This window comes from Ranitomeya variabilis, chromosome 5 (assembly GCF_051348905.1).
Source record: "Ranitomeya variabilis isolate aRanVar5 chromosome 5, aRanVar5.hap1, whole genome shotgun sequence".
NCBI lineage: Eukaryota > Metazoa > Chordata > Amphibia > Anura > Dendrobatidae > Ranitomeya > Ranitomeya variabilis.
The window spans coordinates 72471214-72759571 of record NC_135236.1 but is presented as its reverse complement, the minus strand read 5'-3'; the positions used below and the strand labels follow the sequence as shown (position 1 = coordinate 72759571).

General features: G+C 44.6%; 3 protein-coding genes and 3 pseudogenes across 14 annotated transcripts; 4 read left to right on the top strand and 2 right to left on the bottom strand.

The window, feature by feature from the left end:
- Positions 1 to 61736: 61736 nt before the first annotated feature.
- Positions 61737 to 65265, top strand: LOC143774859 (nodal homolog 2-A-like). Its single transcript, XM_077262628.1, has 3 exons — positions 61737 to 62022; positions 63857 to 64560; positions 64677 to 65265. The coding sequence occupies exons 1-3, from the start codon at positions 61737 to 61739 to the stop codon at positions 64827 to 64829; spliced, it is 1143 nt and encodes a 380-aa protein (XP_077118743.1). The 3' UTR covers positions 64830 to 65265.
- A 17440-nt stretch (positions 65266 to 82705) lies between these two features.
- Positions 82706 to 91148, bottom strand: LOC143774858 (uncharacterized; annotated as a pseudogene). Its single transcript, XR_013215566.1, has 3 exons — positions 91079 to 91148; positions 84585 to 84672; positions 82706 to 84432 (listed from the first exon to the last, which is right to left on the bottom strand). The product of XR_013215566.1 is annotated as an uncharacterized LOC143774858 (transcript).
- Positions 91149 to 91387: 239 nt separating this feature from the next.
- LOC143774541 (uncharacterized) lies at positions 91388 to 141992 on the top strand (annotated as a pseudogene). The gene is made up of 8 exons (XR_013215550.1): positions 91388 to 91638; positions 98911 to 99582; positions 107040 to 107110; positions 108791 to 108917; positions 110480 to 110548; positions 112408 to 112611; positions 117325 to 117528; positions 140325 to 141992. The product of XR_013215550.1 is annotated as an uncharacterized LOC143774541 (transcript).
- Positions 141993 to 187394: 45402 nt separating this feature from the next.
- Positions 187395 to 198455, bottom strand: LOC143774542 (uncharacterized). Its single transcript, XM_077262236.1, has 5 exons — positions 198425 to 198455; positions 197317 to 197366; positions 189808 to 190011; positions 189600 to 189727; positions 187395 to 189522 (listed from the first exon to the last, which is right to left on the bottom strand). Exons 2-5 carry the CDS (start codon positions 197362 to 197364, stop codon positions 187416 to 187418), a joined length of 2487 nt encoding a protein of 828 aa, XP_077118351.1. The 5' UTR covers positions 197365 to 197366; positions 198425 to 198455; the 3' UTR covers positions 187395 to 187415.
- Positions 198456 to 198766: 311 nt separating this feature from the next.
- LOC143774540 (uncharacterized) lies at positions 198767 to 284006 on the top strand. Of its 9 annotated transcripts, none has more exons than XM_077262226.1 (10): positions 198767 to 199175; positions 212776 to 213446; positions 258678 to 258748; positions 259465 to 259591; positions 262213 to 262281; positions 266049 to 266216; positions 274234 to 274437; positions 274988 to 275173; positions 278066 to 278269; positions 278529 to 284005. In XM_077262226.1, the coding sequence occupies exons 2-10, from the start codon at positions 212798 to 212800 to the stop codon at positions 279770 to 279772; spliced, it is 2922 nt and encodes a 973-aa protein (XP_077118341.1). In that variant the 5' UTR covers positions 198767 to 199175; positions 212776 to 212797; the 3' UTR covers positions 279773 to 284005. The 9 variants fall into 9 exon arrangements, with proteins under 9 accessions (XP_077118341.1, XP_077118344.1, XP_077118346.1 ...); XM_077262229.1 differs by lacking the exons at positions 258678 to 258748; positions 259465 to 259591; positions 262213 to 262281 and adding exons at positions 221374 to 221444; positions 225698 to 225824; positions 229687 to 229755; XM_077262227.1 differs by lacking the exons at positions 198767 to 199175; positions 212776 to 213446 and adding exons at positions 248706 to 249051; positions 253557 to 254224 and having other exon boundaries at positions 278529 to 284006.
- On the top strand, positions 230296 to 239101 carry LOC143773378 (uncharacterized; annotated as a pseudogene). The gene is made up of 6 exons (XR_013215160.1): positions 230296 to 230377; positions 230712 to 230893; positions 231667 to 231778; positions 233054 to 233257; positions 234236 to 234488; positions 234532 to 239101. The product of XR_013215160.1 is annotated as an uncharacterized LOC143773378 (transcript).
- Positions 284007 to 288358: the final 4352 nt, after the last annotated feature.

Sequence of the window (288358 nt, the reverse complement as noted above, 5' to 3'; positions counted from 1 at the left end):
CTATATGCGCACATACAGGAGAACACAGGAGCACATCGGGGAACCACGTCGTGAGGCTGGGGGCAGTGAGTAAACCAGAGTCCCTGCCTGGAGGGAGAAGGGGACATCATGCAGGGGGCCAGCCATTGTGCTGCAGCTGCCTTACAACACCAAGCAAAATGCCGAGCTTTGGTTGGAGTTATGTAAAGCCGCCACCACGAGACGCTGGAGCAGTGGAAACGTGTTCTGTACAGGGAAGGATCACACTTCTCTATCTGGCATCTGATGGACGAGTGTCATAAGCGGGTCAGGCACTGCTGGGAGATCTGGGGTCAGAAGGTCACTATGTATTGTGAATCGCAGATCTTCCATTTAGCCTGTGTGTTTGTGTTTCATATTAAATGGATTTTGTTTCCTTTGGTGCTGATGTGAGGGGTAGCAGAGCCGTAGTCGTGGCTGACATATATTGCTCAATCGCGCCCTGGTCCCCCGTCACATGAATACAATGTCCCCTTTTCAGCATACCTTATGCTTCACCTTCTGCACTGTCAGGGTTCCATCAGGGCTGCTGAAGTTCTGCTGCTGGCATTGTTACGCATAAAGAGACAGAGTGGATTAAGTTCAACTTAAAACAGACAACTTTACTTGATTCCATACGCAGCACGTCCAGATCCATTACAGCATCGACATAGGGTTCTAAACAGCTTATATCCTTCTCTTTCCTTGTGCTCTCCCACATGTCCTTCAACATGTACCCAGGTTGTGTTCGTGTCTGGTCCAGGACCCCAGCGTCCTCCCTGTCCAGCTTCACTACTTTTAGAAGTTCCCTTGTCCATTTTGCCCCAGACATAAGGGCTTCTGCCCACATAGTAAACTGCCACATGTTAGAGCCAAGTGCATTCCTGTGCTGCTGTAATCTCCAGTTCTCAAGCTCTGGATGGCTGGGCTCTCATCTTGTGAACATTGCAGGATTACTGTGTTGTTCCAGGCTCTAAGCCTTACAGGACTGTCTGGGCTCCCTGGCCCTACTGACTATAATCAGGAAATACTCCTGGCTTACCCACAGTTGGCCCCTCCTATGTTAACTATTTCTTTTCTTATTGAAGCTACTGTACTAAGGTTATCTCCATCTAGTGTCCTAATTAATGTACGACACTTTTCCTATTCACAATATACACATCACAGCATTAAGGTAGATAATACAATATACATAGAAACATTTGTGTCATGGTTTGCCTAGCTTGTGGGTAAAGGTAGGTTTAGGGTCAATCTGGACGGCCTCACTTTGGGATTCTGGGAGGCTTCTTATAGCCTCATTGTGGGTCTGTTCCTTGTTGCTTATACTCTGACCCTTGGCTGAGTGTGTCTGACCATGTTGCGCCTGTGCCAGTGCTTTGTGCCTGTGCTACATTTCGTCTGTCTGGTTCTGATTTGGCTGTGTCCCTGTTACGAGTTGTCACGGGGCAGAAATAGGTAAACAGGAGATGAGGAATCTGGGCCCCTGAACTGCCCCTCAGGCTAGGGGGAGCCCTGTCTTTCCTTAACTTGGGGGTACCTTTGAAGGTAGGGAGGCCCAAGTCACCGACCTGTCCCTGTCTCCTGTTAAACCCTGAACTAAACCCCCAACCCCCAACCCCCACCCCAGGGGGTGAACTGTGTAAACAGCACCACAAAGCAAATAAACAGGAATAAACAATATGAGAGTGAGGGGAACACGATACCAAAAGGTGAATGCACAAACTACCAAGTAACAAACAACAAAGGGACAAAGAAACAATAACCCCACACTTAGCTTTCTCTGCTGCAATGCACCAAACAGCAGAGTAAAGGTACCTTCACACTAAGCGACGCTGCAGCGATACAGACAACGATGCCGATCGCTGCAGCGTCGCTGTTTGGTCGCTGGAGAGCTGTCACACAGACAGCTCTCCAGCGACCAACGATGCCGAGGTCCCCGGGTAACCAGGGTAAACATCGGGTTGCTAAGCGCAGGGCCGTGCTTAGTAACCCGATGTTTACCCTGGTTACCAGTGTAAAATGTAAAAAAAACAAACACTACATACTCACATTCGCGTCCCCTGCCGTCCGCTTCCCTGCACTGACTGAGTGCCGGCCCTAACAGCAGAGCGGTGACGTCACCGCTGCGCTCTGCTTTTACTTTACGGCCGGCACTCAGTCAGTGCGGGAAGCGGACGGCAGGGGACGTGAAGGTGAGTATGTACTGTTTGTTTTTTTTACATTTTACACTGGTAACCAGGGTAAACATCGGGTTACTAAGCGCGGCCCTGCGCTTAGTAACCCGATATTTACCCTGGTTACCATTGTGAAACATCGCTGGCATCGTTGCTTTTGGTGTCAAATGCGACGATATACGCCGATCTGACGACCAAATAAAGTTCTGAACTTTCAGCAACGACCAGCGATATCACAGCAGGATCCAGATCGCTGCTGCGTGTCAAACACAACGATATCGCTATCCAGGACGCTGCAACGTCACGGATCGCTAGCGATATCGTTTAGTGTGAAGGTACCTTAAGGCAGCAGGAAAGAGTATTCAGCTGTAGAACAAAAGCACTCAGCAAGCTCCTATTCCAGCAAGGTTGGTATCCAAAGGACCTGTATAACCAACAGTCAGCTGATGCACCAGGTGACCTTTTAAAGGAAGGTGAGAGTGGTCACCACCCACATCAGCAGAAAAAGCTGCAATGCAATTACACCAGCGGCCACCGGGGGAAAAACTGCATTAACCCCCGATGACCTGAAAGGAAAAAAGGTTTTAATCTGAAGGAAACCAGATCTGCCATAGATCCAAACATGGATCGTGACAGGAGTTTTGCCTGCCCCTTTTATACTACGCTGACCTCTCTGTGTATGACCTCTTGGCTACGCCCTGACTACCCTCTGCCTGCTTCTCTTGTACTGCACTGCCCTCTTTGTGTGTGATCCCTTGGCTACGTTCTGACTATCCGTTCTGTCTTTGCCCCTTTATAACTTTGTTCCGCAGTTATCCTTCTAGGAGTTTTCCTTCACCTCCTAGCTCTTCGGAGGTAGGCCATGCCCCCAGAAGTCACGTGCTTCAGGTCCTGTTTGTCTGAAGCACGCATCTTCATTGCTGCTGCCCTGCCCTACAGGTATCTTTGGGCACAGTTTGTTTACTCAGAACACGCGCACTGGCTCAGTTAGCAAGTGCAGTGCGGTGTTCCTGACATTATAAGCGACCTTATATTATTCTGTGTTGGGGAAGCTAAGTATATTTCCTGAAGGAAAAAAAACAACAACAAAAAACCTGAGTCTGGTATCATTGATCCCATGCAGGTTTTGGCAGATCAGGTTAGACACCTGACACAAATGTTTCAGAAACTTAATGTGGAACAGCACGCAATGGCTCAGACCCAATAACAGTTGGTGGACACTGTGCAGGGGGCTGTCGCTGCAGGGGCTCCTAGCTCGGAGGGTAGAGATGTGTCACTGGTGTCCCCCAAGTCCCTGGTCAAACTGCCAGACTTCTTCTCGGGTGACAAAAACGAGTTCAGGGTCTTTAGGGTGGGGTGCAAGTTTTTTTTTTCTCTGAGGCCTCGTTCCAACGGGGATGAATTCCAGAAAGTGAGGCCGTCCAGATTAACCCTAAACCTACCTTTACCCACAAGCTAGGCAAACCATGACAATTTGGTAATAAAACATACACAGTTATAGCATTCAACTGAGAGAAGGGTGGGGGTCTTTTCAGTCTTTGTAACCCCTTACATTCCCCCTTCCTTTAAGGATGGTCATCCCCGACCATATCATACATAAAACTTTATTATTTACATTTAAATACTCCACACAGGGAGGTAGAAAACAACATTTAAACAAAGTCTTTTTCCTTCCTTTTGGCTCAGTGGGAGACACCGGACGCCACCTGCAGTGATCAGGGAATGCCCATTTGCTCCACAGGAGAGTCCACTACTAAAGTCACAGGTGCATGGAACACAGTCCTCTAGATGACACTTGTAGTCCATTGTGCCCCGGTCCCGTCTATCCATGGGACCTGAGCATATGTACAACAATGGGACCTGTCTGTTAGGCCAGCATCTCTCCTCCGCAGGTACAGGGAATCGGTCCGTCTGGAATTCGTCGGCGACTCCCCTCTGTCGTCAGGTTCGTCTCCTCTTCTTGCTGCGACTTCCACTTAATGCCACAGCGGCAATGGGTGCAAGGGTGGTCCATTGCTGCTGATGCCGTGTCTCGCAATGACACTGTGCAGCTGCACCCGGGGTTTTCTTCTGGGTCCCACCCATTCCAAGGTGGGGTCGCTTCCGGCCGCTCCACCCTTTTCTCTGCAATCTGTTGTAAGGGATGAAGCCTCTTTCTTCTCATACGCGCAAACCATGGGCGGAACTGCGGATGTCACCAGCCGGATTTTTGTGCCATCACTGAGTCAGGACGCCCAAGAGGGGTGGGATCAAAGTTGTTGTTCTCCATTTTGGCACCATTTTCCGCCATCTTTAAGGTCCCCATCTTTGCCATCACAGTGTCAGTCACATCCAATACACTAGTCACATCCAGGGTATCAGTCACATCTAAAATATCATCGATTTCTTCATTTTCTTTTGTCACATCCAGAATATCAATATCTTCATCTTTCACGGCATCCCCACCACTTTGCAAGACTGCAGGATCCTGCATTACTACACCAAGGGTGAGGGGTAGCAGGGCCATAGTCGTGACATATATTGCTCAATCGCGCCCTGGTCCCCCGTCACATTAATACAATGTCCCCTTTTCAGCATACCTTGTGCTTCACCTTCTGCACTGTCAGGGTCCCATCGGGGCTGCTGAAGTTCTGCTGCTGGTGTTGTTATGCATAAAGAGACAGAGTCCAAGTTCAACTTAACCCCTTTCTGCCCTCGGATGGAATAGTACGTACGAGAGCAGAACCCCCTCTTTTATGTGGGCTCCGGCGGTGAGCCCGCGTCAAAGCTGGGACATGTCAGCTGTTTTGAACAGCTGTCATGTGCCCTCAATAGGCGCGGGCAGAATCGCGATCCGCCCGCACCTATTAACTAGCTAAATGTCCCTGTCGAACTCTGACAGCGGCATTTAACATGCGCATACAGCCATCCGTCTCCTCCTTGAGATCTCTATGGTTGTTGATGCCGGATTACTATGAGCGCCACCCTGTTGTCTGCGTTCATAGCAATGCAGTAATTCTGCTACATAGGGGCGATCTGAGCATCGCCTCTATATAGTTGAGCCGATCAAGTTGTGGCAGCTTCTAGCCTCCCATGGAGGCTATTGAAGCATGTCAACATTTTAAAAAAAATGTTTTTAAAAATATGAAATTAGTAAAAAAAAATAAAAGTTTAAATTACCCACCTTTCGCCCCATTCAAAATAAAACAAATAAAAAAAATCAAACCTACATATATTTGGTATCGCCGCGTTCAGAATCGCCCGATCTATCAATAAAAAAAGGATTAACCTGATCGCTAAATGGCGTAGTGATAAAAATAGTCAAAATGCCAGAAATACATGCTTTTGTTCGCCGCGACATTGCATTAAAATGCAATAATGGGCAATCAAAAGAACGTATCTGCACCAAAATGGTATCATTAAAAACGTTAACTCGGCATGCAAAAAATAAGCCCTCACCCAACCCCAGATCATGAAAAATTGAGATGCCACGGGTATCGGAAAATGGCACAATTTTTTTTTTTTTAGCAAACTTTGGAATTTTTTTTCACCGCTTAGCTAAAAAAGAACCTAGACATGTTTGGTGTCCATGAATTTTTAATGACCTGAAGAATCATAATGGCAGGTCAGTTTTGGCTTTCAATGAACCTTGCAAAAAAGTCAAACAAAAAACAAGTGTGAGATCGCACTTTTTTTGAAATTTCACCGCACTTGGAATTTTATTCCCCTTTTTGAGTTCATTACATGATAAAACCAATGATGTCGTTCAAAAGCACAACTCGTCCTGCAAAAAATAAGCCCTCACATCGCCAAATTGACACAAAATTAAAAAGTTATGGCTCTGGGAAGAAGGGGAGCGAAAAATGCAAAACCGAAAAAAGCTGGGTCATGAAGGGGTTAAAACAGACAACTTTATTTGATTCCACGTCCAGATCCATTGCAGCATCAACATAGGGGTCTACACATCTTATACACTTCTCTTTCCCTGTTCTCTCTCTCACGTCCTCCCTGTCCAGCTTCACACTTTTAGAAGTTCCCTTGTCCGTTTCGCACAAGACATAAGGGCTTCTGCCCATGTAGTAAACTGCCACATGATAGAGCCACCTGTGTTCTTGTGCTGCTGCAATCTCCAGTTCTCAAGCTCTGGACGGCTGGGCTCTCACCTTGTGAACGTTGAGGGGTCACTGTGCTGTCCCAGGCTCTAAGCCCTAAAGGACTGTCTGGGCTCCCTGGTCCTACTGACTATAATCAAGAAATACTCCTGGCTTACCCACAGTTGGCCCCTCCTATGTTAACTATTACTTTCCTATCGAAGTTACTGTACTAAGGTATCTCCATCTAGTGTTCTAATTAACAAACTGCACTTTTCCTATTCACAATATACACATCACAGCAATTAGGTAGATAATACAATATACATAGCAGCATTTGGTAATAAAACATAGACAGTTAGAACATTTAACCGAGAGAAGGGTGGGGGTCTTTTCAGTCTTTGTAACCCCTTACACTGAAGAGGTTAACAACCCTTCCTATGCTGGTTAGAAACTTGTTCTGGTAAGCGTAATGTCTAGGTGTACCAATACTGTCAATAATACCTGTATCCTGTCTGATGTCTTGACACTCAGAGACTGAACTTCTAAGCACCATAATCAGGTTATAGTGACACCATGGTAGGAGAAAGGATTAACCTATTAACATCAGAGTCTTCAGAAAGCTGAGATCTCGGACAAAGCATCGAAAATCACATTTCAATAATCCTTATTTCATTGCCTTGAATACTTTATGGCTATAATTGAGATGATGCCTGGAATATTGAAAAGCATTTCTCTTTAAAATAAAAAAATAAATTAGTTGTGAATATATGTCCTTGGATGATTCTCCAATGTCAAATAGCTAAAAATTCTTTTCAGGTGTTAAGTGTCTGGAGGAGAATTGCGAGGTAGGTAACTACAGGATCCAAGAAACCAAAGACAAACACATAATGCTTGAATACCCCGCAGTAAATAAATAAACAGCATAGTGCATGAAAATAATATACAGTACTTAGCTAACATGTTTTTTGATAAAAAAAAATGCGAAAACCATCCCACCTCTTCATGGTGACCGTAACTGGTACAGTCCTAAGTCTAATATTAAAAACCTTACAGTTTGTCAAGTGACATGCATGTGGATAAGGGCTGAGAAGGACTGGACCCAACGAGTGGACACACAGCCATGGGAAACCGCATCAATATAATGCCCAGGTCAAAGGAAAGGCAGGCCTCACACACATGATGAAAACAGACCAAAAATATATACATATGGAGCGCCCCCAAGGGCTAGAGGGTACTCGGTACCGGGCCCTTTGGTTCTCAGGGGGGATGTCACGGTGGCTGACACAGTCCGTGGCCCTAGGGACGTCCGTGTAAAAGGGGGAAAGGTCTTTAAAGGGAAAGTGTTCGTGACGCCACCTGTGGTATTCGGTCAGGGTGACCGACGCTGCTGTAAGGGGTCCGCTGGGGTGATGTTATGGCAGCTAGATGGTATACCTTCCCACAGGCGAAGTGTATCCCCAGGGCTTCCCAGTGTGTAGATGGTGAGAGGCGCTGTGAAGAACAAGGACACAAGGTTGCAGTTTCTTTACATTTTACTGTAGGCTTCAGCATCCACAGTCCAGAGCACCAGACCACAGGGCAGGCAGAGTCCGGCCAGTTTGGAGGCAAATCCAGAGTCCCCTTATCCTGGTGGAAATCAGAAGCCTTCCTCTAGCGCCGTGGTGTTGTAGTACCTTACTGCTAAGCGTCTCATAAGGTCCTCACAACTGTTGAAGATGTTACAGATGTTATGTCTCTCTCTCTGTCCCCCAGATGGATAGGACAACCTGTATGACCGGTGGCTTGAGGCTTTTTACAGGGACTCTATCATGCCCCAGCCTCTCGTGGGTACCACCTTGCCTCCTGGGTGTGGGGCGGATCAGTAACATGAAATTAGCTGTCCTGCCGGTCTGTGGAGCAAGGCATAAAGGACTATTGCTCCCTCGGTGTTCCGGCTACCGGGATCCTGAGCCTCACAAGGAGGCAGCCTGTGCAGGGCAGAACTTCTTCTGGTATCCACTCCTTTGCTATGACTTCTTCACCCTCTCTACAATACAGTTCGCTTTTCGTGTCCGTTCTTAGGAACTGCCGCACTTAGGGCAGGCGCAATTCCGTGACCTTCCATCTAGGTCTCTGACAGGCTCCCACCCCTGTCAGGGACCAACTACCTGAGCAAAGCTCAGACAGCAACTGCCTATCTTCCTCTCCAGGCCACCAGTTTTACCTAAGTGAAGAGTGCCCTAATAAACAGGAGCATAGCTCCCCCTGGTGTACTGGAGTATGAAATGTGTTGCATGTTTGATACCTGGTAAAGAGATCTCCTTCATTGCCTCCAAACGTAACATCACTCCCCCCTAGAGGAGAATGATATTACTGCAACGACCAGGAACCTGGGGCGCTGCAAATACATAATTTTATACATACATATGGTACATACTTTTATATTCATATATTCATACTTTTATACATATTTTTATATACATACATTTTATACATACATACGGTACATACTTTTTATACATACATAATTTAATACATACATACAGTACATAATTTTATATATACATACATGCATACTTTTATACATTGTGGTAGAGGGGCTCACTCGGTTGGACACAGAGGTATAACCGGAACACTGTTTCTTTAAGAAAATGCTTGGCTTATTGAAGACAGCATAAACCAAGCTTGGGAAAGTAAACATGGCTCTCTGGGCAAAACAGAAAAGCAAAGAAACAAAAAGAAAAACAGTCCTTTTCCCAGCGGGGATCAGCCCACTCACAGGCAGCAATGTCCACGGTTCAGGTTTAGCACACACTTTCCTGGAGTGCTCTCTCTCCAGGCCCACACTGAACACTGAAAGCTTTTTCAGTCAGCCATTTAAGCACAGACCATGTGACTCCTCCATCATGTTATTGATCACATGATCTTGACATCACACAAGTCCTGTCAGGACACTGCAGGTGGATATACGTGGACATTCTCCCTCCCGCTCTATGAATGTCCAATAAAACCAGCCCATAATATAACTTCTATTAAACCATCCAACACATAGTGTGCTGGAGGAAACTATTCTGGGTTTACATCACTGATGCCATCATGCACAGTGACACATATCACCAGTGACTCTGTCAATACACACTGCTATACAGACATACATTACATAGAACCTTTTACACATACATAATACATAATTATACATACATCATTTTACACATACAGTACATACATACTTTTATACATAAATACATTTATACATTTTTGTGCATGATTGAAAACAAAAAAAGTCTCCATTATTTCTGGGATTTTTTTTACTCACAGTGCTTACTGTGCAGTATAGATGTTTATTCTGATGGCCATCATGGTTATGAGAATACATTTCTACAATTATTCTCTTGTTTTTCACATTTTGCATAATATAAACACTGTGTTGCATTTGAAGAACCCATAGAATATTTAAAGTTTTACATTTTTTTTCCTATAATAAAACAGCCTGATGATAAAAAAGAAATTAAAATCTACACACCTTATGTATTTTTTTTTTACATTCTTTAGTCACACGTGGTCCTTTAATCATTTCAGTAATACACTTCAAATCTGCTGGATTGTCATATTTTCTACATAATTATATTCCAGATTAAAGACATTTCATTGGAGTAACATTTTAAAATATACTGCTTGATTTTCATCTCAGGAACCAAGTGTACGCATTACATGAATCCTCTGCCCCTGTTTTTAATAAAGCTCTGCAATGCATCACTGGTCTTCATGGCACTGGAGGATTCTGGGTAATTTTAATCATTGTCATATAACAGATGTTAGTGGTCCACCAGATCAAACATGAAACCACAGAAGGAAAAAATTGTGATTGTAAACCTTTTACATAATAAACCTCAGGCCTCTCCCAAAGATTGCGGCTTTTTTTGTGAATTCAATATGATTCTCCAAAATTATGGTCTGCTCAACAAAAACTGACTCATTGATTGCCAGAAATCGCTGCAAATCTGAGTAGTGTAGAAGATACCAGCCAGTTCAAAGTAAAAGGAAATATTTTTACTATATTCTACTATTTTTTTCGACTTTTTAAATAATCTAGAATAATTTGAAGTGAAACATCTATGGTAGCATTTTTGGAAAACAAATATTTTTATATATTTATATTAATGCATTTATTTCATAACATTAATAAAGATTTTTAAAGAATAACCCTACATTAAAAGGAGTTGTCTCATAAAAAGAAAAAGCATAGGGCTCGATATATCAAAAACTGGCATTGCTCACGCCGGTCTTGATGAGCAGATGGGGTGGAGTTAGATGCTTCTGATTCCTGGAGAGGTGTACAATAGTGATGAGCGAGTGTACTCGTTGCTCGGGTTTTCCCAAGCACGATCGGGTGATCTCCGAGTATTTCTTAGTGTTCAGAGATTTAGTTTTCATCGTGGCAGCTGATGATGAGGAACGGAATGAGCACCGTCAAGATAGCCGGTGGAGCAGCCACTCACACCGGTAATGGAACGCGGGGCCTGGCTGAGGTTAACTAAGGGGAGAAGGAACATGTCCAGCCCGGGTGGAGATGCAGCAGAGGCAGCCGCAGCCCCCATAGAGCCGCAAGATTCACTGGCAGACACAGCCGCAGCCCCTATAGTACAGCAGAACCCGGCGGCAGATGCAGCCGCAGCCTCCAGAGTGCAGCAAGATCTGGCAACCGCCGCCACAGTCCCCATAATGCCGCTATCAATGCCGTACATACCGGGAGTGGCCTGGTTACCACAGTATTCAGGGGAGTCACCCACCCTGAGTGACTTTAAGTAGAGACTCTGCAGTTTGCTTAAAGTGTACTCCCTGTCTGAGGAGCAAAAAGTGAACCTCATTGGTCAGTTAACTGGTGCGGCCCAGAGGGAAGTAAAGTCCTGGCCGAACACTGATAAAGGTGAAGCGTTGGCCTGGGGACCACCACAGTGCAGGAAGACTACCGTACACAAGATGAGATGCAAACAACAAAGGGTAGATTTATTGGAAGGCAAGGAATGAAGTGGATGAGGAAGATGCAAACAGGGGTATGCCATGGCAAAAGATAATTTACAAGAGTTATATTTTTTAGCTTGTCCGTAAAATAGCACGGTGCTCCAACTGTTACAGACTAAATATATGTCACACAAGTAAATGCAAACAATAAACAAAGAATAATGCTACTCTACGTATAACCTCCCTGGCCTTTACTAAGCAGACCTCACGGCTGCCGTGTTCTGACTATTGAAGCCTACACTAGGCCCAGACATGTGCACAAAATAGGAACAAACTCACGGTGATGTTGGGGACTCAGATCCAGTCCCGAGGGGCCCCCAGCAGTCTAGTACGGTGGTGCGCATGGCTTTCTGCCAGCTCCGCGAAACGTTGTCTTCTCCTTGCTTCGGGGTCCTGGAGGTGCTCCTGGAAGCTGTGTTTCCCTTTCTCGTGGCTTCTCAAACTCACACAGGACAGCCACTCTTGCTGCACCCGGAAAAGTCTGTCAAATTTCACAAGTCTACTCCGTTACAGGCTGTGGGTCCTCTCTTGCAGCAAACAGCACAAAGTTCTCTCTGCAGCCGCTTCAGTTCTCACACGCTGTCCAGGCTCCACTGCCACCCTCTGCTCAGTCCAGTTCATTCACACAGTCTATTGCAGGGGAGAATCAGAACATTCCATCATGCCAGACAAGGGGGTGCAGTCTCTTAAAGTGACAGCGTGTTCCTTACTGTCACAGCACTACCCTCTTATAAAGGAACTGTCAAACAAATCTTGGCTGGGCTGAAGGACACTTTTGACACTCGCACTGCAGCAGAAATAAAAATGAGATTCTTTGGATGTAAACAAAGGGTGCAAGACAGTATATGGGACTATGCCCTTAATCTCCAGAAGGCAGTGCAGGCCATTAAGCAGATTGACCCTGACAGTGTGCAAGATGGGAACAGATTATTAAAGGACCAGTTTATTGAGGGATTCCTGTCCAGCACCCACAGGAAACAGCTGTGCATCTTGGCCTGTTGTGAATTTGGTTTTTGGGCTCTCCCTGATGTTACTCTTCCTTTTCAGCTTGAGGTTGATGCTTCCGAGATCGGAGCTGGGGCGGTCTTGTCGCAGAAAAGTTCCGACTGCTCCGTGATGAGACCTTGTGCGTTCTTTTCACGAAAATTTTCGCCCGCCGAGCGAAATTATGATATTGGTAATCGGGAGCTTTTGGCTATGAAGTGGGCTTTTGAGGAGTGGCGTCATTGGCTTGAGGGGGCTAGACATCAGGTGGTGGTATTGACCGATCACAAGAATTTGATTTATCTTGAGTCTGCCAGGTGCCTGAATCCTAGACAGGCGCGCTGGTCGTTGTTTTTCTCTCAGTTTAATTCTGTGGTCTCATACTTACCAGGTTCTAAAAATGTGAAGGCGGATGCCCTTTCTAGGAGTTTTGAGCCTGATTCCCCTGGTGATTCTGAACCTACAGGTATCCTTAAGGATGGGGTGATATTATCTGCTGTTTCCCCAGACCTGCGACGGGCTTTGCAGGAGTTTCAGGCGGATAGACCTGATCGTTGCCCGCCTGGTAGACTGTTTGTTCCTGATGATTGGACCAGTAGAGTCATCTCGGAGGTTCATTCTTCTGTGTTGGCAGGTCATCCCGGGATCTTTGGTACCAGGGATTTGGTGGCTAGGTCCTTCTGGTGGCCTTCCCTGTCTCGAGATGTACGAGTTTTTGTGCAGTCTTGTGATGTTTGTGCTCGGGCCAAACCTTGTTGTTCTCGGGCCAGCGGATTGTTGTTATCTTTGCCTATTCCGAAGAGGCCTTGGACTCACATCTCTATGGATTTTATTTCTGATCTCCCTGTTTCTCAGAAAATGTCTGTCATCTGGGTGGTGTGTGACCGTTTTTCAAAGATGGTCCATTTGGTGCCCTTGCCTAAGTTGCCTTCCTCATCCGAATTGGTTCCTCTGTTTTTTCAAAATGTGGTTCGCTTGCATGGTATTCCGGAGAATATCGTTTCTGACAGGGGGACCCAGTTCGTGTCTAGATTTTGGCGGGCGTTCTGTGCTAGGATGGGCATTGATTTGTCTTTTTCGTCTGCGTTCCATCCTCAGACTAATGGCCAGACTGAGCGAACTAATCAGACCTTGGAGACTTATTTGAGGTGTTTTGTGTCTGCGGATCAGGATGACTGGGTTGCCTTTTTGCCGTTGGCGGAGTTTGCCCTCAATTATCGGGCTAGTTCTGCCACTTTGGTTTCTCCTTTCTTTTGCAATTCGGGGTTTCATCCTCGTTTTTCTTCTGGTCAGGTGGAGTCTTCGGATTGTCCTGTAGTGGATACTGTGGTGGATAGGTTGCATCGGATTTGGGGACAGGTGGTGGACAATTTGGAGTTGTCCCAGGAGAAGACTCGGCATTTTGCTAACCGCCGTCGTCGTGTTGGTCCTCGTCTTCGTGTTGGGGACTTGGTGTGGTTGTCTTCTCGTTTTGTCCCTATGAGGGTTTCTTCTCCTAAGTTTAAGCCTCGGTTCATCGGCCCGTATAAGATTTTGGAGATTCTTAACCCCGTGTCCTTTCGATTGGACCTCCCAGCATCTTTTTCTATCCATAATGTCTTCCATCGGTCATTATTGCGCAGGTATGAGGTACCGGTTGTGCCTTCCGTTGAGCCTCCCGCTCCGGTGTTGGTTGAGGGTGAATTGGAGTACGTTGTGGAGAAGATCTTGGACTCCCGTGTTTCCAGACGGAAACTTCAGTATCTGGTCAAGTGGAAGGGCTACGGTCAAGAGGATAATTCTTGGGTGACAGCCTCTGATGTTCATGCCTCTGATTTGGTCCGTGCCTTTCATAGGGCTCATCCTGATCGCCCTGGTGGTTCTTGTGAGGGTTCGGTGCCCCCTCCTTGAGGGGGGGGTACTGTTGTGAATTTGGTTTTTGGGCTCTCCCGGTGGTCACTGGTGGTACTGGACTTGTGTGCTTCACTTTCTCTGTTCACCTGTTTCCATCTGGATATGGGTGTATCCTATTTAGCCTTGCTGCTCAGTTATTCTAGTGCCGGCCATCAATGTAACCAGAGCCTTTCTGTTGCATGTTCCTGCTTCTAGACTACTATCAGCTAAGTTGGACTCTTAGTCCTAAGTTTGTTTTGCATTTTTGTTCCAGTTCACAGTTATGTTATTTTTCTGTAGCTGGAAGCTCTTGTGGGCCGAAATTGCCACTCCGGTGTCATGAGTTGACACATGAGTCTTAAAGTAATTTCGAGATGGTATTTTAACCCCTTCATGACCCAGCCTATTTTGGCCTTAATGACCTTGCCATTTTTTGCAATTCTGACCAGTGTCCCTTTATGAGGTAATAACTCAGGAACGCTTCAACGGATCCTTGCGGTTCTGAGATTGTTTTTTCGTGACATATTGGGCTTCATGTTAGTGGTAAATTTAGGTCGATAATTTCTGAGTTTATTTGTGAAAAAAACGGAAATTTGGCAAAAATTTTGAAAATTTCGCAATTTTCACATTTTGAATTTTTATTCTGTTAAACCAGAGAGTTATGTGACACAAAATAGTTAATAAATAACATTTCCCACATGTCTACTTTACATCAGCACAATTTTGGAAAGACATTTTTTTTTTGCTAGGAAGTTATAAGGGTTAAAATTTGACCAGTGATTTCTCATTTTTACAACAAAATTTACAAAACCATTTTTTTTAGGGACCACCTCACATTTGAAGTCAGTTTGAGGGTTCTATATGGCTGAAAATACCCAAAAGTGACACCATTCTAAAAACTGCACCCCTCAAGGTGCTCAAAACCACATTCAAGAAGTTTATTAACCCTTCAGGTGTTTCACAACAGCAGAAGCAACATGGAAGGAAAAAGTGAACATTTAACTTTTTAGTCACAAAAATGATCTTTTAGCAACATTTTTTTTATTTTCCCAAGGGTAAAAGGAGAAACTGGACCACAAAAGTTGTTGTCCAATTTGTCCTGAGTACGTTGATACCTCATATGTGCGGGTAAACCACTGTTTGTGGGCACGGCAGGGCTCGGAAGCGAAGGAGCGCCATTTGACTTTTTCAATGAAAAATTGGCTCCAATCTTTAGCGGACACCATGTCGCGTTTGGAGAGCCCCCGTGTGCCTAAACATTGGAGCTCCCCCACAAGTGACCCCATTTTGGAAACTAGACGCCCCAAGGAACTTATCTAGATGCATAGTGAGCACTTTAATCCCCCAGGTGCTTCACAAATTGATCCGTAAAAATGAAAAAGTACTTTTTTTTCACAAAAAATTTTTTTAGCCTCAATTTTTTCATTTTCACATGGGCAACAGGATAAAATGGATCCTAAAATTTGTTGGGCAATTTCTCCTGAGTACGCCGATACCTCATATGTGGGGGTAAACCACTGTTTGGGTGCACGGCAAGGCTCGGAAGGGAAGGCGCGCCATTTGACTTTTTGAATGAAAAATTATCTCCATCGTTAGCGGACACCATGTCGCGTTTGGAGAGACCCTGTGTGCCTAAACATTGAAGCTCCCCCACATGTGACCCCATTTTGGAAACTAGACCCCCCAAGGAACTTATCTAGATGCATAGTGAGCACTTTAAACTCTCAGGTGCTTCACAAATTGATCCGTAAAAAATGAAAAAGTACTTTTTTTTCACAAAAAAATTTTTTTAGCCTCAATTTTTTCATTTTCACATGGGCAACAGGATAAAATGGATCCTAAAATTTGTTGGGCAATTTCTTTTGAGTACGCCGATACCTCATATGTGGGGGTAAACCACTGTTTGGGTGCACGGCAAGGCTTGGAAGGGAAGGCGCGCCATTTGACTTTTTCAATGGAAAATTAGCTCCAATCGTTAGTGGACACCATGTTGCGTTCGGAGAGCCCCTGTGTGCCTAAACATTAGAGCTCCCCTACAAGTGACCCCATTTTGGAAACTAGACCCCCCAAGGAACTAATCTAGATGTATAGTGAGCACTTAAAACCCCCAGGTGCTTCACAGAAGTTTATAACGCAGAGCCATGAAAATAAAAAAATATTTTTCTTTCCTCAAAAATGATTTTTAGGCCGGAGTTTTTTATTTTCCCAAGGATAATAGGAGAAATTGGACCCCAAATGTTGTTGTCCAGTTTGTCCTGAGTACGATGATACCCCATATGTGGGGGTAAACCACTGTTTGGGCGCACGGCAGGGCTCGGATGGGAAGGCACGCCATTTGGCTTTTTGAATGGAAAATTAGCTCCAATCATTAGCGGACACCATGTCGCGTTTGGAGAGCCCCTGTGTGCCTAAACATTGGAGCTCCCACACAAGTGACCCCATTTTGGAAACTAGACCTCCCAAGAAACTAATCTAGATGTGTGGTGAGCACTTTGAACCCTCAAGTGCTTCACAGAAGTTTATAACGCAGAGCCATGAAAATATAAAATTATTTTTCTTTCCTCAAAAATGATATTTTAACCCACAATTTTTTATTTTCCCAAGGGTAACAGGAGAAATTGGACCCCAAAAGTTGTCGTGCAGTTTCTCCTTCTCCTGAGTACGCTGATACCCCATATGTGGGGGTAAACCACTGTTTTGGCACACGTCGGGGAGCGGAAGGGAAGTAGTGACGTTTTGAAATGCAGACTTTAATGGAATGCTCTGCGGGCGTCACGTTGCGTTTGCAGAGCCCCTGATGTGCCTAAACAGTAGGAACTCCCCACAATTGACCCCACTTTGGAAACTAGACCCCCAAGGGAACTTATCTAGATGTGTGGTGAGCACTTTGAACCCCAAAGTGCTTCACAGAAGTTTATAACGCAGAGACGTGAAAATAAAAAATGTGTTTTCTTTCCTCAAAAATATTTTTTTAGCCCAGAATTTTTTAATTTTCCCAAGGGTAACAGGAAAAATTTGACCCCAAAAGTTGTTGTCCAGTTTCTCCTGAGTACGCTGATACCCCATATGTGGGGTAAACCACTGTTTGGGCACATGGCGGGGCTCGGAAGGGAAGTAGTGACGATTTGGAATGCAGACTTTGATGGAATGGTCTGCGGGAATCATGTTATGTTTGCAGAGCCCCTGATGTGCCTAAACAGTAGAAACCCCCCACAAGTGACCCCATTTTGGAAACTAGACCCCCCAAGGAACTTATCTAGATGTGTGGTGAGCACGTTCAACCCCCAAGTGCTTCACAGAAGTTTACAACGCAGAGCCGTGAAAATAAAAAATCATTTTTCTTTCCTCAAAAAAGATGTTTTAGCAAGCAATTGTTTATTTTCACAAGGGTAACAGGAGAAATTGGACCCCAATATTTGTTGCCCAGTTTGTTGTGAGTACGCTGGTACCCCATATGTGGGGGTAAACCACTGTTTGGGCGCACGTCAGGGCTCGGAAGGGAAGTAGTGACATTTGAAATGCAGACTTTGATGGAATGGTCTGCGGGCGTCACGTTGCATTTGCAGAGCCCCTGATGTGCCTAAACAGTAGAAACACCCCACAAGTGACCCCATTTTGGAAACTAGACCCCAAAAGGATCTTATCTAGATGTGTGGTGAGCACTTTCAACCCCCAAGTGTTTCACATAAGTTTATAACGTAGAGCCGTGAAAATAAAAAATAATTGTTCTTTCCTCAAAATTATGTTTTAGCAAGTAATTTTTTATTTTTGCAAGGGTAACAGGAGAAATTGGACCCTAATAGTTGTTGCCCAGTTTGTCCTGAGTACGCTGGTATCCCATATGTGGGGGTAAACCACTGTTTGGGCGCACGTCGGGGCTTGGAAGGGAGGGCGCACCATTTGACTTTTTGAACGCAAGATTGGCTGGAATCATTGGTGGCGCCATGTTGCGTTTGGAGACCCCTGATGTGCCTAAACAGTGGAAACCCCTCAATTCTAACTTCAACACTAACCCCAACACACCCCTAACCCTAATCCCAACTGTAGCCATAACCCTAATCACAACCCTAACCCCAACACACCCCTAACCACAACCCTAACCCCAACACACCCGTAACCCTAAATCCAACCCTAATCCTAACCCTAATCCCAACCCTACCCACAACTGTAACCCCAACACAACCCTAACCCTATCCTTAACCCTAACCACAAGCCTAATCTTAACCCTATTTCCAACCCTAGCCCTAATTCCAACCCTAAGGGTACCGTCTCACATAACGATTTACCAACGATCACGACCAGCGATACGACCTGGCCGTGATCGTTGGAAAGTCATTGTGTGGTCGCTGGGGAGCTGTCACACAGACCGCTCTCCAGCGACCAACGATGCCAAGGTCCCGGGTAACCAGGGTAAACATCGGGTTACTAAGCGCAGGGCCGCGCTTAGTAACCCGATGTTTACCGTGGTTACCAGCGTAAAAGTAAAAAAAAAAAACGTACATACTCACATTTTGGTGTCCTTCAGGTCCCTTGCCGTCTGCTTCCCGCTCTGACTGAGTGCCGCCGTACAGTGAGAGCAGAGCGCAGCGGTGACGTCACTGCTGTGCTGTGCTCTCACTTTCCGGCCGGCAGACAGTCAGAGCGGGAAGCAGACGGCAAGGGACCTGAAGGACACCGGAATGTGAGTATGTACGTTTTTTTTTTTTTTTTTTACTTTTACGCTGGTAACCACGGTAAACATTGAGTTACTAAGCGCGGCCCTGCGCTTAGTAACCCGATGTTTACCCTGGTTACAAGTGAACGCATCGCTGGATAGCTGTCACACACAACGATCCAGCGATGACAGCGGGAGATCCAGCGACGAAAGAAAGTTCCAAACGATCTGCTACGACGTACGATTCTCAGCAGGGTCCCTGATCGCTGCTGCGTGTCAGACACAGCGATATCGTATGGATAATCCTGGAACGTCACGGATCGTACCGTCGTAGCGATCAAAGTGCCACTGTGAGACGGTACCCTAACTCTAATTCCAACCCTAACCCTAAGGCTATGTGCCCACTTTGCGGATTCGTGTGAGATTTTTCCGCACCATTTTTGAAAAATCCGCAGGTAAAAGGCACTGCGTTTTACCTACGGATTTACAGCGGATTTCCAGTGTTTTTTTGTGCGGATTTCACCTGCGGATTCCTATTGAGGAACAGGTGTAAAACGCTGCGGAATCCGCACAAAATTGACATGCTGCGGAAAATATACAGCGTTTCCGCACGGTATTTTCCGCACCATGGGCACAGCAGATTTGGTTTTCCATAGGTGTACATGGTACTGTAAACCTGATGGAAAACTGCTACGAATTCGCAGCGGCCAATCCGCTGCGGATCCGCGGCGGATCCGCTGCGGATCCGCGGCCGATCCGCGGCAATCCGCTGCGGATTCGCAGCCAAATCCGCACTGTGTGCACATGCCCTAACCCTACCCCTAACCCTACCCCTAATTCTAACCCTAATTCTAACCCTAGTTCTAACCCTAACCCTAGCAGAAAAAAAATATATATATTTTATTTATTTTTATTATTGTCCCTATGGGGGTGATAAAGGGGGGTCATTTACTTTTTTTTCATTTTGATCACTGCGATAGGCTATATCGCAGTGATCAAAATACTTCTGAAATGAATCTGCCAGCCGGCAGACTCTGCGGGCGCAGTGCGCATGCGCCCGCCATATTATAAGATGGCGGCGCCCATGGAGAAGCCGGACGGACATCGGGAGGCCCGGTAAGTATGAAGGGGGGGTGATCGGATCACGGGGGGGGACCGGAGCACAGGGGGGGGGACCGGAGCACAGGGGGGGGGCACCAGAGCACGGGGGGAGCGGACAGGAGGACGGAGGAGCGGACAGAACGAATTAGGGGGGCGGACCGCGCACCGGAGCACTGGGGGGGCGATCGGTGGGGTGGGGTGGGGGCAGATTAGGTTTTCCAGCCATGGCCGATGATATTGCAGCATCGGCCATGGCTGGATTGTAATATTTCACCGTTTTTTTGGGTGAAATATTACAAATCGCTCTGATTGGCAGTTTCACTTTCAACAGCCAATCAGAGCGATCGTAGCCACGGGGGGGTGAAGCCACCCCCCCTGGGCTGAAGCACCACTCCCCCTGTCTCTGCAGATCGGGTGAAATCGGAGTTAACCCCTTCACCCGATCTGCAGGGACGCGATCATTCTGTGACACAGCATATGCGTCACAGGTCGGGAAGGCACCGACTTTCATGACGCATACGCTGTGTCACAGGTCGGGAAGGGGTTAATAGGGTTTTCAGCTGACCGTGAAGTTCCCTATTGTATCTTCTTGCTATCTAGTAAGCGGACCTCGCTTTGCTGAACCTACCTTCATACTGCGTATGTCTTTTCCTCTGAACTCACCGTCAATATATGTGGGGGGCTTCTGTCTCCTTTTTGGGGGAATTTCCCTAGAGGTAAGCCAGGTCTGTCTTTTCCTCTATTAGGGTTAGTTAGTCCTCCGGCTGGCACTAGGCGTCTAGGGATAAAACGTAGGTACGCCACCCGGCCACTGTTAGTTGTTTGGTAGGTTTAGCTCACGGTCAGCTCGAGATTCCATCACCCAAGAGCTAGTCTGTTGTTTAAGTTCTCTGACGTTCCCTTGCCATTGGGAACCATGACATTGGCCCTACAGAACCCTGACCTGGACTTGGCACACTTTAAAGATAGGGCCATCCGGCTGCTGAATGAACCAAATTCCAGCCGCACAGAGCCCTCTAGGCAGCCAGCAATTACATACCACCAGGAAGCGCCATCCTTTTCACAGACCCTGGTGGAAGCCAATGCGCAGACCCTGGATAATGACCCCTCTGCAGAATTGCGTCTCCAGGCCAAGGACCTGACCAAAAGTGTAGCTGCACTAGCCAAAACCGTGCAGTCCCTGCAAGAGTTCCCAAAGGAGAAGATCCAGCTTGTTTCCAGTCCAGATGACATCCCGTGGTGACGGCAGAAGAGGATCCCAACAACCAGAGGGAGAGACAGCGACTGCTATGACCAGAATGGACGACCCATTTGTCGCCGCTGCAGCAAGGCGGGACACATTGCAAGATTCTGCAGTTTAAACAAGCAACCATGGGGCAGAGGACCAACCGCCAGGAGTAAGATGAGCAGGCCCACAAAGCTGGCAAGCCAGGTACGTCGGAGGATGACTGGTCGTCCCAATTGTGATTGATGGCATCTGGATGAATGCTTTGCTGGACACCAGCTCTCAGGTGCAACTATGCCATATACTCTTTACAAACAGTACTGGGCTGACTTTGATATTACCCGTGGTCCAGATAGTGATTTGACAATAGTAGCCAGCAATGGTCAGCCTTTGCCACAAGTGGGGTACAAGGAGGTGACCATTAAGGTGGGGCAGGTAAAGTTGAAAGCCCAATGTCTGGTAATTGTAGATATCGATCAACGAGAATGTAACCCAATGGTGACCTTAGGTACTAATGTAATAGAAAACTGTCTTGGCGAGGTTATCGTGTTGTTACAACAGGTGACCGAAACTGCTGGTTCCGGTTAGCAGCATCTCCTGCAAAAAGAGATCAAAGCACTTACGCAGAGACAACAGGTAGAACTGTCTGGTGGAGAAGTCGGCAACGTCAGAGTAAGTGATCCAATCCCCATTCCAATACCCCCAGGAGTGAAATGTTAATCTGGTGTCGAGCAGCAATAGGCCTTAGGTGTCAAGACTACCAGGCCCTGGTAGGACCTGTATATTCTGATAGTAGGCCTACTATCCTGACAGCCAGAGTGGTAGTTGATGTCCGCAAGGGGAAGGTACAGTACGCATCCTGAATTGTGGGGAGAAAGAGGTCCATTTACCCAGGTATGCCACACTTGCTAAATTGTTTCCTGTCAGTAACAATGCAATACAAGCAACAGAACCCTTGGTCCTGTCCAATCAGGACAATGGCTCTGCACGACAGTTGGAGGATTGGTGTCAACAGTTACACGTAGGCACTGATTCCACTCCTCTGCACCAAAACCATGGGGCCTACCGGGTGGCCCATGAGTATGAGCGGGTATTCCGCAAACACCCACTAGACTTTGGGCAGGTAAAAGGGATCCAACATCATATCCTGACTGGAGATAATCCGCCCATTAAAGAGAGGTACCGACCTGTACCCCCAGCTCACTATCAATGTGCCAAAGATATGTTACGGGAGATGAAGGAGGCTGGGGTGATCAGAGATAGTTGTAGCCCCTGGGCAGCTCCGTTAGTCCTCGTTAGAAAGAAAGATGGTACCATGAGAAGGTATGTTGACTACAGGCGAATTAACAGCATTACACACAAGGATGCCTACCCATTACCTAGAATTGAGGAGTCACTAGCTGCAATGAAATCTGCTCACTATTTCTCCACCTTAGATCTCACCAGTGGGTATTGGCAGGTTCCAGTGGCAGAGGCGGACAAAGAGAAGACTGCCTTCACGATACCAATGGGCCTCTCTGAGTTCAACTATATACCATTCGGGCTGTGCAACGCAACAGGGACATTTCAGAGGATGATGGAGTGTTGCCTTGGGAACAAGAGCTTTGAAACCATCCTGTTGTACCTAGATGATGTCATTGTCTTCTCCAAGACCTATAAAGACCATTTGAAGAACCTGGCTGAGGTGCTTGAAGCCCTTCCCAACTTTGGCCTGAAGGTGAAGCCTTCCAAATGCCACCTGCTGAAGCCCAATGTGCAGTACCTAGGTCACGTGGAAAGTGCCGAAGGTGTGGCACCAGACCCTGACAAAGCCATCATTATGAGGAACTGGCCAAAACCCAGCACCATTCATGAAGTACGACAGTTCCTCGGGTTGGTAGGCTACTACCGAAGATTCATTAAAGATTTCACCAAGATAGCCGCACCCCTGCAAGACTTGCTAGTGGGCCAATCCAAGCAGACTAAGAACAAGAGTCCTCTGTTTGAGTGGAACAACGGACTAGAAGAATCCTTCACTTGGTTGAAGCTGGCTCTCACAGGAGATGAAGTCCTGGTCTATCCTGACTATGGCCAACCATTTGTACTCTACACAGACGCCAGAAACATGGGAATGGGAGCAGCGCTGTCCCAGGTGCAGAAAGGCAGAGCGAGAGTGATTGCCTATGCCAGCAGGAAGCTTCGTTCCACTGAAAGGAACCCCGACAACTATAGTTCCTTTAAGTTAGAGTTTCTCGCCATAGTCTGGGCTGTAACGAAGCGCTTCAAGCACTACTTGGCATCAGCGAAGTTTACCATCTACATGGACAACAATCCGCTGACCCACCTGGAAACAGCAAAACTAGGTGCATTGGAACAGTGATGGATGGCCCGGTTGCCCAACTACGAGTTTACAATCAAGTACCGTGCGGGGCATAAGATTGCAAATGCTGATGCGCTGTCCAGGATGACCAATTTACCAGAAGAGGAAGAAGATCCGGAAGCACTCGAAGAGATCAAGTCACCAGCCTTCCATTGCCCCGAGGCGACCCCGTATTCCCACTGTGTGAGGAACAAGCACAATGACAGGCGAGAAGTCACACTGAACCCATTGCCCCACCATGGATGGGCAGAAAAACAGGATAGTGATCCAACAGTCTGCCTGGATTCCTGGTAAAGGAATTGCTGACACAGGCTCATTCACACCCTGATCCAGATGCCCCACAAGAGACCCAACAGTTGTGGAAGGAGAAGAACAAGCTGTTTATCTACGAGGGTAAATTGTGTCGGAGGAACATTGATTCAGGCACTCATGAGCTGGTCTGGCAAGTGGTAGTCCCGAGGCGGGATGCGCCAATGGTCTTGGAGGCATACCACGATGGAGCAGGACACTTCGGATGGAAGAAGTTGGAGGTTCTACTTCGTGAAAGATTCTACTTGATTGGCATGAGGAAAGCCATTGAGATGTGGTGCCGAGAATGTGACCCCTGCAACCTGCGCAGGAAAGACCGTAACAGCCAGAGGGCTCCCCTACAGCCCATAGTCACCAACAGCCACTTGAACTGGTAGCTTTGGATCATGTGAAGCTGACCCCAAGCCATTCAGGCTATGTCTACACCCTGACTATAGTGGACCACTACTCAAGGTTCCTGGTAGTCGTGCCTGTCAAGGACCAAACAGCAAAAATGGCAGCTAAAGCATTTCAACAACACTTTTGTCGACCACATGGTTACCCTGAAAAGGTACTCACTGACCAAGGCCCAGCCTTTGAGACAGAAGTGTTCCAAGAGTTCTGTAACCTGTACGGATGCAAAAAAATCAGGACAACACCGTACCACCCACAGACAAATGTTATGTGCGAGAAGATGAACCAGGTGGTAACTGACCTATTGAAAATCTTGCCCCTGGAAGAGAGAAACCAATGGCCAGAGAAGTTGCTAGACTTGGTAGATCTATACAACTATATCCAAGTAAATTTCACCAACTGCACTTCAGCCTACCTAATGAGAGGGAGACCTGGCAAGTTATCAGTTGACTTCGACATGAGAGTCTTGACACCTGACACAACATCACCAGATGCAGACTGGGATACAGAGCGGCAGCAGCAATACCGCAAAGTACAGGAATGCGTGGAAAGAAGTTTGTCCCAAGCAAGACAGAGGTAGGAGAGAAACTATAATCAGCACAACCCTGCAGTTCCCTTGTCACCTGGAGAACAAGTTCTAAAGAGAAAAAGAAGAATGCACAAATTAGATGATCAGTCATTGTAGTACCTGTTCTGCTCTTTCCTCAACCTACAGCACCTGAAGCAGCAGAGACTCAAGATCAATCTGAAAACCAGCGGGCTCAAGCAGCAGATGCCACACCAGCAGTGGAACAAGACAATCCACCCCCTGCTGTCGGTGAATCTGTCATGCCCACAGTGAGCAGGAGTAATCGTAGAAAATCTGGTATACCTGTGCTACATAGAATCTCCAGTAGCGTAGCTAATAGTGAACACACTACACCAGTGGTAGCAAGCATAGTGAATCCGGTTAGATCACTCTCAATACCTGTACTGCGTAGATCTACCCATAGTACCAGAGGTCAGATCCCAGCCTGGTATAGAGACTAAAATGTGACTAAAACATGTAAATAAGTTATAATTGCAACCACTAAGCATGAGTATCTACAGAGACTACTGTATGAACTTTCAAAATTGCATAATAACCTGTTAAAGGACAATTGGGCCACAGGACTATGTGTGGTCAGGACCCTTTTCTTGTACAAAGTTACCCTGGTTTGGCCTAGTAAATAAACTGCCGGCGTAGCTGAAGATTAGGCCCACCAACAGGGAGTCCCGTAGCCACGTCCGGGAATGAAGCTAAGGTGGGTTGGGGTGATTCCCACCTAGGCAACTAAAAAGTCTGGAGGGAACACAAATGGACCAGTGTTGCCCCAGGAACTTAATTGGTCAATCTTGACTGGTTTTTGTAATTTTTTATATTTTTGAAACTCTGTAACCCTTTTACCATTGTTCACCTGTTTACATGTTTTCTTTTGTTTCCTCAGTCTGGGAGTACCTAATTGTACTAGGGGGGAATGTGGCACCCCAGGAGTCCGGATGCCACAATGGTATTGCCTCCCACACAGGGGAGGTGATGTCATGCCTGGAAACAAGAAGAGATCCCTTAATCAGGTAATACTGACATGCAACACTGTCCTGACTCCAGACCAGAAGGGGGCACTCTAAACCCGGTTTCAGGGTAGCTTCCCTATAGATATTCTGGCTTGGAGGAGGAGTTAGTCAGTCTGCCAGGGACAGTGAGAGGAGAGAAGGCAAAAGGAGAGGAGCCTGGGGACTGGAGCTGCGAGTGGGCTCACCCCAGAGGAAAGCGCCAAGATTGCAAGTCTCCTGTCCCACCTAACACCTGCAGGTACCACAGCAAGTGAGAAGACTTGGGCTGCCAGAGAGAGGACAGTGCCCATGAGAGGTTCAAGCTGTCAGCCATACAGGTTGAGAATACAGACACTGAGAGGACCTGTACAGAGCTTCAGGCAGCAAGGGTCAGATATACAGTGCTGAGGGAAGGCCTCCGAACCCACCTGGCTAAGTGGATCCCAAGCTGTTTCCAGGCTGCCCGGACCACACCATCACCTGTTACCTGTACCCTGGACTGTACCTGAATTCTACCAGTAAAAGATAAAGGAAACTGCAATCCCTGTGTCCTGCAATTATTCCCTGCACCCTCAGTCCTGCACCCCACCGTCAATCATCCCTCTTACCAGCTGCCCTGGGGACCAAGCTTTACCTTTGGGGAGCTATACCATCTAAGCTGCAAAACCATCAGCCCCAGAGGACCCCTTTAAGCAGCGTCGGCCACCCCTGGCTGAATACCACAGGTGGTGTCACGAACATTCCCACATTAGACTTTATTCCCATGTTCATGAACCCCCTTCTACTGGATGCCCAGGGCCACAGACTGGGTCACTGCCACCGTGACCACCCCTTTAAGAACAGAACCGGCCCAGTACCAAGTACCCCACGGCCCTAGTGGGCGCTCCACCTCCACCACCTCGGGGCTTAGAAAGCCATTACCACCCACCCTTTTTGAATGTCACTTGGTGATCCTACCTGGCTGAGACAAAGTTTGGAAATGTGGTATGTGATTGACACTCACTTTTGGAGTATAACAGAGTCACTAGTTTGGCTGTCTTACTTTGACAACAGACTTTAGTGAGAGGAGAAAACAATTGCACAATGACCCTTTTTTATGGCTACAACAAGAGGTTAGTTTGAGGTCTATCTTTTGAGGGACCAAGCTTTGCCAAGTAGCCATGACCTACCCTGATACAACCCGCCACTGAAATTAAGGGGCTGCCATTTAATACATGCCAGGGCAGAGACCGCCAGAAGTCTTTCACCTATGGCTAGTAGATGGGAGTCAATAGTAGAAAACCTCCCTCTTTGATGTCCATATGCTCTTATTCTTGCCAACTATCCCAAAATATCAGTAAGACTCCCAGAAACAGTGAAGAGCTATTGGACTCCTAGAGGAGTTAACGAATCTTTGGGGCACAGCAGAAACCTTCTGAAACCTACCGGAAGTATCGATCCTTGAAGGTTTTCTGTTCATGGCGCTCTGGTTTTCCAAAGCAGCTGCAGATTCAGTGCAGAATGTGATGGTCCCCTAGTCTTTCTGTTATTATACATTATAACCTGTGATCACTGTTACGAAACCAAAGATTGAATGCCTAGTTATCAAGGATTCCCATTTTTTGAAGTGATCACTAGAAAAATGAAGTAGATTTCTAAAGAATAAGTCTTAGGGGGTTAATTCCAACAGTGGTCCTATCAAGTCTAGATATCAGGGACAGGTCTTTCAGACAACACATAGTCTCATGCTAAAAGAAGCAAATACTAAGAGGACACGAACAATGAAGTAGAGTGGAGTCTCTCTCTAGTGGCACATTTGTAATATTGCACTCCAGGTTTCTGCATAAAACATGTGTCACTTATAGAGAAGGATCTGGGTATACTTGTAGATCACAGACTAAATAACAGCATGCAATATCAATCAGCAGCTTCTAGGACCATTGGAATAATGTCAGATATTAAAAGAGGTGTGAACTCACGAGACAGGGTGTAATACTACCACTATTCAAAGAGTTAGTGCAACCTCATCTGGAACTTGCATGACGGTTTTGTATATGTTCTCCTATAAAGCTCAACTACTGGAGGACTAAATCATGCAATAGCATCAGCAAGGTCTTTGATTGACTCTAAATTTATTCTGTAGCACGACAATGACTCAAAACATACAGCCGTTGTCAGTAAGAACTATCTTTAGTATAAAAAAGAGCAAGATGTCCCGGAAGTGACAATATAGCCCCCATAGAGTCCTAATCTCAACATCATCCAGTCTGTCTGGGATTACATGAAGAGACAAAAGATTTGCACAAGCGACATCCACAGAAGATCTGTGGTTAGTTTTCCAAGATGTTTGGAACAACCTCCCTGCCTAGTTCCTTCAAAAACTGTGTTAGTGTATCTAGAAGAACTGATGTTGTTTTGAAGGCAAAGGGTGGGTCATACCAAATAATGATGTGGTGCCGGTAGTCAGACCCCCACTATTCTTATATTGATGCCTTGTTCTGCATAGATCCTTCAAAATCCCTTTAAAACATTTTTAGGAACCACATTATTATCAGATAACAATGAGAAACAATCCAAAATCTGTAACAGGGTCACCTACCACATGTCTTTATAATGCGAGGCATGAGGGCCCAGGTGCCACTGCCACCCCTTAATCCACTATAGCTACTCGCTAGGCACACCTTACATCTCATATGAAAAATTACGTTATATAGGGAAAATAATAGAAAAACAAGTTCAGCTCTGCTGTTCTCCATCAATAGGAAGAAAGTGGATTAAGCCAATTTACCATTTAGAAACAATTATGTATATACATTGAGAGCTACAGAAATGACGCTCTTGTTTAGCTTCCTGGCGAGTTGATATATTGATTGGAAATACAGATCCTCTTCCAATATCACCAGTTGATTGCATTATAATGTAATTTATCTCTGATCCATACACTGTAATCAGAGGTGGAGATGCAAGACAATCTGGATAATTGAGGTTCGTTGTTTAATAGCTGCTAGGGCTGATGGACGTATGGTTAGAACATAGATGAGGTTTGGTAACAGGGGCATAGGTACTTTACCAAATGTTTTTTTTGGAATTTCCCAAAGTCAAATGAACAAATACAAAAGCTAATGTCAAAGAAGTACAAAGTGCAAAGAACTGCATAGAGTTGAACATTTCAAGCAATAAATGGAAATTGGAATTGCAGCCATTTTTGTTTTTTATAAAAAAGCTTATGGATCCTCACTTTTGAAGAAGTTAGCACAAAATGTGAAAAGAATGAAAAAAAAAAAGGTGAGCGAGTGGAGTGATAAATTGGAGAGGGAAGATACAGGATTACATGGTACCTTATAGAAAAAGAGTTTCTAATGCACGTTGCGTGTGATCATAAAGACCCCCATACACATTAGTCCAAAGTCGTCCAAACCGACTAATATTGACAGTCTAATGTGTGTGGGGGTCTCCTAACTTTCCCTAATAGATGATATTGGCGGTGTCTAGCAGTGACTCGTTCATAAAGAACACAGGCAGGGCAGGGGCAAGGTATTTTCATGTCCTAGGCAGATGAGGCCAGTGGCGCACCTCACATCCAAGCAAAGAAATGGGTCAGAGGCTAAGGTAACAGGACCTCTAATGCACCAGCAAACCTTTTCTTATGATAGAAGTCAATAAAAATGGTTGAAAACAAACACCAACAAAAGTAAAAATAACTATTATAATTTAGAGGTGTGACCTAACAGAGAGTGCAATTTTAAAGTTAGATATAGAAATCACTCACTGACTGGGGACCGTTTACATGATAGCAGGGACATATAGTGATATTCATCCTTGACTTATTATTTTAAATATGAAACCCAAGGATAGTCATAGAAACTAATATAGCTTACCTCTAATTGGGGTCGTTAGTTAGACCTCAGATGGTGTTTCCATTAAATTCAACCTGCAACAAAACTAATGGTGGTTCTTGTGCAGGATTCTTGTACCGATGGTGGTTCTGGTGACATATTCAAGTAGTGATGACAGTTCTGGTGCCATAATCATGTAGGGATAGTTGTTTTGGTGCTGTATTCATGTACTATTGATGATTCTATAAATGAATTTATATACTGATGATGATTCTGGTGATGGATTCATCACCAACCAATCATCAGTACATGAACATGACACCAAACTCATTATCATCAATACATGAATATGTCACCAGAACCATCCTCAGTTAATAAATACAACACCAGAACCTACAACAGTACAGAAATACATCACCAAGCTTAGTACAATGATCAACTGCTATGTCAGGTCAGCCCCATATAAGTTTGTATCTGAGCCTTTTCATCCCATTATGTCCTTAACAATGGTAAGAGGATACTGGGAGTTGTTGTTACCAGCCATCATCAGCCTGCAGACCATACAGGAACCACAGTACTGATAAGAGAGGTAGTGTGTATCACAAATAAATATTTACATCCTGGAGTATTATAGGGGACATCTCCTCTGGTTGTAGTAGTTCTCTTTCTTTTAATCTCCTTTATGTCCAAATGAAATGATGACTTTTCGCAGCCACAGCTCGTCTCTGCAGACTTCCCTCTTCTCCGTTGTTTTGCAGCACATCTCAACATGGTGTCTGTTGTAAATTCTGTTGTGGGTTCTGCTCTTGGGCTCCCTCCGGTGGTTATAAGTGGTAGTGCTGCTGTTTGTCCTTCACAGCAGTCATCAGGTGCTTCCACTTTGGATGGGGCTATTTAGTCTGGCTTCACCCTTTAGTGAGTGCCAGTTGTCCATTGTTTTTCTGGAGGATTCACATCTCTGCTTGGTTTCTCCTGCTGGATTGTCCAAATCATCAAAGATAAGTCCTGGCTTTGTTTTTGCAGTCCACATGCGGTGGACTTTATAGTTCAGTGAATTGCTATGTTTTTTCTTGTCCAGCTTTGTCTGTGTAAGGATTTATTCAGCCAAGCTGGAAGCTCTGGAGTCGCAGAGTTACCCTCCATGCCTTTAGTTAGGTGTGGATTTTTGTATTCTCTGTGGTGGATGTTTGTAGTATTTTAATACTGACCGCATAGTACTCTGTCCTGTCTTTTCTTTCTAGGTAGCGTGGCCTCCTTTGCTAAATTCTGTTTTCAGTCTGCGTTTGTAATTTCCCTCTCCTCTCACAGTCAATATTTGTGGGGGTCTGTCTTTCCTTTGGGGATTTTCTCTGAGGCAAGATAGTTTTCCTGTTTCTTTCTTTAGGGGTAATTAGTCCTCCGGCTGTGACGAGGTGTCGAGGGAGTGACAGGAACATCCCACGGCTACTTATAGTTGCGGTGTTAAGTTCAGGGTCTGCGGTCAGTATAGAGGCCACCTACTCCAGAGCTCGTCCATGCTGCTCCTAGGCCACCAGATCATAACAGTACAACTGGCCAACAATGAGTTAACCGCATCTCAAAAGAAGGGAAAGAAAGTGCTGAGCCATTTTTTTTTCTGTACTCTGTTGTGTTTTTTTTTCCCTCTTCACTTCTGGGTGGCTCAAGAGTTAGGCGCTGACATGGATGTTCAGGGACTTGCTTCTCGGGTGGATCAACTTGCTGCTAGAGTACAGGGTATTTCTGATTATATCGTGCAGACTCCTGTTTTAGAGCCTAGAATTCCTACCCCCAATCTGTTTTTTGGGGACAGGTCCAAATTTTTGAGCTTTAAAAATAACTGTAAACTGTTTTTTGCTCTGAAGCTCCGTTCCTCTGGTGATCCCATCCAGCAGGTAAAAATTGTCATTTCTCTGTTGCATGGCGACCCGCAGGATTGGGCATTTTCCCTGGAATCTGGGAATCCGGCCTTGCTTAATGTAGACACCTTTTTTCAGGCGCTTGGGTTATTGTATGATGAACCTAATTCTGTGGATCATGCTGAGAAAACCTTGTTGGCCCTGTGTCAGGGTCAAGAAGCGGCAGAATCGTATTGCCAGAAATTTAGAAAATGGTCTGTGCTTACTAAGTGGAATGAGGATGCTTTGGCGGCAATTTTCAGAAAGGGTCCTTCTGAATCTGTTAAAGATGTTATGGTGGGCTTCCCCACGCCTGCAGGTCTGAGTGATTCTATGTCTCTGGCAATTCAAATTGATCGGCGCTTGCGTGAGCGCAGAGTTGTGCACACTATGGCATTGTCTTCCGAGCGGAGTCCTGAGACAATGCAGTGTGATAGGATTGTGTCTAGAGCTGAACGCCAAGGATTCAGACGTCAGAATAGGTTGTGTTTTTACTGCGGCGATTCTGCTCATGTTATTTCTGATTGCCCTAAGCGTGCCAAGAGAATCGCTAATTCCGTTACCATCAGTACTGTACAACCTAAATTTCTGTTATCTGTGACCCTGATCTGCTCATTATCGTCATTCTCTGTCATGGCATTTGTGGATTCAGGCGCCGCTTTAAATTTGATGGACTTAGAATTTGCCAGACGTTGTGGTTTTCCCTTACAGCCTTTGCGGAGTCCTATCCCTTTGAGGGGTATTGATGCTACACCATTGGCTAAAAATAAACCTCAGTTTTGGACACAGTTAACCATGTGCATGGCGCCAGCCCATCAGGAAGATTGTTGTTTCCTGGTGTTGCATAATTTGCATGATGCTATTGTGCTGGGGTTTCCATGGTTACAGGTACATAATCCGGTGTTGGATTGGAAATCTATGTCTGTGACTAGTTGGGGTTGTCAGGGGGTTCATGATGACGTTCCTCTGATGTCAATTTCCTCCTCCCCCTCTTCTGAAATTCCTGAGTTTCTGTCAGATTTCCAGGATGTTTTCGATGAGCCCAAGTCCAATTCCCTTCCACCGCATAGGGACTGTGATTGTGCTATTGACTTGATTCCAGGCTCTAAGTTTCCTAAGGGCCGACTTTTCAACGTGTCTGTGCCTGAACATGCAGTCATGCGGAGCTATGTAAAGGAGTCTTTGGAGAAGGGGCATATTCGGCCATCTTCTTCTCCATTGGGAGCAGTTTTTTTTTGTTGCCAAGAAGGATGGCTCCTTGAGACCCTGTATTGATTATCGCCTTTTGAATAAGATCACGGTCAAATTCCAGTACCCTTTGCCTTTGCTTTCTGATTTGTTTGCCAGGATTAAGGGGGCTAGTTGGTTTACTAAGATTGACCTTCGAGGGGCATATAATCTTGTTCGTATTAAGCAGGGTGACGACTGGAAAACTGCGTTTAATACGCCCGAGGGCCATTTTGAATATCTTGTGATGCCATTCGGACTCTCTAATGCCCCATCTGTGTTTCAGTCCTTCATGCATGATATTTTTCGGAATTATCTTGATAAATTCATGATTGTATATTTGGATGATATTTTGATTTTTTCAGATGATTGGGAGTCTCATGTGAAACAAGTCAGGATGGTATTTCAGGTCCTTCGTGATAATGCCTTGTTTGTGAAGGGGTCTAAGTGCCTCTTTGGAGTACAGAAGGTTTCTTTTTTGGGCTTCATTTTTTCTCCATCATCTATAGAAATGGATCCGGTTAAGGTTCAGGCCATTCATGATTGGATCCAACCCACATCCGTGAAGAGCCTTCAGAAATGTTTGGGCTTTGCTCATTTTTATCGCCGTTTCATTGCCAACTTCTCCAGTGTGGTTAAACCCCTGACCGTTTTGACGAGGAAGGGCGCTGATGTAGCTAATTGGTCCTCTGAGGCTGTTTCTGCCTTTCAGGAGCTTAAGCGCCGATTTACTTCTGCCCCTGTGTTGCGTCAGCCGGATGTTTCTCTTCCTTTTCAGGTTGAGGTTGACGCTTCTGAGATTGGGGCAGGGGCCGTTTTGTCTCAGAGGAATTCTGATGGTTCCTTGATGAAACCGTGTGCCTTCTTTTCTCGAAAGTTTTCGCCTGCGGAACGCAATTATGATGTCGGCAATCGTGAGTTGTTGGCTATGAAGTGGGCATTTGAGGAGTGGCGACATTGGCTTGAGGGGGCCAAGCACCGTGTTGTGGTCTTGACCGATCATAAGAATCTGATTTACCTCGAGTCTGCCAAACGGCTGAATCCTAGACAGGCCCGATGGTCCCTGTTTTTCTCCCGTTTTGATTTTGTTGTCTCGTATCTTCCGGGTTCTAAGAATGTTAAGGCTGATGCCCTCTCTAGTAGTTTTTTGCCTGATTCCCCTGGGATTCTTGAGACGGTTGGTATTCTGAAGGAGGGGGTGATTCTTTCTGCCATCTCCCCTGATTTGCGATGGGTTCTTCAGGAGTTTCAGGCTGATAAACCTGATCGCTGTCCAGCGGGGAAACTGTTTGTTCCTGACAGATGGACTAGTAAAGTGATTTCTGAGGTTCACTGTTTTGTGTTGGCTGGCCATCCTGGGATTTTTGGTACCAGAGATTTGGTTAGTAGGTCCTTTTGGTGGCCTTCTTTGTCACGAGATGTGCGTTCTTTTGTGCAGTCCTGTGGGACTTGTGCGCGGGCCAAACCTTGCTGCTCCCGCGCCAGTGGGTTGCTTTTGCCTTTGCCGGTCCCTGAGAGGCCTTGGACGCATATTTCTATGGATTTTATTTCGGATCTTCCTGTTTCCCAGAGGATGTCTGTTATCTGGGTGGTCTGTGACCGGTTTTCTAAGATGGTTCATTTGGTACCTTTGCCTAATATGCCTTCCTCTTCTGAGTTGGTTCCATTGTTTTTTCAGCATGTGGTTCGTTTGCATGGCATTCCGGAGAATATTGTGTCTGATAGAGGTTTCTAGGTTTTGGCGGTCCTTTTGTGCTAAGCTGGGCATTGATTTGTCTTTTTCTTCCGCATTTCATCCTCAGACAAACGGCCAAACCGAGCGAACTAACCAGACTTTGGAAACTTATTTGAGATACTTTGTGTCTGCCGATCAGGATGATTGGGTGGCTTTCTTGCCATTGGCCGAGTTTGCCCTTAATAATCGGGCTAGTTCGGCTACCTTGGTTTCACCATTATTTTGTAATTCTGGGTTTCATCCTCGTTTTTCTTCAGGGCAGGTTGAGTCTTCTGATTGTCCTGGGGTGGACTCTGTGGTTGACAGGTTGCAGCAGATTTGGGCTCATGTTGTGGACAATTTGGTGTTGTCTCAGGAGGAGGCTCAGCGTTTTGCCAACCGTCGTCGGCGTGTGGGGTCCCGGCTTCGGGTTGGGGATTTGGTCTGGTTGTCTTCTCGTCATGTTCCTATAAAGGTTTTGTTCCCCGAAGTTCAAGCCTCGGTTTATTGGTCCTTATAGGATTTCTGAGATTATCAATCCAGTGTCTTTTCGTTTGGCCCTTCCAGCTTCTTTTTCCATCCATAATGTTTTTCATAGATCTTTGTTGTGGAAATATGTGGTGCCCGTGGTTCCCTCTGTTGATCCTCCTGCCCCGGTGTTGATTGATGGGGAGTTGGAGTATGTTGTGGAGAAGATCTTGGATTCTCGTTTTTCAAGACGGAGGCTTCAGTATCTTGTCAAGTGGAAGGGTTATGGCCAGGAGGATAATTCTTGGGTTGTTGCCTCCGATGTTCATGCTGACGATTTGGTTCGTGCCTTCCATTTGGCTCGTCCGGATCGGCCTGGGGGCTCTGGTGAGGGTTCGGTGACCCCTCCTCAAGGGGGGGGTACTGTTGTGAATTCTGTTGTGGGTTCTGCTCTTGGGCTCCCTCCGATGGTTATAAGTGTTAGTGCTGCTGTTTGTCCTTCACAGCAGTCATCAGGTGCTTCCACTTTGGATAGGGCTATTTAGTCTGGCTTCACCCTTTGGTGAGTGCCAGTTGTCCATTGTTTTTCTGGAGGATTCACATCTCTGCTTGGTTTCTCCTGCTGGATTGTCCAAATCATCAAAGATAAGTCCTGGCTTTGTTTTTGCAGTCCACATGCGGTGGACTTTATAGTTCAGTGAATTGCTATGTTTTTTCTTGTCCAGCTTTGTCTGTGTAAGGATTTATTCAGCCAAGCTGGAAGCTCTGGAGTCGCAGAGTTACCCTCCATGCCTTTAGTTAGGTGTGGAGATTTTTGTATTCTCTGTGGTGGATGTTTGTAGTATTTTAATACTGACCGCACAGTACTCTGTCCTGTCTTTTCTTTCTAGGTAGCATGGCCTCCTTTGCTAAATTCTGTTTTCAGTCTGCGTTTGTAATTTCCCTCTCCTCTCACAGTCAATATTTGTGGGGGGCTGTCTTTCCTTTGGGGATTTTCTCTGAGGCAAGATAGTTTTCCTGTTTCTTTCTTTAGGGGTAATTAGTCCTCCGGCTGTGACGAGGTGTCGAGGGGCTATCAGGTACACATAAAATTGGCCATTTTTATGCGCTAAACGCTCTCATTTTTCATATTTCTAGTGCAGTATTGCAGCAGGTCCAGTACCCCTCCACAGAGAGAGAGAATATGAGTCTAGGAAGAGGTTTTCACAGGTACCCATTCACATGGAGACGTTTATTCTCAGCGAGGTAGGCAAGCGTAGGACCTGATATACGAGAGATGCCGTAAAGGGGCTATCAGGTACACATAAAATTGGCCATTTTTATGCGCTAAACGCTCTCATTTTTCATATTTCTAGTGCAGTATTGCAGTTCAGTTTTCATGTTTCATGTTTGCATGTCTTAGCGCTGCAGTGTGCTGCCTTTTTTACTTGACTATATATGAGTTGGTTACTCTAGGTTCAGCACCTGTTCACACTTAGTCTATGTATGGATGTGACGGTCAGTTTTTTCAAATATATTATTTAGCCTTCTGACTGAGCACTCCGCCTCCTAGCCCAGGTGTTTTAATCGCAGCAGGTCCAGTACCCCTCCACAGAGAGAGAGAATATGAGTCTAGGAAGAGGTTTTCACAGGTACCCATTCACATGGAGACGTTTATTCTCAGCGAGGTAGGCAAGCGTAGGACCTGATATACGAGAGATGCCGTAAAGGGGCTATCAGGTACACATAAAATTGGCCATTTTTATGCGCTAAACGCTCTCATTTTTCATATTTCTAGTGCAGTATTGCAGTTCAGTTTTCATGTTTCATGTTTGCATGTCTTAGCGCTGCAGTGTGCTGCCTTTTTTTCTTGAGGTGTCGAGGGAGTGACAGGAACATCCCACGGCTACTTATAGTTGCGGTGTTAAGTTCAGGGTCTGCGGTCAGTATAGAGGCCACCTACTCCAGAGCTCGTCCATGCTGCTCCTAGGCCACCAGATCATAACAGGTGTCCTTAAAAATAAGAGTGTTATTATAATGCCCTCTACTTATAGATATCTGTCCATGTGATGGAAATATATATATATTTCATATAGATCTCACTTGCATATAAAATCATATATACTCACAGCGAATATATACACTATAATCAATTGCTTAAAATGGCTGACATAAACTGATATAAGCCAGACAGACTGTTTGGGGCTTTCCAGGCAAAAGCAGAACAACACCAAATGTACTAAGTGATGAATAGGCATCTCAACTTTGTCCTAGATGCAACAAGGTGACAGTTACACTTTAGTTGCTTAATCAGCATTCATATTAATCACAATATTCCATATATATTTAGATAACCAATAACAGAGGAGCTTGACAATATGGTAATTAACTAACCACCCCTAACCACCCCCTTTCTATATACAATTATAAAACCATGTACGTACAATAAACCGTCAGTATTGGTGGAATGTTATTCTGTCACCATGGTGTACAGTGTCATTCTTGATGAGCACTCAAAATACTCACTCTAATTGGGAACGGCCACAGCACACACACGAATAGATTTATCCAAACCAAATTTCCATAACATCCATCCTGTGCCCTAAGTAAGCCTCTCATGGTATATGACCTCCGTGATGTCTACCCTCAGCTACACCTGCCACACTGGCTGCCTTAATGATCTATTATCACCACACTGTTTACCCTTATTAGTTATAGCCACCACACTGTCTGCCATTATGAACCATGGCCTATATCATGGCTGTTCCTTCTCCACTGTTTTCCCTTATTCTCTATATTTCCACACTGTCCTCCCAGCCATGCTAATCTCTCTTTATACTATGCCCCCCATTTCACATCTCCATATCCATTCTTTGCCCCTTCTTCGCACAATGCTCTCGTACTGTCCACCACTCTGATCGCTCCAAACTGTGTCCCATTCTCACACTGTCTCCCTACACAGTATGATGTCCACAGTGCCCCACACAACATGATATCCACTCTTGCCGCCCATACAGTATGATCACCACAGCCCCCCATATAGTATGATGTCCCTCACAGCCTCCATACAGTATGTTGTCCACTACAGACCCCCCATATATAGTATAATATCCACCACTGCCCCATACAGTAAAATGGTCCCCACAACTTCACAAATAGTAGAATGGACCCCACAGTTCCCCTTTATACACATTATAATGCCTCCTACAGCCACTTACACACAATGTAATGTATGTAATCCACTCAACCCAATACAGTATAATGACCCCCATAGCCCCATACAGAATAATGCATAATATTGTATAATGTATAGAGTCCACCACAGTCTGCCATACAGTATATCCACCACAGCCCCCAATATACAGAATGATGTACACCACAGCTCTACATCCGCATTATGATGTCGTCCATAGCTTGGAAATACACCAAGCCTGGTAAATGCTTGATGGGCTGCTGCATTAAACTGCAAAGTAGACCTCTGGCCCTTTAAACCTCCTATCAAGCTAACATAACATACAACCCACGGGCCGCATGCGGCCTGCCAAAGGGTTTGTTGCAGCCGGCAAACCAATCAAGGATAAACCGCTCCCGTCTCTCTTTCCCCCTATATTTGAATGTATACGCACGCGAATACATTTGAACACTTAGGCGCCAAGAAAGGGACAGAGAAGCGCACATCAGCCCCTGCCCCGATGTACAGCAACATGATGAGGTCAGCACCTCACAGACATCATCACGGTGCTACTCTCACAGCAGAGACATGTCAGGCACCAGTAAGCTCTCTGTGGAGGAGATGAAGTTTCAATGTGCTCCTGGCCTCCTGCTATTATTTTAGAAGAGGGGGCTGTGGAAGATGAGGCTTTTCTTAATATGCGTGCACATAATGAGGCAATTTGGGACACTATGGAGAGAGGCAGTGTGGTGGAGATATGGAAAGGGACAGTTTGGGGAGATATTTTGTAGAGAGGTAGTGTTTGTGTGTGGGCATTATGGACAGGAGCAGTGTGTGTATATGGGGGCATTATGGAGAAGAGCAGTGTGTGTTTGTGTGTGCATGAGGGGCATTATGGAGAGAGGGAGGGTGTGTGTATGGGCAGCGTTATGGAGACGTTTAGTGTGTGTGTATGCGTGGGGGGAATATTATAAAGAGAAGCAGTATGGAAGGGACAGCGCTGAGATCTCATCTCCCGAGAACTTGTTGCCTGAGATCTCCATCTGCGCATGCAGCCATTTTCCCAGAGTTCACCGCACAGGAAACCATGGAACTGCAGGGGCTCTGGCTTTTCACAAAATGTCGGCAGAGCCCCCGCAGCACCGGAGACACCCGCAGCAGCATCGGACACCCCCGCAGCACCGCCTGGCACCCAGGGACGGCGTTAGGGGCAGGCAGACCAGGCAGCTGCCTGGGGCCCCCCGCTCCCCCAGGGGCCCCCAGCTAGCGGCAAGTCACACAGCCACTATGGGGCCCCTGTGAGGCAGGGGGGCCCGCCTGCTGCCAGCGCTGACTCCCCCGCCGCATTGAACTATACCGGCGTCTGCCGGTACAGTTCAAAGCAATGATGGAGGAGAGAGCGTCACCTGATGCTCCCTCTCCCATCATTCCCCGCTCTGCCTCTGACACAGCGGGTGCGCGTCATCGCGTACTCACTGTGCGCCAGGCAGTACTGTGGCAGCCGCCAACACAGGAGCAGGGAGAAGCGTGGGCTCGGGGAGAGGTAAGGAGCTTGTGTTTTTTTGTTTTTTTTACTGGACTGTGCGGCCAATCTCGGGCGGAGAGAGGCGGGGAGGGAAGGGGGATGTGGGCTGTGCTGTATACTACTGTGTGGGCAGTGCGGTATGCTACTGTGTGGGCAGTGCAGTATACTACTGTGGGCAGTGCTGTATACTACTGTGTGGGCAGTGCTGTATACTACTGTGGGCAGTGCTGTATACTACTGTGGGCTGTGCTGTATACTACTGTGGGCAGTGCTGTATACTACTGTGTGGGCTGTGCTATATACTACTGTGTGGGCTGTGCTATACAGTACTGTGTGGGCTGTGCTGTACACTACAGTGTGGGCTGTGCTGTACACTACTGTGTGGGCTGTGCTGTACACTACTGTGTGGGCTGTGCTGTACACTACTGTGTGGGCTGTGCTGTACACTACTGTGTGGGCTGTGCTGTACACTACTGTGTGGGCTGTGCTGTATACTACTGTGTGGGCAGTGCTGTATACTACTGTGTGGGCAGTGCTTTATACTACTGTGTGGGCAGTGCTTTATACTACTGTGTGGGCTGTTCTATATACTACTGTGTGGGCTGTGCTATATACTACTGTGTGGGCTGTGCTATATACTAAGTGGCTGTGCTATATACTACTATATGGGCTGTGCTATATACTACTATGTGGGCTGTGCTATATACTATGGTGGTATATTATATTCTCTGGGGGAGGCTGTATTATATCTATATTCTATGAGGGGGGGTGATTGCATCATACTCTATGAGGGGGCTGCATTATACTATATGGGGGGCTGCATTATATTCTATGGGGAGGTTACATTATACTCTGTGGGGGGGTTACATTATACTCTGGGGTGGCTGCATTATACTCTGTGGGTTGGCTGCATTATACTCTGTGGGGTGGCTGCATTATACTCTGTGGGGTGGTGGCTGCATTACACTATATGTGGGCCCAATTATACTGTATCGAGGACTATGGGGAATACATTATACTATATGAAGAACTATGGGGTGCTTTATACTATGGGAAGTGAATTGTACTACATGGATAGCTATGGCGGAGCATTATACTATATGGAGCACTGTGAGGAGTGTATTATGCTATATGGAGGACTGAGGAGTATATTTTAATATATGGAGGACTATGAGGAGTGTATTATACTATATGGAGGACTATGGGAAGTGTATAATACTATATGGAGGACTATGAGAAGTGTATTATACTATATGGAGGACTATGGGGCACATTATATGGAGGACTATGGGGTGTGCATTTTACAATATGGAGGACGGTGGTGCACATTATAATATATGGAGGACAATGGGGTGTATTATACTAAACAAGCAAAATGCTGCATATTCATTGGGTGATTGGATTGTTTATGCCGGAATAAAAATCATTGTTCTCAGCAGGACATCGCCGGTGTAAACTGTAGATGTGCTGCTGATAATATGATACTGTATGGTGATCTATTAGTGATCGTTTTGTCCCCTTCATTCTTTCTCAGATGGTGGAAAGAGGCCGGGAAACAAGCATCCAACGACTTCAGTATTGTCGATCACACTCGTTTAGCGGCCTGAGATTAGCGCATGTAAATACAACCGAAATGCTTCTGTATGATGTGCAATATGTTAGCATTTGGGGCCCCATTTTAAACTTTGCCTAGGGTCCAACTTTGCCTAAAACAGGCCCTGCTGGCACCCCCTGCAGCTCCGGACACCCGGAGCACCGCCGTACACCCCCTCATCCCAGCCTGCGGCCTGCAGCAACAGTACCAGTAAGGTATATCCACATTATAAGACCCACCCCCATTTTCCCCTCAAATTTTTGGGGAAAAAGTGCATCTTATAATCCCAAAAATACGGTAATTTATTGTGACATATATTATTATTATTATTTATTTATATAGCACCATTAATTCCATGGTGCTGTACACAGTCCTGAAATCCCATAGTATTGTTTATTTTTCTAATGGTTTAGATTTGTTGGGTGAAGGAGGAGTGAAGATCTGTTCTGTGTGAATAGGTGCAGCGCCCCAGAGTCCTGGTCGTTGCAGTACTGTGGCTCCGCCACTATGGGGAGCTATGGTACGTCTGATTGCACTAAAGGAGTTTCTCTGACCAGGTAACACCTCACTACACTTCACACTCCGGCCACCAGGGGGGGTGGTCCTATCTACTAGGCCACTCCTCACACTCTGGTAAAACTGGGGGTTGGACAGGAAGACAGGGAGAAGTAGCTGGGAAGAGCTAGTGAGAGGACCTGTCAGGGATGGGATCCTGGCAGACTCCTCAGAGCAGAACTAACCAGTGCACAACGGGAATACAGTAAAGAAGTATTGGGACCAGAAGGAGTCGTGCTGTTAGACCGAGGCAACATCCTTCTGAGGCGCAAACAGTCGGTGGCCGGAACGCCGAGCAAGTAAGAGACTTTAAGTACACTGCAAACCACGGCAGGACAGCTAATTACAGGTTGGCTGTCTCACTTAACACCTAAGCAGACAACGGAGGCAGCTGTGGGAGAGGGGCGACTCTAGGGTCCCGGAAGAACTCCAGGCCTACCCCGTCATACGGGTGCGTCCTACCATATCACCTGGAGGACGGAGAGAACGAACATTAGAGAAAGACAGAACCAGTTGTGAGGACTATCCCGGGAGCTCAGCAGGGAAGGACTACAACACCCAGCGCTAGAAGGTAGACACTGATCCCCACCTGTAAAGAGAACTCCTGATGTGCCTTTGGACCGGCCGGTCTCTGACAACCCAGTTAACAGCGCTCTGGACTGAGGTCTCCAAAACCTTCAGTAAAGAGGTAAAGAGACTGCAACCTGGTGTCCTCGTTATTTACCGCGACCTGCACCCCACAACTGCACCGCTACACCACCACTTATTCTACCGGACGTCCCTCACCGACACACAGGGCCACGGACCGGGTCTAGTCACCGTGACAACCCCAGGACTGAGACCCAGAGGCTCAGCTTCGGGTACCCCTCGGCCCTGCGGCGGTGTGGGGGCGCTCCATAGGGAAAAAGAGTAAAGGTACCTTCACATTAAGCGACGCTGCAGCGATAGCGACAACGATGCCGATCGCTGCAGCGTCGCTGTTTGATCGCTGGAGAGCTGTCACACAGACCACTCTCCAGAGACCAACGATGCCGAGGTCCCCGGGTAACCAGGGTAAACATTGGGTTACTAAGCGCAGGGCCGCGCTTAGTAACCCGATGTTTACCCTGGTTACCAGCGTAAAATGTAAAAAAACCAAACACTACATACTTACATTCGCGTCCCCCGGCGTCCGCTTCCTGGACTGAGCGCCGGCCCTAACAGCAGAGCGGTGACGTCACCGCTGTGCTGTACTTTCACTTTCACTTTACGGCGCTCAGTCAGTGTGGGAAGCGGACGCCGGGGGACGCGAAGGTGAGTATGTAGTTTGTTTTTTTACATTTTACACTGGTAACCAGGGTAAACATCGGGTTACTAAGCGCGGCCCTGCGCTTAGTAACCCGATGTTTACCCTGGTTACCAGTGTAAAACATCGCTGGTATAGTTGCTTTGGCTGTCAAACACAACGATACATGCCGGTCTGACGACCAAATAAAGTTCTGAACTTTGTTCAACGACCAGCGATATCACAGCAGGATCCTGATCGCTGCTGCGTGTCAAACTAAACGATATCGCTAGCCAGGACGCTGCAACGTCACGGATCGCTAGCGATATCGTTTAGTGTGAAGGTACCTTAAAGGTACCTTCACACTAAGCGACTTTGCAACGATAACGATAGCGATCCGTGACGTTGCAGCGTCCTGTATAGCGATATCATTGTGTTTGACACGCAGCAGCGATCAGGATCCTGCTGTGATATCGCTGGTCGTTGAACAAAGTTCAGAACTTTATTTGGTCGTCAGACCGGCGTGTATCGTCGTGTTTGACACCAAAAGCAACGATGCCAGCGATGTTTTACAATGGTAACCAGGGTAAATATCGGGTTACTAAGTGCAGGGCCGCACTTAGTAACCCGATGTTTACCCTGGTTACCATTGTAAAAGTAAAAAAAACAAACAGTACATACTCACCCTCTGCTGTCTGTCACACGTCCCTCACCGTCTGCTTCCCGCACTGACTGTGAGTGCCGGCCGGAAAGTAAAAGCAGAGCACAGCGGTGACGTCACCGCTGTGCTGTACTTTACAGCCGGCAATCACAGTCAGTGCGGGAAGCAGACGGCGAGGGACGTGTGACAGACAGCAGAGGGTGAGTATGTACTGTTTGTTTATTTTACTTTTACAATGGTAACCAGGGTGAACATCGGGTTACTAAGCGCGGCCCTGCGCTTAGTAACCCGATGTTTACCCTGGTTACCCGGGGACTTCGGCATTGTTGGTCGCTGGAGAGCTGTCTGTGTGACAGCTCCCCAGCGACCACACAACGACTTACCAACGATCACGGCCAGGTCGGATCGCTGGTCGTGATCGTTGGTAAATCGTTTAGTGTGAAGGTACCTTAAGGTTCCCTAGGGTCAGGTCCCCTCATTGTCTAAGGTATTTGCCACTTCAACCCTAGTAATGGTGAAGTTTGTAAGGGATGGATTCAATGTCTGTTAAGAACTAGATAGTGTTTCTTCCCGCAGTCAACTTAGGTAATGTGCAATCACTCCCTTTCAAGAAATTATGACCTGCGTAGTAAAGATCTGCGTATCTCTCCATGGAAGATCTTCATCAATGATCTTCAATCAAGACTGCAGGAACAGCCTGATGAAAGTCCTACCTGAGGAAAGTCGTGCCAGACATACTCAAAATCCTGCAGAAGTAAGCTGCGGGAGAGGAACAGAAAGTCTATCAGGGTGAGCGTTGTACACAGGATGACATTGGCCAACCTATGGACTGTAAGGGTGAAGCCATCCCAGAGTCTGACCAGTAAAACTTGGAGAAGGATAATGCACCCCCATAGTCATCCTATAAAGTATAATGCACTACATAGTCATTCTATAAGTATAATACACTACATATTCATCGATAAAGTATAATCCACCCCATAGCCAGCCTATAAAGTATAATGCACCACCATAGTCATCCATTTTTTTTTAAAATAAACACTCACCATTCCTTTGCTCCCGTGCCACGTGCGTTCTCTTGTGCAGCCGGCAGCGTGTTTCGTGGTGAGCAGATCCGCATGCCGCAATACACTTCAATTGTATGTGCATCCAAGGACAAGTATCCAGTTGCAGCTTTTGTTGTAGTCTGCGGGCCCCTCACCCGCTGGTCCCGGTCGCAGCAGAAACAGCTACGACTGCGGTCATTATGCCGCAGATCATAGGCAAGACAGTATCCTCAGTGCCTCCATCTGCCTCATTATAGGGAATCTTCAATCTGGGGTTCTGTCTGAATCACATATTTCAGAGATTTACATGCAAATTATCTCTTCAGAGAGGAAGAGGACTAGAACTCTAGTGCCAACTATCCTAGAGTTCCAGTTCTCTTCCTCTCTGAAGAGACAGTTTGAATATTTCCCAGAGGAGCAGTGCGACTTAAAAGTCTCCTCATCTCAGCATGCTTAACATGTCACTCTCCACAAGGAGAAATGTTACCCCTTGGATCTCAATAGAGATTTACACAGAAACCCCGGTGTATATGCTCAGCGCAGAGCGCAGGATAAATATCCACCGAGACTTTATTTTTTACTCCGTTCCTCATGCGGTATAAGTGATTAAATGACTTTATTCTTCAGGTCGATGCGATAATAGCGATACCAGATTTACAGTGGGTACGGAAAGTATTCATACCCCTTTAAATTTTTCACTCTTTGTTTAATTGCAGCCATTTGGTAATTTCAAAAAAAGTTCATTTTTCTCATTAATGTACACTCTGCACCTCATCTTGACTGAAAAAAAAAACAGAACTGTTGTAATTTTTGCAAATTTATTAAAAAAAGAAAAACTGAAATATCACATGGTCATAAGTATTCAACCCTTTTGATCAGTATTGAGTAGAAGCACCTTTTGAGCTAGTACAGCCATGAGTCTTCTTGGGAATGATGCAACAAGTTTTTCACACCTGGATTTCGGGATACTCTGCCATTCTTCCTTTCAGATCCTCTCCAGTTCCGTCAGGTTGGATGGTGAACGTTGGTGGACAGCCATTTTCAGGTCTCTCCAGAGATGCTCAATTGGGTTTAGGTCAGGGTTCTGGCTGGGCCAGTCCAAAATGATAACAGAGTTGTTCTGATGCCACTCCTTTGTTATTTTAGCTGTGTGCTTAGGGTCATTGTCTTATTGGAAGGTGAACCTTCAGCCAAGTCAGAGGTCCAGAGCGCTCTGGAAGAGGTTTTCATCCAGGATATCTCTGTACTTGGCCGCATTCATGCTTCCTTCAATGACAACCAGTCGTCCTGTCCCTGCAGCTGAAAAACACCCCCCATAGCATAATGCTGCCACCACCATGTTTCACTGTTGGGATTGTATTGGGCAGATGATGAGCAGTGCCTGGTTTTCTCCACACATACCGCATAGAATTATCACCAAAAAGGTCTATCTTCATCTCATGAGACCACAGAATCTTATTTCTCATAGTCTGGGAGTCCTTCATGTGTTTTTTAGCAAACTCTATGCAAGTTTTCATATGTCTTGCACCGAGGAGAGGCTTCCATCGGGCCACTCTCACATAAAGGCCCGACTGGTGGAGGGCTGCAGTGATAGTTGACTTTGTGGAACTTTCTCCCATTTCTGAGTTCCTTGGCCAGTTCCTTTGACCTCATGATTCTCATTTGGTCTGACATGCACTGTGAGCTGTGAGGTCTTATATAGAAGGTGTGTGCCTTTCCAAATCAAGTCCTATCAGTTTAATTAATCACAGCTGGACTCCAATGAAGGAGTAGAACCATCTCAAGGGGGATCACAAGGAAATGGACAGCATGTGACTTAAACATGAGTGTCTGAGCAAAAGGTCTGAATACTTATGAACCATGTGATAGTTCAGTTTTTCTTTTTTCTTAAATTTGCAAAAATATCTCCATTGCTGTTGTTTTCAGTCAAGATGGGGTGCAGAGTGTACATTAATGTGAAAAAATGAACTTTTTTGAATTTACCAAATGGCTGCAATGAAACTAAGAGTGAAAAATGTAAATGGGTCTGAATACTTTCCGTACCCACTGTATATCGTTTTTTTATGTTTGGCTGCTGTCACACTAAAAGACGCTTTGTTTTGCAAAATCAAGATTTTGCTTCTTCATTTTTTGAGAGCTATAATTTTACTATATTTCTGAGTCGTGAGAGTTGACGTTTTATATGGTACTGTAAGGGGGTGGCCGAGGCTGCCGTGTGCCTTCCCCTCCTTAAACAGTGTTGACATTAACTATGTGCTGTTCTATAGAGTTTAATGAATGTTAATGTATTTGTTTATTATACTGTGATGTACTTTACATTTACTTGGTATAGGATTAGTGAATGATATAGAAGATAGAATAGAATGGTAGCAGTAGAATAGGACAACATTGGGAATAGGTTAGTGGTACACAACAGAGGTAGGAATTGAGAGTGCCAGGAAAAGCTTAACCCCTTAATCCCATATGACGTACTATCCCGTCAAGGTGACCTGGGACTTAATTCCCAGTGACGGGATAGTACGTCATGCGCGATCGGCTGCGCTCATGGGGGGAGCGCGGCTGATCGCGGCCGGGTGTCAGCTGACTATCACAGCTGACATCCGGCACTATGTGCCAGGAGCGTGTTCCGGCAGTACAAGGAAGCATCACGCAGGGAGAGGGCTCACTGCGGGCTTCCCTGAGACGATCGGTGCAAGGCGATGTGCTCACCTTGTACCGAGCGTCTCCTTCCTGCAGGCCCCGGATCCAAAATGGCCACGGGGCTACTTCTGGGTCCTGCAGGGAGGTGGCTTACCAAGTGCCTGCTCAGAGCAGGTGTTGGTAAGCCAGGAGCAGGGCACGTCAGATTGCTGATCTGACACAGTGCTCTGCAAAGTGTCAGATCAGCGATCTGTCACTATACAGTGATGTCCCCCCTGGGACAAAGTAAAAAAGTTTAAAAAAAAAATTTAAATGTGTAAAATAAAAAATTAAAAAAAATTCCTAAAGAAAAAAAAAAATATTGTTCCCATAAATACATTTCTTTATCTAAATTAAAAAAAAACAATAAAAGTACACATATTTAGTATCGCCGCGTCCGTAACGACCCAACCTATAAAACTGTCCCACTAGTTAACCCCTTCAGTGAACACCGTAAAAAAAAAAACGAGGCAAAAAACAAAGCTTTATTATCATACTGCCGAACAAAAAGTGGAATACCACGAGATCAAAAGGACGGATATAAATAACCATGGTACCGCTGAAAACGTCATCTTGTCCCGCAAAAAAAGAGACACCATACAGCATCATCAGCAAAAAAATAAAAAAGTTATAGACCTCAGAATAAAGTGATGCAAAAATAATTATTTTTTCTATAAAATAGTTTTTATCGTATAAAAACGCCAAAACATAAAAAAATTATGTAAATGAGGTATCGCTGTAATCGTACTGACCCGAAGAATAAAACTGCTTTATCCATTTTACCAAACATGGAATGGTATAAACGCCCCCCCAAAAGAAATTCATGAATAGCTGGTTTTTGGTCATTCTGCCTCACAAAAATCGGAATAAAAAGCGATCAAAAAATGTCACATGCACAAAAATGGTACCAATAAAAATGTCAACTCGTCCCACAAAAAACAAGACCTCACATGACTCTGTGGACCAAATATGGACCAAAAATATGGAAAAATTATAGGTCTCAAAATGTGGTAACTAGTGTTGAGCGATACCGTCCGATACTTGAAAGTATCGGTATCGGAAAGTATCGGCCGATACCGGCAAAATATCGGATCCAATCCGATACCGATACCCGATACCAATACAAGTCAATGGGACTCAGGTATCGGACGGTATTCCTGATGGTTCCCAGGGTCTGAAGGAGAGGAAACTCTCCTTCAGGCCCTGGGAACCATATAAATGTGTAAAATAAAGAATTAAAATAAAAAATATCGCTATACTCACCTGTCCGACGCAGCCGGGACCTCGGCGATTGTAAGCGGCAGCGTTGTTTCTTTAAAATTCGCGCTTTTACTTGCTTACGTGAATTCCCGGCTTCTGATTGGTCAGGGCGGCCATGTTGCCGGGACTCGGACCAATCACAGCAAGCCGTGACGAAATTACGTCACGGCTTGCTGTGATTGGTCCGCGTCCCGGCAATATGGCGCCGTGACCAATCACAAGCCGTGACGTCACGGGAGGCTGGACACGCGCGCTTTTCAAAATAAGCGCGTGTCCAGCCTCCCGTGACGTCACGGCTTGTGATTGGTTAATGGCGGCCATGTTCCTGGGACGCGGACCAATCACAGCAAGCCGTGACGTAATTTCGTCACGGCTTGCTGTGATTGGTCCGCATCCCGGCAATATGGCGCCGTGACCAATCACAAGCCGTGACGTCACGGGAGGCTGGACACGCGCGCTTTTCAAAATAAGCGCGTGTCCAGCCTCCCGTGACGTCACGGCTTGTGATTGGTTAATGGCGGCCATGTTGCCGGGACGCGGACCAATCACAGCAAGCCGTGACGTAATTTCATCACGGCTTGCTGTGATTGGTCCGAGTCCCGGCAACATGGCCGCCCTGACCAATCAGAAGCCGGGAATTCACGTAAGCAAGTAAAAGCGCGAATTTTAAAGAAACAACGCTGCCGCTTACAATCGCCGAGGTCCCGGCTGCGTCGGACAGGTGAGTATAGCGATTTTTTTTATTTTAATTCTTTCTTTTACACCTTTTTACATTAATGTTGTTTCGATACCGATATCCGATATTACAAAAATATCGGATCTCGGTATCGGAAATTCCGATACAGCAAGTATCGGCCGATACCCGATACTTGCAGCATCGGAATGCTCAACACTAGTGGTAACGCAAAAAATATTTTTTGCAATAAAAAGCGTCTTTTAGTGTGTGACAGCTGTCAATCATAAAAATCCGCTATAAAAGTAAATCAAACCCCCCTTCATCACCCCCTTAGTTAGGGAAAAATAAAAAAATTAAATAAATGTATTTATTTCCATTTTCCCATTAAGGCTAGGGTTAGGGCTAGGGTTAGGGCTAGGGTTAGGGCTAGGGTTAGGGCTAGGGTTAGGGCTAGAATTAGGGCTAGGGTTGGGGCTAGGGTTGAGGTTAGGGTTAGAGTTAGGGCTAGGGTTGGGGCTAGGGTTAGGGCTACAGTTAGGGTTAGGGCTACAGTTACGGCTGGGGCTAAAGTTAGGGTTAGGGCTGGGGCTAAAGTTAGGGTTAGGGTTGGGGCTAAAGTTAAGGTTACTGCTACAGTTAGGGTTGGGGCTAAAGTTAGGGTTAGGGTTGGGGCTAAAGTTAGGGTTAGGGTTGGGGCTAAAGTTAGGGTTGGGGCTAAAGTTAGGGTTGGGGCTAAAGTTAGGGTTAGGGTTTGGATTACATTTACAGTATTAGTGTTAGGGGTGTGTCAGGGTTAGGGGTGTGGTTAGGGTTATGGTTGGGATTAGGGTTAGGGGTGTGTTTGGGATAGGGTTTCAGTTAGAATTGGGGGTTTCCACTGTTTAGGCACTTCGGGGCTCTCCAAACGCGACATGGCGTCCGATCTCAATTCCAGCCAATTCTGCGTTGAAAGGTAAAACAGTGCTCCTTCTCTTCTGAGCTCTCCCGTGCGCCAAAACAGGGGTTACCCCAACATATGGGGTATCAGCATACTCAGGACAAATTGGACAACAACTATTCCAGTCCAATTTCTCTTGTTACCCTTGGGAAGATAAAAATTTGGGGGGCTAAAAAAACATTTGTGGGAAAAAAATAATTTTTATTTACAAGACTCTGCGTATAAACTGTAGTGAAACACTTGGAGGTTCAAAGTTCTCACAACACATCTAGATAAGTTCCTTGGGGGGGTCTAGTTTCCAATATGGGGTCACTTGTGGGGGATTTCTACTGTTTAGGTGCATCAGGGGTTCTGCAAATGCAATGTGACGCCTGCAGACCAATCCATCTAAGTCTGCATTCCAAATGGCGCTACTTCCCTTCTGAGCTCTGCCATGCGCCCAAACGGTGGTTCCCCCCCACATATGGGGTATCAGCGTACTCAGGACAAATTGGACAACAACATTTGGGGTCCAATTTCTCCTGTTACCCTTGGAGAAATACAAAACAGGGGGCTAAAAAATATTTTTTTATTTTCACGGCTCTGCGTTATAAACTGTAGTGAAACACTTGGGGGTTCAAAGCTGTCAAAACACATCTAGATAAGTTTCTTAGGGGGTCTACTTTCCAAAATGGTGTCACTTGTGGGGGGTTTCAATGTTTAGGCACATCAGGGGCCCTCCAAACGCAACATGGCGTCCCATCTCAATTCCAGTCAATTTTGCATTGAAAAGTCAAACGGCGCTCCTTCCCTTCCGAGCTCTGCCATGCACCCAAACAGTGCTTTACCCTCACATATGGTGTATCAGCGTACTCAGGACAAATTGTACAACAACTTTTGTGGTCCATTTTCTCCTGTTACATTTGGTAAAATAAAACAAAATGGAGCTGAAGTAAATTTTTTGTGAAAAAAAGTTAAATGTTCATTTTTTTTAAACATTCCAAAAATTTCTGTAAAACACCTGAAGGGTTAATAAACTTCTTGAATGTGGTTTTGAGCACCTTGAGGGGCGCAGTTTTTAGAATGGTGTCACACTTGGTTATTTTCTATCATATAGACCCCTCAAAATGACTTCAAATGTGATGTGGTCCCTAAAAAATATTGGTGTTGTAAAAATGAGAAATTGCTGGTCAACTTTTAACCCTTATAACTCCCTAACAAAAAAAAAATTTGGTTCCAAAATTGTGCTGATGTAAAGTAGACATGTGGGAAATGTTACTTATTAATTATTTTGTGTGACATATCTCTGTTATTTAAGGGCATAAAAATTCAAAGTTGGAAAATTGCAAAATTTTCAAAATTTTTGCCAAATTTCCGTTTTTTCACAAATAAACACAAGCTATATCGAAGAAATTTTACCACTATCATGAAGTACAATATGTCACGAGAAAACAATGTCAGAATCGCCAAGATCCGTTGAAGCGTTCCAGGCCCAGTAATTAACGTGCAAACCACCCTTGGGGCTTAAGGGGTTAAGTTAGAATAAGGGGTTTTCCAGGCTGAGAGAAGTTACAGATGGATGTAGTGCAGAGCAGTAAGATACAGTGGTGAGACTTCCTGATTAGGGCAGAAGTGATGTAGCAGTGAGAGATGACACACGGATAGCCCTGGGGGGTGAAGATTGCTGAGGCAATGAGGGACCCCAGACTATGCAGCGTGCGAGTCGTCACCATCTATTGAAGTAACCATTTCAAAGGGGATCCGGGGCTAACGGTCGGGACTAGGCAGAGCTGAGCACGCCTTTCACCTTTTTCCAATGGAAACCGGACAATGGGAATGGGAGGAAGATGGTGGACCTAGGGGCACAGACGCCGCAGAAGAGGAAGGACTGTGTGCGGGACAGAGGCTGTCGGAAGAGACAGGGATACAAGTGTCTTCAGGATGAAAGTTGTCAGAGAAGTCAGGGAGAGTTCAAGGAATGCCAATGTATGTGAACTGTGCTACGTCTGTATCAAGAACCCTATTTTCAAGTAAAGTTGAACTGTTGAGTATGGACATGGAGTCTGGAGCTGTTTGTGTGAACCGTGAATCTGGAGCTGAGATTGCAGAATCAGAAGGAACCCTGGAATCTAATGTGAGTGTTCTACTTGGTGCATAACACACACAACGGACGGGACTTTGTGTTTCCTTTGTGGAGTGCCAGGGTGTAGCAACTGCCACCCTGGCCTCCTCACAGTAACATTTTCTGTCATATAATATTTTTTATCTCTTTCGATTTCGATTTTTGGAAGGCAGAATGAACAAAAATCAGCCATTCAGGAATTGTTTTCTTTTTATTTTTTCTATACCACTCCACGTGTGGTAAAATTGATTATTCTTAGGGTCAGTGATACCACATTTATATATTTTTTATGTTTTGGCATTTTTAATAAAAACCATTTTGTAGAAAAAAATAATTGTTTTTGCATCGCTTCATTCTTAGAGCTATAGCTTTTTCACTTCTCAACTAATGGAGCTGTATGGTGTTGTTTTTATGGGACAAGATGACGTTTTCAGATATACCACTTTTGTTTACATTCAGACGTAGTGTACTGTGTCTGGGTGTCCCCTCTGGTAGGCACACACGCCCAAAAATGATACACTATAAAAACTGTTGGAGGAAAATAGCGCAATAGGGTTTTATCCGAGATTAAGCAGTCAATACAAGGTAAAAGCACTCACCGGACATAGCTTAAGACAAGCATTGGAAAGATTCGCTGCCGCAGATCCACGGATCCACGAGGGACCGGCCGTTGAGAATACAATGTAGGAGAACGTGGTCAAATTCTGCGCTGCTGAATCATGTACGCGTTGTATAAAAACCACTTTTAATAATACTTTTGGACTACATGATTCAGCAGTGCAGAATTTGACCACGCTCTCCTACATTGTATTAAAAAATGATACACGGCAGAGCGCACATTCACCATTAGTCTATGCCCCCACCGATGCATTTGTCCGAATCCCATTTTGTGAGGGACATATGCCCCGATGGCGCCATTGAGTGTGTAATTAAATGCAGTGTGAAAGCACCCTCCCCAAAAACCCAATGAACAGAGAGGAGTCAGCCTGTGTAAACAGGCATACAAATGACCACCGATCGGTAAAACTTTACACATCAGCGGATGTATTGTGCTGCCGGTGGGTCCAACTAAACAGACCCTTAATGAGAAAGAGGAGATAGCGATAAAAATCACCGGTGAAGGGGGCAATATTCTCCCGATTAATAGAAATTAATACATTGAGATAGCAAACAGGCTATTAGTGGATAAAATAAACAGACAAGATTCTGAAGAGGGATCCAACTAAAAATACTCATCGAAATCAAAGCTTCAAAGCAAAAGGGATTAGTCACTAATGATTAGTTTAAAATTTTATACAGAACTTGCTTGTTTTTATGCCTTGTCCAGGGGTTCCCAAAAAGACCCGCCCAAATCCAGGGAGGCCAATTGTTCCTGGAACTGATATCTAACAGATGGTACAAGCAGATACAATGATGAGACATTTGTTTGTATCTGACCTACCTTCTTTTCAAATTGAGTAACATCACGGTTTCCAACACCAGCATCTTGTCTAGCCTTGATGTCCAGGTGCTGTATAGTAGGTTTGTCTTAGCACTTTTATTATTCATTTTTTAGCACAACTTTTTTCTTTTACCATCTTTTAACATCAAACAGAAGACCCCCACTATGAGCACGACTTGAGCACCAAGTTTTGATCATTTAATTTTAAAGTTGTGGGAACATGTACATATTTTTTGAGAAGAGATTTTGTTTTACATGAGCTGCATGTTTTTTTCCGGGAAATTCGTTGTTAAATTTTTGATTTTGCGGGAGGGGAACAATCAATTAGTTTTAGATTTTGTCACAATTATGAACAAAAATCAAATAGGCATGCATTTTGCTTATGAAACTGGGCATTACAATTGGCCATGAAGGTAATTTACAGACAGACTTATTTAGCAGCGATGGTCAAATCTCGAATTTTGAAAAGTCCCAAAAATGTTCCCATCCGTTAGTTGATTATCAATAATATCTGCTCATTGGAATCAACTGGTGGTATGATTGGAGACTAGGGTATATACCATTTTAGAACATAAGTACCTACGGGTCTCAATGAAACCCTTATTCATAATTATTGATAATTGTTTCCTCTAGAGAAGGGCTTTTCAGGGCTCATTTAAGGATAGCCATCTCGGACTGGGGGCACCATTCTTATCTCCCCCTAGGGTGCCAAACTCCACTGTTATGTAGGTGCACAGCCCGAGGGTGAAAAATAGGGCCGGATAGCGATAATATGTATCACTTTGAGTCTCTCCCTTTGAATAGTCCCCGATGTTCCCATCCATAAATCCTGTTTCTGGTTATCAGTAGTTTCTGTTCATTAAGCCCCTAATACTACTTTGTTATGCGCCCTCCGTCTAGATGAGGTTGCAGGGTTTTTCTCATTTTCTGTTTCTCGGTGGGGATGTTTGGAATGATTTGCCTGTGCTGCCCCTCTTTTATCAATAAATGCTATTTGAACACAACTTCTAGGCATGATGAATTGCATCCCCCCCTTTTTACACTACGATACCTTATAAGTACAGTGTGGGAATATCCTCTCCCCATTTTCGGCCTATCTACATAAAGCACGCCCCCTAGATGACCCAAACCTATGATGTGCGGGGTCCACATGTCCATATGTGCGTTCCATTCGGCGCACTACCATTACACGGGGAGCCTGAAATTATGTACCCGCTCCCATGATGATGTGCTGGAAGTGACGCTTGTGGGTCACCGGTGCGCACCAAGTTAGAGCACATAGGGAGTGACGTTCTTCAGCGACCGCGGTGCGTTATGTAATACCCCCGGTCGCCATGACACAGCACCAGACTCTTTTTCCTCACATGTAAATGAGGAATTATTTTTTCTTCAGCCACCTACATATCAGACACCTATTTTTCTGGTCTTCGTCAAACGCGTTGGAAGTAACATGGGGCACTGAATTATGTGATCCTATAGAATCGTTTTTGGTGGGGTAATGTGTGGTTTTTGAATGATGCCTCCCACTATCCCTCATCTTTAATAGGATCCTATTTTCAGATGTACTCAGCAGAGGGATCAAATCTGGATTCCAATTGTGAGAATACCACCGCAAAACATGGCGAGATCGTTCCTATTTATATATAGTCTGCTGATTTAGAGATGTGAAATCAACTAAATGTGTAATAGGAAACAATTTATAATGCTTTATACATCACACCACATTTATTGCTGGTTACCTATATGTCACTGTATGTCTATATTTTTTGTGGTTTGAGCCTAAGTGTTTCTTTTAATTATTTTTTAAAGGTTACATTTTAACACACTATCTACCTTGCTGAGCTATCCTAATCATTGATTGGTAGTCCAATACACTATACTATGAAAATTGGGTGTATTATACTTTATGGATGACTAAGGGGGTGGTGCATTATACTTTATGGATGACTATGTGGTGCATTATACTTTATGGATGATTATGGGGTGCATTATACTTTATGGATGACTATGGGTGTTACGGACTGACCTGGTTGGAGTAGTGATATTGCAACCACTAGAGGCAGCACCGGGCAGGTGGCGTAGTCTGGGACAGCCAAGGAGTCGATACACAGGAACAGCAATGTAGTTTAAAGGAATAAGCAGGAATTGTAGTCAAGGAAGCCAGAGATCATTTACCAGGAGCAGTAGTGTCGTTTGAAGGAATAAGCAGGTGGCAGAAAGCTTGATTAAAGGCAGGTAGCTCAATAATCACACGAGGAACTGAGAGGAAGGCCAGGTTTAAATAGGGTGTAAAATCAGAATGAGCCAATCTGGAACTCAGAGTGGTAACCAACAGGAAACTCAGGGAGGAGACATCAGCAACAACATAGGTTAAAGTATTTGGATAAGCACAGAACTGTCCAGCAAGCTGAATAGCTCAGAAGGAAGAATTGCCGAGTGTTACACACGAGCTGCTAGGTTTGAATTCTGACAATGGGGGTGGTGCATTATACTTTATGGATGACTATGGGGTGGATTATACTTTATGGATGACTATGGGCTGTGCATTATACTTTATGCATGACTATGGGTGGATTATACTTTATGGGCGACTATGGGAAGTGCTTTATACTATATTGAGGACTATGGGCTGTGCCTTATACTTTATGGGTGACAATTGGAGGTGCATTATACTATATGGAGGACTATTGTATATCCCTGGTAAGTATAATATATACATACACATACATTTTATTCAGGATGGGGGCAGTCCAAATCTTGCACTGTAACCCATCAGACTCTAGTTATGCCACTGGTGGCTTCATCCACTAATGGAGAGCTTATAGTTCATTGTCTAGTTGAGCCTGGACATCCACAATTTATTTTCCTGTGGCAAACACAGAAGGAAAAAGCACAAAAAACGATCATACAGTCCAAAAACATAATAATGTATAAAAAGATGAAATATTGTATTTTTGCATCTGTAAAAATCTATAGAACAAAGTTTTTATGTTAGTTATACCCCATGAAGAATGCTTTAAACAAATTTAAAAAAAGAAAGAGAAGCAATTGCAAGGTTACTGCCTTTTTTTTTTTCGAGCCCCCTGAAAAATATATTACTGTATACATTATACGAACCTCAAAAGGTTTCTATTACAAACTATTACTTAAACCATCAAAAACAAGCCCAAGTACGGCTACGTCGACTGTAAAAAAATACACTCCTCAAGATTTACATTACTACAGCAATAAGGAAAAGTCATGGAGTGATGGAAATTACAGGATGGATAGACGTAATACTGATGTGCAAATAATGAAAATATGGAAACAAAAGGAAAATGTTCAAAATATATCTTGATCTATTCATTATGAAGTATGAGCAACACATGTAGACATTCATCTGGACCAGGAGATTTACATTCATTTAAATGAGCTACGTGTCCCCTCACCACCTCTCTGTGTATAGATAGTGTGGATTATTTTATTCCTTCCATGGCACCATGAAAATCATTTGATGTTACATTTGCTTTCTTAGGGAACACAGATGTAATATAGGAATGGAAGAAACTGCATTAAACCTAGGATAATCCTATCACACACACTATAAGCTCTGTCAGTAGGTGTTACTATTAACACCTACACTGAAAGCATAAAACCAACCTGTGGCGCCTATTATAGAGAAGTGTTACTGGGCAAATAATGGTCTCAGTGGTCTGGATTGTATAGGGTGACAGAAATACATCATTTGAAGCTAAGGATCAAAGTATCTTACTGGTGATCTCTTCTCATTAGAAGAGTACACATTGACATTACATTTCTGAAATACCAGTATTATAACCTTTGATTTTCGAACTACTTTTGCCTCCCCATCTCTTATTTTCTTTATTTAGTACTATTTTTATTTTGTACTAGAAAGCAATCTATTCGGTTAACCTTCTTATGTTGAATGTCTAAGTTAAACATTTCTTTCGCCTTCATTCCTTTTCTAGGTTATATTCGGTTACGTTCTTTTTTCAGTTCTAACTTTGTTTCTTCATGTCATCCCTCTGTTCAGACTGTCTGTTACTATTAGTTTACTTCTCACTTTTTATGATTCTATGTTGATCATTTTTACCATTTACTGTAGAAGAAATATTGACCCACTTTTTGATATTAAAACAAAAACTCTTACTGTTGCTTTTAGGCCGGGATCACACATGCGAGATATACGGGCGAGTCTCGGATGTTAATACCCGGCGGTGCCGCCATCACTCAGGAGCGGAGCGTGTGGCTGCATGTATTGCTATGTGGCCGCATGCTCCGCTCCTGAGTGACGGTGGCAATGCCAGGTATTAACATGCGAGATCCCGGCCTTATTCTTTTTTTGTCTGGGCTATTGAAACTCTCCACTAATCGGTCTCCTTCTTACTAAACTCTCCCCTCTCCAATCCATCCTGAATGCTGCAGCCAAGATCAAATTCCTTTCCAACCGCTACACCGATGCCTCCACCCTGTGCCAGACATTACACTGGTTACCATCCGCTACAGAGTCCAATATAAACTTATCATTCTCATCCACAAAGCCCTCCATGGTTCAGCATTCCCCTAAATCTCCTCCCACGTCTCAGTCTACCATCCTACGTGCCCTCCATTCTGCTAATGACATAGAACTAAAATCCTCAATAATTCAAACCTCCCACTCCTGTTTCCAAGACTTCTCACATGCTGCACCAATTCTTTGGATTGCACTACCCATGACAATTTGATTAATTCCCAATACCCCCAGTTTTAAATGTGGCCTACAATTACATTTTTTTTAGATTGGCCTATTGCCTTACCTCACTTATCTAACCATCCCCCGTTTTGCCCATATAACATTTTCTTCAAAATCATGACCCTCGCATCCCTAGCATCTGTTCACACACCCTGGATGCACTTCTTGATATCTGAATTATGCTTATTCTGCAATGTCTTTATTGTCTGTAAAAGTTGCAACTAAAATTGTAAAGTGCTGCGGAATATATTGGCGCTATAAAAAATAAAAATAATTATTTATTATTATTAATATGACATTGCTAAAATTGTATTCTACAAATAATCATATGTTATTTTAGTAAAAAAATAATAGTTGTGTAGCATGGTTGTTGACCTTATATTTTTGCCACCAGACCAGATTGCTCTCAATTGACAAATCATTGGAAATTATTCTTTGATATGTCCTCAATCACAAGGAACATTGTAATACAATTGGCAGAGTTGAGGATTCATTTTTCTCCTGGAAGAACCCATGATGTGACCCTTGACATCTCTCACATTAACAAAGGTCGAAAGAAAAACTTGCCTGGGATTGTTAACAATTGACTTTAGTAGTGAAAGAGGATCCAACTATCAATATTACCCGAATAATACAATTCTATTTCCATCAAGGTAAACGTTTTAATATTAAAAAGACATGAAGAGAAGGGAATGCCTAAGAATGGTCAAGAAAGCAGCTGTACAGAAGTTTCTACAGACAAAGCTGTATTACTGTTTTTTACCAGTGTTAAAAACAAATAGACAATCTGCTAAAAAATACAGACTGAAAAAACGAAGTTTTAGGTTTAGGTATAATATGAAACAAATATTTGGACTTGGATAAAAAAGGTGTTTTTACTATTAACGTGTAATGTCACACAGACACAATTCATGCATATTGATGGATAGATTATAACAGAGATTAACAATTCGTTTGCACTGTCATAGGTCAACCTCCGGTCCAGACGTCCATGGCAGCCGGTCAGAACTTCTGTGCATCTTTGGTGCATCTGACACAAACTAAATCTTGTGCCATCTCAGTGTCTTGTGAAGCCCAGTAACTTGGCCTCACGTACCATAATGACATCATGGAGTCATACTAAGCACCAAAGGCATGGATGATGCCAGTCCAAGGATACTGGGCAAAGAAATGAAAACCAGTTGCCACTGAGGACAGGAAGGACTATGTGCCGGACCAGACCAGTACGAGTCAAATTACTCATCTTAAAAGACCCCATACACAATAGATAACTGTTGGCTGAAGAATGATTTGTATAATAATTCTGCCGGCATTGATCTCCCGAGGCTCAATTTGTTAAGTGTTCCTTATCTATGAGACACTGCCTCTCGTGACGGCTTATCTCATGGTGAATCGGCAGTCCGAAACCAGACATGCCGGACCTTTTTCTCAACTACATCGTCTGTCTGGAGAGATATGGGAGGTCCCTATACACGTTAGACTTTCCCCATAAAATCAGCGGGTTTGGCCAACATTAGTCTAATACGGATGGTGACCTTAACAGATAGATATTTGCAGTTGAACACATGTAGTTATTTTTATTTCTTAAAAAAAATTCTTAAAAACTTATTATTTAGAATCATGTTTAAATGATTTAGATATAAATAAATGTATTACATACTGTTATGTTATGAAACATGCTTTAGAATATAAACGTATAAAGAAAATTACCTTAGTTACTGGAAGACATAAAATCTGAACATTTGGTAAAAAAAACCCTGTTCTTGATAAAAATAATAATTTAAGAAAAAATAAAGAGCAATGCAACTTAAAGGGAACCTGTCACTCCCAAAATCGAAGGTGAGCTAAGCCCACCAGCATCAGGGACTTATCTACAGCATTCTGTAATGCTGTAGATAAGCCCCCGATGTATCCTGAAAGATGAGAAAAAGGTTAGATTATACTCACCCAGGGGCGGTCCTGGTACGATGGGCGTCGCGGTCCGGGGCCTCCCATCTTCTTACGATGACATCCTCTTCTTGTCTTCACGCTGCGGCTCCTGCGCAGGAGTACTTTATCTGCCCTGTTGAGGGCGGAGCAAAGTACTGCAGTGCGCAGGCGCCGGGAAAGGTCAGAGAGGCCCAGCGCCTGCGTACTGCAGTACTTTGCTCTGCCCTCAACAGGGCAGACAAAGTACTCCTGCGCCGGAGCCGCAGCGTGAAGACAAGAAGAGGACATGATCTGATGAAGATAGGAGGCGCCGGACTGGACCGCGACACCCATCGGACCGGACCGCAGAGGGAACGCCCCTGGGTGAGTATAATCTAACCTCTTTTTCTCATCTTTCAGGATACATCCATTCATACATACATTACAGAATGCTGTAGATAAGCCCCTGATGCTGGTGGGCTTAGCTCACCTTCGATTTTGGGGGTGACAGGTTCCCTTTAATCAATTAGTTCAGATTTCAGATGTTTAAAAAAAATTATAATAATAATGATGATCTATTTTTGATTTAATTTAAATTGCAATATGTCAATTTCATTTATATATTAATAATAAATGAGTATTAAATTAAGAATTGGTATATTGTTTATGTTTTATAATCACGTTGTGAGAATTTACCAATGGTAATAAAATAAGATATATTCGTTTCTTATTTTTCACTGCAATTCTATTTTAGAACTAAGCAGACAGACAGGAGTGATTTTATAGTGGGTTGCAGCAGCATCCGGAACCTGAGGCCTACAAGGGCCCCAAAATTCTCCTTGTCCCATATGAGAAGACCAATACTAAGAAAGACTTGCAATACTTGGGGAGTCTGTTGGCGATTTTGCATTGGGGTTCACGAGATTTATGTTTCTCCAGTGTATATAGATATAATTTTAGATAGATAGAAATACACAAGATATAAATATATAAAGTTCATAGACAGATGAATCAAATTTAAAAATAATCACATTACCATTGTACAAACTGTATTCCCCCATTTCCCCCAAATAGTTTTACTGTTTTGTTAATTCTTAAGAAGAGTTTCGGTTTTTCAGACATTAAAGGACTTTTCTTTTACATTAAGATTAGAAGTATTGATATCAGCTAATGACTTGATTCATTATAATAATAGAGGTGTCTACTCTAAGATCCCTTTGTTGAGATCACATAGATGAAAGGTCAAAGGTGTTAACACGGAGGCTTTTGATCCATAGGTATAAAAGGTAAGAGAACCCACAAGACCTTAGTTTTTTCATGAAGAAGGTCTTCGCAAAATCTCCTAAGAACTAATACAGAAGACCTCTAGAAAGATGTATTGGTTCACCTCCAACTTCTACTTCACCATCATCTCCATGATTCTGGGAATGTCTTCTTCTCTACCAGTGCAACAAATGATAATTCCTCTTCAACATTCAACTCTTGATTTGAATTCTTCACCTACTTTACATGGAAAGAGACAGTTCCAGAATATGAAGCACTCTCCCTTTATGATGCAACTCTACCAGACCCTCGTCTTGGGGAACACAACCGATCTATCCAGTCTGGAATACTCCACTCTTCAAGATTCTGACACCATTCTAAGCCTCAGTGCCAAAAGTAAGAACACAGTCTTTGCTAATTATATGTCGATGGTTTAACTCTTTTTGTATTTTCTGTACACAATGTAGACATTTACTATTTTGATTTTTACTAAATCCATATTGTTATATTGGAAATCACACTTTGCATGCTACATTTTATTTAATATATAGCAGATTTTATTATACCTCACCCTTCACCCTCCCGTCCTCTCAAAAAAATACTGGGGTTACTAAATAAGTCATACTTTTTCTTTCCTTTATTAACTAAATTTTTGCCTAGAGCTTTCAACTATTCCCTATTTTCCTATTTTTAACATTTTTCACAATCTTTTATTTTTCTAACCTCCACCTCCCATTAACATTGGGGCTGTTCTAGCCATCTAGTTTTTAGTTATTAATAGTCAGGCCCCCCAAAAACTTAGCTTACAAAAGCCTTTATAATTCTGTTATTCATGCATTGTTTTTTTCCACATGTCCCATATAAATTTCCCATATTATTTGTATATTACTCAGCCAAATCGTGGACTACTTAGAGAATTTCCATTATATATGTGATATGTCAGCGTCTTCTTCCTTACACTTTGAACTAGTCATGAGCAAATCTGGCAAAATTCAAATTCGACAGTTCACTCGAATTTGGCCAAGAAATACCATTTACATCAAAGTTATTCAATGTTCCTTATTACGCTCTTGGGTCTTAGACAATACTTTTACATTGTTATCCAATTAAGGTACAGGGTAATAAGATCTTCTTGGGTATGTGATTTAGTTCTCCAGTTGGTCTTTCTTTTGTTTCTCAGCTTTAGGATTTTTTAGTTTGGACAAGTACTCCTCAAGTTCTCTCTTCTCTCGTTGACAACGCTAGAAGAGCACAGGTTGGCATGACATTTCTGAAATACTGTTATTATAACCTTTGCGTTTCTAACTATTTGTGCCCTCTCAACTATTATTTTCTTTATGTCGTTAGTATTTTCATTCTGTATTAGAAAGCAATCCATTCGGTTTCCCTACTTACGTAGAATAACTTTCTGATTTAAAAAATTATTTTTGACACATTTCTTTTCTTTCTCTAATGCCTCCTTTTTCAGTTCTAACTTTGCTTCTTCAGCTCTTTCCTCTGTTCAGGCTGTCTCTGTTACTATTACTACCCAGATATTCATATAGGACATATATAATTTTCTTTCAGCTAGGGAAATAATACTGTAAGTCTCCCCCATCAATATGCCAACATTTGTAGAGTGGATTACTCTAATATAATTAATTCCTATATTTGAACATCAGAGGTATTCACAAACCACCCACAATTATTACAATTAAAATATTTTAATTAAGAAATAATAAAAATGTATTTGCCATTTGCAGTTGTTACGACTGTGATCCACTAGATCCCGGTTATTGCTAGGTGTAGAGTTATGTTATTACTTCAAACGGGATTCATGATCGTTGCCCTTTATACATTTCTATTTCCCATATTATGTATACATAGTCACAAAACATTTTTATAATTAATATAAAATGAAAGTTAAATTTTAATTACATATTCCTTTTTTTCGTTTTCTTATTTATCTACAATCTACTGGTGATGTCCATCAATGTGTAATTATGTTTTATGAGATCTGACAATATAAATATCTCTGTTCAGACTCTCTCTGTTACTATTCGTTTATTACTGACTTTTTTATGTTTTAATGTTGATCATTTTTACCATTTTGAAGGGATGGTGACCAACTTATTGATATTAATATGACATTGCTAAAATTGTATTCTACAATAATCATATGGTGTTTTAGTAAAAAATAATAATTGTGTAATATGGTTGTTGACCTTAATTTTCTTTTTTTTGCCACCAGATTGCTCTCAACTGACAAAACATTGGGAATTATCCTTTGATATGTCCTCAATCACAAGGAACATTGAAATACAATTGGCAGAGTTAAGGATTAATTTTGCTCCTGGGAGAACCCATGATGTGACCCTCGACATCTCTCACAGTAAAGAAGGCGAAGGAAAAACTTTCCTGGGATCGGTGAAAATTGACTTTAGTATTGAAAGAGGACCCACTTTGAAAACTATCAATATTACCCGATTGATACAATCCTATTTCCATCAAAGTGAACATTTTAATCTTAAAAATGACCAAAAGGAGGAAATGCCCAAGAATGGTCAAGAAAGCAACTGTACAGAAGTGTCTACAGATAGAGTTGTATTGGTTGTTTTTACCAAGGACATTCCTTCTGCTAACCTCCATGGATATCCTAACCTCATCCAGACAGTTGAGTCTTCTAAGCATGTGACGACCCCATTGTCTGGCATTAATAGAATTAGGAAAAGTAGAAGTGCAGAGCGAGCTAAGATCATGGCCAACTTTCCCACCACACCTACTGTAGATGGGAAACCAATGTGCAGAAGAGTTGACATGATGTTGAACTTTGTAAACTTTGGATGGGGAGACTGGGTTATCTATCCCCCCAAAATTAATGCATATAGATGTGAAGGAGCTTGCGCTATACCTTTAAGTGAGATCTTCAAGCCAACAAACCATGCATATATTAAGGTAATTATTTGTTTTCTAAAATATGTACTTTGCATCTGTTAATATTACATATACATTTATACCTCTGTAATAAATAACTTTCTTAATTAGATTATTTTTTTTTCTTTTGTTTTCAGAGTTTGGTCAAGCTGTACAATTCAGATGGAGTTGATGATCCCTCGTGTGTCCCAGTGAAGATGAGACCATTATCTATGCTGATGAATGAAGGAGGAAGGGTGGTTATGAAGATCCATGAAGATATGATTGTTGAAGAGTGTGGATGTCACTGACACGATTTAACATGTCTTGCACATTTGATAACTGGAATCGGAATATGCTGTAACCAGTTATGATCCCTCAGGAGAACCCCCATGGATGAATATGGCTACTCATACCAGACTATTGTAGCACTGAACTGCAGGGGTGTATTAAAGGGGGAACAGAAGATCCCTGGAGGCGGTGAATTCTTAAAAGTCACCTTTACCCCATATGCGAAGACAAAAACTCCTAAAGATGCAAGAAGAGTTGGGGCCAGTATAAAACATTCTACTAGAGACTGAACTAAATAATTTTTGTAAATATGTTATTAAAATATGGTATATAATTCATTCTAATTCCTAAAGTAATATGTGTATAAATATGTAAGTATATATTTTTACTTTAAGTATAATAAAAAAGTACATTTGCAATTCTGTTTCTTGTGTTTTATAAAGGGGCGACATTCAGGTGGTGGCTACAGGAACCTGATGATGTCATTGTTGACATCAAAGGGATTCCCTGTGCAGAGGGGGCTCGGAGACATATAGAGAAGATGAGGGCCACATATATAAGGATCGTTGTTAACATTTACTGATCAGTGTATATGGGGATAGGAAATAAAAACAGGATAACAGGGAAGTCCCAGTATATCATGTGTCCAACAAGGTAAAACATATGCCAGTCTTAACGGGACTGCCCACTTTATTTGGACTCCTTACTAATTTGTGGTAGATGGGAATACATGCAGTTTTCCTAAGGCAAGCTAAGTTGGTGGTGGTCGAGATCTCATCCCCATCTACTCACATGTTGGCGCAGGATGTGGAGGAAACCAGAGCATGCATATTTGCCTCCCCGGAAACTTCGGGACAGACGAGACTGGTAACATAGCTGTACATATCACAAGATAGACGAGAACAATGCAGAGGTAGGGAAAAAATGTTCACCTCAGCAGGGAGCATTGGTCACAAAAATGAAGTAACAGCAGAAATTCTGATGAAGATAGTATAATGTATTTCTGACAACCATATAGTTCACAATACTAAGTATAAGGACTCATGGACATGACCAATTATATTGGAAGAGTGCTATCTGTGGTTTTCATTATCTTTATGGGGCAGTGCCAATGTCCGAGGAAAAAGTGGGAGACATGTCCAATTTTGATCTGAGTGTTGGATCAAAATATGCAATGCAAGTCTATGGGTCCATGAAAAAAAATTGGACGACACTCGGATAACATCTAAGTGCTGTCCAATTTTCACAGAATGATAGAGTATAAAAAGATGGAGATGCCACTCTGATCAAACTCTACAGAAAACAAACAAACAGTGGGTATGTAACTCTCCATAAGGAGAAAAGTTATCCCTTAGACCCCAGTGTAATGATATGTACTTTTGCCCTGTCCTGTATTTGAAAATATGCCATTTGATGTTTGTAACTGTTCTCTGGTTTCTATTAGCTGTAATTTATGTATTTTCTTGTGCTGGGAGTCACCTGTAACAATTTCTCCTTCCCCCAATACTTGCAGCCCTAAGCTTTAATGTAATTAAGCTTTGTCAACTAGTGAAGGAATAGCCATTCTTCCTCACAGCAGGTGGCTAGTAAAATGTACATACTACGTAGACTAAGCGGAGCCGACCAGAATAGAATCTTCTGATGGACCCAACCATTGAATAGGTGTGACCCCTACCCCCCTTCATGGGCGGATCCCAGGAGCTCAGACAAGCCATTCTTATTTTTGAGATCAGATGTGAGTTGACTTTTGAAGGAGAAGGAGTGGGGATTCTTAGCTGAGGCAAGACCCCATGTCCATCTGTGACTGCGGAAGCGAACGGGGCGAGACTTGAGCTGAGGACATATCTTGTCGTTCGTGGGATTGTTTTGTGATCCCTTGGACTCGTGTGGACTATTGTTTTGTTAGCTGGCACAAGGATTATCGGGAGGTGCCCCCGAACCTGTTCCGTTGGACTAATTGTGGACTCTGTAGATCTACCTGCATGTGTTGTTCCAGCGTTCTGGATAATAAATCTGTGGAATCATCCCTTGGCCTGTTGTCCCTTCTTGCTCTGCCGTACACCCCGTCACAAACTGGTGGCAAGCAGCGGGATCAGAGCAGAAGGAATGGAGGACAATGGCCCAACATCGGGAACCAGCACCGCAGAGTACAAGAACTGGACTTTGGGGAGCCTAGAATCAAAGGCCCGTGAAGTAGGAGTCCGTTTTAAAGGACTCTCCAAGGAGCAGCTAATTGAGGCTTTGGAAGGAGTTCGCCTGCAAGATGACGCTGAGGAAGGATCCTCACAGCAAATGGAGGAAAGACTGCAGCCGGAGGTAAATACCCAAAAAAGTCAGTGGGTTGTGTGGTACGAGGAGGAGTTGGCATTGCTGGGAGAAGAGGCCACCATAGACGATAAGAGGGAGGCCATTCACAGAGCTCAGGAGAGGGAGGCCATTCACAGAGCCGAGGAGAGGGAGGCCATTCACAGAACTCAGGAGATGGCATTGCTGGAGAGGCAGATCGCTTTGGAAACAGCTAGAAGCTCCAGACAGACTGTAACCCCAGCACCCACCATGAGGGAACTCCCCAGAGTGTCCCGCAAAGACTTCAAGCCCTTTAATGAGGCTGCAGGCGACATTGAGGGCTTCTTCCAGGACTTTGAGCATCAGTGTCGATTAATGGAAGTCCCGGAAAGGGAGCGAGTCCGACATCTGGTGGGGCTCTTAGAGGGTGGAGCTGCCGAAGCCTATAGAGCTATGGGCCCTCGGGAGAACTGTGAGTATGCGGAGATTAAACAGACTATTCTAGAACATTATGCTGTGACGCCAGACACTTACAGGACTCAGTTCCGTACTTTAGCCTGTGATGGGGAAGTGTCTTTTAAGATATATGCTCATAGACTAAAACAAATATGTCATCGCTGGCTGGAGGCAGAGGAGGCCTTAACCTGGGAGACCTTCCTCCAGGTTATCCTAAAAGAGCAGTTTTACTTCAAGTGCCCTGCTGAGATCCGGGAATGGGTGCGTGAGAGGAGACCAGCGACAGTGGAAGAAGCTGCATCTCTCGCTGATGAGGCTCTCGCCATCAAGCCTCAGTGGAGGGTTATGTTGGAGGATGGAGAGGGCCTACCAGCTCCACAACACCGGTGGCCCCCAGTTCTTCTGTCCCCATTGTTCCCCTTTCCTCTAAGCCACCACCTCATGCTGATACCCATGTAAATGTGCCTCCAGTTGCTTCTACTGCGTTTTCTGGAATACGACGAGGAGAGGAAGTAGCAGAGTGCAGGTGTTATGGTTGTGGGCATCCGGGGCATCTGCAGGCCTCATGCCCAGCCAGCCCATGGAGGAGTCGTCCTCAAACCCCTACAGCACCTTCAGGTGGGAGCCGGCCTCCAGGTTCCCTTACCCCTCGCCCAAGAGGACGCCTTGGATGGAGTGAGACCCAGCACAGATGCTATCGATGTGGGCAGCCGGGGCATCTGCAAGCCTCCTGCCCAGCTGTTCAAATGAGGATTGATCCTGTACCCAGTTGTATTATTAATTACGTACAGCCAAGTGCCATGGAGGAAGACGTGTCACCACTACGTGAGGACTGGCCTAGTGCCTCACCCACCCATGTTGCACCACTAGCAGTTTATGGTGTGCGACCTGCAGCTATGACGACTTCTGCTCATCGAGGTAAGCACTTGCAGGAGGTCGTGCTGGATGGACAGAGACTTATTGGATTTTGTGACTCAGGGGCTTTCCTCACACTGGCTGATCCCCAAGTGGTTCGGCCTGAGGCAATCCATAGAGGACCTGGGATTGTCATTGAACTGGCTGGTGGACAATGGAGGACTATTCCCACAGCCACTGTGGATCTGAACTTTGGTTTTGGGGTCAGGCGATGTGTGGTTGGGGTGATGGGTGGTCTGCCTGCAGATGTTCTCCTGGGCAATGATGTGGGAGAGCTACGATGCCAATTCGTGGCTGCATGAAGCCACATGTAAGCTACGCTCTGCCTGTGTGTACTTAACCAGCGACCTGTAGAGGTCCCTAGTACGTACACAAATTGGGAGGGGAAGGGATTGTCATGATATGTACTTTTGCCCTGTCCTGTATTTGAAAATATGCCATTTGATGTTTGTAACTGTTCTCTGGTTTCTATTAGCTGTAATTTATGTATTTTCTTGTGCTGGGAGTCACCTGTAACAATGTCTCCTTCCCCCAATACTTGCAGCCCTAAGCTTTAATGTAATTAAGCTTTGTCAACTAGTGAAGGAATAGCCATTCTTCCTCACAGCAGGTGGCTAGTCAAATGTACATACTACGTAGACTAAGCGGAGCCGACCAGAATAGAATCTTCTGATGGACCCAACCATTGAATAGAAGGTGTGACCCCTACCCCTCTTCATGGGCGGATCCCAGGAGCTCAGACAAGCCATTCTTATTTTTGAGATCAGATGTGAGTTGACTTTTGAAGGAGAAGGAGTGGGGATTCTTAGCTGAGGCAAGACCCCATGTCCATCTGTGACTGCGGAAGCGAACGGGGCGAGACTTGAGCTGAGGACATATCTTGTCGTTCGTGGGATTGTTTTGTGATCCCTTGGACTCGTGTGGACTATTGTTTTGTTAGCTGGCACAAGGATTATCGGGAGGTGCCCCCGAACCTGTTCCGTTGGACTAATTGTGGACTCTGTAGATCTACCTGCATGTGTTGTTCCAGCGTTCTGGATAATAAATCTGTGGAATCATCCCTTGGCCTGTTGTCCCTTCTTGCTCTGCCGTACACCCCGTCACACCCAGTCCAGAGCCTCTCACCTAGTCAAATTAGTTCTCATGCTTCGCACTGACGAGGGCCAACAGCCCGAAACACCGTGTCTGTGAATTCAGATACTGATTTGGCTTTTATCCTAAGTCATATTGCACGACTCGTTAAAGGGTTGATTGTGACTTGTAGGATCGCTACTTCCAACAGGTGGCGCTATAGAGTTTAAGTCCTCTTTTTCTCAGAAGAGGCAATTTGCATATTAAAATTCTCAGAGGAGCATTGCACGGCGAATAAGACTCCTTACCTTGACAAGCCAGAGCTGGTATGTCACTCTCCATAAGGAGAAACGTTACCCCTTAGACTACAGAAAACAAAAACATTTCACTAGACGAAGTAACATTTTGCTCTTTCATTGGGTAATTAGAAGCCTGTTCAGACAGACCAATTGTCGGAACTGATTCCTAGAAGAAGTCATCAGATCAGTGAGGGACTGGCACAATTTAGCTGTTAGCAGGACCCACAGTGTAGGAAGAGCACAGCTCCGTAAACTGTGCACTGGTTGGTCTTGCGTGATGTAGCTAATCTCTCATTACAGTGGTGCGAACAGCAGAAATAGGATAATAGTCCTAAATTGTCTGGTTTGAAACTTTTGGATTGATTTTATACCTAGCAGTTATTCCTTGCATTTGGAGTTGTATATTTTGTATTATCTGTCCAGCAATTACCGTATACTGTATACTCGAGTATAAGCCTAGAATTTCAGCCCATTTTTTTAGGCTGAAATTGCCCCTCTCGGCTTATACTCGAGTCATTCCCAGGTGTCGGCAGGGGAGGGGGAGCGGCAGCCCGACGGTGGAACGAGGGACAGGTGAATATCGCGCACTGCCCTGTCATACTCGCCTGCTCCTGGTGCGGTCCCTGCATGTCCCTGGTTCTCCGGGCGCCGGCAGCTTCTTCCTGTATTGAACGGTCACATGGTACCGCTCATTACAGTAATGAATATGGACCCGACTCCACTCCCATAGGGGTGGAGCCGCATATTCATTACGGTAATCCCCCTGATGAAGGCACGCCGCTGAAATACGCGTAGGGGAAGTGGCACCATTATCTGGGTATTGGTAAGGCATCTTTGTTATTATTATGTAGTATCCTTGATATTTATTGGCAGTATGTGGCGGTCTTGTCATCATTAGTCTCTTTATACTGTGACCCTTTTTCTAATATATAGATGCAGCTATGGTGAAAAAAAAATTCTTTGTTAAATGTATTATTTCAGACTGTCTTTTTTGGATATATGGGTGTTTTTACCTAGTATAACATTGTTACCTTCTGCCATTTACTCCTTTTTGTAATTTTGGATTTTTGCCCCCTACCTAATGTGGTGCCACTCAGATCTAGTCTGATTTTTGACAGACACTAGTGGCTATTTTTATCTTAGTGTATTGTCTTTTTTCTGTGCAATAAAATTTATATTTTGTTCTATATACGTCTTATTGTGTATATGTTCTTATGTTATATATTTGTACATATGAGATTTATTCATACTGTAGTGCTGTATATATGATAAACGTTTTAGATCGGCATTAAGAAAACACTATAGCAATTCTCATAATATGACATCTATCAGATGACAACTTAAAAGACTAACGCTTGCAAATGAAACTAGGAATAAAACTAAATTTAATATTTGTTTGAATTATTGCTTCATTTAATCTTTACAGGGATGATATATACAGCCGGAGGGGGGCACTAAAAGGGTCAATGGATGACTGGTGTTCTCTTTAAGGTGCTCTATGAATCCCTAATTCATACACCACCCCTCAGGTCCGGCACTAGGTCTAACAAATTGGGTCTCATTTATCCAAACTGTCTAGTAGTAAGAATGTCCTTGTTGCCAATGACAATCAATCAGAACTCAGCTTTCATTTTTTTAGCAGTTTAAGAAATGAAAACTGAGCGCTGATTGGTTGCTATGGCCAACACGGACAGTCTTAATGGTTTGATAAAGAGCCCGGGTATCAGCTTCTGAGGTCTTTTTTATCCGATTACTGATCATTTTTAGCCTCATGTACAGCTTTGTGGTCATGGAGATCTAGATTTTCATGTTTTTATATGAGTTTTCTGATGTTATAAGAGATTTGAGCTTTGGTAAAAGTTTCTCTCACACACATCACAGGCGTGTGTGTGAGACTTGGAGATAAAACCCCTCTTTTGTATTCGACGATAAATAGCAAGATTTGAGGTTCGAAAAAAGCATTTTGGACAAGGTGTTAATGCAGCAGGGACGTTAGTGGAAATTTCTGGCCATGTTCATCACATTCAAAGACTCTTTCAGTTTTGTGGGTTCGTTGATGGCTCACAAAATTGGACTTGTCTGTGAGTTCTTCAGTGTATTGCAAGACAAGATTGCCGAATGATGGTTTGTTTTTGCTTTTCACAATCCTTCCAGACGTTAAGGCCATGTTCACACGGTCAGTATTTGGTCAGTATTTTACCTCAGTATTTGTAAGCCAAAACCAGGAGTGGGTGATAAATACAGAAGTGGTGACGTGTTTCTATTATACTTTTCCTCTGATTGTTCCATATATGATTTCGGCTTACAAATACTGAGGTAAAATACTGACCAAATACTGATCGTGTGAACATGGCCTAATCCTTTCCCCGGCGTGAATAATTTGCTTTATGAGAGAAGAGCTACAGGAAAAACTTTTAAAGCAGAAGAAGCAGACCCAGGGGGAACTAAAGCTTCAATAATACAATGTATGTGCCCAATATATGACATGGAATCATCATGGTTCAGTACAACAAGGAATGTAATCCAAGAGAAAAAATTAGCAACAATGAACCATAATAGTATAAAACATGACATTTTATTTAATATACAAAACATAATTTTACACTTAACACAGTATATACTTGAGTATAAGCCGACCCGAGTATAAGCCAAGGCACCTAATTTTGCCACGGAAAACTGGGTAAGCTTATTGACTCAAGTATAAGGCTAGTTTCACACTAGCGTTTTGAGGAGCTGCGGAGGGCTGCGGACTTCCTCCGTGAAGCCCTGCCCTCGGCCGCACCTCCGCCACTAGCTCCGCCTACTTCTGCATGCGGCCTGCGTACCTATCTTTAACATTAGGTACGCAGGTCGTGCCGCTGTATGCGGATGCTTCCGCATGCGTCGTTTTGACGATGCGGCGACCAGCGTAGAATGCAGCTTGTAGCAATTTTTTTTCTCCGCATCGTCAAAACGACGCATGCGGAAGCATCCACATACAGCCGCACGACCTGCGTACCTAATGTTAAAGATAGGTACGCCGGCCGCATGCAGAAGTAGGTGGAGCTAGCGGCCGAGGGCGGGGCATCACGGAAGTTCGCAGCCCTCCGCAGCTCCTCAAAACGCTAGTGTGAAACTAGCCTAAGTGGGGTATGTATTGTCCCCTCATCCCTGTCCTGGTATGTGTGGCTCCCTGGGTCCTATCACTGTATGCATGGATCCCCGGTCCCATTGCCGTATGCATGGCTCCCCCGGTCCCATCGCTGTATGCATGGCTCCCCCGGTCCCATCACCATATGCATGGCTCCCCCGGTCCCATCGCCATATGCATAGCTCCCCCGATCCCATTGCCGTATGCATGGCTCCCTCGGCCCCATTGCCGTATTCATAGCTCCCCGGGTCCCATCGCCGTATGCATGACTCCCTCGGTCCTATCACCGTATGCATGGCTCCCCAGGTCCCGTCCCATCGTTGTATGCAAGGATCACCCGATTCTACTCACCCTCCTCGTGCCGTCGCTGCATCTCCGTTGTCCCGGCGCGGCAGTTCTTCCTGTGCTGAGCGGTCACGTGGTACCGCTAATTAAGGTAATGAATATGCATTCCACGCCTATGGGAGTGGAGATGTGTGCATATTCATTACCTTAATGAACGGTAGCACATGACCGCTCAGCACAGGAAGAGTTGCCGGAGCCGAGGCCATCGGAGATGCAGCAACAGCGCAAGGAGGGTGAGTAGGATGACTTCACAGCCACCAACTCCTGCCGTTTCTCTGCCACTCCCCCTCCCCTGTCGGCTTCCTGGACAATGACTCGTGTATAAGCCGGGGGGGGGGGGGGGCGTTTTCAGCCCCCAAAAATGTGCTGAAAGTCTCGGCTTATACACGAGTATATATGGTACTTACAAAGTGGCAAAACTAACAAATTGGCACCACACTCAAATTACAAAGTCACAATTGGTATTCCTCCCATAAGAACAGAAAATGTTCATCCATTGTTGATTGTACATATATATAATTATTACAAGGGACCCTCGAAAGTCATACGGGAACAGTCAACGAAAAGATCGCAATTATGATCTTAAAAGTAAGATGTAGCCATAACGCTAGTAGTAATATAAAGAGTTTGCATTATATTACTAGTAATAGATAAGTAACCAAAAGATGGCTGTCGCAGAGTGCAAACAATGTAATTTAGGTATTGCACATAAGGAAAAAAAGGAGGAGGAAAGAGGGAGAAGAAAGGTATAAATTACCTCCTGTGGATGACGAGCCAAGATCTCATTCTGCGCATTAGCCACCTCTGGGGCTATTTTCCTGTATATCGCCGGATGTCAAGCTGTGCATGTGCTGACGCCATTTTCATGAAGACAGCTACCAGCGATAGCGCTGCCCACAGCTAAGTCGGCGCCAGCCCAAAATTTAAATAAATGCAACAGAGGCAGAAGAGGGGCCATGGCTGAGCCATCTGAACCGAAGACCCTACCCACCGTCCCCCCCGCAAGTCTCGCCCCGAGGAAAACTAAATTTATCATGATGACTTGCAGTTTTTCAACGCATCCGCTGCCCCATTGTGAGCTCCGGGGAGGAGGGGGTGGAGTTCCGGCCGAGCATGCGCGGTCGGAAATGCTGGACACGACGCACCAAAAAAGTTACATGCAACTTTTTTTGTGCCGACGGTCAGACATAACAGGACGCAACCATCGCACAACGGTTGTGACGTGTGGCAATGCGTCGCTAATATTAGTCTATGAAAAAAAACCCGCATCCTGCAAGCAATTTTGCAGGATGCGTTTTTTCTCCAAAACGACGCATTGCGACGTACGTTGTACGACGCTAGTGTGAAAGTAGCCTAAATGAAAACCAGGCTGCAGATTTTTACACTAAAGGTATGTATTATATCATTATGACAGCACCATTCTGCCTATACCTTTAGTTTAACATGGATGATCCTGATGACAGGTATTCAATAAGGCTTCTGTAGTTTTCCATCAACCTCTTCACTAGCCTGGCCCCTTCTTTTTCTGCAGCAGCCTTCTTGGCCCTTGAAAGCTGACATGCTGATTATCTCTCTCTAGATTTCAGCCCTTCAGGTTGCTTAATTCAACATAGAACTTATCAGAAAAAATCCCACTAAAACATAACTTTTATTACATCATAACATTAACATAGTCAAAGACCAATAAAAAGCATCAATCTATAAAGGACAATTATAAACAATGACAATTTTTGATAATTCAGGGCATTATGCCCAACACCATAAATATGGAGTTAAGTTTTCTATCGCACCCTAGTAATGCCCTCAAAAAAGTCCCTTCATAGCCAGGGAGTTTGGCATCCTAGCTTGGGCGCAAATTGGCACCCTAGCTCACCGATGGCTAGCCTTAGCAATTACTATTATTTCCTAATCTATGACCCCTTTCCACCATCAAAACCTGGTAGACATTAGATCCGTCAACAATCAAACATGAAACAATGTTCCACTGATAAGGTGGCAAGTCAAAGAAACAGTTAGGTGACTTAAGATATTTGGAGAGGCACATCAAGGGTAGGACAGTAATGAAAAATTCCAGTTCAAATTCCATAAACCACACATTAAATCTAAAAAAATACTTGAAACAGGGCCTAAGGAGGTGTTTCTCAACTCCAGTCCTCAAGACCCACCAACAGGTCATGTTTCCAGGATTTCCTTAGCATTGCACAGGTGATGGAATTAATGCTTGAGCGGGTGATGAAATGATCACCTGTGCAATACTAAGGATATCCTGAAAACTTGACCTGTCGTGGGGTCTTGAGGACAGGAGTTGAGAAACGCTGGCCTAAAGGATAACGTCATATCCTTTTTAGCTCTAGTCAAACAGATTTAGCCTCTATATATACTGTCACCACAATTAAGGGTATGTGCACACGATCTGGAACTAGCAGCACATGTCCGTTGTGTCCAAAGCGCTTCAGGCTATTGAATGCAGGTGAATCCGCATGTGTTCACTGATTGTCTCGCTCTAGATATCAGCCCTTCAGATTGCTTATTTCATCATAGCGGTTGGGGAGTTATTACCTTCCCCTTGTTAACACTCACCGTATTGTATGATGCAGCTGTTCCGTTCATGATTTCTTATCGCGTAGTCTCTTCTGCCATTATAGCTTTCTCTGTCATTCGCCATGTTATATAATTACATTGTTTGCAACCTGTACCATACGTAATGCTATGCACCTCAGATATGCTGTATGCTTTCTATGAAGTACTTTCATTTTTCTTGTAGTTTTACACTGATACTATCAATAAAAGTTGTAAAGGACCCCCTACGTCTATCTCAAGTTTAGCTGTCAACTCATTCGCCCTGAACATAGTGATGGTGCCAGAACAGTAATGCCACATTCAGAAGAAATTGTGTGACAAAGTTTGGAGCCATTTTTACCCATTTCCCTGTGTGAAAATGTAAAATATAGGGCTAAAATAAAATTTTTGTGTAAAAAATGTAATTATATTTTTCTTCACTGCCCAATGATCTAAAATTTTGTGACATACCTGTGGTGCCAATATCATCACTGCACCCATAGATTAATTCATTGAAAGGTGTAGTTTGGAAAATCGAGTCAATTAAGAAGGGTTCTGCTGTTGTGGGACCTCAGGGGCTTTTCAAATGGGTTATGGCACCCGCAAACCATAACCGCAAAATCTGCACTCCAATATAGTGTTCCTTCCCTTCTGAGCGTTGCACTGAAAAGTAGTTCCCGATTACATGTAGGGTATTGGCGCACTCAGGAGAAAATGCATGACAAACTGTGTAGTCCATTTTTTCCTACTAGCCCTTATGAAAATTAAAAACTTGGAACTAAAATAACATTTTAGTGGTAAAAATGTAATCATTCTTTCTTCACTGCCCATTGGTATAAAATTCTGTGAGGCACATGTGGTGTGAGCATTCTCACTGCATTCCTAGATTAATTAATTGAGGGTGTAGTTTGGAAAATGGGGGCCACTTATGGGGCGATTCTGCTGTTCTGGCACCTCAAGAACTCTGCCAATGTGACATGGCACCCTCAAACCATTCCAGTAAAATCTGAACTCTAATATGGCGCTCCTTGTCTTTGGCGCTTTGCACTGTGCCTCAAAAGTAGTTTACGACCACATATGGGGTATTGGTATACACAGGAGAAATTGTGTAACAAATTTTATAATTAATTTTATCCATTATCCCTTTTGAAAATTGAAAACTTGGGGCCAAAGCAACATTTTAATGTAAAAAATCGTAATTTTACATTGACTCAGCCCAATGCTATACCATTATGTGAATCACCTGAGGGTTAAAAATGCTCACTACAACCCCTAGATGAATTCCGTAAGAGGTGTAGTGTCCAAAATGAAGTCACTTGTTGTTTATGTTTGCGGGTTTTGCATGTGGGGACTTCTTCAAATGTGACATGACATTCGCAATCTATTACAGCCAAAATTGAGTTCCAGAATTCAATCAGTGGCGTGCTTTTTCCCTTCTGAGCCCTACCATGCACCCAAACCGGAGTTTTTCACCACACATGGGTTTTTGCACAACAAATTGTATGGTCCATTTTCTCCTGTTACTATTGTGAAAATTAAAAATTTGGGGCTCAAGCAACATTTTAGCGGGAACATTTTTAATTTTTATTTTCACAGCTCAACGTCAAAAAATTCCATTTCTAAAAAGGGGTCACTTGTGGGGTCACAAATGGCATCCGCTATCTATTGCAGCCAATTTTGAGCTCCAAAAGTTAAATGGCGCTCCTTCCCTTCCGAGCGCCCAAACAGTTTTCCATCACACATGGGGTACTAGTGTACTCAGGAGCAATTACACAACAAATTGTATGTTCTATTTTCTCATGTAATCATTGTGAAATTTAAAAATGAGGGGTTACATTTTGTGGGAAAAATTAAAATGTTCATTTTTTTCCAGTCACTTTGCTTTAATTCCTTTTAAAGCACCTAAAGGGTGAATTAACTTCTTGAAAGTTGTTTTAAGTACTTCAAGGGGTGCAGTTTTTAAAATGGTGTCACTTTTGGATATTTTCTGTCACATAGGCTCCTCCCAGTCACTTCAAACTTGCTTTAAATTGTTGATAAACTTTAAACCTTCTGTCTTAACAAAAAAATTTTTTTTAAAAAATGATACAGATGTAAAGTAGACATGTGGAAATGTTATTTATTAACTAATTTGTGTGATATATCTATCTAATTTAAGGGCAGAAAATTTCAAAATTTGAAAATTGCTAAATTTTCGCCAAAATTCCGCTAATTTAAAAAATGAGTGCACAAAATATCAGCCTACATTTACCACTAACATAAAGTGCAATGTGTCATGAAAAAACAATCTTAGAATCACTGGGACACATTGAAGTGTTCCAGAGTTATTAACTCGTAAAGTGACATTGGTCAGAATTCTAAATCTTGGCCTGGTCAGAAAGGTGAAAATAGGCTGTGAAAGGGTTAAGCTTGGAAATCTGTATCACAGGTGCTTGTACGGAATCTTGAGCTAAGAATATGCCTTTATGTTCATAACAATGAGCTGAACCGTGGCACCATGTACTGCAGAGAACTCTTCTGCAGATAGGCTAACTCTATCCCCATGGCACTGACTGATAGTGCGGAGTTAGCCAATGAAAGTGTGGAAGGAAGGGTGCTCCAGACCATTCAGCCCCATTTACAGTGTTCAGACCACCTCATTTAACATGAACAAACAATATTTTATATCCATTCTTAAACTTGAGGTTTTGTTTTTTTTGGCACATGGTCCGTTCATGAGGGTGAAGCTGACCGACTCCCTTTAAAACCCATTCGATCTGAGATTACCTTGTCGTTGGTGAATGGGCTCACAATGTTTGGCCAAATCTTGTGCTAAAATCTCATGTTTGTTCATAAAGTTCATAAGCCATTATGCTATTCCTATTCCATATATTTCATGTTTCCTTATTTTAGCACAGATGTGTGCGGCCATAATCTATTATGTATGTATCTTTTTTGGCTATGCACTAGCATTAACTATTATATATTGTTCAGTCAGTTTATCTATTTTTACTATATACTATTTTCTGACTTGAACGTCCCGCCCTTCACCATACCTGTGATTTTAATTACATCTCAACACTATTGGTTCTGAGCCTCCCTATATAAGTAGGCTTTATCATGTCATTAGCCATAAGCAAGTGTTCACATTGGGCAGTAGCTCAGATACCATAGGTAAGTGTTCACACCAGGCAGTCAGTGTAGTTACCCATTCGATCTGAGATTACCTTGTCGTTGGTGAATGGGCTCGTTTGGCCAAATCTTGTGCTAAAATCTCATGTTTGTTCATAAAGTTCATAAGCCATTATGCTATTCCATATATTTCATGTTTCCTTATTTTAGCACAGATGTGTGCGGCCATAATCTATTATGTATCCCTTTAAAATCCAACATGGATTTCCTTACATCTGAGTACATTCTGACCTATTTTCTCTCAATCATCGTCTTTTTTTAGCCTTCTTGTGTTCTTACTTATGACAAACACTGACAAGATCAGATCTACACTCAACTTTAAAATTGGAACACCAAGGAAAAGTCATTGGATGGATAAACATGTTAATGATATGCAAATGATAAAAAAGGGTAACAATTTATAAAATATGTTGATTTATTCAGTATGAGCGCCACTTGTAGAAATTCCCACACTTTCATGTCTTAGCTGCTATCATTGAATGTATTAATGGTTGGCTCAGGATAGTTCTTCCACACTGAATGCACTTAACAAATCATCAAGATCTGGTCCTGGCAACTCCTTTTGCAATTACCGATCAATGATGTTCCAGATGTGTTTGATGGGTGACATGACCGGAGACGCTGCAGCCCATAGTAGTACATTTGAGCCACGCAGGCCTCACAATAGCAAGAGCAACATGCAGCCCGGCATTGTTGTATTGAAAAATGGCTGCTGGCGCACTTTGGAGAAATGACTATAACTAGTTAACAACCTAATTAATGTAATGTTTACCTGTTAGTGTACCTAGAATGAATACTAAAGGGGTCCAGCTGTCATACATTATGCCACTCTGCACCATAACCCCAATAGTTAGACTTGTCCTTTGTGAAGCCCTCTTCATGGTGTTACCCACATTGTCTTGTCAGATTCGAAGAATGTATACATAAACCATAAGAAGGCTTTTGCCTGACATTGGGGGTGGAGGCAGACGTTCAGCTAAAGGTGTTCCATTGACCTGCAAATGAGAATACAATGTAGGAGAAAGTGGTCAAATTCTGCGCTGCTGAATCATGTAGTCCAAAGGTATTATTAAAAGTGATTCTTATGTGGCATTTCCTGATGGAGTTCTTTGAAACTCAGAAACGCGTTGAATAAAGACCACTTTGGACTACATGATTCAGCAGTGCAGAATTTGACCACGTTCTCCTACATTGTATAGTCAACGGCCAGTCCCTCGTGGATCCGCGGATCTGCAGCAGCGAATTTCTCCAATGCTTGTCTTAAGCCACTTCTGGTGAGTGATTTTAGATTGCTTTGACTGCTTAATCTCGGATAAAACCCTATTGCGCTATTTTCCTCCAACAGTTTTTATTGGCCTGCAAATGATATGCTTTCAAGAGCTACCATGGTGCATAGCAAGTTGGATAGGGAGGCTGGAATAGAGGTCTAACTACTTCAGCGATGAGTTCCGTATTTATCTTGGGTGCAATGATAGCCAGAGATTGGTTTGGGAAATAAGGGAAATGCCATTAAGAGGCCTAAATTTTGCTTACATTTTTCATAATTTGCATATCATTAACAAATCTGTGATTTCCATATTTCCAAGACTTTGCCTTCTTGGTATTGTGATCTCAATGTTGAGAAGTGTTTATTATGCATGGTGCAACTGTATGGTGTCTGTAGTTGGCTAATGACATGGGTTGCCCACAGGTGACACTACTAAAATAGCTTTCTTCTTTCTGTTTTTCATACTTTATTCTAGGGAGCATTGCCCTTCTGCTCATTAAGAACTTTCTGGGAGCCAAAACAAGATCAAACTTGTAAAGAATCAACCATTCCTTCTCACATTGGCTTTATTTTCGTTTTCGAGTTAGTAATTTCTTCAAACAAATTTTTTAATTCTAGCTCTAAAATGTTGAAGCCAACAAAAATGTCCTCTAGGTTATGGATGTGGCCAAACAGAAATCATCCATCCCTCATCCTTACAAATATTTTAAAAAAATTGTAAGCTAACCATTTTCTTCTTGAGGCGAGTCTATGTTTTAAGGCATTCACATCTGTAAAAGACTGTAACATCAGCCACAGGTATCAACGATATGTAAAACATATAATTTCAATTAACACTTACCGTATTTTACACTTTGTAAGACGCACTTTATTTCCCCCAAATTTGGGGGGGAAATGTGGGTGCGTCTAACAAAGCTGATATACCGCTTACCATTACAGGCTGGGATGAGGGGGTGTCCGCTACCGCCCGCCGCCGGGGTTGTCCGCTGCTGCCCCGGGTGATGCTGGAGGCTGCGGTGCTGCGGGGGGCTCTGGCGACATTTTGTGAAAGACCAGAGCCCCCCGGCAGTTCGTCCATGCATTCTAGTATGACTAACTCCGGGAAAATGGCCGCCGGAATCTCGGGAGATGAGATTTCAGCACTGAGATCTCATCTCTCGAGATTCCGGCGGCCATTTTCCCGGAGTTAGTCATACAGGAACGTATGTGAAAGTAACCGTAGGCACTACTATACGTTTGTGGTGCTCAAGTAGGTGCCCAAACCGTACAGAGTTATAGATAAACTTGGAACACACGTGGTCAGATGCAAGTGAATTTAATATAAAGAGAGTACATACAGTATGACGTTTCGGTCATAGATTAGACCTTCATCACTGTACCTCTCATAGAGTATTTCATGGTTTAATTGGGTCAACAGGGGAATAATCCCACTATAAGCCAGGGTCAGTTCAAGGGATATATCTTGAGTGCAGCGATTGTGGGACGCGGTATCCACCGCTCGTCCTGTGTGTATGACACACAGGACGAGCGGTGGATACCGCGTCCCACAATCGCTGCACTCAAGATATATCCCTTGAACTGACCCTGGAGGTACATTGATGAAGGTCTAATCTATGACCGAAATGTCATACTGTATGTACTCTCTTTATATTAAATTCACTTGCATCTGACCATGTGTGTGCCAAGTTTATCTATACAGGAACGTATGGACGAACTGCTGGGGGCTCTGGTCTTTCACAAAATGTTGCCAGAGCCCCCCGCAGCACCAGAGACAGCCCTGGAGACAGCCCTGCAGCACTGGAGACAGCCCTGGAGCACCAGAGCCCCCTGCAGCACCCCTCATCCCAGCCTGCAGAACAGCAGCACCGAAGCCCCCCTGCAGACCCCATCATCCCAGCCTGCAGCAATGCTCCACTCCTGCCTCCAGCAACGACCCTGGGACCCTGATCCACCGCAGCCACAACCCCTGGTAAGCAATAAGACGCATGGATTATAAGAAGCCCCCCAATTTATTACAAAAAAGTTTTTTCCTATTTTTCTCCTCAAAATTTGGGGTGCGTCTTATAATCCGGAGCGTCTTACAAAGCGAAAAATACGGTAAATTCACCAAGTTAATCATCTGGTTACTTTAACACTGACATAATCAAATACGCTAAAGAGATGAGAGCACAGCAATGTACATTCACATGTTAAAAAAAATTAAAGGCCAAAAGGTCTGAAGGTCCATCGAGCTGTCATAGTTTATGTGCAAAACACTTGGTCACTTCCACGCAACAATGGAACAATGACAAGTTGGAGAAGTCAACAAGTTCTGTAATACAGACATGTACAATTCAGGTTTATTTAGAAATGTGGATCCATGTAACTTTGGATTAGGCATACATATAACGTGATTTGCTAGTCAGTATGATGCAAATATTCAGATGTGTTGAAAAGTGTGATAGTGCTATTTCTTGGTTTCTGAAATAAGGCATAAACAGATATCTGTAAACTCATCGATGTACAATACATTTGGGCCTTCACATAAATTACAGTAGCTGTTTAAGACTCTTTAAGGTCCATTTTGGGGTCTATAATATGAGCTGGGTGTTTACCTCTACGGTGGATTCTCTGATGTTTAATTAGTGTCGAACAATCAGTAAAACTTCTTCCGCAATCTTTACACGTGTACGGCTTCTCCCCAGTGTGAATCCTTTGGTGTTTCACCAATGTAGAACTATCTGAAAAGCACTTTTCACAAACCTTGCAAGAATAAGGCCTCTCCCCAGTGTGAATTCTTTGGTGTTTAATTAAAGTGGAGTTGTCTATAAAGCTTTTGCCACAGTAATTACACACATAAGGCCTCTCACCTGTATGGATTCTCTGGTGTTTGACCAAGGTTGAGCTATCTGTGAAGCTTTTACCGCATTCTGTACATGCAAAAGGTTTTTCTCCAGTGTGGAAGCGTTGATGAACAATGAGGTGGGAATTACAAGAGAAGCATTTCCCACATACTGTGCATGTGTACGGTTTCTCCCCTGTATGGGTCCTCTGATGGTTCACCAGTGTTGACCTGGCAGCAAAGTTTCTCCCACACAGAATGCAGGCAAAAGGCTTTTCACCAGTATGAGTCCTCTGGTGTTTCACCAGGGATGAACTGTCGATGAAACTTTTTCCACATTGCGAGCAAGTAAATGGTTTGTCCCCAGTATGTGTCCTCTGGTGTTTCACCATGGCGGATTTTTTTGTATACCTATTTCCACAAGTCATGCATACAAATGGTTTCTCTCCAGTGTGTACACGTTGGTGTATTACAAGCGTTGAGCTGTCAGTGAAGCTCTTTCCACATTCCTGGCAAATGAAAGGCCGTTCTCCTGTGTGAGCTCTCTGGTGCACAATAAGATGAGAGTTACAAGAATAGGTCTTTCCACACTCTTTACACGCATAGGGCTTCTCTCCAGTGTGACTTCTACGATGGACTACTAAGGTTGAGTTCTCAGTAAACCTCTTCCCGCATTCCGTGCATTCAAATGACTTTTCTCCTGTGTGGATCCTTTGATGTTTTACCAAATTTGACCTGTCTGTAAAACTCTTCCCACACTCGATGCAAGTGAAGGACTTTTCTCGAGTGTGAATCCTTTGGTGCTTTACCAGATTTGACCGATCCGTAAAACGTTTCCCGCAAACGGTGCAAGCGAATGGCTTCTCACCCGTGTGTATCCTCTCATGTTTTACCAGGGACGGACGGTCCGTGAAACATTTTTCACAATAGGAACAAGAGTAAGGTCTCACACCCGCATGAATCCTTTGGTGTATGACAAGGTGCGAGTATTAGGAGAAAGTTTTTCCGCAAACGGTGCATGTATGGGATTTCTGACCCCTATGTGTCTTTTGGTGCTTCACAAACAGTGCACTGTCTGTAAAACTCTTCCCGCAATCTATACAAAGGTATGTGGTCATTTCCAATACATTTCCAGTTTTGGGATCTATGGAGTTGAAAATGTTGTAGCAGTTGTCTACCATTCTGGTGTAAGTCATGTCAGGGTGGACTTGAATGTTGCTAATATACTTTTTCGACGTCCTCTTTTCAGCTTCTTGAATTGATGTGGCGCATGGTTCTCGTAGTTTACTTATCATTACAATTTCTGTTCAAAACAAAGCAGATAACAAGAAACTTGAAATTACTCAAAAAATACCAAAGAATCTTACAAAGCGTGTCATTCTAAAGGGTGAAACTTTACGTGCAGACGTCAGGCACCCATTCACAAAATGACAAGACACATACACAAACATTTACCTTTACTTGAGTCGTCATCATCAGATCCTGTAGTGTTTAGCCTTTCGCTCCGTGATGAGCCTTCATCTTCATAATACATTGTGATAATCTAGGGAAAAGAGTTGTGTCATTACAGAGACCCATGAACTAACACCTGTGTGCAATACCGTGGTAGGAGTTATTTATCTGGACACATTACTAAAATCTCAGTAACTGTCATTTGTTTAGATGGCGGAATCTTAAAGGAAACTATTGGGAGGTTTTAGTACCCCCAACTAGTCTATGCTTAGGAGGCTGTAATGTAGATTAAATCCATACCTTTGCTTTTTGCAATTCTATATTCCTTTCCCAAGTAATCGCTTTTTCTAATTTTTATGTAAATCAGCTTCAAGTGCAGGGGGCTTGGCCTTGCAATTACAGCTGTCTGGCCTCTCCCCCTCTTTCTCCACCTAAGGCCATCCTTTGGTCACTGAATGACAGGTCACTCGTCTGAATGACTTGCCTCTTCCATCAAACATCTCACGCAGGTACCATCACTCTTTGGGGTGGCCCATGTGTAGATCCCTGGTCTGCTGGCATTAGTAGCGGCCGGTCATGTAACCGCAAATACACGATTTGCCTACTTCTGGTCACATTTTGACTAGAAATGTCCTACCTCGCATTTTTCACTTGATTTGAATGAGGTCTAATACGTCTAGTCGGCACATGACCGCATGTATGCAAATTGCATACTTTTGGTCACATGCCTGTCTGCTGGTAGGCTAGTATGTGGCCTTATATATTATGGTTACGGGCTGAAGTCTAGGGACCAGTGCTGGAGTCTGATAATTTATGGGCCTCGACTGGAGTCTGATAATTTAGGAGCCTGAGCTGCAGTTTGATCATTTAGGGGCCTGGGTTGAAGTCTGAAACATTACGGTCTTGGTCTGATGCCGTATGGATGTGGTCTAGAGTATGATAATTCAGGGGGCTGGTCTTTAGCCTACTAATTAAGGGACCTGATAATTAAGGAGTGTGGTTTAGGGTCTGATGAACGAGTTCTCCTTCTCCAGGGAAGAGTGCATTAAATATCTGCTATTGGACCCAGTCTAGGTCCCGTCTTCTTCGGATAGGAAGATAGTAGCAACAGGATGACGTAGAGCCATAAAAAATTACACTGTTCTATAGATTTTCAGAGGTTGTCAGGTTGTTATGAAATGACCCATTTCTTAAAGGTTTTGACCTCCTGAATTCAAATCTAACAATGAAAAACGTTTTCCTTTTACTGCTACATGTAATTAAATGTTTCAGCACTTTGGAACATTATTTTTGCAAATATGAAGATGCAAAATATTTTTTTATGCCAATCTTCTATTTATTCAGAGGAAAGGTAGCAACAATTCAGGTAACAAAAAGAAGTATAAATACTACTATAAAGTTACAGAAATCACACTATATTTGCTCCTCTTTCAGTGATGACTCCTTTTTGCTTGTCTCTTGTACTCCTGCATCAGATTATTCCTTACAATCGTCCAGTAACAGTAATCTGTAAGCATTGAGGGATTTCATTTTCCTTGATATCTTTTCTCCATAGCCGTGATATCTTGGTGAAATGTCTCACTGTGCTCGTCGCTCACTGCTCCAGTTTGGTGGAAAAAAGTCTAGAAGTGAATTATTATTATTATTATGTAAGAAACGAATCTTTAAGGAGATGTTCCAGCCAAGATCCTTATATGTTTTGAGGATATTTTCCACCAACTCTTGATAATTATCTGCTCTTGATGCCAATCTGACTAATGCGAATGCTACCCATGCAGCTTTTTCCTTGCCCTGCAACAAATGGAGAAACTCCTCATCTGGAAGCTTAAGAATCTGAGTTCCAATAAAGACTCCTTCCTTTATCTTTACTTCACTCATCCTTGGAAATGTACCAATGAGATATTTGATGCTTTTGCATTTTTATCCATTGCCTTTACAATGTTCTTAATTAGGCTCAACTTTATATGCAATGGTGGTAAGTAGTGATGAGCGAACGTTCTAGGATAAGGTGTTATCTGAGCATGCTTGGGTGCTAACAAGTGACTTCAGCGCTCTCAAATATGTTCGAATCCCCGGGCCTGCATATCTCGAGGCTGTTCGACAGCTGCATCACATAATGAAGAAAGGTTCCAGCATAACCAATTTGCAAAGTTTAAAGGATTCCATAATCAATATACAGCAACATGTTTTGAACGAGCAAACTGCATTCTTTGTCAGAGCTGTGACAAAGAACGCAGTTTGTGTGTTCGAAATGCGTTGCTGTGTCTATATTAATTATGGAATCCTTTAAATTGGAATAAACTTCATACATTGATGAAGCTGGAACCTCTTCATTTTCGTACTTCACCACAAGTGGTCCTTTGAGTTCCATGCTTCAGGACACCTAAGCCTTGGTGAGCTGGTTACCTCTTTCTTAAGCTGCAAGACATGCAGGGATTGCCTAATAAACAGCCGCAAGACAAGCAGCAGTGGGGACTCGAACATACAATTCGAACATGTTGAAGTCATTTGGTTAGCACAGGAGTGACAACAAAATCTTATGTGGTCAACAAGTGCAGGATGCCGGACATTTTTACTCCGTGATTGAAGTGAATGTCGAAAAGGCCAGTCTCCTTTACTGTAGTGGTCTTCTCTTGCATTACTATTCCACTCACACAGAAAGCAGCAGTACATTGTGTATTCACCCTGGAGGCCAAGTAAGAAGGCAACCACCCGTACAGTCACCACAGAGGAGCCACAAATGTTGGTCATAGTTCAGGCACTTCAACAGCTTTTATGTTGTCTCAGGTTTCTATCATGTGGCTGCATAACCAACTAGAATTGAAGGTAGCGCATTGCTATTATAATGGCTTTTAGGCTCGCTTTGGCCGAATCGATGAAGAGCCTCCATTCCTCTGGATTATGACTTCTCTTCAGAGCTTCTATTAAATTGTTAATGATGTTACCTGCCACAAGATCGCTCTCAATGATGAAGTCTTGGACAAGATCTTTATTCACTATTCTTTATCATGGCTGGGAAACAAAGAAGTCCAAACATCGCCGACTAGGAGATTCCACTGTTGTAGCCTGGAACTTAAGAGTTCAGCCTTAGGCCATGTGCACACGTTCAGGATTGTTAGCGTTTTTTTCGCGTTTTTTCGCTATAAAAACGTGATAAAAACGCGAAAAAAAACGCTTACATAAGCCTCCTATTATTTACAGGGTATTCCGCATTTTTGGTGCAAATGTTGCGATTTTTTCCGCGAAAAAATCGCATAGCGGAAAAAAAAGCAACATGTTCATTAAAAATGCGGAATTGCAGGGATTCCGCACACCTAGGGGTCCATTGATCTGCTTACTTCCCGCACGGGGCTGTGCACACCATGCGGGAAGTAAGCAGATTATATGCGGTTGGTACCCAGGGTGGAGGAGAGGAGACTCTCCTCCACGCACTGGGCACCATATAAGTGGTCAAAAAATAAGAAATAAAATAATAAACAGTCCTATACTCACCCTCGATGTCTTGCCGCCTCCTCGCACGCTGCCGTTCGGTTTCTGTACCTGGTGTGCGCTGAAGGACCTCGCCGAATGACGTCACTGTCCTGTGATTGGTCGTGAGCGGTCATGTGACCGCTCACGTGACCGTGACGTCACGGGAGGTCCTGTGCGCACAGACCAGCTATACGGAACGGACGCCGGTGAGATGTCTGGGTGAGTATAAGCATTTTTTTATTTTTTTTATTATTTTTAAACATTCTATCTTTTACTATAGATGCTGCATAGGCAGCATCTATAGTAAAAAGTTGGTCACACTTGTCAAACGCTATGTTTGACAAGTGTGACCAACCTGTCAGTCAGTTTTCCAAGCGATGCTACAGATCGCAGGGAAAACTTTAGCATTCTGCAAGCTAATTACGCTTGCAGAATGCTAAAAAAACGCGAAAAAAACGGAAAAAAAACGCAAAAAAAAAAATGCGGATTTCTTGCAGAAAATTTCCGGTTTTCTTCAGGAATTTTCTGCAAGAAATCCGCAACGTGTGCACATACCCTTATTCTTGGGCAGATCCAAATGTTTAACAAGATCGTTCAGTTCAATTTGTTATAAGGTGTGGCTCAGTTGAGGTTGCCGATAGAAAGTCTGGGTTGTGAGAGGATGAGGCTTCATGACACCAAGCGCCCTCTTCTTCCTTACTGGACTCGACTGAAAATGTTTCTGGTGGTTTTGGAACCGGCAGTTCTTCTGTATGTGGCACTGGGCGTATTGCAGAGGGAAGGTTTGGATACTGTAAGTCCACTTCTTCTTTGAAACTCCTTTTCCCATGCGGGGCACCATGCAGAAATAGCAATTGGTAGTCTGATGGGTTTGCTCTCCCCATTCATTGGGACGGCAAAAGGCATAAATTGCCTCTTCCCATGTAACCACTGGGTAAGATGTGATGCACATGTATTGCAGCATATTTGTGGAGCCCAACTCTTGTCCTGATCTCCTATTCTGCAACCAAAATACAGGTTGTAGGCTTTCCTTATCATGGTAGTCAAGTTTCGCCTTTGTGACACAAAAGTGACTTCTCCGCATATGTAGCAAAAACTATCCGCTTTGTTAATGCAAGAGACATCTGAAAAAACATATCAACATATGCTAAGAAACTAAGCTAAGAAATCCAAAAACTGTATACCTTACACAGAGAGCATCTATAAAAGTAGGTGCAACTGTAATTAGCATTATGTCATCAGAATGGAGTTAGAGTTGTTCAGTTGGTCACTTTAAAGTGAACCTGTCATCAGGATTCTGCACAGTAACCTACAGTGTCAGGTCGGCGCCGTTATACTGATTAAACTGGTCCCTAGGTTGCTGAAATCCATTTTGTGGTTGTTTAATCTTTATTTTCAGTTTATGAGATTCTCGTGCTCCGTGGCGGCCTCTGTGGGGGTCTTCATGTGATGCTCTGCTTTCATTTTCATCCATATGGGCTTAAATGACAGGTCAGTGATCATTCAGTGACCTACCTCCTATTTTAAATACTGCACTTATGCATGTCATATTGTGGTCTTTGGAAAAAAAAATTAATTACAATATATACACTAGTATACGCCGAGGCACCTAATTTTGCCACGGAAAATTGGGTAAGCTTACTGACTCGAGTATAAGCTGGGTATGCATTGTCCCCTCAACCCTGTCCTGCTATGCACGGCTCCCCCGTCCTGTCCTGGTATGTGTGGCTCCTCCGTCCTCCCCCCTGTTGTGTGCATGGCTCCCCCGTCCTGTCCTGGTATGTGTGGCTCCTCCGTCCTCCCCCCTGTTGTGTGCATGGCTCCCCCGTCCTGTCCTGGTATGTGTGGCTCCTCCGTCCTCCCCCCTGTTGTGTGCATGGCTCCTCTGTCCTTCCCCCTGTTGTGTGCATGGCTCCTCCGTCCTCCCCCCTGTTGTGTGCATGGCTCCCCCGTCCTGTCCTGGTATGTGTGGCTCCTCCGTCCTCCCCCCTGTTGTGTGCATGGCTCCTCCGCCCTCCCCCCTGTTGTGTGCATGGCTCCTCCGTCCTCCCCCCTGTTGTGTGCATGGCTCCCCCGTCCTGTCCTGGTATGTGTGGCTCCTCCGCCCTCCCCCCTGTTGTGTGCATGGCTCCTCCCCCCTCCCCCCTGTTGTGTGCATGGCTCCTCCGTCCTCCCCGCTGTATGCATGGCTCCGCTCGTCTCCCCCGTCCTTCTCCATCCTCCTCGCACTGTCGCTACACGTCCCTGCATCTCTCTGTTGTCCTGGCGAGGCAGCTTGTTCCGGTGTTCAGCGGTCACATGGTATCTCATTAAAGTAATGAATATGCGCTCCGCCTATGGGAGTGGAGACGAATCCATATTCATTACTTTAAAGGGAATCTGTCACCCTAATTTTCGCCTATAAGCTGCATTCTGTAATGCTGTAGACAAGCCCCCGCTGTAACCTGAAAGATGAGAAAAACAGGTTATATTATACTCACCCAGGTGCGGTCCGGTCCGACGCTTCTCATCTTCATGTGATGACATCCTCTTCTTTTCCTCCGGTTGCAGCTCCGGCGCAGGTGTACTGATTTTCCCTGTTGAGGGCAGCGCAAAATACTGCAGTGCGCAGGCGCCGGGAAAGGTCCGAGAAGCCCAGCACCTGGTACTACACATCCGCCTCGGCCTCCCATTCAGCAGTACCAGAAGATGGCCAGCATTGCATGTATTACAGGCCGCACCGAGAACAGCTGATCAGCAGGGGGCCGGGCCGGGTATTGCTGTACGTGCCATAGACCTGCAGTACCGCTCTGTGGTCAGCAGAGGGCACCGCAGCCATAAGCAGGGACAGGGGGCGCTGTACTGGGATGGCAGTGACGCCACACTTGGGTGTATACATTTCACCCCCGGGTCACGCACAGGTCTCGGATTGTACAGCTCTATGTCTTATTAGGCAGTGTGCGGTCAGTGAGGCTCTAGCATGGAGTGAGGCTGCGCACGCCGCAGCTGCAGGCACCCCGCCATCATCACCAGCGCTAATCCCTTACCTGGTGCAGCCCGCAGCTTTTGTGTGGAAAGGAGGAAAGGCTATGGCTGGAACTCAGGCTCCCGATTGGCTGCTGCGTTGTGTGACGTCACCAGGTAGGCGCACACCCGAGTGTTGTAGTTCTGTAAACTACTGTTCTCATTGGTAATATCGCCCGTGGGACTATAATTCCCAACATGCTCTGCGTCGCTTTCCACGCCCCTGTGTTACGTCACTTCTGTTTTACTGATGCCCTCTGGGATATGTCGTTTTTTTTAATACGGGTGCATTTGCCCTGATGAAAAACTGGACTACAATTCCCAGATGCCTTATTAAGCAGGTATCTACTGTTGTAATATGGGAGTTGTAGTTCTCACTGAGCCTGCACAGACAATCCTGGCCTATTCATGTGGATTTAATTTAAAGGAACCTGACAAATATTGGCAGTGGCAGCTCAGTGTCGGTGATCTGGACTCAGTGGGAATAACCCGCGGTGTTCGGTGCTTGCTGGGTATTGTAGTTGTGGTATAGAAGGACTACAAGTCCCAGGAATCAAGATTATAGGTGCAAGTGGGAAAGCAGGTAATGTGTGTGCCTGTGTGATGTCATGTTCTTACTGTGTCACCTGTGATGTTGGGGTCCATGTATGTTTATATAGCTGGGATGGACCCTATATAGGTGGGGTGGACGCTATACAGGTGGGATGGACCCTATATAGGTGGGATGGACCCTATACAGGTGGGATGGACCCTATACAGGTGGGATGGACCCTATACAGGTGGGATGGACACTATACAGGTGGGATGGACACTATACCGGTGGGATGGACACTATACAGGTGGGATGGACACTATACAGGTGGGATGGACCCTATATAGGTGGGGTGGACGCTATACAGGTGGGATGGACCCTATATAGGTGGGATGGACCCTATACAGGTGGTGGGATGGACCCTATACAGGTGGGATGGACCCTATATAGGTGGGATAGAACCAATACAGGTAGGGTGAACCCTATACAGGTGGGATGGACCCTATACAGGTGGGATGGACATATATAGGTGGGATGGACCCTATACAGGTGGGATGGACCCTATATAGGTGGGACGGACCCTATACAGGTGGGATGGACCCTATATAGGTGGGATGGACCCTATACAGATGGGACGGACCCTATACAGGTGGGATGGACCCTATATAGGTGGGATGGACCCATACAGGTGGGATGGACTCTATACAGATGGGACGGACTCTATATAGATGGGATGGACCCTATATAGGTGGGATGGACCTATATGACCAGTGTCACTTTATGAGGTTATAGCTCTGGAACGCCACAACGTATCCCACCGATTCTGGGATTGTTTTCTCACGATATATTATACTTCATTTTACTAGTAAACTTAGGTCAAATTTTTTGAGTTTATTTGTCACAAATATTGGAATTTTGTCAAAAAGTTTTTAACATTTCTCAATTTTCAATTTTTATGCCCTTAAATCACAGCGACATAGCACACAAAATACTTAATAAATAACATTTCCCACATGTCTACTTTACATCAGCACAATTTTGGAAACATTTCTTTTTATGTTATGAAGTTATAAAGGGTTAAAAGTTGACCAGCGATTTCTCATTTTTCCAACAAAATTTACAAAACCTTTTTTTTAGGGACCACCTCACATTTGAAGTGATTTTGAGGGGCCTCTGTGACAGAAAATACCCAAAAGTGACACCATTCTAAAAACTGCACCCCTCAAAACCACATTCAAAAAGTTTTATCCATTCAGGTGCTTCACAAGAATTAATGCAATGTGGAAGGAAAAAAATGAACATTTAACTTTTTTTTCCCAAAAATTTTTTTACTTTAGCCCCAATTTTTTATTTTTTATTTTCACAAGTGTAACAGGAAAAAATTAACCTCAACATTTGTTGTGCAATATCTCCTGGGTATACCCCATATGTGGAGAAAACTAATGTTTTGGCGCAAGGCAGAGCTCGGAAGGGAAGGAGCGCTTTTTGACTTTTTGGATGCAAAAATGGCTGCACTAGATAGCGGATGCCGTATCACGTTTGCAGAGCCCCTGATGTGCTTAAACTGTAAAAACCTCCACAAGTGACTCCATTTTGGAAACTGGACCCTTCAAAGAATGTATCTAGAGGTGTCAGTATTTAGGAGGTTAAACAGCCATAGGCAATGCTGGCACCATCCCTGTCTGTCACAGCAGGAGCTCGGCCACTAGCAGCACCGAGCCCCTGCTATGATCTGGCGAGAGATACTGATATTTCAGCACCTTCTGCGCCATCATGCTGTGATTGGTCAGTCAGCTGGACTGACCTATCACAGTGCTCTGAGTGTGGGGACTGACGGCGTGGGTTCCAGTGCTGCTCAGCTGTCGGCACGGAACTGTCTCTTCGTGTTTACACACAGTGACAGTTTAAATGCACGACGGACATAGCAAGTCATGATGCGGGAACTGACAGCTGCTCATGACGTGCTATGTCCGTCATTCGTCGTTAAGGGATTACGCATATATTTGGGGCCAAACAAAAAATCATTTTTCTAATCAGTAACATTTTGCACTGTTTACCTACTAAGGCCTCTAAACCTACCCACACAATATGTCTATAAGGTGCATGTAGTGCCCCACAAATTTGGGGAAAGATTGGAGCACATAAATCCCTGTATACAGGCTATATATAAGATTGCATGGTATGGAAGTCACGGAGCAATAAAGAGATTATACTCAAAAATTGTGATCACAAGAATTTGTGTGTAGGCATCAAAAGGGAGGTAAAAGACCTTGGTAGGAAGCTGTGGGCTTTTTTTTTTGTCATACATTTTATACGATATATAAAGCTGTGTGTATTGGCGACGCCCACTCCACATAGCCCCACCCCCTCCGCAACAAATCACTAAGCATCTTTTATTTCACCAGAGCTGTTTAAAAGATGAAAGCTGAGCTGTGATTGGTTGCTATGAGCAACAGTTTTCCTTGTAGACAGTTGTGGTAACTGAGGCCTGTTATTGTTATCATTTCTATGGTGTTATCGTCCTTCTGTAAAGCTGGAAATAACATAATTTATTACCGTGCTGACAAAGACCACCCTCTGCCACAGATAGCAGGGGGCCCAGAATCAGGAACTTCGTTGTCTGGCATGAAGCATCTCATTAACTTAAAAATTAAAACACAGATTAAAAAAAAACAACAAACAAACACGAGACAGATTTCTCCAACCCAGGTATCATTTTAATCTGTGTAACAGCGCCAATCTGACAATGTTGGCACTGACGGGATGATAAGGGATATTAGGGGTAGTAGTCCGGTGGCTCTGATGGGATGATGTGGGATATTAGGGGTAGTAGTCCGGTGGCTCTGATGGGATGATGTGGGATATTAGGGGTAGTAGTCCGGTGGCTCTGATGGGATGATGTGGGATATTAGGGGTAGTATTCTGGTGGCTCTGGCTGACGGGATGATGTGGGATATTAGGGGTAGTAGTCCAGTGGCTCTGGCTGATGGGATGATGTGGGTATTAGGGGTAGTAGTCCGGTGGCTCTGGCTGACGGGATGATGTGGGATATTAGAGGTAGTAGTCTGGTGGCTCTGATGGGATGATGTGGGATATTAGGGGTAGTAGTCTGGTGGCTCTGATGGGATGATGTGGGATATTAGGGGTAGTAGTCCGGTGGCTCTGATGGGATGATGTGGGATATTAGGGGTAGTATTCTGGTGGCTCTGGCTGACGGGATGATGTGGGATATTAGGGGTAGTAGTCCAGTGGCTCTGGCTGATGGGATGATGTGGGTATTAGGGGTAGTAGTCCGGTGGCTCTGGCTGACGGGATGATGTGGGATATTAGAGGTAGTAGTCCAGTGGCTCTCGCTGACGGGATGATGTGGGTATTAGGGGTAGTAGTCCGGTGGCTCTGGCTGACGGGATGATGTGGGATATTAGAGGTAGTAGTCCGGTGGCTCTGATGGGATGATGTGGGATATTAGGGGTAGTAGTCTGGTGGCTCTGATGGGATGATGTGGGATATTAGGGGTAGTAGTCTGGTGGCTCTGATGGGATGATGTGGGATATTAGGGGTAGTAGTCCGGTGGCTCTGATGGGATGATGTGGGATATTAGGGGTAGTAGTCCGGTGGCTCTGATGGGATGATGTGGGATATTAGGGGTAGTAGTCCGGTGGCTCTGATGGGATGATGTGGGATATTAGGGGTAGTATTCTGGTGGCTCTGGCTGACGGGATGATGTGGGATATTAGGGGTAGTAGTCCAGTGGCTCTGGCTGACGGGATGATATGGGATATTAGGGGTAGTAGTCCAGTGGCTCTGGCTGATGGGATGATGTGGGATATTAGGGGTAGTAGTCCGGTGGCTCTGATGGGATGATGTGGGATATTAGGGGTAGTAGTCCAGTGGCTCTGGCTGATGGGATGATGTGGGTATTAGGGGTAGTAGTCCGGTGGCTCTGGCTGACGGGATGATGTGGGATATTAGAGGTAGTAGTCCAGTGGCTCTCGCTGACGGGATGATGTGGGTATTAGGGGTAGTAGTCCGGTGGCTCTGGCTGACGGGATGATGTGGGATATTAGAGGTAGTAGTCCGGTGGCTCTGATGGGATGATGTGGGATATTAGGGGTAGTAGTCTGGTGGCTCTGATGGGATGATGTGGGATATTAGGGGTAGTAGTCTGGTGGCTCTGATGGGATGATGTGGGGTATTAGGGGTAGTAGTCTGGTGGCTCTGATGGGATGATGTGGGATATTAGGGGTAGTAGTCCGGTGGCTCTGATGGGATGATGTGGGATATTAGGGGTAGTATTCTGGTGGCTCTGGCTGACGGGATGATGTGGGATATTAGGGGTAGTAGTCCAGTGGCTCTGGCTGATGGGATGATGTGGGATATTAGGGGTAGTATTCCGGTGGCTCTGGCTGAAGGGATGATGTGGGATATTAGGGTAGTATTCCGGTGGCTCTGGCTGACGGGATGATGTGGGATATTAGGGGTAGTAGTCCAGTGGCTCTGGCTGACGGGATGATATGGGATATTAGGGGTAGTAGTCCAGTGGCTCTGATGGGATGATGTGGGGTATTAGGGGTAGTAGTCTGGTGGCTCTGATGGGATGATGTGGGATATTAGGGGTAGTAGTCCGGTGGCTCTGATGGGATGATGTGGGATATTAGGGGTAGTATTCTGGTGGCTCTGGCTGACGGGATGATGTGGGATATTAGGGGTAGTAGTCCAGTGGCTCTGGCTGATGGGATGATGTGGGATATTAGGGGTAGTATTCCGGTGGCTCTGGCTGAAGGGATGATGTGGGATATTAGGGTAGTATTCCGGTGGCTCTGGCTGACGGGATGATGTGGGATATTAGGGGTAGTAGTCCAGTGGCTCTGGCTGACGGGATGATATGGGATATTAGGGGTAGTAGTCCAGTGGCTCTGGCTGAAGGGATGATGTGGGATATTAGGGTAGTATTCCGGTGGCTCTGGCTGAAGGGATGATGTGGGATATTAGGGTAGTAGTCCGGTGGCTCTGGCTGACGGGATGATGTGGGATACTAGGGGTAGTATTCCGGTGGCTCTGGCTGACGGGATGATGTGGGATATTAGGGTAGTATTCCGGTGGCTTTGGCTGAAGGGATGATGTGGGATATTAGGGTAATAGTCCAGTGGCTCTGGCTGACGGGATGATATGGGATATTAGGGGTAGTATTCCGGTGGCTCTGGCTGACGGGATGATGTGGGATATTAGGGGTAGTAGTCCAGTGGCTCTGGCTGAAGGGATGATGTGGGATATTAGGGTAGTATTCCGGTGGCTCTGGCTGACGGGATGATGTGGGATATTAGGGGTAGTAGTCCAGTGGCTCTGGCTGACGGGATGATGTGGGATATTAGGGTAGTATTCCGGTGGCTCTGGCTGAAGGGATGATGTGGGATATTAGGGTAATAGTCCAGTGGCTCTGGCTGACGGGATGATATGGGATATTAGGGGTAGTATTCCGGTGGCTCTGGCTGACGGGATGATGTGGGATATTAGGGGTAGTAGTCCAGTGGCTCTGGCTGACGGGATGATATGGGATATTAGGGGTAGTATTCCGGTGGCTCTGGCTGACGGGATGATGTGGGATATTAGGGGTAGTAGTCCGGTGGCTCTGGCTGACGAGTGATGTGGGATATTAGGGGTAGTAGTCCAGTGGCTCTCGCTGACGGGATAATATGGGATATTAGGGTAGTATTCCGGTGGCTTTGGCTGAAGGGATGATGTGGGATATTAGGGTAGTATTCCGGTGGCTCTGGCTGAAGGGATGATGTGGGATATTAGGGTAATAGTCCGGTGGCTCTGGCTGACGGGATGATATGGAATATTAGGGGTAGTATTCCGGTGGCTCTGGCTGACGGGATGATGTGGGATACTAGGGGTAGTATTCTGGTGGCTGTGACGGGATGATGTGGGATATTAGGGGTAGTAGTCCAGTGGCTCTGGCTGACGGGATAATATGGGATATTAGGGGTAGTATTCCGGTGGCTCTGGCTGACGGGATGATGTGGGATATTAGGGGTAGTAGTCCGGTGGCTCTGGCTGACGAGTGATGTGGGATATTAGGGGTAGTAGTCCAGTGGCTCTCGCTGACGGGATGATATGGGATATTAGGGGTAGTATTCCGGTGGCTCTGACTGACGGGATTATGTGGGATATTAGGGGTAGTAGTCCAGTGGCTCTGGCTGACGGGATAATATGGGATATTAGTGGTAGTATTCCGGTGGCTCTGGCTGACGGGATGATGTGGGATATTAGGGGTAGTAGTCCGGTGGCTCTGGCTGACGAGTGATGTGGGATATTAGAGTGAGTGTGGCTATGCGGCTATACACTCAGCTTTATATATTATATATCATTATCATTTGTTATAACTAACCACAGTTAGTTACAGTTAGTTACTATGCCCAAGCAATGCCAGGCTCTTCAGCTAGTCTATTTATATTATTGAATCAGGTGTGCACACCAATCTATATTTTTGGTCTTTCTTGCCTTTTTTAAAGCTAAATGGTGCAACGTTTTTAATGAAAGCCAATTGCAAAAAAATGATTTTTAGCCATAAATACATACATTTAATGGAAAAAAAACCAATGTCCTAGAGAAGGACAGCCACTATAGTCCATTCTGGATGTAGTACACTGAGTTTTGAAATGGGTCGGCAACTGATTAGCTCTGATCGTTGTGGTTTAACCATTTAAATGCCACTGGGAGTTTCTGACAGGAACATTTAAATGGCCCAGTTGTGTGAAGCAATGGTTTCGGTACCCACAGACCCCTTGCCTATTGAAGGCCCCTATTAACGCCATATTGATACTCCTATGAAGCCGACCCATGGGAGCCCTTTTTCAACACGACAACGGCAGTCCGCATGTTGTTCATGCTACTGTGACTAGCCTGTGTGGTCTAAACATCCTAACATGACCTGTAGAATCTTCGGATTCCCATCGACCTCATCTGGGACATCAATGGGCAGCAAATGCACAGGCGCCGCCAGCAGCGGATCTTGATTATTTGCCCAAGTGCATTCAGTGCGGCAGAACATTCCTCAGATAACCAATAATAACCTCAGTTATGGCAGCCAAGGCTGTAAGTGAGGGGATTTCTGCTTCATACTCGATATTGAATAAATCAAGATGTTTTAAAAATCTTGTTTCCATTCTTCCACCATTGGCAGATCAGTAACATGTCTCCATCCTGTGATTTCCATAATTCCATGACTTTTTCTTCTTGGTGTTGCAATTTCAGTGTTGAGGAGTGTGTAAAGAATAAATCTCACGTATTTATTTGTTTCTCTTATTTTTTTTCTTTTAGATACAGGATAGTTTTTTTGCAGAATCATGCCTAGCTGTTTGGTAAATCAATGTAATAGCACCACTGGAAGAAAGGGCCAGAGCAGGCAGATCATTATGCACTCCTTCCCTAAGGATATCTCCAGAATAAAATTATGGCTGAAACAGACCGGACAGATATTTCAAGATCTAAATACCATGGCCCAGAAGATATTGGATGGGAACCAACAGAACAAATATCGTCTGTGCTCGCTCCACTTTACCCCAGATTCGTACATTAGCAATCTTGACTATCGAAAATCTTTGAGTTTTGTTGCTGTTCCGTCTATTTTCCCAAATGTCAAAGAAGGGGAAAATATAATTGAAGAAGATTTGAAGAAAAAATATGTAAAAATACAAAAGAAAAAAATAGATGCAAGAAATCAGAACCGCCAACATTCTTTGATCATTCTTCCAACCAACATAACAATTCAAAGTATAAAAGTGGGAGAAGACCTTCTTCAGGTCTATCCCCGCAGCTTCGCTAATGAAAGACTATACGCCCGGGAAGAAATGTTGCATGACGTTGAACTGACAAAAATTGGGTTTTGCAACATTAAAACCCAGACAGATGACACACCGTCGAATTCCCCTCTTGGTTTTAACGAGAAGCAAGCGGTGGGATCTGAAGTTGTAGATGGACCGCCCTCGTCCGGTGCGTATCGACCTATTCAGTTACTGTCGTGGTAGCGTTTACAAGTAGAGATGAGAAAAAGGATTTGCAGACAATGGCCACTTAAGTAGTCCATGATCACTAGAGCTTTGCGAACTTTCTGCTCCATGGCGAAATTTCTTGCTACAATTTTGATTAGTCAGACAGGCACGATATCATTCCACAACAATTAAGTCACATCTTCGAATCAAAAATGGAGCCGGGAATACCAGAACGCAAGAGGCTTTTTGTACGGCTCTTATCTGGCGATCATGGGCTACTGACGTGGCCACTGGACCAGGGTCCTGCAAATCTTTCTTTCTCATCTCTATTTACAAGCCAAAGATTTTTTCAACTACTAGAATATTTCTTTGAAGGTGCTAGCCTTACTATCATTATCAATAACAAATTAGCCACTCCTCATCTGTGTCACATAGTAAGTACATTAGAGACACAAAGCAGATGGACAATTAAACGCTGTCGGCACAGAATGACTATGCAAACCAATGTGCAAACATTTACAGTTGAAGCCAGAAGTTTACACACACTATATAAAAAGAAATTTGCATGTTTTTCTCAATATCTGACATGAAATCAGAATAAACCCCGTTTTAGGTCAATTAGGATTACCATAATTATTAATATTTGCCAAATGCTAGAATAATGAGAGAGGGAATGTTTTAAGGCATTTGTATTACTTACTGTAAAGTCAAAAGTTTTTTAAATTCTAGACTGCCCATATGATGCTGTCATGTGTTTGGAAGCTTTTGATAGGTTTTTTGGTAACATGTGAGTTAATTAAAAACACGGCTATGGATGTATTTTAATGCACACCTGAAACACACTGCTTCTTTGTGTAGCATCATTTGAAAGTTTCAAGAAATCAGCCAATATATCAGGAAGGGAAATGTGGACGTGCACAAGTCTGGCTCATCCTTGGGTACAATTTCAAGATACCTGAAGGTGCCTCGTTAATCTGTATAAACTATTATAGGCAAGTACAAACAAGATGGGAATGTCTGACCATCATACCGCTCAGGAAGGAGAGGGGTTCTGTGTCCCAGAGATGAACGTGCATTGGTCTGACGTGCATATCAACCCAAGGACAAAAGCAAAAGAACTTGTGAAGATGATGGCGGCTATTGAAGCATGGCAAAAGTAAAAAAAAATAAAAAATATATAAAAGTTTAAATCACCCCCCTTTCGCCCCATTCAAAATAAAACAATAAAAAAAATAAAACCTACACATATTTGGTATCGCCGCGTTCAGAATCGCCCGATCTATCAATAAAAAAAAAGCATTAACCTGATCGCTAACTGGCGTAGCGAGAAAAAAATTCAAAACGCCAGAATTACGTTTTTTTGGTCGCCGCGACATTGCATTAAAATGCAATAATGGGCGATCAAAAGAACGTATCTGCACCAAAATGGTATCATTAAAAACGCCAGCTCAGCATGCAAAAAATAAGCCTTCAACCGACCCCAGATCATGAAAAATGGAGACGCTACGGGTATCGGAACATGGCGCAATTTTTTTTTTTTTTTAAGCTAAGTTTGGAATTTTTTTTCACCACTTAGATAAAAGAGAACCTAAACATGTTAGGTGTCTATGAACTCGTAATGGCCTGGAGAATCATAACGGCAGCTCACTTTTAGCATTTATTGAACCTAGCAAAAAAGCCAAGCAAAAAACAAGTGTGTGACTGCACTTTTTTTTGCAATTTCACCATACTTGGAATTTTTTTCCCGTTTTCTAGTACACGACGTGCTAAAACCAATGGTGTCGTTCAAAAATACAACTCGTTTTGCAAAAAATAAGCCCTCACATGGCCATATTGACGGAAAAATAAAAAAGTTATGGCTCTGGGAAGGAGGGGAGCAAAAAACGAACACGGAAAAACGGAAAATCCCAAGGTCATGAAGGGGTTAATTTTGATTTACATTGATAATTTTTATGTTTTATTGTTCTCAACGCATTCCACTATGTAATGAATGAATATTTGCAACTGGAATTTTAGTGTTTCCTTTATTTTTTGAGCAGTGTACATACATATATATAGCGTGGGAAATAAATATTGAACGCTTCACCAATTTTCTAAGTAAATATATTTTTTAAAGGAGCTATTGACATGAAATTATCAGCAGATGTTGGTAACAACCCATCCAATTCACATAGGTAAAGAAATCAAACCAAATATGTCCAGAAATGCATTTATGTGTAATAATGAGAAATGATAGATGAAAAAAGTATTGAATATGCTTACTTAAATGTATTTAATACGTCGTACAAAAGGGGGCGTATCCTAATGGCCATGTAGAGCAGACGCACGGAGCTACTCTCCCGCTCAGTATCCTCTTATATTACCTTCACCCATCCCGTGTCTTACCCCCTAATTGGGTCCTGCGGGTAGCGGCGTGAAATTCGGAGCCGGAGAAGACCCACAGCGAGAATCAGAAGTAGATAGATTGCGACAGTATATCATCCAAGCCACATTTGAAGTGAGTTTGAGGGGCCTATATGACAGAAAATACCCAAAAGTGACACCATTACAAAAAACTGCACCATTCAAGATGCTCAAAACCACATTCAATAAGTTTATTAACACTTCGTTAATGGAATGTGGAAGGAAAAAAATTAACATTTAACTTTTTCCCCTAAAAATGTTACTTTAGCGCCCAATTTTTCATTTTCACAACAGTAACCAGAGAAAATGCACTATAAAATATGTTGTGCAATTTCTTATGAGTACGCCAATGCCCCATATATGGTGGAAAACTACTGTTTTGGCGCACAGCAGGACTCAAAAGGGAAGGAGCGCCATTTGACTTCTGGAATAAAAAATTGCCTTGAATCAATAGCCAACGCCATGTCACATTTGGAGAGACCCTGGGGTGCCTAAACAGTGGAAACCCCCACAAATGACCCCATTTTGGAAATTGGACACCCCCCCCCCCCCCCCCCCCCGAGCACCTTAAACCCTCAGGAACTTCACAGAATTTTATAACGTTGAGCCTTGAAAATGAAAAAACTATTTTTTCCCACAAAAATGTTATTTTAGCTGCAAACTTTTTATTTTTACAAGGGTAGCAACAAAAAAATGGACCCCTATACTTTTCTTGCAATTTCTCCTGAGTACGCCGATACCACATACGTGGAGGAAAACTACTGTTTTGGCGCACAGCAAGGCTCGGAAGAGAAGGAACGCCATTTGACTTTTGGAATGCAAAATTGGCTTGAATCAATAGCCAAAGCCATGCCTCGTTTGGAGAGCCCCTGAGGTGCTTAAACACTGGAAATCCAGTACAATTTGTTATACAATTTCTCCTGAGTATATCAATACCCCATAAGTGGTCGAAAACTACTTTGAGGCACAGTGCAAAGCTGAAAAGGGAAAGACTGCCATATTACAGTGCAGATTTTGCTGCACTATACCTCTCAATGAATTCATCTAGGGGTGCAGTGATCATATTGACAGTCACAGAATTTTATACCATTGGGCAGTGAAGAAAAATAATTAATAAGTTTTACCAGAAAAAAATAGTTTTAGCTCCAGATTTTACGTTTTCACACTGGGAAATGGGTTAAAATGGTGCCAAAATGTGTCCCACAATTTCTGCTGAACGTGGCAATACCCCATATGTGGCTGTACAGTACTGCTTAGCCACACAGCGGGATTCGGGAGGGGTGTAGCACTATTTGACTCTTGAAGAACAAATTATTATAGAATAGTTTGAGAATTTCCATATACAGAGCCTCTAAATGCCAGAAGAGCAGAATCCCCCCTCAAGTGACCCCATTTTGGAAATTATACCCCTTTGGGAATTTATGTAGAGTTGTAGTGAAGATTTTGACTCCATAAGTATTTTCCAGAAACAAGAAGCAGTGGATGTTGCTGAGTGAAAATTGCAAACTGCCGTTGTAGTGACCAGTACATTGTAGTGACCAGTACGTTGTAGTGACCAGTACGTTGTAGTGACCAATATGTTGTAGTGACCAGTACGTTGTAGAGACCAGTACGTTGTAGTGACCAGTACGTTGTAGTGACCAATACGTTGTAGTGACCAATACGTTGTAGTGACGAATACGTTGTAGTGACCAGTACGTTGTAGTGACCAGTACGTTGTAGTGACCAGTACGTTATGTGCAGCTCATGCTTCTGGAGACATGCACCCCTAATTTAGGCAGGCTCTCATCGCTACAGAAATGCCAAATATGTGTTTTAGGCACACTGTGGGGCTCAGGAACGAGGGGGGCATTTCGATTTGGAAGTGCACAATTTGTTAGGATTTTTTTGGGGGGCCAGGAACCATAGCGCTTTTACAGAGCCTTTGTACTACTATGTATAATGTGGAAGTAAACCAAGAAAAATGGCCTAGAGAAATGGCGCTTCCATAAATGTATATAACCAATCAAAAGGACGAGGAAGCATATACCATAAAATAAGAAAATATTTTATTGAATTAAATTACAAAAATACATTAAAATAAGTAGGGACATAGTTGCAAAAAAAAAAGCTTGTAAGTTAATGCTCAATAAATGATAGCTTGAGCTTGTGTTATTACATTCAATCTGAATATTTGACCAAATGAATCACATTGGAAAGGTGTGAAAATACTTAGCATAAATTATAGTAGGCAAAATGCCTTACCCAAAATGCAAATGTGAGTAGTAATAAATAAATCTATAATGTGCAAAAAATGCTAATAAGTACTGGTCAATATAGCAGCAAGAAAATATAATAACGTGCACAGTCTATGCAGTAGAAAAAATGCTCTGCATAGATTATGGCAGGCAAGATCTCTTACCGAATGGTTATTTGTTACTACTCCATTTGAGCTGTGTGGTGGCTTGTTTTTTTGCGGGACAAGATGACCTTTTGATTGCTATCATTTTTATTTAGATTTGACTTTTTGATCGCGTTTTATTCTCCTTTTTCGTTTGGCTGCATGATAAAAGAAAGCAAAGGTTTTTTCTCTTTTTTTTTTTGCAATGTGGTCAACTAGTGTGGCAGTTTTATAGGTGGGTCGTTCTGATACCAAACGTGCACTTTTGTGATATTTCAGTTTTGCTTTAATAAATTAGCTATCTGATAGACATCTCTCCATTACTAACCCCAGGGCTGGATGTCAGCTGTGATTTTTGACAAATCACATCTGTCATCAACCGCAATTACCATTACCCCGATTGCTACTGCACCAGAGCAATTGGGAAGAACGAAGGCCAAGTGGCAGAATTGGTGCAACTAATGAGATTTGCCAATTCTTGGGCGACTGTGGGCTGCTATTTTTAGGCTGGGATTGACCCAATAACCAGGGACTTTCCCAGCCTGATAATTTAAGTCCACCGCTGTCTGCTTTACCTTGGCTGGTTACCAATAATAGGGGGATCCCACTTTGTTTCATTTATTAGGCTAAACACCATTTAATACCACATCAAATGCACTAAAAGGTGCAAGTTTATTATATGTAGGGGGCTTGTGACATATATCTATAGGACATCTATGTATTCTATCTATCTTATTACACCAAAGCTCCTATAGAAGTGGACAGAGCAAGGTTACACATTTCTAAGGGAGCAGTGGTGTAATGTGTGACCCTGCTCCATCCACTTCTATGGAAGCAGTGGTGTAATGCGTGACCCCGCTCCGTCCTCTTCTATGGGAGCAGTGATGTAATGTGTTGCCCTGCTCTATCTACTTCTATGGGAGTAGTAATACCATAGAAGTGGGCAGAGTGATGTCACCAGAAGCGTAGCTAGGGTTTTGGTTCGGGGTGTGGGGGCGCAAAACTTCTGAGTGGGCCCCTAACCAGGTAAACCTGATTACAAGTATGGTGGTGTGCCCTAATAGTAGATGTAGTCTCGAGAACCTCAGCTGTTGCTTAAAAAAAAATCTCGATACCAAGACCAGCACTGATATTACCACCATATAGTGGTAGATACCAGTGCTGCAGAACATATAAGAGATTACAGCACAGGTATGGGTAGGGACTTACAGCTGACATTCTTTCTGATGGAACCGTTCACTTTTGCGTTCACTGAACCAAACCATTTGATGGCCCCAACGCTGTATAATGGCCCCACATTAGCTGCCACACTAAATAGCCTCTATATAGTATAATGCACTCCCCTTAGACCTCTACACCATGTTCCAAATTATGATGCAAATGATATTTTTCTTGGATTTTCCTAAATGGTCGGTGCAAATGACAGTCAGTCTAATAAAAGTCATCACCCGTTAGATTATACATCGAATTTTATTGAAGAAACCTCCCAATGATAACAGTATAATCTCCAAAATGAATAAAAACTCAAAATGCACTGTTCCAAATTATTAGGCACAGTAGAATTTCTAAACATTTGATCTGTTTTAAAGAACTGAAAATGCTCATTTGTGGAATTTGCAGCATTAGGAGGTCACATTCACTGAACAAAAAAGCTATGTAACGCCAAAACATCCTAACAGGCCAAGTTACATGTTAACATAGGAACCCTTCTTTGATGTCACCTTCACAATTCTTGCATCCATTGAACTTGTGAGTTTTTGGAGAGTTTCTGCTTGTATTTCTTGGCATAAAGTCAGAATCGCCTCCCAGAGCAGCTGTTTTGATGTGATCGGCCTCCCACCCTCATAGATCCTTTGCTTGATGATACTCCAAAGGTTCTCTATAGGGTTGAGGTCAGGGGAAGATGGGGGCCACACCATGAGTTTATCTCCTTTTATGCCCATAGCAGCCAATGACTCGGAGGTATTCTTTGCAGCATGAGATGATACATTGTCAGCATGAAGATGATTTTGCTCCTGAAGGCACGTTTCTGCTTTTTATACCATGGAAGAAAGTTGTCAGTCAGAAACTCTATATACTTTGCAGAGGTCATTTTCACACCTCGGGGAAACTGTCTACTTGTCAGTATCACTTTGCAGTCACCAACAAAATGGCTCCTGACTGTGATCCTAAACGTCATCAGGGAGGACAACAGTGACATCACACACGTGACAAGACCCGCCCACATTTACAGCACTCGTAATGTGAGCTGGTTGTGCACTAGGTTTTCATGAAAAATTTCAGCAACTTTTCCCCCTAGTGTTTAAAAGTGGAAATACCAAACCTTTTAAAGTTATTTTTCATATTTAATTTAATTAAAAAGAAATTACAATATTTGAAAAAAAAATTAAAACATTAATACTTTACATTTTTTCAATTGTTGAAAAATGTTTATTTTTTTTCTGACACCTTCACTTTAAAGGTAATCTCTCAGTAGGATCAACCCTCCTTGACAGTCTATATGGGCATGCAGGTCACAGGAAGCTGAATAGACTGGTATCTGCAATCTGATGTTTTATTCCAGAGAAATCCATGTCTTTCTTAATATGTAAATGAGCTGTTACCTTTATAGTCAGCTGAATAGCATTAGCTTTTTCAATGCTTCTGGCCTTTGATGCTATTATGGCTTTTTCCAGATGCCGCGGCTGCATTATCTATGGGACTGATGTCTAAGCTGAAGCTACATATGGATTCTATGCTCCGAGAGGTAAGATGCTGTGCCGACTGCTGCCTCTGCCCACACAGGTGACCATCCTAAACCAGATGTTCTTCATAGTAACCGATTTAATTTATTAGGATGCAATACTACAGTCGTCGTACTCTAGAGACATCATCAGGGCAAAAAATAAGTCTGTCCCCTTTAAATAATAATAAGGGGCAGCACCATATGTTGTGTCAAGGCATATGAAGTTAATAGATGACTTCCTGAAAGCCTTTTCTAGAAATTACCATATCCATTAATATTAGAGTAATTTCCATCGGGACTGTGGATTGTTATGATCCTTAGTGGTTGAGGATCACAAATTACTCCAGCTAAGTAACAAACATAGGACAAGCTCTAGGGAGGTGGAAAACTGGACTGACCGCAAATCTGAACCTATCCAAACACACTAGAAGTAGCCGGTGAACGTGCCTAAAAATCCTAGACATCTCGAGCCAGCCTGAGGAACTAACTACCCCTAGAGAGAAAGAAAGACCTCTCTTGCGTCCAGAGAAATAATCCCCAAAGATATAGAAGCCCCCAACAAATAATAACGGTGAGGTAAGAGGAAGGCACATACACAGGGGTGAAAGCAGATTCAGCAAATGAGGCCCACTAATACTAGATAGCAGAAAATAGTAAAGGGGTCTGTGCGGTCAGTAAAAAACCCTTACAAAATATCCACACTGAGATTTCAAGAACCCCCGCACCAACTAACGGTGCGGGGGGAGAAACTCAGTCCCCTAGAGCAACCAGCAAGCGAGGAAATCACATTTTAGCAAGCTGGACAAGAAACATGATAAATGCTGATGATCAAAAAATAAACAAACAAAAACTTAGCTTGTCTTGGAGAGACTGGGAGCAAGGTAGTCACAAGGAATCTGAAGAGCACTGAATACATTGCTAGCCGGCAAGGAACTGAGTATCCAGGTGAGCTAAATAGGAAACCAACCAAGGATAACGAACCAGCTGATGCTGCCAACCTGCAGAAAGACAACACTACACAGTACCGCTTGTGACCACTAGAGGGAGCCCAAAAATAGAGTTCACAACAGTGGATCTTTAAGGAAAATCTATCTACAGATTTCACCACATTCATTATTAAATAGATCTCCTATTCCTAATAAGGTCGGTGTCAGAATGAGTCCAGGTGTATTCAGTCTCCGCCCACTGTGCCTGACTGACAGCTACTCAAACTCCACCCTCCAGCTTAACTGACAGCTGCAGCTTGTACAGAGCAGCCTGAGATCTCAGCAGCAGAGAGGAGGGACACTAAGAAACTGCCAATCAGGCTGGGGGGGGGGGCAGAAATTTAGTTTTACCTTTCAATGTACATTATACAGCCTTTCTAATATTGATTTTCAAAGTAGACGCACCATCCTCATGAGGTCTAAGAGATCTACTATGAAAGGGCATATCGGTCGCAAAGAATGTAGACGGGACAAGGGCCGTGCGGGTGTGGGGCCCGCCCATGCCAGCACCTATTTCAGCTGAAGGGTATTGCGGGGCGGAGACCCTCCAGCTCTCTGCAGTGCAGTAAACGCCGCTGACCAATCAGAGGCTGGATCTGATGTCGACATGCCCGTCATTAGCGGTGCATGGCAGAGATGACATATGCTGCCCATGGCCGGCACGCCAAACTTAGTAAAGGTTGTAGTCCTCCTTGTTTTTATCTTTATATCTTAGGTTCCGGTCAGGTTTGATGATGTGGCGGTGTACTTCTCGGCAGAGGAGTGGGAGAGCTTGGGAATGGTGGATAAGCTGATGTACATGGATGTCATGCTGGAGAATTACTACACCCTTTTTTCTCTTGGTAAGACACTATTGGTCAAAAGGAGAACTTTTATGGCTGCTATGGGCACAACCCTCCGCTTTCCCCTTTACACATATCAAGCCTTGTCGTCAGTCTGAGATCTGTTTGTGACGGGTGATACTGATCTGATAACTGGAGATATGGAGGTAGTAGCTAAAACTTTATACAAGGAGAAACGTGAGGTTCATCCCTGAAGACCCTAAATTATACCTCGCCTTCTACTTCTACCCCTACTGCAGTCTCAGAATTATTTGCTCCTTCATGACAATCGTCTTTAGTACTTAGTAGAGCCCTCTTGGCTGTTATGACCTGCTGCCAATGTGATGTGTAGCTAAACACCAGCTTCTGGCTGCGTTCTTGAGGAGTCTTAGCACATTCGTCATGGACAATGGTCTCTTAGTTCACAACTGTACACACCAGTTTTCTGTTTGGAAATGACAGTCAGTATTTTGTAATATGTTTACTACTTACACACATGAGTCTCTGCAGATCACACAGAGAAAGCCTGGTGTAAACTTTTCTGGGAGCGTTTGCTTTGTTCTTTTTTTTCTTCCTCATTATGCCTCCTGCTTATCTTTGAACTACATCATACAGATAAAAAAGTAACTTCCCCCAAAGATGAATCTCTTCTAACCACCTCGTTGGTTAGAGCAGAAATTATCATTAAATTTTACAAGCTTATGTCTCTGCAATGGAGATGAGAAATAAATAAAATTAAAAACTTCCAACTTGTTTTAAAATTTGTCCTGGTTTAGTCTGGATCGCGGCTAGAGTCACGATCTAGGACTCGTTTTAAAGGGAACCTGTCACCCCCAAAATCGAAGGTGAGCTAAGCCCACCGGCATCAGGGGCTTATCTACAGCATTCTGTAATGCTGTAGATAAGCCCCCAATGTATCCTAAAAGATGAGAAAAAGACATTAGATTATACTCACCTAGGGGCGGTCCGGGTCCGATCCGATGGGCGTCTCAGTGTGGGGCCTCCCGTCTTCATAGGATGACGTCCTCTTCTTGTATTCATGCTGTGGCTTCGGCACCGGCGTACTTTGTCTGTCCTGTTGAGGGCCGAGCAAAGTACTGCAGTGCGCAGGCGCTGGGCCTCTGACCTTTCCGGCGCCTGCGCACTTCAGTACTTTGCTCTGCCCTCAACAGGGCAGACGATGTACGCCGGTGCCGAAGCCACAGCATGAAGACAAGAAGAGGACGTCATCGTAAGAAGATGGGAGGCCCCGGACCGGACCTGAGACACCCATCGGACCGGACCGCAGCGGGACCGCCCCTGGGTGAGTATAATCTAACCTCTTTTTGTCATCTTTCAGGTTAAATCGTGGGCTTATCTACAGCATTCCAGAATGCTGTAGATAAGCCCCTGATGCCGGTGGGCTTAGCTCACTTTCGATTTTGGGGGTGACAGGTTCCCTTTAAGTCTGAGACCAAACTTTCCCAAAGCCCAGCATAGCCACAGGATACACTATTCGAGGTTAAGTCACTGAATCCTCTGAATTTCTCGATAAACTCATCTGTAACTTTCGGCATAAGATTATGTCCCATTCGCTTCCACAGGATTTGTCTTTGAAAAACCTGAAATCATCTCGATAATTGAAGAATTTCAAGACCATTACCATACAGCAGGTGAGAGTAGATGAGAAAGGAAATCTGGCATTCGAATCTTGTATATTCCTGAACTTCACAGGTTTAGTGTCTTTGTACCTTGTTCTCCATAATTTTTTCAGCCCCTTAACACAGATTCTTGTGTTTGCAATTTGCAAATAGTCTCAATATAGTAGTGATAAATGATGGGTGAACCCAAAAGGTAAAGTTCGGGGTCCGTACTGGACACCTAGTATCCGTGCACAGACCCCAAACACGGACTTCTCCCAAGAGAAGTCCGTGTTACTGTTCGGGTTCGGTAACCTGAATAAAGTTTGTTAAAGGGCTGCAGCACAGCCAATCAACAAGCTTTTCCTGTGTGGACACTTCTGGCCCCATCACAGCCATGTCAAGTATTGACATGGTTGTGATTGGCCAACAAACTGTGTAATAAAAAAAATATATAAAAAAAAGACATGGGGACTCCTCTATTTTTGATAACAAGCGCTGGTAAAGACGAAAGCTGTGGGCTGCAGCCCTCAGCTGTCAGCTTTATCTTGGCTGGTTATGAATAATAGAAAGGCCCCCACACGGTTTTTAAAATTCTATAAATAAATAATGTAAAAAAAAAAAACAGTGTGGGTCCCTTCATTTTTGATAACCAGCCAAGCTAAAGCAGACAGCTGGGGGCTGATATTCTCAGGCTGCGAATGTCCATGGATATTTGGCCCTTTCCAGCCTAAAAATAGCAGCCTGCAGCCTCCCCATAAAAGGTATATCCATTTTCCCTGGTGCGTTGGCAAGCAGGGTAATATTTTGGGGTTGATGTCCGCTTTCTGATGTCAGCTGACATCAAGCCCAGGGGTTAGTAATGGAGAGGTGTCCATCAGACACCCTCATTACTAACCCAGTAATAAAAAGTAATAAAGGCATACACAGAAAAAAAAGTCCTTTAATTGAACAAAACACTCCGTGACAATTACTTTATTTTTCCCATTTATTAACATAAAAATAAAAAAATTAATTACGGGAATCCTCACCTGTCTGCCATTAATCCATAATGTTGTGATGTGTGAGATGATGTGTGCCACGACGAACCCAAACTCTGCTACATCTCGTTGTATTACTGAGTGGTGGCATCATGTTAGCGCTCAGCCCAGCAATCGGGTCACACTGACCTTAGCGTGAGAATGTGGCTGCGTGTGACCGGCGGTAACCTTAATGAAGTTACCACCAGTCACATGCAGCCACGCTCTCATGCAGGGGTTTGGTAACTGAGACAGTTCTTGATTGAGCCATGTCTGTCCTGTGTCGTTTTAGTACATGCAGTTTCTCCTTTGACATAAGGTTGGGTTAAACCTAGAAATGTCATCACATTCTCTGGGTACCACCAGTGGTGTCGTCCACCTTCGGTTCATATTTTTCTTTTTTACATGTTTGTTTTTGAGTCCAAGATAAGGTTCATATTAACTTTATTAAAACCTCTTTATCAGGGTCAGAGCTATGGTGAAACTTTGACAAGCTCTGCATTTAACACTTGCGGATTTGGGGAAAATCTCCACCTTGTTTGGGTTTGGCCTTAGAGATTGTACGGAGTCCTCATGGCAAACATTTCATGGCTTGTGTCAACTTTTATTTAAAATATACAGAATTGCAGGTAGAGCCTAACTTCATGGCCGCTCTGCCCATTAGGTCCTACATGGTCTCACCTGCTCACCTCTTACAATTAACATTTAACCCTGTGCTACTTGCTTTGGGCCCGTTCCCTCATCACAAATGCTAGACAAATTGCACTTGGCTTGTAGACCTTCTTTGCCTACATGAAGATCCCACCATGATTGGCTGGATTTCAGCCTACAAAAAAACTAAGGTCGTGTATGAACCTTGTTTTGCTTTTGCAGATGTGCAGCCCGTCAGCGTGAAAGAGGAGCCGGAGTATCATTCAGAGACTGAAGCGTCCACTGGATATTGGACATCGGAGAGTTCTGTGGGCAGCAAATCGGGACGTCTGTCATGTGCGCAGATGTGCAAAAGAGTTCAGCAGCCGGTCTGTCACTCCGAAGCCCCTACAAAGCAAAATCTGGTAGATCAAAGCTTATATAATGGTAATAATGTTTTTTTTCACTCCATTCTTCATCCATTCATTATATATATTTCACAATAAATTTGTAAAATAAATAAAAGAAATATACCCATTATACACCAGCAACACCCCCAACCCTCCTCGGTAGAAAAATAGATAGATAATATATGTGTTTGGTGTCCTACAAACCTCTTGTCCCAAGAATACACATTCCAATCCAGTTGCTCCATGTATCTGAACATCTGGAGATTTCCTAATTTTCATAAATTTAATGGGTTGTCTTGTCATACGACTGGTGGGGGTCCAACACTTTGCACCCTCCATGGATCAGCTGCTATTAGCTTCGGTATTGGCGCCATTGAAGATAATAACAGCTGATCGAGGAGGGTGGTTTGTGTTGGACCCCCACCTTAGGATAGGGCATCAATATAATTGTAGTGGAAACCCCCTTTAAACCTTGAAGAAACTGTGTCACCAGGTTTTATGACCCAGTCTGAGAGGATAATATAGGGGCATGGACCCCGGTTCCAGCGATGTATTACTTACTGGGATGCTTTCTGTCATTTTGATAAAAGTCACAGTTTTACCAGCTGCAGATCTATCAGTTCTCTGAATGCTGAGCTCCGTATAACGTAACCCACACCCCTGATTGCAGCTTTCTGCCCATGCACAGCGTACACAGAAAGCTGCCAATCTGCTTTCGAAACTACTCAGGTCTCTTCATCAGGTTTAGTGAAGGAACCCTAAAGCTTGCTATTTGTTAGGCTTATAATGCCTATCTGAAAAGATGGTATCAGCCACTGATGACTCTCAAATGTTAATATTTCCCTATCTACTGGCCAACACGGTATAAAGATATATTTTTCCTTGATGATGAACACAAAATTTGGCAAATATTTAATTTTATATATCCAACACCCTTTCCTGCTATCTGGAATAATTTTCCAGAAGACAAAATAATTCCCCTCAACCTGTTTCACAATTTGGAGGTTGGTCTGTATCTCACCTGCGTCCTACATGTATGGTATTAGTGTTCCCTTTCCATGAATACAGTTGTGCCCAAAAGTTTTCATACCCCGGCAGAATTTTTGCTTTCTTGGCCTTTTGTCAGAGAATATGAATGATAACACCAAAACTTTTTCCCCACTCATGGTTAGTGGTTGGGTGAAGCCATTTATTGTCAAACTACTGTGTTTGTTCTTTTTAAATCATAATGACAACCCAAAACATCTAAATGTCCCTAATCAAAAGTTTACACACCCCTTTTCTTAATACCGTGTATTGCCCGCTCTTACATCAATGACAGCTTGAAGTCTTTTGTGGTAGTTGTGGATGAGGTTCTTTATTTTCTCAGATGGTAAAGCTTCCCACTCTTCTTGGCAAAAAGCCTCCAGTTCCTGTAAATTCTGGGACTGTCTAGCATGAACTGCGCGCTTGAGATCTCCCCAGAGTGGCTCAATTATATTGAGGTCAGGAGACTGAGATGGCCACTCCAGAACCTTCACTTTGTTCTGCTGTAGCAAATGACAGGATTGACTTGGCCTTGTGTTTTGAATTATTGTCGTGTTGAAACATCCAAGTACGTCCCATGCACAGCTTCCAGGCTGATAAGTGCAAATTTGCTTCCAGTATTTGCTGGTGATCTTTTTAATCATAGACCTGAGACATAGACAAGGGGGCATCCTCTACATCTGGAGGAAAGAAGGTTTAAGCATAATAACAGACGCAGATTCTTTACTGTAGGAGCAGTGAGACTTTGGAACTCTCTGCCATATGATGTTGTAATGAGTGATTCATTACTAAAATTTACAGTAGGAATGGTGTTCCTTTCATCATAGGCCTTGTTGACCTCTCTCGAAATGTAACATTTATGGCTGTGGCCAAAAAGTTCAATTTTGGTCTCATCACTCCAAATTACCTTGTTTCAGAAGTTTTGAGGCTTGTCTCTGTGCTGTTTTTGGTACTGTAGGCGAGATACTTTGTGGCATTTGCGCAGTAATGGCTTTCTTCAGGCGACTTGACCATGCAGCCAGTTTTTCTTCAAGTGCCTCCTTATTGTGCATCTTGAAACAGCCACACCGCTAGTTTTCAGAGAGTCCAGTATTTCAGCTTATGTTATTTGTGGGTTTTTCTTTGCATCCCAAACAATTTTCCTGGCAGTTGTGGATGACATTTTTGTTGGTCTACCTGACCATGGTTTTGTTTTCACAGAGCCCCTGATTTTCCATTTGTTAATTACAGTTTGAACGCTGCTGACTGGCATTATCAATTCTTTGGATATATTTTTGTATCCCTTTCCTGTTTTATACAGTTCAACTACCTTTTTACAGTAGATCCGCTGACAATTCTTTTGCTTTCCCCATGATTCACAGTCCAGAAATGTCAGTGGCTGGATGAAAGATGCAAGAGTCTGTCTGGATCCCAGAAACTCACTCAGCGTTTATGCACACACACTTATTACAAGCAAACAGGTCACAGGTGAGGATGTTGCCTTTAGTAGCCATTCAAACCCATTTGTGTCAACTTTTGTGCATGTTATCAGGCCAAAATCACCAGGGTATGTAAACTTTTAATCAGGGTTATTTGAATATTTTGGGTTGTCGTCATGATTTAAAAAAAGAAAACACAGTTGTTTTGACAATAAATGGCTTCACCCAACCACTAACCATGAGTGGAGAAAAAGTTTTGGTGTTATCATTCATATTCTCTGAAAAAAGGCCATGAAAGCAAAAATTCTGCCGGGGTATGTAACCTTTTGAGCACAACTGTATGTACCAATATATACTCCCCTTCAAGCCCCTAAGATCTGATGTGATTTTTCAGGAATACTTTCCAGATTGAACACTGATGCACAGTGGCCAGTCTGCCTCTGAAACCCCTAGCTTAAACACTTACTCTTGTGCTTCAGAATATACTGCCCCTCACTCTTCTCTAGAGTTAGAGCCCCTTTCCCTCGTCACCCTGTGGAGACAAGGGGGTCAGTGGGCACTCTTGTTCGCTAGCCGAAACCACATGGACTGTGGCTCATCCCACCGAACTCCTGCTCTCCTTTTACCGTGGGCAACATACTACTCAGACAACACAGTGTGAGGGTAAAACAGTGTGGCAATACTTTATTGAACCACAAAATGGGCAAATAACATATAGAACATTCCCAGGAAAATACCCAAGATGTTGAAAAATTACAGAGTCTCACCCTTCCACTGACTAGCTGGGATAAGAGCACCTGTTACTTTAGAGCTTCCAGGTCCGACTACCCCAACCTGTGGTACGCACAGAGAGGAGATGACAACAAGTGTAGGAGCTGACAGTCCATTGAGTAACAAGGACAGGTGACCGGAGGGTCGCAACCTGGCTTCTCCGAACATCTCCATGGAGTCAGGTGACCGGTGCATCCCAATCTTGGCTTTCCCAAACATATCCATAGGGTTCAGGTGACCGGTGGGTCCAAATCCTGACTACTTCAAATGTATCCATAGGTTCAGTGATGGTCAATGGAGCAGATCTGTATTCTTTCAGCCAGGGCTGTGGTTCCCTATGCTGACATCCTGTATAATGCAAATTTGTGTCCCTCATGATGGAGCCATGATGTCTTGGCTGCTGTCTTGTCAAAGAGTCTCTGGTTCTTTGGATCTCTGGATGTTTGGATGTATGGGTGTATATTGTTACAGAGGCATATCCTTTTTATAGTTTACAGCTGTTCTTCAAGCCATTATTCACAGGTCAATGGGAAGGGGTGATGGGATTAACTCGCATTGTTTGATTATTTAGTTTATTCTTCAATGTTTGCAAGTTAACAAACGGCATGGCCTGGTATAATGTGTAATCAACATATCAGCAAATATCATTGTTCAGTGACACTGCATCCCTGTTTTGCAAAGGTAACAGTACAATAAACTGTAGGAGCTGATATATGAGGTAAATAACAACCATTCATCAATTTACACATAACAATTTAATCTACAAGGAGTGTCAACATTCCAGACTCTTGACCAACCGAAGAAAGAAACACATAAATCCAAAAGTCAACATATAGTGTAGGGTATTGCACTCACTCAGCAGTGGTTGAGGTAGGCACAGGAAGCAGTGTCATTAAAATGTCCAGGCAGGTTTATTAGAACTGCATAAACCGCCCAGCATAAACAAACAAAAGACAGCATTTTCTGGCACAAAGGGAAAAAACAGAAAATAAGCAGTCCATTTAGTAGTGCGGGTTCATCCGCTCCTTCAGCAAACACACTGGAGGCCTCCACACCTTCAGTCACAGACACTGAATGAGACACTTTGTCTCCATTTTATCTGCCAAACCATGCCCCCGGGGTAGAGATATGTGAGCAGTCATTCCCACCCATCCCTTTTGACTGCTCATAAAACCCAGCCCGGATACGCAATATTAACTCTCTCAGCACTATAAGTGCTGGAGTTTGCTTTCCTGGGCTTACAGCACTGAAGCTACCATCCTCGATGATACATATCTCCCCTCAAGGGCCTGTCCGATGGCCATCTTACAATAGATAACAACAGTCTATTCCTCCTGGCTAACTGAAAATAGACGCCTGGCTAATTAAGATAAAACGATGTGCTGTCACACAGCCATTATAGGAAAAGCGTGTACTCTGCTCTTAGACCTTTTATTGCCTACTTGATAATCCCACTGTGGCTGTTCAGATCTCTACTGATCGGTGTCTTATATGCAACAAAGGTCACCTATGAATCTTGTATTCCTCTGTTGCAGATATACAGTCATTCACAGTGAAAGAGGAACCGGAGTATTATTCAGGGACCGATGTGTCTATGAGATATTGGACGGAGGAAAGTTCTGTGTTGTGCCAACAGAAGCTTTTGGTACGATCGCAAAGTTGCAATGGACTTGAGCAGCCGGTCTATCATGCAGAAGACTTTACAAGGCAAGACCTTGTAGACCGAAGTTTTTATAATAGTAAGAAAGCATTTTTTGAGACTTCCGGGGGCGGAGCCATCTAAGATGGCCGCGTTTTAGTAGTGCTCCCTGATAGTGCGAGACTCTATCCAAAGCCATCCCTGATTTCAGCCTTTATTTGCGGGCTGATTATATGGGATACGATTCCCCTTGAGAAGGGGATCACAGGGATAGGCATATTTTCCAGCCCGGGAGTCCCTGCCTTTCATTGTCCTCACCAGAGGAGGAGACCTAACCTGTGGCCTGAAGGGAGACCACGAGGCGCTGAGCCACGCTGCAGAGACCCTGACTGCATCGCAGGGAGGGCTAGAAGATACCTGGCCAGAGGACGGGATTTGTGTCTCCGTGAGGCTCCGGCTCGGGCTGCGGCTGAAGGGTGACGAGGAGAGCTGAGGAGAGACGGCGCTTCTTTGGAGTGACGATCGGGAGTTGGAAGACGTGCGGCGGTTGCTCCTGATCATTATACTTACCGGTCGGATCTGGTCAGCCCTGGTCGAATCTCGTGGAGCGGTGCACCTGGCGGGCGAGCTGGAGGTGGGAGTTCCGGTCCGGTCTGGCGGCTTTGGAGCATCGTGGTTGCGGTGTGGGGGCACCTTCCCGCCATATTAGGCCTAGATTGGAGCTGGATTGCCGGACCTCTGAGTTGGCAGCCAATAACAATGGAGGGGAAGTGGCTGCTGGGGAGGAGGTGAGCGGAGCTGTCTGGTGTGTCAGGCGAGATATTGTGGCCCCAGCGACTGAATAATCCCCTGGGTTTGCAGGGCCCTTGCTGGTTATAGGCAGTGTGGCCCTCAGACCCCACTGTTGTGGCTGAGACCTTGCCTTAGTGTGAAGTGCATTCCCCTGGAATCTTCCCTGGTGAGAAGACAAGGACTTCCTTGATATTGGGAAGCACAGGCAGAGTCAATTCTATTTCTATTTTTATTATATTTACTCATTTATTTTTTATTTTTCTTTTCTTTTTCTCCTCAAATTTTTCTGGTTATAATTTTTCTTCCCTCATAATTCCTTTTTTTTTTTTTTGGTGACTCAGCGGAGCGGGGCTTTGAAGGGAAGAGAGAGAAAGGAACAAACTTTTTATACCCCGTTATATGGCAGTTTAGGAGGAACAGCAGGAGGTTATTGACTGTTAGTTCATAATTAATTTTGCCTTTTCCTCCTTCTTTCTATGGACATTGCTTGGAGCCACATTCTTGAGATTTTCAACCAAATAACGCCACCTAGTGGTGCTACAATATTTTGGTCATCATATTGCACAAAATTATTGTACCTAATGTTTATTTTTCCTTCTTCTTTTGGTTATAACGTACATACTTATTAATATTTGCTATTTTGCTCATAGTTATTCTTTATATGCCGTTTTATCATTTGCATAATTGTCATTTTTGCTGTGGTCTCTTACTTTCACGGATCTTGGACCTTAATCTCACAAGCCTAGGTGATAGTGAGGACGGAGAATAGTGGGTCCAAACTTAAAGCATATTACTGAGGCCTTGGGTGGAGGGGAGGCCTTTGTGCTACTACGTCATGGAAAAATATTTGGATAAATCACAGACTCCCTCACAGAAAGGGACCACATCTAGACGCACTAAACAAAAGAATAAGAGTAGAACGGAGGGTGGATCTTCAGCTGGAGGGTCTCTGGATCGGTTGTGGCCGGGGGAGGGGTCGCAGGACTCCTCTGACTCACAGCTCTCACATGAACCTCACACTGCTACGGCTCAAGCAGTATCAAAAATTCTTCTTCCATATTTTGACAAAAAATTTGAAACTTGGAATAAGGCCCTAGAGGCAACAGTGACTGCTGTGTCGGCTAATACATCTCGGATTACCGAAGCTGAGCAGCGGATTAGTGATATGGAAGACACTGCAGTGAATACCCAAACCACGGTGGAGGCACAAAAGATTCTCATTGGTTCTTTGTTAGATAAGGTGGAGGACCTGGAGAATCGTAGTAGGAGATCTAACCTCCGGTTCATTGGTATTCCTGAGAGCTGCAAGGGAGCGGATCTTATTCGGTTCTTAACGGTTGATCTGATGGAGGCCCTTCAGCTGGAGCCTAGTTCTTCTAGACAAATTGAGAGGGCACATCGGGTGGGACCAGAGAGGAGAGAGTCTGGTGCGAGACCTCGCCCGGTTATTACTAAATACTTCCATTATCATGACAAGGAGAGAGTTCTGGCAGCAGCCAGAAATCTTAGAGATGTCACTATCCAAGGGTCAAAGATCCTGGTGTTTCAGGATTTCTCAGCAGTTGTTTCTCGGCGTAGAAAGGAGTTTGGTCCGGTTTGTCGGTTTCTCATTGATCAAGGGGTTCGTTTTGCTCTGGCTTATCCGGCTAGGCTCCGAGTAACACTGGGTACGGAGACAAAGTTGTTTGATGACCCTAAGATTGCTTTGGATCAGCTGAGAAGGGACCTTGCTCCCCCAGACACTTGAAAACACATTTTAACAACTAGGGTGAAACTGGATACGAAACTAATAGATCCTTCTTTAATTAAGTCAAAATGACATGGAATATGAGATATATAGTGATATTGACTATACTGTGGTTAAAATTAATTTTGTATAAAAATAAGAATCTGGTTGTTGTATTTTTGTATAAGTGTATTGTTGCTAATGATGTCACACACCTATCTACTTCAGAGGGTAGCGGAGCAGCTGGGACTCCGAGACCCTGTGTGCTCTTATACTTTGAAAAGGCTCTGCCTCTATGCCACTTCTATCCACCATGATGACAACTTCGTATAAGCCTGACCGAAAAGAGACAGGTAATCCTTTAAAAATCTTATCATGGAATGTTGCGGGTCTCAACTCGCCGGTTAAACGACGTCGTGTACTTCAGGCACTGAAACGAGCTAAGCCTGATGTTATGTTTCTACAAGAAACCCATTGGTCACATAAGGATATATTACATTTGAAAGATAACTGGTTGGGCCAGACTTATGCTACCACATACTCTTCAAAAAAGCGGGGAGTGGCCATAGTCTTTGCTAGACATTTGCGTGTGACTCCGGGGGACGTGGTGACTGACCCTCAGAGTAGGTTCCTTCTCATGAAAGTGACTATTGAAGATACCCCTTACTCGTTGTTAAACATCTATGCCCCTAATGTTGATAATGCCCCCTTTTTTGCATCTGTCTCCCAGATGATTTTAACAATGGACTTGCCTAACTTGGTGGTGGGGGGTGACTTTAATGCAGTGCTAGATCCGCAATTAGATAGGTCTGCGATCTTGCCCACTCCCTACTTCGGATCGGGACCTGGTTTGACTAACCTCATGCGTGACACTCCTGTAGTAGATATATGGCGAGTATTACATCCGACGGAAAGGGACTACACTTGCATTTCCAAGGCACATAAGTCCCTCTCACGTATAGACATGTTTTTGGTAGGTGAGTCTCTTTTGTCGGGGGTGATGGAAGCAGCTATAGGGGATGCGGGGATTTCTGACCATACTCCTATCACTTTACTCCTTCGCTGTGGTCGTGATCCGCGTCAGCCAGGCTCTTGGAGATTCCCAGCCTACTTGTCTAAAAGTAGAGAGTTTGAGACATTCCTCAAACAAGAGTGGGGTAATTTTGTGGATGATAACATACAGCACTGGGATGACTCTGTACTTATGTGGGAGACGGGCAAGGCAGTTATGAGAGGGAGAATTATTGCTTATGTGGCAGGGAAAAAGCGCAAAACGGGACAGGAAACGAGAGACCTCCAGAGTTTGGCTATATTGGCCTATAGACGGTACCTGGCTTCTAATGTTTCTGAGGATTGGTCTCATTGGCAGGATGCTTTATCGTTGTTAAATGCGCATTTGACTAAGATTGCCCAACAGAAAGTAGACTTTAACAGGCAACATTTCTTTAGATGGGGTAATAAAATAGGAATCCTGCTGGCTAGGTTGGCAAATCCAAAAGGTCCCAGACAGAAAATTCCGCTTTTAGTTGATCCTATATCAGGGTCTCACTTGACTGATAGTGAGGCCATAATACAGGCGATTCATGCTCATTACACGGCTCTCTACTCTACACGGGGAGGAGACGCCTCTTCTTCGGCACATGCTCTAAATACTTTGCAACTACCAATGTTGACAGAGTCTCAGCGTGCAACTCTGGAGATGCCTATCACACTAATGGAAATAAGTTCTGCTATTAAAGCAATGGCAAACGGTAAGTCACCAGGACCGGATGGTTTGCCTGCAGAATATTATAAATTGCTCTCTCCTGATATAGTTCCTCTCCTCAAGGACCTATTTAATCATTATTTATATGGGGGCGCATCCCCAACTTCTTTTAATTCTGCATTGACTTCCCTCATTTTGAAGCCAGGAAAGAGCCCAACGCAGATAACATCATACAGACCCATATCCTTGTTAAACCTGGACTATAAATTGTTGACAAAGATTATGGCTAATAGAATTCAGGTGTTTCTCGCTGAGATTCTGTCACCCAACCAGTATGGCTTCACCCGAAACAGACACTCGACTATTGCGGTTCGTACGGCAATTGCGGCTACCATAGTTTCAGCTAGATATAAGAACACTCCCAATGTCTTGCTGAGCCTGGACGCAGAGGCTGCGTTTGATAGTGTAGAGTGGCATTGGATACATGCGGTGTTAGAAAAGCAGGGATTTGGAGAGAGATTTGCGGGATTGATCAGGTTATTATATAATTCACCTATGTCTAAAATTATAGTCAATCAACAATTAACAGAGGGGGTGGAGCTAACTAGAGGTACTCGTCAGGGCTGCCCACTTTCCCCCATATTATTCAACCTTGCCCTTGATCCCCTTATACGTGCTGTGGAATCCTTGCCATTGTTTCAAGGGATACGGGTAGGGAGATTGAGTTTGAAGCTCACGGCATTTGCTGATGACATTTTGTTATACATTGCTAACCCAGAGGAAGCCCTTCCTGAAATTATGGCCCTTATAAATAAATTGGGATCTATGTCTGGATATTTGATTAATCCAACCAAATCTAAGGCACTCATTTTACGTGCTGGGCGCAAACCACCATGGGTGGGGTTATACACCTTTGAATGGTGCAGGGAAGCTTTGCCTTACTTGGGGGTGCTTATAACTAGGAACCCTCATGATCTTCAGAGAAGTAATCTCGCTCCTCTTATCCAAAAAATTAGAAGGGAACTAGAAGGTTGGCAGCATTTAACACTTTCATATTTAGGTCGGGCATATTTGTTAAAAATGGTGGTTTTCCCGCAGATTTTATATTTTATACAGTCTCTTCCAATACTGCTTTCCTCTAGTGAATTGAGGCTAATAAATGGTATGTTTCGCACTTTCATCTGGGGGAAGAAGCATCATGCTATTAGTATGGCCATTTTGGAACAGCGCATATCGAATGGAGGTATTAATTTTCCAAATTTGGAGAATTACAATCTAGCGGCGCTGCTTCGTTATTTGAAAGACTGGATCCAAGATACTTCTATATACACTAACACTCAGTTAGACCAGAATTTGATACCTCATACTAATTTGTTATATCTACTACATACACACAGGGAGTTGTTGCCCTCCTCAGTGTTGGGTAATCCTTTGATAATGGTGATGTGGACGATATGGCATAGGCTACGCCACAAATTTTTACTTAATGCACATTCCTCACTTTTCTTGCCAATATTTGGGAATCGAGACGTAGGGTTGAGATGTGGGATTGAGAATTGGAGCACTAGGTTTCGGGCGGTGACAGTGGGCTCTATAACGGATTCCTCGTCACGTAGACCATACTCTTGGACATATATTAGGCGATGCCTTCCTTTGACTGTGGGGTGTCTTGTGAATTGCGCAATTTTGGAGGATTATGCTACAGGGGTAGGAGAACGGCTTTCGGAGCTTGATTGGGATAACCCACTAGACACCATGTTACGAAACGGGTCCTTATTATTTTACTCCACTTCCAGATTCTATAGCTTGTTGAGAGGGGAGGTGGACTATACTAAACGAAAAACAGGTCTCCCAAGATGGCTTACTCGTTTTCCAGATTTAACTTTGGAACATATCCTCAGGACAATGTCTTATATATGGAAGGCCTTACCGGCTTCTTCTTATAGGGAGATGTTGCTTAGATTGTACCATGGCACATATGTATCCCCACATCGTTCGTTTCTTATGGGTTTATCTCAATCGGCTAATTGTCTGAAATGTGAGGCTCCTGGGGCTGATCTTTACCACCAGTTTTGGGATTGTACAGTGATTAGGGGATTTTGGAGCGAGGTGGAAAATTTTTGTCTAGATCACCTCCTAAATTATATGCCTTGTACGCCAGAATGGGCGATATTGGGAATATGGCCGGGAGAGGGATCAAGAATCACAAGAGGGGCCAAACGTCTGATATCTATAGTTTCCATGGTGGGGAAAAAATGTATCTTACAACAGTGGATAACAGCGGAACCTCCTACGTTGACAATGTTCCTAAATAAATTAAAACATGTGTTTCGTATGGAATGGATAGAGGCACAGCTGGGCGAAGATCGTTTGGTGTCCCGCTTTTTTGATACTTGGGAGAGTTTTATCGATATGTTATCTGAGGAGATGAAAACCCATCTTATGGCTTGTTTTGAACAGTCCTCGTGGTATATTAATAGGATATTAGCAGGAGATCCTCCGATTTGTCATGGAGGGCATGCTAGGGTGTGACTGAAGCGACAATGCATTTAATAATTGTTACCAGTAGGTTAATGTGATACTGACAAGGTAAAGTTATTGGTTTGTTCTTTTATTTTTATTTTGGTGTTTGGAAAAAGAAATAAAATAAGTTAAAAATGAAGGCCATTTCTTTTTGAGTGTGCAATGCTGTTGATTCTATTGTTCTCATGGACTCTGATTGCAATGTTACATGTTTCAATTGTATAATGCCCATGAGATGTAAAATTGTATACTATTGTATTGATTTCTGTATTGCATATGTTGTGAATATGAATATTATATCCTTCAATAAAAAACTTCTTAAACAAGAAAGCATTTTTTTTTTATATTGTGATCTAGTATTTATAGTCCACAATCAGTATAGACTTGTGTGAAAAAGCATTTGCCCCTTCCAGATTTCTTACTCTTTTGCATGTATGTCACACTTAAATGTTTCACATCACAAAACAAATTTAAATATTAGACAAAAATAACACAAGTAAACACAAAATCCAGTTTTTAAATGAAGGTCTTTATTATTAAGGGAAAAAGAAATCCAAACCTACAGGGCCCTGTGTGATAAACTAATTTCCCCCTAAACATAATAACTGGTTGGGCCACTCTTAGCAGCAACAACTGTTATCAGATGTTCGAGATAACTGCGTGATTTACAACGCTGTGGAGGAATTTTGCCCCACTCATCTTTGCAGAATTGTTGTAATTCATCCAAATTATAGAGTTTCTGAGCACGAACCGACTTTTTAAGGTCATGACACAGCATCTCATTCTGATAAGGTCAGGACTTTGACTAGGCCACTCCAAAGTTTTAATTTTGTTTTTCTTAAGCCATTCAGAGGTGCACTTGCTGGTGTGTTTTGGATAATTTTCTGGCTGCATAACCCAAGTGCGCTTCAGCTTGAGGTCATGAACAGATGGCAGGACATTCTCCTTCAGAATTTTTTGGTAGACAGCAGGATTAATGATTCCATTTACCACAGCAAGTCTTCCATGAAGCAGTAAAACAGTCCAAAACCATCACACTACCACCACCATATTTTACTGTTGGTATGATGATCCTTTTTTGAAACGCTGTGTTACTTCGACGCCAGATGTAATGGGACATACACCTTCCAAAAAGTTCAACTTTTCTCTCGTCAGTCCACAGAGTATTCTCCCAAAAGTCTTGGGGATTATCAAGATGTTTTTTGGCAAAACTGAGACAAGCCTTTATGTTCTTATTGCTCAGCGGTGATTTTGGTCTTGGAACTCTACCACGCCGGTCATTTTTGCCCAGTCTCTTTCTTATGGTGGAGTCTTGAACACTAACCTTAACTGAAGCAAGTGAGGCCTGCAGTTCTTTGGATGTTGTTGTTGTGTCGTCTTTTGTCACCTCTTGGTTGAGTCATCGCTGTGCTCTTGGGGTAATTTTGGTCAGCCGGCCACTCCTGGGAAGGTTCACCACTGTTCCATGTTTTCACCATTTGCGGATAATAGCTCTCAAGGTGTTTCGCTGGAGTCCCAAAGCTTTAGAAATGGTTTTATAATCTTTTCCAGACTGATAGATTTCAATTACTTTGTTTCTCATTTGTTCCAGAATTTCACACAACTGTATATAGAAGACTTCTACTCGTCATACAACTCACCCCTGTAAGATTGCTCTCACTGAGTGTATTGGGGGACACTCGCTTGGCACAGGATTCAAGCACACGGGCACGGCCACGCACGTTACCTTGCCCTACCAGTCGAACAAACCGTTTCAGTCGGTTTTGAGCATCACCCATAATCATACCCTTGTTGAGTTTACCCCGCCCCCAGCGATCCCAGCGATCAACATGTAGGCCTTGAGCTTTGGCCCTTAAGTCACAGTCTGTCTGTGTCACCAAACCTTTAGTCACCACACTTTCCAAGTGCGCCCCATTACCCAGCCTTTCTCTCCATGGTCGCCACCCACGGTTATTGCGGTCATGAGTCCACCGTCCAGTCGAGCCTAGCGACTGATCTGAGTCTGACCCTTCATCACTACGTCTACTACTGTCCATGTCCCTTAGCTTTGTATTGGGAGTAGAACTGCCACTTTCAGATATTCGACCACCTTGTCTCTCTGAACGTCCTTGGCGGTCAGCCATTCCATTTTTTGTCGGGTCCCTTTTGTTCCCTTTTCCTTGGGAAGAAGGCGGCCGCCATCTCATGTTCTGCATGTGTTTACTAACTTGCAGTCTCTCATGTCTCAGCTGCTCTACCACTCTTAGGTATGCGATGCAATATTCCAGGAGCACACGGATATTCTCAAGACTCTCTTTGGATCTGACAACAAGGAATGGAACCATCCCATCTTCACCCATGACCTGGACCTCGTCATCAGCCGGAATCCTCAGTCTCTTCACACCGGATTTATCCACCACTCTCCCAAATCTGCCAACGACCTTCCCCACCAGATTTCTGGGTACTTGCACGAGGTCTTCCACCAAGCCCAGCCGACTTTGTGTTTTCCTGGCTTGCTCCAAACGACGAGTGGCCTCATTATTCCTCAACAGGATCATCTGTTTCGTGCGGAGGCACTGTAGGTGCATATCCCTCTGGACAGCCACCCGCTTCACTGTGACTTCCTTAGTCGACAGTATCACCAACTGTTTCGTCTCTAGTGCCCAGTGCACACTACACGCTTCTACTGCCTTTTTAAAGACCTCATGCACACCCTCACTGGTACATGCATCTTGCGCCTCTTCGGGTACATCTATCACGCACTTGAAGAGCGGAGTCTCACTCTCTTCAGGAATGGATGGCTCCTGCTTTGCCATGGACCTTTCCATCAAGGCACCTGTCACAACCGGGTGACTATCTTGTTCCGCTTTTAGCGCCAACTCTTTCTCTGGTAGAGGGCCTCTTAATGCTTCTCTGAGCACTTCCATATCTTCCCTTAGGGTCTTATACACACTTTGCCACGTGAACAGGTGATCCCTGAGCTCAGAGACTTCCTTCTTCAGCTCATCCACCCTGTGCTCAGCCGCTTGTCTCAGGACCCTTTCTCGTTCGACATGTTCTTTCACTGTCTCTTTAATCAGCTCTATTTCGGGATCCTGTTCTCTTTTGGCTAGCACGTGTCGCATTATCACTTCTTTTAAATATATTTTCAGATGGGCCAGCTTGCTCACCCACACTCTGTCGCTTCAGAGTTTTACCTATTTCTTTATTAACAGGTTCAACCCTCTCTTGGGCCTCAGTAGTGACAACCTTAAGGTACCGTTACACTAAACTACTTACCAACGATCACGACCAGCGATACGACCTGGCCGTGATCGTTGGTAAGTCGTTGTTTGGTCGCTGGGGATCTGCCACACAGACAGCTCACTCCAGCGACCAACGACCAGGGGAACGACTTCGGCATCGTTGAAACTGTCTTCAACGATGCCGAAGTCCCGCTGCAGCACCCGGGTAACCAGGGTAAACATCGGGTTACTAAGTGCAGGGCCGCGCTTAGTAACCTGATATTTACCCTGGTTACCATTGTAAAAGTAAAAAAAAAACACTACATACTCACATTCTGATGTCTGTCACGTCCCCCGGCGTCCACAGGATTAAAACTGCTTTCGGCAAGAGCGCTGCTAATATGCACGCGCTGCTGCCAAGAGCTTCCCTGCACTGAATGTGTCAGCGCCGGCTCTAACAGCGGTGACGTCACCGCTGTGCTCTGCTTTACGGACGGCGCTGAGACAGTCAGTGCAGGGAAGCTTTCGGCAGCAGCGCGTGCATATTAGCAGCGCTCTTCCCGAAAGCAGTTTTAACCCTGTGGACGCCGGGGGACGTGACAGACATCAGAATGTGAGTATGTACTGTTTTTTTTTTTAACTTTTACTATGGTAACCAGGGTAAATATCGGGTTACTAAGCGCGGCCCTGCGCTTAGTAACCCGATATTTACCCTAGTTACTATTGAACACATCGCTGGATCGGCGTCACACATGCCGATCCAGCGATGACAGCGAGTGATCAGCGACCAAAAAAAGGTCCTGATCATTCCCATTGACCAACGATCTCCCAGCAGGGGCCTGATCGTTGGTCGCTGTCACACATAACAAGATCGTTAGCGGGATCGTTGCTACGTCACCAAAAGCGTGACGTTGCAACGATTATCGTTAACGATATCGTTATGTGTGACTCAGCCTTTAGCCTCGTCCCGATTCACAGGGACTTCAGAGTACTTCACACACTCCAGGTCCTCAGCATCTTCCGTCAAATCTTCACAAGGTGCAACTGGTTCAGCCCCTTTGCCTTTTTCCCGTCTCCGGCGACGGGAGGAAGACTTGCCATTTGTACCTGAGTCAGCCTTATTGCATTCTTTCCCACTGGCGTCATCATCTGAATGGGAGTCACCACCATAGTCTGTCTCACACCCCACAACATTGTGAACCCTCAAGTCACTTTTTAACCGAGTGTCAGCTTCACAGGCTTTATTAACCAGGTCACTTAAAGTCATCTTGGGGTACCCATTAGGTGACATGTCCGTAAGTTGGGGAGACGCACCTTCCCTACTGGTCAACCCGTCGTCTGACCCATCAACTTTGGGAGATATAAATGCTTTAAAGTATGCAACACCACCAGCTGAGAGCCCTCCATTCTCCTGTTGTAAAGAAGCTCCCTTCTCCCACAAGTCTGTGAATTGTTGTGAATTCGGTTTGTGGGCTCCCCCGGTGGTCTGTTATGGTAGTGTCTCTTATGTGCCTTCCTCCATCTCTGATTACCTGTCGCCACCCTCTTGGGGAGTTTCCTATTTAAGGCTGCTTGGCTGTTAGTCTCATGCCGGCCAACAATGTGCTAGTAGCATTCTGTTGCATTCACCTGCCTCAAGTTCCAGTTCAGCTAAGTTGAATTTTGTTTCTTGTTTTGCTATTTTTGTCCAGCTATCTGCAATGTGACTCTTCAGTGCTGGAAGCTCTTGTGGACAGAAAATTACTACTCCAGTGGCATGAGTTGTCACTGGAGTTTAAAGTAATTTCTGGATGGTGTTTTTGAATAGTGATTTTTAGGTCGACCGTGAAGTAACTCTTTCCTGTCCTTCTGCTATCTAGTAAGCGGACCTCACTGTGCTAAATCTGCTGTTCATCCTACGTATGTCATTTCCTCTGAACTCACCGTCAATATCTGTGGGGGCCTACTATCATCTTTTGGGGTTCCTCACTGGAGGTAAGGCAGGCCTGTATATTCCTCTTATAGGGGTAGTTAGATCTCCGGCTGGCGCGTGGTGTCTAGGGCATCGTAGGTACATCCCCCGGCTACTGTAAGTGTTGGGTCAGGTTCAGGTCACGGTCGACCTTAGTTTCCATCACCCGAGAGCTAGTCCGTTTTGTATTTTTTTCCCATGGTCATTGGGGTAACCATAACAGTTTGGCCGGCCAGTAAAAAATCTATGTGTTAAAATATGCACTAAAGTAGGAAGGAGAAGAAAAGGTTTTTTTTTTTTTCTGTGTTTGAAAGTGCACCTTAGTTTGATCATTTGTATTCCTTGCTTAAACTGCAGTCTTCAGCCTTTTTTTTTTCTCTCCTCTCCTCTTAACCTCTGAATGCTTGGGTTACACCCATCTGAAACATGGATCCACAGAGTTTAGTTGCGGGTTTGAATAACCTTGCGACAAAAGTACAGAACCTACAAGATTTTGTTATACGTGCTCCAATGTCTGAACCTAAGATTCCTCTGCCTGAATACTTTACCGGAGACAGATCCCGGTTTTTGAGTTTCAGAGAAAATTGCAAATTGTTTTTGTCTCTGAGATCTCACTCTGCTGGTGATCAGACTCAACAAGTTAAAATTGTTATCTCTCTACTGCGCGGCGACCCACAAAGTTGGGCATTTGCATTATCGCCAGGGGATCCTGCGTTGTTAAATGTAGATGCGTTTTTTCAGGCTTTGGGGTTGCTTTATGAAGAACCTAATTTGGAGATTTTGGCTGAGAAAGCCTTGATAGCTCTTTCCCAAGGGCAAGATGAAGCTGAGATATACTGCCAGAAATTCCGTAAATGGTCGGTGCTTACTAAATGGAATGAGTGCGCTTTAGCAGCTAATTTCAGAGAAGGTCTCTCTGATGCCGTGAAGGATGTCATGGTGGGGTTCCCTGTGCCTACAGGTCTGAATGATGCCATGAAATTGGCTATCCAGATTGATCGGCGTTTGCGGGAGCGCAAATCTGTGCACCATATGGCGGGGTCTTCTGAGGAAGAATCTGTGCACCATATGGTGGTATCTTCTGAGCAAAAACCTGTGCACCATATGGCGGTGTCTTCTGAGCAAAGACCTGTGCACCATTTGGCGGTGACCTCTGAAAAGGCATTGGAGCATATGCAATGCGATCGTGTTTTGTCTAGAGGCGAACGTCAAAATTACAGGCGCAAAAATGGATTGTGCTTCTACTGTGGAGATCCAGCTCATGTTATATCAGCATGCTCTAAACGTATAAATAAGGTTGATAAAAAGGTTGATAAATCTTTTTCTACAGGTACCTTGCAGTCAAAATTTCTTTTGTCCGTGACATTGATTTGTACCTTATCATCTGTGACTGTGAATGCTTATGTGGATTCTGGCGCCGCTCTGAGTCTCATGGATTGGTCCTTTGCCAAGCGTTGTGGGTTTGATTTGGAGCCGTTGGAAGTTTCTATTCCCCTGAAGGGTATTGATTCTACACCTTTGGCTAGCAATAAACCACAATATTGGACACAAGTGACTATGCGTCTTACCCCAGACCATCAGGAGATTATTCGTTTCCTTGTATTATATAACCTACATGATGTCTTAGTGCTTGGATTACCATGGTTACAGATTCATAATCCCGTCTTGGACTGGAAATCTATGTCTGTGTTGAGCTGGGGATGTCGGGGTATTCATGGGGATGCACCTTTGGTTCCTATTTCTTCATCTACTCCCTCTGAGATCCCAGCATTTCTGTCAGATTTTTATGATGTCTTTCAAGAGCCTAAAGTTGATTCTCTCCCTCCCCACAGAGAGTGTGACTGCGCTATTGAATTGATCCCCGGTAGTAAGTTTCCTAAGGGTCGCTTGTTTAATTTGTCTGTACCTGAACATACTGCTATGCGGGAGTATATCAGAGAATCCTTGGAAAAGGGTCATATTCGCCCCTCGTTGTCTCCACTAGGGGCAGGATTTTTCTTTGTAGGTAAAAAGGATGGTTCATTGAGACCTTGTATCGACTATCGACTTTTGAATAAGATTACAGTTAAATACCAGTACCCGTTACCTTTACTGACTGATCTGTTTGCTCGTATAAAGGGGGCTAAGTGGTTCACTAAGATCGATCTACGTGGTGCGTATAATTTGGTGCGGATTAAGCAGGGGGATGAGTGGAAGACCGCATTTAATACGCCTGAAGGCCATTTTGAGTATTTGGTAATGCCTTTCGGTCTCGCAAATGCTCCTTCCGTTTTTCAGTCCTTTATGCACGATATTTTCCGTGAATATCTGGATAAGTTTATGATTGTGTATTTGGATGATATTCTTGTTTTTTCGGAGGACTGGGAATCTCACGTTCAACAGGTCAGGAGAGTTTTTCAGGTTTTGCGAGCTAATTCTCTTTTTGTAAAGGGCTCAAAGTGTAGTTTTGGAGTTCAGAGAATTTCCTTTTTGGGATATATTTTTTCCCCTTCATCTATGGAGATGGACCCTGTCAAGGTCCAGGCTATTTGTGATTGGATGCAACCTACTTCTTTGAAGAGTCTGCAAAAGTTCTTGGGTTTTGCTAATTTCTATCGCCGATTTATAGCGGGTTTTTCTGCCATTGCTAAACCTTTGACTGATTTGACCAAAAAGGGTGCTGATGTTGCTAATTGGTCCTCTGCGGCTGTGGAGGCCTTTCAAGAGCTTAAGCGCCGCTTTTCTTCCGCTCCTGTGTTGCGCCAACCTGATGTGTTACTTCCGTTCCAGGTTGAGGTGGATGCTTCGGAGATCGGAGCAGGTGCAGTTTTGTCGCAGAAAGATCCTGACTGCTCAGTAATGAGACCATGTGCGTTTTTCTCCCGAAAGTTTTCGCCCGCTGAGCGAAATTATGATGTGGGAAATCGGGAACTTCTGGCCATGAAGTGGGCGTTTGAGGAGTGGCGTCATTGGCTTGAGGGTGCTAGACACCAGGTGGTGGTCCTCACTGACCACAAGAATCTAATTTATCTTGAGTCGGCCAGGCGTCTGAATCCTAGACAGGCGCGCTGGTCGTTGTTTTTCTCCCGATTTAACTTTGTGGTGTCATATCTGCCTGGGTCCAAGAATGTGAAGGCGGATGCCCTCTCTAGGAGTTTTGAGCCTGACTCGCCTGGTGATTCCGAACCTACCGGCATCCTGAAGGATGGGGTGATATTGTCAGCTGTCTCCCCAGACCTGCGGCGTTCTTTGCAGGAGTTTCAGGTGGATAGGCCTGATCGCTGTCCGCCTGGTAGACTGTTTGTCCCTGATGATTGGACCAGTAGAGTTATCTCGGAGGTTCATTCTTCCGCGTTGACAGGTCATCCTGGAATTTTTGGCACCAGGGATTTGGTGTCTAGGTCCTTCTGGTGGCCTTCTTTGTCTCGAGATGTGCGCATGTTTGTGCAGTCTTGTGATGTTTGTGCTCGGGCCAAGCCCTGCTGTTCTAGGGCCAGTGGGTTGTTGTTGCCCTTGCCTATTCCTAAGAGGCCTTGGACGCACATCTCTATGGACTTTATTTCTGACCTTCCGGTTTCTCGTAGGATGTCTGTCATCTGGGTGATTTGTGACCGTTTTTCCAAGATGGTTCATTTGGTACCTTTACCCAAATTGCCCTCCTCCTCTGAGTTGGTTCCTCTATTTTTTCAGAATGTGGTGCGTTTGCATGGTATTCCTGAGAATATAGTGTCTGACAGGGGTACTCAGTTTGTGTCTAGATTTTGGCGGACGTTCTGTGCCAGGATGGGTATCGATTTGTCTTTTTCGTCTGCATTCCATCCTCAGACTAATGGCCAGACTGAGCGTACTAATCAGACCTTGGAGACTTACTTGAGGTGTTTTGTGTCCGCTGATCAGGATGATTGGCTTGACTTTTTGCCATTGGCAGAGTTTGCCCTTAACAATCGGGCTAGTTCTGCCACTTTGGTTTCTCCATTTTTTTGTAATTCAGGGTTTCACCCTCGGTTTTCGTCCGGTCAATTGGAGTCTTCGGATTGTCCTGGAGTGGATGCTGTGGTTGATAGGATGCATCAGATTTGGGGACAGGTTGTGGACAATCTGAAGTTGTCCCAGGAGAAGACTCAACAGTTCACTAATCGTCATCGGCGTATTGGTCCTCGTCTTTGTGTTGGGGACCTGGTGTGGCTGTCTTCTCGATTTGTTCCTATGAAGGTCTCGTCTCCTAAGTTTAAGCCTCGGTTTATCGGCCCTTATAGGATTCTGGAGGTTCTTAATCCTGTGTCCTTTCGTTTGGACCTCCCAGCATCTTTTAATATCCATAATGTTTTCCATCGGTCATTATTGCGGAGGTATGAGGTACCGGTTGTTCCTTCTGCTGATCCACCTGCTCCTGTGTTGGTTGAGGGTGAATTGGAGTATGTGGTGGAAAAGATCTTGGACTCCCGTGTTTCCAGACGGAAACTTCAGTATCTGGTTAAGTGGAAAGGTTATGGCCAGGAGGATAATTCTTGGGTGACAGCATCCGATGTTCATGCTCCCGATTTGGTTCGTGCATTTCATAGTGCTCATCCAGGTCGCCCTGGTGGTTCTGGTGAGGGTTCGGTGCCCCCTCCTTAAGGGGGGGGTACTGTTGTGAATTCGGTTTGTGGGCTCCCCCGGTGGTCTGTTATGGTAGTGTCTCTTATGTGCCTTCCTCCATCTCTGATTACCTGTCGCCACCCTCTTGGGGAGTTTCCTATTTAAGGCTGCTTGGCTGTTAGTCTCATGCCGGCCAACAATGTGCTAGTAGCATTCTGTTGCATTCACCTGCCTCAAGTTCCAGTTCAGCTAAGTTGAATTTTGTTTCTTGTTTTGCTATTTTTGTCCAGCTATCTGCAATGTGACTCTTCAGTGCTGGAAGCTCTTGTGGACAGAAAATTACTACTCCAGTGGCATGAGTTGTCACTGGAGTTTAAAGTAATTTCTGGATGGTGTTTTTGAATAGTGATTTTTAGGTCGACCGTGAAGTAACTCTTTCCTGTCCTTCTGCTATCTAGTAAGCGGACCTCACTGTGCTAAATCTGCTGTTCATCCTACGTATGTCATTTCCTCTGAACTCACCGTCAATATCTGTGGGGGCCTACTATCATCTTTTGGGGTTCCTCACTGGAGGTAAGGCAGGCCTGTATATTCCTCTTATAGGGGTAGTTAGATCTCCGGCTGGCGCGTGGTGTCTAGGGCATCGTAGGTACATCCCCCGGCTACTGTAAGTGTTGGGTCAGGTTCAGGTCACGGTCGACCTTAGTTTCCATCACCCGAGAGCTAGTCCGTTTTGTATTTTTTTCCCATGGTCATTGGGGTAACCATAACAGTGAATAACCTAGAGTCCCGGCCAACTACCACCGGGCAGGGTAAGTTTGAGACTATGGCTACATCATGTATTGCACTATCCCTAGCCGTCTCGAGGACCAATCTGGCCACTGGATAGCCCTTAGTGTGCCCATGGATGCAGGTGACCCTGACCTTCCTACCGGGTATTTCAAATCCCTCAGGTGCAACTCTCACTAGAGTCACCGGGGCCCCAGAATCGACCAGTCCATGCATTTCCATCTCATGCACCCGCAGGGCACACCCCCGTAAACTTTCACCAGGTGGATAGTTCACACAGCATACCGGACACACATAACTTACACGCCCTGGGCACCCATTTGTCTGCGGTACCTCTTTTCGGGCTACCGCCCCTTTTTGGGACTCCGCCCCCTTTTGGGCAACCATCCCCGTTTGGGTCACCGCCCCTTTTAGGGATACCACCCCTTCCCTGGGTACACTGTTATGCGTTAGAAAGTCCAAAAGGCATCACCAAGTACTCAAAATGGCCTTCGGGCGTATTAAATGCAGTTTTCCATTCATCACCCTGCTTAATACGCACAAGGTTATACGCACCACGAAGATCTGTCTTGGTGAACCAACTAGACCCCTTAATGCGAGCAAACAGATCAGATAACAATGGCAAAGGATACTGAAATTTGACCATGATTTTTTTTAGAAGGCGATAATCAATACAAGGTCTCAGAGAACCATCCTTCTTAGCCACAAAAAAGAACCCCGCACCAAGAGGGGAGGAGGAGGGGCGAATAAGTCCTTTCTCCAAAGACTCCTTTATATAACTCCGCATAGCAGCATGCTTCGGCACTGACAAATTGAAAAGTCGTCCCTTAGGAAACTTACTACCAGGAATCAAATTTATAGCACAATCACAATCCCTATGAGGAGGTAGAGAACTGAGTTTGGGCTCATCAAATACATCCTGGTAGTCTGACAAAAACGCAGGGACCTCAGAAGGAGTGGATTAAGCAATTGACACCACAGGAGCGTCGCCATGAATTCCCTGACAACCCCAACTTGACACAGACATTGCTTTCCAATCCAGGACTGGATTATGAGTCTGCAACCATGGCAGACCCAACACGACAACATCATGTAAATTATGCAGCACGAGAAAGCGAATCACCTCCTGATGAACAGGAGTCATGCACATGGTCACTTGTGTCCAGTACTGAGGTCTATTCGTAGCCAATGGCGTAGCATCAATTCCCCTTAGTGGAATAGGGAATTTTAAAGGCTCCAAAACAAAACCACAGCGCCTGGCAAATGACAAGTCCATCAGACTCAGGGCAGCACCTGAATCTACAAAAGCCATAACCGGGTAAGATGACAAGGAACAAATCAGGGTAACAGACAAAATGAACTTAGGTTGTAAAGTACCAATGGTGACAGATTTATCAACCTTTTTTTTGCGCTTAGAGCATGCTGAGATAACATGAGCTGAGTCACCACAGTAAAAGCACAACCCATTTTGCCGTCTATAATTTTGCCGTTCACTTCTGGTCAGAATTCTATCACATTGCATAGACTCAGGTGTCTGTTCAGAAGACACCGCCAAATAGTGCGCAGGTTTGCGCTCCCGCAAACGCCGATCAATCTGAATGGCCAGAGTCATTGACTCATTCAGACCTGCAGGCGTAGGGAACCCCACCATGACATTCTTAATGGCCTCAGAAAGACCTTTTCTGAAATTTGCAGCCAGGGCACACTCATTCCACTGAGTAAGCACCGACCTTTTCCGAAATTTCTGGCAGTACACCTCTGCTTCATCTTGCCCCTGAGAGAGGGCCAACAACGCTTTTTCAGCCTGGTTCTCAAGATTAGGTTCCTCATAGAGCAATCCAAGAGCCAGAAAAAACGCATCAACACTGAGCAATGCCGGATCCCCTGGCGCCAATGCGAAGGCCCAATCTTGAGGGTCACCACGCAAGAAAGAAATTATAATTTTAACTTGCTGAACGGAATCACCAGAGGAACGAGGTTTCAAAGAAAGAAACAATTTACAATTGTTCTTAAAATTCAGGAACCTAGATCTATCTCCAGAAAACAACTCCGGAATAGGTATTCTAGGCTCTGACATAGGACTGTGAACAACAAAATCCTGAATACTTTGTACCCTTGCAGCAAGATGATCCACACTGGAGGCCAAACTCTGAATATCCATATCAGCAGCTGAGTTCAGAGCCACACCAAGATTTAAGAGGAGGAGAGAAGCTAGACACACAGCAGCTAGACACACGGCAAAAAAAAAAAAAAAAAATTCTCAAGGCTTCTTTTCTCCTGCTTCTGCCATGCAATTAACACTTTACTGGCCGGCTGTACTGTTATGATCCTAGTGGCAAGGATCGCAAGTAGGACTAGCTAAGTAACTAAACCGACTACAAACTCTGGGGAAGTGGTAACTGAATTGACCGCAACCCGATCCTATCCGCAAACAAGTATAGGCAGCCGTGGAACGTTACCTGAAAATCATAGACTTCTCTTCACGGCCTGAGAAACTGACTATTCCTCGAGGGAACGAAAGTCCTCACTTGCCTCAGTGAAATGACCCCAAAGATATAGAATAGCCCCCCACAAATATTAACGGTGAGTTAAGGGGAAAGCACAAACGCAGAGATGAAATTAGATTTAGCAAATGAGGCCCGCTAACACTAGAAAGCTGAAAATAGAAAGGGAACCGTGCGGTCAATTTAAAACCCTATTCAAAATATCCACGCAGAGATCGCTCGAGCCCCCGCACCAACTAACGGTGCGGGGGAAGCAACTCTGTACCCCAGAGCAAACCAGCAGAAGAAATCACAAATTAGCAAGCTGGACTAAACTCATCATACACAGAAATCATATTGCAGACTGATGAGCAAAAAATAATTAAACAGAACTTAGCTTCTCCTGCAGAGACTGAAACCGAAGATAATCAGGAGTAATCAGAATAGCACTGAGTACATTGACAGCCGGCAACAAGTGGAAGTGAAACAGAGCTAAATAGGAAACTCCCAAGTGAATAACGAGGCAGCTGATAGCCACAGATCCGCAGGATAACAAACAAAGCCACCAGGGGGAGCCCAAAACAAAAGTCACACAATACCACCTGTGACCACAAGAGGGAGCCTGAAAACAGAGTTCACAACAGTACACCCCGTGGACTCCCCTACGGCACTCAGGCCCCAGTTCGCACAGTACACCACTATGTCTCTGGGCTTGTACTGGCCCTTTAAGAGTCTGCACGACCTAGAGGAAAAAGGGAAAAAAAATTTTTTTTTCTTTTATATGTCACTTCACCAGCTCCCGCTGCAGTCACACTCAACCGGCACCTCCGGCTGCCGATCACAAACCACAGCCACTGCAGCTCCGCCTGCTGTGGAACCTCTTGCTGCAACTGCAGCTACACTTTATACGGTATATGCTTTGTACGGCTCCACCGCAGACTTCGTTGACCCGCCGATCCACAGCAAGCCGCTTGTCACCTTCGTGGACCCGCCGATCCACAGCAAGACGCTTGTCAGCTTCGTAACCCCGCCGAGTTACAGCATTTAACTCCACATGTGCGTCCTGGGCCGTTGCCTGCATTCGAACACCATATGTAAGATTGCTCTCACTGAGTGCATTGGGGGACACTCACTTGGCACGGGATTCAAGCACACGGGCACGGTTTTTCCAAGCAAAACAGTCTATATGGTTTATTATGGCATCATAAACCACAGAAAGTATGAACAACCAGCAAACAGTCTTTACATTAGTCTTCACATAGTATACGGCTTTAAACTGCGGTCACTAAACACACTGAACCTCTGTGTCCAGTTATCGTGGGTGACCGCACGCCATACAGTTGATTAATGTCCATGGAGCACAACAGGCACCAACATATGACATTACGGTTGCAGCAACTAAACACGCCGGTCCTCCCTTGACCAGTTGCCGTGGGTTACCACACAGTTCATATCACAAGTACCAACAGTCTGTACAGGTACCTGACGGGAGCTCCTGCTCCACCTGCTGACTCCTTGTCAGTCCTCTCTTCCAGGTAAGCTGCCTCACAGGGATCACCAACTTGCCTGGCCGGCACACATTAGTCAGTCCAGACCCACCGGAGGACTGTAGCTTCCCCACACAGTAGCTGTCACTGGCTCTGCAGATCCCGGTTCTCACCTCGTGCTGTTCAGGGATCCGGTCCTACTCCCAGGACCTCCCAACACCCAGGTTACACAGGATCACACAGGTGGCCAGTCCGGGTACTATTCAGGACGTCCATCCCCAGCTGGGACCGTCCAATACCCAGGTCACCAATAGCAAAGTCCCACCATGTGCTCTTCAGGAAGCCTCCTCCCAGGTCTTCCAACACAGGTAGCCCAATGTTCTATTCAGGATTCCTACTCCCAGGAAATCCAACACACTGACATCTGCTCCTCAGGACTCCTACTCCCAGGAAATCCAATACAGGAACCACACAAGAACATGTGACCCCCACCCGGGTCACATTATATACCCTTAACCAGTCCCCTGGGTGGGAGTGTGGATGTGTGGCTAGTTTGTCCCGCCCAGCTCACATAACTAGCCTAGTAAGTCTCCCTTACTAACTATACACACTCTTGAGGGACTACAGGTCCCAGAACAACAACATTGCATCAGACTTACCACGCAGACTCCCTCTGCAACACATATCGGCCATTCACAACACTGCCCGTCACTGTTTCACCACTATTATCACAACAGATATGCCTCCATGCATATCCCAAGGAGCACACACAGCACCCCCTAGCTGCCACAGGGGTCACTGCATCACACCCCTTTACCCCCTTCCTTCACCCCTACAATAAAACTACCAGGGAGATAGGTGCCCTCATACATGGCCACTTTTCCAACTCCTCTTCTCTTTATCGCAGTGCTATAATGGAGTCAGAAGATTCCCTTTCTGCTAATACATTAGGGTCCAAGACATGTCCACATAGTGCATCAATAGTACTTTCCATCCCTGCTTCCACTTATGTCCCCCTGACCTTACTTTTCTTAGTTGATATTGTTTTTATGCTCCTCCACTTTATGCATATAATTCCCCTTCTACAGCTCCACTTTGGAGAGTGTGCCGTTTCAGCTCATCCATATCAGAATCCCACCATGATTGTATAGACTTCTACCCATTTTGGTGTACATACCAAATGGCTATGGTCAGATTGATTATTTTCCGGAGTTTTTGGACAGGAAACTCTTCACAATCCTCCCCATAAACTGCTTTGAAAAACGGTGTATGTTAATACTTTGGAGCGCTAGCGAATCAAAAGGCTGCAAAAACTTTTTTATGTATGTATACTTTTCATATATATGAAGAAAACCTCTTCAACAGCCTCAGGAAAAGAAAAACTGCTCCAAAACCTCTCCCACAAAAGGAGTTTTCTGATGCAGTTTCTGCTTAAAAACTCATATTTTCTTAACATCTTTAAAAAAAAAAAAAAAGGAGCCGACTGAAGAATGAGCATGTTAAAGGAAGTGATATAAGATGGAACATTTGCACAGCAATGCAGTTTTGACATTGCTGTGCATTGTGTACATTTTATGGGGCTCTATTGCAGCACTTTTTCAGGCAGATTCCGGGCACATAGTGTGATTATGTGCACCCAGAATAAGGGTCACACATAAATCTTTTGTATTTCTCTTTCAGCTGCACAATCCATCACAGTCAAAAAGGAGCCAGAGAATTTTTCTGAGACTGATGTGTCCTCCAGATATTGGACAGCGGAACGTTCTTGGGGCGTCAAACAGGAACTTATGTTACCAGTGGAAATGTGCAATGGAGTTGAGAAGCCGGTCTGTCGTTCTGGAGATTCAACAAGACAAGAAATGGAAGATCGAGGTTTCAATATTGGTCATAAATCTTTACTTCAACCAATTGGTGACAAGTCTGAAGGAACGACGTGGGTTAGGTCAGGTGCCACCAAGTGTGAAGTGATGACTGAGCATAAATCCCACCTCACTGAGAGATCTTACAAATGCATGGACTGCAAAAAATGCTTTAACAGTAGTTCACAGCTATTAAGACAGAAGATAATCCATGCAGGTGAGAGAATGTATTTAGGTTGGAAATGCGGAAAAAGTTGCATAGATAGCGCTTAGCTTGTCATACATAGAAGGATGCACACCGGTGAGAAGTCATATGACTGTAGTGACTATGACAAGAGGCTTATATGTAAGTTGCACCTGGTAAGACACCAGCGATCACACACGGGTGAGCGGCCGTATGTGTGCAGGAAATGTGGTAAAAGGTTTGCTCAGAGCTCCAATCTTCTCACTCGAGAACTCACACGGGAGAGAAGCCATATTCTTGTTCTGATTGTGAAAAATGTTTTATCCGGAGGTCCCATCTTGTTCGTCATCAGCAGATTCACACAGGACAGGGGCCCTATGCTTGCAATGAATGTGAGAAAAGCCTCACAGAAAGTTTTGGTCTGCTAAAACACCTGAGAACACACTCAGGGGAAAAACCTTTTGCCTGCAGCCAGTGCCAAAATCATTTATGGACAAGTCCACCTTGGCCAACGATCAGAGAACTCACACAGGAGAGCTGCCATATCCTTGTAGAGACTGCGGGAAAACGTTCTCTCACAGCTCCGCTCTGATAAAGCATGTCCTTATTAATACTGGTGAAAAGCCGTATTCATGTAGAATGTATGGGAAAAGCTTTTCTCAGACCTCGGCCCCTGTGAATCATGAGAAAACTCACACTGGACAAAAATCATTTTCTGACTGTGGGAAGTGTTTTACACAAGCATCATCCCCTGTAAAACTCCAGTGGACTCACATAGGAGTGAGTCCTAGAATTAGGAAAAAGGAAAGCATTTTTCTGTTAACTTAAATGGGTTCTCCAGGAATAATGACAAAAAGAAAATGTCATAAAGAATAAACATCTTTAATTAGTAAATCACATTAATTTTGTCTGGAGGTAATCGCCACCATATTGTTCCACTGACAGGGACCAGAATATTAATAGGACAGGAACCTCTGAGCATGCGCAGTAGGATGTTCCACTGCTATGTCCTGGAAGTAACTTACTGTATACCATTAAATCCAGGACGCACTAACAGACCTGCACATGCTCAGAAGCACGTCTTGTGAAAGGGTTATTCCAGCACTACCAGTCATGTAGTATTTTTTATGCCAGTTTGCACATGCTCAGTAGATGCCTGCTATTTTTCCATAATCTGTATCCTTCTTTTAAAGGGAACCTGTCAGCAGGATTGTGCACAGTAACCTACAGACAGTGTCAGGTTGGTGCTGTTATACTGATTAAAAATTATACCTGGGTGGTGAAATCCATCTTGTGCTTGTTGTTTAATCTTTATTTTCAGTTTTGAGTTAATGAGCTTCTCGTGCTCCAGGGCCGCTTGTGGGTGGGGTTGTGGGCGGAGCTGTGTGTGTTCTGCTTACATATTCATCTATATGTCTTCTGACAGGTCACTGATCCCTCACTGACCCGCCCCCTATTTTATATACTGAATATATTGTTTTGAAGAAAAAATTCACATTCAGCAGGCAGGCGCCTGCTCTGTGGCATGATCGGATCTATAATAATATCCATCTAATTATTTAGTGATAGAAATTTCTTCAGAAAAAAAATATTCTCTAAATGGCGCCATCATTACGTTATCCGTCTGACGTAATAGAGACGCCAGGTGCGGTGGCGAGGTGCAGGTTCATCACAAGTGGTGGCAGCGGTGGGATTCTCTCCGATGTCATGCTTCACACCAATTAATACATTTATTTATGTAAAAGTAAAAAAAAAAAAAAGTACACATATTTGGTATCGCCACATCCGTGTTTTGTTAGGTTCAAAGAATTATGATGAATAAATAAATGCTCACACGAAAATTGAATAAGACAAATGAATTTACTTAATAAAACATCATAAATATAAACACTCAAAATAGCAAATAATCAATAAAGTCATAAGTCATACATTACATTAGAAATGGTAGGAGTCAAATCAGCCTCTCTCGCTCAGTGTCCTCACTCGTCCCAAACTGTCTCCCTCAGTCCCCCTGTGTCCCAGGCATACCTCATTTATATGTAAAGTCACTGCCCATTCAATCTTATCTGAAAGCTTTTGATCTATATCATGGTATGTGTACTGAAACCTTCAGGCCAAATAGATAAGAACACCACATGGCATCCCTGGGGGCTTAACAAGTATCTGTCTAATTAACAATATACATGATAACATCTCATGGGAAAAAGTCCATTCCATTGGTTCTCATCTTTGAAGATAAATGTCCTTTGTTTAGACTGACCATTTGGACAATTAACATGTGGCTGGACAAGTTTTCAATTAGCTTTCTGTGGACTCCATTGATAAGTGTATGTATATATATATATATATATATATATATATATATATACTAGCTGCAGAGCCCGGCGTTGCCTGGGCATACTAAATATCTGTGGTTAGTTATAGCACCCCACTTCTCTTATTTTCCCATCACGCCTCTCATTTTCCCCATCACATCTTTCATTTTCCCCCTCACATCTCTCATTTTCTCCCTCACACCTCTCATTTTCCCCCTCACTCCTCTCATTCCCCCCTAACACTTGTCATTTCGACCTCACATCTGTCATTTTCCGATCACTCCACTATTTTCCCTCACTCCTCTCATTTTGCACTCACACCTTTTCATTTTCACCTCACACCTCTCATTTTCACCTCAGTATATACATGTTTGTCATCTCCCTTATATATAGTATACACCTGTATGTCATCTCCTGTATAGTATATACCTGTATGTCATCTCCCCTGTATATAGTATATACCTGCTGTGTGTCATGTCCCCTGTATATAGTATATACCTGTATATCATCTCCTCCTATATATAGTATATACCTGTATGTAATCTCCTCCTGTATATAGTATATACCTGTGTGTCATCTCACCTATATATAGTATATATCTGTGTGTCATCTCCTCCTGTATATAGTATATACCTGTATGTCATCTCCTCCTATACATAGCATATACCTGTATGTCATCTCCTCCTGTATATACTATATACCTGTAGGTAATCTGCTCCTGTATATAGTATATACCTGTGTGTCATCTCCTCCTGTATATAGTATATACCTGTATGTCATCTCCTGCTGTATGTAGTATGTACCTGTATGTCATCTCCTCCTCTATATAGTATATACCTGTGTGTCATCTCTCCTGTATATAGTATATATCTGTGTGTCATCTCCTCCTGTATATAGTATATACCTGTGTCATCTCCTCCTATACATAGCATATACCTGTATGTCATCTCCTCCTGTATATACTATATACCTGTAGGTAATCTGCTCCTGTATATAGTATATACCTGTGTGTCATCTCCTCCTGTATATAGTATATATCTGTATGTCATCTCCTCCTGTATTAGACCTCATTCACACGTTATTTGGTCAGTATTTTTACCTCAGTATTTGTAAGCTAAATTGTCAGCCTAATAAATCCCCAGCCAACAGGAAGCCCTCCCCCCCCCCCTGGCAGTATATATTAGCTCACACATACACATAATAGACTGGTCATGTGACTGACAGCTGCCGGATTCGTATATGGTACATTTGTTGCTCTTGTAGTTTGTCTGCTTATTAATCAGATTTTTATTTTTGAAGGATAATACCAGACTTGTGTGTGTTTTAGGGCGAGTTTCGTGTGTCAAGTTGTGTGTGTTGAGTTGCGTGTGGCGACATGCATGTAGCGACTTTTGTGAGATGAGTTTTGTGTGGCGACATGCGTGTAGCAACTTTTTGTGTGTCGAGTTGCATGTGACAGGTTAGTGTAGCAAGTTGTGTGCAGCAAGTTTTGCGCATGGCGAGTTTTGCGCGTGGCGAGTTTTATGTGTGGTGCCTTTTGAGTATGTGCAAGTTTTGTGTGAGGCAACTTTTGCATGTGTTGCAACTTTTGTGCATGTGGCAATTTTTCCGCGTGTGCAAGTTTTGCGTGTGGCGAGTTTTCCATGAGGTGAGTTTTGCACATGTGGCGAGTTTTGCATGTGGAGAGTTTTGCGCGTGGCGAGTTTTGAGCGGCGACTTTTGTGTTTCGACTTTTATGTGGCGAGGTTGGTGTATGTGTGGTGAAATGTGCGCTGAGGGTGGTATATGTGTTCGAGCACGTGGTAGTGTGTGGCGCATTTTGTGTGTGTGTTCATATCCCCGTGGTGGTGTGGTGATTATCCCATGTCGGGGCCCCACCTTAGCAACTGTACGGTATATACTCTTTGGCGCCATCGCTCTCATTCTTTAAGTCCCCCTTGTTCACATCTGGCAGCTGTTAATTTGCCTCCAACACTTTTCCTTTCATTTTTTCCCCATTATGTAGATAGGGGCAAAATTGTTTGGTGAATTGGAAAGCGCGGGGTTAAAATTTCACCTCACAACATAGCTTTGACGCTCTCGGGGTCCAGACGTGTGACTGTGCAAAATTTTGTGCCTGTAGGTGCGACGCCTCCAACACTTTTCCTTTCACTTTTTCCCCATTATGTAGATAGGGGCAAAATTGTTTGGTGAATTGGAACGCGCGGGGTTAAAATTTCACCTCACAACATAGCCTATGACGCTCTCGGGGTCCAGACGTGTGACTGTGCAAAATTTTGTGGCTGTAGCTGCGACGGTTCAGATGCCAATCCCGGACATACATACATACATACATACATACACACACACACACATTCAGCTTTATATATTAGATATATATATACATACATATATATCACATCTCTCTATCTTTCGTATTAATTAATTGGAGTGTTGAAATCATATTAAAAGATATATAATACAACACAATCCAGAACGACCCGCCCTATAAAACTGTCCCACTAGTTTACCCCTTAAGTGAACACCATTAAAAAAATAAAATCCAAATGAGGCAAAGAACTATGCTTTATCATCACACTTGGAAAGAGAAATTACCAGCGCACCCAGACTCGGGCATCCTGAATCACAGAACTTTTTTACTGGAATACATTTTTTTGCAAATTCATGAAGCTGGAATCCTTCCTCTTTATCTCCATACTACCGAACAAAGAATGGAATAAACCGCAATCAAAAAGACGAATGTAAATAAAAATGGTATTTTTGAAAAGTCATCTTCTCCCACAAAAAGCAAGCCATCGTACAGCTCCGTCAGAGGAAAAGTAAAAAAAGTTACAGCTCTCAGAATAAAGCAATGCAAAAATAATTATTTTTTTCTATAAAATAGTTTTTATTGCGTAAAAGTGCCAAAACATTAAAAAAGTATATAAATGTGGTATGGCTGTAATCGTACTGACAAGAAAAAAGCTGCCTTACCATTTTTACCAGATGTGGAAAAGCATTAAAAAAAAACAGAAAACAATTCCTGAATTGTTGGTTTTTGTTAATTCTTCCTCACAAAATTCAGAATAGAAAGCCATCAAAAAATGTCATGGACCCGAAAATGGTACCAATAAAAACGTCAACTCGTCCCGCAAAACTCACATGACTCTATCTGCCGAAATCTGAAAGAATTATAGCTCTCAAAATATGGAGATACAAAATCTAGTTTTTGCAAAAAAATGGGCCTTTTTGTGTGTGACAGCAGCCAAACATAAAAAATGCTATACATCTGATATTGATAAATACCAAAAAAGCAAAAAAGAGTATAAAACGTCCCGAAAGTAAAAATTACTCAGATTTTATTCAAATAACATATATCATAAAAACAGCATATATAATACATGTAGTAATAGACAAAGCAATTTAATAAATAGCAGGTGTAAGGGCATATATATCCCAAGTATTAGTGGGGGGGGGGGTAGGGCACAGTTTATCATCTATATTTATGGCACCAGGCAAATGCGACCCACATAGGGTTGCTCCCTCAATCTATATCAAAGATTCCAATCAGTCACATATAGGTCATAAAAAATCTCCCAATGTGGACAGGGTATGTACCACCTTAAGGGAGCACAAGTACGTACTATAGATCACACATTGTCCTTACCCATATTTCTTGCCACCTAGGGATCACATGCGGCAGCCCCAACGCACGTTTCGCGTGGGCTTCTTCGGGGGGCTGTGAAGAAGCCCTCCTAAGAAGCCCACGCAGAACGCGCGTTGGGGCTGCCACATGTGATCCCTAGGTGACAAGAAATATGCTATAAATCTGATATTTATGTAATTTCACCAATAAAGTCATCTAATCACTTATACCACATGAGCAACGGTGTAAAAAATAAATATAACCAACTCTTCGCCTGCTGTTGATTTTTTTTTTCATTCTGCCTCCCAAAGATTGCAGTAAGGCTCGGCGCACATTTATCCTGCGCTCTGCGCTGAGCACTTAGATCAGGGTTTCTGTGTAAATCTCTGAAATACATGATTCAGACAGAACCCTCAGCTTAAGGTTCCCTATGGGGAGGCAGATGGAGACACTGTGCATTCCGTTTTGTGCACTTCTGAAAAAAAGGACAACGCTGAAGAGAGGTCAGATGGAGTCCAGAGTAACTCTGCTGCCTCATTATAGTGAATGGATACCTCTGGGGGTTTCATCTGAATCACATCACTCTGAGATTTAGATGTAAACCCTGATAAGTGTAGTGCGCTGGATAAATGTGATCCCAAATGTTATGGAAAATGTTCCCAATAAAGGCTTCAAATCAATCTACAAGAAAAGCAAGTGCCCAATCAGGTCCGTCATCTGTCAATGCAAATATAGGGGTCTTTCACGTTACTGGTAGTACAAAGGCTCTAAAAAAGCGAGATAGCTAAAAATGCCCCCTCCCTTCTGAGGCTCAGTGTGCCTAAACCACATATAGCATCCACATGTTTGGTATTTCTGCAGCGATGACAACCCATCTAATGTACAGGTGCGTGTCTCCAGAAGCATGAGCTGGGCATAACGTACTGGTGACTACAACGTACTGGTTACTACAACGGCAGTTTGCAATTTTCACTCAGCAACATCCACTTCTGCTTGTTTCTGGAAAACACCCATGGATTCAAAATCGTCACTATATCTGTAGATAAACTCCCAAAGGGGTATCATTTCCTAAATGGGGTCACTTGAGGGGGGATTCTGCACTTCTAGCACTTAGGGGCGATGTATAAGAAGGCCGCAAACTATTTTAGCAAAATCTGTGCTCCAGGAGGCAAATAGCACTCTGTCCTTCCAGAGTTTTGCTATGTGGCTAAGTAGTACTATACAGCCACATATGAGGTATTTCTAGATTCATCCCAAATTGTGGGACATATTTTGGTGCCATTTTTACCCATTTCCCAGTGTGAAAATAAAAAATCTGGGGCTAAAAAGGTTTTGATGGTAAAAATGTAATTCTTTTTTCTTCACTGCCCAATGGTATTGTCATGATCCAGACCGGGTTTTGGGTCTTGCCTTTCCTTTCCCGGTCTGGTCATGTCTCGTTCTGGTGTCGGGTCTGCTATTTCTGTGTGCTGCGTCCTGCAGGCAATGCCAATTATATTTCCTGCCTACGGCGTGTGTAGCTGGCTCTGGTGAAACCCTGATTTGTCCTGCTGCGTTTAGCTGTCTTTGCCCATGTCTGTTCATTCCTCCCTTCCTGCCCTGACTCTGTGTGTCCCTGTATGTTTGGATTCCCCGATACTCGACTCTGCTTTGGCTCTGACCTGATTCTGTCTCTTCCTTCTGGTAGTTCTGCTAGAGACCATTACTGACCTTTTGACGCTCCTCTGACTCTGTGTTTGGGATTCCCCTTGGTACTATGCTACTCTCTGGTATAGACCCGGCTTGTCTGATTACTCTGCTGCCACCTGGTGGTAGCCTCGCTGCAGTTCTGCTGGTCTGCTCTGTGCAGGATTTCAGCCCTCTCCACTCTGCTGCCATGTAGTGGAGTTTGCATTTAACTGCAGTGCTGCAGCGTGACAGTTATACAATTTTGTGACTCACCTGTTTTGTCAATATAATCACTGCACCCCTAGATGAATTCATTGACTGGTGTAGTTTTTAAAATGTGCTCAATGGGGTTCTGCTGTTCTGGCACCTCAGCGGCTCTGCCAATGTGACATGGCACCCTCAAACCATTCTAGCAAAATCTGAATTGCAATATGGCGCCTCTTCCCTTCTGAGCTTTGCACTGTGCCTCAAAAGTAGTTGGCAACCATAAATGGGGTATCGTTGTTCTCTGGAGAAGTTGCACAACAATTTTTGGGGTCCATTTTCTCCTGTTACCCTTGTGAAAATAAAATATTTGGGGATAAAATAGTTTTGTGATAATTTTTAATACAGGTAATGAGTGCAGAGTAGGCTTCTTATTCAAGAAAACTAACAGGTCTGTGAGAACCAGAATTCTTGCTGGTTGGTAGGTGATCAAATACTTATTTCATGCAATAAAATGCAATGTGATTTTCTATTTTTTATTTTTAGATTCTGTCTCTCACAGGTGAAGTGTACCTACGATATAAATTATAGACCTCTGCATTCTTTGTAGGTGGAAAAACTTGCAAAATCTTTCCGTATGTTTCGGACTCTAAAACGCACCGGACCATAAGATGCACCCCAAATTTTGGGGTGGAAAATAGCAGAATATTTTTACAAAATGGGGGTCCGTCTTATTGTCCGAATTTAAGGTATCTTACCTGAGAGCCGGTGGTGGTACAGCGGGGTCACAGAAGGCACGGTCCTTTCCTCAGGAAGCCGGTGGTGGCAGAAGTGCTGCGGGTCCGATGTCGGGAGTGAGGCAGAGGAAGGCTTCAGGAAAATAGCCGCCGGAGGCTGCGCGTACGCAGATTGAGATCTCGGCGGTCATTTTCCTGAAGCAGAGTGCCGCCGAGTTTTAAATCTGTGCATGCGCGGCCTCCGGTGGCCATTTTCCTGAAGCCTCCAGCTGCCCACGGGTTCAGGAAGATGGCCGCAGGGAAACCGGTGATGCACTCTGCTCACCGTGGACCCCAGGCCACGGCGCCGCCACATTTCTGCCACCGGCATCCTGAAGAAGGGACCCTGCTCAGGTGCACTCTGCACCGCCCACCGCAGCAGCATCGCCACCGCCCGGTAAGCCTGCGTTTGCACTATAAAACGCACCCCCATTTTCCTCCCATTTTCCATTATTTGGGAAAAGGTGCGTCTTATAGTCCGAAAAACAGTATTTTCCCCCAATAAATTTATGTTCACCAAAGATGGAGATCGTTGATAATTATCGTAAAAAACAAGACCGGGAGTTGACCGTGGAAGTGATCATGAATCTTTTAACATCCAAGATTAGAGTCAAGCTGCGCCAAAGGAATTTGACCAACATACCTAAAGTTTTTAGGAACAGTCTAGAGACCCAATTTACATTACTGGACATGAATGAAAGAAAGCCTGATGAATTATGGACATGCAATGTGTGCAATGTGCAATTATGCAATGTGTGCACACACCCTGAAGGGAACCTGTCAGCAGGATTGTGCACAGTAACCTACAGTGTCAGGTCGGCGCCGTCATACTGATTATAATGATACCTTGGTTGATTAAATCCCTCATGTAGCTGTTTAATCTATATTTTCAGTTTTGTGTTAATGATATGCCCATGTCCTAAGGTGGGGCATGTGGTGCTCTGATTATATATTCATAATGCGGACTGCTGACAGGTCACTGATCCCTCACTGACCCGCCCCCTAGTTTGCATAATGAATACCATCAGATACTGAATAATAAAAAAAAAAAACACTTCTGTAGACAGGTGCCGGCCGTGGCACCTGCGCTGCAGCATAATCGCATGTTTACTGTGCACTTATTATTTTCCCTTTTGCAGATTTACTAGAACAAGGAAAAAAAAGTCATTTTGAAAATGGCGCCCGCGGCGCCTGCGCAGCTATTGGTTTGTATAGAGATCCGATAGCTGCTATTGCGCAGGCGCCAGCAGCGCCATCTTGCTGGAGAAGATTGAAAAAAATGTCCTCCTCCAAGATGTCGCCGCCCGCGAAATAGCAGGAGAGCACTATGCATGAGCCACTGTTGTCACCAGAAGAGCCGCTGGTGATGGTGTTACAGTGTGGGCAGGTGTGTCTGGTCAATACAGAACTGCCCTACACTTTGTGAATAGTACAGTAACGAGCCCCTACTACTTGAATAACATCATTAAGCCAGTCATTGTGCCTCTGCACGAACACCACAGGCCTAAGTTCATCTTCATGGACGACAATGCTCCAGCTTATCGGGATCGCATCATTAGGGAATACAAACTTCAAAAAACTGACCGTCACATCCAAACACAGACTAAGTGTGAACAGGTGCTGAACCTAGAGTCACCAACTCATATACAATCAAATAAACAAGGCAGCACACTGTAGCGCCAAAATTTGCAAACATGTCATGTCGGACGCTGTTCAGACCCGGTCGTTCGACAGACAGCGGTAATTCCGCTTTTGTCCACTATGCGCTCAGTGGCGTCGGCTAGATTTTATCTAGCTGGTACGGGGTTAATTTACCTGGTGCTCAGATTGGAAGCTGGGCCACGCCCACTGCCTTTAAATAGTTCTCCTGAACATTGGGCGTCGCCGATTATAGCTTCTGGCTTGTGCTTGGTTATCTCGGTCTGGAGTGGTGAGCTAGAAGTTGGAGTATCGTTGCTGGTGGTGTATTTCCCTTTGTCATATTTCTCCTTCCTATATTTTTATTTGTTTTGCCCTGTGCACATTATAGTGTATTCCTGAGTGACTGCGGCATTGTGCTTATTTTTCCGTTATCCTTGTCTGTGCTTACTGTGGGTATTGGAGTGTGGTCTCTTCACTGGGTGGTGGGTGGTGGTTTCAGCCTAGGGTTGAAACAGGAGACAGGGTGAGGGTGGAGGCCCAGACATGCACACCATCAGTGTAAACTCTGGGAGAGGGTCAGTCAGGGTTTCCCTAGTCTGAGGGATATCGCAGGGGCCCGGGTTATTAGCTCTTGCCTACCTAGGTCTCCCGTGACACATGAAATATGAAAATTGAATTGCATTACTGCACTAGAAATATGAAAAATTAAGAAGGTTTAGAGTGGAAAGACATTGTTAGGTCCTGGTAAATGAGAAATGCCTTATCATGGCTACCAAGTACACATGACTTGACAAATTTATGCGCTAAACTTTCTCAATTTTTCATATTTCTAGTGCAGTAATGCAATTCAATTTTCATATTTCATGTTTGCAAGTTTTGGCGCTACAGTGTGCTGCCTTATTTCATTGCATCATTAGGGAATGGCTGCTGGAGACTTGGGAACTTCACATGGAGGGGCCTGCACTTTCTCCAGACCTGAATCCCATGACCAGCAGGAGACATCATTGTAGGCTGTAATTGATGCTCAAGGCCACATGACAAGTTATTGAGACCTAGACATTTTTTGTTGGGGGTATAACCACCACCGTTGTTGGCTTTTGCATCAATACATTGTTTGAGATGAAGAAACCTCCATCGCTTTTTCTACTTAAATGCCTTACTTTCATGATAAATATCACTGTAGTGGGAACTTTTTACGTCTTCCATAAATTTCACCGAAAAGTCAAATTATTATTATTATTATTTATTATTATAGCGCCATTTATTCCATGGCGCTTTACATGTGAGGAGGGGTATACATAATAAAAACAAGTACAGTAATCTTACACAATACAAGTCACGACTGGTACAGGAGGAGGGAGGACCCTGCCCGCGAGGGCTCACAATCTACAAGGGATGGGTGAGAATACAGTAGGTGAGGGCAGAGCTGGTCATGCAGCGGTTTGGTCGATCGGTGGTTACTGCAGGTTGTAGGCTTGTTGGAAGAGGTAGGTCTTCAGGTTCTTTTTGAAGCTTTCGATGGTAGGCGAGAGTCTGATGTGTTGGGGTAGAGGGTTCCAGAGTAGGGGTGATACGCGAGAGAAATCTTGTATGCGATTGTGGGAAGAGGAGATAAGAGGGGAGTAGAGAAGGAGATCTTGTGAGGATCGGAGGTTGCGTGTAGGTAGTACGGGAGACGAGGTCACAGATGTATGGAGGACACAGGTTTGTGGATGGCTTTGTATGCCATGGTTAGGGTTGTGAACTGGAGTCGTTGGGTAGTGGGGAGCCAGGTAAGGGATTGACAGAGGGGAGAGGTCGGGGAATAGCGGGGGGACAGGTGGATTAGTCGGGCAGAAGAGCTTAGAATAGATTGGAGGGGTGCGAGAGTGTTAGAGGGGAGGCCACAGAGCAGGAGGTTGCAGTAATCAAGGCGGGAGATGAGGGCATGGACTAGGGTTTTTGCAGATTCTTTGTTTAGGAATGTACAGATCCGTGAAATATTTTTGAGTTGAAGGCGGCAGGAAGTGGAAAGGGCTTGGATATGTTGTTTGAAGGAGAGATCAGTGTCAAGGATTACCCCGAGGCAGCGAGCTTGTGGGACTGGGGAGAGTGGGCAGCCATTTACTGTAATGGATAGGTTCGTTGGGGTGGGTCACGTGAGATGGGGGAAAGATGATGAATTCTGTTTTGTCCATGTTAAGTTTCAGAAATCTAACAGAGAAGAAGGATGAAATAGCGGACAGACATTGAGGGATTCTGGTTAGTAGGGAGGTGATATCTGGTCCAGAGATGTAGATCTGTGTGTCATCAGCATAGAGGTGATACTGAAAACCATGAGATTCTATGAGCTGTCCCAGGCCAAAGGTGTAAATGGAAAAGAGCAGGTGCCCTAGGACTGAACCTTGCGGACTCCGACAAGTAAGAAACTAGTAAGAAATTAGTAAGAAACTAAAAAATGATAGTGTTGGACCCCTTAAAAATAGTCTGGGTGAAATGGTGGATGAGGATGAGGAAAAAGCCAATATGCTAAATGACTTTTTTTCAGCAGTATTTACACAAGAAAATTCCATGGCAGACAATATGATAACAAAAATTCCCCATTAAGTGTCACCTGCTTAACCCAGCAGGAAGTACGGCGGCGTCTAAAAATCACTAAAATTGACAAATCTCCGGGCCCGGATGGGATACACCCCCGAGTACTGCAGGAATTAAGTACAGTCATTGATAGACCATTATTTTTAATCTTTAAAGACTCCATAATAACAGGGTCTGTACCACAGGACTGGCGTATAGCAAATGTGGTGCCAATATTCAAAAGGGGACAAAAACTGAACTCGGAAATTATAGGCCAGTAAGCTTCACCTCTCCTGTGGGTAAAATCCTGGAGGGCATTCTAAGGGATGCTATACTGGAGTATCTGAAGAGGAATAACCTCATGACCCAGTATCAGCACGGGTTTACTAGGGACCGTTCATGTCAGACTAATCTGATCAGCTTCTATGAAGAGGTAAGTTCCAGACTGGAACAAAGGAACCCAGTGGACGTAGTGTATATGGACTTTTCAAAAGCTTTTGATACGGTGCCACACAAAAGGTTGATACATAAAATGAGAATAATGGGGATAGGGGAAAATATGTGTAAGTGGGTTAAGAGCTGGCTCAGGGATAGGAAACAAAGGGTGGTTATTAATGGAGCACACTCGGACTGGGTCGCGGTTAGCAGTGGGGTACCACAGGGGTCAGGATTGGGCCCTCTTCTTTTTAACATATTTATTAATGACCTTGTAGGGGGCATACAGAGTGGAATTTCAATATTTGCAGATGACACTAAACTCTGCAGGGTAATCAGTACAGAGGAGGACAATTTTATATTACAGGATGATTTATGTAAACTAGAAGCTTGGGCTGATAAATGGCAAATGAGCTTTAATGGGGGTCATATAAGGTCATGCACTTGGATAGAAGTAATAAGATGTATAACTATGTGCTTAATTCTAAAACTCTGGGCAAAACCGTGAATGAAAAAGACCTGGGTGGATGACAAACTCATATTCAGTGGCCAGTGTCAGGCAGCTGCTACAAAGGCAAATAAAATAATGGGATGCATTAAAAGAGGCATAGATGCACATGAGGAGAACATAATTTTACCTCTATACAAGTCACTAGTGCGACCACACTTAGAATACTGTGCACAGTTCTGGTCTCCGGTGTATAAGAAAGACATAGCTGAACTGGAGCGGGTGCAGAGAAGAGCGACCAAGGTTATTAGAGGACTGGGGGGTCTGCAATACCAAGACAGGTTATTACACTTGGGGCTGTTTAGTGTGGAAAAACAAAGGCTAAGGGGTGATCTTATTTTAATGTATAAATATATGAGGGGACAGTACAAAGACCTTTCTGATGATCTTTTTAATCATAGACCTGAGACAGGGACAAGGGGGCATCCTCTACGTCTGGAGGAAAGAAGGTTTAAGCATAATAACAGACGTGGATTCTTTACTGTAAGAGCAGTGAGACTATGGAACTCTCTGCCGTATGATGTTGTAATGAGTGATTCATTAATTAAATTTAAGAGGGGACTGGATACCTTTCTTGAAAAGTATGTTACAGGGTATATATACTAGATTCCTTGATAAGGCGTTGATCCAGGGAACTAGTCTGATTGCCGTATGTGGAGTCGGGAAGGAATTTTTTTCCCCATGGTGGAGCTTACTCTTACCACATGGGGTTTTTTGCCTTCCCCTGGATCAACAAGTTAGGGCATGTTAGGTTAGGCTATGGGTTGAACTAGATGGACTTAAAGTCTTCCTTCAACCTTAATAACTATGTAACTATGTAGACAGGGGACGAGGTGAGGAATAACCTTTTGTGAATAGCGTAGTTTGATCTTTGGATGGATAAAGACACAAGACAGAAGAAGAATCGAGGCCTTCGAAATGTGGTACTGGAGAAATCTGTAATCAGTACCATGGATGGGAAGAACAACAGCAGCTGGCAGACTCAGTGACAGCAAGTAGAAGGAAGCTCATCCATCTGTGAGTAATGTGTACTAAATAAGTTGTTTTTTATTGTTGATCCATTGAAAGCATGCTATTGCTATGGGCGTCTTATCGCCAGTAACGCGTCAGGTTTTAATGTCCTCTGTATTTGGGGTCTGATACTTTATGGACTTGGTCTATAGTGTGACAATTTAGGAGTTAAGTCTGAGACCTGATAATTTAGGGGTCTGGTCCTAAGTCTATTTTTTCAGGGTCCTGGTCTGGGGTCTGATGAACATTCGAATGCTCGTTCTCCAGGAAACAGTGCATTGTTTGCTATTGGTCCCAGTCTAGGTCCTGGCTTCTAGGGAGGCGAAGATGACGGCAACAGGATGAAGAAGATTCAGGAAATATTATTTTTGATGCAGACACCAAATTGTGAATTTTGACTAGTGGCACACATTTATTACTCTGTGCCAGTCTTGTGCCACATTTCGTTTAGTTTCATTTGCCCCTTTTAGGATGATGCAGTTTTGTAATGATGTCAGGACACAAAGCAAATAATCCAGTAACCATCTCATTCCTGTGAGCAGGACGGGTCTTCAGCCTTTGCTCGTACACAGCACTGAGGTTCTCATTCCCTGACAGCAGCAGAGAGCCTGGAAAAAATCTATAGAGAACTGTGCCAGAGACCTGCAGTACCGCTCTGTGGTCAGCAGAGGGCACCACAGCCATAAGCAGGGACAGAGGGGGCGCTGTACTGGGATGGCAGTGACGCCGCCACACTTGGGGCTCCGCATTTCACCCCCGGGTCACGCACAGGTCCCGGATTGTACAGCTCTATGTCATATTAGGCCGTGTGCAGTCAGTGAGGCATCCAGCTGCGCACACCGCAGCTTCAGGCACCCCGCCAGCGAGTATGGAATTCGCAGGCTAAATGTGTTGTGGGCGTGTCAGGGGAGTGGCAGTCTTTGTGAGCTGCAGCGCTCATTGGTTCATCAAGGCATCGAAGGCGGCGCATTTAGGAGCGCGCTCTGTTCCTGAGACAGGCTTGCAATATGGAAGGAGCACATTCGGGAGCGCGCATTTCTGCCGACGCGCAATTCCCGCATTTCTGCCGGCGCGCATTCAGGAGCGCGCATTTATGCCTTTCGGCGCGCATTTCAAATGTAAGGAAGCGCGCATTCAGGATCGCGGATCCGTATTCTGCCTGTAGTAAGCTGTTGCGTTTATTCCAAGCGTATCCGTATTCTGCCTGTAGTAAGCTGTTGCCTGTATTCCCAGGTGCTGCATCTCCTGGAACGTGTGGATTTGCCAGAGCTGCTGATTCAGTTAGCAACATTGGCTATTTCGGAGACTGTGGATGACCTGAAAAGTCAGATAATGCCATGTACAAGCTCTCGTCTCCTTCTTTATGTATCTATGATATTTTTGGGGTGAGTGACCAGATGTCTCCTGATTGTAGGCAACTTTGAGGACTCGTATCTTCAAGCATCACCTGGATTTTGGACACAACCGCCAGTCGTACAACGCTGTCGCGCATATTCCCGATCACAGCAGGTGAGACGGAGGTCCGATTACTCGTGGTGTGGGGTGCAGGGCTGACAGCTCGTGCTGTGGGGTGCAGGGCTGACAGCTCGTGCTGTGGGGTGCAGGGCTGACAGGTCATAGTGTGGGGTGCAGGGCTGACAGCTCGTGCTGTGGGGTGCAGGACTGACAGCTCGTGCTGTGGGGTGCAGGGCTGACAGGTCATAGTGTGGGGTGCAGGGCTGACAGCTCGTGCTGTGGGGTGCAGGGCTGACAGCTCGTGCTGTGGGGTGCAGGGCTGACAGCTCGTGCTGTGGGGTGCAGGGCTGACAGCTCGTGCTGTGGGGTGTGTTATGACCCCAATGGCGAGGGTCTCAGAGGAACGTGGAAGTCTGCAGAATACAAAAATCCAGCTCATAGGGCAGTGGTAACTGGGTTGACCATATATCTACTCCTAACGCAAACACTAGAAGTAGCCGGGGATCATTCCTACGTTGATTCTAGATGACACGCGCCAGCCGGAGAATCTAGCTACCCCTAGTAGAGGAAAACAAAGACCTTTCTTGCCTCCAGAGAAGGGGACCCCAAAGCTGGATAGAAGCCCCCCACAAATAATGACGGTGAGGTAAGAGGAAATGACAAACACAGAAATGAACCAGGTTTAGCACAGAGAGGCCCGCTTACTGATAGCAGAATAAAGAAAGGTAACTTATATGGTCAACAAAAACCCTATCAAAATCCACACTGGAAATTCAAGAACCCCCGAACCGTCTAACGGTCCGGGGGGAGAACACCAGCCCCCTAGAGCTTACAGCAAAGGTCAGGATACAGATTTGGAACAAGCTGGACAAAAATACAAAACCAAAACAAATAGCAAAAAGCAAAAGGCAGACTTAGCTGATATAACTGGAACCAGGATCAGTAGACAAGAGCACAGCAGACTAGCTCTGATAACTACGTTGCCAGGCATTGAACTGAAGGTCCAGGGAGCTTATATAGCAACACCCCTAACTAACGACCCAGGTGCGGATAAAAGGAATGACAGAAAAACCAGAGTCAAAAAACTAGTAACCACTAGAGGGAGCAAAAAGCAAATTCACAACAGTACCCCCCCCTTAGTGAGGGGTCACCGAACCCTCACCACGACCACCAGGGCGATCAGGATGAGCGGCATGAAAGGCACGAACTAAATCGGCCGCATGAACATCAGAGGCGACCACCCAGGAATTATCCTCCTGACCATAGCCCTTCCACTTGACCAGGTACTGAAGCCTCCGCCTGGAGAGGCGAGAATCCAAGATCTTCTCCACCACGTACTCCAACTCGCCCTCAACCAACACCGGAGCAGGAGGCTCAGCAGAAGGAACTACAGGCACAATGTACCGCCGCAACAAGGACCTATGAAATACATTGTGAATAGCAAACGACACAGGAAGATCCAGACGGAAAGATACAGGATTAAGGATTTCCAATATCTTGTAAGGCCCAATAAAACGAGGTTTAAATTTGGGAGAGGAGACCTTCATAGGAACAAAGCGGGAAGAAAGCCATACCAAATCCCCAACGCGTAGTCGGGGACCCACACCGCGGCGGCGGTTGGCAAAGCGCTGAGCCTTCTCCTGTGACAACTTCAAGTTGTCCACCACATGATTCCAGATCTGCTGCAACCTATCCACCACAGAATCCACCCCAGGACAGTCAGAAGGCTCCACATGACCCGAAGAAAAGCGAGGATGGAAACCAGAGTTGCAGAAAAAAGGCGAAACCAAGGTGGCGGAACTAGCCCGATTATTAAGGGCAAACTCAGCCAACGGCAAGAATGTCACCCAATCGTCCTGATCAGCAGAGACAAAACACCTCAAATAAGCCTCCAAAGTCTGATTGGTTCGCTCCGTCTGTCCATTAGTCTGAGGATGGAAAGCAGACGAAAACGACAAATCAATGCCCATCCTACTACAAAAGGATCGCCAGAACCTGGAAACGAACTGGGATCCTCTGTCTGACACAATATTCTCAGGGATGCCGTGCAAACGAACCACGTTCTGGAAAAACACAGGAACCAGATCGGAAGAGGAAGGCAGCTTAGGCAAAGGAACCAAATGGACCATCTTGGAGAAGCGATCACATATCACCCAGATAACGGACATGCCCTGAGATAGCGGAAGATCAGAAATGAAATCCATGGAGATATGTGTCCAAGGTCTCTTCGGGACAGGCAAGGGCAAGAGCAAACCGCTGGCACGAGAACAGCAAGGCTTAGCTCGAGCACAAGTCCCACAGGACTGCACAAATGACCGCACATCCCTTGACAAGGAAGGCCACCAAAAGGACCTGGCCACCAGATCTCTGGTGCCAAAAATTCCCGGGTGACCTGCCAACACCGAGGAATGAACCTCGGAAATGACTCTGCTGGTCCACTTATCCGGGACAAACAGTCTGTCAGGTGGACAAGACTCAGGCCTATCAGCCTGAAATCTCTGCAACACACGTCGCAGATCCGGAGAAATAGCTGACAAGATAACTCCATCTTTAAGAATACCAACAGGATCAGCGACTCCAGGAGCATCAGGCACAAAGCTCCTAGAAAGAGCATCGGCCTTCACATTCTTTGAACCTGGTAAATACGAGACAACAAAATCAAAGCGGGAGAAAAACAATGACCAGCGGGCCTGTCTCGGATTAAGGCGTTTAGCAGACTCGAGATACATCAGATTTTTGTGATCAGTCAAGACCACCACACGATGCTTAGCACCCTCGAGCCAATGACGCCACTCCTCAAATGCCCATTTCATGGCCAACAACTCCCGATTGCCCACATCATAATTTCGCTCGGCAGGCGAAAACTTCCTAGAGAAAAAGGCACAAGGTTTCATAACAGAGCAACCAGGGCCTCTCTGCGACAAAACGGCCCCTGCCCCAATCTCCGAAGCATCCACCTCAACCTGAAAGGGAAGTGAGACGTCAGGCTGGCACAAAACAGGCGCCGAAGTAAACCGGCGTTTCAACTCCTGGAAAGCCTCCACGGCAGCAGGAGCCCAGTTAGCTACATCGGAGCCCTTCTTGGTCATATCCGTCAAAGGTTTCACAATGCTAGAAAAATTAGCGATAAAACGACGGTAGAAGTTAGCGAAGCCCAAGAACTTCTGAAGACTCTTAACTGACGAGGGCTGAGTCCAATCAAGAATAGCTCGGACCTTGACTGGGTCCATCTCCACAGCAGAAGGGGAAAAAATGAACCCCAAAAAGGGAACCTTCTGTACACCAAAGAGACACTTTGAGCCCTTGACAAACAAAGAATTTTCACGCAAAATTTTAAAGACCAACCTGACCTGCTCCACATGCGAATCCCAATTATCAGAAAAAACCAAAATATCATCCAGATAAACAATCAAAAATTTATCCAGATACTTCCGGAAAATGTCATGCATAAAGGACTGAAAAACTGAAGGCGCATTGGAGAGCCCAAAAGGCATCACCAAGTACTCAAAATGACCTTTGGGCGTATTGAATGCGGTTTTCCATTCATCACCTTGCTTAATGCGCACAAGGTTGTACGCACCACGAAGGTCTATCTTGGTGAACCACTTGGCACCCTTAATCCGGGCAAACAAGTCAGACAACAGCGGTAAAGGATACTGAAATTTGACAGTGATCTTATTTAAAAGCCGATAATCAATACAAGGTCTCAAAGATCCGTCCTTTTTTGCCACAAAAAAGAATCCCGCACCAAGAGGGGAAGAAGACGGACGAATATGTCCTTTCTCCAGAGACTCCTTGATATATGAACGCATAGCGGTATGTTCAGGTACCGACAGATTAAACAGTCTTCCCTTAGGAAATTTACTGCCTGGGATCAAATCTATAGCACAGTCACAGTCCCTATGAGGAGGCAGTGCACTGGACTCAGACTCACTGAAGACATCCTGATAATCAGACAAATACTCCGGAACTTCCGAAGGCGTAGAAGAAGCAATAGACACAGGCAGGGAATCCCCATGAATACCACGACAGCCCCAACTTGAGACTGACATAGCCTTCCAGTCCAGGACTGGATTATGGGTCTGTAACCATGGCAGCCCTAAAACAACCAAATCATGCATTTTATGTAAAACCAGGAAACGTATCACCTCGCGGTGTTCAGGAGTCATGCACATGGTAACCTGTGTCCAATACTGCGGTTTATTTGCTGCCAATGGTGTAGCATCAATACCCCTAAGAGGAATAGGATTTTCTAATGGTTCAAGAGTAAAACCACAGCGCTTAGCAAATGAGAGATCCATGAGACTCAGGGCAGCACCTGAATCTACAAACGCCATGACAGGATAAGATGACAGTGAGCAAATCAAAGTTACAGACAGAATAAATTTAGGTTGCAAATTACCAACGGTGACAGGACTAACAACCTTAGCTATACGTTTAGAGCATGCTGAGATAACATGTGTAGAATCACCACAGTAGTAGCACAAGCCATTCCGGCGTCTATGAATTTTCCGCTCATTTCTAGTCAGGATTCTATCACATTGCTTTAAATCAGGTGTCTGTTCAGACAACACCATGAGGGAATTTGCGGTTTTTCTATCACATTGCACCGAATTAGGTGTCTGTTCAGACAACACCATGAGGGAATTTGCGGTTTTGCGCTCCCGCAACCGCCGGTCAATTTGAATAGCCAGTGCCATAGTATCATTCAGACCTGTGGGAATGGGAAAACCCACCATAACATTCTTAATGGCTTCAGAAAGGCCATTTCTAAAATTAGCGGCCAGTGCACACTCGTTCCAATGTGTCAGCACGGACCATTTCCGAAATTTTTGGCAATACACTTCAGCCTCGTCCTGCCCCTGAGACATAGCCAGCAAGGCCTTTTCTGCCTGAATCTCAAGATTGGGTTCCTCATAAAGTAAACCGAGCGCCAGAAAAAACGCATCAAGATCAGCCAATGCCGGATCTCCTGGCGCCAGCGAAAAAGCCCAATCCTGAGGGTCGCCCCGTAAGAACGAAATCACAATTTTTACTTGCTGAGCAGAATCTCCAGATGAACAGGGTCTCAGGGACAAAAACAATTTACAATTATTCACGAAATTCCTAAACTTAAACCTGTCTCCGGAAAACAGTTCAGGAATCGGTATTTTAGGTTCTGACCTAGGATTTCTGATAACATAGTCTTGTATGCCCTGCACACGAGTAGCCAGCTGGTCCACACTTGTAATCAAGGTCTGGACATTCATGTCTGCAGCAAGCATAGCCACTCTGAGGTAAAGGGGAAGAAGAAAAAAAAAAACCTCAGAATCTTCTTTCTTATAATCCCTCTTCTGCAATGCATTAAACATTTAATATCGGCCTGGCAAACTGTTATGACCCCAATGGCGAGGGTCTCAGAGGAACGTGGAAGTCTGCAGAATACAAAAATCCAGCTCATAGGGCAGTGGTAACTGGGTTGACCATATATCTACTCCTAACGCCAACACTAGAAGTAGCCGGGGATCATTCCTACGTTGATTCTAGATGACACGCGCCAGCCGGAGAATCTAGCTACCCCTAGTAGAGGAAAACAAAGACCTTTCTTGCCTCCAGAGAAGGGGACCCCAAAGCTGGATAGAAGCCCCCCACAAATAATGACGGTGAGGTAAGAGGAAATGACAAACACAGAAATGAACCAGGTTTAGCACAGAGAGGCCCGCTTACTGATAGCAGAATAAAGAAAGGTAACTTATATGGTCAACAAAAACCCTATCAAAATCCACACTGGAAATTCAAGAACCCCCGAACCGTCTAACGGTCCGGGGGGAGAACACCAGCCCCCTAGAGCTTACAGCAAAGGTCAGGATACAGATTTGGAACAAGCTGGACAAAAATACAAAACCAAAACAAATAGCAAAAAGCAAAAGGCAGACTTAGCTGATATAACTGGAACCAGGATCAGTAGACAAGAGCACAGCAGACTAGCTCTGATAACTACGTTGCCAGGCATTGAACTGAAGGTCCAGGGAGCTTATATAGCAACACCCCTAACTAACGACCCAGGTGCGGATAAAAGGAATGACAGAAAAACCAGAGTCAAAAAACTAGTAACCACTAGAGGGAGCAAAAAGCAAATTCACAACAGGGGTGCAGGGCTGACAGCTCATGCTGTGGGGTGCAGGGCTGACAGGTCATAGTGTGGGGTGCAGGGCTGACAGCTTGTGCTGTGGGGTGCAGGGCTGACAGCTCGTGCTGTGGGGTGCAGGGCTGACAGCTCGTGCTGTGGGGTGCAGGGCTGACAGCTCGTGCTGTGGGGTGCAGGGCTGACAGGTCATAGTGTGGGGTGCAGGGCTGACAGCTTGTGCTGTGGGGTGCAGGGCTGACAGCTCGTGCTGTGGGGTGCAGGGCTGACAGCTCGTGCTGTGGGGTGCAGGGCTGACAGCTCGTGGTGTGGGGTGCAGGGCCGACAGCTCTTGGTGTGGGGCGGAAGTGTGTACGTTGTGCCTGAGCCTTAGACCCCAGCGTATGCTCCATACATGGCCAAATGGAGGATGGAAGCATATCTTTTTAGTGACAGGCCCTGATCATGTGCCGCTCCGTACACCGGCTTCTGGCCTGTAACATACATGCACCTCAATGGTTGGGAATGTATTAAAGGCACCGCAGGAAATAGCAATGGGCTGAAACCTCACAGTGACCCCACTTGTTAAAGTGAACCTGTCACGTCGGTTTGCCCCTGTAATCTGCGGCCACCGCCTTTCAGGGCTTATATACAGTATTCTATAATGCTGTAGATAAGCCCCCGGTCCAACCTGAAATAGAAGAAAAACAAGTTTTATTATACTCACCCTGGGGCGGTCGGTTCCGATGGGTGTCTCAGGTCCAGGTCCGGCGCCTCCCATCTTCATGCGATGACGTCCTCCTCCTTGCTTTGTGTCGCGGCTCCTGCGCAGGCGTACTTATCTGCCCTGTTGAGGGCAGAGTAGATTACAGCAGTGCGCAGGTGCCTGGAAAGGTCAGAGAGGCCCAGTGACTGCAGTACTTTGCTGTGCCCTCAACAGGGCAGATCAGTACGGCTGTGCAGGAGACGCGACACGAAGCAAGGAAGAGTACGTCATTGTATGAAGATGGGGAGGCTCCGGACCGCGATGCCCATCGAACGGGACAGCCCCCTCTCCCGGGTGAGTATAATCTAACTTGTTTTTCTTCTATTTCAGGTTAGATCGGGGGCTTATGTACGGCATTACAGAATACTGTAAATTAGCTGTGAAGGGCAGTGGCCGCAGCTTAGGCCTCTTTCACACTTCCATCTTTGAGCTCCCGTCACAATCCATCGATTTTTGAAAAAACAGGATCCAGCAAATTTTTCTGCTGGATCCTGTTTTCCTCATAGACTTGTATTAGCGACGGATTGTGACAGATGGCCTTCCGTTTCATCGTGCACTGGATCCGTCGGAAAATTGATGTCCGTCGGGTCGAGGAAACGTTCAGAGGAACGTTTTTTCTGCACGTTGTAAAATCGCTCAGCGACGGATCCTGTGCTGTCCATCGTTGGCTATAATGGAAGCCTATGGACGCAGGATCCGTTGCTGAGCATCAAAAGCAGGAATCCAGCGACGGGTCGCTGAAACTGATCATGCGTGGAAGAATTTCCCGTGAGGGAAATTGTCTCTCGCTCTTTTTTACTATTGATGCTGCCTATGCAGCATCAATAGTAAAAAGATATCATGTTACAAATATTTAAAAAAAAATAAAAAAAAAAAATCGCAATATTCTTACCTTCCGGGGTCCTGCGCAGCGTTACTGATGCTTCCGATGCCGCCGGCAGCTTCCGTTTCCAGTAATGCATTGCGAAATGATCCGATGACCTCGTGGTCTCGCGAGACCGCTAGGTCTTCTGGGTTATTGCCGCAATGCATTACTGGAAATACTAGCTGCCGGGAGCATCGGTAACGCTGCGCGGGACGCCGGAAGGTAAGAATATTGCGTTTTTGGTTTTTTTTTCACCTGGGTTGTGTTGTGTATGCGTTTTCGCAGCGGAAAACCGCTGTGGACGCATACACAACAGGTGCACATAGCCTCGACGGGTCTGTCAGGAAAACGGGCCCAGTGCACACGTTTTCCACAATCTGCACAGGATCCGTCATTTCAACTTCTTGACGGATCCTGTGCAGATTTGGAAGACGGAAGTGTGAAAGAGGCCTTACAGGGCCAAAACGACGTGACAGGTTTCCTTTAACCCTCACTTAGCCAGAGTAGGTGCCCAGTTACATGCTGCGGCAGTGCTGGAATATTGGGGCTGGTTGGTTCCTCATCCCCCATCCCCCCTTTTTGCAGACAGCTGGATTGCCTTCGGCCGCTGGTCATCATCCTGTGTGAACGTTCACAGCTCCATGAACTTGTGGAATTCCCTTACGTGAACTTACAGTGAGGTGAACGTCGCCCAGCCGGAGCCCATCGTCTCCTTACCGAGCCAGCTGTATATCACTGCTGTGTCTCCCTCAGGTTGTGAGCATCATTGAAGCTCGGGCTCAAGCCGCGGATCTGCTGACCCATAATTACTATGAGATCCTGTATGCTTTCCATATTCATCAGCACAACTATCCGAAAGGCATCGGGGTTTTACTCTTCTGATCTTAGCTCTAGTAAGAGATTGTATTACAAATTCTGTAGCCGCTAATTTTAGTACCGTACATTCCTCCTGGACATATGTGCGTTATGTGAAGCCCCTCCATTTGTCTTTGCACACAGAGGGGGGGCACACTCGGGGGTCAGGTAGTTATCCGTTGTATTTGAGATTGTCCCCTCTAGTGATATCCATTCCTCTTTTGATTTCAGTCTCTGCTGAATGTCGTCTCCTTCCTCAGCCGGCACCGTGATGTTTGTGTACAGGATGCATCTCAGCAGAGAGGTCCGAACCCTTAGGCCGACGTCACACTAGCGAGTTTTACGGACGTATGAGCGCATAAACTACGTCCGTAAAATACGCATTACACACGGCCCAATGATTCTCTATGGCCCAGCTCCTATCTGCCGTATATTACGCATCCGTATTATACGGTCTTGTACGGCCGTAGAAAATCGCAGCATGCTGCGTTTGTCACCGTATTGCGCAAAAAAATCGCCAATGACAGTCTGGGGTCGAGAAAAATACAGATTCCACAAGGACGAGCAGTGTGACTTGCGAGAAATACGCAGCGGTGTTAGTGAAAAGCCGGTAATTCAATTGCCGGCTTTTCATTTCTCCTTCACAAACCCGACAGGATACGAGACATGGTTTACATACAGTAAACCATCTCATATCCCTTTTTTTTTTTGCATATTCCTCACTACTGTTAGTAGTGTGTATGTGCAAAATTTGGCCGCTGTAGCTGCTAAAATAAAGGGTTAAATCGCAGAAAAAATTGGCATGGGCTCCCGCGCAATTTTCTCCGCCAGAGTGGTAAAGCCAGTGACTGAGGGCAGATATTACTAGCCTAGAGAGGGTCCATGGTTATTGCCCCCCCCTGGCTACAAACATCTGCCCCCAGCCACCCCAGAAAAGGCACATCTGGAAGATGCGCCTATTCTGGCACTTGGCCACTCTCTTCCCACTCCCGTGTAGCAGTGGGATATGGGGTAATGAAGGGTTAATGTCACCTTGCTATTGTAAGGTGACATTAAGCCAGGTTAATAATGGAGAGGCGTCAATTATGACCCCTATCCATTATTAATCCAAGAGTACTAAATGGTTAATAAAACACACACATGATTACAAAGTATTTTAATGAAATAAAGACACAGGTTGTTGTAATAGTTTATTAGACTCTTAATAATAATAATAATAATAATAATTTTATTTATATAGCGCCAACATATTCCGCAGCGCTTTACAACTTATAGAGGGGACTTATACAGACAACAGACATTACAGCATAACAGAAATCACAGTTCAAAACAGATACCAGGAGGAATGAGGGCCCTGCTGCTCGCAAGCTTACAATCTATGAGGAAAAGGGGAGACACAAGAGGTGGATGGTAACAATTGCTTTAGTTATTTGGACCAGCCATAGTGTAAGGCTCGGGTGTTCATGTAAAGCTGCATGAACCAGTTAACTGCCTAAGTATGTAACAGTACAGACACAGAGGCTATTAACTGCATAAAGTGTATGAGAACATGATGGAGGAACGTGATTATGTTGTTGTTTTTTATTAATAGGCCACACAGGGATAATTAGGTTAATGCGTTGAGGCGGTAGGCCAATCTGAACAAATGAGTTTTTAGTGCACGCTTAAAACTGTGGGGATTGGGGATTAATTGTATTAACCTAGGTAGTGCATTCCAAAGAATCGGTGCCGCACGTGTAAAGTCTTGGAGACGGGAGTGGGAGGTTCTGATTATTGAGGATGCTAACCTGAGGTCATTAGCAGAGCGGAGGGCACGGGTAGGTTGGTAGACTGAGACCAGAGAGGAGATGTAGGGTGGTGCTGAGCCATGGAGTGCTTTGTGGATGAGGGTAGTAGTTTTGTACTGGATTCTGGATTGGATGGGTAGCCAGTGTAATGACTGGCACAAGGTAGAGGCATCGGTGTAACGGTTGGCGAGGAATATGATCCTGGCAGCAGCATTCAGGACAGATTGGAGCGGGGAGAGTCTGGTAAAAGGTAGGCCAATTAGTAGAGAGTTACAATAGTCCAGACGAGAATGAATAAGTGAGACAGTAAGAGTTTTTGCAGAGTCGAAAGTAAGAAAAGGGCGAATTCTGGAAATGTTTTTGAGATGCAGATAAGAAGAGCGAGCCAGTGATCGGATGTGGGGGGTGAATGAAAGCTCGGAATCAAGGATGACTCCAAGGCAGCGGGCATGTTGCTTTGGAGTAATGGTGGAACCGCACACAGAGATGGCAATGTCGGGCAAAGGTAGGTTTGTAGAGGGAGAGAACACGAGGAGTTCAGTTTTTGACAGGTTCAGTTTCAGATAGAGGGAGGACATGATGTTAGAGACAGCGGTAAGACAATCACTGGTGTTTTCTAAAAAGGTCGGCGTGATAACAGGAGAAGAGGTATATAATTGGGTGTCGTCAGCATAGAGATGGTACTGGAAACCAAATCTACTGATTGTTTGTCCAATAGGGGCAGTATACAAAGAGAAGAGGAGGGGGCCTAGGACTGATCCTTGAGGAACCCCAACAGTAAGGGGAAGGTGAGAGGAGGAGGAACCAGCAAAACATACAGTGAAGGATCGGTCAGAGATAGGAGGAGAACCAAGAGAGAACGGTGTCCTTGAGGCCGATGGAGCGGAGCATAGTGAGGAGGAGCTGATGATCCACAGTGTCGAATGCTGCGGAGAGATCCAAGAGAATTAGCATGGAATAGTGACCATTAGATTTAGCTGTTAGTAGGTCATTAGAGACTTTAGTGAGGGCAGTTTCAGTAGAGTGTAAAGAGCGGAAACCAGATTGAAGAGGGTCGAGAAGAGAATTATCTGAGAGATAGCGGGTAAGACGGGAGTGGACCAGGCGTTCCAGGAGTTTAGAGATGAAGGGAAGATTAGAGACAGGTCTATAATTAGCGGCACAATTTTGATCGAGGGAGGGCTTTTTAAGTAGTGGATGTATGATGGCATGCTTAAATGAGGAGGGAAAAATACCGGAAGTGAGGGAAAGGTTGAATATTTTTGTTAGGTGAGAGGTGACAGCCGGGGAAAGGGACTGGAGGAGATGCGACGGAATGGGGTCGCTGGTGCAAGTGGTCGGGCGAGAAGATGCAAGGAGCCTGCTTACTTCTTCTTCTGTAACTGGTTCAAAGTCAGAGAGTGAACTAGATGCAGTGGGGGAGGGAGGACAGTGCTTGGTATGAAGAGATTGGGAAATGATTTCCTGTCGAATGTGGTCAATTTTTTCTTTGAAGTAATTGGCCAGATCGTCAGCGTGGAGATCTGTGGTTGGGGCCTGCTCTCTTGGGTTGAGTAGGGACCGGAAAGTGTCAAAGAGACGTTTAGGGTTATTGGACAGCGAGGTGATGAGGGTGTTGAAATAGGTTTGTTTGGAGAGGTGAAGGGCAGAGTTGTATGTTTTTAACATGAACTTATAATGGATGAAATCTTCGGGCAGATTAGATTTTCTCCACAGACGTTCGGCGCACCTGGAGCACCGCTGCAGGAAACGTGTTTGCAGCGTGTGCCACGGTTGTCGCCGTCTGTGCCGAGTTGTTCTATGTATAGGAGGTGCAGCTTCTTCCAGGGCACTTTGCAGGGTTTCATTGTAATGCTTCAGAGCAGAATCAGGACAAGAGATGGAGGAGATTGGGGCCAATGAAGACTGCAAGTTCTTCATAAGTTTCTGGGTGTTAATGGCCTGTATGTTTCTATAAGTGTGGAAAGTGGGGATGACCTGAGCGGGATGGCAGTTCTCGATAGAGAATGAAAGAAGGTTGTGGTCAGAGAGCGGGAGAGGGGAGTTTGTGAAATCATCCAGTGAGCAAAGCCGGGAGAAGACCAAATCAAGGGAGTTTCCATCATCATGTGTTGGAGAGTTAGTATGCTGCGAGAGGCCGAAAGAGGAGGTTAGAGATAAAAGGTGAGAAGCAGATGGGGAGAGGGGAGAAGCAATTGGGATATTGAAATCACCCATGATGAGGGTGGGGGTGTCATAAGAGAGAAAGTGTGGAAGCCAGGTGGCAAAATGATCCAGGAACTGGTGAGAGGGGCCGGGAGGACGATACACCACCGCCACTCGCATGGAGAAGGGGACGTAGAATCTGACAGCATGGACCTCAAAGGAAGGGAATACAAGTGAGGGTACTTGGGGGATAACTTGGAAGGTACATTTGGGTGAAAGGAGCAGACCAACGCCTCCACCTGCTCTGTTGTCTGATCTTGGGGTATGAGAAAAGTGTAGTCCATCAAATGAGAGAGCAGCAGCAGCGGTGGTGTCTGACTGCTGGATCCAGGTTTCAGTAAGAGCCAGGAGATTAAGAGAGTTAGAAAGGAAGAAGTCATGAATGAAGGAGAGTTTATTACACACAGAGCGAGAATTCCAAAGAGCACAATTGAAAGAGACAGAAGGCATGCATGGAATATTAATAAGGTTAGAGGGGTTTCTGGGTGTAGCAGTTGGGAGGTTTGACTGGCTATAACATGGGGGGCCGGGGTTCGGAGAGATGTCTCCAGCAACTAGGAGAAGGAGGATAGAAAGAGTGAGCAGATGGTTAAGTGATTTGTGAGAGCGTCTCTTGTGTTGGATGGTGGGACTGAATGGATCTGTACTGTTAAGCAATGTGAACAGAGCATGAGTGCTATACATAGGAGAGGCCAGGACAGAGGGGCCAATATGGATGGAGTGTAAAGAGTTGATGCAAGGGCGGTGATTGTGTGTGAAAGCAGCAGCCATGATATAGATTATACAAATACATATGGTGAGTATTTGCTGTGTGCCAACTGAATAGGGAATAGATTTTGATTGTCTTACCTGTCTCCTGCCCTGTCTAACTGCCATGTTATAACTGCTGAATACTTAGAAAAAAAAAGTACTTTGAAAAAAAAATGTACACGAAGAATAGTGCACGAATGCCCCCTGCACCATCGTCCTGAAACAAAGTTAAAAAAACAAACAACAATATTCCATACCTTCCGTCGTTATGTCCCACGAAGTAAATCCATCTGAAGGGGTTAAATCATTTTACAGCCAGGAGCTGTGCTAAAGCACTCGCTCCTGCCTGTAAAACCCCGGGTACTGAATGGAAAGCAGAGTGATCTGTAGTTACCTTGAGTCGCGGTGATGCGCCCTCTGCTGGATGTCCTCATATGAACTCGAGCGTGGGAACTTTTCCAAGGCTCCAGTTCATGAGGACATCCAGCAGAGGGCGCCTCACCGCAACTCAAGGTAACTACAGATCACTCTGCTTTCCATTCAGTACCCGGGGTTTTACAGGCACGAGCGAGTGCATTAGCAAAGCTCCTGGCTGTAAAATGATTTAACCCCTTCAGATGGATTTACTTCGTGGGACATAACGACGGAAGGTATGGAATATTGTTGTTTGTTTTTTTAACTTTGTTTCAGGACGATGGTCTTCAAGTGGATTAAGAGTCTAATAAAATATTACAACAACCGGTGTCTTTATTTCATTAAAATACTTTGTAATCATGTGTGTGTTTTATTAACCATTTAGTACTCTTGGATTAATAATGGACGGGGTCATAATTGACGCCTCTCCATTATTAACCTGGCTTAATGTCACCTTACAATAGCAAGGTGACATTAACCCTTCATTACCCCATATCCCACCGCTACACGGGAGTGGGAAGAGAGTGGCCAAGTGCCAGAATAGGCGCATCTTCCAGATGTGCCTTTTCTGGGGTGGCTGGGGGCAGATGTGTGTAGCCAGGGGGGGCCAATAACCATGGACCCTCTCTAGGCTATTAATATCTGCCCTCAGTCACTGGCTTTACCACTCTGGCGGAGAAAATTGCGCGGGAGCCCACGCCAATTTTTTCCGCCATTTAACTCTTTATTTTTCAAGCTACAGCACCCACATTTTGCACACAGACACTACTAACAGTAGTAGTGTGGAATATGCAAAAAAAAGGGGATATGAGATGGTTTACTGTATGTACACCATGTCTCATATCATGTCGGGTTTGTGAAGGAGAAGGAAAAAGCCGGCAATTGAATTACCGGCTTTTCACATATATCGCGCTGAATTAAATATAAATACAGAATATATATATATATAATATAATGTATATATATATACGGTACATGTCATTGAGACACATATATATATATATATATATATATATATATATATACTTTATATATGTTTTAACGAACATTTGAGCACATAAATCCATTAGATGTCGGTTTTGCAAGCCTGCGAAAAAATATCGCAGTACGGATGCCATACGGATTACATACGGAGGATGCCATGCGCAAAATACGCTGCCACACCCTGCCTACGGATGACATACGGATCACTATTTTGGGGACTTTTCTGCGTATTACGGCCGTAAAAAAAGGACCGTATTTACATACGCTGAGTGTGAAGCCGGCCTTATAGGTCTTCAGAAGCAAGTGAATGCGTACCTGGTGTGTCTGAACTGTCTGCAGCTTATACGGCCCAAATACTCCTGGACTGTGCAGCCTGCGTCGGGGGCAGTGGGAAAGAAATGTATAGTTACAGGGGTTTTCCTGTCCAGGGGTGGATTCTCGTCTCAGGCATTCACGGTAAAATCTGTCAGTCAGCACAAGTGTATGCCATTTATTATTATAGCGCCATTTTTTTTATTACAGCACCATTTATTGCAGTACGCTATAATACGCCATTTACCAAACTCTTCATTAAGAGTCACAGAACCGGTGCAGCACACCCATATCCGAAGCTTCTACCCTTAAACTTATATTGGGGTCCAAGCTGTGAACGAACTCTGTCTATGCGCTGGTCGGAGCTGTGGAAATAGCTGAGCTGGTCGTGCAATTTCTGTAAGTGGATGGGCTACGGCCGATGTGTCTGTTAGGCTACTTTCACACACAGCATATTTGCTGCGTATTTTTACGCGCGCGTATTTTGCTGCTGCTTTACCTGCGTTTTTTTACGCAGGCAAAAAACGCAGCTGCTTTCACACACACAGCGTTATTTGCTGCGTTTTTTGCAGCTGCGTTTTTTTCAGCATTGTGTACTGAAAATAAAGTTTGTTTGAAAAAAAAAAAAAGGGGAAAAAAAAAAAGAGTCATTGAGGTCATTTCCTGTCTTTATGACTCAGAATACAATACACACTGGAGTTAACATCATGTCGATTCTGCCAGCTGCAATGGCCTTGAGCCAAAGACGCCTCAGCAAGCGGAACAGACATCAGCTGGGGTTTACTAACCCCACTGTCACTAACCCCAGGTTACTAGGGCAGGCGTTAGTCAGACGCCCCCCCTCGTAACCCTGTACGGTAAGGGTATGTTCACACGATCCTGATTTCAATCCTTTTTTTTCAGGACAAAAACCGCAGCTCTTGGCAGAAAACGCAGGTGCGTTTTTGGTGCGTTTTTGATGCGGTTTTTAGTGCGGTTTTTTATGCAGTTTTCTCTGCAGATTGTCTGTGTTTGACACAAATAAAGCTTTAACTGCAGTGGGGGGAAAAAAAAAGAAATGATGTCATTTCCTTGTCCAACCGTTTTCTTCTTCCATCCTCCATTTTGGGACTAAACACCAAAATGAGTGGACGTGTTTTGAATGACAGCGCTCCGCAGAGTGCTGAGCGTAGGCCAGATCACAGCCCGCGGATCCAGCTCTATCTAGCTATTTAAGTCTACGTTCACATTTGCGGTCTGCGCCGCAGCGTCGGGCGCCGCATGCGTCATGCGCCCCTATATTTAACATGGGGGCGCATGGACATGCGTCGCACTTGCGTTTTGCGCCGGCCGCATGCGTCACTGCAGTGCACGCATCCGGCCGCAGAGGACGCAGCAAGTTGCATTTTTGCTGCGTCCAAAATCAATCAAAAAAAGGACGCATGCGGCGCACAACGCAAATGTGAACATAGCCTAAGTGCCACGTATTTAAGTGCCACGTATTTCAGTGCCACGTATTTCAGTGCCACGTATTTCAGTGCCACGTGCCACGTATTTCAGTGCCACGTGCCACGTATTTCAGTGCCACGTATTTCAGTGCCACGTGCCACGTATTTCAGTGCCACGTGCCACGTATTTCAGTGCCACGTATTTACGTGCCACGTGCCACGTATTTAAGTGCCACGTATTTCAGTGCCACGTATTTCAGTGCCACGTATCAAAGTGCCACGTGCCACGTATCAAAGTGCCACGTGCCACATATTTCAGTGCCACGTATCAAAGTGCCACGTATCAAAGTGCCACGTGCCACGTATTTAAGTGACACGTGCCACGTATCAAAGTGCCACGTGCCACATATTTCAGTGCCACATATTTCAGTGCCACGTGCCACGTATCAAAGTGCCACGTATCAAAGTGACTGAGCGCCGGCCCTAAAGTGAAAGTGAAAGCAGAGCGGTGACGTCACCGCTGTGCTGTTAGGGCCGGAGCTCAGTCAGTGTCAGGAAGCAGACGCTGGGGGACGCGCAGGTGAGCATGTACTGTTTGTTTTTTTTACTTTTACGCTGGTAACCAGGGTAAACATCGGGTTACTAAGCGCGGCCCTGCGCTTAGTAACCCGATGTTTACCCTGGTTACCCGGGGGCCTCGGCATCCTTGGTCGCTGGAGAGCGGTCTGTGTGACAGCTCTCCAGCGATCAAACAGCGCCTCCGTACAAAGACGCCGACACCCAGGACAAAGGCGCTGTGTGTGCACGTTAATATGGGGCCCTAGGGGGATACGCAGACACGCCGCTGCGTAAAGAATTGACATGTCAATTCTTTTTACGCCGGCGTGTTTGCAGACAAAAGCGCCACGTTTTTTTGCGGTGTGTCTGAACGGCAAAGTGAATTTCTCATTCACTTTGCCGGCAGACGAAAATGACATTGCGCATTTTTGAAAAGCGCCCGCAAAATAGCGCTCAAAAATGCGCTATGTCTGAAAGTAGCCTAACTCTGAACACTTGACATATTCCCATCAGTGAGTGAGATAAGAAAGTCCCTTTTATTTACCCCACATAACCAGAGCAATTTATTTTGCATGATCCAGATTGATAAACTTCTCCGTCTAGAAACTTCTGTTATAAATTTTTAATCTTTGCGATCCAGTATACTTCTCACCAGTGGCCTCTGATCGCCTTGTCTCCTTTGGTTTGGCTGCTGTATTCATCCATCGATCACCTTCTGCAAGTGTTGGAAGAAAATAACAGTCGGTTACACCGCGAGGTAAGAGCCGCAGTCACCGTCACACATGCGTGTGGTGTTCGGAGGGCTTGGTATATGCTCCAATTATAGGACTTGTCCTCCATTAGTCGCTGCACATTCTGCCGCCATACTTACCAGATGCCACAGTAGACCCCATTCTAAGTCTGTGCTGCTGGGATGATTGACATGTAAGGCCTCATACCCATTTGTGCGAGAAACAGTGTAATCCGATAAAAAAAAATCAGATTGCACTCGGACCAATGTTATTCAATAGGGGACATCTGATTTGCGAGATTTTTCTCATCCTAAATAGGACTGATTAAAAAAAATCGCACTCTGCGAGTGCTCTCCGATTTTTTTACGCACCGGTGTCCTTAGAAAAGCCGGTAATTCATGTGCAGTGTACAGTAAAATCACACTGACAGGTTAGAATAGATATCTATATACATAGAATAGGTATATATATATATATATATATATATATATATATATAATATCTCTTAATATTTCATTGATAGATAGCAGAAAAGCTGATAATTCAATTGTCGGCTTCTGCATAATCATTACAGAAGCTGACAGGATATGAGCAAATGGTTTACATACAGTGATCCATGGCATATCCGTTAGATTTTGATATGTCCCTCACTAATAGTGTTAGTAAGTGTGTGTGTGTAAAATTTTGGAGCTGTAGGTGTTAAATTAAAGGATTAATACACACAACAGTATCACGGAGCTGCCTGTTGTGTTCCTTGGTCTTCATGATGCTCTCTGTGCTTCAAACAGAACCCTGAGACTATCACAGAGCAGGTGCATTTATACGGAGACTTGATTACACACAGGTGGATTCTATTTATCATCATTAGGCATTTAGGACAACATTGGATCATTCAGAGATCCACAATGAACTTCTGGAGTGAGTTTGCTGCACTGAAAGGGGCCGAATAATATTGCACGCCCCACTTTTTAGTTTTTGAATTTCCACAAAAATTTTAAATAACCAATAAATTTCGTTCAACTTCACAATTGTGTTCCACTTGTTGATTCTTCAACAAAAATTTACATTTGGTATCTTTATGTTTGAAGCATGATATGTGGGAAAAGGTTGAAAAGTTCCAGGGGGCCGAATACTTTCGCAAGGCACTATATATATATATATATATATATACTAGCTATTGAACCCGTTCTACGCCCGGGTGGCGAGCATTTATATTGGTATATGGTCTCCATCCTGGTATGTGCTGCTCCATCCTGCACCCCCATCCTGTCATGTGCTGCTCCCATCCTGCGCCCCCATCCTGTCATGTGCTGCTCCATCCTGCGTCCCCATCCTGTCATGTGCTGCTCCATCCTGCGTCCCCATCCTGTCATGTGCTCCCATCTTGCGCCCCCATCTTGTCATGTGCTCCCATCCTGCACCCCCATCCTGTCATGTGTGCGCCCCCATCCTGCACCCCCATTCTGTCATGTGCTGCTCCCATCGTGCGCAACCATTCTGTCATGTGCTGTTCCCATCCTGCGCCCCCATTCTTTCATGTGGTGCTCCCATCCTGCGCAACCATTCTGTTGTAATATGCTGCTCCCATTCTGCCTGTTCCTGTTTCCATTCTGCCATATGTTGCTCCCATCTTTCTCTCTCCGGCTCTACTGCCCGAGTGCGGCTGTGCTGAGTGCTGGCAGCTGTGCTGAGTGCGGGCGGCTGTGCTGAGTACGGGCGGCTGTGCTGAGTGCGGGCGGCTGTGCGTGGCTGTGCTGAGTGCGGGCAGCTGTGCTGAGTGCGGGCGGCTGTGCTGAGTGCGGGCGGCTGTGCTGAGTGCGGGCGGCTGTGCGTGGCTGTGCTGAGAGCGGTCGGCTGTGTGTGGCTGTGCTGAGTGCGGGCGGCTGTGCGTGGCTGTGCTGAGTGCGGGTGGCTGTGCTGAGTGCGGGCGGCTGTGTTGAGTGCGGGCGGCTGTGTTGAGTGCGGGCGGCTGTGTTGAGTGCGGGCGGCTGTGCTGAGTGCGGGCGGCTGTGCTGAGTGCGGGCGGCTGTGCTGAGTGCGGGCGGCTGTGCTGAGTGCGGGCGGCTGTGCTGAGTGCGGGCGGCTGTGCTGAGTGCGGGCGGCTGTGCTGAGTGCGGGCGGCTGTGCTGAGTGCGGGCGTCTGTGCGTGGCTGTGCTGAGTGCGGGCGGCTGTGCTGAGTGCGGTCGGCTGTGCGTGGCTGTGCTGAGTGCGGTCGGCTGTGCGTGGCTGTGCTGAGTGCGGTCGGGTGTGCGTGGCTGTGCTGAGTGCGGGCGGCTGTGCGTGGCTGTGCTGAGTGCGGGCGGCTGTGCGTGGCTGTGCTGAGTGCGGGCGGCTGTGCGTGGCTGTGCTGAGTGCGGGCGGCTGTGCGTGGCTGTGCTCAGTGCGGTCGGCTGTGCGTGGCTGTGCTGAGTGCGGGCGGCTGTGCTGAGTGCGGGCGGCTGTGCTGAGTGCGGGCGGCTGTGCTGAGTGTGGGCGGCTGTGCTGAGTGCGGGTGGCTGTGCGTGGCTGTGCTGAGTGCGGTCGGCTGTGCGTGGCTGTGCTGAGTGCGGTCGGCTGTGCGTGGCTGTGCTGAGTGCGGTCGGCTATGCGTGGCTTTGCTGAGTGCGGGCGGCTGTGCTGAGTGCGGGCGGCTGTGCGTGGCTGGGCTGAGTGCGGGCAGCTGTGCGTGGCTGTGCTGAGTGCGGGCAGCTGTGTGTGGCTGTTCTGAGTGCAGGCGGCTGTGCGTGGCTGTGCTGAGTGCTGGCGGCTGTGCTGAGTGCGGGCGGCTGTGCGTGGCTATGCTGAGTGCGGGCGGCTGTGCTGAGTGCGGGCGGCTGTGCTGAGTGCGGGCGCGGCTGTGCGTGGCTGTGCTGAGTGCGGGCGGCTGTGCGTGGCTGTGCTGAGTGCGGGCGGCTGTGCGTGGCTGTGCTGAGTGCGGGCGCGGCTGTACTTACTACCTGAGTGCGGCTCTGGTTCTAATAGATAAAGCAGCCCTGCAGCCAGCACAGCGAGGGCTGACTCCGCCCACTCGCGTCACTGGTCACATGCTGGTGGTGACATCATCAAAGGTCCTGGAGCTCTGCTGGGCTCTACAGCTACCCTGACTGGAGCTGCAGAGCACGGAGCCCCCAATGGCCGGTATATTAGGGGGATATGCGGGTGTGTGGAGCCCCCATGGCCGGTATATTGGGGGTGGGGGGGATAAGTAAGTTCGGCTGCGTCACTCTGGTCCAGACTGCGCAGGCGCGGTGCGTCGCGCTTGCGCAGTCTATAAAGGCTTCGGACAGAGTGACGCTCCCACCGTTATATTATAGATATACCTATACTATATGTATATTTCTATTCTATCTATTGTGTTGTAACCTGTCAGTGTGATTTTACTGTATGCGCACAGGAATTGCCGGCTGTTCTATCTATCACATTTATATTTATTTATATATGTAATAAATAAAGCTGAATGTATGTGTGTATGTATGTCCGGGATTGGCATCTGCACCGTCGCAGCTACAGCCACAAAATTTTGCAGTCACACGTCTGGACTCTGAGAGCGTCATAGGCTATGTTGTGAGGCGAAACTTTAACCCCGCACGTTCCAATTCACCAAACAATTTTGCCCCTAGCTACATAATGGGGAAAAAGTGAAAGGAAAAGTGTTGGAGGCAAATTGACAGCTGCCAGATGTGAACAAGGGGGACTTAAAGAGTGAGAGCGATGGAGCCAAAGAGTATATACCGTACAGTTGCTAAGGTGGGGCTCCAACATTGGATACTCACCACACACGGGGATATGAACACACACAAAAAATGCGCCACACACTACCACATGCTTGAACACATATCACCCTCAGCACACATTTCACCACATACACCAACCTCGCCACATAAAAGTCGAAACACAAAAGTCACCGCTCAAAACTCGCCACGCGCAGAACTCGCCACATGCAAAACTAGGCTCACGCAAAACTCGCCTCATGGAAAACTCGCCACACGCAAAACTTGCACACGCGGAAAAATTGCCACATGCACAAAAGTTGCCTCACACAAAACTTGCACATACTCAAAACGCACCACACATAAAACTTGCCACATGCAAAACTCGCCATGCGCAAAACTTGCTGCACACAACTTGCTACACTAACCTGTCACATGCAACTCGACACACAAAAAGCTGCTACACGCATGTCGCCATGCAAAACTCATCTCACAAAAGTCGCTACATGTATGTCACCACACGCAACTCAACACACACAACTTGACACATGAAACTCACCCTAAAACACACACCAGTCTGGTATTATCCTTCAAAAATAAAAATCTGATTAATAAGCAGACAAACTACAAGAGCAACAAATGTACCATATAGGAAATATGGCAGCTGTCAGTCACATGACCTGTCTATTATGTGTATGTGTGAGCTAATATATACTGCCAGGGGGGAGGGCTTCCTGTTGGCTGGGGATTTATCAGGCTGCCAATTTAGCTTACAAATACTGAGCAAATAACGTGTGAACGAGGTCTAATACAGGAGGAGATGACATACAGATATATACTATATACAGGGGAGATGACATACAGGTACATACTATATACAGGGGAGATGACACACAGGTATATACTATATACAGGAGGAGATGACACACACATATATACTATATACAGGGGAGATGACACACAGGTATATACTATATACAGGAGAAGATGACATACAGGTATATACTATATACAGGAGATGACACACAGGTATATACTATATACAGGAGATGACACTGGTATATACTATATACAGGAGATGACACTGGTATATACTATATACAGGGGAGATGACATACAGGTACATACTATATACAGGAGAGATGACACACAGGTATATACTATATACAGGGGAGATGACACAGGTATATACTATATACAGGGGAGATGACACACAGGTATATACTATATACAGGAGGAGATGACATAGGTACATACTATATACAGGAGATGACACAGACATATACTATATACAGGAGATGACACACAGGTATATACTATATACAGGAGCAGATGACACACAGGTATATACTACATACAGGAGATGACTTACAGGTATATACTATATACAGGGAGATGACATACAGGTATATACTATATATACACGAGATGACATGCAGGTATATAGTATATACAGAAGAGATGACATACAGGTATATACTATATACAGGAGATGACACAGGTATATACTATATACAGATGACACGTATATACTATATACAGGAGATGACACACAGGTATATACTATATAAAAGAGATGACACATAGGTATATAGAGATGACATACAGCAGGTATATACTATATACAGGGGAGATGACATACAGGCATATACTATATACAGGAGATGACATACAGGTATATACTATATATAGGAGATGACACAGGTATATAGTATATACAGAAGAGATGACATACAGGTATATACTATATACAGGAGGAGATGACACATAGGTATATCTATATACAGGAGATGATACAGGTGTATACTATATATAAGGGAGATGACAAACATGTATATACTGAGGGGAAAATGAGAGGTGTGAGGTGAAAATGAGGGGTGTGAGGTGAAAATGAAAAGGTGTGAGTGCAAAATGAGAGGAGTGAGGGAAAATAGTGGAGTGATCGGAAAATGACAGATGTGAGGTCGAAATGACAAGTGTGAGGGGGAAAATAAGAGGAGTGAGGGGGAAAATGAGAGGTGTAAGGGAGAAAATGAGAGATGTGAGGGGGAAAATGAGAGGCATGATGGGAAAATAAGAGAAGTGAAGTGCTATAACTAACCACAGATATTTACTATGCCCAGGCAACGCTGGGCTCCTCAGCTAGTATGTATGTATATATATATATATATATATATATATATATATATATATATATATACATACATACATGTGTGTTTTGATAAATATTTAATATTAAAATGTGTAAATGACAGAGAACTGCTGTATGTAAAAGCTCATGTTCAAATCGCTTTGCATACGGATGTTGCGATAAAAAAATCGCATTGACCTCGCATATGTTTCTTTTTTTCAGTCCGGAAATCGGACCTTTTTTTTTTTATCGCAAATGGGTATGAAGCCTAAGGATGAGAACCGGCAAAGCCAAAGCTTGTCCTCCGCATGCGCCTGGACTCCCTGACCGTTTATGGTGAGAATTCACATCACATGACCGTCGTGACTAATGGTGATGTCATTTATGGTGACGTAATGCCACACTCAGAAACTGTGAGGGATTAGCCATGGCAGCCGGGCTCAGACCATGTGTGCACCATTAATGTCTTCCTCCATTTCCTTTACAGCTGCGGGAGAAGCTCAGTGACAAACTCATATACTACTTTCAGAAGTTGGGAGACTCCATGTCCCATCTGCTCCGTTGGAGAAGCGAGCGCCGCTATGTGCCCCATGGTTTTCCCATTTATATCTGTATTTAGTCATTTTTGTATAATAAAATGTTATATTTTCTATGTTTTTGCGATACTGAGTCGCTGGTTTCTCGGTAATGGGCCGTGTCCTCACCGTTAGATAATTTACATCAAGTTTATGTCTTATATTAATTAATTAGCAGACTCCGCCCCTCCCGCTAAGCCCTTCCCACTTTTTAGAACTGTGTCATAAAGGTGGGCCCAGCTGGCGGAGCGTAAGTAATGGCTCTTTGTAGCTGCTTGCAAGCAGTGAATTGAAACATCCCCGTTCTTGCATTTTCACAACTGCCACGATATAAACACGAGCGGCCCCTGGTCCTCACTGGTCTCTTGTGTACAGATGTCATCGGTACGGCCAACGATGTGGTGCTGATCTGCTGCAGCAGCGTTGGAGGCGCTGCCATTGTGGGAATGAGCTTTCATCCCTTGAACTGTTCTCTTTTTAAAGGGGTTGTCCATGACCGTGACATTGATGGTCTCTTATTAGAGTATGTCATGTGTGTGATCTGTGGGGGCGCGACAGCGGCACCTCCGCCTTTTAAGTTGTTGGATGGAACTTGTCAGTCCCTGCGCTGCACAGCTCCGCCGACAGACGTGCTGTACCCGACCTTGGACACAGCTCCAGTGACGCTGCTGTGCTGTGGGTGTCGATGACTGAGCAGCTCCGGCTGACACCAGGGAAGAGCTAACAGCCAAGATGGCAGGTGTAACCAGTGGTAAAGACGGGCTATCAATGTTAAGCCCTTATTGACCAAGGCAATTTTTACATTTCTGACCACTGTCCCTTTGAGGTTATAGCTCTGGAGCCTCAATGGATCCCGCTGATACTGACACTGTTTTTTTGTGACATATTATGCTTTTTGATAGTGGTAAAATTTATTCGATATGACTTGCGTTTATTTCTGAAACAAACCCCAAAAATTTAAATTTTTCAATTTTCAAACTTAGAATTTTTGTGCCCTTAAATCAGTAAAATCCCACCCGAATCATGTTCCCTGGAGATTTTCTGACGCTGGGGGCGCTACACAATTATATCTTAGCACCGCTAAAGTCCTGGACAACCGCTTTAAAGGGAAGGAGAGGAGTCAGAATATCATGGTGTCACCCCCACACTGTGCACCCCCATCCCGCCCACTGCTGTCACCTTTTTGACTGGCGTTTCCAAGGTGTGTGGAGGCTGCCGGTTACCTGGCCCCTAATTAGGGACCAGGTGACTGCCACAGCCTCCACCGTCACTGGGAGCCTCCACAAGTAATTACTTGTGGAGGCTCCCGGTGACGATATTGACGTGTCACACATGAAGCAGTGTCCGTGTCCCGGCGACATGGATGTTCGCCAAGATAAACTTCTTCACACGGCGGCTCCTGCCTGTGACGCTGCGGAGCCGCCATTCTGTAGAGCCCTCCCAACCATGTGGTGTCGCAAATGTCAAATTCCGCATTGATTCTGTACAAATTTTTTTCGCAGCATGGGGATGAGATTTCATGCAATCCCATTCACTTTGCTGGCTACTGAATTTGCCGTCGAATTTCCATGCAGACAGGCCACACAGAAATAAATTTTTTCCCTCCCTCCGGCAACACCACACCTATTTTGTCAAAGTGTTCTAATTAAAAACTATTTCTAAATTATTATTTTTACATTTCAAAACATTTTGATCAGAAAGATCTTGTGTCCTCTGTGTGACCAATCTACATACTGGATATAATCGCCAGTTGGGACTTCCGGCCGCTGCCCCTGAATCTCATAAGGCACCGCGACAGTGTCACTTGCAAGAGCAGTTTGTGTCCAAAAGGCCACGAACTCCGCCTGCGCAAGTGACAGATATATACGTCACCGCTCAATTTTCATAATGAAATCTGAAGTATCCTTCAGATAGGACGGGATATTCTCCACCAGGGGCTTGAGAAACGAGTCAATATACCTGCCGATGTCCTCCATAAGCCCACCCACCCCAGAGATTATTGGCCTACCTGGAGGGTTTTGCAGGTTCTTATGTACCTTGGGGAGGAGATACAATGTTGGAATAAGAGGGTCCTTAACCATCAAAACGTCCCGTACCTTTGTAGTTATAACGTCACCACTTATAGCCCTCTGCAAGATTCTAATTAGTTCCTCCTTGTAAGAAATAAGGGGATTAAGTCAATTTTTTATAGCAAAGAGGGTCCCTAAGCATACGATGGGCCTCAGCTAGATATGGGTTAGAAGGCCAAATCACAATATTCCCGCCCTTGTCTGCCGGTTTAATCACTACATCCTTAAGTTGTTTTAGTCTTTTAAGACCTGTTAATTCTGTCCTAGACAGATTGTTACCGAAAGAAGAAGTGGAGATCCTATCAAATTCGTTAGAAACAAGCTGGACAAAGATCTCCACAGTAGGGCATAATAACAAGGGCGGGAAATTGGTGGACCTAGGACGCAGAGAATGGTAAACTACCCAAGGTGGGGTTGGTGTGTTCATATGCCAGCGCCTACGGAGTTTGCAAGGCCAATTGCTCTTCAGGTAAAGTGAAAGCCTGCTGAATATCTTCACTATGGTGCCATTTTTTAAAAAGGAGGGACCGTGCAAACATATGTAGGGCCTTTAAGGTCAGAAATGGATCAAATTGCATGCTGGGGAAAATGTTAAGCCGTTAGAAAGCAGGGAAATCTCATCGGGGCTAAGAACATGCTCATAAAAATGTAAAGGGAACCTGTCACCCCCCTCAGGCGTTTGTAACTAAAAGAGCCACCTTGTGCAGCACTAATGCTGCATTCTGACAAGGTGGCTTTTTAGTTACAAACGCCTGTACACGCTGAAATAAACACTTATAAAAAATGCCACCACATACCCTAAATCCGTCCCGGGGGCGGGACTTCCCTTCCTAATGAGACGCAGCACAGCCGTCACTCCGGGCCTGTGCGCCACCTCCTCTGCCTGCATTATCGTCCCCGGCACCGTAAGTTTTTTTCCGGGCATGCGCAGTTGCGCTGCCCTTCGTACTTACAGCGCAGACGCCGGGGATGATAATGCAGGAAGAGCAGGCGGTGCCCGGCGCGCACAGGCCCGGAGTGACCATTTTTTTTTGCGTGAATGATTTTAATCTGTGTCTCCCACTCGCAGAATTTTTATCCATCATGTTGTTAAAGGCTGTAAGACCTTCTGTAGTAGCCAACTTCTTAAAATCAAGGTAAAGACAATCAATTTCGGTTTCCAACAGAGAGACCGATTTATTAAGATCAATGAGCAGTTCCATAAATTGAAATGAAGCTTTAGTACAAACCTCCTGCCACTTGGAGGAAAAAATATCATCAGTCACAGGAAAGGATGGGAACATTTGGATACGTAACCCCTGTGGAATTAAATGTTTCTTAAATTAGTTCATACCACTAAGGCATTGCTTCTGGATTTGCCATTTTAACTGTAATGCACAAAAAAATAACTACAAATATTTGGCCTCATCACTAGTGATGAGCGAATATACTCGTTACTCGAGATTTACCAAGCACGCTCGGGGGTCCTCCGAGTATTTTTTAGTGCTCGGAGATTTAGTTTTTATTGCCGCAGCTGAATGATTTACATCTGTTAGCCAGCATAAATACATGTGGGGGTTGCCTGGTTGCTAGGGAATCCCCACATGTACTTATGCTGGCTAACAGATGTAAATCATTCAGCTGCGGCGAGAAAAACTAAATCTCCGAGAACTAAAAAATACTCGGAGGACACACGAGCATGGTCGGGAAATCTCGAGTAACGAGTATATTTGCTCATCACTACTCATTACCATTACGGCACAAAGAAAGCAAAGCGCAAACGGTGTGAGACATGTCCGCTGATCCTGTCAGCACCACTAAGCATACACAGATGTTAATTTCACCGCACTCCCGATGTGATAGCATCGGGCCTATTTCTAGTAAGCAATAAGGGTGGAATTTTAAACAGTAACTGTTTTTTTTGCTTTCAGATTAAGCAAGCTAAGGCTTCATGCTCCTGAACACCGACTAGGACAGTGTTAAATACCTTTGCATAAAGAGAATCCGGCACTCAATTTAGGATTTTGTGATGTACTTCTGTTTATTCGTAGTAACAAAAATAAACGTTTCGGTCCTGAATACCTTCATCAGTTACATACTAACGTAAGAAAAGATGGTGGGTGATGAACTGCAGTGAGTCCAAAGGAGGTTTTATCTCTGAATTTAGAGTAGTATATAGCAAAAACTCAGCACTCAACTTAACGTAAGACAGGTGATTTAATGGTGTCCACAAAATAACAAACGTTTCGGTCCTACATCTGGACCTTCATCAGTCACTACCGGGTAGTGACTGATGAAGGTCCAGATGTAGGACCGAAATGTTTCTGTTATTTTGTGGACACCATTAAATCACCTGGCTTACGTTAAGTGCCGAGTTTTAGCTATATACTACGGTGCAAGAACCTACTCTGGCACCTCTTTACGGCTGTGCACACGTCAACTTTTTCATTCTCATATATTTAGAGTAGTGACCCCTTCTGGTCAGATCCGTGATGGTTGAAGGGAAGACGAGGATGACGTGGTGTCCAACGCTTGTCAGTGAGAGCGACGGTGTGTGGACACCGCGTCATCCTCGGCTTCTCTTCAACCAGCACGGATGTTCCCGGATCCGACCAGAAGGGGTCACTACTCTAAATTCAGAGATAAGACCTCCTTTGGACTCACCACAGTTCATCACCCACCATCTATTCTTACGTTAGTACGTAACTGATGAAGGTCTTCAGGACCGAAACATTTATTTTTGGTACTACGAATAAACAGAAGTTCATCATATAATCCTAAGTTGAGTGCTGGGTTCTCTTTAGGCATATACATGGTGTGGGAACCTACCCGTGCACCTTCTTCAGTAGTGCTCACGCTTTGTCTTTGCACCACTGTTAAATACCTTTTCTGGCTTCCTCATCTGCAATCTCCCTCTGAAGTAGTATTTGAGTTTGAGTTCTCCTCTTAGACTGCAACTGACTAGACTCTGAGGTCACATGCCCCTCACCCTTGGAGGACAGTAGAAGTCAACATCTTTCCCCACACTGCATTGAGTCATACAGTATTTGTCTTCACACTGAAGACTAATGTAAGGCCATGTGCACATGTTCAGTATTTTTCGCGTTTTTTCGCTATAAAAACGCAAAAAAACGCTTACATATGCCTCCCATTATTTTCAGTGTATTCCGCATTTCTTGTGCAAATGTTGCATTTTTTTCCGCGAAAAAAATCGCATCGTGGAAAAAAAAGCAACATGTTCATTAAATTTGCGGAATTGCGGGGATTCCGCACACCTAGGAATGCATTGATCTGCTTACTTCCCGCAGGGGGCTATGCACACCATGCGGGAAGTAAGCAGATAATGTGCGGTTGGTACCCAGGGTGGAGGAGAGGAGACTCTCCTCCACGGACTGGGCACCATATAATTGGTAAAAAAAAAAAAAGAATTAAAATAAAAAATAGTCATATACTCACCTTCGATGGCCCCCGGAGTCTTCCCACCTCTCAGCGGTGCACGCTGCCGCTTCCGTTCCTATAGATGGTGTGTGTGAAGGACCTGCGATGACGTCGCGGTCACCTGACTGCGATGATGTCGCGGTCACGTGACCGCGACGTCATAGAAGGTCCTGCACACACCATCTATAGGAAAGGAAGCCGCTGAGATCGGCTGTTTGCGGAAGGTGAGTATAACCATTTTTTTAAATTATTTTTAACATTATATCTTTTTACTATTGATGCTGCATAGGCTGCATCTACAGTAAAAAGTTGGTCACACTTGTCACGCACTATGTTTGACAAGTGTGACCAACCTGTCAGTCAGTTTTCCAAGCGATGCTACAGATCGCTTGGAAATCTTTAGCATTCTGCAAGCTAATTACGCTTGCAAAATGCTAAAAAAAAAAAAAAAAAAAACACGAAAAAACATGCGGATTTCTTGCAGAAAATTTCCGGTTTTCTTCAGGAAATTTCTGCATGAAATCCTGACGTGTGCACATACCCTTACACACTATAGCTGGAGATGTGTCCTTTGCAATTGGAGGAAGCCAGATAAGGTATTTAACACTGTCCTAGCCAGTGTCCAGTAGCATTATACTTTCTAGGTCGGAAATAAAAAAAAAAATATGACAGTTAGGCTGCCATCACACTATCAGTATTTGGTCAGCATTTTACATCAGTATTTGTAAGCCAAAACCAGGAGTGGGTGATAAATACAGAAGTGGAGCATATGTTTCTATTATACTTTTCCTCTAATTGTTCCACTCCTGGTTTTGGCTTACAAATACTGATGTAAAATACTGACCAAATACTGCTAGTGTGACGGTAGCCTTACTCTTTAAAGAAACTTCTTAGCCTAACTCTCCTGATGCTTTTTGCCAATCATTTTGACATTCTCCACGCAGTGAGAGAGACTGTGTGGGGCTGCATGCTGCAATTTACCAACAGGCATTACCCAATCTGGTACAGATTTTTTTGAGATGCAGCACCCATGTTCTGCAACTAATGTCCTTTTTGCTGGACGACCGGTCTGCTGCACATGACGACCACCTAAGTATGTATTCCTCCTTGCCACTGCTGTGGGTTGCACAGGAATTCTCCTTGAAGTCCGAAGAGCAGGAGGACCATTTGATTTTCCAAAAGTGTGGAGGGCAGAAACCAGAGAGGCATCTCGCTTCTCCACTGACAAAAAATTCTTATATAATGCATCCACGCCGGGCCCAAAAATATCTTCTCTTTCAGACAATTTTTCTTCCAAAACCTGGAACATGACCTTCAGGTGCCTGCTGCGTTCATTATTCTGATCTGTCACAGTTTTCTCTGCACAAGAATCTTCTTCATTGAGGCATAATTCATCTACCATGACAGTGTGGTCATCTTCTTGTGATAGCGCTACTGTAGAAGTAGTTCCTTGCAGTTTGTCATGCCAGCCTTCTGGAACTCCTCTGCTTCCGTGCAAGTTATCATACCAGCCTTCTGGAACATCTATGGAGTCCGCCAAGATCTTATGCAGTGCAAGCTTAGCACGTGCATCTGTAACTGGGATAGACTGGGAAGCAGAAATATTGAATTTAGTTGCTGCAGCAAATTGATGTTTGCAGGGAGCCCCATTGGATCCTATCGGACAGAAACATGTGCCTGTCAACATGTTTACAGCATATTCGTGGCCAGATGTTGAATTTTTCACATTATATGTGTCATCGGAAATATGTGTTACAATTAAATTGTCAGTTTGTATTTCTGGAATGAAATAAAGTGAGCGACTCACATTTACAGTTCTGTTACTGAGAACACTGATGATCCTCTGTTCAAAATATGTCATGAATCGTGTGGTCAGAAAATCAAATAACTGTACAATATTGAAAGCTTTAGCACGCATCAGGACTTTCTCTTTCAGCACCCTTATGTTGGCTTCACTGTAGTCGTTAGTGTCGTGACCCCTTGTTAGCAGTGTCGCTCTGTGGCACATTGCCCATTCCCCTGCTCGGTCTCTCATTTTCTCTAAATATTTGTGCACATTCGGATATTTTTGCAATACAGGACTTGACATAACCTCTGTGAAAAGACTTTCGAACTGTAGTTGACTTTGTTCATTTACCAGTTTCTTGAACAAGGTATATATTTCTTGCCTGTCTACTTTCTGTACATGATTGTTAGAATCCCATATATATCTCCAAAAGGCCTGGAGTACATGGAATTTGCATAGCAGTAACCGTGAGTCTGAAAATCTGTCCTTCAAGCTATTTCTTTCACTGTGGTTATCAGCTGTGATAATTATACCTGGACCGTGCTCAATACCGCGACCATAAAATGCATCCTCAGGTAAAATAGACTGCAATAGCTTTAGCGCACGGGTGATAATAACTTGTGCTTCAGAATACATTACCAGTATTGCCAGCGGCAATGCCCCTGCGACACTAGGAGCAAGGAGGAGAAATATTCGGCTGTTATGTCTGTCCATTGATCCTGATGAATCCATAAATGCAATTTCACATGATGTCTGCAAGTACTTATGTACACGTTGCATTAATGGTGAACATATGGCTATTATCAGGTCCTTGTCTTCCTCCAATTCCATCTTTGCACAGACAGACCCACATGACTTATTATATGTGTCAATAAATATCTTCAGGCTAGAGATCATTTCCAATCCATCTGGTGGTCCATACTTTCTTTGAAAAATACTATAATATCTGTGGTAACACCATTGTATATCTGGGCATTTGGACCTATCTGAAAGTACCAGAAAAGCCTGTTCTCCAAACTGCTCTTGCAAATCAAATTTATAACTTTGTAGAGCTGAAGATGGTGAATGTCCTTTAGCAAAAAGGATTCTAAACGCCTCTTCAACTTCTGGACTTGGTCGCCTGAAGCGTAGAGCATCAGGTGCAAATATAGCATGGTTATGGTCATGATTGATGGAGATGACACATGGATGTGTGGAGAGCAGCTTATCCTTAGTCCTGCAATGCAACACAAATGTTAATGAAATCTGATGATAATAGGTTTCGTTTTGCAGGCGAAAACTGATTTTACTTGCCGTTTCATAGCCATATTTCTCACTGTGATTGACAACGTTGCTCTACAATTTGTGTGTTTTTTATGACATTGTTTTGTTGTTGAACTTTGGAAGTTTGATCTTGTATTGTTGTGGCAGCGGAATTCCTTCTGTAAAAGACAAATACATGTCCATTATTTCAAGAATTATTAAAAATTATTACAGGTTCAGTATAATTAATGAAACTAACCCTAAAAACAACTTTATCTGTGTTTTCTTTGAAAGTCTTTGATACTCGTAGATCACTATGTGATGACTGCTGAAATCTCCGCAGCCATTCTTCAGCTTCTTCTTTGGCAAAAATCTTTGTTCTAACCTTTGCATGGAACCAGCCTTCATTCTCACCTTCCTTGAAGGATTCTACGTGATAATCGTAGCCGCTTGGTAGAATATCCTGCAAGGTGGTATTGCAGAAGGGAGAAAAAAGGTTAAGTTCTGCAACGGGTATCACATGACCAAGTGACGGCGGCCTGACAGTTACTTGCTGCGGTGTTCATCTCCCTCCTATGTTGCATACGAGAACTAATCTATAATAACTATATACAGTATTTCACAAAACTGAGTACACCCCTCACATCTTTATAAATGTTATATCTTTTCCTGGGACAACACAGAAGATAACACACTTTTGATACAATGTAAAGTAGTCAGTATTCAGCTTCTATAAGGGGGACTTTTGACATTCAATCATCGCTTTTATGATTGCTGCTCAGAGCGATGACTGAATGTGTAAACGGGCAGACGACTCGGCAGCAGGAGCGATGATCATCTCATTGCTGCGAGTCATTTGATATCAATATGCTGAAAAATTGTCGCTAATTGCACCGATTTGCAAACATGTAAAGGCCCCGCAGCTACTCGTGAGCAGTGAGTGAGGGTATAGGTCATCCTATGGGAGCAGCAGCTGCTGCTCCCATAGGGGAGAAAAAGGCCGCCGCCTGAGTCTTGTACCTGCTCCGAGTCCGCTCAGCCTGCACCTGGAATAGCTCCAGAGCAGAGCCCACGATGCACCCGGCATCCACCGGTACTGGGAGCTTCACACGGCGTAGGAAGAAGCCTGCAGCTTTGAGGGGGCATGGCCTAGCGGTGTTAAAACGCCTGCTACCCAGCTCCCGACAATGGGAGAGGGGTGGCCACACCCTCGACACTCCCATAGATTGTGCAGCAGCGCGAGCTCCACAGTCTCGAGCTGGCCGCCAAAATGAGATTTTAGCAACAATTTTTTTTATTTTCCCAAGGCTAATAGCGGAAAGTGCACATCAAACGTTGTTGTCCAATTTGTCCTGAGTACACTGATACCCCATATGTGTGATAAAACTACTGTATGTGCGCATGGCAGAGCTCGGAAGGGAAGTAGTTTTGGAATGCAGACTTTGGTGGAATGGTCTGCGGACGTCATGTCGCGTTTGGAGAGTCACTGATGTGCCTAAACAGTGGAAACCCCCCCACAAGTGACCCCATTTTGTACACTGGACCCCCTAAGGAACTTATCTAGATGTGCCCCCTTTCTTGAACTAATCTATGTGTTCTTGTAAAGTAAATTAGTAGTGCATTGAGGTGTGGTACAATTTAAAGCAATCCTTCAAACACAGGCCAGGTTTTTCGGGTCAGGTGTCGCATTGGTAAATAGTGTCCTTGCGTATTCCCCTTTTGTAACACACTTGGCACCTTTTTGCGACTTAGGCTACTTTCACACTAGCTAAATCATAAATTCCAAACCAATAGTACACACCCTCACCGAAAGGTTAAATGGGGTGCCAGGATAAATGATGGTTCAGTGCTTGCATATAGGAAAACCAAAAAAGGAAAAGAGCACCAAAGGAACCAAGTAATATTAGAAAAATGTAATTTTTATTGATTAAAAGAGATAACAAATACTCATAAAAACACAGGAAATGACAGGGAACACACCAAAACAGGGTGGCAAGGTGGTCACTGACAGGCAAACAAATACCAATGGAAAGGTGAGCGCTAATCTTCTAATATCACGGACAAGCATGAAGAGGAGGCCAAAAGCCAAGATGACCACATAAATATATGCATAAATCACAACACCGTGTATCAAGCAATATACAATAATAAGTCACAAACTTGCCGGTATATGTGAAAAGGGTGCGCAACCAAATAATAAATATAAGTATTCAGAGTTTACCTGCAGGACCACGATGCCACCCACCCCAAGGCGCGTTTCGGCTACGTGCCTTCTTCCGGGGGTATGGCATCATGGGAAAAGGTCAGCTTTTTGTAAAAATAAGCGGCCAATAGAAAGTGAAAGCAGCCCATATGTCGGCGCATGCGCAGTCGGACCGCATACCGCGGCCGGAGCGACGCCGAGGACGTCAAGCGAGGGAGAGGACCGTGTCATCACAGTACCGCCCACGCAAGATCACGTGAGCGGCAAGGATGGCGCACCCCACACCAAGCCTTGGAGACGCCACCACAGTCGCCCAGCAACGGAGCGCCGGCGTGCGTGCACACTGGGTCCGGTAAGTAAACACAGCACACAATGAGAATGTCTTAACAGTCAAGTCCAAGTAATGGAATAAAAATAAGATATAATGCGGATACAATGCAAGGCAGGACCATGTACAATGCAAAAGGCAACTACATTATAACATTGTTTAGAGAATAGTACAATAACGTGCAAGGTGCATAGTGCAAAATATTACAATATAAAAACCCACCAAAGCTAGGGGAAAAATTATGCAAAGGCATGAATTACAAGAATAAATAGCAAACAACATATAAACATAAGTGCAAATAAACAGTATGAAGGGTGGCACAAGGCCACATCAATTTTGATCCTCTTGTGAAGAGTGTGCGACTACATGTGATAGCGTCCTGCACAGATCCAAGCCAGAATTGGAATATTCAAATATACCGCAGAAGTAAAAAGGCCAAGACGGCCCAAACCTAAAAGATAAATACATAATTATAATAACTGAAAACAAAAAATGAAATAAAAAGCAAAACAATAAAGAAAATGGCAATTAAAAAGTGTAAAAAAGACTGATGATCACAGGAAAGGGGCGAAACTGAGGGTTTCATTAAGGCCGTGGGGATGTAACGTCTTAAGTCTCCATATCCACCGTGATTCTTTCTGTGCCAAATGGCGACTCAGATTACCGCCTTGTAAATTAACAATAAGGCGGTCAATGCCCTTGATCCTAAACCCAGAGGGATCACATGAATGGTAAAGCTTAAAATGTCTAGGGATAGTTTTTAGACATTCCACATTATCCGCTTTGGCGGCTGCCAAAATATCGCAAACATGTTCGCGTGCTCTAACCTTAAGGGTGCGTGTCGTAAGCCCAATATATATCTTACCACAAGGGCAAGTCCCATGATATACCACCATGGTTGTAAAGCAATTGATGGTATGAGTAATGGCAAATTCACAACCATCTGAGGACAAGAAGTGGGTAGCATGATCAATATTCGGACACGCAATGCATTTCCCACAGGGTCTGCAACCCCACTGAGGGCGATTGGTGCTAATTCCACTGGAAAAAATTGGGGAGGGAGAGGCTGGTGGAAGATAGCTCCTTACTAAATGATCGCCTAAATCTTGCGTGGGCGGTACTGTGATGACGCGGTCCTCTCCCTCGCTTGACGTCCTCGGCGTCGCTCCGGCCGCGGTATGCGGTCCGACTGCGCATGCGCCGACATATGGGCTGCTTTCACTTTCTATTGGCTGCTTATTTTTACAAAAAGCTGACCTTTTCCCATGATGCCATACCCCCAGAAGAAGGCACGTAGCCGAAACGCACGTTGGGGTGGGTGGCATCGTGGTCCTGCAGGTAAACTCTGAATACTTATATTTATTATTTGGTTGCGCACCCTTTTCACATATACCGGCAAGTTTGTGACTTATTATTGTATATTGCTTGATACACGGTGTTGTGATTTATGCATATATTTATGTGGTCATCTTGGCTTTTGGCCTCCTCTTCATGCTTGTCCGTGATATTAGAAGATTAGCGCTCACCTTTCCATTGGTATTTGTTTGCCTGTCAGTGACCACCTTGCCACCCTGTTTTGGTGTGTTCCCTGTCATTTCCTGTGTTTTTATGAGTATTTGTTATCTCTTTTAATCAATAAAAATTACATTTTTCTATTATTACTTGGTTCCTTTGGTGCTCTTTTCCTTTTTTGGTTTTCCTACTTTCACACTAGCGTCGGGCTCGGCCCGTCGCTGTGCGTCGGGCCGACGTTCCCGACGCTAGCGTTGTCTCCGCCGCACAACGGGGGCAGCGGATGCATTTTTCCAGCGCATCCGCTGCCCCATTGTGAGGTGCGGGGAAGTGCGGGGAGGTGGGGGCGGAGTTCCGGCCGCGCATGCGCGGTCGGAAAAAGCGGACAGTCGTGAGCAAAAAACGTTACATGTAGCGTTTTTTGCTCCCGACGGTCCGCCACTGCACGACGCATCCGTCGCACGACGGGTGCGACGTGTGGCAATCCGTCACAATGCGTTGCTTAATGTTAATCAATGGTGAAAAAACGCATCCTGCAAACACTTTTGCAGGATGCGATTTTTCGGCAAAACGACGCATTGTGACGGAATGCAGTTAACGCTAGTGTGAAAGTAGCCTTACCATTTTTTTTCAAGTTTGTGTGACCTCCTCCGGGAAATGCTGACCTGGTACGATACGAGGACCTTCAGTTTCGGAAGTACTGTGGCCAGCTCCTTCCGGAGTGCCAAAAATCAGGGCCTTAACCACTATGTCCTAGAACTGAAGGTACGACGTATCGGTGTGGCATGAACATCATGACAGCAGGAAAGCGTTGAGCATTGCCATTTGTACGATATGCACGGCCAGCTTTTTGTACCACACCTTGGCCTTTCTCAAAGCACTGTACGGTTGGAGGAGTTAATCAGAGATCAACGCCCCCCCCATGTTTTTATGGTACCCCAATACACAGTCCGGTCTGCAGACCTGTGTAGAGGTAACTCATACAGTGCTGAGGGCGCTGCCATCACTATGTATGGTGGTCAAGAGGACATCCCTCCTGTCCTTGTACTTGACCACCACAGCAGGCGGTTGCTACATTGGGCTCTGCCATCACCCCTTCTGAGCATCTGCCCAAGTAGCGTTTTCGCGAGGCCTCTCTGATTTTTCCAGAAAGATTTTTGCGGTACCTCGCGCAGAGTGGGATTTGTAAAGTGGGACTCTGGTATAAAAGATAACAGTGTAGAGGTGATAACCTTTATCCAGCAGTGGGTGCACCAAATCTCACACAATTTTCCCACTCACTCCCAGGACAGGACAGGACACTCAGGGGGTTCAATCCTGGTGTCCTTTTCTTCATAAACTCTAAAGCTGTGGGTGTGCCCTGAGGTACTCTCACAGTTTGTAGAGTTTGATTCCGTACCTGGCCCTCTTGCTGGGCAGGTACTAACGGAATCTGAGCCTTCACTGAAAATAGACTAAGGACTCATCCACGCAGATGTCCCTTTGGGGCACATACAATTCAGCAAACTTTTTGTTGAAGTGTGCGATGACCGGCAGAACTTTGAACAGATAGTCAAAGTTGGGGTCATCTTGTGGGGACACTGTGCATTAGCAGTATAATGCAGGATTTTGTGGATGGCCTCAAAACGCATCCGGGCCATGACCATTCGGAACACTGGAGCGTTATATAAAATATCAACACTCCTATATTGTCGAATTTCTGGCTTCTTAAGGATCCCCATGTAGAGGACCAGGCCCCAAAACTTTATCATTTTAACTGCGTCTACAGGAGACCAGTTAGAATATGACGAACTGGGGTTTTGGTCCAAAACTTGACGAGCGTGCAAATTAGTTTGCTCCACCATGAGGTTAACAAAATCCTCAGAGAAAAAGACTTTAAAAAAGTCAATTTCTGTGAGGCCGGTGGTGTCATCAAACTTGATTCCTGATTCTGCCACAAAATCAGGGATCAGTGGATCATTAATTTCGGGGGGGGGCGAGGTCAACACAGGGTCAGCAATGGGGTGCGCTGGTTACTCATCTGGAATGGTGGGTGCTGCCTTGTCTTCTGTCCTGGGACGTCTGCGTGGCGGTTCCGCAGGACCCGAGGAGGAAGATGAGGAGGAGGAAGAAGAAATGTGGGATCCTCTCCCTCACTATCAGTGTCGGAGGCAAGGAAAGCATATGCCTCCTCCAATGAATAGTGCTGTTGAGACGAACGGGACATTTTTTTTTGTGAATATGGTGCTTGGGTGTACTTTATTTGTAACGATGTGTATGTGTGGTGGGGATAGTGATTGGTGAAAAATATTCTGAAAAGAAAAAGATAAGAAAAAAACACTTCAAAATTTTTCAGCTGATGGATGTGCGCACGTGGGTGGTGCAAGGGGGAAGTTGAAAAAGAAAAATGGGAAACAGCTGGCACGAGCTCTAATAAATGAACTGCATCACTTATTAAAGTTTGGCGGCTCCGGGATGTGCGTACGGAGTTGGCGCAAAGGGGGCTGAGGGAAAAAAAGCGAGCACGAGTGTTGATCCGTGAACTGTGCCACCAATCAACGCTCAGCGGCTGCAAAATGTGCGCACGAGGCGACGCAAAGGGGGGTGGAGGGGGGTAAAAAGAGGGGGAAGGGGGGATGAAGAAAGCTTGATCCCTGCCCAACACTTGTAGTTGTAGGGTACTCGATCCTAGACATGTCTTTGTGGTATTTTCCTGATGAAGAAGTCAGCTAGACCTTGAAACGTGTTGAATAAACCACCAGAGTTTTCATTACATTCGAATCTGAATTATTGTGGCAGCACGGACTTAATCCACGAATCATCCTGTACAACGTCTCTGAGAAGGTCGAGTGGGTGGCCCGTGGATCTGCAGCAGCCGATACGCACATGCTTTTGCTTTACACCATCAGGTGAGCAGCTCCGTTAAAAATACCGCACTTAATCTGAGGATAAGACCCTATATGCGCTTTTCGTCTCCCTAATCTACAAATCGTATAAATGTAATTCTACCACCTGAATAAAGTACAATATGTGACAAAAACAATGTCAGAATTACTTGAATGTGCAAATTCTTTACGGAGTTACTGTATGTTAAAGTGACACATACCAGATTTCCAAAATTTGCCTTGGTCATTAAAGGCTTACTTTGGAAGATAGGGGTTAACAGATTTGTGTGGGTCTGCCCATTCACACCCGCAACGATTGTCAGCACGGGGGCTCTGGCCCCATTATTGGCAGCGCGAACAGCAAGCACTGGGCATGTGCGGCAAGCGATCCATTCAATCCTATGAAAGCGTCAAAAGCAAGATGGCCACGGCTCCCATAGGAATCAATGGTGCACTTGCCGCACATACGCACAGTGCATGCCATTCAGGCTGCCAGTACTTGCGCTCGCTCAGAGCCCACGTGCTGGTGATTGGCGAGGGTGTGAGCGGCCACACCCGCACAGATCTGCTAGTTAGCCCCTATTTGAAGGATAGGGGCTAACTTCTATTCTCCGGAGTACTCCTTTAAAGCCAAAACAGGCCTACTCACTAAGGGGTTAAATGCAAATGTGATACATGGGACAATAACGATACTCTGAAAGCGCCCTTCATGTGAGGTCTGTACTTCAATATTCTACCCATATAACGTACTAATAGACTACACACCGTATATACAGTAATGCTACAGACCTACCAATATACAGGAAGTACCTACCTATATATAGTAATACAAGAGCTACCTTACAGTGCTACTATATTAACCTTTAACTGCTGCTGCTGCTGGACGCCATGACTGTCTGCTGGCTCCATCTCTAGAATAGTGAAAATAAATGTTTCAGTCACATGGCTTCTTGTTTTTCTTGTTTGATAAGAGCGTGGCAAAACACGGAGCTACAGGCGTTACTGTATATAGCGCAGGTACAACACACCCAGTGTATACAGAAGAACCCCAGTATATAGCGCAGGACGGGGATGCTGACATATCACAGGCGCATGAGTCCGTACTGACTGAGCGCACTCCTGAATACGCGCGTTCCACCATGTAAGGCCGGCGTCACACACAACGTGTAAAAAAATAAATAAATAAATAGGCCGTTTTTTACGGCCGAAATACGCTGAAAAGTTCCTGAACAGTGATCCGTCTTCAATGCGAGGATGCGATTTTTTCTCCAAAAATTATCCGTGTGTCACCCGAATGGCATCTGTACGGCGAGATTTTCTCGCTGGATTGCAAAATGGACATAGAATGGATCCATGGCCCCAAATATTTGTGAAAATACATACATAGAGATATATATACCGTATATATATATCTATAGCTCTATCTATATCAGTGAGACACACACACATATATATATATATATACACACACACATATATATTGTATCTATATATTTATATTTAATACAGCGCTAGATAGCTTAAAAGCCAGTAATTGCCGGCTTTTGCTCTCTCCTTATGAAACCCGACAGGATATGAGACATGGTTACATACATTAAACCATTTGATATCCCTTATTTTTTAACATATCCCTCTCTAATAATGTTAGTAGTGTGTTTGTGCAAAATTTGGGAGCTGTGTTAAAATAAAGGGTTAAATCACGGAAAAAACTGGCGTGGGCTCCCGCGCAATTTTCTCCGCCAGAGCGGTAAAGCCAGTGACTGAGGGCAGATATTAATAGCCAGGAGAGGGTCCATGGTTATTGGCCCCCCTGGCTACAAACATCTGCCCCCAGCCACCCCAGAAAAGGCACATCTGGAAGATGCGCCTATTCTGGCACTTGGCCACTCTCTTCCCACTCCTGTGTAGCGGTGGGATATGGGGTAATAAGGGGAATACGGATCCGCTGGGAAAAAAGGCAACAGCTCACTACAGGCAGAATACGGATCCGCGCTCCCGAATGTGCTCCTTCCATAGTGCAAGCCTGTCTCAGGAACAGACTAGAGCGCGGTCCTAAATGCGCCGCCTTCGATGCCCTGATGAACCAATCAGCGCTGCAGCTCACAAAGACTGCCACTCCCCTGACACGCCCACAACACATTCAGCCTGCGAATTCCATACTCGCACCCCGCCATCATCACCAGCGCTAATCCCTTCCGTGGTGCAGCCCGCAAGCTCAGGCTTCTGATTGGATGCTGCGCCGTATGACGTCAGCAGGTAGGCGTACACGCGCGTGTTGTAGTTCTGTTAACTGCCATTCTCATTGGTCAATACTGCAGTGGGACTTTCACTCCCAGCATGCTCTACGTTCTTTTAAACGCTTATTCTACGTCACTTCTGTTAAATGTTGCTTTCTGGGATTGGTAGTTTTATTTTAATACTAGTGAATTTGCGCTAAAGGGCAGCTGGACTACAATTCCCAGATGCCTTGTTAAGCAGGTATCCTCTGTTGTAATATGGGAGTTGTAGTTCTCACTGAGCCTGCAGAGACAATCCTGGCCTATTCATGTGGATTTTATTTATAGGAACCTAACAAATATTGGCAGTGGCAGCTCAGTGTCGGTGACCTGGACTCGGTGGGAATAACCCGCGGTGTGCGGTGCTTGCTGGGTATTGTAGTTGCGCTGTAGAAGGACTACAAGTCCCAGGAATCAAGATTATAGGTGCAAGTGGGAAAGCAGGTAATGTGTGTGCCTGTGTGATGTCATGTTCTTACTGTGTCACCTGTGATGTTGGGGTCCGTGTTTGGCTATACAAGTGGGATGGACCCTATACAGGTGGGATGGACCCTATACAGGTGGGATGGACCCTACATAGGTGGGATGGACGCTATACAGGTGGGATGGACCCTATACAGGTGGGATGGACCCTATACAGGTGGGATGGACCCTATACAGGTGGGATGGACCCTATACAGGTGGAATGGACACTATACAGGTGGGATGGACCCTATACAGGTGGGATGGACCCTATATAGGTGGGATGGAACCTATATAGGTGGGATGGACCCTATACAGGTGGGATGGACCCTATACAGGTGGAATGGACACTATACAGGTGGGATGGACCCTATACAGGTGGGATGGACCCTATACAGGTGGGATGGACACTATACAAGTGGGATGGACCCTACATAGGTGGGATGGACGCTATACAGGTGGGATGGACCCTATACAGGTGGGATGGTTACTATACAGGTGGGATGGACACTATATAGGTGGGATGGACACTGTACAGGTGGGATGGACACTATACAGGTGGGATGGGCCCTATACAGGTGGGATGGGCCCTATACAGGTGGGATGGAGCCTATACAGGTGGGATGGGCCCTATACAGGTGGAATTGGACCCTATACAGGTGGGATGGACACTATACAGGTGGGATGGGCCCTATACAGGTGGGATGGGCCCTATACAGGTGGGATGGGCCCTATACAGGTGGGATGGACAAATACAGGTGGGATGGACACTATACAGGTGGGATGGACCCTATACAGGTGGGATGGACCCTATACAGGTGGGATGTGCCCTATACAGGTGGAATTGGACCCTATACAGGTGGGATGGACCCTATACAGGTGGGATGGACCCTATACAGGTGGGATGGACGCTATACAGGTGGGATGGGCCCTATACAGGTGGGATGGGCCCTATACAGGTGGGATGGGCCCTATACAGGTGGAATTGGACCCTATACAGGTGGGATGGACCCTATACAGGTGGGATGGACCCTATACAGGTGGGATGTGCCCTATACAGGTGGGATGTGCCCTATACAGGTGGGATGGACACTATATAGGTGGGATGGACCCTATACAGGTGGGATGGACCCTATACAGGTGGGATGTGCCCTATACAGGTGGGATGGACACTATACAGGTGGGATGGACACTATACAGGTGGGATGGACCCTATACAGGTGGGATGGACCCTATACAGGTGGGATGGACCCTATACAGGTGGGGTGGACCCTATATAGGTGGGATGGACCCTATATAGGTGGGATGGACCCCTGCGGACGTCACCAGTAGGTTCTCATTCATTTGTAGGAAGCAGAGATCTTGAAAATGTTAAAAAAAAAATGAAGCAAAGTATAATAACTATGATTTACATTTGAAAAAAAATAAAAAATTCTGCTGCCCGAAGTATTTTTGCTGATTTTTACCCATATGAAGTGTCCGGAATCCAGATGCAAAGTAAGAAGATCTGCAGTGCAGTAAAAGTTTTCACAAATGAGAAATGTTTGTTTAATGGTTTTATCCCCTTCAAGATATTTGGCGCAAGTTTACATCAGGGTCGGGAAGGGGTCCCCGCAAAGTTACTTACAGTTACATCACAGCGATTGCGCAGGCTCAGGAGCTGTGCCCGCATGATTGCTGCTCGTAAGTGCTAGCTGAGCTCCATGCCGCCCCAAACTGTTTAACTTCCTAAGTGTCGCGATTTAGGAGGGAGGGGGGCTCCCTGTCCCATGCGAATGGCACACCGCGACATAACTGCAGGTTGCAGATCGTTGTCACAAAAACGTGAAGTCACATGACGGCTTCCAGGTTTGCCAGCTACGGTGACCTGACCATGTCTGCAATACATTATACCAGTGATCAGAGTAATAACAGTTAAAGTCTCATAGAGGGACTACGGAAAAAAAAAGGAATACAAATATTTTTACAATCACAAACTAACAAAAATTATATGAATAAATATAAATACACATCTATGTAAAAAAATAAACAATAAAAGTCACATTTTTGGTATCGCCGCATTCAAAACGACCTGACCTATAAAACTGTCATACTAGTTAACCCGTTCAGTGAACACCCAGAAAAAAAACAAAAAACAATGCCTTATCATCATATCGCCAAAAAAAGTGGAATAAAATGCGATCAACAAGACGAAGGTAAATAAGCATGGTACTGCTGAAAACGTCATCTTATCCCGCAAAAAACAAGGCGCCATACAGCTCCGTCAGAGGAAAAACAAAAAAGTTATATAAAATAATAAAATAAGAAAGTTATAGATCTCAGAATAAAGCGATGCCAAAATAATAATTTTTTTCTATAAAATTGTTTTTATTGTGTAACCAAAAAAATGATATAAATGTGATATCGCTGTAATTTTACAATTTTACCATACGTGGAACCGCATTAAAGAAAAACAGTTCCTGAATTGCTGGTTTTTGTTCATTCTGCCTCCCAAAAATCGAAATAGAAAGCAATCAAAACAAGGAATGTGCACAAAAATTGTACCAATAACACGTCAATTCGTCCTGCAAAAAAACAAGTCCTCATGTCACGGATCCCACCGTGCTGCCAACAAAATGTCACAGATCCCACCAATGTGTCACGGTTCACGGGGAAGATACCTTTATCATCCCCATCACTCACACCAATTTGTCACGTACCGGGGTTGTTTGGTTGCCCCTGGTTCCTTCTGAAGGGGATTTATCTATATACCGCTTCCCAGTTCCGGTTTGGAACTTGCAGCTCTCTGGCGCCCCCCTTACCCTCAGGTCAGTCGAGGTACTGCACCTAGGATACTTAGTCGCCAGAAAGGCTGCCTGCTATGTACTGGCTATTGGGCATGCTACAGCGAGGGTTGTATAGCTACTCCCACACTGGCAGGAACAATAATTATCAATGCCGCCGTCGCTACCAAGCCTCCCAAACGCGCAGAACAAAATATGCTGCCACCAGCTTCGATTAACGAGTCCGGAGCCAACCTAAATCAGTGGCGTAATTCACTTCAGAGGACGCGACAGTTCGTTTAGAGCATGGAGAGACAAGCTAGTAATCTTATATTTTACTCCAAAAACAGTTAGGCAGTGTTTACAAAGTATAAAAAGATATTATAAAGAAGACAAAATCATGTGTACATTGCAATTACAAATAAACAGGGACTAAAATTGAAAAGAACACTTACATGTCGTTATGTCATTTTATCTCATGACTGGCTGTGGGCTGAGGAGGAGAAGGACGACCATATATATCTAGATGCATGAGGACAGCTGTTAGCATTAGGTTAACTTAGGTTAGCTGTTAGGATAGCTGTCTAGCGATGTGCCATTCGGGAACTATCCGACACAAAGAGCCAGCTCCCTGCTGTGAACGATGGGAGCCGGCACCCCAGTGAGAGCCACTAAAATCCCTGAATGGCTCTCACAGGGCGTAAAATCCAGGACTTCAGCAGGCGTAACTCTGCCCACCTGAGCAAAACTCCACCCACTCTTCAATTTAATTGGTTCCTAGCAAATGGGCACAGTTTCTGCGGTGAGCGGAGCCATGAGAGCTGGATCACCAAAATGAGCTGGACTGCCCATCACTACATACACTCACAACTCAGCAGGGTTAAGATATGCCCTCTCGTTGTGACATCGCTGAGTGGGCTGAGTTATGACATGCACTACTCTCTTCTTTACATTTTGGTTTCACCAAACAAAGACATTCTTGGGAAAGGGAGGGGGGAACGAGGGGCTTGAATTCCACTGGGCTGCAGCAGAGAAAAGAAGGAAGTTTGAATCTGCAGCGTGTGTGTCTGTGCCATGGTACCTTCTAGAACTAAGCTCACAATATGGCATATTCACATTATCGTGACACGTCACATTACTTTGTTGGCCAAAATCTGGAAAATTATAGCTCTCAATATACGGTGATGCAAAAAAAGGTGTCTTTTAGTGCGTGACAGCAGCCCAACATAAAACCCGCTATAAATCTGGTATTGCTGTAATGGCACCGACCCGAAGAATAAAGTCGCCTAATCACTTAACACTGCACGAGGAACGGCGTAAAAAATAAATAAATACCAATTCTTCACCTGCTGTTGATTTGTCCATTCTGCCTCCCAAAGATTGCAGTAAGGCTTGGCACACATTTAACCTTCGCTCTACGCTGAGCGCTTACACTGGAGTTTATTATTTATTTATATAGCACCATTGATTCCATGGTGCTGTACATGAGAAGGGGTTACATACAAATTACAGATATCACTTACAGTAAACTAACAATGACTGACTGATACAGAGGGGCGAGGACCCTGCCTTTGCGGGCTTACATTCTAAAGGATGGTGGGGAAGGAGACAGTAGGTCGAGGGTTGCAGGAGCTCCGGTGTTGGTGAGGCGGTAGCTCCGGTAGTGGTGAGGAGGCAGCGCGGTCAGTACAGGCTGTAAACTTTCCTGAAGAGGTGGGTTTTCTGGTTTTGTCTGAAGGATCCGAATGTGGTTGATAGTCGGACGTGTTGGGGGCAAAGAATTCCAGGGGATGGGGGATATTAGGGAGAAGTCTTGGAGGCGGTTGGCTGAGGAGCGAATAAGTGTGGAGGCAAGAGGGAGGTCTTGGGAGGACCGGAGATTACGTGAAGGAAGATATCGAGAGATTAGTTCAGAGATATATGGAGGAGACAGGTTATGGATGGCTTTCTAGGTTAGTATTAGTAATTTGAACTGGATACACTGAGGGAATGGGAGCCAGTAAAGAGATTTGCAGAGGGGGGAAGCAGAGGAGTAGCGAGGAGAGAGATAAATTAGGCAGCAGAGTTAAGGATGGACTGGAGAGGTGCAAGAGTGTTAGCAGGGAGGCCACAGAAAAGGATGTTGCAGTAGTCGAAGTGGGAGATGATGAGGGCATGCATAACCATTTTAATAGATTGAGGAGAGGACATATTCTTGAGATATTTTTGAGCTGGAGGCGACAGGAGGTGGAAAGAGCTTGGATGTGCGGTTTGAAGGACAGGGCAGAGTCAAGGGTTACTCCGAGGCAGCGGACTTCCGGTACAGGAGAAAGCGTGATGTCGTTAATTGCGATAGATAGGTCAGGTAAGATCTATGAGATGGTGGAAAGATGATGAGTTCAGATTTGTCCATATTGAGTTTGAGGAAGCGAGAGGAGAAGAAGGAGGATATGGCTGAGAGACACTCTGAGATTGTGGACAGCAGAGAGGTGACGTCTGGGCGAGAGAGGTAGATCTGAGTGTCATCAGCATACAGGTGGTACTGGAATCCATGGAACTTTATGAGTTGTCCCAGGCCAAGTGTATAGATTGAGAAGAGTAAGGGTCCTAAAACAGAGCCTTGGGGGACTCCAACAGAGAGAGGGTGGGATGAGGAGATAGTGTGGGAGACGCTGAATGTGCGGTTGGAAAGGTATGAGGAGATCCAAGATAGGGCGAGGTCTTTGATGCTAAAGGAGGAGAGGATCTGCAGTAGGAGGCAGTGGTCAACTCTGTCGAAAGCAGAGGACAGGTCTAGAAGGAGGAGTATAGAGTATTGTCCGTTAGCTTTGGCTGTAAGTAGGTCATTAGTAATTTTGGTCAGGGCTGTCTCAGTTGAGTGATGGTGGTGGAAACCAGATTGTAGATTGTCAAAGAGCAAGTTAGATGAGAGGTGGGAGGAAAGTTCAGCGTGGACGTGCTTCTCCAGGAGTTTGGAAGCGAATGGGAGCAGCGATATTGTGCGATAGCAGTTGGATGAAGGGTTGGCTTTTTAAGGATATGCGTAATTGTGGCATGTTTGAAAGCCGAAAGGAAGGTGCCAGAAGTTAGTGATAGGTTGAAGAGGTGGGTTAGGGATGGGATAAGAGCACGGTGAGGTTGGGGAGGAGGTGGGATGGGGTCGAGCGCACAGGTGGTGAGGTGCGATTTGGAGAGGAGACAATTAAGCCCCCCTTCAGTGATGTTGGATAGGGAGGTTATGGGGGTTTGGGCATTGGTCTGGTATGCAAAGGGATTGTGGTGGTTGAACAATGAAGATTTGCCCAATCTTATTTTTAAAGTGTGTGGCAAAGTCCTCAGCAGGGATGAGGGAGGTTGGAGGGGGCAGTGGGGGGCGGAGGAGGGAGTTAAAGGTTTTGAATAACTGGGGTTGTAGGATAGGGAAGCTACGAGGGTTGTGAAGTAGGCCTGTTTAGCAGAGGTGAGAGCAGATTTGAAAGCGAGTGTTGCCTGTTTGAATGCAGGGAAGTCGTCTTGCGAGTGTGTTTTCTTCCAACGCCTTCTCCTCAACCCTGGACACTTGCCGGAGCTTTTTAGTGATGTTATTGTGCCAGGTTTCCGTGTAAATTTCTGAAATGCATGATTCAGACAGAACCCCCGACGGAAGAATCATTATAATGAGGCAGATGGAGGCACTGTGGACGCCATCTGACCTGTGATCCTGTGGTGTCGTGAGCAAGCGGTCTTAGAACTGAGGGGAGAGTTGTGTACTGGGTGAAAGATTTTGTCTTTGTGTTCTTGCCTGTAATATATATGGTTTTGAGGCTCTCGCCACCATTGGAACTCTGTTGTGAATTTGGATTCTGGGCTCCCCCGGTGGCTACTGGTGGAATTGAACTGGTGTCTTCATCTTCTCTGTTCACCTGTTCCCATCAAGATGTGGGAGTCGCTATATAACCTTGCTGCTCTGTTAGTTGCTTGCCGGTCAACAATGTTATCAGAAGCCTCTCTGTGCTTGTTCCTGCTCCTAGACAACTACTAGATAAGTTGGACTCTTGTCCATGTTTGTTTTTGCATTTTTGTTCCAGTTCACAGCTGTAGTTTCGTTACTGTGTCTGGAAAGCTCTTGTGAACAGGAATTGCCACTCTGGTGTTATGAGTTAATGCCAGAGTTTTAAAGTAATTTCTGGATGGTGTTTTGATAGGGTTTTCAGCTGACCATGAAAGTGTCCTTTCTGTCTTCTGCTATGTAGTAAGTGGACCTCAAATTTGCTAAACCTATTTTCATACTACGTTTGTTATTTCATCTTAATTCACCGCCAATACATGTGGGGGGCCTCTGTCTCCTTTCGGGGTATTTCTCTAGAGGTGAGCTAGGACTAATATTTTCCTCTGCTAGCATTATTTAGTCCTCCGGCTGGTGCTGGGCATCTAGAATCAACGTAGGCATGCTACCCGGCCACTGCTAGTTGTGCGTTAGGTTTAGTTCATGGTCAGCTCAGTTCCCATCTTCCAAGAGCTAGTTCCTTTATATGCTGATGCTATGATCTCTTGCCATTGAGATCATGACAGTTTGACCGGCCCACTAAAGGGTTAAAATCCTTGGCTGAGAAAGGAGAGAAATAAGTAGTCTGCTGAAATTTTTTTTTTTTTTTCTCTCCTTCTAATCTTTGAATGGTTCTGTGTCCACCTGTTTGTAATGGATCTTCAGAGTGTAACTGCAGGTTTGGATAATCTCGCCACGAAGGTACAAAATTTGCAAGATTTTGTTTGTCATGCACCTGTATCTGAGCCGAGAATTCCTTTGCCGGAATTTTTCTCGGGGAATAGATCTGGGTTTCAGAATTTTCGAAATAATTGCAAATTATTTTTGTCCCTGAAATCTCGCTCTGCCGGAGACCCTGCACAGCAGGTCAGGATTGTGATTTCCTTGCTCCGGGGCGACCCTCAAGACTGGGCTTTTTCATTGACACCAGGGGATCCTGCGTTGCTCAATGTGGATGCGTTTTTTCTGGCCTTGGGGTTGCTTTATGACGAACCTCATTTGGAGCTTCAGGCAGAAAAAACTTTGATGTCCCTATCTCAGGGGCAAGATGAAGCGGAAATTTACTGCCAAAGATTCCGTAAATGGTCTGTGCTTACTCAGTGGAATGAGTGCGCCCTGGCGGCGACTTTCAGAGAGGGTCTCTCTGATGCCATTAAGGATGTTATGGTGGGGTTCCCTGTGCCTGCGGGTCTGAATGAGTCCATGACAATGGCTATTCAGATCGATAGGCGTTTGCGGGAGCGCAAACCAGTGCACCATCTGGCGGTGTCCACTGAGAAATCGCCAGAGAGTATGCAGTGTGATAGAATTCTGTCCCGAAGCGAGCGGCAGAATTTTAGACGGAAAAATGGGTTGTGTTTCTATTGTGGTGATTCTACTCATGTTATATCAGCATGCTCTAAGCGCACTAAAAAGCTTGGTAAATCTGTTTCCATTTGCACCTTACCGTCTAAGTTTATTCTATCTGTGACCCTGATTTGCTCTTTGTCATCTATTACCACGGACGCCTATGTCGACTCTGGCGCCGCGTTGAGTCTTATGGCTTGGTCCTTTGCCAAACGCTGTGGGTATGATTTAGAGCCTTTGGAGACTCCTATTCCTCTGAAGGGGATTGACTCCACCCCATTGGCTAATAATAAACCACAATACTGGACACAAGTAACTATGCGTATTAATCCGGATCACCAGGAGATTATTCGCTTTCTGGTGCTGTGTAATCTACATGATGATTTGGTGCTAGGATTGCCTTGGCTGCAATCTCACAACCCAGTCCTCGACTGGAGAGCTATGTCTGTGTTGAGCTGGGGATGTAAGGGGGCTCATGGGGATGTACCTGTGGTTTCCATTTCATCATCTATTCCCTCTGAAATTCCTGAATTCCTGTCTGACTATCGTGACGTCTTTGAAGAATCCAAGCTTGGTTCGTTACCTCCGCACCGAGAGTGCGATTGTGCCATAGATTTAATCCCGGGTAGTAAATACCCAAAGGGTCGTTTATTTAATCTGTCTGTGCCTGAACATGCTGCTATGCGAGAATATATAAAGGAGTCCTTGGAAAAGGGACATATTCGTCCATCGTCATCTCCCTTAGGAGCCGGTTTTTTCTTTGTGTCAAAAAAAGACGGCTCTTTGAGACCATGTATTGATTATCGGCTTTTGAATAAAATCACTGTTAAATATCAATACCCATTGCCGTTGCTGACTGATTTGTTTGCTCGCATAAAGGGGGCCAAGTGGTTCTCTAAGATTGACCTTCGTGGGGCGTATAATTTGGTGCGAATCAGGCAGGGGGATGAGTGGAAAACCGCATTTAATACGCCCGAGGGCCATTTTGAGTATTTAGTGATGCCTTTTGGTCTTTCAAATGCTCCGTCAGTTTTCCAGTCCTTTATGCATGATATTTTTCGCGATTATTTGGATAAATTTATGATTGTGTATCTGGATGATATTCTGATTTTTTCGGATGACTGGGACTCTCATGTCCAGCAAGTCAAGAGGGTTTTTCAGGTTTTGCGGTCTAATTCTTTGTGTGTGAAGGGTTCTAAGTGTGTTTTTGGGGTACAGAGGATTTCCTTTTTGGGATATATTTTTTCCCCCTCTTCCATTGAAATGGATCCTGTCAAGGTACAAGCTATTTGTGATTGGACGCAGCCCTCTTCTCTTAAGAGTCTTCAGAAATTTTTGGGCTTTGCTAACTTTTATCGTCGATTTATTGCTGGTTTTTCGGATATTGCTAAGCCATTGACCGATTTGACTAAGAAGGGTGCTGATGTTGCCGATTGGTCCCCTGATGCTGTGGAGGCCTTTCGGGAGCTCAAGCGCCGTTTTTCCTCTGCCCCTGTGTTGCGTCAGCCTGATGTTGCTCTACCTTTTCAGGTTGAGGTCGACGCTTCTGAGATCGGAGCTGGGGCAGTGTTGTCGCAGAAAAGTTCTGACTGCTCCGTGATGAGGCCTTGTGCCTTCTTTTCCCGTAAATTTTCGCCCGCTGAGCGGAATTATGATGTTGGGAATCGGGAGCTTTTGGCCATGAAGTGGGCTTTTGAGGAGTGGCGCCATTGGCTTGAGGGGGCCAGACATCAGGTGGTGGTATTGACTGACCACAAAAATTTGATTTATCTTGAGACCGCCAGGCGCCTGAATCCTAGACAGGCGCGCTGGTCATTATTTTTCTCTCGGTTTAATTTTGTGGTGTCATACCTACCGGGTTCTAAGAATGTTAAGGCGGATGCCCTTTCTAGGAGTTTTGAGCCTGACTCGCCTGGTAACTCTGAGCCCACAGGTATCCTTAAGGATGGAGTGGTATTGTCAGCCGTTTCTCCAGACCTGCGGCGGGCCTTGCAGGAGTTTCAGGCGGATAGACCTGATCGTTGCCCACCTGATAAACTATTTGTTCCTGATGATTGGACCAGTAGAGTCATCTCTGAGGTTCATTCTTCTGCGTTGGCAGGTCATCCTGGCATTTTTGGTACCAGGGATTTGGTGGCAAGGTCCTTCTGGTGGCCTTCCCTGTCACGAGATGTGCGAGGCTTTGTGCAGTCTTGTGACGTTTGTGCTCGGGCCAAGCCTTGTTGTTCTCGGGCTAGTGGATTGTTATTGCCCTTGCCTATTCCTAAGAGGCCTTGGACGCACATCTCGATGGATTTTATTTCAGATCTGCCTGTTTCTCAGAAGATGTCTGTCATCTGGGTGGTGTGTGACCGTTTCTCTAAGATGGTCCATTTGGTTCCTCTGCCCAAGTTGCCTTCTTCTTCCGAGTTGGTTCCTCTGTTTTTTCAAAATGTTGTTCGTTTGCATGGTATTCCTGAGAATATCGTTTCTGACAGAGGGACCCAATTCGTGTCTAGATTTTGGCGGGCATTCTGTGCTAGGATGGGCATAGATTTATCTTTTTCGTCCGCTTTCCATCCTCAGACGAATGGCCAGACCGAGCGGATTAATCAGACCCTGGAGACATATCTGAGGTGTTTTGTGTCTGCTGACCAGGATGATTGGGTTGCTTTTTTGCCATTGGCGGAGTTCGCTCTCAATAATCGGGCCAGCTCTGCCACTTTGGTGTCCCCGTTTTTCTGTAATTCGGGGTTTCATCCTCGATTTTCCTCTGGTCAGGTGGAATCTTCGGATTGTCCTGGAGTGGATGCTGTGGTGGAGAGATTGCATCAGATCTGGGGGCAGGTGGTGGACAATTTGAGGTTGTCCCAGGAGAAGACTCAGCTTTTTGCCAACCGCCACCGTCGTGTTGGTCCTCGGCTTTGTGTTGGGGATTTGGTGTGGTTGTCTTCTCGTTTTGTCCCTATGAGGGTCTCTTCTCCTAAGTTTAAGCCTCGGTTCATCGGCCCGTATAAGATATTGGAGATTTTTAACCCTGTTTCCTTCCGTTTGGACCTCCCTGCATCCTTTTCTATTCATAACGTTTTTCATCGGTCATTATTGCGCAGGTATGAGGTACCGGTTGTGCCTTCCGTTGAGCCTCCTGCTCCGGTGTTGGTTGAGGGTGAGTTGGAGTACGTTGTGGAGAAAATCTTAGACTCTCGTGTTTCCAGACGGAGACTCCAGTATCTGGTCAAGTGGAAGGGATACGGCCAGGAGGATAATTCTTGGGTGAATGCATCTGATGTTCATGCCTCTGATCTGGTTCGTGCCTTTCATAGGGCCCATCCTGATCGCCCTGGTGGTTCTGGTGAGGGTTCGGTGCCCCCTCCTTGAGGGGGGGGTACTGTTGTGAATTTGGATTCTGGGCTCCCCCGGTGGCTACTGGTGGAATTGAACTGGTGTCTTCATCTTCTCTGTTCACCTGTTCCCATCAAGATGTGGGAGTCGCTATATAACCTTGCTGCTCTGTTAGTTGCTTGCCGGTCAACAATGTTATCAGAAGCCTCTCTGTGCTTGTTCCTGCTCCTAGACAACTACTAGATAAGTTGGACTCTTGTCCATGTTTGTTTTTGCATTTTTGTTCCAGTTCACAGCTGTAGTTTCGTTACTGTGTCTGGAAAGCTCTTGTGAACAGGAATTGCCACTCTGGTGTTATGAGTTAATGCCAGAGTTTTAAAGTAATTTCTGGATGGTGTTTTGATAGGGTTTTCAGCTGACCATGAAAGTGTCCTTTCTGTCTTCTGCTATGTAGTAAGTGGACCTCAAATTTGCTAAACCTATTTTCATACTACGTTTGTTATTTCATCTTAATTCACCGCCAATACATGTGGGGGGCCTCTGTCTCCTTTCGGGGTATTTCTCTAGAGGTGAGCTAGGACTAATATTTTCCTCTGCTAGCATTATTTAGTCCTCCGGCTGGTGCTGGGCATCTAGAATCAACGTAGGCATGCTACCCGGCCACTGCTAGTTGTGCGTTAGGTTTAGTTCATGGTCAGCTCAGTTCCCATCTTCCAAGAGCTAGTTCCTTTATATGCTGATGCTATGATCTCTTGCCATTGAGATCATGACAGAACTCCAAAGCTGAGACTTTTTTTCTGACCCTTATTCTACTATCTCAGGTTTTCAGCACATGTCCTGCACTCGTTATGTGGTGCCAATGTTTTTCCTGGTCGCCCAGTTTAACCCCGAAATATACATGGTAAGCGTTACGCACAGTCACATATATTTGTCCTGTGTCTGGGTATCGTAAAATATCCACAAATAGAATACATCAGGATCATTCCTGCAACGTGAACGAACTGTTCGAGGGTTGGATGACTTATTCAACAAAAACCTTTTTAACATCGTAAATTGGCTGCGACTTGTAAGCTTCTTACATGCTGTCGGTTTTCGTGCTACTTACATAGCCATAAAATGTCGACATCAGCAGTTTTTAACTGCTTATTAAAGAGAACCTGTCACCGGGATTGATCGATATGTGATCCGGTCATCACCTTTCAGGACTGATATACAACGTCCTATAATGCTGTATGTCTGCCCCCGGCAAGACAAGAAAAAGACCTTTTATTATACTCACCTGTGGGTCGGTCCGAAGGGCGAAGGGTGTTGTTGGTCTTGGTTCGGCGCCTCCCATCTTTTTGAGATGCCGTCCCCTTTCATGCTACGTGTGGATGACGCAACCCTATGTCATCCGCACAGTCTCCCCGGCATCAATCTCCTGGGCAGGCGTACTTCACTGCTCTGACGAGGGAGGGCAGAGCAAAGTACTGCAGTGCGCATGCGCTGGGAAAGGTCAATGAGCGCCGGCACATGCGCACTGCCGTACTTCAATCTCCCCTAGTCCGTCTTTAACATCAAGATTTAAGATTTAATTAAGCAATTGTTCTGGCACCCATCGTCCCCTTGCCATGTCAGCTGAGGGCCTATCGACGGCCCCCATCAAAGCTTGGTGCTCCTCAATCTTGGTACTTTTATTAAACCGATCCATAGAAGCCCTTTTTCAACACAACTTCAGTCAGCATGTTACTGGTGCTACTGTGAGCAGCCTCTGTGGCCTAAACATGCTACCATAGCCTGTAGTGTCTCCAGACTTGTCTCCCATCAAGCCCATCTGGGACGTCAAAAGGAGCTGTCAGCAGCAGATCTTGATGATTTGTACAAGTACGTTCAGTGCGGAAGAACATTCTTTAGACAACTGTTAATAACCTCATTGCTAACTGCCAAGACGTATAAGTGCGGGTTTTTCTGAACATGGCTGATATTCCATACTGAATAAATTCAGATGTTTTGAAAATTTTGTTTCCATGCTTTCATTATTTACACAGACATATTACGGGTATCTATCCTGTGATTTCCATCATTTCGACTTGTACTTTTTGGTGTTGCAATTTCAGTGTTGAGGAGAGTAGGGAAAATCTCATTTATTTTTTTTCTCTCTTACATACAGGACAATTTTGGGGGGCAGAATCATGCCTAGCTGTTTGGTAAACCAATGTAATAGCAACACTGGAAGAAAGGGCCAAAGTGAGCAGATAATTTTGCACCCCTTCCCTAAGAATATTTCAAGAATAACAGTATGGCTCCAACAGACCGGACAGATCTTTAAAGATCTAAATGCTCTGGCCCAGAAGATATTGGATGGGAACAAACAGAACAAATATCGTCTGTGCTCGCTCCACTTTACCCCGGAATCATACATCATCAATGTCAACCATCGTGGAAAATCTTTGAGTTGTCATGCCGTTCCCTCTATTTTCCCAAATGTCAAAGAAGGAGAAAATGTCATTGAAGAAAATTTGAAGAAAAAATATGTGAGAAGAGAAAACATACAAATAGATGCGGAAAACCAGAGCCTCCAACATTCTTTGATAGAACTTCCAACTACCATAACTATCCAAAGAATAAAGGTAGAAGAGGATCTTCTTCAGGTCTATCCCACCAGCTTCAGTAATGGAAGACTATATGCTGAGGAAGAAATGTTCCAGGATGTGGAAATTACAAAAATTGGATTTTGCAACACTGAAACCCAGACAGATGACACGCTATCGAATTTCCCTCTTGTTTTTAAAGAGAAGCAAGCGGTGGGATCTGATGTTCTGGACAAACCGCCCTCGTCCGGTGCGTATCGAGTGTTTTTCCAATGTTTCCAAGCAGAGATGAGATTTGCAGGCAGCGGTCACGTAAATAGTCAGTGAGCACTAGAGCATTGCAAACCTCTTCCTCTTCCATGCTGGCCTTCCCTGCTCCAATTTTAATTAGCCAGATGGGCACAATATCATGGGGCACCATAGCAGAAGTTCTAATTGCCCGTCCCTAAAAAAAGAAAACATAATATTCGGTGCGGTCACAGAAGAGCAAACCAGTATACAGAATACCAAATAGTATAATGTCCCCCACATAGTCCTGCAAATAGTACGATGGTCCCCACATAGTCCTCCATATAGTATAATGGTCCCCACATAGCACTTCACATAGTATAATGGGCTCTACATAATCCTCCATACAGTATAATGGTCCCACATATTCCTCCATACAGTATAATGGGTCCCGCATAGTACTCCATACAGTATAATGGGTCCCACATAGAACTCCATACAGTATAATGGTCCCTGCATTGTCCTTCATATGGTATGATGGGCACTGTATAGTCCTCCATACAGTTTAATGGTCCCTGCATTGTCCTTCATATGGTATGATGGGCTCTGTATAGTCCTCCATACAGTATAATGGATCACACATAGTCCGCCGTGCAGTATGATGGGCCACGCATAGTCCTCCATGCAGTATGATGGTCCCGCATAATCCGCCATGCAGTATGATGGGCCTGCATAGTCCGCCATGCAGTATGATGGGCCCCACATAGTCCGCCATGCAGAATGAAGGGCCCCGCATAGTCCGCCATGCAGAATGATGGGCCCCGCATAGTCCGCCATGCAGTATGATGGGCCACGCATAGTCTGCCATGCAGTATGATGGGCCACGTATAGTCCTCCATGCAGTATGATGAGCCACGCATAGTCCTCCATGCAGAATGATGGGCCCTGCATAGTCCGCCATGCAGAATGATGGGCCACGCATAGTCAGCTATGCAGTATGATGGGCCACGCATAGTGCTCCATGCAGTATGATGGGCCACGCATAGTCCTCCATGCAGTATGATGGGCCACGCATAGTCCTCCATGCAGTATGATGGGCCACGCATAGTCCACCATGCAGAATGATGGGCCACGCATAGTCCTCCATGCAGAATGATGGGCCACGCATAGTCCTCCATGCAGTATGATGGGCCACGCATAGTCCTCCATGCAGTATGATGAGCCACGCATAGTCCTCCATGCAGAATGATGGGCCCTACATAGTTCGCCATGCAGAATGATGGGTCACGCATAGTCCGCCATGCAGAATGATGGGCCACGCATAGTGCTCCATGCAGTATGATGGGCCACGCATAGTGCTCCATGCAGTATGATGGGCCACGCATAGTGCTCCATGCAGTATGATGGGCCACGCATAGTCCTCCATGCAGTATGATGGGCCACGCATAGTCCTCCATGCAGTATGATGGGCCACGCATAGTCCTCCATGCAGAATGATGGGCTACGCATAGTCCTCCATGCAGAATGATGGGCCACGCATAGTCTGCCATGCAGTATGATGAGCCACGCATAGTCATCCATGCAGTATGATGGGCCACGCATAGTCCTCCATGCAGTATGATGGGCCACGCATAGTCCGCCATGCAGAATGATGGGCCACGCATAGTCCGCCATGCAGAATGATGGACCACGCATAGTCCTCCATGCAGAATGATGGGCCACGCATAGTCCTCCATGCAGTATGATGGGCCACGTATAGTCCTCCATGCAGTATGATGGGCCACGCATGGTCCTCCATGCAGTATGATGGGCCACGCTTGGTCCTCCATGCAGTATGATGGGCCACGCATGGTCCTCCATGCAGTATGATGGGCCACGCATGGTCCTCCATGCAGTATGATGGGCCACGCATGGTCCTCCATGCAGTATGATGGGCCACGCATGGTCCTCCATGCAGTATGATGGGCCACGCATGGTCCTCCATGCAGTATGATGGGCCACGCATGGTCCTCCATGCAGTATGATGGGCCACGCATGGTCCTCCATGCAGTATGATGGGCCACGCATGGTCCTCCATGCAGTATGATGGGCCACGCATGGTCCACCATGCAGTATGATGGGCCACGCATGGTCCTCCATGCAGTATGATGGGCCACGCATGGTCCTCCATGCAGTATGATGGGCCACGCATGGTCCTCCATGCAGTATGATGGGCCACGCATGGTCCTCCATGCAGTATGATGGGCCACGCATGGTCCTCCATGCAGTATGATGGGCCACGCATGGTCCTCCATGCAGTATGATGGGCTAGGCATGGTCCTCCATGCAGTATGATGGGCTAGGCATAGTCCTCCATGCAGTATGATGGTCCCCTCATAGTCCTCCACGCAGTATGATGGGCCCCACATAGTCCACCATGCATTATGATGAGCCCCATAGTAAAAATAAATAAATACTCACCTCTTCTAATTCCTCTGCTGCTTCCCAGCATCCCATACCTTTGAATCAAGAGTGGAGCTTGGGAAACCAGTAGGTAAAAGGTGGTTTGCAGGGCTCTGATCTGGCGATCATGGACTACTGACGTGGCCGCTGGACCAGGGTCCTGCAAATCTTTTTTTCTCATCTCTATTTGCAAGCCAAAGATATTTTCAACTATTAGAAGATTTCTGTGAAGGTGCAAGACTTACTATCATTATCAGTAACAAATGAGCCACTTCTTATCTTGGTCACATAGAAAGTACCTTGGAGACAGACAATTAAAGTGAAGCTGTCAGCACAGAATGACTGTGCAAACCAAGTACAGGCTCCTCCTCCTAGATTACTAAAGCTCCTCCTGTAACAATATTTCCACTTTGTGTGCTTTAGTGATTCTCACTGGCCTCAGAGCAGCGCTTACAAGCTCTGTTGGAAAGTGCTTGTAAGCACTGGGCAAGTTCAGACATTGCTGTTACTTGGTGGCCAGTAACTGAGGCAGTGAGTCATAAACAATAAAATAAAAAATCACTATGGCTTTAATAACAAGTAAATTGCACAGTTGCTGTTTTTTTTTACAAATGCTTTGCAATTTTACCCGTTAACAGACAGGAGACAAGCCTTTAACAAAAAAAAAGCAAACCTTGATATAAGGAAACTAGTCTGATAAATCCCGTTTTGATAGAGCCATGAGTTTGCGCAGTGAGCACAATGCCATTTTGTGGTTAGTGTTTAAGACCAGTTCTTTTTTTCGGTCCAGTTTCAGATTTCCGCAGTTAGTGCAGATAAGGATGTGGCCTACCTTTCTTTGAGCTGGACATTACATTTATATAGTTTTCCATCTTGCTGGGTACTCATGTTTGGGATCAAGTCCTGATCAGCCTTTATTCACATTGGTGTCACATTGACACATGGTAAGGTTTTAATTCTAGAGGTTAGGACCATCCTGAATTTGGGTACACCTTGACACTGGTGGGATGGCTTTTATGCTTTTTTTTTTTTTAAACTATGTTTACTAAGTACCTTATTTCTTTATACGGACTCTTGCTTTTACTTATTTACTTACAGCGGGGTATATGTTCCTTTTGTATTTGTCTTAAGTTTTGTCTGTTTAATGGTGCCAATGTGAACATGCTCCTATTTTCAATGCATACCAACTTACACTCCAGTTCATTTTTTTCGGTCTAGTCTGCACAACTTGAAAGACAAATATGCAGTCTAATGGAACAGTAGAACAATGAGAGATTACCCCTCCCCACCTTTCCCCAATTCTGTGGGACAATTAAATTAAATGAGAGCTGTGGGATATAAAAGGGGCCTGCCACTGTTAACAGGGTGACTACAGGATGTCAGCCCAGGAACCACGGTTCCAACTGGTGGAATACAGAAGCAAAATTGCTTTTAAACAAAAATAATAATGATGCACAATATCAAAAAATGCGATCCATTCTGTACTGTTATGACAGTCTGCGTACAGATATGAGGAGTGACAGACAGCACGGGTGACGGACTAGGTGAATCCGGCCTGGAACTGCGTGAAGCGTGAATCCTGTTCTGAAAGTGCTGGAGAGTGTACACGTGTTAGGGCTATAATAGATGGGAGTAAAAATGAAGGAGTAACATGGGAACTTTCAGATTTGTAACCATGTGGTGGAACTATAGAATAAACGCACCATCCTAGATAAAGGATACAAGTTGTGGAGTAACCTTCCCCACTGACCGCGGGGATATGAGAATAGAGTGCACAGTGAGCCGCCTGTAATGGAGGAAATAAACATAAGTACATAAACCAATGTGATACATAGTGGTGGGGCAAAAATGCCCTGCAGGTTACATGCCAAAATACTCTAAGGGGTGACCACCAAAAAACCGGGATCCCGGTGTAATTTATATGTGCCGCTGCAAAGTGATGGGCCAAAAACGGGGCCCAAGGAAAATACCTGGAGACCATGGGTGGTGTGTGAAAATCACACACTTGGTAGGATGCTAGCCAGGGTACGGGAGCGCAAGGCGCCTGCAGAGTAGAATAGGGGTACATATGAGGGCTATAAGGCTAAAGATCCAAAGATCCTCACGCCACTTGTTAAAACTACTCGGTCCTTCCTATATAAATTACATGTCTCCTCTCTCCTCTCTGCGCTGGCAGCCTCTACTGTGTGAGCGATCACGTGGTACCGCTCATTACAGTGAGGAATATGCGCATATTCCTCACTGTAATTAGCGGTCCCACGTGACCGCTCACACAGGACCTGCTGCCAGCGGAGAGAGGAGACATCGCGGGAGCTGGCCGGGTGAGTATTTCTTCTGCAAGGGGTCGGGCGGCGCACTAGGGATGAAAGGCGGGGGTCACATGCAACTTTATTTTTAACAAAAAAGAAAAAAAAACTTGATCATTCATCTCTTCTCTCCTGCGGGGAGAAGAGATGAATGCCGCCTTCAGCACCACAGCGGGGGGGACAGTGCTTACTGTAGCGCTGTCTCTCCTGCACGGTCCGTGTGGTCCTCAGGCGGCACACGGATGCCGCACATGTGCCACACTGATGTGCCACGTGAGCACACGGACACGGATAACTCCGGTACCGATTTCTCCGGTACCAGAATTATCTGGACGTGTGAAACAGGCCTTAGGTAAACTATTCCTGACCAATTCACCTCCCCCGTCTGTTACATTTGTAATTGTGTATTGTTCATGAACTCATGTGAACTTTTTTGTTCAGAATAGTTACTCTTTTTTCATACATAAAAATTAAAAATCTTTGAAGCAAAACTGAACTTTGGGATCCTGAAAAACGGCGCTGGTAAGGGAGGTGAGTATAAAATATTATTTTATTGGCACCAAACATTTTGATCAAAAAGGGGTTGTCCTAGTAGTGGACAACCCCTTTAAGTTAAGTTTTTTTATGGCCATCTAAAATTTTTCAAAGACAGAATTAGAATACTATATAGTAACTTGAAGACGAATGCTCACCTTACCGATTTTTTTGCTCCATTTCCAACACATCCCAGTACCCCGCCAAATCACTGGAGGCCAGACTGGCAGAGGATCTGGAATGGTGAGAACATGACGAGGGAGTATTGCTATTTTTTATTGGCACAATTTGAAGCTCTTGGGTTCCAATGCGAGATTTCCAAAAAGGGCCTTTTTTTTAAGGGATATGGATACTAACACGGGCATTTTTTTTACTTAAATACATGTTTTTGGACTAAAAATAATGTTTATATCAGGTTTTCATTACAAATTTTGTACAATTTTTTCCTTTTATGTGTCCTCTGTGACGCACCGTCTATTGCTCCCTGCAGAATGGCATTACTAAGAACCTTCAGTGTGCTCAATCTGACAGGGAGTTTGTAACTGTTTTGTTTATTATGGAGCTTCTTCCGGCTGATGTATAATCTCATGGAAGTTCACCTCTCCTTTGAAGTGGTTTGTGGTCATAAATTAGCTCAGAGAAGATAAGAGATTATAATTATTATTATTTAACCACCTTCGGCTCGGTCTCGAGCCATGGTAACTTGATGGATGAACGATCTGTTGGAAGATCTATCTTGTACATGCCTAGATAGGTCCATCAGGGTCTTCTCCGCCATTATCTTGACTGTATCAAGCCATCGAGTTGCTGGTCTTCCTCTTCGGCTTGTTCCTTCTATTCTTCCGACCATGATGTCCTTCTTCAGTGATTGCTCTCTTATATGATGTGTCCAAACTAGGCAAGTCGTAGCTCAGTGATCCTTTCTTTGAGTGACATGTCTGGCTATATTTGTTCCAAAATGCATTTGCTCTTCTTGCCAGGGTCACTGGCACTGTATATGAGGGGAGATATGTTTCACGAAGATTGCTTTCTTCCGTGATCTAGAAACCCATAAGTTTCTCTCCAGCATGCTATGTGCTGAAGGGGTTAATCAGCCATGATAAGGGACATATTTTTTAGGTGAGTAGGTCAGAGATGGGCGGGATGCCTACTCACCATATCTCCACCTCAAGGCAGTGGCTGGGGTGTTTAATGTTGAGCCACTGTTTTTTTTTTTTTCACTGTTGTGGTTTGGAGAGGAAAGTCTCCAGACGTGGCTCCAGGAGGAGCTGAAGACATATGCTGGTCTGAGCAGGTGAACCCCTCAGAGATGAGGACTTTGCTGTGATTTATCTTTTGTTTAGCCATTATGCCAGAAAGGCCATGTTTACTTTACTGAACCCTGCTATGGTTAATGCTGTTTCATAATAAACCAACAGGTGAGTTACCTAAGAAGCGTTCCTGTGTCTACTTCTGAGAGCAGCTACTTGAGTCAACCCCTCACACCATCCATCCTTCTCCAGCACCACATTTCAAAGGCGTAGATTCTTCTGTCTTGTTTCTTTATTATCCAGGTTTCGCATCCATATGTTGCTATAGAAAAAAAAACAGAATATGTACGAGCCGTGTCTTAGTAGTCAGTGAAATATTCCCCTATTTGAAGACCTTCTCCAGTAAAGTCATTGTTGATTTGCCCATAGCTATTCTCCTATTGACATCCGGTGTCCTCACTGCATCTTGAGTGATCGTTGATCGAGTAGGTTGAAGTCCTTTATAACTTCCAGTTCGTCTCCGTCCAGCTCGCGTGTTCCGGCAGTAGTCAATATCTTTGTCTTCTTTGTGTCCCATGTTTGAGCTTTCCATCTTGATACTCCATAATAAGTCCTTCATTTCATCTACTTGCTGCTGTCACTGATGTATTGTCTGCATATTTAAGATTGTTGATGATTCGTCCAGCAATTTTGATTCCTTCTTCTTTTTCCGGAAGTCCAGCCTTCCTGAAAAATTTTCTGCGTATTTATTGAAGAGAAATGGTGACAGGATTCAGCCCTGTCTGACGCTTTGCTCTACTTTGGACCATGCCGAGTCACCGTGTTCTATTCGGACTGTTGCTTCTTGGTCGATGTAAAGGTTCCTAATGAGGTGGATCTGACCCATATTTCATGGTTTCTAGTGATCTACACAGTCGAAGGCTTTGCTGTAGTTGAAGCAAAAATAGATCTCCTTGTTGTATTCTTCGGCCTTTTCCATTATCCATCGAATTTTAGCAATCACTTCTATTGTTCCTCTGCATTTTTGGAATCCGACTTGTTCTTCTGGCAGATAAGAGTTACAAACTCCATTAGAATGAGTTCACAGAAAGATTCTTAGTTAATGACATTCTGCATCTATGAGCAGGGAAGCAAGCAGCCTTAAAAGCCAAAATCAAGCAAACTGTTGAATGTAATCTGGTTCCCAAATACCTCCATTTAAAGGGAATCTGCCCGTAGTATCGGCCTCTTGAGTCGATTATATGGGCATGCAGGTCATAGGAAGCTGAATAAAATGATACCTTGATATCTGCCATCCGATGTCTTATTCCAGAGAAATCCATGCTAATATGTAAATGAGCTGTTACCTTTATTGTCAGCTGAAAAGGGTTAACCTTTTCGATGCTTCTGGCTTTTGATGCTATTATGGATTTTCTAGATGCCGCAGCTGCATTATCTATGGGACTGATGTCTAAGCTGAAGCTACATATGGATTCCTTGCTCCGAGAGGTAAGATGCTGTGCCGACTGCTGCCTCTGCCCACGCGAGTGACCATCCTAATCCAGATGATGTAGTACCACCCTACAGTTGTCGTATTCTGGGGACATAGTCAGGGCTATCCTATTAGGACTACTGCACCGGAGTTGCCCGCTTTTTACAACTTCCCTTTAAATGACAAGTGCCAGTGTCATATTGTGTGTCAAGGCATATGAAGTTAATGGATGGATCGCCTGCTTTCTGTTAGTGAATTGAACCATTGTTGCTTACATCCAGAAAGGGTTTTAATTTACATTGTTGCTCTGGATCTTTAACCCCTTTACGACATGCGCCGTACATGTACTGCGCATGTCATATCTTCCCTTGTTTGATGTGGGCTCTGGCGGTGATCCCATATCTTTCCCGGCACGTTAGCTGTTTTGAACAGCTGCCATGTGCCTCTAACAGCCGCAGGTGGAATCGCGATCCACCCGCGGCTGTTATCCTGTTAAATGCCGCTGTCAATCTCTGACGGCAGCATTTAACTCGCGCTTACCGGAAATCCCGCCAGTCACATGATCGTGGATCACCGATGGGTTGGCATGACAACCAGAGGACTCCAGCAGACCTCTATGGCTATCATAGCCGGATTGGTCAGCGCTCATAGCAAGTGAACATTTCTGCTACACACAGGCGATCTGATCATCGCCTCTGTGTAGCAGAGGCGATCGTACAACTACAGCATCTAGTCTCCTATGGAGACAATTGAAGCATGCAAAAAGTAAAAAAAAAAGTTTTTAAAAATAGGAAAAAATCATAAAAAAATATAAAAGTTGAAATCGCCCTCCTTTCTCCCCATACAAAATAAAATAACAAAAAAATCAAACATACACATATTTGGTATTGCCGCGTTCAGAATCGCCTGATCTATCAAGCTATAAAATGGATTAATTTAATTGGTAAACGGCGTAGCAAAAAAAAGTAAAAACCCCAGAATTATGTTTTATTTGGTCACCGCAACATTGCATTAAAATGCAATTACGGGTGATCAAAAGATCATATACACACCAATATGGGATAATTAAAAATGTTAGGTCAGCACGCAAAAAATAAACCCTCAGCCAACCCGAGATCATGAAAAATGGAGAAGCTATGGGTATCGGAAAATGACGCAATTTTTTTTATTTCTTAAACAAAATTTGGATTTTCTTTCACCACTTAGATATAAAATAACCTAGACATGCTTGGTGTCTATGAACTTGTTATGACCTGGAAAATCACAATGGCAAGTCTGTTTTAGCATTTGGTGACCATGGTGAAAAAAATGCAAAAAACAGTTGTGGAATTGCCCTTTTTTTGCAATTTCACTGCACTTGGAATATTGTTCCCGTTTTTGAGTACACGATATGGTAAAACCAATGGTGTCGTTCAAAAGTAGAACTCGTCCCGCAAAAAATAAGCCCTCACACGGCATAGTGACCGAAAAATAAAAACGTTATGGCTCTGTGAAGAAGGGGAACGAAAAGCAGAAGTGCAAAAATGAAAAAGGGCTCCGTCATAAAGGGGTTAAATGAAATCAGTCAGCAGGATTTTACTATGTAATCTGAAGACAGCACACTGTAGGAGTTAAAACACAAATTTCAGAGATGCCCTTCTTATCAAGCTCTGTGGTTTTGTTTACTTACAATGATTGTTTTAGCACCAGTAGCTTATCACTGATGTGACTAGCTGGTTGAGTGAGCCCTGGTCTGACTCCGCCCCCTCCTGTGATAGGCACCTCAGTGTGTATGGACTTTGTATATACAGAGCCTGGTGTGGGCGGGGCCAGCTTCCTCAGCTCTGCTTCATTGCTAAATCTAAAAGCTCTAATCATGTTGGAAGGGCAATACCCAGTAATCTAAGTGATACATCATTGGATTCATGGACTCTTTGCCTACATCATGCTGCTCTTTGATGAGGTATCAAAAACATGCTGACAGATTCCCTTTAAAGCACATCTATCTCCAGATTTCACAATACACACTGTATATGTTACTAAATAGATCTCCTTTTCCTGACAAGGTTGGTGTCAGAAGGAGTCCAAGTGTATTCAGTCTCCCCCAACTAAGTGTAACTGGCAAGTATTCAGACCACCCTGCCAGTGTAACTGACAGCTGGAGCTTGTAGTAAGAACCTATGTTCTCAGCAGCGGAGAGGAGGGACACTAAGGAGCTACTAATTAGGCAAGGTGGGCAGAAATTGAGTTTGACCTTTCAAAATACGTTATACAGCCATTCTAATATAGATTTTCAAAGTAAGCGCACCAGCCTCATCAGCACCAGCCTCATCAGGTCTAAGAGATCTACTATGCTGGAACATAACGATCGCGGTCACAGAGTGTGCCAATGTAACCAGCCTCTTGTGGAAGGGGGCCGCCGAAGCCAGCACCAATTTCTTTCAGCTGGATGTGAGTCCTAAAGGGGGTCCAGTATGAGGGACCTTATTACAGAAAGGGGCCAGGACATTATTACAGCAAGGGTGAACACATACAGTGGGGAATATAAGTATTTAATATACTGATAATTTTGCAAGTTTTCCCACCTACAGAGAATGGAGAGGTCTGTAATTTTTACCTTAGGTACCCTTCACCTGTGAGAGAGAGAGAGAATTAAAAAAAAATCAGAAAATCACATTGTATGATTTTTTACAGAATTCATTTGCATTTTTATTGCATGAAATAAGTTTTTGGTACAGAAACCTTTGTTTGCAGTTACAGAGGTCAGACGCTTCCTGTAGTTCTTGCACACACGGCAGCAGGGATTTCGGCCCCCTCCTCCATACAGATCTTCTCCAGATCTTTCAGGTTTTGGGGATGTCACTGGGCAACATTGAGTTTCCGCTCCCTCCAAAGATTTTCTATTGGGTTCAGGTCTGGAAACTGGCTAGGCCACTCTAGGACCTTGAAATGCTTCTTACGGAGCCCACTCCTTACTTTTCCGGGCTGTGTGTTTCGGGTCATCGTCATGCTGCAAGACCCAGCCATGAAACATCTTCAATGCTCATACTGAGGGAAGGCGATTGTTGGACAAAATATCGCGATACATGACCCCATCCATCCTCTCTTCAATATGGTACAGTCATCCTGTCCCCTTTTTCAGAAAAGCTCTCCCAAAGTATGTTTTCCCCCACCATGCTTGAAGGTTGGGATGATGTTCTTGGAGTTATACTTATCCTTTTTCTTCCCCTCAACATGGCGAGTGGCGTCGATACTAAAAAGTTCTATTTTGGTCTCATCTTAACACATGACCTTCTCCCATGCCTCCACTGGATCATTCAGATGGACATTGGCCAACTTCAAATGGGCCTGGACATGTTCTGTGTGAGCAGGAGGACCCTGTGTGTCCTGCAGGATTTTAATCCATGACAGTCTAGTGTGTTACTAACGGTAATATTTGACACTGTGGTCCCAGCTCTCTTCAGGTCATTAACCGGGTCCTCCCGTGTAGTTCTAGGCTGATTCCTGACCTTTCTCAGAATCCTCCTTACCCCACAAGGCGAGATCTTGCATGGAGACCCAGACAGAGGAAGACTGACAGTCATCTTGCGTTTCTTCCACTTCCTAATAATTGTGCCAACAGTAGTTGCCTTCTCACCAAGCTGCTTGCCTATTGTCCTGTCCCAGCCTTCTGTAGGTCTACAATTGTGTCCTTGGTGTCCTTAGACAGCTCTTTGGTCTTGGCCATGGTGGAGAGGTTGGAGTGTCATTGTTTGAACAGGTGTCTTTTAGACAGGTAACAAGTACAAACAATTAATACAAATAATGAGTGCAGAGTAGGAGGGTTTCTTGAAGAAAAACTAACAGGCCTGTGAGAGCCAGAATTCTTGCTGGTGGGTCGATGACCAAATACTTACTTAAATTGCATTTTATTGCATGAAATATTTAAAAATCATACAATGTGATTTTCTGGTTTTTATTTTTAGATTCTGTCTCTCACAGGTGAAGTGTACCTACCATAAAAATTACAGACCTCTCCATTCTTTGTAGGTGGGAAAACTTGCAAAATCGGCAGCGCATCAAATACTTATTTTCCTTACTGTATGTCTTTATAGGATCTAGAACGCTACAAAGGCACCGACATCTTACCAACATGGGGATGGAGGCCTAGGTCCAAATTTTGAACCAGGGCCCATCGGACTCTAGTTACGCCAGTTCTACTATGTATGTAGCTTATAGTATGAAATCTGGTGACAGATCCACTATGAGTTATTACTCCTTTAATAGTCGTCCTTGTTTCTTTATATTTTAGGTTCCGGTCAGGTTTGATGATGTGGCGGTGTACTTTTCGGCAGAGGAGTGGGAGAGCTTGGGAATGGTGGAAAAGCTGATGTACATGGATGTCATGCTGGAGAATTACTACACCCTTTCTTCTCTTGGTAAAACATCAGCGTTGAAAGGAGAACTTTTATGGCTTCTATGGGCACTTAAAGCAGAGGTGTATCTAGGTTTTCCAGCACCTGGGCAAGAATTCAGTATGGCGCCCCACCGCCTTTACCCCCTCAAGCACATATTCCATTTGCACACTTACTCATGTGCAGATGAGCTCCTCTCCCTAATTCTCTCAATATTCAGTGAAAAACTGAGAGAAGTAGGAAGAGAATCTAGTTGTCATGTGACCATAAGTATGAAAATCGCATATGAGTGAAGTGTCCATGTGATAACTGCTGGAACCGGCAAGAAGAGCTGAATCCTGATAGTGAGGATATTACACGCTGTTAGAATTGGCTGCAGGGCTTCATTTTATAATAAAAGGGCTTGTCCAGGTTTGAGATGAAAGTCTGCAGTCACTATAGGTGTCTCCAGGCTTCTGAATTCTCATAGCGCATGCACTGCTCACTTTTAGTATTCTCCCTTGCTGGTGGCAAGAGTGGACGGTTATGTCAGCACAAGTATGCGATGTGTATAATTCTGGCCACATTCCGACTAGACGTGTCCGACCTCACGCAATTCATTTGAATGAGGCCACACATGTCTAGTCTGCACACGACCACATGTATGTAAATTGCCGGCACCAGAGAATCCTGACAGCGTGCAGTGTGCACTGTGAGAATTTGGAAGTCTGCAGTAACATAGAATGACTGTAGACTCATCACAAACTTGGACAACCTCTTTAATCCTCCTAACATGAATTAAAATATGAGAATTAGTATCACAAAATTTTTTTTTACATCCAGGTACCTTATAGATGACGTTATCTTTGGAGTCATTCTCTTTCTTTTCTTCATCTTGTCCAGACGCCAGGATGACTTTTGTCATCCACAGCTCGTCTCTGCAGACTTCCATCTACTCTGTTCTTTTGCAGCACATTCACGATGCTCTTAAAAATAGCAGTGTCATTATATTGCTCCTGAATAAAAATATCTGCCTTACGCTGAGCTGTTGAATAAATAATTGCCCCTCACTATATTCCCTGCACAAAATATGACTTACACACTGGGCCCACTCTTCACACTGTCCTCTAGCACTGTGTTCTGCCTATAGGGCCCAGTCTATATACTGTGCCCCCTCATCACACTCCTCCTCCTTGGCACACTCTCCCCTCCTGGCTGTGCCTTTATACTGTCCCCCCTTGCTACCAACCCACACACACTCTACTTAGTTTCCAATCTGTGCCTACTCACACTTTTCTACCTCCCCATAGTGTCTCCCTACAAATGTCCTCCTCCCTCCTCATACTGTCTCCTCTCACATCCCCCCTGTTAACCATAATATCTCCTCATATATTTACCCCCTTGCTCTCCATACTGCCTCCTCACACATCCCCCTGACTCCCCATACTGTTTCTGCACCCATCCCATCACCCTCGCTCCTCATACTATTCGTATACATTCCCCCTCTCTACTAATACTGTGTCCGCACCCATCCTTCCACTCGGCATTCTGTGTCTGCACCCATCCCCTCCCTCACTCCCCAAACTGTGCCTGCACACATTCCCACTTTGCTCCCCATACTGCGTCCGCACCCATCCTCACCATTCTGTGCACCAATCCCCCCACTCACCATACTGTGTCTTCATCCATACCCTCTCATACTGTTTCTTCATACATTCCCCCCTCGCTCCTTATACTGTGTCCGCAACATCCCTCACTCACTATACTGTCTGCAGCCATCTCCCCTATACTGTTTCCTCATACATGCCAACTATCTCCCCCCTTGCTCCTCATACTGTGCCTCCATATTGCGTCTGCACCTGTCCCTTCTTTGCTCCTCAAATCTTTCCACCCCTTTACACTAAATCTTTGGTGGCTTCAGCTCCACTGGTGCCCTTACCACCAATGTTGTTTGCTCCTTTGCAGCACTGGCGAGTGATGTCAGCAGCTTGATCACATGACCTCATCATGCTGCTGACGTCACCTTGAACCAGCGGTCAGAGCTTCAATTGTACTTGCGTCTGAAAGCAGCCTTTAGAGGAGACACGCCGCATCAGGTGGCCCTATGGCATCCCCCTTTCAGCTGCTCCAGGAGCATATGCTCCGCCTGTTCCCCCTAGATGCACCTCTGCTTAAAGGGGTACTCTGGGGACATAAGAAAAAAATTATACTGTCCCTGCCCTCATAAACTATAAAGATGATATGCCCACTGCAGTTCTATTATCTTAATGTCACTTGTAATTCAGTGTGACAGGAGCTGCTCCTTACTGCTCGACCTTCTTGTCTGGGATGTTAGATCAGTGTGCAACTTCTTCTTGTTACTATCAGTCAGTCTCCTGATAATAGCTGTTTCTCTGCAGAGAACATGAGGCATAGCCACACCACCTCTTCTCGGACTGGCTGTTACTCACAGCAGAAATCTTCAAACTGGTGTGTAATGTAACATCCCAGATGGGAGTGGAGAGCAGTGAGGAGAAGCTGCTGTCACACTGAATTACAAGTCCCTCTGGCTGTTATGACCTGCTGCAAATGTGATGTATAGCCAGACAGCAGCTTCTGGCTCTGTCTCTGAGGAGTATTAGCCCATTCCTTGTGGACAATGGTCTCCAGGTCCCTAATATCCTTGGGTTTGCAGCTGCACCTGCCTTCTTTACAGAACCTGCCCCAGATCATCAGCAAATTGTGAACTCTGCTCCCACTTGTATCTCTAGGAACATTCACTGCTTTTATATATTTTTGTATTCTTGTACTTATTTGTGAAAAGCATTGATTGAGGACCATTTTTTTACATGCTAATCTGGCCACATCATGATAAAGTGGCTGAAGATCTGAATATATATATTTTTTTTATTATTTCTCATCTCCGTTTTAGGATATTAGCTTGTAAAGTTAATTTCCACTATTGCCAAAGGGGTGTTGGCAGTGATTTTCCCTGAGGTTGTTAACTTATTTTTCCCCAGCATGACATTGCCCAAATATAAGTAGGGATAAAGAAAGAGCACGCCCCAGGAGAAGGTCTGAACCGGATTTCTCTGTGTGATATGGTAAGACTGATGGGTCTAACAAGATCACACAGATCTTACACCCAGCACCTACTGAGATTACATGTGGCAGGAGGAGCAGAGCTGTGTGTGTCTGGCATAGATTCACAGAGGTGTATGTAATGACACACAGCTCTGCTCTCCTCCTGACATTTCTAATAACCCATAAAGCAGAGGTGTATGGAATGACACACAGCTCTGCTCTCCTCCCAAGGTCACACAGGTCTCATTGCTGGCACCTACTGTAATTATAAGTACAGGGGAGGATAGTAGAGCTGTTTGTCTGGAATAGATGCACTGAGATGTATGTAATGACACACAGCTCTGCTCTCCTTCTGGAAGTGAGATTTATGTTTTCCGCTTACACACATGAGTCTCTGCAGATCACACAGAGAAAGCCTGGTGTAAGCGTTTCTGGATGCATTGTCTGTGTCCTTTTTTCCCATTTCACAACTCCTCCTACTTATCTTTGAGCTACATCATACAGGGAAAGAAGAAACTGCCCCCAAAGAAGAATCTCGCCTTCCTCCTTGCTTAGAGTGGAAATTATCAGATAAACTTTACAAGCTAATGTCTCAGCAATGGAGATGGGAAATAAAATAAAAACTTCCCGCTTGTTTTAAAATTTGTCCAGATTTAGTCTGGATAGCGGCTAGAGCTACAATCTAGGAGTCGTTTTAGATCTGAGACCAAACTGTAAGGTCCCTTTCCCAAAGCCCAGCATGGTCGCAGGATATACTGTTTAGGGTTAAGTCACTGCATCTGAACTTCATGATAAACTCTATTCTAACTGCTGGCATAAGATTATGTCCCATTCGCTTCCACAGGATTTGTCTTTGAAAAACCTGAAATCATCTCGATAATTGAAAAATTTCAAGACCATTACCATACAGCAGGTGAGAGTAGATGAGAAAGGAAATCTGACATCTGTGTCTTGTATACAGGGCTGTGGAGTCGGTAAGCCAAACCTCTGACTCCGACTCCTCGATTTCCATGACTCCGACTCCACCAAAATGGACTCCGACTCCACAGCCCTGCTTGTATATACCTGAATTTCTCAGATCTTGTGTCTTTGTACCTTGTTCTCCATCATTATTTTAGCTCCTTCTCCATGGTTCCTACTGTTTGCAATTTGCAAATAGTCTCAATATAGTGGTTATTGCTAAAGTAATATTTTCCAAAACTAAAAGTCTGGCGAATAAGGGTTAAGCAACTGAGACAGTTCCCAAGTGATCTGTGATAAAAGCTGGTCCATGGCTGTCCTGTCTCCATTGACATAAGGTTGGGTTAAACCTAGAAATGTCATGACATTCTCTGGGTACCACCAGTGGTGTCATCCACCTTTGGTTCATATTTTTCCTTTTTACATGTTTGTTTTCGTGTCCAAGATAGGATTTATTAAACTAATATGAATCTTCTTCATCAGGGTCAGAGCTATGGGGAAATCCTTGACAAGATCTATAACACTTGCTGATTTGGGGAAAATATCCACCTTGTTTGGGTTTGGCCTTCGAGATTGTACGGAGTCCACTTGCTAAAGCCTCGGCACCCCTCATGGCAAACATTTGATGGCTTGTGTCAACTTTTATTTAAAAGAAACAGAATTGCCCGTAGAGCCTAAATTCATGGCCGCTCTGCCCACTAGGTCCCACATGGTCTCACCTGCCCACCTTTTACAATTAACATTTAACCCTGTTCTGCTTGCTTGGAGCCCATTCCCTCATCACAAATGCTAGACAAATTGCACTTGGCTTGTAGACCTCCTTTGCCTACATGAAGATCCCACCATGACTCCCTGGATTTCAGCCTACAGAAAACTAAGGTCGTGTATGAACTTGTTTTGCTTTTGCAGATGTGCAGCCCGTCATCGTGAAAGAGGAGCCCGAGTATCATTCAGAAACTGAAGCGTCCACTGGATATTGGACATCGGAGAGTTCTGTGGGCAGCAAATCGGGACGTCTGTCATGTGCGCAGATGTGCAAAAGAGTTCAGCAGCCGGTCTGTCACTCAGAAGCCCCTACAAAGCAAAATCTGGTAGATCAAAGCTTATATAATGGTAATATGTTTGTTTTTTCATTTAATTCTTCATTCATTGTACATATTTCACAATAAATATGTATAAATTACAAGAAATATACCCATTATACACCACCAACACTCCTAACCTTCCTCATCAGTAGAAATAACGAGATATAATAATATAATAATAATACAGTGGCTTGCAAAATAATTCATCCCCATTGGCATTTTGCTACCTCACAACCTGGAATTTCCCTGTTTTTTTTTTTTTTGAGAGTTTGCAGCAGTTCATGTAAAGAACGTGCCTACAACTGTGAACATTTGGTCTTCTTTTTATTGTGAAGCAAATAAGAAATAGGACAAAATAACTGAATACTTCGGTGTGCATAAGTATTCAGCCCCCCCAAGTCAGTACTTTGTAAAGCCTCCTTTTGTGGCAATTATAGCTACAAGTCGCTTTGGATAAGTCTCTATGAGCTTTCCAAATCTAACCACTTTGATTTGTGCCCATTCCTCAAGGCAAAACTGCTCCAGGTCCTTCAAGTTAGATGGTTTCCTCTGGTGACCAGCAATCTACCAGTCTGACCACAGATTCTAAATTGGATTAAGGTCTGGGCTTTGAGTAGGCCACCCCAAAACATTTACACGTTTTTCCCTTAAACCACTCGAGTTTTGCTTTAGCAGTATGCTTTGGGTCATTGTCTTATTGGAAGGTGAACCTCCGCCCCAGTCTCAAATCACTGACAGACTGTAACAGATATTGCTCATAAATTCCCTGTATTTTGCAGTATCCATCTTTCCCTCTACTCAAACCATTTTCCCTGTCCCTGCTGATGAAAAACATCCCACAGCATAATTCTGCCACCACCATGTTTCACTGTGGAGATGGTGTTCTTGGTGGTAATGACCTGTGTTAGTTTGCCTGCAGACATAGGGTTTACCTTGGTGGCCAAAAAGTTCAATTTTGGTCTCATCTGACCACAGCAGCTTCCTCCATACATTTGGGGAGTCTCCCACATGTGTTTTGGCAAATTCAAAATGAACCTTACAATATTTGGTAAAGGATTTTTATACTCTCTCTTTCATAAAGGCCACCTCTATGGATTGTGCGGCTTGTTGTGGTCGTATGGACAGATACTCTAGTCTCTGCTTGGAAACTCTTGGGCTCCTTCAGGGTTACCTTTGGTCTCTGTGCTGTCTCTCTGATTAGTGCCCCCTTGCCCGTGCTGAGAGTTTTGGTGGGCACCCTCTCTTGCCAGGTTTGTTGAGGTACCATGCCTTTCCACTTGATGATAATGGGTTTGATGGAGCTCCGGGAGATCATCAGAGATTGGGATATTTACTTATAACCCAACCCTGGCTTGTGCTTCTCAACAACTTTGACTAGTCTGGAGATCTCCTTGGTCTTCATGGTGTTGTTTGGTTAGTGGTTCCTCTTGTTAATGGTGTTGCAGCCTCTGTGGCCTTTCAGAAAAAGTAAAGTGAATATACTGACAGATCATGTAACACTTAGACTGCACACAGGGGGACGTCCTGTCACTAAGCAAGTGACTTATGAAGGGAATTGCTCGCACCAGAAATTTTTAGGGACTCCATAGCAAAAGTGATGAATACATATGAACATGCCAATTTTTAGTTATTTGATTTCATAAATGTAATTTTTGCCTAGTTTTTTCTCGCTTTATTTCCCCAACGTAGACTATTTATTGCTGATGCATCAGACCCAAATAGGATTACAAAAATATTTAAACACAGGTTGTAATGTAATAAAATAGGTAAAAACTTTCACAAGCCCCTGTGTATATGGTTTAATTTAGTGTTCCCTTTCCATGAATATGTACCAATACAGAGACTAACCCTTTAAAAAATTGAGAATCTGACTCCCCTTCCTGCTCCTGAGATGTCATAGCAAATGTCAGGAATACTTTCCAGTTTGAACAATGGTACACGGTGGTCAATCTGCCTCTGAAACCCCTAACTTCAACATTTATTCCTATGATTCGGAATATACCGCCCCTTACTCTTCTTTAGCATTAGAGCCCCTTTCCCTCATCACCCATGTACTCTGCTCTTAGACCTCCTTTGCCTACATGATAATCCCACCATGGTTGGTTAGATCTTTTTTGATCGGGGTGTACATGCAACAAAGGTCAATCTTGTATTCCTCTGTTGCAGATATACAGTCATTCACAGTGAAAGAGGAACCGGAGTATTATTCAGAGAACAATATGTCCATGAGATATTGGATGGCGGAAAGTTCTTTGTTGCGTCAACAGAAGCTTTTGGTGCAGTCACAAAATTGCAGTGGAGTTGAAAAGCCGGTCTATCATGCAGAAGACTTTACAAGGCAAGACCTGATAGACCGAAGTTTTTATAATGGTGATAAAGCTATTTTTTATGTCATTTATTTGATCTCACCCCATCACCCCCTTCCCTCACCACTACCATAAAAGTGTCATGCAGATACGTGTACTCAGACATGACTGCTTTTCCATCTCCTCTTTTCTTCAAATTGCTATAAAACATGAGGTAAAACTGCTTAAAAACAGGCAGTGAAATGCTTTACTGACAGGAGGAATCAGCTGTGATCCCGTGCTGTCCTGTCTGTAGACTCTTTTGCTTCCTCCCCTGCCCAGGAGACCCACGCGGTCCTGGCTGTATACTCTCTTTTACATCCTCCCCTGCCCAGGAGATGTGGTAAGATCAGGCCATGTTCCTGCACGGTCACACACGGCCATTAGATGGGCACATTTATCAGATTACCTCAGCAGGGAAACATTTTTTTTAACATGTCCAATTGTGGAAATTATTATTATTCCATGATCTGTTGATTAAAGTGTACTTTGTGGGAGACCCTCTTTAATATAAAAAAAACCCTCTTCAAGAACCTGAGGAAAAGAAAATCTGCTCCAAAACCTTCCCAGAAAAAGGAGTTTTCTGAAGCGGTTTTTTGAAATCCTTAAAAAAACAAACAAACTAAGGTTATGGGCACTTGGCATCTTTTATACGCCGAGGTTTTCCAGCCAAAGCCACTTTAGGAAAATGCCGCCAGTTTTTCTGAAGAAATTTTGCCGTCATTTCTTCCAGCAGCTTCACCTCCCAAGTCTTTCACTCAATACTATGAAGCATAGAGAGTAGGTGGCTTCTGATCAGAAGTCGCCCAAATAATGAGCATGTTAGAAGAAGTGTTATAAAACGGAACATTTGCACAGCAATGCCATTTTGACATTGCTGAGCCTTATTTTCATTTTATGGGGCACTTTTGCAGCACTTTTTCAGGCGGATTCCAGGCAGATAGTGTGATCATGTGCACTCAGCCTAAGCATCACACATAAATCTTTTGTATTTCTCTTTCAGCTGCACACTCCATCACAGTAAAAGAGGAGCCAGAGTATTTTTCTGAGACTGATGTGTCCTCCAGATACTGGACAGCGGAAAGTTCTGTGTGCGTCAAACAGGATCTTATGTTACCAGTGGAAATGTGCAATGGAGTTGAGAAGCCGGTCTGTCATTCTGGAGACTCTGCAAGACAAGAGCTGGTAGATCAAGGTTTCAATATTGGTAATAAATCTTTACTTCAGCCAATTGGTGACAAGTCTGTAGGAACGACGTGGGTTGGGTCAGGTGCCACCAAATGTGAAGTGATGACTGAGCATAAACCCCACATCTTACAAATGCATGGACTGCGGAAAATGCTTCAACAGTAGTTCTCACCTATTAAGACAGAAGAGAATCCATGCAGGTGGATGGCCTTATTTCTGTGGGAAATGCTTAAAAAGTTTCATAGATAGCGCTTAGCTTGTCATATATAGAAGGACGCACACCGGTGAGAAGCCATATGACTGTAGCGAATGTGACAAGAGGTTTATATGTAAGTTGCACCTTGTGAGACACCAGTGATCACACACGGGTGAGCGGCCATACGTGTGCAGCAAATGTGGTAGAAGGTTTGCTCAGAGCTCCAATCTTCTCCCTCACTGGAGAACTCACACAGCGGAGAAGCCATATTCTTGTTATAATTGTGAAAAATGTTTTATCCGGAGGTCCCATCTTGTGCGTCATCATCAGCGGATTCACGCAGGACAGGGGCCCTATGCTTGCAGTGAATGAGAAAAGCGTCACAGAAAGTTCTGGTCTGCTAAAACACCTGAGAATGCACTCAGGGGAAAAACTTTGTGCCTGCAGCCAGTGCCCAAAATCATTCAAAGACAAGTCTGCCTTGGCTAACCATCAGAGAACTCACACAGGAGAGCGGCCGTATCCTTGTAGAGACTGCAGGAAAACGCTCTCACAGCTCCGCTCTGGTGAAGCATGTCCGTATTCATACTGGTGAAAATCCATATTCATGTAGAAAGTATGCGAAAAGCTTTTCTCAGACCTCGGCCCTTGTGAATCACGAGAGAACTCTCACTGGATGAAAGCCATTTTCATGTTCTGACTGTGGGAAGTGTTTAACACAAGCGTCATCCCTTGAAAAACACCAGCGGACTCACACAGGAGTGAGGCCGTACACGTGCGGAGAGTGTGGGAAGAGCTTTACATACAGCTCCGTGCTTGTCAAACACGAGGACGCGCAAAAAATAGCACATTGCTTAAAAATAAATGGAGAAAAAACCTTTCCCAAACCTAAATACACTCCTATCAACTTTTAACGGAGTGGGCTAAAATTAGGAAAACATTTTCTGTTAACCCTAAATGGGTTCTCCAGGAACAAGAAAAGAATGAAAATGTCATTAAGAATAAATATCTTTAATTAATCACATTCATTTTGTCTTGACGTAATCACCGCCATCACCACCATCTTGTTCCACTGACAGGCATCAGAATGTTAATAGGACAGGAGCCTCTGAGCATGTGCAGTAGGATGTTCCACTGCTGTGTCCTGGAAGTAACTTATACCCTTAACTCCAGGACACAGCAGCAGACCTGCACATGCTCACAAGCACATATTATGAAAGGGTTATTCCAGCACTATCAATCATGTAGTTTTTTCATACCAGTTTGCACATGATCAGTAGATGCCTGCTATTCTTAAAGGGGTGGGCATAGGTATTTGATTACTTATCCAAAGGAAAGGCCATTAATAGTAAATCAGTGGAGGTCCAACAACTTTTTCCCCCACTGATCAGTTTGTTTGGGTTTTTTTTGGCTCCTGCAGCTGCTGGATTTAAATGGAATCTGTCACCCCAAAATTCGCCAATAAGCTAAGGCCACCACCATCAGGGGCTTATCTACAGCATTCTGTAATGCTGTAGATAAGCCCCTGATGTAACCTGAAAGATAAGAAAAACAAGTTAAATTATACTCACCCAGGGGCGGTCCCGTTCGGTCCGGTCCGATGGGCGTCGCGGTCCAGGTTCGGGGCCTCCCATCTTCATACGATGACGTCCTCTTCTTTGGTTCCTGCCGCGGCTCCTGCGCAGGCGTACTTTGCCTCTATGAGAATAAAATAAAGTTGGTTATTTCCGGTATGATTAAAAACCTTTACTTCTGTACTGAAGTTTTCATTGAGTTTGTGTCCAAACACTTAAAGAGATTCTATCAGCAAATTTTTGCTCTGTAAACTGAGAGCAGCATAATGAAGAGAAAGATACACTGATTCCAGAGATGTATCACTTATTCGGCTACTTGTTGTTGAGTAAAAGAAAAAAATCTGTGTTTTATCTGCTGGAGATTATCACTAGAGGACTAGATGTCTCATGCCCTGTATTCATCCTGCTCCCTGTAACCCCACCCACACCACTGATTGGCTGCTTTCTGTCAATATACATTGTTGTAGAAAGAAGCCAATCAGTGGTGTGGGCGTGGTTATACAGAGCTCAGCATTCAGAGAGCTGGTGAATCTGCAGCAGAGAGAACAGTGATTTTATGAAAACTATAGCTAGCAACCCAGTGAGTGACATATCGCTGTAATCAGGATCTCTGCCCTTACATCATACTGCTCTCAGATTACATAGCAAAAACCTGGTGACAGATTCCCTTTAAAACTGTTGCTGGAAAACAAATAGAAAGATATAGACAGACAATAATCTTATTAAGTATTTACTGTACTAAGCTAGGTTTAAGGCTTAAACATTTTGTAAACAAAGCAAACCCCTTACAGTGACTTAGGGGGGCACTCACAACTATTCCATATTTCTGTGCATGTCATGCCTAGGCAGGTAAATTTAAAGGGAGTCATTAAGCTCTGAAATCTGTATCAAAGTAAGCAGAGGCCATTGTAGGGAATCTGGCACTAAGAAGAATCAAGGCTTTTGTTTAAAATTCCCATGTATATTTTTGGGTAAAACCATCTTTATGTTCATGAGTTGCACCATGCAGTCCAGAGACCCCTTATGCAGACAAGGATAACTGTGCCCCCCACGGCACTGACTGACTGACAGCGAGGAACTAGTCAATGAGACTGAGGAAGGAAGAGACCAGTTAGTGTTCAGAGCACCTCATTTAATTTCTTGACATCTTTGTGCATTCTTCCCTTTTTTGTTAACCCTTCTCGTGTCTTTTTGTTTCTATTTTTCTTCCATTCTTGCCTCTTATTGTACTCATTTATATGTTACTGGAGACATGCGCTGACAAGTTCAGGCCTATAGTCAATATTGAAATGTCACTATCAAGGGGAAGTCATGAACTTATTGAAATCAAAGGATCGATAAGACATGTTAATGGTCTGCAAATGATGAAAAATTAAACAGTTTACAGTTTATTCAAATGGACAACACGTGTAGAAATCCCCACACTTACAACCTCAAATGGACACCACGTGTAGAAATCCTCGCACTTACAGCCTCAAATGGACACCATGTGTAGAAATCCTTGCACTTAGAGCCTCAAATGGACACCACGTGTAGAAATCCCCGCACTTACAGCCTGAAATGGACACCACGTGTAGAAATCCCCGTACTTACAACCTCAAATGGACACCACGTGTAGAAATCCCCGCACTTAGAGCCTCAAATGGACACCACGTGTAGAAATCCCCGCACTTACAACCTGAAATGGGCACCACGTGTAGAAATCCCCGCACTTACAGCCTCAAATGGACACCACGTGTAGAAATCCCCACACTTGCAGCCTGAAATGGACACGTGTAGAAATCCCTGCACTTACAGCCTCAAATGGACACCACAGGTAGAAATCCCCGCACTTACAGCCTCAAATGGACACCACGTGTAGAAATCCCCGCACTTAGAGCCTCAAATGGACACCACGTGTAGAAATCCCCGCACTTACAGCCTCAAATGGACACCACGTGTAGAAATCCCCGCACTTACAGCCTCAAATGGACACCACGTGTAGAAATCCCCACACTTACAGCCTCAAATGGACACCACGTGTAGAAATCCCCACACTTATAGCCTCAAATGGACACCACGTGGAGAAATCCCCACACTTATAGCCTCAAATGGACACCACGTGTAGAAATCCCCACACTTACAGCCTCAAATGGACACCACGTGTAGAAATGCCTTTGGTCATGAAGGAGTTAAGGGTGGTTAATTACTTTTATTGAAAGGTAACTTCAAATCTCAGAGAGACAGGAGAGTCAGGGAGTATAATCTTATGACAACCTTTGACACACTCAGTGCAGGTATGAATGTGTCACATGGATTTATGTCTTTTTACATCAATTAAAGAATTTGCTCTTCAGACCGTGTGGGGGCATCATAACAAAGAACCAGACCCCAATCAGAGGACAATAAAACTTTCCTTATCTACGAACTGTTCCAATATTTATGGACACAACTGTTTATCACTCTCCCATAATGACAGTTCTGCGCTGTGTATAAATATGTGATTCTTCAGATTTTGTATTTTTCTGTGCCTGATGAAGAGACCTGAGTAGTCTCGAAAGCCTGCTATTTGTTATTTCAGTTAGCCATTAAAAGGTATCAGCCACTGAGGACTCTCAGTTCTAAATATTTTTCTATCTAATGGCTAAAATGGTACAAAGATATACAGTACACCCCATTTATAAGGCAAGAAATCCCACTTATTAAACCTGACAGGGCACACCTGTGAAGTGAAAACCATTTCCGGTGACTACCTCTTGAAGCTCATCAAGAGAATGCCAAGAGTGTGCAAAGCAGTCGTCAAAGCAAAAGGTGGCTACTTTGAAGAACCTAGAATATAAGAAATATTTTCAGTTGTTTCACACTTTTTTGTTAAGTATATAATTCCACATGTGTTAATTCATAGTTTTGATGCCTTCAGTGTGAATTTACAATTTTCATAGTCATGAAAATACAGAAAAATCTTTAAATGAGAATGTGGGTCAAAACTTTTGCTCTGTACTGTATATCTTTCCTGTATCTAAGTTATGGATGAATCCAAAACAGCAAAGATTAGAGTGAAACTGCACAAATGGACTAGACAACATGCCATTTTCAACTTTGATTTCAGCAACATACCTGACGTTTTTTGTAACAGTCCTCATAACCAATTTACATTACTTGATACAGATTAAAGAAAGCCTAAGGAATTATGAAGACATATAAAGACTATTATTACTGAAGAAACCAATAAGACAACAAACAAGAGGCAGAAGAGACCTCTGCAGCCAATAAACACCCTAAAGATCATTGAAGAAGACGAATGGCGAAAGGTAACAAGCAGTACACAGGCAACATCAGTAAAAGACTAAAGAACATCTGAAGAGCAAGACAAAGAAGGTGTACCAAAAGATCAAAGAGATACAACAAAAAATGCAATAAGATCTATTTTTGCTTTATCGACTACAACAAAGCCTTTGAGTTTATTGATCACCAGAAACCTTGGAATACCATGAAGAATGAGTGAAACATCTACCTAGAGGTAAAGCCAGCAAGGAAGTGCAGTGAAGGGTGAACATTTAAAACCCAATGCAAAATGTGATAGGGCAGACTAAAACGGGAAAATGAAAAACACCTGGAGAGTAACAAACCAAGAAAGGAAGAACAAAGACAATAAGCACCATCAGCCTTTGGACAGGAAATAAAAGGCAATAATTCAGCAGACAAGAGAACCGATCATGCAGCAACAGGTCAGCAGATCGAATCCCCAAACCAAGCCATAACAAACAAGTGTAGATAGAATGAAGGACTTATTACAGATTGTCAAGATGGAAAGCTCAAATATGGGACTGATACTCAACACAAAGAAGACAAAGATATTGACTACTGCCAGATACAACCAGGACACACGAGATAGATGGAGACGAACTGGAAGTTGTAAAGGACATCAACCTACTCTGATCGATGATCACTCAAGATGCAGTGATGACACCAGATATCAATAGGAGAATAGCTATGGGCAAATCAACAATGAAGTTACTGGACAAGGTCTTCAAATCAAGGAACATTTCACTGCTGACGGCTCGTACACAGTCTGGATTGTTCTGTAGTAACATATAGATGTGAAACCTGGATGATAAAGAAACAAGACCGAGCAGTCGACTTCTTCAAAATGTCATGGAGAAGGATGTCATCAATACCATGGATGTCCAGAAGAACAAACAAATCAAGCCAGACATGTCACTCAAAAGCAATGATCACCAAGTTATGACTAGCCTACTTTGGACACATCATACAAAGAGAGAGCAATCACTGAAGAAAGACCTCATGGTTGGAAGAATAGAAGGAACAAGGCGAAGAGGAAGACCAGCAACCCGATGGCTTCACACTATCAAGATAACGGTGGAGAAGACCCTGGTGGACCTATCTAGGCTTGCAACAAGATTGATCATCCTACACATCATTCATCCATCAAGTCGCCATTGAGATCGAACTGAAGGTTGTTAAATAAATATGGAGTCTGATATATTAAGGTCCAGAATCTGATATTTTAATATTATAAGTCTGTTGTTTGATCATTTAGACATTAGGTCTGAGATGAGAACATTTTGGAACCTGGTATAAGGTCTGATAATTATGGGTCGGGTCTGAGTACTGGTACTTTACTGCTTCATGTTCTGATAATTTCAGGGCCTGTGCTGCAGTCTCATACACGGACCGCTCCCGGCACATTAACCCCTGGAACACTGCGATCAAACATGATCGCAGCATTCTGGCGGCATAGAGAAGCATCGCGCAGGGAGGGGGCTCCCTGCGTGCTTCCCTGAGACCCTCGGTACAACGCAATGTGATCGCGTTGTTCTGAGCGTCTCCTCCGTCCTCCTCCCTGCAGGCCCCGTATCCAAGATGGCCGCGGATCCAAGATGGCGCGGGGCTCCTTCCGGGTCCTGCAGGGAGGTGGCTTGCAAGCACCGGCTGAGAGCAGGCGCTGGCAAGCCTGCAGCACTGCCTGTCAGATCGTTGATCTGACACAGTGCTGTACAAAGTGTCAGATCAGCGATCTGACAATATATAGTGATGTCCCCCCCTGGGGCAATGTAAAAAAAAAAAAAATTACATGTGTAAAAAAAAAAAAAAAAATTCCTAAATAAAGAAAACAAAATATATTGTTCCAATAAATACATTTCTTTATCTAAATAAAAAAAAACAATAAAAGTACACATATTTAGTATCGCCGCGTCCGTAACGACCCGATCTACACTATAAACTGTCCCACTAGTTAACCCCTTCAGTGAACACCGTAAAATAAAGAGGCAAAAAACAACACTTTATTATCATACTGCCGAACAAAAAGTGGAATAACATGCGATCAAAAAGACAGATATAAATAACCATGGTACCGCTGAAAACGTCATCTTGTCCCGTAAAAAACGAGCCACCAGACAGCATCATCAGCGAAAAAATAAAAAAAGTTATAGTCCTCAGAATAAAGCGATGCAAAAATAATTATTTTTTATATAAAATAGTTTTTATTGTATAAAAGCGCCAAAACATAAAAAAATGATATAAATGAGGTATTGCTGTAATCGTACTGACCCGAAGAATAAAACTGCTTTATCAATTTTACCAAACGCGGAACGGTATAAGCGCCCCCCCCCAAAAGAAATTCATAAATAGGTGGTTTTTGGTCATTCTGCCTCACAAAAATCGGAATAAAAAGCGATCAAAAAAGTCACGTGCCCGAAAATGGTACCAATAAAAACGTTAACTCATCCCGCAAAAAACAAGACCTCACATGACTCTGTGGACCAAAATATGGAAAAATTATAGCTCTCAGAATGTGGTGATGCAAAAGCTATTTTTTGCAATAAAAAGCGTCTTTTAGTGTGTGATGGCTGCCAATCATAAAAATCCGCTAAATAACCCGCTATAAAAGTAAATCAAACCCCCCTTCATCACCCCCTTAGTTAGGGAAAAATAATAAATTAAAAAATGTATTTATTTCCATTTTCCCATTAGGGTTAGGGTTGGGGCTACAGTTAGGGTTTGGATTACATTTACGGTTGGGATTAGGGTTGGGGCTAGGGTTTCAGTTAGAATTGGGGTTTTCCACTGTTCAGGCACATCAGGGGCTCTCCAAACGCGACATGGAATCCAATCTCAATTCCAGCCAATTCTGCATTGAAAGAGTAAAACAGTGCTCCTTCCCTTCTGAGCTCTCCCGTGCGCCAAAACAGGGGTTTACCCCAACATATGGGGTATCAGCGTACTCAGGACACATTGGACAACAACTTTTGGGGTCCAATTTCTCTTGTTAAAAATTTGGGGGCTAAAAAATCATTTTTGTGGGAAAAAAAAGATTTTTTATTTTCACGGCTCTGCGTTATAAACTGTAGTGAAACACTTGGGGGTTCAAAGTTCTCACAACATATCTAGATAAGTTCCTTGGGGGATCTAGTTTCCAATGGGGTCACTTGTGGGGGGTTTCTACTGTTTAGGTACATCAGGGGCTCTGCAAACGCAACGTGACGCCTGCAGACCATTCCATCTAAGTCTGCATTCCAAATGGCGCTCCTTCTCTTCCGAGCTCTCCCATGCGTCCAAACGGTGGTTCCCCCCCACATATGGGGTATCAGCATACTCAGGACAAATTGGACAACAACTTTTGGGGTCCAATTTCTCCTGTTACCCTTGGGAAAATACAAAACTGGGGGCTAAAAAATAATTTTTGTGGAAAAAAAATGATTTTTTATTTTCACGGCTCTGCGTTATAAACTGTAGTGAAACACTTGGGGGTTCAAAGTCCTCACCACACCTCTAGATAAGTTCCTTAGGGGGTCTACTTTCCAAAACGGTGTCACTTGTGGGGGTTTCAATGTTTAGGCACATCAGGGGCTCTCCAAACGCGACATGGCGTCCCATCTCAGTTCCAGTCAATTTTGCATTGAAAAGTCAAATGGCACTCCTTCCCTTCCGAGCTCTGCCATGCACCCAAACAGTGGTTTACCCCCACATATGGGGTATCGTCGTACTCAGGACAAATTGTACAACAACATTTGGGGTCCAATTTCTCCTGTTACCCTTGGGAAAATAAAATCATCAGGATCCGTTGAAGCGTTACAGAGTTATAACCTCATAAAGGGACAGTGGTCAGAATTGTAAAAATTGGCCCGGTCATTAACGTGCAAACCACCCTTAGGCTGCCATCACACTAGCAGTATTTGGTCAGTATTTTACCTCAGTATTTGTAAGCCAAAACCAGGAGTGGAATAATTAGAGGAAAAGTATAATAGAAACACGTCACCACTACTGTATTTATCACCCACTCCTGGTTTTGGCTTACAAATACTGAGGTAAAATACTGACCAAATACTGCTAGTGTGACGGCAGCCTAAGGGGTGAAGGGTCCTGGTCTGGGGTCTGATGAACGCTCACTCTGCAGGGAACGGTGCATTAAATACTTGCTACTGGGCCCAGTCTAGGTCTTGGCTTCTAGGGAGACGAAGATGACAGAGATCCCGGAAAGATTATTCTTTTCCAGGACGTCCCCCTGACAGCACATTGGAGGACGTCCTCCTCCTCCTTGCAGGGACAGGAAATACAACACGAGAGGTTAAAAGGTCCCACTCCGCCCCCTTTCCCTCAGTGTTTTTCCTGTCCCTGCATGGAGGGACACACAAGAGGTCAAGCGGTCAGAAGTACCATGCAGATAAAGGAAGATCCACGTCCAAGATCTAGACAAGATCAGATGTTCGGAGGTCTCACATATCAGGAACGAACAGTGTTCCCGGTGAGCGACCATATTCGTCGAATGATATCTCAAGAATGGAAAGATGCGGAACGTAGATTGGTGATGTCGAGAGAATTTAAAAATCGTCTTCCATTCGATCCAGAAGAAATCAAGACATGGGAAGAAATTCCTAAAGTAGATGTCCCCATAGCCAAGGTGGCAAAGAAGACATCCATACCTTTTGAGGATTCTTCTAGCCTCAAGGATGCAATGGACCGCAAAGCGGATATCCTGTTACGTCGAGCCTGGGAAACTTCAGCAGCTTTAATAAAGACTAACATCGCAGCCACGTCAGTAGCAAGATCCATGTTCCTATGGATGGAACAATTGGAAGAACATTTGATTAATAAAACACCAAGGGCTGATATAATTTCATCCCTACCTATCATAAAGTCAGCCACGGCCTTCATGGCTGACACTTCGGCTGAATCAGTTAGATTCGCGGCTAGAAATAGCTCTCTGTCAAATGTAGCCCGAAGGGCCATTTGGCTTAGATCTTGGTCGGGTGATAATGCATCCAAAAATAAGTCGTGTGCCATTCCATTCACAGGCTCTAGAATATTTGGTCAGGCTTTAGATGACATTCTAGAATCTGCAGCTGACAGTAAAAAAGGGTTCCCCGAGGATAAACCTAGGAGGTTTCAGCCCTTTCGGAGAAGGCCACTTCCCCCCCTCCCCCACGCAGACAACCGGAGTATAGAGAGCAGTGGAGATCAGGCAGAGGAACATTTAGGAGTTCTTACAACCAGAACAGGAGGGGAAGACCCTCCCTTTTTGGTTCAAGTTATAGACCAAGAAAGCAATGACGCCATAGGCATAGGCGGGAGACTAAGCTTCTTTTTAAGTCACTGGAATCAGATATCAGACAACAGTTATGTCCTCAAAATAATCTCAGACGGTTACAGGATAGAGCTGATTTCCCGCATACCGCAGAGGGTTATTGCACCAACAGTGGTAGCGGCAAAGTCCCCAATGTTCTCAGACCTACAAGATCTGTACAAATCCCGAGTTATAGTTCGGGTTCCCGTTTCGGAACTAGGCACAGGTCATTATTCCTCCCTATTTTCAATTCCAAAAGCTTCGGGAGGGTCCCGTACAATAATAAATTTGAAACCTCTGAATGTATACGTCAGGTACAAAAAATTCAGAATGGAATCAATCAGGTCAACCATTCACCTGATAAACAAGGATTCGGTAATGTGCACTCTCGATTTGAAGAGTGCGTATTATCAGGTTCCAATTCACCCCTCATCTCAGGAGCTTCTGAGATTCTCGGTGAGTTTTCCGGACCAAACCTGCCACTTCCAATTTCAATGCCTCCCGTTTGGTCTTGCATCGGCTCCAAGAATTTTCACGAAATTAGTAGCAGAAGTAGTGGCTTTCCTAAGAAACCAAGGAATAACAATAATTCCGTACTTGGACGATTTTCTCATCGTAGCACGGACAGAGGTGATTCTGCTGCAACACAGAGATCGAGTTATAGCAGTTTTGGAACACCTAGGATGGGTGGTAAACCGGAAAAAGTCTCATCTAAGGCCAGAGACCCGAAAGATCTTTCTGGGAGTACTCCTGGATTCTACAACCAGACAATCCTTCTTGCCAAGGGACAAACGAATCTCACTAATAAAGATGATTCTACAGTTCCTAAAAAGACCACTTACGATAAGAATGGCCATGGAGATCTTGGGGAAGATGACAGCTTGCATCCCGTGTGTCAGATGGGCTCAGGCGCACTCAAGACCTTTACAGGAGCAAGTACTCTCGGTATGGGATCGTTCTCGTTCATCATCACTAGACAGGAAGATGCTCCTTTCAATGAAGGCAAGAAAATCTCTACGATGGTGGACCCAGGACTACAATTTAAAAATGGGCGTCCCTTGGATATCATCCCCTTGTGTGGTAATCACCACGGACGCAAGTCAGTGGGGATGGGGAGCACACTTGGAAGGAAGATTCTTTCAGGGCAAGTGGCCCGAAGAAATCAGTCGGATGTCGTCAAATTACAGAGAGCTATACGCAGCTTGGGAAGCTCTCAGAAGAAACTATTCATCTCTAAAGGACAAACACGTAAAGATTTTATCACACAACGTGACAGCAGTATCCTTTTTGAGACATCAAGGAGGGTCCAGACACAGGGTGCTTCAAAATCTAGCGCAAAGAATATTTTCCTGGGCAGAGAACGTGGTTCTATCAATAACAGCAGTGCATCTAGAAGGATCCCAAAACATCCTAGCCGACTATCTAAGCAGAAAGAAAGTTTATCCAACCGAGTGGGAATTAAATCAAGAAATGTTTCAAATACTATGCCATTGTTGGGGAACGCCCAGGATAGACTTATTCGCCACAAGGAAAAATTCGAAGGTGGCCAGATTTTATTCACTCAACCCTTCAGACATGCCGGAAGCAGTCGATGCCCTAAGCCAAACATGGAACGAACCTCTGTCTTACGCTTTTCCTCCAATAGCACTTATTCCAGTAGTGCTCAGGAAGATTCAAGAGGACCAGGCAACGGTGCTGACGATTGTGCCATTCTGGCCAAAGAGAAGTTGGTTCCCGTTGTTGGGAGCTATGACAGTGGAAGATCCTATCAGACTTCCGGTATGGAAGAATATCATTCATCAAGGGCCGGTTTTGCATCAGGACCCAGAGAGATTACATCTATCAGCATGGATCCTGAGAGGGACATCTTGAAATCCAGAGGTCTTTCAGATGAAGTAATCACAACCATACAGGCTAGTAGGAAGCCTGTGACCACAGCCATCTACCATAAGATCTGGAGGAAATTCTGTTTGGAAAGTGGCAGGTCGGCCGTGTTACCGGGAGCTTTGGATATTCCTAGAGTCTTAAATTTTTTACAGACTGGCTTTAACTTGGGGCTCAGGCCGAGTACAATTAAAGTCCAGATTTCGGCAGCACCTTCTTAGATTATCCATTGGCCTCCCACCCCTGGATAATTAGATTTGTTAGAGCTATCCAGAGATTACGTCCTACTTTAAGACAACTAGCTCCTACATGGGACTTAAATCTGGTCCTCAGGGCTCTATGTAAAGATCCTTATACTCTCGAGGAGGACATGCCCATTTCAATACGTACCTGGAAAACTGCCTTTTTAGTAGCAATTACAACTGCTAAACGTATAGGTGAAATTCAGGCTCTTTCTATCAAGGATCCATACCTTCAAGTTAGAGAGGACCATATAATTCTGAAATTAGATCCAGCTTTTATCCCTAAAATAGCCTCGGTTAAAAACCGAGACCAGGAGATAATTTTACCGTCCTTTTGTGAGAACCCTGCTAATGAAAAAGAACAGGCTTTACACTCCCTTGATGTTAGGCGGGCAGTATTAAACTATCTAGAGGCCACTAGCCCCTGGAGGAAAGATCATAATCTTTTTATTCTTTTTGGGGGTAAAAATAAAGGTAAAAAAGCGTCCAAGGCTTCAATAGCTAGATGGATCACGACTATAATTTCAAAAGCCTACTCATCAGAAGGGATAGCTTGTCCAACAGGGATAAAAGCGCACTCTACTAGGGCTGTTTCAGCATCATGGGCTGAACGGGCAGGAGCGTCCCTAGATCAGATTTGCAAGGCCGCAACTTGGGCCAGGGTAAACACATTTTGTAAGCATTATAAATTAGATGTAATGGCAGCCCAGCAAATGTCATATGGGAGAAAAGTTCTTCAGGCAGTTGTCCCACCCTAAAGGAGGTTTTCTTTGGTATTCTCCAATGTACTGTCAGGAGGACGTCCTGGAAAATGGGTATTATACCTACCGATAATTCGGTTTCCAGGAGTCCATCCTGACAGCACCATTATTTCCCCCCCTATTCATGCCAGTTCATATGCTGTAATATGTTTGGTTAATAAAAATTTCAAAGTATATCTATCCATGGTGTGGTACTTGTCAAAACACTGAGGGAAAGGGGGCGGAGTGGGACCCTTTAACCTCTCGTGTTGTATTTCCTGTCCCTGCAAGGAGGAGGAGGACGTCCTCCAATGTGCTATCAGGATGGACTCCTGGAAACCAAATTATCGGTAGGTATAATACCCATTTTACAATGGAGGCGCCAAATTGTGGGTTTTGACTCAAGTGCCAAAAATGTATTACTGGCTCCTACGGCGTGTTTTATTTCATGTACACTTTTTTTTACTCTAAGGATGATGAGGATTTGTAATGATGTCACACACAGGACACAAAGCAAATAATCCAGTAACCATCTCATCCCTGTGAGCAGGACGGGTCTTCAGCCTTTGCTCGTACACAGTACTGAGGTTCTCATTCCCTGACAGCAAGCAGAGATCTTGGAAAACAATCCATAGAGAACTAGGTGGCACAGGCCTGCAGTACCGCTCTGTGGTCAGCAGAGGGCACCACAGCCATAAGCAGGGACAGAGGGGGCGCTGTACTGGGATGGCAGTGACGCCGCCACACTTCGGCGTATACATTTCACCCCCGGGTCACGCACAGGTCCCGGATTGTACAGCTCTATGTCATATTAGGCCGTGTGCGGTCAGTGAGGCATCCAGCATGGAGTGCGGCTGCGCACGCCGCAGGCACCCGCGCCATCATCACCAGCGCAAATTCCTTCCCCAGTGCAGCAGCCCTCAAGCTCAGGCTTCTGATTGGATGCTGCGCCTTATGACGTCAGCAGGTAGGCGCACATGCGCGTGTTGTAGTTGCGTTAAGTGCAATTCTCATTGGTCAATACGGCACTGGGACTGTAATTCCCAGCATCCTCTACGTTTCTGTCTACGCCTCTGTTACGTCACTTCCGTTTACTGACGCCTTCTAGGAAGTGTAGTTTTTGTTTAACTCGATTGTATGCGCGCTGAAGAACAACTGGACTACAACTCCCAGATGTCTTTTAGAACAGGTTGTAATAATATGGGAGTTGTAGTTCTCACTGAGCCTGCAGAGACAAGCCTGGCCTATTCATGTGGATTTTATTTATAGGAACCTGACAAATATCGGCAGTGGCAGCTCAGTGTCGGTGACCGGGACTCAGGGGGAATAACCCGCGGTGTGCGGTGCTTGCTGGGTGTTGTAGTTGTGGTTGGTGTAGAAGGACTACAAGTCCCAGGAATCAAGATTATAAGTGCAAGTGGGAAAGCAGGTAATGTGTGTGCCTGTGTGATGTCATGTACTTACTGTGTCACCTGTGATGTTGGGGTCCGTGTATGTTTATATATATATAAAGAACTGAAGTCAATGTATAATAATCACATCAGGAAAAGTTGTTCTCTTGGAAGAGTCTTTGTCCTGGGTGGGGGGATACCGCCATTATCATGTAGCCGGGGGGCCCTGGCGTCCACATTGGCAATATTTTTTGTTATTTATTACTTATATGAATGTATCTGGGGACACAGATTTTGCACCATTTGCCTTCTAGGCTTCAAAATCCATAGCCGGCTGCTGAATGAGCTAAGTGAGGATCCGTCAGTGAGCGCCTTCTAATGTCAGAGCTGGTAGCGCTTTCTGGCTGACGTTTTCTGAGCTCTCCGCTGATTTATAACCACATCAAAGGGTGAAGTGCAGGAAAGCAAAGCCTCGAAAAGCCAAAAAAAAAAGTCCATGGAGGAGGACAACCCCCTTTAAGCCATTCAATATGTAGGACGTAATAGAATGTGGCGTCCAGGAACGGATGAGCTCTGATCACTACAGTTTAACCGTTTAAATGCCACTAGATGTTTCTGACAGAGGCATTTCAGTGGCCACATTGTATGAATCATTCCCCTTGCCGTGGCTGCGGTGGGCCTATTATCGAAGACTCATATGAAGACAATCCATAAGGCTGTGCTTTATTGGAGATCGGTCATTTTCCTGTATAACGCTGTATATAGAAGAAAAGCCCCCTAGGAAAGCGGGAAAAAAAAATATGAAAAAGCTGTAAAGAGTATATATATATATATATATATATATATATATATATATATATATACATACACACACACACACACACACACACACACACACACACACACACACACACACACACACACACACACACACACACACACACACACACACACGTTTGAATCATAAATGGTGCTATAATAATAATTCCCCCACATCCCTCTTTTCCAGGTTCAAAATTTTAAAAAATACAATAATAAATGTGACTTTTTTTTTAATTAATTCATGTTGTTGTTTATGTTGCGCTGCTGTGATGCTACAATTTCCCCCGCGATCACGAAAGTATCGTATAAATAAACCTACTTGATATTAAAGCGTCTGTAAAAGTCCAATCCATCAAAATATAAAATTATTTAACTCAAATGCAGAGAAGAAAAAAAAAACAAAAACGAAACAACTCCAGAGTTGACATTTCTAAGTCCTCACCGGCCTCAAAATGCAATAAAAAGCAACTAAAACGTTCTACATACCGTACTTCAAAATGAAAAACGACAGCTTACTGTGCAAACTCAAGTCCTTACACAGCTTCCTCCATGGAAAAATAAAAAAAATGATGGGTCCCAGTGCCGGGTATTGAGGCGAGAGACACGCGCGAGTTTCTCACATTGTACTCGCAAGTGTGACCCCGGCCCTCCATGCGGTTCTGTCAACACGTCATGGTCCACCACCTTCGTATGTCCCGGCAACTCCGAGAACAGGTTCTGCTGCAGCAGTTCCCGACACTTTTGTTTCTGGGCCGGCGTTAGAGTCTCTGCAATGGCGACATCGTCCACTGTGCCTTTGGGACTGGCTCCTAGGCAAGGGGTTTCCAGCAATTCCCACTCGCGCCATGGCTTGAGCAAGTTCACATGGTATATTTGGTGCGGCTTTCTTCGACCTGGCTGGTGTACCTTGTAATTCACCTTTCTCAGTTTTTCCACCACCTCGTATGGGCCTTTCTACTTGGCTAGGAACTTGCTCTGCGCCGTGGGGATAAGCACTAGCATGTGGTCCCCGGGCTAGAACTGCCTCAGCCTCACTGAGCGGTTACACACCCTTGTTTGTGCCTCCTACGCCTGGAGAAGATGCTTCTTCACAACAGGCATTACTTTCGCCATCCTCTCCTGTAACTGGGCGACATGCTCTATGATGCTCAGGTGTGGCGTGACCTCGGCTTCCTAGGTTTACTTGACAATGTCCAGGAACCCTCATGGATGTCGACCATACAGGAGCTAGAACGGCGAGAATCGAGTGGAGGCTTGAAGAACTTCTCTGACTGAGAAGTGCAGAAATGGAAGCAGATAGTCTCAGTTTCGACCGCCCTTCTCAATGACCTTCTTGAGCATCACCTTTAAGGTCTTATTGAAGCCCTTTACTAGGCCATCTGTCTGCGGATAGTAGACTGAGGTTCTCAGCTGGGCAATCTGAAGGACATTACACAACTCTCTCATAACCTTGCTCATGAAAGGGGTTCCCTGGTCTGTCAAAATCTCCTTTGGCAGGCCCGTCTTAGCAAAAACATGGACAAGTTTCCGGGCGATGCTCTCGGCTGAAGAGTTTCTTAGTGGTACTGCTTCAGGGTACCGGGTCACATAATCCATGACCACCAAGATGTATTGATGCCCTTTTGCAAACTTAACTAGAGGACCCACCAAGTCCATGGCAATTTTTTCAAATGGAACCTCTGTCACAGGTAACAGTAGGAAGGGATTTTGGAAGTGAGTAGAGGGAGCGGTTATCTGGCAGGTGGGGCAGGACCTACAATAATCTAGGATCTCCCGGTAACACCCTGGCCAATAGAACCTCTGCAATATCCTCTCCTGCATTTTTTTTCTACCCCCAGAAGTCCCCCCCCCCAAACGTGAATGAGCCATGTCTAAAATTGTCCGTGTCTGCCGGTAGGGACCTGAAACCAACAGCTTCTCCACTATCTCCCTCCCCTCAGTGTGATCAACCGATACAGAAATTCGCCATTGACTTCAAATTGTGGGAACCTGGTGTCAGCCCTCGGCTCTTGAGCAACCCTATCTATCACAGATACATTTTTGAATGCCCTTTTAGGGTAAGATCCTTCATTTGAGCAGACCCAAAATTTTCTCCAGAAACCCCCAGTTCAGGAACCTCAGCCTCACTGGCCACCATCTTGTCCTCGTTAGGACACACAAGAGGAACTCGTCCACCTCCGACTGTGATGACGAATTATCAGGGTTGTGCTGGCTCCTGTCTGAGTCACTTAGCATCCCCGCCTTTCCCCACAAGACCCAAAACAGGCTGAAGTCCCACCCGATTATCACGTGGTGTAGTAAGTCTTTCACAACCCCGACCTCATGGGACTCAGTACCTCGGCTCGTTTTTATCGACACTCTGGTGATGGGGTAGTCCTTTGGCCTCCCTGTAGATACAGCGGGCACCCACATGTTTTCCTGGGATCAACTAGTGGGGGTGTGTGGCCCTTATCAGGGTCACCAAACTCCCTAAGTCCAACAGTCCTGACACCAACACCCCATTTATAGTCACGGGACATGACTGCAGCCCCTCTTCAGGCTGATAGTCCACACTGCAAGGGGGATAAGCATAGTACGAGCAGCAATTGCCTAGGCTACAATCCATCTGCTCAGAAGACATAGGACAACGAGTCGCTATGTGTCTAGGACGGTGGCACCTCCAGCAAATCAGGTTTCTACCAGCAGCCTTTAGCAACCCCTCCACGGCTCCTTGGGACCTCGGACTCAGTCTTTCGTCCTCAGGACACAAACCTCTGGAGATCCTCTCCCCAGTCCTGCTGAACCAAGACTGCCTCTGGAGCCCAGCTATTTAAGCCCCAGACCACACCCTGCTCTATGGATGTCAACATAAAAGCCAGCCCATTATGTAAATTAACTTAACCCCTCATGGAACTAGATAGATGTGTTACTGATGTGCAAATGATGAAAAAAAAAAATGACAAAACTTCTTCATTTATCCAGTATTGAGTTTAAGAAATCCCCAAACTTACTGGCTGCTATCAGTGAGATTATTATTTGTTGTCTGAGGAACGTTCTGGGTTAGAAGGTCACATGGTCAATGCTATGAATAAGCCTTTACAAAGAAAGATCACTCCAGCCCTATTCCTGAGGTTATGGTGTGAGGTGGCATAATGTTTGGTAGCTGGACACCTCCAGTCCTTATTCGAGGTACACTAACAGCTCGGCATTACATTGATTTTTGGAACCAGTGATATGATATTTCTCCATATTTACCCAGGAGCCCTTTTTCAATACGACAGCAACAGATCACATGTTGCTGGTTTTACTGTGTGGAGCTTGAGTGGCTTAAATGTGCTACCATGGCCTGCAGCGTCTCCAGACTTGTTTCAAATCGAGAACATCTGGGACATCATTGGTCGGCAATTACACAGGAGCTGCCAGCAGCGGATCTTGACGATTTGCCCAATTGTTTTCAGTGCAGCAGAACATGCCCGAGACAACCATTAATAACCTCATTGATAGCAACCAAAGCTGTAAGTGCCGGGATTTCTGCACGTGGCACTCATACTCCAGACTGACTAAATCCAGGTGTTGAAAATGTTGTTTTCATTTTTTCATCATTTACATATCATTAACATGTCTATCCATCCTGTGATTTCCAGCATTCCACAACTTTTCCTCCTTGGTGTTGCAATTCCAATGTTAAGGAGTCTATAGATATAAATAAAATCTCTTATTTATTTTTTAATTCTACATACAGGACAATTTTGGGCAGAATCATGCCTAGCTGTTTGGTAAACCAATGTAATAGCAAAACTGGAAGAAAGGGCCAGAGTGAGCAGATAATTTTGCACCCCTTCCCTAAGGATATCTCAAGAATAACAGTATGGCTCCAGCAGACCGGGCAGATCTTTAAAGATCTAAATACTATGGCCCAGAAAATATTGGATGGGAACAAACAGAACAAACACCGTCTGTGCTCTCGCCATTTTACCCCGGATTCGTACATCATCAATGTCAACCATCATGGCAAATCTTTGAGTTTTGATGCTGTTCCTTCTATTTTTCCAAATGTCAAAGAAGGAGAAAATATCATAGAAGAAAATTTGAAGAAAAAACGTGTGAGAAGAAAAAAGAAACAAATAGATGCAGAAAACCAGAGCCTCCACCATTCTTTGATAGAACCATCAACCACCATAACTATCAATAGAATAAAAATGGAAGAGGACCTTCTTCAGGTCTATTCCACCAGCTTCACTAATGAAAGACTATATGCCGCGGAAGAGACGCTGAAGGATGTGGAACTCCGAAAAATTGGATTTAGCAACATTGAAACCCAGACAGCTCACACTCTATCGAATTCCACTCTTGTTTTTAATGAGAAGCAAGCGGTGGGATCTGATGTTCTGGACAGACCGACCTCATCCGGTGCGTATCAACATATTCAAATACTTTTCTGGCAATGATTGCAAGGAGTTATGTGAAAAAGGATTTGCAGGCAGTGGCCACGCCAGTGGTCCATGATCACTAGAGCTTTGTGAATCTCCTCATCCTCCATTGCAGCGTGCCCTGCTCCAGTTTTGATAAGTTGGCCAAGCTCAATGTCATGACTGAATCATACCTCAACGATGAAGTCACCCCAGACCTTCAAGAAAAAAAATTGGAGCCTTGTATACCAGTAGGTAAGAGGCATTTCATATATTTCATATGGCTCTGATTTGGCAACCATGGACTACTGACGTGGCCGCTTGACCAGGGTCCTGCAAATCTTTTTTCCATATCCATTTAAAAGCCAAGTACTTTTTCAACTACTGTGTTTGCCTGAAAATTAGACCTACCTCGAAAATACGCCCTAGCATGATTTTACAGGATTTTTGGAGCATGCGTCAAATATAAGATCTAATCCAAAATCCTAGTTACAGTGAAGGCTGGCTTTAGGCGAGGGACGACAGGGTAATTTCTCAGAGCTCCCACTTTGTTAGGGTCCCTGTTACCACTATGTCACCAAAGGTCCTCTAACTGAAGGAATCTAGAATTTGTGAATGATGGAAGTGTAATATTTGCATGCAGGTGAAAAGTGGGCCCCCAAAGTCAATGTTACTGGTGGGCCCTTGGCATCCTGTCCAACACTGTTTATACGTACGTGTGTGTGTGTGTGTACATGCGGATGTGCTTTTTTTCTTTTTGTTTTTGTTTTTACACAAATAGCGTTTTTAGCAGCGAAACAGCATTTTGTGATTTTTGTGCGCTCTGTATAGTTTAGCTTTCAGGCATTAGGTAGAGTTAGGTATCTAAACAATGTGAAATTTATTTTTCCCTGGTTGCACAATACCAAACAACAACTATAAAGATAAATCCCTAGCCTTGTCCATGTGCTAACTAAACAACACAGATCTTGGCTACTTATACACGGCTGAGCCAGTCCCAATCCGGTCAAACACAACAGTTCTCGTCCGTAGCAACCAGTTGTACTTGCAGTTTGGTGTACATGGCCAATGGAGTCTCTTCTAAGAGAGAAACTTCGGCTTGTGCCTCTCTTCAGCTACCATACAATTCACTCTGCACAGCCTCCCCAGCTGACTGCCTGAGATGAACACCTAGCCTGGTTATATGCAGAGCCAGCCAGGTGCACTAAATCAGAGCCTCGGGACAAGCCAGGGACTGGGCACTATCTGCCAACACACAGAATCTACATGACTTTAAATTGACCCGAACATGAGGCTCATGCTTTGACACGCGAGTGACCTACTACTTCCAAGAACTAGCCCCTATTATTGGGTACCGAATTTCAGTCATTCTGATTTTTGGAAGGGAGTAAAGATTCTGCCACTTTGACACCCGCTTCTGACCGGGCCAACAAGTAAGAGGTTTCAAGCGGGACCCTACCCTTCCAGGGTTTTAGTAGGTTGCCATAATATATGGGAAAGGCCTTTCTTTTCCCTGGTCGGTGTACTTTATAGTTGACGTTTCTCACCTTTTCCACCACCCTATAGGGCCCCTGCCACTGGGTAAGCAACTTGCTGTTCCCTGTGGGCACTTGTCATGAGGGTGGGTGTCTTGACCCCTGGAAGACCTGGAGTTAGATGGTCAAGTTGGGTAATGACTCTCAGGTCTTCTTTAGAGATGGTGTGATTTGTGTCCCATATTAAATGTATTTAGTTTCCTCTGGTGATGAAGAGGTTAACAACCATTTCTTGCTGGTCAGAAACATGCAGATCCATTTCAGCTGCTTCTGATTTGGTCATTACTTCTTCCTATAAAAACTGGCCAGACCTTGTTGTCCCTGCCGGTGAAAGATTTGTCTTCCTGTGGTAAAGTTAAGTGGTTGGAGCAGAGTTGTTGTAGTAGTGGTCTGTGTTTTGCTGTAGTACATGTGTGTTTATCTCCTGGTCCCTGTTCCCATTTAGTTTATTCCTCCCAGTCCCTATCCTCCTCCTTATTGTTTGTTAGTGCTTTTGTATGATAGAGGCTTTCTGTTATCCCTGTTTTGTAATTGTGTCTTGTTTACCTGACATTTCTCTCCCATACCTCATGGGGAAGGGACATATCGGGGTTTAACAGGATCATAGTAAGGTTAGAAACTCTGGCCTCTCTACCTTCAAGTGTACCCCCTGGGAAGGGATAGTTAGGGTCCCAGTTCCAAAGACAGTTTGAGGCCCCCCTACCTTACTGAAGACTATCACAGTGTGACAGCACTACCACAAGTACCTGATCCCCAGGCCTAAATTGTCTCACTTGAGCCAACCGATTATACCCCCTGGATTTTTCCTCTTGGGCTTTGAGGAGGCACTCTATCATCTGTTTGTTTACTTTGGTTCCACTACCCAAGCAATCATTTACGCTTGTCCCCTTGAAGAAACCAATTATTGGCTTCCATCTCCTGGGGAACCCCATTTAACACACTTACATTTTCCAGAATACCCTGTTACTGTTGAGGCCTGAGTTGGGTTGGCCCATAGTTGTCCTGGGACTCCTCTAGGGCAGGGACATTTGCTTCAGGGGATGCTTCCTCATCCTCCTTTCTATCCAGTACAGTGAATGGAAATTCACAATTTACATAATGTGCCTTTGTTACCATAGCCGACTCCTGGCTGCTTACTGGACTACTGGGTGATAAGAGCCCATAAGTCCCAGATTAAAAAGGAAACTCTCGACCGATAACAATAGCATTCAACAAGTCCTTGACCACTCCCACTTGGTGGGACATGGAACCACAGTGTGAGCATATGTTAATTTGGGCCATGAGATAGTTCACCCCCACTCTCATTCTCATTGTCATACAATGACTCACATGGTTTGTAAGCGCCGTCCTACTGGTGCACCTGGACTAATTGCTTAAGAAGCTCGTCCATGCTTTCACTGTGTTCTCAATGTTATAGCTGCATTTACCCAGGACATTCAGTCTTTACACTGCAATCGACTCTGCTCTCTGGGACGTCATGCCCGCATTCTCCACCAATTGTAGGGATTCACACTCTCGTGTAGTCAGTAGGTAGAGTTCAAACAGGAACTGAATTTTTGTATCAAAACAAAGTGATGTTTATTTTTCACTGGTTGCAGAGTACAAAGCAAAAACCATAAACATAAATCCCCAGCCTTGTTTAGGCACTAAGTAAACAACACAGACCCTAACTGCTCATATACAGCCGAGCTAGTCCCAATCCGGTCAAATAAAACCATTATTGTCCATAGCAACCAGATATACTTGTAGTTTGGTGCTCACGGCCTGTGCAGTCTCTCTCTCTGAGAAAGATTTCGGCTTGTCTTTCTCTCTAGAGCTCCAATACAAATCCACTCTGGTCATCTTCCCCCAGGGCTCCCCCAGAGCCAGCCTAGGTGCACTAATCAGAGCCTGTAGAGCTAGGATTTAACCCTTGAATGAATGAATATTTCTTTCATTGATCACTGGTCTCACACACTGCAGTGCTCATGTTCTCCAGTGCCTGAGACCTATCAGTTCTTCACTGACAGATCCTGCTAGACTCTGCGTATAGCAGGATCTAAGAGGCCACCGCACGCGGAGATCGTCAGATGACTTTGGGGTACAATGGCAACTATCGGCACCTCCAATGACGGTCTGTCTTTCAACCATTTAGATGCTGCTGTTGGGATTGACAGAATCATCTAATGGGTTAATCAGCATGGTAAGATCCAAAACCAGTGGGGACTGATTCCGCAGGGTGACAGCTGTCGTCTGTGGAAAAAAAACAGAGCTAAGGAATAAGGCCCCTTAATGACTGTCTTGAAAAGGCATATCAGGATCATGGCGTTAAGGGGTTAAATGCCACTGTTTGATATTCTCAGTGGCATTTAATATATTAGATTGCAGCTATTGGATTTATCTCCAGACATTTGCTGTTATATCAAGGTGCCTGTTGTGTATCACAGCCGGCAGTTCCCACCTATGGTGCGAGGTATGGTCTTCTCACCATAGGGACGCTTTGGGCCCTCACTAGATTAACCCCCTGGATACGACTCCAACCTCTGCACCCACTATTGTTACACCCCTTTAACATTCTTCCAACCTGCAACCACCACTAGAGGGAGCTGTTTTATTCTAGAATCCAGTGTGTAGCTTAGCTGCATGTTGTAAGCTCCAAAGCGCCCTCTAGTGGTGGCTGCAGGGTAGCACAATGGGGGGGGGACTTTGAGCCTTGTTATTAAAAATACAAAGCTCAAAAGAAATTAATAAACTCAGAATTAAAATACTAAAAATGTTGAAAGGTGATCTTTCATTTTAAGGTTCTACAGATAAGCAGATAAGGTATCTTGAAGGGCCTGTTGGGCAAGAATCTGGGATTACTGGTGGGATCTGTAGTGACGGCCATATTGTCACTCAGCTTGGTAGTATGGCTTTTGATGCTTTTATGGCTTTTTCTAGATGCCGCGGCTGCATTATCTATGGGTCTGATGTCTAAGCTGAAGCTACATATGGATTCTATGCTCCGAGAGGTAAGATGCTGTGCCGACTGCTGCCTCTGTCCACACAGGTGACCATGCTAAACCAGATGTTCTTGGTAACTGATTAGGTTATTAGGATGGCCCCCTATAGTCGTCGTATTCTGGGGACCTCTTCAGGGCTAAAAAAAAATTAAATCTAGACTCTGAGACCCCTCGTTATTCATTCATACCATCCAAGGGGCTAATGCACCCGAGTTGCCCACTTCATACAACCCCCCCCTTTAAATTATAGTGCCAGTGTTATATGTTGTGTCAAGGCATATGACGTTCATAGATGGGTCATCCTAGCCATTAATATTTGCATCTGGATCTTTAAGGCAAATCTTTCATCAGATTTCTCAATACACACAATATACATTATTACATAGACCTGACAAGGCTGGTGTACTTACTTTGAATACACTTGAACTCATTCTGACATGGATTTTCAGTCACCGCTTACCTATCCTAGCTGGCAGCTATTCAAACGCCTCTCTCCCGGCCTAACTGATAGCTGCAGCTTGTACTGAGCAGCGTGAGATCTCATCCGCTCCAGCAGGGAGGAGGGACACTGAGGAGCTGCCAATCAGGTTTGGAGGGCAGAGATTTAGTTTAACTTTTAAAAATACATTACACAGCCATTCTGATATTGTATTGTGAAATCTGCTGACAGATCCACTATGAGTTATTACTCCTTTAATAGTCGTCCTTGTTTCTTTATATTTTAGGTTCCGGTCAGGTTTGATGATGTGGCGGTGTACTTCTCGGCAGAGGAGTGGGAGAGCTTGGGAATGGTGGATAAGCTGATGTACATGGATGTCATGTTGGAGAATTACTACACCCTTTTTTCTCTTGGTAAGACACTATGGTCAAAAGGAGAACTTTTATGGCTGCTATGGGCACAACCCTCCGCTTTCCCCTTTTACACATATCAAGCCTTGTCGTCAGTCTGAGATCGGTTTGTGACGGGTGATACTGATCTGACAACTGGAGATATGGAGGTAGTAGCTAAAACTTTATACAAGGAGAAACGTGAGGTTCATCCCTGAAGACCCTAAATTATACCTCGCCTTCTACTACTTACACCTCCAATCAAGAATATTTAAGCCCAGTTGCAACTCCGGTTCATTAGGAAAATCCACAGACTTTGTGCTGCTTGTTCTTGTTTCCTTGGTTAATTAAAATATAAATTACACAACTATTATAACAAGTGGTTTCTCCAAATTCACCACAAAATGGCACTTTTACTGCCTGCTGCAGTCACGACAAGCATCTTTAGTACTTAGTAAAGCCCCTCTGACTGTTATGACCTGCTGCAAATGTGATATATAGCTAAACATCACCTTCTGGCTGTGCTCCTGAGGATTCTTAGCCCATTCCTCGTGGACAATGGTCTCCAGGTCACTAATATTCTTGGGTTTGCAGCTCTATCTGCCTTTATATCCCACCAAAGACTCTTCCAGGACTTCTAAAACCAAGTCTTGGTGTAGGTTTGAGAAATGCTTGGAATCGTTGTCCTATTGAATGGTCCAGTGACGCCCAAGCTCCAGGTTCCTCACAGAAGACATCACATTTTCTTCTATGATTTCCTGATTCTTGATTGAATCCATTTTGCCCTCCATAAGCTGCAGGTTTCCAGAACCAGAGGAAGCAAAGCTGCCCCAGATCATCAGCAAATTGTGAACTCTGCTCTCAGCGGTATCTGTAGGAACATTCACTGCCTTATATCTTTTTGTATCCTATTCCTGGCTTGTAAAGGGCAATTATCTCTTCTGTTAAGAGTACATTCATACATCTGTATAATTCGGTCCAAGATCGGACCGCGATGAATGGACTGCCCGGCGCATCTCCCGACTCCAGCATAACAGCTTCATAGAAATATATGGCGCTGCCATGCTCCAGTCGAGAGATCCACCAGCCAGTCTGTTCATTGCGGGCTGATCTATACGGATGTCTGAATGCACCCTAAGGAGCATTTTTCGCCATCTTGTACTGGCCGCATCATGACTTTTTTGTCGACATAAAAAAGTTATGGCTCTTGGAAGAAGGGGAGACAAAAAAAAAACCACTAACACAAAAATGGACACCTGGTTGGCATGGAACAGGTTAAATTTGAGGCCAACGTGTAAGGTCCATTTCCCAAGCTCCTAAGATAAGATCAGGAATATTCGGGGGGTTAAAGGGAACCCATCACTGAGTTTTCCCTATGTAAACTAAGGCCACCACTTTTATATACCGTATTTTTCGGACTATAAGACGCACAGGACCATAAGACGCACCCCAAATTTTCGTGTGGAAAATAGCAGTAAAAAGATTTTTATAAGATGGGGGTGCGTCTTATTGCCTGAGGGCCGGCATTGGTAGAGCGGGGTCACAGGAGGCTGGGTCCCTTCCTCAGGAAGCCGGCGGCAGAAGTGGGGCAATGCTGCAGTCCCGGGGTGCGATGCTGCGGGTCCGGTGTTGGCAGTGAGGCAGAGCATGGAGCAGGGTCCCTTCCTCAGGATAGCGGCAGAAATGTGGTGACGCCGTGGCCCGGTGTCCACGGTGAGCAGAGCCGAGTGCGTCACCGGTTTCTCGGCAGCCATCTTCCTGAGGCCACACGTGCGCAGATTGAGATCTCGGCAGCCCTCGGCTTTAGGAAAATGGCCGCCGAGATCTCAATCTGCACACTCGCGGCCTCTGGCTGCCATTTTCCTGAAGCCAAGGGCTGCCGAGATCTCAATCTGCACACGCACCGCCTCAGGTAGCCCACGGCTTGAGGAAGATGTCCGCAGGAAAACCAACGATGTACTCTGCACCGCCAACACCGAGCCTCAGCATCGCCACACCTCTGCCGCCACTGTTTCCGCTGCTATACCACTGCCTCCGGATACGCTGCTACACCACTGCCGCAACCTCCCCGGTAAGCCTGCGCTCGGACTACAAGACACACCTCCCATTTTCCTCCCAAGTCTTTTGGGGGAAAAGTGCGTCTTATAGTCCGAAAAATACTGTAAGTAGTCAACCCCCTCTGTGTATCCCCAAAGATACCTTTGATAATCCCCCCCCCCCCATACATCGCGGTCCAGTCCGATGGGCGTCACTGGTCTTTGCTGAGGGCAGAGAAAGACCTGTAATGTGCATGCGTGTCATTGGCACTTTTCTGCCCTCTCCTGGACTTTTCTCTTCTCTGCCCTCAGCAGGGCAAAATGAAGTACCCCTGCGCAGGTGTGGGACTGGGGGTGCTGTGGGATGACGTAGGACGCAGAAATGCAGCGATTGTGGGGATAAAGGTGGTGTTGAGCAAGATCAGCTACGCCCATTGGACCAGATCGCGCCGTATCAGGGGATTATATATATATATATATATATATATATATATATATATATATACACATATACACACTGGTTTCCTTTAAGTCACTGAATCCTCTGAACTTCATGAGAAGCTCAATGGTAACTGTTGACATAAGATTTTGTCCCATTCACTTCCACAGGACTTATCTTTGAAAAACCTGAAATCATCTCCATAATTGAAAAATTTCAAGACCATTACCATACAGCAGGTGAGAGTAGAAGAGAAAGGAAATCTGATATCTGTGTCTTCTATACTCATTGACCTCACTTGTTTTGTGTCTTTGTAGCATGCTCTCCATCATTATTTCCACTCCTTCCCCTACAGTTCCTTGTGTTTGCCATTTGCAAATAGTCTCAATTCCTAAAGTCATGTTCTCCAAAGCTGAAGATCTCATGAGACAGCTCCTTGGTGACCCATGATAAAAGCTGGTCCATGTCTGGCCTGTCTCCAATTTTTCTCCATTCACATTAGTTGGGTTAAGCAAATCTAGAAATGCCGTCACATTCTCTGGGTTTCTCCAGTCGTGTCACCCACCTTCAGTTTACCTTTTTCCTTGTCATATTTACGCCCCAAATTGGGTGCCTATTAATTTAGTAAGGTATCCTTATTGTGTCCAGTTCTGGGCTCCACATTTTAAAAAAAAGACATAAAAAACTGGAGTAAGTTGAGAGAAGAGCTACCAGGATGGTGAGCGGACTGCAAAGTATGTCCTACGAGGAACGGTTAAAGGATCTGGGAATGTTTAGATTGCAAAAAAGAAATCTAAGAGGAGACTAAATAGCTGTCTATAAATATCTGGAGGGATAATAATTTTATTTCTATAGCGCCAACATATTCCACAGCACTTTACAGACAATAAAGACATTATAGAAAAGCACATAAAATCAACACATACCAAAAGGCGTGAGGTTCCTGCTCACAAGCTTACAATCTATGAGGAAATAGGGGAGACAAGAAAGGTGGATGGTAAAAATTGCTTGCGTTGTATGGTCCAGCGATAAATATAATAAATGGGGTGTTCCGATAATACTTCATGAATCGGTCACCAGCCAGTATCTTTATAAGTACAGATGCAAAGTGGGGGGTGTGAAAAGATGCCACAAGGGTCCTGATCTAGAAGAAAATTTTGTGGGGGCAAAACAGAGATAGTTAGGTAAGTGAGGTGAGGCGGTAGGCCAATCTAAAGAAATGTGGTTTTAGGCCACACATAAAACTGGATATTGGGGATTAATTGAATTGTCCTGGGTAGTGCATTCCAAAGAATTGGCACAGCACATGAGAAGTCTTGGAGATGGGGGTGGGAGGATCAGATTATTGAGGATGATAGTCTTAGGTCATTAGCAGAATGGCGGGCACAGGGAAGGGTGGTAGGCTGAGACGAGGGAGGAGATGTAGGGTGGTGCTGAAGTGGAGCGCTTTGTGGGTGAGAGTGATAAGTTTATATTGGATTCTGTTATTGGATTCTGTAGCGGATGGGTAACCAGTGTAATGACTGGCACAGGGTGGAGGCATCGGTGTAGCGGTTGGAAAGGAATACGATCCTGGCTGCTGCATTCAAGACAGATTTGAGAGGAGAGCGTTTAGTAAGGCTACTTTCTCACTTACGTTGTTTTGTATCCGTCACAATGCGTCGTTTTGGGAAAAAACGCATCCTGCAAATGTGCCCGCAGGATGTATTTCTTTCCCATAGACTTGTATTGTATTTTATGGCCACATGTTGCGCCCATCGTGCACTGGTTGCGTCAGATTTTGGCGGCCCGTTGTCCGGAAAAAATGTTCAAGGGAACGTTTTTCTGTGCGTTGCATCCTGTTTTTCCGTCTGCGCATGCCCGGCAGGAAATCTCACTCTCTGTCTCTTTCCTGCCCGGGACTGCAGATTGAAATGTGAAAGCACACACTTCCGTCAGTACGTCGCGCCGACACTTTGTGACGGGCGACTGACGGAAATGTGAAAGTAGCATAAGAGGGAGAACAATCAGTAGAGAGTTGCCATATTCCAGACGAGAATGAATAGGAGCTACAGTAAGAGTTTTTGCCGAATCAAAGGTGAGAAAAGGTTGAATTCTAGAGATGTTTTTGAGGTGAAGGTGACATGAGCGAGCCAGAGATCAGATGTGGGGAGTGAAGGAAAGATCTGAATCAAGAGTGACCCCAAGACAGTGGGCATGTTGCTGGGGAGTAATGGTAGAACCACACACGGAAATGGGAATATCGGGCATAGGTAGGATATTTGAGAGAGGAAACACAAGGAGTTCAGTTTTTGAGAGATTCAATTTCAGATAGGAGGACATAATGTTAGGAACAGCGGTAAGACAATCATTGGTATTCTGTAATAATAATGCAGGGGTGATGTCAGGAGACAATGTGTCTAATTGGGTGTCATCAGCATAGAGATGGTACTGGAAACCAAATCTACTGATGGTTTGTCCAATAGGGGCAGTATATAAGGAGAAGATGAGGGGGCTTAGCAGCGCAGCTCCTGTCGAGGGATGATTTTTTTAGGTAATGGGTGTATGTATGCTGGCGTGTTTAAATGAGGAAGGAAAGATGCCAGATGATAGAGAGATTAAGTATTTTAGTTAAGTGAGTGGTGACAGCCAGGGAAGGGGACTAGTGGAAATGTGAGGAAATAGGGTCACTACTGCAGATAGTAGTAGGGCGAGAAGATCCAAGGAGTCTGTTTACTTCGTCTTCAGTGACTGGTTCAAAGATAGAAAGTCAGCTAGATGCAGTGCAGGATGGAGGAGCATGCATAACGTTAGAGGATTGGGAGAAAATGTGCTGTCGGATATGGTCAATTTTTTTCTTTAAAATATTTGGCCAGATCGTCATCACTGAGGTCGGTGGTGGGGGCTCGTTCTCTTGCATTAAGTAAAGAATGAAAAGTGTCGAATAGTCGTTTAGGGTTATTGGATAGTCCTGAGGTTGTTGAAGTAGGTTTGTTTGGAGAGGTAAAGGGCAGAGTTGTATATTTTAAGCATAAACTTATAATGGATGATATTTTGTAATATCTGTACTTTGTTCATTTTTGACAAATTGACTTTGTCTGATGTTTTGTATTTTGTTAATTAATAAAAATGTATCTGATTAAAAAAATAATCATGGACTGATCAGAGCCAGGAGAGTATCAGGTCCAGAGTATTCCCGTCCTCATGTGTAGGAGAGTTAGTAAGCTGTGCAAGGTCGAAAGAGGAAGTTAGAGATGAAAGATGAGTGGCAGATGGGAATAGGGGATCACCAATGGGTATGGGATTGTCACAGTGTAGAGGGATCGTCCTTATTCTCATTTGCACATGGAAACACGAGAAGCAATGGAATGAAACTGAAAGGGAGAAGATACAGATTAGATATTAGAAAACGTTTTTTGACAGTGAGGATGATCAATGAGTGGAATAGGCTGCTACGAGAGGTGGTGAGTTCTCCTTCAATGGAAGTCTTCAAACAGAGGTTGGACTGACACCTGTCTGGGATGATTTAGTGAATCCTGCATTGAGCAGGGGGTTGGACACGATGACCCTGGAGGTCCCTTCCAACTCTGACATTCTATGGCGAAATCCTTGACAAAATCTCCATTTAACACTTGCAGATTTGTGGAAAATATTCACCTTGTCTGCAGTTGGCCTTAGAGATTGTAAGGAGTGCATTTGTTAAAGCTTAGACACCCTCTCCATACATTAACCCATCGTAACAAAAATAAACTCTTGGCAAACATGTCATGGGTTGTGTCAACTTTGACTTAATATATAGAATTGGAAATAGAGCCTAATTTTAAGGTGGCGCTGTACGCCAGGTGTATACCAGGCGCTAGGACCCAACCTTTCCCAGTTCTCTCACCTTTTACAAATTGTATTTAACCCTGTGCTACTTGGTTGGAGCCCATTCTCTCATCACAAATTCTAGACAAATTGCACTTGGCTTGTAGACCTCCTTTGCCTACATGAAGATCCCACCATGACTCTTGTTTTGCTTTTGCAGATGTGCAGCCCGTCATCGTGAAAGAGGAGCCGGAGTATCATTCAGAGACTGAAGCGTCCACTGGATATTGGACATCGGAGAGTTCTGTGGGCAGCAAATCGGGACGTCTGTCACATACACTTGAAGCCACTATAGAGCAAGATCTGGTAGATCGAAGTCTATATAATGGTAATATGTTTTTTTTATTTTATTTCATCCATCCATTCATTTATTTATTTATTTATTATTTAATTGCACATATTTCACAATAAATATATATAAATTACAAAAAATATACCCATTCTATCTATATCACCAACGCCCCAACACTTTTCTTTGGGAGAGAAGAAGGAATAATAATAATAATAATAATAAAAATGTATGTAGTATGTTATACATGGTGTCCTACAAGACCACCAAGCCTCTTGTCTTATTCCCGTCCAGTTACTCCAGATATCTGTACATCTGGAGAAGCTTGCCCAATTAGCATACATTTAAAGGGTTGTCCAGTCATATGATATCAATTACCTATCCTCAGGTCGGTGGGGGTCCAACACCTGCCACCCCCACACATCATCTGTTATTAGCTCCGGTAATGGCGCTGTTGAAAAAAATACCTGCTGATCGAGGGGGGTGCTTGGTGTTGGACCCCAACCAGTCTGATATGGGTAGGTCATTAATATCATTGTAGTGGAAAACCTCCTTTAACTCTTAAAGGGAATCTGCGAACAGGTTTTTGCTACCCCATCAGAGAGCAGCATGATATAGGGACTGAGACCCTGATTCCAGTGATGTATTTACTTACTTGGCTGCTTGTAGTAGTTTTTATAAAACCACGGTTTTGTCTACAGGAGATTATCACTAGAGGACTAGTAAATCTGCTGCCAGGTAGTCCAACCACGCCCCTATCCCTGAGTGGCAGATTTCTGCCTATGTAGTGTGTACAAAGAAAGCTGTCAATCATTGGTGTGGGTGAGGTTATACAGAGCTCGTGAATATGGAGAACTACATAGTAGCAGGGTTACTAGTCCTGTAGTGATACTCACTATTTTATCATCAGGAGATTACCAAAAATGGAGCAAGCAACCAAGTAAGTAACACATCGCTGGAATCCAGGTCTTATTCCCTAAATCATGCTGCTCCCAGATTGGACAGAAAAACCCTGCTGCCAGATTCCCTTTAAATTGTTAATCACTGTGAATAAGGGAGTGTCTTGTTTATGAAAACAATTTAGTAGCAAATACACCCTGCTCAAAAAATAGAGGGAACACTAAAATACCACCTCCTAGATATCGCTGAATGAAATATTCCAATGGCAAATCCTTATTCATTACATAGTGGAATGCGTTTAGAACAGTAAAATGTAAAAATTATCAATGTAAATCAGAATTAATATCCCATGGAGGTCTGGACTTGGAATGATACTCAAAATCAAATTACAGGCTGATCCAACTTCAGTGGAAATTCATCAAGACAAGTGTTGTGAATTCCGCTTTTAGGTTCCCTCCGGTGGTTTTAAGTGGTACTGCTGCTCCTTGGATTTAGTAGTCAGCAGCTGCTTCCACTGATTGTCTTTCTGGCTCGGCTATTTAGCCTGGTTCTATCCTTCAGCCTGTGCCAGTTGTCAATGGTTCCTGGTTGGATTCACATCTCTGCTTGGATTTCCCTGATATTCTGACCAGTTCAGCAAAGATAAGTCCTTGCTTTGTTCTTTTCCAGTAATCTTTCTGCACTTTCTATGTTTTTTCTAGTCCAGCTTGTCAGTATGGATTTATTCAGTTAAGCTGGAAGCTCTGGGAAGCAGATTTACCCTCCACACCTTTAGTCAGGTGTGGAGATTTTTGTAAACTCTGTGGTGGATTTTTCTAGGTTTTTAATACTGACCGCACAGTATTCTGTCCTGTTCTATCTATCTAGCTAGACTGGCCTCCTTTGCTACATCCTGGTTTCATTCTGCGTATGTCATTTCCCTCTCCACTCACAGTCAATATTTGTGGGGGGCTGTCCTATCCTTTGGGGATTTTCTCTGAGGCAAGATAGCTTTCCTGTTTCTATCTTTAGGGGTAGTTAGTCCTCCGGCTGTGACGAGGTGTCTAGGGAGTGACAGGAACATCCCACAGCTACTTCTAGTGTTGTGTTAAGCTCAGGAACTGCGGTCAGTACAGGTACCACCTCCTCCAGAGCACGTCCCATGTTGCTCCTAAACCACCAGTTCATAACAGTACATCTGGCCAAAAATTAATTAAATGCATCTCAAAAGAAGGAAAAGGAAGTTCTGAGCCATTTTTTTTTCTGCAGTCTGTTTTGTCTTTTTTTTCCTCTTAATCTCTGGGTGGTTCAGGATTTTGGCGCTGGAATGGATGTTCAGGGTTTGTTTTCTCGTGTGGATCAACTTGCTGCAAGAGTACAGAGTATCCAAGATTATGTTGTCCAGACTCTGGCTTTAGAGCCTAGAATTCCTACCCCTGATTTGTTTTTTGGGGACAGATCCAAGTTTTTGAACTTTAAAAATAACTGCAAATTGTTTTTTGCCTTGAAACCCCGTTCCTCTGGTGATTCCATTCAGCAGGTTAAAATTGTCATCTCTCTGCTGCGTGGTGACCCTCAGGACTGGGCATTCTCCCTTGAATCAGGGGATCCGGCATTGCTTAATGTAGACGCATTTTTTCAAGCGCTCGGATTATTGTATGACGAACCTAATTCTGTGGATCATGCAGAAAAGACCTTGTTGGCCCTGTGTCAGGGTCAGGAAGCGGCAGAAGTATACTGCCAGAAATTTAGAAGATGGTCTGTGCTCACTAAATGGAATGAGGAGGCTCTGGCAGCAATTTTCAGAAAGGGTCTTTCTGAAGCCCTTAAAGATGTTATGGTGGGGTTCCCCACGCCTGCTGGTTTGAGCGAATCTATGTCTCTAGCCATTCAGATTGATCGGCGCCTGCGTGAGTGCAAAGTTGTTCACCATATGGCAGTATCCTCTGAGCAGAGTCCTGAGCCTATGCAATGTGATAGGATTTCGACTAGAGCAGAACGGCAGGGATTCAGACGCCAGAATAGGCTGTGTTTTTACTGTGGTGATTCTGCTCATGTTATTTCTGATTGCCCTAAGCGTACTAAGAGGGTCGCTAGGTCTGTTACCATCAGTACTGTACAGCCTAAATTTCTCTTATCTGTGACCCTGATTTGCTCATTATTGTCCTTTTCTGTCATGGCATTTGTGGATTCAGGCGCTGCCCTGAACTTGATGTACTTGGAATTCGCCAGGCGCTGTGGTTTTTCCTTGCAGCTTTTGCAGAGCCCTATTCCTTTGAGGGGTATTGATGCTACACCGTTGGCCAAGGATAAACCTCAGTATTGGACTCAGCTGACCATGTGCATGGCTCCAGCACATCAGGAAGATTGCCGTTTTCTGGTGTTGCATAATTTGCATGATGTTGTTGTACTGGGTTTTCCATGGTTACAGGGACATAATCCGGTGCTGGATTGGAAATCTATGTCTGTGACTAGTTGGGGTTGTCAAGGGGTACATAGTGACGTTCCTTTGATGTCAATTTCCTCTTCCCCCTCTTCTGAAGTTCCTGAGTTTTTGTCGGAATTCCAGGATGTATTTGATAGCCCAAGTCCAGTTCCCTTCCTCCACATAGGGACTGTGATTGTGCTATTAACTTGATTCCTGACTGTAAGTTCCCTAAGGGCCGACTTTTCAATCTGTCTGTGCCAGAGCATGCCGCCATGCGGAGTTATGTTAAGGAGTCTTTGGAGAAGGGGCATATTCGGCCGTCTTCCTCACCATTGGGAGCGGGATTCTTTTTTGTTGCCAAGAAGGATGGCTCCTTGAGACCCTGTATTGATTATCGCCTTCTTAATAAAATCACGGTCAAATTCCAATACCCTTTACCTTTGCTTTCTGATTTGTTTGCTCGGATCAAAGGGGCTAGTTGGTTTACTAAGATTGACCTTCGAGGGGCATATAATCTTGTTCGTATTAAACAGGGTGACGAATGGAAAACTGCATTTAATACGCCCGAAGGCCATTTTGAATACCTTGTGATGCCTCTCGGGCTCTCTAATGCTCCTTCTGTATTTCAGTCCTTCATGCATGATATTTTCCGCAATTATCTTGATAAATTCATGATTGTGTATTTGGATGATATTTTGATTTTTTCCGATGATTGGGAGTCTCATGTGAAGCAGGTGAGGATGGTATTCCAGATCCTTCGTGATAATGCTTTATTTGTGAAGGGGTCTAAGTGCCTATTTGGAGTTCAGAATGGATCCTGTTAAGGTCCAAGCCATTCATGACTGGATTCAACCCACATCTGTGAAGAGTCTTCAGAAATTTTTGGGCTTTGCTAATTTTTATCGCCGTTTCATTGCCAACTTTTCCAGTGTGGTTAAGCCCCTGACCGATTTGACGAAGAAAGGCGCTGATGTGACGAATTGGTCCTCTGCGGCTGTTGAGGCCTTTCAGGAGCTTAAACGCCGATTTACTTCTGCCCCTGTGTTGTGTCAGCCGGATGTTTCTCTTCCTTTTCAGGTTGAGGTTGACGCTTCTGAGATTGGGGCAGGGGCCGTTTTGTCTCAGAGGAGTTCTGATGGTTCTTTGATGAAACCGTGTGCCTTTTTTTCCAGAAAGTTTTCGCCTGCGGAGCGCAATTATGATGTCGGCAATCGGGAGTTGTTGGCCATGAAGTGGGCATTTGAGGAGTGGCGACATTGGCTTGAGGGAGCCAAGCACCGCGTTGTGGTCTTAACCGATCATAAGAATCTGATTTACCTCCCGTTTTGATTTTGTGGTCTCGTATCTTCCGGGATCTAAGAATGTTAAGGCTGATGCCCTCTCTAGGAGTTTTTTGCCTGATTCTCCTGGAGTCCTTGAGTCGGTTGGCATTCTTAAGGAAGGGGTGATTCTTTCTGCCATCTCCCCTGATTTACGGCAGGTGCTTCAGGAATTTCAGGCTGATAAACCTGACCGCTGTCCTGTGGGGAAGCTGTTTGTTCCTGATAGATGGACAAGTAAGGTAATTTCTGAGGTTCATTGTTCGGTGTTGGCTGGTCATCCTGGGATTTTTGGTACCAGAGATTTGGTTGCTAGGTCCTTTTGGTGGCCTTCCTTGTCGCGGGATGTGCGTTCTTTTGTGCAGTCCTGTGGGACTTGTGCCCGGGCCAAGCCTTGCTGTTCCCGCGCTAGTGGGTTGCTTTTGCCTTTGCCGGTCCCTGAGAGGCCCTGGACGCATATTTCCATGGATTTTATTTCGGATCTTCCTGTTTCCCAGAAGATGTCTGTTATCTGGGTGGTTTGTGACCGGTTCTCTAAAATGGTCCATTTGGTACCTTTGCCTAAATTGCCTTCCTCCTCTGATTTGGTTCCATTGTTTTTTCAGCATGTGGTTCGTTTGCATGGCATTCCGGAGAATATTGTGTCTGATAGAGGTTCCCAGTTTGTTTCTAGGTTTTGGCGGGCCTTTTGTGCTAGGATGGGAATTGATTTGTCTTTTTCTTCGGCGTTTCATCCTCAGACAAATGGCCAAACTGAGCGATCTAATCAGACCTTGGAAACCTATTTGAGATGCTTTGTGTCTGCTGACCAGGATGATTGGGTGGCTTTCTTGCCGTTGGCCGAGTTTGCCCTTAATAATCGGGCTAGTTCGGCTACTTTGGTTTCGCCTTTCTTTTGTAATTTTGGTTTTCATCCTCGTTTTTATTCGGGGCAGGTTGAGCCTTCTGATTGTCCTGGTGTGGATTCTGTAATGGACAGGTTACAGCAGATTTGGACTCATGTGGTAGACAATTTGACGTTGTCTCAGGAAAAGGCTCAACGTTTTGCTAACCGCCGTCGGTGTGTTGGTCCCCGGCTTCGGGTGGGGGATTTAGTCTGGTTATCTTCTCGTCATGTTCCTATGAAGGTTTCTTCCCCTAAGTTCAAGCCTCGGTTTATTGGTCCTTATAAGATTTCTGAGATTATCAATCCGGTATCTTTTCTTTTGGCCCTTCCAGCCTCTTTTGCCATCCATAATGTTTTCCATAGATCTTTGTTGCGGAGATATGTGGTGCCCGTTGTTCCCTCTGTTGATCCTCCTGCCCCGGTGTTGGTTGATGGGGAGTTGGAATATGTGGTGGAGAAAATTTTGGATTCTCGTTTTTCGAGGCGGAGGCTTCAGTATCTTGTCAAGTGGAAGGGTTATGGCCAGGAGGATAATTCTTGGGTTGTTGCCTCCGATGTCCATGCCGCCGATTTGGTTCGTGCTTTTCACTTGGCTCGTCCTGATTGGCCTGGGGGCTCTGGTGAGGGTTCGGTGACCCCTCCTCAAGGGGGGGTACTGTTGTGAATTCTGCTCTTGGGCTCCCTCCGGTGGTTGTAAGTGGCACTTTTGTGAGTTCTGCTCTTGGGCTCCCTCCGGTGGTTTTAAGTGGTACTGCTGCTCCTTGGATTTAGTAGTCAGCAGCTGCTTCCACTGATTGTCTTTCTGGCTCGGCTATTTAGCCTGGTTCTATCCTTCAGCCTGTGCCAGTTGTCAATGGTTCCTGGTTGGATTCACATCTCTGCTTGGATTTCCCTGATATTCTGACCAGTTCAGCAAAGATAAGTCCTTGCTTTGTTCTTTTGCAGTCCACTTGTTGTGGACTTAATCTTTCTGCACTTTCTATGTTTTTTCTAGTCCAGCTTGTCAGTATGGATTTATTCAGTTAAGCTGGAAGCTCTGGGAAGCAGATTTACCCTCCACACCTTTAGTCAGGTGTGGAGATTTTTGTAAACTCTGTGGTGGATTTTTCTAGTTTTTAATACTGACCGCACAGTATTCTGTCCTGTTCTATCTATCTAGCTAGACTGGCCTCCTTTGCTACATCCTGGTTTCATTCTGCGTATGTCATTTCCCTCTCCACTCACAGTCAATATTTGTGGGGGGCTGTCCTATCCTTTGGGGATTTTCTCTGAGGCAAGATAGCTTTCCTGTTTCTATCTTTAGGGGTAGTTAGTCCTCCGGCTGTGACGAGGTGTCTAGGGAGTGACAGGAACATCCCACGGCTACTTCTAGTGTTGTGTTAAGCTCAGGAACTGCAGTCAGTACAGGTACCACCTCCTCCAGAGCACGTCCCATGTTGCTCCTAAACCACCAGTTCATAACAGACAAGGAAATGTTAGTGACCTGCTGGAGGTCATTTTGCAGGGCTCTGGCCTTCTCCTTTTACAAAGGAGGGGATAGCGGTCCTGCTGCTGGGTTGTTGCCCTCCTATGGCCCCCTCCACGTCTCCTGGTGTACTGGCCTGTCTCCTGGTATCTGCTCCATGCTCTGGACACTGCTGACAGACACAGCAAACCTTCTTGCCATAGCTCGCATTGATGTGCCATCCTGGATGAGCTGCACTGCCTGAGCAACTTCTGTGGGTTGTAGACACCGCCTCATTCTACTGTACAGTACCTCTAGGGGTGAGAGCATTGCCAAAATGCAAAAGTGACCAAAAGAACAACTAAAAAGGATGAGAACAGATAAATGGTCTGTGGTCACCCCCTGCAGAACCGCTCCTTTATAGGGGTTGTCTTGCTAATTGCCTATCATTTCTACCTGTTGTCTGTGCCATTTGCACAACAACAGGAGAAATTGATTCACAATCTGTGTTGCTTCATAACGGGACAGGTTGATGTCACAGAAGTCTGATTGACTTGGAGTTACATTGTGGTGTTTAAGTGTTCCCTTTATTTTTTGAGCAGTATATATTGTTATATATCCAACACCCCGTCCCGATATCTGGGCCCACTTTACAGAAGAAGAAATAATTCCTCTCAACCTATTACTCCTTTTGGAAATTGATCTGTTTCTCTCACTCATGTCCTACATATATGGCATAATTTAGTAATCGCTTTTCTAAGATATGTACTTGTACAGAGTCTAACTCATCAAAAATGGAGAATTCTACCCATATTTCGATCCCCTTAGATTTGATGGGAAATATCAGGAATACTTTCCAACTCGAAAATTGGTGATAAGTTCTCAGTGGCCAGTCTGAAACCTCTAACTTAAACATTAATTCCCAATTTTCAGAATATACCGCCATTAGTCTTCTTTAGAGTTAAAGCCCCTTATAGGAAAAGCATGTACTCTGCTCTTAGGCCTCCATGATAATCCCACCATGGATGGTTAGATCTTTACTCATTGGGGTGTTAAATGCAACAAAGGTCACCTATGATTTTTTTATTCACCTTTGGTAGATGTGCGACCCTGTGCAGTGAAAGAGGAACCGGAGTATTTTTCAGAGACCGATGTGTCCACGAGATATTGGACAGCGGAAAGTTCTATGGGTCGCGAACAGAAACTTTTGGTGCAATCACAAAATTGCAATGGAGTTGAGCAGCCGGTCTATCCTGCAGAAGACTTTACTAGGCAAGACCTGATAGACCGAAGTATTTATAATGGTAAAAAAGCTATTTTTTATGTACTGTGACTTATTATTTATACTCCACAATTAATATATAAAATAGACAAAACCTAAGATAAAAAAACAAAACAAGCAAATACTCTGCCGTAAATAAATAGCAATAGTGCATGAAAATAACATAGGGTGCTAAGTTAACATAATTTTGATCACAAAAACGTAAAAGCCATCCCACCACGTCACGGCGACCCTACTCGGGATAGTCCTAACTTCTAGTATTAAAATCCCACTGTATGTCAACTGATGTAATATGGAGAAGGGCTGAGACCCGGCTAATGGCCCCCCAACCATGGGGAACTATATGAATGTAATGTCCAGCTCAAGGAAACAGCAGGCCATAACCGTATTAGCACAGAGCGCATAAAATCTGAAAGAAAAACCTAAAGAGATGGACTGGAATATGTTAGTGTGCGTGCAGCATGAAGGCGCATGTTCACACTGGCCTCGGTTGTTTAGATCTCGACTGATCATGGTATACATACAACAAAGGTCATGTGTGATTTTTTATTTTTTTTATTCCCCATTTGCAGTGAAAGAGGAACCTGAGTATTATTCAGACACCGATGTGTCCACAAGATATTGGACTGCGGAAAGTTCTGTGTGCTGCAAACAGGAACTTTTGGTGCAATCGCAAAATTGCAGTGGCCTTGAGCAGCCGGTCTGTCACTCAGATAATTCTAAAAGGCAAGACCTGGTAGACCACAGTTTTCATAATGGTAATAAAGCAATTTTTTTATGTGATCTAATATTTATACTCCACAATTAATATCTGATCTAGAAGACTCCTACTCGTCATACAACTCGCCCTCTGCCATAAAACTACCATGGAGATAGGCGCACTCATACATGGCCACTTTTCCCAACTCCTCTTTTCTTCATCAAAGTGCTATAATGGAGTCGGGAGACCCTCATTCTGCTAATGCATGAGGTTGTGTGTAACATAAGTTCCCCTTAAAATATTAAATCTTTAATAGAATATCTTAAAAATACCACTTCCCAGTGAGAGCAGAAAAAATGTATATAAATATCACATGGACTACAAAAATACTAGGTGCACCTAACCTAGTAGATATCCCTCTGCTGTCCTGCTATCCCTGCCTATCAGTAGAGGTTGGCACCCTGATAGAGTATTTGGCGCCCCCACTCCGCGGCGGCTATAACCTACTGGCCCTGTTAAAAAACTAGCCAGCTAAAGGTAAGAAAACAATGAGCAATTTAAAGATATGAAGGAAGCAGGAGTAGAGGGAACTAAGGTGCACACTAAATAAAAACAATGTCAGCCTCCATTCTTAAGATCCCACTGAGGACAATGTGCTAGAGACCTGTAACCAATTTGGCTAATAAAATATTGATGTAATTGTCCTCAGTACAGTCACAAAAAAGCATATAAATTTATGTGCATAAATAGTGGGAAATAAGACAAAGATTTTTCAATAGGAGGAAGGACATGCAATGTGAATGACCTGGTTCAGTCCAGATAACAGACTGTGCATGCCCACACCATCTAGCAGAGATTTACACATTAGTTATGATGACTGCATACAAGAGTGTATAAACAGAATTGCATAGGCACCTGCAGTCAAACGCAGCAATATATAAGTGCCAATGGACAATAATGACAGGTGGTCAGTGTCCACACCTGAAGCACAGTGCACAGGACCATCAAAATAGATGATATATAAAAAACAGCAAAGGAGGGGGTTTTTTTGCCCCCAAAACAAGACACTTGTTGCTAGATGGTGTGGGCATGCACAGTCTGTTATCTGGACTGAACCAGGTCATTTACATTGCATGTCTTTCCTCCTATTGAAAAATCTTTGTCTTATTTCCCACTATTTATGCACATAAATTTATATGCTTTTTTGTGACTGTACTGAGGACAATTACATCAATATTTTATTAGCCAAATTGGTTACAGGTCTCTAGCACATTGTCCTCAGTGGGATCTTAAGAATGGAGGCTGACATTGTTTTTATTTAGTGTGCACCTTAGTTCCCTCTACTCCTGCTTCCTTCATATCTTTAAATTGCTCATTGTTTTCTTACCTTTAGCTGGCTAGTTTTTTAACAGGGCCAGTAGGTTATAGCCGCCGCGGAGTGGGGGCGCCAAATACTCTATCAGGGTGCCAACCTCCACTGATAGGCAGGGATAGCAGGACAGCAGAGGGATATCTACTAGGTTAGGTGCACCTAGTATTTTTGTAGTCCATGTGATATTTATATACATTTTTTCTGTTCTCACTGGGAAGTGGTATTTTTAAGATATTCTATTAAAGATTTAATATTTTAAGGGGAACTTATGTTACACACTGTTTGATTTCCCTTTTGTACTTTAAAAATTTTTCTCCGTATGTTTTAATGCATGAGGGTCCAAACATGCCCACAGAGTGCATCAGTAGTACTTTCCATCCCTGCTCCCCTTCTTTTTTTTTTTTCGAAATGGAAAACAGATTGTGAGTCTCCAAATGAAAAAATTTGCCTTCAAAACAAAACTTATAGAATTTTAAGCATTTAATAATCATAATCACATTCTAGTTTGTATCCCGGAACAAGAGGAATGAATCTGTAGTCTGTCTCTGAACCCTCTAAGCTCTCCCACATCTTGTTTTGGTTTTTTCTCTTCGATCTTTTCTTAAACCTCTGCCTTGTGCCGATCCTTTGTTCCTCTTACAAGAGGTTTGTCAACAATTGGGGTCAGGTGTTCCTGCACAGTCTGACACTGTCCGATCAGTGCTATTACTATCAGGCCTTGTAGGGAGATGGTAACACCCAGTTGTCGTACAGGAATACCAGAGGAACGGCACGACGCAAAATGAATGAAAAGATCCTCCAGGATTGTCATATGGGGAATGCAATGTAAAATGGATGTCAGGACAACTACATGTTTTTTTCCCATGTAGGGTATATATGTCCCCCTTACCGAACTGTTCTTAGTTGATGTTGTTTTTATGCTCCTCTATTATAGAAAGACAGTGCACTTTATGCATACCATTCCTCTTCCCACAACTCCACCTTGGATTGGACTTCTTTAGCGCGTCGACGCGTTCCAGTCCATCTACATCAGAATCCCACCTTGCCCTGATGCTCATAGCATATTGTATGTACACAAAGATGGGTAGAAGTCTATGTTCACACTGAGTATATTTAGGAGTTTTTGGAACAGAAACTTCTCACAGTCCTCCCCAAAAAACTCTTCCAAATCATTTCTATAGGAAATCCAATTTGCCGTTCATATGATGAGGTTTTTTTTTAAACTTCTTTTCCCTGAAGAGAGTTTGAAAAACGCCTGGTGGTAAAAAGAAAGTGCATGTCAATTCTTTGAAGTAGCTCCTGATGGAAAATTGTCTAAACTAAGCACTGTCCAATTATAACTTTTTCATTTTGACTTTACTTTGTACTTTCTTTAGTTATAAAAAAAAGAAAAACTTCTCCTAAAAACCTCCCAAAATAAAGAGTTTCCTGAAGCAGTTTCTGATTGAAAATTTATGGTTTTTGAACGCCTAAAAAAAAAAAAAATCGGTATGAACTTATCCTAGGGCTTTGTGCACATGGTGTCTTTTAGATTCTGGCCTAAGGGTCACATATAAATCTTTTGTATTTCTCTTTCAGCTGCACACTCCATCATAGTCAAAGAGGAGCCAGAGTATTTTTCTGAGACTGATGTGTCCTCCAGATATTGGACAGCAGAAACTTCTGTGTGCGTCAAACAGGAACTTATGTTACCAGTGGAAATGTGCAATGGAGAGGAGAAGCTGGTCTGTCGTTCCGGAAACTGTACAAGACAAGACCTGGTTGATCAAGGTTTCAATAATGGTAATAGATTTTTTTGTTCGGAAACATGGTGGCCTGTCTGCCTCTGAGGTCAGGTCAGGATACCTTAAATTAAAACTGTAATCCCACCCTTGGCCCCACTTACTGCTTTTGGGTTGGAGTTTCTTTCTTCGTCACCTATCATAGGAAAGTTGTCATTGCCTAAATGAAACTCCCTCCCTGGTTGACTAGGTTTCTACTAACCCTGGTGCAAATACTGCAAAGGTCCCATGTGAATCTTCTGTTTTTTCTTCTGTTGCAGATCTGCAACCCATCACAGTGAAAAGGGAGAGTGAGTATTTTTCTGATGAGACCGATGTGTCCACCACAGATTGGAAAGTGGGAAGTTCTGTATCGGGTGAACAGGAACTTATGTTACAAGTGCAAAAGTGCAATGGCGTCGAGCAGCCAGTCTATCATTCAGAAGACACTACAAGACAAAACCTGGTAGACCAAAGCGTCAATAATGGTAATAAATCTTTAGTTCAGCCAATTGGTGACCAGTCTGAAGGAATGACGTGCATTGGGTCAGGTGCCACCAAGTCTGAAGTGATGGCTGAGCGTAAATCCCACCTCACTGAGAGATCTTACAAATGCATGGACTGTGGAAAATGCTTCAACCGTAGTTCACATCTATTAAGACACCAGAGAATCCATGCAGGCGAGAGACCTTATTCTTGTGGGAAATGCGGAAAAACATTCATTGATAGTTCCCAGCTTGTCATACATAGAAGGACGCACACCGGAGAGAAGCCATATCCCTGCAGCGAATGTGACAAGAGGTTTATATGTAAGTTGCACCTTGTAAGACACCAGCGATCACACACGGGTGAGCGGCCGTACGTGTGCAGCAAATGTGGTAAAAGGTTTGCCCAGAGCTCCAATCTTCTCACTCACTTGAGAACTCACACGGGGGAGAAACCATATTCTTGCTCTAATTGTGAAAAATGCTTTATCCGGAGGTCCCATCTTGTGCGTCATCAGCGGATTCACACAGGACAGGGGCCCTATGCTTGCAGTGAATGTGAGAAAAGCTTCACAGAAAGTTCTGGTCTGCTAAAACACCTGAGAACACACTCAGGGGAAAAACCTTTTGCCTGCAGCCAGTGCCCAAAATCATTTATGGACAAGTCCGCCTTGGCCAACCATCTGAGAACTCACACAGGAGAGCGGCCGTATCCTTGTAGAGACTGCGGGAAAACGTTCTCTCACAGCTCTGCTCTGGTGAAGCATATCCGTATTCATACTGGTGAAAAGCCATATACATGCAAAAAATGTGGGAAAAGCTTTTCTCAGACCTCGGCCCTTGTGAATCACGAGAGAACTCACACTGGACAAAAGCCATTTTCATGTTCTGACTGTGGGAAGTGTTTTACACAAGCGTCTTCCCTTGTAAAACACCAGCGGACTCACACAGGAGTGAGGCCGTACACGTGCGGAGAGTGTGGGAAGAGCTTTACATACAGCTCCGTGCTTGTCAAACATGAGAGGACGCACAAAAAATAACACATTGCTTAAATATAAATGAAAAAAACCTTTCTCAAACATAAATACACTCCTAACGACTTTTAATGGAGTGGGCTAAAATAAGGAAAAGGAAAGCGTACTCTGTTAACTTACACTGATGAGCAAAAGGGTAACAATGTTTTGAACTTTTGACTTTCAGGCTCCATCTCTCACCATCCACTACTGCACTAATGTGAAACAACCATCATTTTATAGACCATCATCTTGGATATCTCATACATAAATTTGACTTGCAACTGTTTAGCACATGATTAGTTCTGCAGATTCTTGTCATTTTCCTGCATTGTTACTGTTTTGCTCCTGATGGTGGAAAAATCTTTTTTTTCCCTGAATACTACAAATTCCAATCTGTTCTCACATTTCCTAATAGCTGTGTGTTATTAGGTTATGTGGCTACTTGACCAGGATCGATGGTGGTCTCAATGCTGAGCTATATGTGAGTATCCTGCAAGAACAGTTACTTCTTGAGTACTAAGAGTATGAAAAGGATGACGTAGTGTTCCAGCTGGACAACGACCTGAAGCATACATCGAGGTTGGTGAAGAAATGGTTCAATGACAAGCACGTAGAGGTGCTGGATTGGTCCTCACAGTCCCTAGACCTCAACCTAATCGAACACTTATGGGTAGAGTTGAAGAAAACGCTGGATACATACCCAAGTGAGTCGACCAGTGTTGGGAACATGTAGAAGAAACCTGGGATCAGATTTCAGTCAAGACATGCTTGAATCTGATCAGAGAAGCCCAGAAGGATTCGGGCAGTGACGAAATCCCAAGAGGGATTTACAAAATAATAAAACCTAAAATTTTAGATATTTTTTTAAGAGCAGAACAGTAACAATGCAGGAACATGACAAAATCTGCATAACTAATCATATGCTAAATAGTTGCAAGTCAAATTTATGTATGAGATAGCCAATGTCTATAAAATGATGGTGGTCTCACAGTAGTGCAGTAGTGGATGGTGAGGTATGGAGCCTGAAAGGCAAAAGTTCAAAGCATTGTTACTAGGGATGATTGAATAGGTGCTTATCCGATTAGCTATAGCTGGATACCTGGAGCGCTTTCGATGTTCAGCGCTGCAGCTGCATGTGTCGCGGCTGTTTCACAGTCACAACATATTCATGGAGAACCCAACAAACGGGCTCTCCATGCATGTGCTGTGTGACTTTTACATTCTCGCGACACATGCAGCTGCGGAGCGGAACAGCTGATTGTCGGGAGCGCTCCCGGTTACCGATGCAGCTATTCTTCGGGAAGCTATAAGCACTTATCCGAAGCTATTCGATCATCCCTAATTTTTACCCTTTTGTTTGTCAGTATAATTGGTTTCTCCAGGAATAATTAAAGAAAATGTAATTTTAGAATAAATCTCAAATTATCTTTAATTAGCAATTAACATTATTTTGTCGGGAGGTAGTCACTACACTACATTAAAATCACCCCCATCTTGTTACAGTGACAGAAACCAAAATGTTAACAGGGCAGGAGCCTCTGAGCATGTGCAGTAGGAATCTCCGCTGCTGTGTCCTGGAAGTAACCTATACCAGGAGCACGGTGGCTCAGTGGTTAGCACAGTTCCTTTGTATATCGGGGTCCTGGGTTCAAATCCCACCAAGGGCAACATCTGTAAGGAGTTTGTATGATCTCCCTGTGTGTATGTGGGTTTCCTCTGGGTTCTCCGGTCTACTCAGACACTCCGAAGACAATACTGATAGGGAATCTAGATTGTGGGGGCAGTGATGATGTCTGTAAAGTGCTGCTTGATTCATGGGGCTAGACAAGTGAGTAAAATAAATATCACTACCTACCGAACATAGCAGCAGATCTACACATGCTCACAAGCATGTTTTTTTTTTCCATGGCACGTCTCACATGCTCAGTAGATGCCTGCTTTTTTTCTATAATGGGTTTCCTCCTCTTAAAGGGGTCTTCCAGGCATAGGTATTAAGTACCTAAAGGATAGGCTATTAACAGCAGATCAATGGGGCTTCAACATCTAGTGCCCCCCAGCCATCAGCTTTTTCTTTTTGCTCCAGCGGTGGCTGGATTTTTCGTTCAGAGTGTAGCTGCCGCTGCTGGGTACTGTGTGACGGCTCCTGTTCTCTTGTGTAGAAGCTGTGCTGCAGAGGCCGCTATGCTTACTACAAAGCTGCGCTCAACAAGTGTTTAGAGGCATAAAAATAGCAGGTCCGGTGAGGGGTGTCGGATGTTTGATGTCCGCCAATCATTCAGATTGGTTAACAGACATCTATACCCGGACAACCCCTTTAATTTGCAGTTAGACAATGGATGCATGATGGCGCCGCCCTCCCTCACTACACAAGAGTCGACACTGCAGGGCCACCCCGGTCAAAGGAGGAACAGCTATCCTCGTCTCTAACTGCACCTTTCGGTTACATAATAGTGTAAGATCAAAAGGACCAACTACTAATCCACCAGTTACTGTTTTAATAAAAACATGAATATTTACATCCATATTTGTTAGAATGGATAATATAAGTACAACTAGGCCATTATTTATACTGCCAGAAAGCAAATCTGTCTTTGTTGCCCACGGCAACCAATCAGAGCTCCACTTTCATTTTTTAAAACACTCTGGTAAAATGAAAGCCGCACTGTGATTGGTTGCTATGGGCAACAAAGGGGAATGCAGCTGAAAAACCATACAGCAATGGTGGATTCAAAACAATTACATGTGGGGGCTAACGACAGAGCTATGTCTCCTCTTGTCGGCTCTACCCCAGTGGCCGCTAGAAGATCATAGACAAGATTAGGGGAGTAGCTAATGTTATCTGTACATGGGGGAGAGCAGGGAGCCTGGAGAAGAAGCGGGGTTGTGGGAATTGTAGTTTACAGTGGTCACATGGACAACACTGAGGGACCACCCAAACACTGATGGACCACCCACTTTAAACGGAGGAGAGAATGATTTCTGGCAATGCAACAAGACGGCAGCCATTTAAATGTGCAAAAATTATTACCTCTTGAACAAAACCATTGTGATTTACTAATTAAAAGTACTTGGGGATATATTAAAAATAATGTGTATATATACGGCGGGTGAAATAAGTATTGAACACGTCACCAATTTTCTAAATAAATCTATTTCTGAAGGTGCTGTTGACATTAAATTCTCACCAGATGTCGGTAACAACCCATCCAATCCATACAGGCAAAGATCAAACCACAGATGTCCATAAATTATGTGTAATAATGAGAAATGACACAGGGAAAAAGTATTGAACACGCTTACTGATATTTAATACTTCTTACAGAAGCCTGTGTTGGTGATGACAGCGTCAAGATGCCTCCTGTATGGAGAAACTAGTTGCAGACATTGCTCAGGTGTGATTTTTGTCCCATTGTTTCACACAAACACTCTTCACTTCCTGGAGGCCCCGTGGGCTCCTTCTATGAACTCTGAGCTTTAGTTCCTTCCATACATTTTCCTTTGGATTCAGGTCCAGTGATCGGCTCGGCCATTCTAGCAGCTTTATTTTCTTTCTCTGAAACCAATTTGAGAGTTTCCTTGGCTGTGTGTTTGGGATCATTGTCTTGCTGAAATGTCCACCCTCACCTTTATCATGCTGTTAGATGGCATCAGATTTTTATCAAGAATGTCTTGGTACATTTGTCCATTCATGATTACTTCAGTTACATGATAGTTTGCCAGTGGTGCATTCTGAAAAACATCCCCACACCATGATGTTCCCATCTCCAAACTTCACTGTTGGTATGGTGTTTATGGGGTTATATGCAGCGCCTTTTGGCCTCTTAAAATGGGGTGTATTATGGCATCCAAAGAATTGAATTTTGCTCTCATTTGACCAGACTATATTCTCCCAGTATTTTGCAGGCTTGTCCAAATGGTGTTGAGCAAACTTTAAACACACTCAGTAATGGAGTCTTGTGTGGTGACGGTGCACACAGGCCATGGAAGTTGAGTGCATTAGTTATTTTCTTTGAAACAATTGTTCTTGCTGATTTCCGGTCTTCCTGTAGCTCTCCACAGATGGTCCTTGGCTCCTGGTCAACGCTTCTGATCACAGGTCTACAAAAAAAAATTCAAGTGCCAATGGAATAGATAGAGGGTATTTTTAGGGTGCTGAATTCAAAAATCGCATTACGATTTGCTGAATTGGTTCAAATTTTTAAGATAATTCATCCATGAAAATAATGCATACCCCTAATGCAACTTGTGTGTAATAACAAATGAAATAACTTTTGGTCTTTTGACTCTTTTACTGAGTCATAGGTAATTAAATATCCCATATAATTATGTTGTATTTCAATTTTGTAGACTTAAAATGCTCTAAAAGCAACTTTTTGAAGCCAGAATTCTACAGCAATTACCATTCCTTAGGACAAGTCATCAATGTCTGAAAGGATCGCGTCCAAAACCCAGCACCCCATTGATCAGCTGCTATCGGTGGCGGCGGCCGCTAGCAGGAAGTACTCACTTGTTGAGCTGCTCCATCCAGTCTTGGTACTGCACATCTGCCTCCTATTCTAATCAATAGGCGGATGTGTAGTACCCTGCGGCAGCCACTACAAGGAGACGGAGCAACTCAGCAAGTGGGTACTTTCTGCCAGTGATCGACGTTACCAATAACAGCTGATCGGTGGGGTGGGGGGCGCGTGTTGGACCCCGGCCAATCAGACATTGATGACTTATCCTAAAGATGGGTCAGAGAGGCTCCTTCCCTGTCCCTAATGCTAGGGGGGCCCAAGCTTGCCCTGTTCCCATGTAACTTTCCTTAGCTCCTGAGTCTGTACCCTTCCCCCACCCAGGGAAAGAGGGAGTAGTAGTGTACCGTAGTACACCAGCCACACTAACAAGGAAATATGAATATTGGTAACGAAAAATACCAAACATACAAATATACTCAGACATATAACAGAGGAATGCATTCGGGAGAAGAAAGTAGGAGAAGAAAGGGAATTATCACACTCAAAACCTAGCAACAGTCACAGATAAATCCACCAAACGCCTTCTACAACCCCTGGCAAAAATCATGGAATCACCGGCCTTGGAGGATGTTCATTCAGTTGTTTAATTTTGTAGAGAAAAAGCAGATCACAGACATGGCACAAAACTAAAGTCATTTCAAATGGCAACTTTCTGGCTTTAAGCACTAACATATTCCGCAGCGCTTTACAGTTTGCACATATTATCATCACTGTCTCCGATGGGGCTCACAATCTACATTCCCTATCAGTATGTCTTTGGAATGTGGGAGGAAACCGGAGAACCCGGAGGAAACCCACACAAACACGGGGAGAACATACTCCTTGCAGATGTTGTCCTTGGTGGGTTTTGAACCCAGGACTCCAGCGCTGCAAGGCTGCAGTACTATCCACTGAGTCACCGTGCTTATAAGGACAGATGACACTGGGACCCAGTTTCCAAGATGGAACCTTCAACTAAATGTTCCTTGAGGACAAGTCGCCAACACACAGGTCCGGACCAACCAAAAGTCTCCGATCAGCCCCATCTTCAAATTATCAATAATACCTTGCCACACAGACGTAATTGATGATGAAAAACGCTCTTCAGGTATTGCAGAAGAGCGATTCCTGTTGAACAGAGGATGAAACCCATATGCCCTGAAAAATGGGGACTTGTAGACTCATGACAATGATTACCACACATTCAGCTAGAGGTATGGAGGTAATCCAATACTCCTGATTCTCAGACACCAAAGATAAGTCTCGAGATTCTGGTTAACCCGTTCAGTATGCCCATTAGACTGCGGGTGAAATGCTGAAGAGAATATCTCCAAACGAGTGCAAAATGCCCTCCAGAACTTGGAATTAAACTGTATGCACCTCCTGGTCAGACACAATATCGGTAGGGAACCCATGTAATTTTACTATATCACTAATGAAAATTTGTGCCAAGGTCTTCGTGTTAGGTAAAGTGGGTAGTGCAATAAAATGTGGCATCTTACTGAATCTGTCCACCACCACCAAAATTACAGTATTACCTGCTGACACTGGTAGATCAGTGATAAAATCGACCGATAAATGACTCCAAGGTGTACTGAGAATCGCCAATGGTTGGAGAGACAGAGACGGACGAGTATGAGAAGTTTTAGAACACGTATAGACACAGCAGGCGGCCATGTACTCCCAGACATCCTGATGTACCCCTGACCACCAAAAAGAGTAAGAAGGTCTGTGGTGGCTTTGTAACTGGGATGTCCGGCCAAGACCGAATCATGATGTTCACAAAGAACTCTCAGATGGAGATTCACAGGCAGAAACAGTTTACCTAACAGGCAGCAGGGGCATCCCCCTGAGCATCAACAACCTATTTTTCAAGATCGGAGCATATAGACGCAATGATCACCCTTTTTTGTAGTATAGGAACTAGTTCACAATTTTCTCCACCCTCTGTAAAACAATGAGATAAGGCATCCGCCATAATGTTCTTGTTCCCACGGCGTATATGTAACAAAAAAGTTAAACCTGGTAAAAACAATGACTACCTTGCCTATCAAGGTGTTAGACGCTTCGCAAACTCTATATACGAGATTCTTATGATCCATGTTTACCATAACCGGATGAACTGCCCCCTCCAGAAAATGACGCAACTCTTCAAAGGCCCACTTGATTGCAAAGTTCCTGTTTACCAATGTCAGAATTTTTCTCCGCAGATGACCGTTTTTTAGAAAAGTATGCACATGGACGCCATTTACCAGGAGACGCATCCTGCGACAATACAGCCCCCAGTCAACTTCTACAATAAAAGGCTGAGTGACATCAGGATGTATAACAATAGGCGCAGATGCAAAACACTCCTTCAAGGTATCGATGCCTCCCTGGCAGGACTGGACCACTTGGAAAAGTCTGTCCATTTCCTAGTCATATCCGTCAGAGGTTTGACCACTACCGAAAAGTTTTTGATTAAATTACGGTAGTAGTTGGATCAACAGAAAAACCTTTGTAACACTTTCAAATCCTCATGACGATCCCAATCCAGTCTTTCACCGGGTCCATGCAAAAAAACGATGGACGATAACGCATATCCTAGAAAAGGGATCTCCTCATCTGAGAACATTTATTTCTCTGGTTTGACAAATAATTTATTGTCTCTGGAGTATCTGTAAGACCTGCCTGACATGTAACTGATGTGACCTCAAGGTCAGGTAAATAAATTAATATGTCATCAAGATAGACTACAACAAATCAACCTACCAGGTGACTGTTAGCACCACCCCGGATCCCTTCTCTGACAGGCAGGGCCTCTGGCGTGTCACTACACTCACCCACGCTGCAGTCGGTTCTCCCCTTTCTCCTGCTCCACATGCTTCCAGCTGGACCTCTAGCCATGTATATAGAGCACGTGTGTGCATTCCCTCCCTTTTGCACTTGCTATTTCCTCCCAAGCCAATGGCTGTGAGGCAGTATGTATATATTGCTTCTTCCCCACTGGGAGGTGCCTGAGCAACTTTCCTGTTCTCCAGTCTAAGTTGCGTACCAGTCCCTGCTGCACTCAGGTGTAGATCCTGCCTCCTGCATTCTGGTGCAGATCCTGCCTGCTGCACTCTGATACGAACTCTGCCTGCCACACCATCCAGTCTGTCCTTCCGGTTCCAGCTGCCGAGCGTCCATTAGTCTGTCCTGGAGTGGCACCTGGCATGCATCGGGGGCCAAGCCTAACCTCACCATCAGAGGCTCTAGTGAACAATCCGGTGCTCACTTAGTCACGCCCCTCCAGGCTCTCCGCGGTCTGATGCACAGTGGCTCCACAACCACGTCCGTGACAGTGACTAAAATGTCATTTACAAAGTACTGAAAGACGGCATGCGCATTCGTCAACCCAAATGGCATCACCAGGTTCTCCTAGTGTCCCTCAGGCGTATTGAAAGCCGTTCTCCACTCATGCCCGTCTTAGTGCGTATGAGATTATACGCCCCCATGAGATTTAGTTTAGAGAACCATTTTGCTCCTACAATCTGATTAAAGAGGTCCGGGATGAGAGGGTTTGAATACGGATCCCAGACCGTGACCTGATTGATTTTGTGGAAATCTAGGCAGGGGCATAACCCCATCTTCTTTACAAAGAAAGACCCCGCAGCAATGGGGGATGAGGATGGTCTGATATGATATGACCCTTTGCCAAACTTTCCGCGATATAGTCCTTCATGGCCTGCCTCTCTGGACCAGAGATATTCTATAGTCTGCTCTTTGGCAGTTTGGCCACAGGGACAAGATTTACAGCACAGTCATAAGGATGATGGGGAAGAAATTCTTGGAACCCTGCTCCGATAAGACATCCCCAAAGTCCGACAGCTATTTAGGCACAGACTGGGTATCCACCCTTGCAAGCCAGGTTCCTGATCAGTGTCCTTGACAATTCCCACTCCACTTTACCACTTCCTGAGTGCCAGTCTACCACAGGGATGTGCAGAGTGAGCAAAGGAAGTCCAAGAACCACTGGAAAGGGTAGACCCTCTAGCACATAACAGTCAATACCTTGTGAGTGCATGGCCTCTACATGTAGATATAACCCCTGGACAGCCCGAGTAAAATACCACTGTCTCAAAGGCGCAGGAGT

What these genes read in the sequence shown, in the direction of transcription:
- LOC143774859 (XM_077262628.1), top strand. Translation starts at nt 61,737, where the DNA reads ATGTATTGGTTCACCTCCAACTTCTACTTCACCATCATCTCCATGATT. An exon ending in TCTAAGCCTCAGTGCCAAAA is followed by an intron (nt 62,023 to 63,856) that starts GTAAGAACACAG and finishes TTTTGCCACCAG; the next exon opens with ATTGCTCTCAACTGACAAAA. An exon ending in CAAACCATGCATATATTAAG is followed by an intron (nt 64,561 to 64,676) that starts GTAATTATTTGT and finishes TTTTGTTTTCAG; the next exon opens with AGTTTGGTCAAGCTGTACAA.
- LOC143774542 (XM_077262236.1), bottom strand. Translation starts at nt 197,364, where the DNA reads ATGGAGCCAGCAGACAGTCATGGCGTCCAGCAGCAGCAGCAGTTAAAG. An exon ending in AGCAGCAGCAGCAGTTAAAG is followed by an intron (nt 190,012 to 197,316) that starts GTTAATATAGTA and finishes ACCACCTTGCAG; the next exon opens with GATATTCTACCAAGCGGCTA. An exon ending in CAGATAAAGTTGTTTTTAGG is followed by an intron (nt 189,728 to 189,807) that starts GTTAGTTTCATT and finishes TGTCTTTTACAG; the next exon opens with AAGGAATTCCGCTGCCACAA.
- LOC143774540 (XM_077262227.1), top strand. Translation starts at nt 253,576, where the DNA reads ATGCCTAGCTGTTTGGTAAACCAATGTAATAGCAAAACTGGAAGAAAG. An exon ending in AGACCATTACCATACAGCAG is followed by an intron (nt 262,282 to 266,048) that starts GTGAGAGTAGAA and finishes TTGCTTTTGCAG; the next exon opens with ATGTGCAGCCCGTCATCGTG. An exon ending in TGATCAAGGTTTCAATAATG is followed by an intron (nt 278,270 to 278,528) that starts GTAATAGATTTT and finishes CTTCTGTTGCAG; the next exon opens with ATCTGCAACCCATCACAGTG.